The following is a 288,358-nucleotide window of genomic DNA, read 5'->3' as shown; positions in this document are numbered from 1 at the left end:
GCCAGTTTTATGGACCTGTTAATCTTATAAGATTTGCTTCACTTTTGCTCAACATTAGAACAGTCCTGGAATTAATTAGAGCCCTATCCTGCTTCAGTCCAAGGTTTTATTTTTCCTCAATCATTAATTGTGAAGATGAAGAAGCTCTGGGAGATTCCTGTCGCTATTTCTAGCAGCCAATCCTTGCCCCCCTGTAAAGGTGAAATACTGTGCATCTAATATATTCGCGAATCGCTGGGGAAAATGGCCACACAGCTTCTGATTCGCCACCACGCTCACTGTGGCGTATTCTAATTAGAAATGCAGGAAAATAAGGAGTAAGTTATCTACAGCGCGATCGGCGTGCTAGACGTTGAAATTCACCGTTGCAGAAAAATCTGGACCAATGTCAACTGCACCACGATGAGTGGCTCTTACATTCTATCAAATGCTCCCCTCTAGATGATCCCATAAAATAGGGATTTCGTCCATTTTGTTTTGCTAACGTGCTCAAATCCTCATCCTCTGGTGAATAATACAAATTCACATCTTCATCAAATAATTCACTAAAGCGTAGCACACCGAAATCAAACAGGACATTAGACTTCAATTATAGCAAAACTACCCTGGCTGAAACAGACACTTCCTGTTCTTGCTTGTGGAATTTAATGTTTGGAATCAACAACAGCTGCTCGCTCCAATCACTGCTGTAAATCTGAATATAGTACACTGACTATAAGAAATAATGAGTATATATTTTATTGCAGATGTCATTCAGATTATACGATTCCGTTTCAGCCTGGGAATATCTCCGATTAAAGTACACTTTAACTGCAAAATCTTACAAGGTCGGAATAAATGTGTTTCGGAGTCTGATAACGACCCTGTTGCAAAATTGCTTTAATACCTAATTGCAGACATATGAATATATAACACGACACGCAAGTTAAGTTGAACAATAAAACCTTTAAAACGTGCATATATGTATGTGGGAGCCATCACATGACCATAGAGTTGAAAATTGCCCAAGGACACTTTGAAGAAAGAAAGACTTGCATTTATATAACGCCTTTCACAACCTCAGGAGGTCCCAAAGCACTTTACAGCTAATGAAGTACTTTTGAAGTGTAGACACTGTTGTAATGTACGAAATGTGGCAGCCAATTTCTGCACAGCCAGATCCCACAAACAGCAATATGATAATGACCAGATAGTTTATTTTAGTGATGTTGGTTGAGGGATAAATATTGCCCAGGACACAGGGAGAATTCTCCTGCTCTTCTTCAAAATAATGCCATGGGATCTTTTACGTCCATCTGAGAGTTTCAGTTTAACGTTTCATCTGAAAGATGGGACCTCCAACAGTGCAGCACTCCTTGAAGTGTCAGCCTGGATTATGTACTCAAGTCTCTGGAGTTATTGTATGTAACTCTGAAGTTATTTTATCCAAGATTTTGTATGTTTGGGGACAATAAGACAGCTAGGGTCCAGTTCCACCTCAATGAACAAAGCAGCTTTCTGGGAGGTGGTGTCACACTGGTGTCACTCCTGCTCCCAAACTGTTGCTTGTGGCAAAATTTGCTGCAGCAAAGTAACCATAAAGGGAACCAATGCATTTTTCCTGCTTTACTTTAGTCTGTCTGAAGTAGGCTGAATGGCCACATTTTGGAGTTTTAGGAAAAATGAAGCTTCTATAGTCAGAAAACAAATTGCAATGCAGCCAATAGTAAACATAAAAGTTTTACCTTGATCATACACTACCAGGTGGGTAGTATGATTGAATATTATAATATGACTGTTATGGATTTTCAGACACAGGTAAAGAAATACCTATTTGGAAATAACGATAGTTTAGGAGTTAACTGCTAACTGTAGATGCACAGAAGGAGGCCATACTGCTCATCGTGTCCGTGCAGCTATTTGCTAGAACAATTCAAAACAAAATCCAATGCTCCGCTCTCCCCCCGTTGTCCAGTATCTTCTGCTGCTTTAAATATTTATCCAATTTTCCTTCAAAGGAAGCAGTGGTCTCTGTCTCAATCATTCCCTGTAGCAAAGCATTCCTTGCTCCAACAACCTCCAATGAAATAAATTTCTCCTAATTTCCAACTCTTACTGGCAATTTTAATTTGATGACCCCTTGTTCCTACCAGAGGAAATAGATTTCCCTATCCAATATATCAAAACACTTCATGTGGAAATGGGTCTTTGGCTTAGTGGTAGCATTACTGTCTCTGAGTCAGAATGTGAAGGGTTCAAGCACCATTCCAGACAGCCCTGGAGCGCTGGCTCTGAATACTGGGTTGATGTCCAGCAGGGATGCTTGTGTCTGATGGGTGCAGATGAACCCTCCCCCCCCCATTGTAAAGGGTAGGTGGGGCTGTTTAGCCTTGGTTGCAGCCCACCAGGAGAAGATGCTCCGAAGATAAAAACCACGAAGAAGGCAATGGGAAACCACCTCAGCTACTCTTTCCCAGTAAGTGACTCAAGAATCTCATGTGTGAGACGAGCTAGGACCTGTCCTAGGGCAGAACACAATGGACGGACGGATTTACCTGTGCTTGGACTTACAGGAAATTACATATTTGAACCCACACCCTTCGGTATCTTTCCAATGAATGTATATTTCCGTTCCTTGTTTTCTTCCCAAAATGTATTGCAACAACAACAACTTGCCTGTGACGTAGTAAAACGAACCAAGGCACTTCACAGGAGCGTTATCAAACAAAATTTGACACCGAGCCACATAAGAAGGTAATGGCCCAGAAATTGTTCGGAGTGGCGAACCAACAGTGCTCTAATAGGAAGTTTTCTGCACGCTGGAACGTAAACTCCAGGAAGTGAAAGGTACAAAACTAAAATCATTTGTAAAAACAGTTATAGATAGCGAAAGAAAGAGAAGATAAGAAATAATCTAATTAAATAAAAGAGACAGAAGGGAAAAGTTAAAAAAAAATTAAAATTTTTTAATTAAAATTTTTTTTGATGACCAAAAACTATTAAAATAAGGAGTAATGAAACCTTACGTTATTAAACAATAATTTTTAGTTGTTTGGCAGTCATTAAGACTTACCGCGCTCTTAAAACTTATTATAGAACTGGTATTTTTAAGTGTGGCTGTTTTGTGGGCAGAAGAGCAAGTTGGCACTAGTCCATTGTTTCCACTGATTCCAGCTGGCAATATCCCTTTAATTCGAATCTGTCATATTGCCGGCAAACCAAGAGGAGCAAGTTCTGTATTTCCGTGTTTGACTGTGCATGTGTGAACGCCAGAACTTGCTCCTCAATTTCGCCACTAACAATGGTGAGCTGTTGAGCTCACATTCTTTTTTAAGCAATTTCTGGGCCATTAGGACAGGTAACCAAAAGCTTGGTCAAAGAAGTAGGTTTTAAGGAGCGTCTTAAAGGAGGAGAGAGAAGTAGAGGGTTGGAGAGGTTTAGGGAGGGAATTCCAGAGTTTAGGGCCTAGGCAGTTGAAGGCACGGCCGCCAATGGTGGAGCAATTCAAATCTGGAATGCGCAAGAGGCCAGAATTGGATGAGCGCCGAGATCTCGGAAGGTTGTAGACTGTACCTCATAGTTCTCTACATTAAACTGCAACTGCAACCTGTCTGCCCATTTCAATAACCTCTCTGTCCTCTTGAAGTCTTGTATAGTAGAATCATAGAATCATAGAAGTTTACAACATGGAAACAGGCCCTTCGGCCCAACATGTCCATGTCGCCCAGTTTATACCACTAAGCTAGTCCCAATTGCCTGCACTTGGCCCATATCCCTCTATACCCATCTTACCCATGTAACTGTCCAAATGCTTTTTAAAAGACAAAATTGTACCCGCCTCTACTACTGCCTCTGGCAGCTCGTTCCAGACACTCACCACCCTTTGAGTGAAAAAATTGCCCCTCTGGACCCTATTGTATCTCTCCCCTCTCACCTTAAATCTATGCCCCCTTGTTATAGACTCCCCTATCTTTGGGAAAAGATTTTGAGTATCTACCTTATCTATGCCCCTCATTATTTTATAGACTTCTATAAGATCACACCTAAACCTCCTACTCTCCAGGGAAAAAAGTCTCAGTCTATCCAACCTCTCCCTATAAGTCAAACCATCAAGTCCCGGTAGCATCCTAGTAAATCTTTTCTGCACTCTTTCTAGTTTAATAATATCCTTTCTATAATAGGGTGACCAGAACTGTACACAGTATTCCAAGTGTGGCCTTACTAATGTCTTGTACAACTTCAACAAGACATCCCAACTCCTGTATTCAATGTTCTGACCAATGAAACCAAGCATGCTGAATGCCTTCTTCACCACCCTATCCACCTGTGACTCCACTTTCAAGGAGCTATGAACCTGTACTCCTAGATCTCTTTGTTCTATAACTCTCCCCAACGCCCTACCATTAACGGAGTAGGTCCTGGCCCGATTCGATCTACCAAAATGCATCACCTCACATTTATCTAAATTAAACTCCATCTGCCATTCATTGGCCCACTGGCCCAATTTATCAAGATCCCGTTGCAATCCTAGATAACCTTCTTCACTGTCCACAATGCCACCAATCTTGGTGTCATCTGCAAACTTACTAACCATGCCTCCTAAATTCTCATCCAAATCATTAATATAAATAACAAGTAACAGCGGACCCAGCACCGATCCCTGAGGCACACCGCTGGTCACAGGCCTCCACTTTGAAAAACAACCCTCTGCACCCACCCTCTGTCTTCTGTCGTCAATCCAATTTTGTATCCAATTGGCTACCTCACCTTGGATCCCGTGAGATTTAACCTTATGTAACAACCTACCATGCGGTACCTTGTCAAAGGCTTTGCTAAAGTCCATGTAGACCACGTCTACTGCACAGCCCTCATCTATCTTCTTGGTTACCCCTTCAAAAAACTCAATCAAATTCGTGAGACATGATTTTCCTCTCACAAAACCATGCTGACTGTTCCTAATCAGTCCCTGTCTCTCCAAATGCCTGTCGATCCTGTCTCTCAGAATACCCTCTAACAACTTACCCACTACAGATGTCAGGCTCACCGATCTGTAGTTCCCAGGCTTTTCCCTGCCTCCCTTCTTAAACAAAGGCACAACATTTGCTACCCTCCAATCTTCAGGCACCTCACCTGTAGCTGTCGATGATTCAAATATCTCTGCTAGGGGACCCGCAATTTCCTCCCTAACCTCCCATAGTCCTCACTGTTTGCCTACTTTTGTGCTCATCACCAGTTTTCAGACTTCATGGAAAATGGATGGAATTTGTAATGTGATCTCCAATGCATTGGTAAAAATCCCAGAATCCCAAATAAGAAAAAAATAATTTAACATATTCAGCTACTGTAAACTAGTGGCACTGATGATAGGGAATAGAAGACCCTATGTATATCACAGTTCACTATTAATTCAAATTATCTGATCATTTAATTTTTTAGCATTGAAGTCCCACTTTGCTCTGCTACTTTCATTGCTTGATTCAAATTGATAATTCAATTTTTAATGCAAAAATCCATTGAATTATCAAAAGCAGACTGTATAGGTGATGTCAATGGTTTCTTGTTTTCACAGAAAAAGAGATGGAATCAAGAAACATGCAACACAATCCCCAAAATGCTGGCAAAAACTTTGGAATCAGATATAATTAAGATGACTTACACAGTCAATGTAAACCAGTGGCCATGATCAAAAGCCAAAATTTAAGTCGTGGGAATGACTGACAGTCTCTTCTGTTAATTCTAATATGAAGATGTGTATTTTTTATGTGTGTTGTGTGATTTAATAATACATTAATTATACTATTCATTACATCAACGATCAATTCTATGACAAAAATTAATATCTTCAGGAGTGTATTTTGTGCCACTAATTACTTTTGAATTACATTGAAATAATAGTGTGAAGAACTTTTACAGTAAGTTTTCAGCTCCTCTTCATTATAATGCACATACATTTTATTCTAAACAACACCTGCTTATTAAAGACGCACTTATGTTTAACAGCACAATGGGTAAACCAGAAGACTAAAAAGACCAACAAGACAAATGCACCTGCTAAAATCTTCCATAGCTGGATTTCTAGAGCAAAAAGACAGCAACAAGTCTGTGGTAAAGCTTAGCAAAATCCACAGCATTGTTCTGTAAATTTTGAGGCACGATATATTCATTGCATATGAATAATGATATTGATTAAACTGACTTTCTCCCTTTTAACCCTTGTCTATTCCAAAATGAAAAGATAAACAGCTAGAAATACACATCAGGTTATTAAGTACCTGTAAAGAGAAAAGAAAGATTAACATTTTAGGAGTGCACACTTTTTTCAGTTTCTAGTACTACTGCACCATACTTAAATGAACAGTTGTTACAGGAGATGATGGCTGAATTGAGCAAAAAGAACAGTACACTTTACAAATTGTATAGGATTAATAGTAATATTACTCACGTATTTTATACATGGAACAAGCTGTGCACAATAAAACACTAGTATGAACAAATTGCTAGTCAGGTTAGCAGTGTTCTAATGTATTGGACAACACGTATTTCTAGTCATTCTTTCCTGAACAGTCTTGATGCACAGGTTGAATGATCAGGAAGGTTGTCAAACCTGCAAAAACAAAGTAACATATTTTACTTTCATAAAGAAAGCAAACAAATTGCAAATAATAAGCGACCCCAATTTGAAAAGTAGTTGTATGGATTATGAATTTGTAAACCTATTTAGCATCTTGACTAATAAATTAAAAATACTGTAGGATATTCATAAATCAGTATTATGTTCAATCCATTTAATTTGATGATCTTGAAGATCAGGTTGGAATTTCAGTATTATATTCTTCAAAACATTACCTGAAGTTAGTTGTCTTCTTGTTGTTGTGTTGTTACATGAAAGATTAAATAGAGTGAGTCCATAACAGTAAAATTGTACATGATCTATTGAAATGAGTGGGCTAAATGGACCAAATGCCATTTTGTTGTCCGATACTGATATTCTTAGACATTGCAAAGAGTATTCTATCAAGTTTAGCAATTTAATTTAATAACAATGGCAAACAGTTAGCTGGAATTAATCCAAAAAGAAGCTTTGGATAATATATAGGGATCTAAATTGTGTTAATGCTCTTAGGATGGGCAATTAAAATTTGAGGTAAGTAGAACAAATCTGTATGAAATATTTCTTTAACAGATGTAGCTATGCGTGCAGGCATGCAAATCTGGAATTCAGACTATAGGTCAGTGTACCCTGCAGGATTTGCTGTTCATTTAATTTTAGCCAACTGAATGTAGGACCCACTGGCCTCTGTGTCTGCATTCCCCAAGATGAGATCCTGGTGGGCAAAGCTCCACACAAGGAGTGCTAATTTGTAACACTGTCAGTGATGTTCAGAGTAGTGTCTTGGCAGAAAAATGTGTTGCAATAATAATCAATAATTTTAAATTTGCTGAATAGCCAAATTAGTTAGATTTATTAGTAAAAAAAACTTTAGCTTAATTCATTAACAAATGATAATGTTAGCCTGGTGCAACACTGTATTTACCATTTAGCTTACAGATTTATACTAGTGTTGAAGCCTTTTCCAACTCTGCTGCTACCTTGTGGCACAAAAAAAACTTGTAGTCATTAAATGACTAGATGCAACACCAGGAACAATTTACTGGTACGTATGCTTTGTTTCACCAAAAAAATTTCAACAAGTTTAAAAATGTACAGACTTAGAATTTGGATCAGTAGTTGTTAAGGAAAGTTTTACAGTAAACTAAAGCCACAGAGACTACAGAGCAGTGATAATATTCTTGAAAGTGGGTGCAGAACATTTTGAGGGGCGAAGAGGAACATCCAGAAGCTGTGGTCCATGTAGGAACCAATGACATAGGAAGGAAAAGGGGTGAGGACCTGCAGTCAGAGTTTCAGGAGCTAGGGAGGAAGTTAAAAAGCAGCGACCCCAAAGGTAGTAATTGCTGGATTATTCCCAGTGCCACGCATCAGTGAGTATAGAATAGTAGAATAAGAGAGGTTAATGCATGACTGGAGGAATGGTGCAGGAGGGAGGGCTTCAGATTCATGGGGCATTAGGACCAGTGCTGGGTCAGGAGGGATCTGATCAAGATGGGTGGGTTGCACCTCAACAGAGCTGGGACCAGTGTCCTTGGAGGGAGGTTAACTGGTGCTGTGCGAGAGGGTTTAAACTAATTTGGCAGGGCGATGGGCACCAGGATGAAACATTAGAGAGGAGAAACAAGGTGCACAGAATACTGGGAGGGACAAATAGAACTAGAGTAAATAATAGTTCAGAAATAGGACGGTTCAGACAGGGGGCTAATGCAAGGCAGTCTAAGATGAGATTGGAGTGCATGTGCATAAAAGCATGTAGCATGGTAAATAAGGTTGGTGAGCTGTAGGCTCAAGTCGCCACATGGGACTATGATATAATGGCAATAATAGAGATCAGGGTCAAAGAAGTAGAGGATTGGGTACTTAATAATCCTGGCTACAAGTATTAAGGAAAGATAGGGAAGGAAATAAAGGAGGTTAGGAGAGGGGGGTGGGGTTTGGCAGTATTGATCAAAGAAACTATTATAGCACTGGAAAGGGATAATGTAGTTGAGGGGTCAAAGACAGAATCTATTTGGTTAGAATTAAGGAATAATAGAGGAGTTATTACGCTACTGGGTTTATACTATAGGCCACCAAATAGTGGGAAGGAGATAGAGGAGCACATTTGCAGGCAAATTACAGAAAGATGCAAGAACTATAAAGTAGTGATAATGGGGGACTTCAATTATCCCAATATAGACAGTAACAGTGTAAAGGGCAAAGAGGGAGAGGAATTCCTGAAATGAGTACAAGAGAACTTTCTTGAACAGTCTGTTTCCACCCCAACGAGGAATGGAAGCAGTGCTGGATCTAGTTCTAGGGAATGAAGTGGGGCAAGTGGAGCATGTTTCAGTGGGAAAGCATTTGGGGGACAGTGATCATAATATCATTAGGTTTAGAATAGTTATGGAAAAGGACAAGGAACAATCAAATGTGAAAATACTTAACTGGAGGAGGGCAAATTTCAGTGAGTTAAAAAGGAATCTTGCCCAGGTGGACTGGAATCAAAAATTGGTTGGTAAAACAGTAATTGAACAATGGGAGGCCTTCAAGGAGGAGATGGTTCGGGTACAGAGTAGACACATTCCCACGAGGGGGAAAGGAAGGGCATCCAAAGCTAGAGCTCCCTGCATGACTAAAGATATAGAGATTAAAATGAAACAGAAAAAGGAGGCTTTTGACAAATGTAAGGTTCATAATAAGTAGAGAGCCAAGCTGAATACAGGAAGTACAGAGGAGATCTAAAAAGGGAATAAGAGGGGCAAAGAGAGAGTATGAGAATAGATTAGCAGCTAACATAAAAGGGACCCCAAAAGTCTTTTATAAATATATAAATAGTAAAAGGGTAGTCAAAGGAAGGGTGGGGCCAATTAGGGACAAAAAAGGAGATCTTCTTGTGGAGGCAGTGGGCATGGATGAGGTACTAAATGAATAATTCATATCAATCTTCACTAGTGAACTTGGCAATAATAGGCCTGTCAGCCTAACGTTGATGGTGGGGAAACTTTTACAGGTAATAATCTGGGACAAAATTAATTGGCACTTAGAAAAGTAGGGGCTAATAAATGAAAGTCAGCATGGATTTGTTAAAGGAAAATTGTGGTTGACTAACTTGATTGAGTTCTTTGATGAAGTAATGGAGAAGGTTGATGAGGGTAGTGCTGTTGATGTTGTGTATATAGGGGGTTATATTGGATAACTCCCGAAACTGGGTGCGGGGGTCACAGTAACGTTTGTGCTGCCTGGTGATGTACTTGATTGCTGCGTCCAACCAGGCCTACCTGCACTGTTGAATGGCTGCTCAAACCCCTCAACTACATTATCCCTTTCCAGTGCTATAATAGTTTATTTGATCAATACTGCCAACCGCCCCCCCCTCTCCTAACCTCCTTTATTTCCTTTCCTATCTTTCCTGAATACCTTGTAGCCAGGAATATTAAGTACCCAATCCTCCCCTTCTTTGACCCTGATCTCCATTATTGCCATTATATCATAGTCCCATGTGGCGACTTGAGCCTACAGCTCACCAACCTTATTTACCATGCACTCCAATCTCAACTGGGGGCCCAGTTATCGTGAGTGGCTAGCACCACTTAAAGGCAGCCTGCACCTCTTAAAAGGAGGGGGAGGGGTGCAGTGTGTCTGCAGGAAGTGGTGGAAGTCAATTGGGAAGTGAGTCTGTGCTGCTATATAGTGGAGATGCCGGTGATGGACTGGGGTGGACAAATGTAAGGAATCTTACAACACCAGGTTATAGTCCAACAGTTTTATTTGAAAATCACAAGCTTTCGGAGATTATCTCCTTCGTCAGGTGAGTGAGTGAATGAGAGGTTCTCAAATCGCATATCTTATATTAGGCTGGGACACCATCACACCAATCAAAGGTGTCGTTGGTGTTCAGACAGGTTAGCCACGGAAAACAGTAGGTCCCAGTATACTGAATACACAATGGGTCAAATTACACAGACAAAGAGAGAAAGAGACCCGAAAGGCAGAGAGAGAGAATGTCCAGTTGTATTAAAAACAGATAACTTTTCTTTCCTGCTGGTGGAGTTACATGTAGCGTGACATGAACCCAAGATCCCAGTTGAGGCCGTCCTCATGGGTGCGGAACTTGGCTATCAATTTCTGCTTGACGATTTTGCGTTGTCATGTGTCTCGAAGGCCACCTTGGAGAATGCTTACCCGAAGATCGGTGGCTGAATGTCCTTGACTGCTAAAGTGTTCCCCGACTGGGAGGGAACCCTCCTATCTGGCGATTGTTGCGCGGTGTCCGTTCATCCATTGTCACAGTGTCTGCATGGTCTCGCCAATGTACCATGCTCAGGGGCATCCTTTCCTGCAACGTATGAGGTAGACAACGTTGGCCGAGTCACAGGAGTATGAACCACGTACCTGGTGGGTGGTGTCCTCTCGTGTGATGGTGGTATCTGTGTCGATGATCTGGCATGTCTTGCAGAGGTTGCCGTGGCAGGGTTGTGTGGTGTCGTGGACGCTGTTCTCCTGAAAGCTGGGTAATTTGCTGCGAACGATGGTCTGTTTGAGGTTGGGTGGCTGTTTGAAGGCGAGTAGTGGAGGCATGGGGATGGCCTTAGCGAGGTGTTCGTCGTCATCGATGACATGTTGAAGGCTGTGGAGAACATGGGGTAGTTTCTCCGCTCTGGGGAAGTACTGGACGACGAAGGGTACTGTGTTGGTTGCGTCCCGTGTTTGTCTTCTGAGAAGGTCTATGCGATTCTTCGCTGTGGCCCGTCGGAACTGCCGATCGACAAGTCGAGCGTCATATCCCGTTCTTACGAGGGCGTCTTTCAGCGTCTGTAGGTGTCCATCGCGTTCCTCCTCGTCTGAGCAGATCCTGTGTATTCGCAGGTCCTGTCCATAGGGGATGGCCTCTTCGACGTGGTTAGGGTGGAAGCTGGAAAAGTGGAGCATCGTGTGGTTGTCCATGGGCTTGCGGTAGAGTGAGGTGCTGAGGTGCCCATCTTTGATGGAGATTTGTGTGTCCAAGAAAGAAACCGATTCTGAGGAGTAGTCCATGGTGAGTTTGATGGTGGGATGGAACTTGTTGATGTTATTGTGTAGTCTCGTCAGTGATTCTTCGCCGTGGGTCCATAGGAAGAAAATGTCGTCGATGTATCTGGTGTATAGCGTTGGTTGGAGGTCCTGTGCAGTGAAGAAGTCGTGCTTGAACTTGTGCATGAAAATGTTGGCGTATTGGGGTGCGAATTTGGTCCCCATGGCTGTTCCGTGTGTTTGGGTAAAGAACTGTTTGTCGAAGGTGAAGACATTGTGATCCAGGATGAAGCGGATGAGTTGTAGGATGGCGTCTGGAGATTGGCTGTTGTTGGTGTTGAGTACTGAGGCTGTTGCAGCGATGCCGTGGGGGATACTGGTGTAGAGTGCCGAGACGTCCATCATGGTGAGAAGTGTTCCTGGTTGCAGTATGTTGATGATGGGACCTCTGGAATTTTTAATGAGCAACAACTGGGCTGCTCAACGTTTGCGGGCCTCTGATATTTGCAAAATATAAGATACAGGTCCACATAGAGTATGAAGGGAGATTGGACTTCGCACATGTAAAACACAGATGCAGGTCCCATCCCTATGTTTACAAACTGTTGAGTTATGTTCAAACATTGAATAAAGGTTGTGCACTACTAAATCCCACATCCTCCAATCTGCATGCCAGACATCACCAATCTGCTGATCTGAGTTTGTACCAGGCCTGCGAGAGTGCGTGCACCAAGGTTCTCTGCTGATGCACTAGAGGCCTTGGTGCAAGAGGTGGACAGAAGGAGGGGCACCCTATATCCAAAAGGGGGGGTAAGAGGCACTCCAGACATATGCTCCCGAGGCAGTGGGAGGCAGAGGGGACAAAGTCAATGCCAGGCACACAGCACCATGAACATGGATGCAGTGCAAGAAGAACTTCAATGCTTTGACATGAGTGGTCAAGGTGAGTGAGGTCAACTGTCAAGTGGCATCTCCTACCAACTGCTCCCTGCTCCACTAGCCGCATCCACTGCTCCATGCATTACACCCCCATCACCCCCACCCCCCCATCACCCACCTACGATCAAACACTTTCAATCAGTACTCAACTCTTCCAATTAGATGCTTCCTCTCACTCTCACACATTACCACTGTTTCAAGCCGCACACCCACAACTCACAGGTCAAGCACACTGGCAGCTATTCAAACATGACAGCCATATCACCCAAACATCTTGCAGTACAATCACCGACACACGTCCCGCTTCCTTGCAGGAGAAGGTGGCGCATAACAGGAGGCAGCAAGTGGCAGTGGCTCCATGGAACATGAACCTGCTGTCCTCTCTCAGGGTGACAGCATTCCTGTCCCACCCCTGCCACTCTGCCAGTGCCCTTGCTGTTGTCTGTCAGCTAGCCAGCCCACTTCCTGTAGAGTGCTGAAACTTTATTATAGGAACATAGGAAGATAGCAATAGGATTAGGCCATTTAGCCCCTCAAGCTTGTTCCGCCATTCAATGGGATCATGGTTGATCTGTGACCTAACTCCATATACCTGTCTTGGCCTCATATCCCTTAATACCTTTGGTTGACAAAAATCTATCAATCTCAGATTTAAAATTAACAATTGAGCTAGCATCAACTGCCGTTTGCGGAAGAGTTTTCCAAACTTCTTCCACCCATTGCACGTAGAAGCATTTCCTAACTTCACTCCTGCAAGTCTTGGCTCTAATTTTTAGGCTATGTCCCCTAGTCCTAGTATTCAAGTGTTGGAGACCTCCAAAAACAAGTACAAATGCATCAGCAGCCAGAAGCAATGATCCAGCAACTAACCTGTAACTCCTACATGATCCACTATCTGTCAACCAATAGCACTGGTGGGGGGGATTTCCATGCTGTTTAAGACCTGTTCAGCTGTGCGAGGTTAAGACAGTGTGTTGGCTGGAGCGTTGAGTTCCAAAATCACATCTGTCTCTTTAAATCAGTGTTGCACACTGATCTACTGTATATTCTCCCTGCTTTAAATGGTAGGGAGCGTTCGTTATCTTCATGTGCGCGAACGCCTTTACCAATATGGCGTCCTGCGCACGTCACGCTAGAAGTATGCGCGAGCATTCCGGATGCTATTTTGGGTCCTTAGGAATCCACATAGCGCCTACACAATGGCTGCTACGTGGCCCAATTTACAGACCATGGACTTTCAAAAGGCATTTGATAAGGCACCACATAATAGACTTGTTAGCAAAATTGAAACCCATGGCTTTAAAGGGACACTGGCAGCATGGATACAAAATTGGCCCAGGGACAGAAAGTGGAGAGTAGTGGTGAACAGTTGTTTTTCAGACAGGAGGGAAGTATACAGTGGTGTATACTTTTTGATATTCATTAATGACCTGGACTTGGGTATACAGGGTAGAATTTCAAAGTTTACAAGTGACAAGAAACTCGGAAATGTAGCAAACGATGTGGAGGATAGGAACAGACTTCAGGGGGACATAGACAGACTGGTGAAATGGGCAGACACATGGCAGGTGAAATTTAACACAGAGAAGTGTGAATTGATGCATTTTGGTAGGAAGAAGGAGGAGAGGCAATGTAAACTAAAGGGTGCAATTTTAAAGCGGGTGCAGGAACAGAGAGACCTGGGGGTGTATGTACACAAATCTTTGAAGATGGCAGGATAAGTTGAGAAGGCTGTTAAAAAAGCATATAGGATCTGGGCTTAATTAATAGAGGCATAGAGTACTACTACCACTACTACTACTACCACTGCTACAACAACAACAACTTGCATTTAAATAGAGCTTTTAACATAGTACTTCACAGGACTGATTATCAAATAAAATTTGACACCGAGCCACATAAGGAGCTATTAGGACAGGTGACCAAAAGCTTGGTCAAAGAGGTAGGTTTTAAAGAGCGTCTTAAAGGAGGAGAGAGAGGTAGAGAGGCGGAGAGGTTTAGGGAAGGCATTCCAGAGCTTAGGGCCTAGGCACCAGAAGGCACGACCGCCAATGGTGGAGCGATTAAAATCGGGAATGTGCAAAATGCAAGAATTGGAGGAGCACAGAGATCTCGGAGGGTTGTAGGGTTGCAGGAGGTTACATAGATAGGGAGGGGCGAGGAAATAGAGGGATTTGAAAATAAGGATAAAAATTTTAAAATCGAGTGTTCCTGGACCGGGAGCTAATGTAAGTCAGCGAGCACAGGGGTGATGGGTGAACGGGACTTAGTGTGAGTTGGATACAAAAGCAAGGAAGTTATGCTAAGCCTTTATATAACACTGTTTAGATTGCAGCTGGAGTATTGTGTTCAATTCTGGGCACCACACCTTAGGAAGGATGTCAAGGCCTTAGAGAGGGTGCAGAAGAGATTCAGTACACTGGTACCAGGAATGAGGGACTTCAGTTACGTTAAGAGACTACAGAAGCTGGTGTTGTTCTCCTTAGATCAGAAAAGGTTAAGGGGAGATTTGATAGAGGTGTTCAAAATCATGGACGGTTTTGTTAGAGTAAATCAGGAGAAACTGTTTCCAGTGGCAGAAGGGTCGGTAACCAGAGGACACAGATTTAAGGTGATCAGCAAAAGAATCAGAGGCGACATGAAGAAACACTTTATTACGCAGTGAGTTGTAATGATCTGGAATGCACTGCCTGAAAGGGTGGTGGGAGCAGATTCAATAGTAACTTTCAAAAGGGAATTGGATAAATACTTGAAGGGAAAAAATTTACAGGGCTATGGGGAAAGAGCAGGGGAATGGGACTAATTGGATAGCTCTTTCAAAGAGCCGGCACAGGCACGACCGGCCAAATGGCCCCCTCCTGTGCTGTACCCACTATGATACTATGATACTTTGATTTTGCAGTCTGCATTTCACTAGCGTGCAACAATATGACATCACCAAATGCAAGTTGGCTCCCTAGTCAATTCACTAGCTTTGTTCGTCCTCAACCACAAACTCTCCTTCCTGCAGTTGGTAAAGTTGTCATTCAATGTTCCGCCTCAGAAGGCTTGGTAGAATTATTGAGGGAGTCTCAAGTCTCATGGCTAACTTGCTACTTTACTTAAAGGCTGGCTGTGTGTGCAATTGTGTATTTCCTCCCTATGCAATATAGTTGATTTTTATATAGAAATATATTTTAAGTAATGAAGGTAATAATTTAATTAGAGGAATATTATTTACCTTTAAATGTAAAAATAAATTGTTTAGCATAGTTACTTTCATCACTTCTGAGTCCAGTGTCTATTTTTGTCAACACTGCTAGTCAGTGCTACTTAATTTAAGAAGAAAAATGATTGAGTGAGACTTACGTCCACTTTCTGTTATATGTTACAAAAATTTATCTCCCAGATCTGATTTCATGAATATAATCATGTTAAAAGTAGTATGCTTGTAACATAAATCCAAGAATTTTACAACGTGAGCAATATTCTCACATTTGGAACGTCCTTTGAGCCTATTGTGTCATGTACTTTAACTTTTATATCTTTTTATACAGAGCATACATTGCACAAAAATCTGGTACAATAACCATTACACTAGCATAAACCAGAAAAGTGTATCTGGAAACAGCATGAAATTAAGTTCAGAATAAATCTGAAATATAAGATTGTTATCAGTATGACTTTTCTATATGGATGAGAGTCAATGTTAATTAGGACACATTGTTCATATGAAAAAATGGATACCTTACATGCGTACTATACAGTAAGTTGAAGTGGCGAACAGAATTCTCAAGCCACTGAATATCAATGTTGACAGCTGGGATAATCTCACGACCTATCAAGATGGAAAGCAGCAATACATGGTTGTGTCAGCCAATGCTTGTACCAGCTTGTTGATCTTCCTGAAGAAGAAGCAGCAACAACAGAAATGTGAACAACAACAGCCTGTCAGTGAAACGGACATGAGATTATCTTTCCCATATTGCCATTAATAGTCATCAAGATTGATTCTCCAACAACAAACATCATCTTCGATTATGAAGGACCATCACCAGCACTGTGCTCGATGTATTAGAAGAGTATTTGTATGATGCTTGTGAATATATTATGCTTTATTATGGAATCTGTACTTAAATGCAAGTTTTTTGTGAGGTTGCTGTAAATGTGTTTATTTATTATAAACCAAATGTGTCCAAATTTCAGTATTACTGAACAATTGGACTTTAAATTAAAAGATGTGAGCTACTAAAACTGTTAACTAAATTTGAAAGTTTACTGGTATAGCACTCATAAAATTAATTATATCCTTATAATCATCTAACTACAATGTGAAACACAGCACAAACCACTTATGGTAATACTGTTGAAAATTGAGGAATAAATGCATATTAAGATGAATAACTTCAAATAAAAAATTATTGTAATCTTAATTAACTGGGCCTCTTATCACAATATCATTGTGAATATTGTTCCATTTTATAAAGAGGAATCATAATTTTAATCAAAAACAATTGTTGCTCAAAACATTATAAAATCATTCTAAAATTCTGCACCAGAGGGTGGTGCTATGGGATAGGAATAGAGAAGAGAGCTCATTGATTGCACAGATCAAATTGCTCTTCTCCTTTCCATAGTTTGACTTCAAAAAAAGGAAGTAAATAAAATAGTTTAATTTGCCTGACTGTCCCATACTTCCATTCACTTTCCTACCTACTGTCAAATTCATGGTATCCACTCACATATTTATCTTTAGTGCTCATCCCTCTTGCTTAAGGGATATGGGGCTAAGGCCCATATGGAGTTAGGTCACAGAACAGCCATGATCTCATTGAATGGTGGAACAGGTTCAAGAGGCTCAATGGCCTACTCCTGTTCCTATGCTCCTTTCGCAGCAACCATTGCCACAACTGGTCCCTCTCATTTTTGCAGCAAAACAAGTCTGCCACAGTGACAGAACTGAAGTGAAATGTACTCCACTGAAATGTCAGCCTAGATTATGTGCTCAAGTCCTGCATTGGGGCTTGAACCGCCATTTTTATGAGTCAGAGGCAAAAGATCCTCCTATTAAGTTAAACAGGCACGCCTTATCCTAGATGGCCAGCTAGCCTAACCATATATGTGATACCAGTTTTCACCACAGTGTGTTGTTTCCTGCCTTTGGGAGAAAGTTATGGTTTGACAGGCTGTCTCAAAATTTTTCACTTATTGTATTTGAACAAATTCAGTCTATTGATTTGCATACAGTATTTAATAATTACCTTACATTAAAAAAATCTATGCCATTTTTATTTTAATTTAAGATGTGTTTGCACTCCAATTTCAGTGTAGCTGTGACGAGGGTGTAAGTCAAAAGCTACAATTTAAATCCGGAGTCATGGCTTAACTTGACTCAAGACAAGTTGTGTGAGACTCCCAGAAGGAGGAAGCCTCACACCTCTTGGGTTTGATATCACAAACAATTAGAGTTCAACCCCAGTACTGTGTCAAATTGAATGTAAAAAGTGCCCAAGAGGTCCCATGCACCTCCTGACACATTTCAACCTCTTCTCCAGGTACCAATCCGTACAACAGAGCTGTTTCACAGGTTCTATTTATGCTTAATTCTTTCTCATATTATTTGTGCTTTGTCCATACCTAATCTCTTTGTTTATTCTCATTATTACTCACTTGCTCCGTCCAACTAATGTCAATTGTCAGTCCTTGTAATTGAACCTGATTTTCAGTTTCTGGCCGCAGCCTGCCGGCCCGATGCAAATGAAGCCCGCTCCTGAAAGTGCCGTTGTAAGTGACTTGGGGAGAGTTTTTTTTCTAAGGGATGGATGCAGAAGGAAGTGGGGTTGAAAATGGGAAGAGGGATGTGAGCGATGAGGAACAGAAGGAAGTAATCAGAGATGGCCTTGTCCGTTATTGAGACGATGGGAATAGCGAGGCCACGTGAAATGGCGAGGTCGAGGGGGTGGCCGTGTATATGGGTAGGGGAGTTTGTATAGAGGAAGAGGCTAAGGGAGAACAGGAGGGCAGTGTGAGTTGAGATAGAGGTTAGAATCACCGAGGATGAGAAGTCACTCGGTGCAGAGGCTGAGGGAGGAAAGCAGTGAGGATATCTCGGTGAGAAACTTGCCGTGGGACTTGGGTGGGTGGTAGAGAATGAAGAATTTAAAGGGGAGGCAAGAGGGGTGGAACAAGATGAGGTGCTGAAAGGAGGAGAAAGTGCCAGAGGAGTGTGTAAACACAAGTTACAGTTGTGGAGCGGGCATAGCTCTGAGGAAATTCCTGGCCAATATTTACTTATATTTAAAAGTCTGCATCTTGCACATGCCTGTCATCCTTTGTTACGGATGGGGCCCAATATATTTTTTAAAAGAAAGACAGTTATTTAATGCTGGGTGCTTCTGACCTGAAGCCTGAAATCTACAAACACTTTCCAAAATACAAAGTTTCCTCACCAAACATTAAACTCTGACAGAGGCTAAGCTGTGTTTACTTAACAATTAGACCTCAGGGGCCTATAGGAATGCAGGTCCTCCTTAACAGCAGAATAATATATTGTGAACTACAATAATATAACACTCCTGTCCATATAAAACGCTGCATGACCCAACTTACCATAAGCAATGTTACAGAATATCTGCTAATGTTATATTACATATTTTGAGTATGTGCACACTTCCTGTCAGACTTACTTCCTGTAACACTTTCCTATCAACATATTTCTATCACACTATTTCTGTCATAATTAACCTAACATTCCTTTTATTTACCTGATTGAGTTTTCCAAGCTTGATCTCCCCAGTAGATGGCGATGTTGTATATCATATACTTGAGTCTTTCCAGCTAAGTCTCCAAGATAGGTGGCACTGTTGTCCACTGACAGTGGTGCTTTAAAAAAAATCAGCCGCACTCAGAAGACAGTCCAGAATGTCACCCGAGCACAACGCAACGCCATCAACGCTCTCAAGACCAACCGCAACATCATCATCAAACCAGCGGACAAAGGAGGAGCCATAGTCATACAGAACAGAACGGACTATTGCAAAGAAGCATACCGACAACTGGACAACCAGGAACACTACAGACGGTTACCCGCAGATCCGACCAAAGAACACACCCACCAGCTCAACAAACTGATCAAGACCTTCGATCCAGACCTTCAAAGCATCCTACGCACTCTCATCCCACGTAATCCCCGCGTGGGAGACTTCTACTGCCTCCCAAAGATACACAAAGCCAACACACCCGGACGTCCTATCGTATCAGGCAACGGAACCCTGTGTGAGAACCTCTCTGGATACATCGAGGGCATCCTGAAACCCATCGTACAGGGAACCCCCAGCTTCTGTCGCGACACTACAGACTTCCTACAAAAACTCAGTACCCACGGACCAGTTGAACCAGGAACACTTCTCACCACGATGGACGTCTCGGCACTATACACCAGTATCCCCCACGATGACGGCATCGCTGCGACAGCATCAATACTCAACACCAACAACAGCCAATCTCCGGAAGCCATCCTACAACTCATCCGCTTCATCCTGGATCACAATGTCTTCACCTTCGATAACCAGTTCTTTACCCAAACACACGGAACAGCCATGGGGACCAAATTCGCACCCCAATACGCCAACATTTTCATGCACAAGTTCGAGCACGACTTCTTCACTGCACAAGACCTCCAACCAACACTATACACCAGATACATCGACGACATTTTCTTTCTATGGACCCACGGCAAGGAATCACTAAAGAGACTACACGATAACATCAACAAGTTCCATCCCACCATCAAGCTCACCATGGACTACTCCTCAGAATCAGTTTCTTTCTTGGACACACGAATCTCCATCAAAGACGGGCACCTCAGCACCTCACTCTACCGCAAGCCCACGGACAACCTCACGATGCTCCACTTTTCCAGCTTCCACCCTAACCACGTCAAAGAGGCCATCCCCTATGGACAGGCCCTGCGAATACACAGGGTCTGCTCAGACGAGGAGGAACGCGATGGACACCTACAGACGCTGAAAGACGCCCTAGTAAGAACGGGATATGACGCTCGACTCATCGATCGACAGTTCCGACGGGCCACAGCAAAAAATCGCATAGACCTCCTCAGGAGACTAACACGGGACGCAACCAACAGAGTACCCTTTGTCGTCCAGTACTTCCCCGGAGCGGAGAAACTACGCCATGTTCTCCGCAGCCTTCAACATGTCATCAATGAGGACAAACACCTCGCTATGGCCATCCCCACACCTCCACTACTCGCCTTTAAACAGCCACCCAACCTCAAACAGACCATCGTTCGCAGCAAAGTACCTAGCTTTCAAGAGAACAGCGTCCACGACACCACACAACCCTGCCACGGTAACCTCTGCAAGACATGCCAGATCATCGACACAGATACCACCATCACACGAGAGGACACCACCCACCAGGTGCATGGTTCATACTCCTGTGACTCGGCCAACGTTGTCTACCTCATACGTTGCAGGAAAGGATGCCCCAGAGCATGGTACATTGGCGAGACCATGCAGACGCTGCGACAACGGATGAACGGACACCGCGCAACAATCGCCAAACAGGAGGGTTCCCTCCCAGTCGGGGAACACTTCAGCAGTCATGGACATTCATCCACCGACCTTCGGGTAAGCGTACTCCAAGGCGGCCTTCGAGACACACGACAACGCAAAATCGTCGAGCAGAAATTGATAGCCAAGTTCCGCACCCATGAGGACGGCCTCAACCGGGATCTTGGGTTCATGTCACGCTACACGTTACCCCACCAGCGAACAAATGTTATCTGTTTTTAATATAACGGGTCAGTTGCTGTCTTTTCTATGTTTCTACCTCTCTATCTCTGTTTTTTTTTTGTTTGTTGTTTTTTTTTGGTGATTTGTATATTCTGTGAGACCTGGCAGGTAACACCTGTCTGTCTGCACACTGATTGCCTTGGCAACGGGCAGTTGAAAAAACTGTCTGTACTCACCAAGCATTGTTCTGTGAATTATAAATGCGATTTCATCTCGAGGATTTCATTTTCACATCGTTCACCTGACGAAGGAGGTGGCCTCCGAAAGCTTGTGAATTTAAAATAAAATTGCTGGACTATAACTTGGTGTTGTAAAATTGTTTACAATTGTCAACCCCAGTCCATCACCGGCATCTCCACATCTTAAAAAAAATCGGGTTCGCTCAAAACTGCTGCCCTGCTGCTCCCCCACTATGACAAGACCTTGAGCCCTGATGGTTCAGCTGCATACTCCTAAAGCCAAGTTCCCAGCCATTACTAGGTACCAGCTTAAAGTTCTTCAAGTGATTTTAGCACTTTAAAACACTGATTATGATTTTTTTTTAATATGGAAAGTACCTAAAGAACTTTAAGTCAGTTCCCAGTAATGGCCAACAATGCAGCTTTCCTCACTGCAGGGCTGGAGGATAGAGGCAGATTTTCTAAAAGGATTTCCCTAGCAATGACTTGGGGAAACCTGTGTTATTTCAAATAGATATTGCTGAATTTGTATTTTGGGTAATAAAGGTTTCCCTAGTTCAATGCTCAGTGCTAGGGAAACCTTATTATTCAAAATACTGAACTGAGCAGCACCTATTTTAAATAGTACAGATTTCACCAAGCCACTGCTGGGGAAACCCTATACTACACTTCTGGGGAGTGAAAGGAATACATTTTTCTTTGCCCCATGACCAAGTTACCACTCGGAAAAGCGAGGCTTGATATGAAATGCGATTGTACTTTATTCCACAGCAAGGTGAAGATACAGAACAACTGTTAAAATTAGTTTCACTAATTAGTTACAACAACTGCTTGCATTTATATAGCACCTTTAATGTAGTGAAACGTCCCAAGGTGCATACCACTTGTCTTTGCATAATAAAATAAAAATAATTAACACACTACTGCGATAGCACTCATTGACTTAAAGCATATTCTTAAATCCCCCCAGCTTTTAAAGCTCTTTTTTTAAAGCCAGCCTCCAGTGTCAGCTTTTAGTCAAACTGGTTGCCCCCCTCCATCCCAAGAGTACAATCCACCAGCCTAACCTGGCATTGATCCCGCTGAGTTCAAATAAATAGAGTTGTCACAGGAACAATGAGTGTGACCGATCATTGAAATGTCAAACTGTCTTTCATTGTCTCCAGGATGTTGGTCCAGTCCAGTCCTGCCTGTCCTCCTTAATCCCTTGAGAGTTAAATTTAGTTTAACAGTAACAAGGTCGTCCATGACAGCATAGAATTAAATCCCCAAACATGACATTCCCAAAATCCCATAACCCATGCTCCTAATGCTCCCAAACCACAGGAACACCCTCCCAACTACTCAGTTTGAGTACAGGCAGTTCTACAATCTATCTCCTACATACCTGCAACCCTTAAACAACTTGCCTATCATCTTCCTTTCTATCATCATCAGGTATCAGCCTTGGCTCAGTGATAGCACTCTCACCTGTAAGTCAAAAGGTTCAAGTCCCACTCCAGAGACTTGAGCACATAATCCAGGCTGACACTTCCAGTGTAGTACTGAGGGAGTGCTGCACTGTTGGAAGTGCTGTCTTTCGGATGAGGCGTTAAATTGAGGTCCCATCTTTCCTCTCAGGTGAATGTAAAAGATCCCATGGCACTATTCGAAGAAGAGCAGGGGAATTCTCTCGGAGTCCTACGCAGTATTTATCCCTCAACCAACATCAGTAAAACAGATTATCTGATCATTATCTCATTGCTGTTTGTGGGACTCGCTGTGTGCAAATTGGCTGCTACGTTTCCTACATTACAACAGTGATTACACTTCATAAGTATTTAATTGGCAGTAAAGCAGTTTGGGACATTCTGAGGTTATGAAAGGTGCTACATAAATGCAAGTTCTTTCTTTCTTTATAAGCCGGAGCTTTAAAAAAAAATGAGATAAATTAACTAAAAAGTCAAACTAACTTTTAATAGTAACAAGGCCACCAATTTACAGTTTCCACACAACTATGCACATCATAATGGAAGTCAAGATCCAAAATATCACCACTATAACACTCTGTAATGAAAACAGTTTAACTTTTTAAATCATTGTAAATCAGTGATCCTGATAATATATTCTATGTTACATAGGATTAAACTGTGTGTCCTCTGATTCACTGTAAGAAATGCCAAGGGAGATCTGCTAGTAATATATAAAAAATGATTGTTATTGTGCACACCAGCACGCATCTTCTGTTAACAAACTTCCTGTAATGCTTTTAAGTATCATTTCTATGTCAAACTTAATCACCGTCGAAATTATTAATTTGTAATTTGTTATGCTACAAACTTCTTGCAGCTGATTGAATGATATACAAATTTATTCCACCACGGGCAAGTTATCTCCAGCTAACTGGGGTGGAATGCAATTTTATTCATAGGTATTCACTCATATTAAGTTGTTGGACGAGCAGACGAGTAGCTATGGGAATATATCAAGTCACTGAAAAAAAATCCAAAACCTTGTGTCTACTATTTTTCCCCTCAGAAATGAAAATTTCTAATGTGATAATGTAATAAGATTTTAAATAAAATAAAAACATGAAAAATGTCATATTTTTGCAAATATGTTATTAAATTTCCCCATTGAATTGTCTTTTGTATTTTCTAATACCTTCATTAAAGTTTACTTGGACAGCCATCAATCCTCCTCTCCATTGCTCCAATATCCAGCCGTGGGCATCTCAGTGCTGCCATACACTCTCCCACCACTGCCACAACCAGTATTGCCCCCTTTTCCACTCCTCCTACATCCCAGGACTCCCTCCAGTGCTGCTATATTCCAAAATCCCTCTTCCAATCCTACCATGCCCTTCCCAGTATTCCCAAACACCACAACCACCTCTCCTAGTGCTCACACATCCTGCAACCATCCTCCTGGTTCTCCTAAACCCTTGCACCCCTGCCCATGCTTCCATACTCCATAACCTTCTCTCTCAACTCCATGACCATTCACCAAACACCATCAACCTTCTCAGCTCCCTATTAATACTAGTTCCCACCATCTACCTTCTACTTGCCTCCAACCTGGAACATCTTTCCCACCACATTCCTCTGTATCCTGGTCTTTAAAAAAAAGTAAAATTAACTACATAGTTAAATTAGCGGTTAACAGTAATCAAGTCCACCAATTTACAGTTTCCACACAAATATGAACAGAATCACAGAATTCAAGCTTCAAAATACCTTTAACACTCCAATACTCTGTAATAAAAATGTAATTTGAGTTATTCAATCACTGTAAATCAGTGAGCCTGATAATATATTGTACATTTTATAGCATAAAACAATGTAGCCACCAACTAATGTGAGCAACACCATGGTAAGTCTGCTACTATATAAAGCTACATACAGTGGATAGACAATTAGATACTTCCTTAGTTAGCTGAGGTATTATTTATTCTTCAGTAAATAGACAGTATAATGCCAGAATAGAGCCTTTAAATCTATTAAAGTTGGCACTTCATTTTTACTATTTGTGCAGCCATACACTTAATAACCTGGGATTTTGGGTGACATATGCTTTGTCTTCCAACAATGATTGTTGGAATAATCGAAAAATGAAAAACTACAATCAATGATTTTAAAATCAAAATACCAAAGAAGTGTTTGGCTGCAGTTATTAAGAACATAAGAACATAAGAAATAGGAGCAGGAGTAGGCCATACGGCCCCTCAAGCCTGCTCCGGCATTCAATAAGATCATGGCTGATCTTCGACCTCAACTCCACTTTCCCAACCGATCCCCATATCCCTCGATTCCCCTAGAGTCCAAAAATCTATCCGTCTCAGCCTTGAATATATTCAATGACTCAGTATCCACAGGCCTCTGGGGTAGAGAATTCCAAAGATTCACAACCCTCTGAGTGAAGAAATTCCTCCTCATCTCGGTCTTAAATGGCCGGCCCCTTATCCTGCGACTATGCCCCTAGTTCTAGACTCACCAGCCTGGGGAAACAACCTCTCAGCACCTACCCTGTCAAGCCCCCTCAGAATCTCATATGTTTCAATGAGATCACCTCTCATTCTTCTAAACTCGAGAGTATAGGCCCATTCTACTTAATCTCTCCTCATTGGACAACCCTCTCATCTCAGGAATCAATCTAGTGAACCTTGGTTGCACACCTCCAAGACAAGTATATCCTTCCTTAGATAAGGACACCAAAACTATAGACAGTACCCCATGTGTGGTCTCACCAAAGCCCTGTACAATTGTAGCAAGACTTCCTTACTCTTGTACTCCAACCCACTTGCAATAAAGGCCAACATGCCAGTTGCCTTCCTAATTGCTTGCTATACCTCCATGCTAACTCCATTCTACCATTTTTACATCGATGCAAAGAAATTTCATGTGTGCATTTTTTTTTAGTAGATACAGCACAGGAGGAGGCCATTCGGCCCATCGCCAGCACTTTGAAAGAGCTATCCAATTAGTCTCATTCACCTGGTCTTTCCCCATAGCCTTGTAATTTTTTTCCCTTCAAGTATTTATCTAATTCCCTTTTGAAAGTTACTATTGAATCTACTTCAACCACCCTTTCAGGCCATGCATTCCAGATCATTACAAACTCGCTGCGTAAAAAAATGTTTCCTCATGTCGCCTCTGGCTTTTTTGCCAATCACTTTAAATCTGTGTCCTCTGGTTACTGACTCTTCTACCACTGAAAACAGCTTCCCCTTATTTACTCTATCAAAGCCGTTCATGATCTTGTACACCTCTATCAAATCTCCCCTTAACCTTCTCTGTTCTAAGGTGAACAACCCCAGGTTCTCCAGTCTATCCACATAACTGAAGTCCATCATCTCTGGTACCATTCTAGTAAATCTCTTCTGCACCCTCTTTAAGGCCTTGAGACCCTTCTTAAAGTGCAGTGCCCAGAATTGAACACAATACTCCAGCTGAGGCCTAACCAATGTAACTTCCTTGCTTTTGTACTCTATGCCTCTATTAATAAAGCCCAGGATCCCATATGCTTCTCAACTTGTCCTGCCACCTTCAAAGATTTGTGTACGTGCATCCCCAGGTCTCTCTGTTCCTGCACCCCCTTTAAAATTGTACCATTTAGTTTATATTGCCTCTCCTCATTCTTCCTACCAAAATGCATCATTTCACACTTTTCTGCGTTAAATTTCATCTGCCATGCGTCTGCCCATTTTACCAGTCTGTTTATGTCCTCCTGAAGTCTGTTACTATCCTCCACATTGTTTACTACATTTCTGAGTTTTGTGTCATCTGCAAACTTTGAAATTGTACCCTGTATTCCCAAGTCCAGGTCATTAATATATATCAAAAAGAGCAGTGGTCCTAATACTGACCCCTGGAGAACACCACTGTATACTTCCCTACAGTCTGAAAAACAAACATTCAGACTACTCTCTGCTTTCTGTCCCCTGGCCATTGATATGAAAGTGGCAGCATAACTTCAAAGTCAGGTCTTAACCTGACTTCCAAATTGCATCAAAGCTAAGTATTGTAAGAAGTGAGCTGGACCAGGAAACTGTCTGGTACCACTTGATCTTAGTTCTGTTGGTCCTCCTGGGCACCTCTTAAAATTAGTATTGAACCTTTTTAATATACTGAGGAAATGAGCGCAGCCAATCATTTTTCCCTTACGTTAAAAAATTGTCATAGGGAAGCAGAACTCTTCATGGATGCAACCAAATATGTGCAGAGCTCTTGCCTAGCAGGCAGAGTGCATGTTGCAACCTGTAGTATAACCTGGTTTTTGCTAGCTGTGCTTCTCACTCTACTGCTACCGACGTTAAATTGGCAATGTAATACAACTGTGATCTTTGAAGCTGCTACAATCGTCCATAAGCAGTTCTTTTGACAACATACATTGTTACACACATAACAGACTGCCCATTTTCTCACTTTAGAAGGATTTTCACATGTATTTATCTGCAACACTCTCCAGATAAATAGCACTGCTTTGGGAATCTATTCACAACTATTTGCACACAGAAAGCGTGATCTGAAGGTGAAAGGAATGTCCATTACCATAGCAACTCCCATTGCCTCAAAGGAGGGCATTCCATACACAGACTTAATCCCTTTCTATTTTTATTCCTTTAAACAACTTGGGCTATATTTTTCCCTGTTCAATAATGTTAGACATAGGTATGGGTAAAAAGTGGTGCACTATCAGTAAAAAGTACCAAGTGATTTACATTCCGTGTTTAGTATTTTCCTCTCCAAATGGATTAACAAACAAAAGCTGATTTGTGCTTGGTGAAGGCCTTTATAAAGGTCAACCATAATTCGTGCAGAATTACATAGCTAAGAGGGATAATCAAAAGGTAAGAAATTAACTCCAAGTGAGACTTGATGTTAGTGAGTTTAACAAAAGAGGAAGATTTCAAAGCATCACCACAGCAATGACAAAAGTGACAGGAGTTTTCTGTTTCAGTATTTGAAAGCAGTAGCCATTGCCCAATATCTTCAGTGCAGCAGCAGGGGGAGCATAAGAGGATGGCCCAAAAGCACAGAATGCACAGATATACAACTTGCAACAGGAACCACCCATGCAGCAGGTTTATTGCAACAAAGTTATGTATGAGGGCATGATGAGAAGCAGTGCATGACAGGATGTCATACTCAAACTGATAGACCACACCTTGAGTACCGCATCCAGTTCTTGTCACCAGGAAAAGCCCTAGAGGCTGTTCAGAAAAGAGCCTTACCGTCAGAGGACTGAGTTATGAGGAGACTGGAGGACCTTGGGCTTTTCAGCCTTGAAAGCAAGGAACTGAGAGATGACTTTATAGAGGCATAGTCAATTGTATAGAAAATTTAGGTTCATAAAATAATTTAAAACTAAACTCCGAAAATAGGACAGCAGGACGCAGATTCCAATTAGTAAAAGGCAAGGTTAGAAGTAACGTGATGAAATATTTTTTCATGCAAAGAGTGATCTCACAGGGAATGGACTTCCAGATAGGGTAGTGGAGGCAAATACCCCAGAATCAGTTAAGAAACATTTAGATGCTATGATAGGGGGAATGTAGTGTCTTTCTGGACAGGTGAGCTAAAGTTGGACCAAATGGGCTTCCTCATCTTGTGAAGTTGGGTGGGCTCAGCGGGAAGTCTGTGACTGAGGTGTGCTGTCTGCCCCACCTGCAAGGGCAGTCCACCACTGTCAGTGGAAGTGAAGATCACTATTCCATTCAATTTTTATGCCAAAGGGCCCTTCAAGCATCCACAGAGGGGACAGCTCAGATGTTGGCTGCTTTTCTAAACTCTACTCCATTAAGGAGGTAACTGAATCTCTGATTTATCATGCACCCAGCTACAACACTTCAGCAGTGGCTCCCAGCAGCAGTTGCAGAGGCATCTAAAGTTTTTCAATTTGCTGCCTTCCCCAAGGTACAGGAATATCATCAGCCGTATCCATGTAGCCATTAACTCTGTAGTTAAATTCTACGGGTACAATGCAGACACGTCCCCTCAAAGAAAAAGGGTGGCATTGCCAAATTTAGAGCCCCCTGGTTGTCCAGAAGTATACGGGGCAAGATAAAGCAGAAAACTAAGTACTGCAGAAAGCCTAGAGGAGTATAGAAAGTACAGGGATGATGTAAAAAAGGAAATAAGGAAAGCAAAGAGAGGGCACGAAAAAATATTAGCTAGTAAGATTAAAGAAAACCCAAAGATGTTTTATCAGTACATTAAGAACAAGAGGATAGCTAAGGAAAAGGTGGGACCTATCAGGTATGATAAGGGTAACTTGTGTGTAGAAGCAGAGGATATGGGTAGGATATTAAATGAATATTTGTCTCCGTATTCACAAAGGAAAGGGATGATCCGGACATAGTAATTAAAGAGGAGAGGTGTGAAATATTGGCTAAGGTAAACATAACGAGAGAGGAATTACTAGAGGGACTGGAATCCTTGAAAGTTGATAAGTCACCAGGGCCGGATGGATTGTTTCCTAGGCTATTGAAGGAAGCCAGGGAGGAAATAGCGGATGCTCTGAGGATCATTTCCCAATCCTCACTAGATACAGGGGAGGTACCAGAGGACTGGAAGACTGCAAACGTAGTACCATTGTTTAAAAAGGGTACGAGGGAAAGGCCGAACAATTATAGGCCGGTCAGTCTTACCTCAGTGGTGGGCAAACTATTAGAATCAGTACTGAGAGATAGGATAAACTGTCACTTGGAAAGGCCTGGTTTAATCAGGGATAGGTCAGCATGGATTTGTTCAGGGAAGGTCATGCCTTACAAATCTGATTAAATTCTTTGGGGAAGTGACAAGGAGGATTGATGAGGGCAGTGCAGTGGATGTTGTCTACATGGATTTTAGTAAGGCATTTGACAAGGTCCCACAAGGCAGACTGGTCAGAAAGGTAAAAGCCCATGGGATACAGGGAAATGTAGCGAATTGGATCCAAAATTGGCTCAGTAACAGGAAACAAAGGGTAAAAGTTGATGGATGTCTTTATGAATGGAAATCCGTATCCAGTGGTGTGCCGCAGGGCTCAGTGTTGGGTCCCTTGCTGTTTGTGGTATATATTAATGATTTGGACTTGAATGTAGGAGGCACGATTGGCAAATTTGCAGATGACACAAAAATTGCCCATGTAGTTGATAGTGAAGAGGATAGCTGTAGACTCCAAGAAGATATCAATGGGTTGGTGGAGTGGGCGGAAAAGTGGCAAATGGAGTTCAACCTGGAGAAGTGTGAGGTAATGCACTTAGGGAGGGCAAACAGTAAAAGGGAATATGCAGCAAACGGGAATATATTGAGAGGGGTAGTGGAAATGAGAGACCTTGGAGTGCATGTGCACATGTCCCTGAAGGTGGCAGTACAGGTAGATAAGGTTGTAAAGAAGGCATACAGAATGCTCTCCATTATTAGCCGAGGTATAGAATACAAAAGCAGGGATTTAATGATGGAACTATCTAAAACGCTGGTAAGGCCACAGCTGGAGTATTGTATGCAGTTCTGGTCACCACATTACAGGAAGGACATAATTGGTCTGGAGCGAGTGCAGAGAAGATTTACAAGAATGTTGCCAGGGCTTGAAAATTGCAGCTACGAGGAGAGATTGGATAGGCTGGGGTTGTTTTCCTTGGAGCAGAGGAGGCTGAGGGGAGACTTGATTGAGGTGTAGCAGAGAGTTCAAGAACTAGAGGACAAAGATTTAAGCTGATTGGTGGAAGGATTAGAGGGGACATGAAGAAAAACTTTTTTTACCCAGAGGGTGGTTGGTGTACGGAATTCGCTGCCCGAATTGGTGGTGGAGGCGTGGACCCTCAACTCTTTTACAAAGTACCTGGACCTGCACCTAAAGTGCTGTAAGCTGCAGGGCTACGGACCAGATGCTGGAAGGTGGGATTAGAATGGCACCTGGTTGTTCTTTGAGCCGGCGTGGACACGATGGGCTGAATGGCCCCCTTTTGTGCTGTATCTTTTCTATGGTTCTATGGTATCTATCTATTGTATTGTATCCATCATCAACTCCATACAATACCTTAGTAGGAGTGGTTATTATTCACTCAAAATGTAATGGCTGGTGATCCTGATTAGAAACCAATGTGCCTCAATACATGATTCTGGGGTCAGGACTTTGCATGCTGCTTTAGTTCTAAGGAGTATCATTGGTGGGTAGCTGCATGGGATGCAGAAGGATTGATAATTTGTATCTGCAACTATCTCTGATGCACCCACACAATTGCTGTGTACCACCTTTGATGAGTTGCTGCAGGCTTATTACTTTTAGAGGTGGTGCCTAGTATCTCTTGTGCAGAGCTATATGATGGCATAGAGCAATCCTGACATGAGTACTAGCTGGCTGCAGTACTACTTTGCGCATGGTGGTGCTGGAGGGCATCTGTTCATGTGATCTACCTATCTGTCTGAGCATAGAAAATGGACACCTATGAGGTCTCAGGATCCCTCTCCCATGGTTGCCTATAACCATTCTCTAAGTAAGTTGAAGCTGGCCATGAACACCTAAGCACCTGGAAGCATTCATAAGAGATGCTCCTGCTCTTTCTGCAGCCTTCACTTAGGACATGACCCAAAACCACCTCCCACTGCTGTGTGCAAGGAGGCAAGTGATTTTGCAACACAGGCTTGGTGCAGTATTAGTCACTGTGATCTCTTTCCCTATGTAAATCGGGGCAGGGGTCACACAGCATGCTGCACCTGCCCTATGCAAGCTGTCAGTTTGGCTCAGTTAGTAGTACTCTCTGCTCTGTTCAAAAGATTGTGGGTTTGATCCCTACACTAAAACCTGAGTACATAACTTGTTGCAGTACTGAGAGTGCTGCATTGTTTCAGCTGCCATCCTTCAGATGAGACATTAAACCTCATCTAACAGTTTATGCTTAAAGAAGAGCAAAGAGTTCTTTTGATGACTTCGCCAACACTCTCCCTAGCCAATGCCACCAAAAACGTATTAACTTCTCATTCATTTCTTTGTTGTTTGTATGATGTTCGTGGTGCAGAATTGCTGCATCCTTTAGCTAGCTGATAACAATTACAGCATTCTAGGAATATAATTCATTGTGTGAAGTGCTTTAAGAAATTTTGATGTGATAAGATGCTATATAAATGCAAGTATTATTATAATAAGCTTGTCAATCCTCACTGATACCCCACTGGATAAATATTTGAAGGGAAAAAATTTGCAGAACTACAGAGAAAGAGCGGGGGAATGGGACTAAGTGGATTGCTCTTACAAAGAGCCGGCACAAGCTCGATGGGCCGAATGGCCTCCTTCTGTGCTGTAACAATTCTATTTTATTCTATGAAACACTTCCCTGATTAGAGTTCAGTTCTTATCCTCCTCAAAATCACTATCAAAATCTCCTGCTTCAAGTGAGATTGATGATGCTTGGAGCTCTGCCATATGGTTCTCTTCAGGTACAGCTAGAAGGTGACTGAGTTCGCCTTGCTCAAGCAAGCAGATGGTACATTATTTGTAAATAAGCATATGTGTCCAGATGGCTGTGGCATTTTTATAATCACTCTGTGTGGAAATAGTAATGTAACATATTGTGCAAATCATAGAATATCTGCATATATGGCACCACAATTTCTGCATTACCCTACAACCTTTGAAGGCCCATGAGTTCCTCACTCGACCTGCTAAACAATTCAACAATTTTCTTCTCATAAGGAGTGAACTGTTTTGTCTTGGGGCTCCAATACTTCTTGCACACAGCAATATATGCAGATTTATGAGGGGATTGTAACTTCCAGGTAACCTGATATCTGCAGCAGGAGGCCAGATCCAATGCAGAGAGCTGCTTGCCCCAAACAGACATTCCACTGCAGCCTGCTAGCTCCAGGTTGGCGCAATATTGGGCAGCCGAGAGGCTGATCCGGCCAGCAGAAAGGTATGTCGGGGAGGGGGGGGGGGACGATCGTGGAGGTGAGGGAGCCTAGTGCATTCCTGCTCCTCCTGGCCCCACAAAAATAATTTTATCACATATATTTTTAACTTCTTCCAGGCTTCCCACCTTGTCCTCCGAGTCATTGAGACCATGTTGCGTCCATTCATAAAGTTTCCGTATTGTCTCCTTGGCATTGTTGGAATCTGTCCTCCCCCACCAAAAGTGTGTTCATATCACTCAACTACAGGGTGCCTCCAGGACCTGAACTATCAATTGAAATTTTCAAATTTGACATTGATCAGTTTCGCATATGAATTGCACATTCCGTGAGTCAGCCTCTGGGCCGCCCAATATAGCGTCGACCTAGAGCTGGCAAACTGCAGTGGGATGTCCGTTTGAGGCATGCAGCGCTCTGCGTTGGATGAACAAACTTTTCAAAATTAATTCCAGTTAAGTGGCTCGATAGGTGCTTGAGAAGTGTTAAAGGATCAATTTTGCAAGTGCATTGCAACTATTTTTTTCATTCCGACCAACAAAATTCATTCAATTACATCCCACGCTTCTAAACGATGAGCTCTTGCAATTTCTTTAGCGATTTGTAGATTTTGATGTAAGTAAGCATTCTCCCATTTTTTCTGCACAGAGGAAAATATGATGCCCTTGTTATTTGATTTAACAGGTTTAAAACTGACAACGTCCTCTTAGTTGAGACTTTTATAGTGAATGGTACATGTAATTTTCAATCTCCTGCCATTTAGAAATACTTTCAAGATGTTTCAACTCATTAATACCTCAAATATAGCTATAGATTGGTGGCTAAGCAGTTGCAGCGTCTCATTTGGGACTGCCAGTTGAATACTGTGCACTGGCCTTCAGTCCATTAGTGCAGGTATGTCTTTGTGGGTCATGTTTAAATCCATGTTCCCGTTAGCTTTCAAACTGTTGATACGAACAGATCTTGGTGCTTGAATCAGTATTTATCCAAGTAGGAGGTAACGGTGCTAACATTCAAACAGGGCAAACCTGCAAATAGGAAATGAGCACAAATTGGATTGTGTTGCCTAGGCTTCACAATCCAGAGTGTCGAAGCCCAGGGGCTACAGGTTGGAGACCACTGTGTTAGTGTACCTAAAGTACTGGAGAAGTGAAAAAGACCTTTTGTTCTTTTGCTTATATATGCGCACAAAATGTAATAGCGTGACCTTACAGAATTTCATGATGTGGTTCAATCACGTATGTACAAACGAGAGGATTTCAGCTACGTTGATGTGCAGCATTTTTAGTGTATGAACTCGTGGTTGAGACCCTGGTGGCAGAAACATCAATGGCTTAAAACAATGCCAAGGAGGCAAGTACCATGCTTCTCCATGGCCATTTCAGAGCTGTCAGTTTTACTAGCCTTCTGTAGTTTATTGTACAAAATGGCCGCAAAGTTCATGATAATGTTCCTCAGGATAAAGAGAGAAATATTACCATAATAAATGGTTTAAAGAAGGGTAACAAGGAGGTGAAGGATAAGCAAAAATACAATGATCTTGCAGCTTTAATTTTTTGATCCCACACTGGAGGATCTCCCCTGGTTTGCTCACAGTACAAAGTATGCTTCATAATAACAAGAATGTCATACCATATACGGCACAATTCTGCTGCCAAGGTCTAGCCGTGTTTAACTAGACGGTCCGTTTTAGGCCACACTATTAAATTCTGTAAATAGGCACATCCTGGGGTTAATTCAGAGTTATTTGCTGTTAAAGGAAGTGTGTAGATTGGCAGGTGCTTGTAAATTGGAGCTCAGGAGCAACCAACATGAAAGGGCTGCCTTCCTTTCATACTTTCAACACTTTAAAGTGTGATGGACTTAAAACATATACGTTTATATAAATACGCCGATATATACTGTACTGAAACTTGAAATGTCACTGCTGATGCATCTGCCTTAAAAGAATTTGACAAGCTTGGACTAACTTTATTGGTTCAACTGTGTCACAACACTTCCAAATAGTCGGCTGAATATTCTATTACTTTAATAACAGAACTCTTTGCTCACTACTGTGGTGTTTACTTTATAACTGCACTGGTTTTAAATTTTATTTTAAAAAAGGAAAGGTCTTATAAAAATGTTGTTTGTTTCACAATAAAACCTGAATGTAACTGAACTTCTTGTTCCATTTCATTCAAAATGTTGTATTTTAGTGCTTTACTTTGAAGCAGCAAATCGCGTGTGACTGAATGACAGCAGTCATGCCAGAAGTCGTGATTAATTTTCCAAAGCAATACCTGCTCTGAAGAACTCAGTCGCCGCTTTGAGTACAAATAGGTTAAAATGTTTGAGTTGCGATTATCACTACACACCAATTCAACATGATGACAACATTTTCAAAAGAATGATTTTATAAAGGCACCTCTGCGGTAATTCTAGTAAATTGGACCAGTTTGTTTTTAATCTGTCAATTGCAACGCTAGCCGGGAAACGGGACGTTGGATGTCAATTAGAGGTAGCGCATTGTGAATGCCAATGAACTCATTTCGTCTTTAGGCTTCCATTGGAGTCTAACAAAGGTTAGAAGTATACACCGAATGAGAAGTAGGCAATCAGCAATTTATTGCACGAAACGTGCTATGCAAAGGGAATAAAAACTAATATGACACATTTTCCTTCAAAATTGTCCAGTGAAAATAAACGCTAGTCAAAAGGCTTCTTTGTTAAGACGTAGAAGATTATTTACAGAAGCTGCCAATTCGCAAATTGCTTCCTGATTGCCATGTTGGATTCCCTGTCGAGGATGAAGAGAAAGAAGGGTAAATACCAAGGTCAGCGCCTGAGTGAACAATAAGCAGCTCCAGCGGGGCTCCTAATTGACAAGGCGGAGCTCGGGATTAGCAATTGTACAGTGACTGCAAGGGCTCTCGTTGAGAGTATTGCTGCAGTAGTTGCCAACATATAGAAGCTAGAGTTTATAATTACCACTTCAGGACAACATACAGCTTCGAAACAGAAAGAGGGGGGAAATACAAAGCGATGTATATATATAACGTTTTAAAGTGTTTGAAATAACTTCTTAGACAATTCTATCAAATTCTGAATCTGAGCAGTTTGTTTTAAAGCTGCATTTTTCTTTTCTTTAAACGGTGCCATTTCTAAGCATCTGTTGAGTTAGTGACAAGTAACATTGCATCACCCCCAATTAACGATATGTAATCAAAAGCAAAATGCTGTGGATGCTGGAAATCTGAAATAAAAACAGAAAATGCTGGAGAAGCTCAGCAAGTCAGGCAGCATCTGTAGAGAAAGAAACAGTTAACATTTCAGGTCAAAGACCTTTCGTCAGAAGTGGAAGATGTTAAAAGAGTTAAAGTTTTTGAGATTACGTAAACTTTAAAGAGTTTACGGGGTCCTGGGCTTTATAAATAGAGGCATTGAGTACAAAAGCAAGGAAGTCATGATGAACCTTTATAAAATACTGGTTCAACCACAACTGGAGTATTGTGTCCAATTTGGGCACCGCACTTTAGGAAGGATGTGAAGGCCTGAGAGAGGGTGCAGAGGAGATTTACTGGAATGATTCCAGGGAGGAGGGACTTAAAATAGACAGGAGAAGCTGGCATTGTTCTCCTTGGAACAGAGAAGGTTGAGAGGAGATTTGATAGAGGTATTCAAAATCATGAAAGGTCTAGACAGAGTAGATAGAGAAAACTGCTCCCATTGGCAGAAGGCTCAGGAACTAGAGGACATAGATTTAAGGTGATTGACAAAAGAACCAAAGGTGACATGAGGAAAAACTTTTTTACACAGTGGATGGTTAGGATCTGGAATGCACTGCCAGAGGGAATGGTGGAGGCAGATTCAATCATGGCCTTCAAAAGAGAACTGGATAAGTACTTGAAACGAAAAAATGTGCAGGGCTATGGGGGTAGGGCAGGGGAGTGGGACTAGCTGGATTGCTTGTGCATAGAGCAGGTGTGGACTGATGGGCCGAATGGCCTTCCGTGCTGTAACCTTTCTATGATTCTAAGTACAGAGCAAGGGAAAGGGGGAGGGGAGGAAAGAACAAAAAAGGAGGTCTGTGATAGGGTAGAGGGCATGAGTGATTAAATGACAAAAGGGATGATGGTGCAAGGCAAGGTGGGTGGTAATGAGACAGGTTAAGAAGCAAAAGATTGATCAGTAGCAGCTGTAAGTGGCAGCAGCAGAACCATTACCAGCACTAGCTGACCGAAAAAATGGGAGCAGTGGTTATGATCTGAAGTCATTGAAATCAGTGTTGAGTCCAGAAGGTTGTAAAGCGCCTAAATGAAAGATGAAGTGCTGTTCCTCGCGCTGTTTCCTCTGCCATTTCCGCCACCTCCAGTGCGATCCCACCACCAAACGCATCTTCCCCTCCCCTCCCCTTTCAGTATTCCGAAGGGACCGCTCCCTCTGCCACAACCTGATCCACTCTTCCATCACCCCCAACACCCGCTCTCCTCCCCACGGCTCCTTCCCATGCGAGCGCAGGAGATGCAACACCTGCCCCTTCACCTCCTCCCTTCCCACCCTCCAGGGCCCCAAACATAGGTGAAACAGCAATTTATTTGTACTTCTTTCAATTTAGTATACTGTATTCGCTGGACTAATGCGGTCTCCTTTATGTTTGCCCAACCAAACATGATCACTTTTCTGAACACCTCCACTCCGTCCGCAAATGTGACCTGGACCTGCCGGTCGCTTGCCATTTTAATTCCCCTTCCCACTCCTACTCTGAACTCTCTGTTCTCGGCCTCTTACACTGTTCCAATGAAGCTCAACGAAAGCTCGAGGAACAACACCTCATCTTTCATTTAGGCAGTTTACAACCTTCTGGACTCAAAATTGATTTCAATAACTTCAGATCATAACCACTGCTCCCATTTTTTCGGTCAGCTGGTTCTGCTGCTACCATTTACAGCTACTCCTGATCAATCTTTTGTTTCTTAACCTGTCTCATTACTGCCTTCCTTGCCTTGCACCATCATCCCTTTTGTCATTTAATCACTCATGCCCTCTACCCTATCACAGATCTTCCCTTTTGCCCTTTCCTCCCCTCTCCTCCCCCACCCCACCCCGCCCCCCATTCCCTGGCTCTGTACTTGCTCAAAAACTTTAACTGTTCCAGTTTTGACAAAAGGTCTTTGACCTGAAACGTTAACTGTCTTTCTTTCTCCACAGATGCTGCTTGACTTGCTGAGCTTCTCCAGCATTTTCTGTTTTTATAACGATATGTCATGATTCTCCTCCGCTATTTTCTTTTTTAAAATTGACCAATCGAGTTAGCATGTATTAAAATTCCACTTCCAAAGCGAATGGTCACATAAAAGTCACCAGTTGACTTTTAAAAAAATGATTGAACCCATTGGCCGAGCCAATAGTCCAACAAACTATACAGATGTCTGTGTTTTAAAATTGATGACATTAAAAGGGTGCAATTAAATGGACAGAAAGGTCTTTCTGGTCCGGACCTATCATGCGAAAAGGCAAACTTTGCATATCCAGGATCCTTTTATTCTGCAACGATCTCATTCCTGCAAAACTGAAGTTGTGGTATAAAGCTGGAGGCGCGCAGAGAGAAGCTGAGGGAGAGTCTCAGACCTGGGATATGACACCCCATGATGTACAAGTCCACTACAGTATCAAACTTGGTTTTAAAAGGCATTTTTTAAACTCACCTTCATTTAATGTAAACATTTAAAGAGTGATATGCTCTTGCCCGTGCTCTCTAAATTTAATTTTTTAATGGTTCTCAGGGCAATTCTGCACATGTCTGTAACTATGCATGCACTGAGCTCTCTCCTAGCCAGGGGAATTGTTGTTTGAGCGAGGCAGTATAAATACCTGCCTGGCTAGAACCCATATTGCCGCTAAAGCTAGTGGCTGCGATGTAAATACAGCATAGAAAACAATGTAAAGTCACAGCGTTTCGAACCATATTTTGAGAGCATACATTTAATTACATCATTAATGACTAATTTATCGAAATAACAACATAATCTGCATGCTACAAACAAATGGTTAAATATATGTGATTTACCTGTCTGTCAACCTAATGGCTTATACAAAGAAGTTATTTCACGGTATCTAAACCACTTTTGAAATACATAGGACAGATGAAGCTTGTTAAAACCTATCCATTCCCACTTTCCTTAGCTGAGGTCTTAAAATAATTAGGAAAGAACATAAGAAATAGGAGCAGGAGTAGGCCATATGACCCTTTGAGCCTGCTCCGCCATTCAATCAGATCATGGCTGATCTTCGACCACAACTCCACTTTCCTGCCCAATCCCCATATCCCTTGATTCCCCTCAAGTCCAAAAATCTATCCATCTCAGCCTTGAATATATTCAATGACTCAGCATCCACAGCACTTTGGGGTGGAGAATTCCAAAGATTCACAACCCTCTGCATGAAGAAATTCCTCCTCATCTCAATCTTGAATGGCCGACCCCTTATCCTGAGACTATGCCTCCTAGTTCTAGACTCTCTAGCCAGGGGAAACAATCTCTTAGCATCTACCCCGTCAAGCCCCCTCATAACCTTATATGTTCCAATGAGATCACCTCTCATTCTTCTAAACTCCAGAGAGTATAGACCCATTGTACTCAACCTCTCTCCATCGGACACCCTCTCATCCCAGGAATTAATCTAGTGAACCTTCGTTGCAGTGCGTCTGAAGCAAATATATTCTTCCTTAGATAAGGAGACCAAAACTGTACGCAGTACTCCAGGTGAGGTCTCACTAATGCCCTGTACAACCATGGTAAGACTTCCCTACTCTTGTACTCCAACCCCCTTGCAATAAAGGCTAACATGCCATTTGCTTTCCTAATTGCCTGCTGTGCCTGCATACTAACTTTTTGTGTTTCTTGTAGGAGGGCACCCAAGTCTTTCTGAACACCAACATTTAATAGTTTCTCACCATTTAAAAAATATTCTGTTTTTCTATTCTTCCTACCAAAGTAAATAATCTCACATTTCCCCACATTATACTCCATCTGCCACCTTCATGCCCACTCACTTAACCTGTCTATATCCCTTTGCAGACTCTTTGTATCCTCCTCACAGCTTACTTTCCAACCTAGCTTTGTATCATCAGCAAACATGGATACGTTACACTCAGTCCCTTCATCTAAGTCATTAATATAGATTGTAAATAGCTGAGGCCCAAGCACCAATCCTTGCGGCACCCCATTAGTTACAGCCTGCCAACCTGAGAATGACCTTCTGTCCTTTAACCAATCCTCTATCCATGCTAACATATTACTCCCAACCATATGAGCCCTTACCTTGTGTAACAACCTTTTATGTGGCATCTTATTGGATGCCTTTTGAAAATTCAAATATGCTACATCCATTGGTCCCCTTTATCTACCCTGCTAATTACATCCTCAAAAAACTCTAATAAATTTGTCAAACACGATTTCCCTTTCATAAAACCATGTTGACTCTGCCTAATCATATTATGATTTTCTAAGTGCCCTGTTACCACTTCCTTAACAATGGAATCCAGCATTTTCCCGATGACTGATGTCAGGCTAACTGGTCTGTAGTGCCTTGTTTTCTCTCTCCCTCCCTTCTTGAATAGCGGGATAACATTTGCTACCTTCCATGTCCACTGGGTCCATTCCAGAATCTAGAGAATTTTGGAAGATCATAACCAATGCATCCACTATCTCTGCAACCACCTCTTTTAGTACCCTCGGATGTAGACCATCAGGTCCAGGGGATTTGTTGGCTTTTAGTCCCATTAGTTTGTCCAGTACTTTTACTCTAGTGATATTAATTGTTTTAAGTTCCTCACTCTCATTTACCCGTTGGTTCCCCACTATTTTTGGCATGCTTTTTGTGTCTTCTATTGTGAAGACTGATACAAAATATTTGTTTAACGCATCTGCCCTTTCCTGACTCCCCATTATAATTTCGCCTGTCTCAGCCTCTAAGGGACCAATGTTTACTTTTGCTACTCTCTTTCTTTTTACATACTCATAGAAGCTCTTACAATCCATTTTTATATTTCTTGCTCGTTTACTTTCATATTCTATTTTCTCTCTTTTTATCAATTTTTTGGTCGTCCTTTGTTAGTTTCTAAAACCCTCCCAATCCCCAAGCTTATTACTCTTCTTGGCAACATTATAGGCCTCTTCTTTCAATCTAATACTCTCCTTAACTTCTTTAGTTAGCCACAGGTGGATCACTTTTCCCGTGGAGTTTTTATTCCTCAATGGAATGTATATTCATTGAGAATATTGTAATATTTCTTTAAATGTTTGCCATTGCTTTTCAACTCTCAAACCCTTTAATTTAATTTCCCAATCTACCTTTCACAACACTCCCCTCATACCAATGTAATTGGCTTTATTTAAGTTTCTGACTCAAGTACGTTACTTTCAAATTCAATGTGAAAGCAAACTGGAGAGAGGGAAAACAAGTGCTTTTTCAGTGTAAATCCATAGCTAGGAGTACATTTATACTGCCACTTTTGCATCAAAGTAAAAGTGACATTATAACTCAGTCAGTTCAGCAAACTAACTCCTGAGCGCACTGAAGTAAGAGGTGTGGAGTTGCGTTGGCTAGTATAACTCCAATGCAGTGTTCCGCCACATTTTAAATTTGGTCTGCTTCTACATTGGACTTTCTAACCATTTTTCAATGTTTTTATTTTTATGGGAAACCAGATACTCCTAACACTGCTTCCTTAAAAAATAAAAATGATATGGCCAATGAGCAGAGCTTTGCATACATCCAAGCACACATGCACAAAATTCCTTTGCCACTAAGTTCAGTGCAAGGCACAGTCAGATCTGCTGAAAAATGAAGCATTTTTGCCTATGATGTATCATGGCATTGGCTTCTTTCTTTGTAAATGTGGGGTTGAAAACCAGGTTCACTCACAGAAAATGGCATGGTTTATTTTGGTACATGATAGCCCCAGTGTATAGATGTTGTGACTGGTCTTGTGGGTTTTGTTCGAATATATGTTTGATTTGCAGCTATTTTTTAAGAAATGTATATTTAAATTTACTTTGTCCTGGCTAAATTTTGAAAAGTATTTCTCGGCCTGCCTTTTTCCAATTGAGCAGTCTATCTGAAGCCATGGGAGGAGAGAGAGAGAGGAAGACCAGAGAGGCGGTGAATTGCCAACAAGGAATCACAATAAAAAGTTTGATATTCCGAGACTCTTTGTCTGGTCCACTTTACATTGTATTTTAGCACAGCAGATGTGACTGTTCATTATTTTCCATCTTCTGAGGAAGGATAGTTAAGCCTGTAACTACTGTAGATCTAAAATGTGTCATTGGTTCTGTCATTTATCCATTTGCTGTTAAATACCCTAAACATTAACTCCCTTCACCACCAGAGCAACGTGGCTGCAGTGTATACCATCTACAGGATGCACTACAGCAACTCGCCAAGGCTTCTTCGACAGCACCTCCCAAACCCGCAACCTCTACCACCTAGAAGGACAAGGGCAGCAGGTACATGGGAACAACACCACCAGCACGTTCCTCTCCAAGTCACACACCATCCTGATTTGGAAATATATCGCTGTTCCTTCATTGTTGCTGGGTCAAAATCCTGGAACTCCCTACCTAGCAGCACTGTGGGAGAACCTTTACCACACGGACTGCAGCTGTTCAAGAAGGTGGCTCTCCACCACCTTCTCAAGGGCAATTAGGGATGGGCAATAAATGCTGGCCTTGCTAGCGACGCCCACATCCATGAATGAATAAAAAAAATAAATCTATTTGTCAGTTTGTGGCCTAAGTCTTATGAAGTATTCTATCTATTTTACCACCTTTCAAAGTTCTGGAAGATCATGCGAGGACATATGATGCAACCTGTAAGATGAAACAAAATAACAATTCAAATGCAAATTAGATTCATTCATTTCAGAAAATGACATTTTGGGATACTGTATATGAGTAATCTAAGACATGATATGTGGTAAATGTAGCATGCTTGGAAGGAAAAAGGTGAATTTGGGCCTATCGATCCCAAAGTTCTCCATCACTGGAGTTTTTCTCATAATTTTTGGATCTGTTGGAAACTAGTTGATAGAGATTGATTGCTATGATTAGTCAACAACTCCATCATCATTGTATCATGCAACTACCAGGTTGGTAGGTGAACTAGATGATCCGTGGTCTTTTTTCATCTCGCAATTCCTGTGTTCCTATATTCCTAAGTGTTTTCTGTTTGATCCCATTGTTCACTTACGTAGATATTGGCCAGGCAAAGATACATTAATTGAGGGCTTGTCTAGGAGTGGTCTGAGACACTGAGTCAGGTCAGCGATCTAGTGCAGCAATGTTTTAAAACTAGATGTTGTAAAACCACCTCTAGTGGGTAGAGTCACATTGCTTTGACTTTGTACTGAGCTCCATATGGAGTGGGCTTGATGGGCCTCTCCACATCTTCTTATGCTCTAATGACTTTGAAATTAAAAGTATGGAATGAGTCCTACAATGAAAAGCCACTGAAATGTTAATGTCAGTTCCTGATAACTAAGGTTATTCACTTAACAGATGCTGACAGTATCTCAGTCTCACTAAGACACTGTATATCTGTTATGTGATTATACGTAGGATTTGTAAGCAATAAACAAAATTTATAAAAAATATAAAATTGTCTTAAGTAAAAAAGAATTGTTATTTTGTAGAGGAACCCTGTGGTAAGTTGAATCGAATAGAAAAATGTTCAGATGACACTAGCAACTACGAACCAAGGACAAACTCAATATTGGTAAAACCTTTTCAAAGTTTTACCCATGTTATTCAAAATGAGCTCTGGACCCATTTTGAATCTTCTGTGCATTCTCCATCCTGTTCTCTCCATGTGTAGGCACAATTTAAACAAGAAAATATATACCAGTTGTAAGCAACACTTATTTTTTTTTAAATATCCACTTTTAGTGCACAGCACCCATGTTGAAAATTATACTTGGAGAGAACCCCATTTTAATTTGCATATAACCTTGTGTAATGAGTTAATATCAACAATAGTTTTGTAACTTATCTGCAATATAAGCATTGCATGTAACCTGGAATATTTCTAACTTTCTTTCTTTATATTATTACATTTGCCCATTTGTTCCCAAGGACCAGGAAAATACTATACAGTGGTTACAGAATAATCCCACAATGTTAGGTAAATCTGATAGATCAGTATTTAGTTACAACTTACAGTCAGGTAACTTTATATTACCATCTCACCAGCAATTTAAACATATGCAGGTTTAAAATATTAAATTGCGACTAAAAGGCCTAAAAACTGTAAATAACAGACTGAAAATTATAGTTTATACATTTAAATATTTTCTAGTTGTCTCCTCCATATTTGTAATAATTGGATGCTTAGAGAAGGAGTGTTTTGGCTATGTCGTGATCTAGGTGGCAATCACATTCATTTTATAGGAGCCCGAGTTATCAAACCATTGTAGAGTAAGGGATTGTATTTGGTCTTTTAGGGGAGACAATTCTGTTCCACATGCGTTGAGAAGTTAAACACAAGTTCTCTGGTCTTGGTATTGCAGATCTGAGAATCAAGGCATTAAAGATGTTTGATACTAGTAGTTTCAAAGGAAATAATTCAATGCCAGCGTATTCATATTGATACTGGTACTAGTATTTTGCTTGATATTTCAACAAAAGGAAAACAGAATCTTACACCAACACTATGGCCAGTTGAATGAATTTGACGAAACATGTATGATACTATGTGAAACACAGGAACAGCGCAGACTAAAAGTATCCAACATACTCTGACTTTATAATGTCAGAGTGGCAAAATCTTGTTTTTGAGGTGATTGATAATATTTATTATGCTTATCATGATGCTTACTGTTGATAGTAAATTAATAAAGAAAACTTGCTAACTTCTATCAAAAGTAGATTTGTTAATAGCCATGCGAAACGTTTTTGCTAACCATGACCCATGATTTAGCTGTGACTTACTGCATTATAAAATTCCCTTGCAAATTCAAATAACTAAAAACTGTATCCATTTAGTAAATACTACTGAGTCAGAAAGGGCATCTGTTTCTAATGTGTCCTCCACGAAGATTACTGGTTCTGAAAAAAGGATGAAATAATTGCACAAAATAATCGGTAGCTTGAGAACGATAATTTAACTATAGAAAAAAATCTTCCATTATATCCATCGAAAGCTAGAGATCTACAAATTATGACTGTACTGTGTTAAAATTGTAGTGGTCTGTAAACGTTACGCATTGTACTAGCAAAATGTATTTATTTGCACTTAACAAGTTTGTTGCAAAAGTAATGCTATATTAATTTACAGTCCTAATATGACTTGTATATTTTAATATTATATGATCAGTATATGCCTTAAATGCACTATTTGAAACATTTTTGGTTATATTTTATGTTAAACGCCCTTCGGATTGAAGTACAGCCATCCGAACGTTGTATCAGTCTATACTTTCAGCTCTGAAATTGCCTCATTGAATTAATAAGTGCATTGCAATCATTCCGACTTTTCTTATGTGGCATATTTAATGTAAATCATCTGACTATAACTGACAGAGACTCTAGAATGATATTGGCAGTAGGCACTGAAAATTTAACAGATGTAATATTAAAGGCTTTATCGCTCATTTATTTCCTCCAACAACTTCTAAGGGGTCGTATATTGTCTATTCAAGATTTTCCTGTTTGGTATTTGATACACAATTTCCTCATTAATATTGTTGTATCTCACTGACTAATTTGCGTCGGTGTATTCAATGTTCCTCAGATTCCCTTCTGGTGACCTGAAGGGAAAACAAATAAAATTATCATAAGGCACAATTTCCTGCCTATTAAAAACAGATCGTGACTGTATGCAGAAAGAATGCTAGAAAATCCAAAGACTATGGTATGGGTGAAAATTTAATCAACAAAGTTGTTTTAACGGTTAATCCCTAAACAGAATTTAACATTCAAATGTAAAACAAAATCGCATAGCGTAAATGTGTCTAATAACAGCGTTATAAAATACAGCATAATCAAATTAGATTTGCCAACATTATTATAACATTGCAAAATGTGTGTATTTTCACATATTAATGACTATCACAAACTTTATGCTAATTTATAATCACCTTGCTCTACTGTAACCGTTAGCAAGGAATTGCAATCCGTTGCATCGGGTGGTTCAATTTAAAAACCGCTGAAGTGATTCACACAAGCTGTTTCAGCTTCTTATATCAAGAGTTAAAACTAAAAACAAAGGTACGCCATGTCATCCACTGACAGTCAGTATGAGTACACTTCTTACGTTATGCATAAGGTCCAATAGTTACTGTACATTAATTTCCACCCTGGACCTCTTAAAAATATTTCATAACTTGTGTCTACTCGCAAAACAAAATCATAAACGGTTTATAATCAAATCTGGCACTATCAACTATAGACTCATGAACCAATCGCCAATAACTGGTAAAACATTGGAAACTATTCAAAGGAATGGGCTGCAGGAATAGGGGAAGCCATGCTTGGCCGAACTTCTTGATTTCTCTAAGAATGTCACAAAGTAAATAACAAAACTCCCTACGGTAGAAATTATTTGTACTTTCAGGAAACTGTTGACAAAGTTACACATGAAAGACTTCTAACTAAACAAAATAGCCACAAGAATCCAGGGTAAAGCCTGGGTCTGGGTAAAGGGGTTGATTTAAAAAGTGAAATCAGACTACTGGTGAGAAAGGCAATGCCAGACTGGCAAATTTTGAGCAGAATCCCACAGGGATCAGTGCGTAGACCTTGCTTCCAATCTACACTAGTGATGGGAATACAAAATCTAGATGTATGCTTGTCAATTCTGATGACACTGAAATAGGGGAAGACAGAAAATGCCACAGAAGATTTAGAGAAGGCTTTAGGCAATATGTAGTAGAGCAGAGAAATGGCAAATCAAATTTAATATTGATAAATAAAAAATACAGCACATTGGTTGAAAAGTGTGCACCACAAGTATACAATTAATGGAAATGAATTGGAAGAGGGAAATTTGGAATTGGGAATAATCACTTTCAACGTCTGAGCAATGTGGTGAAGCAATTATAAAGGCTAATAGGATATTTAGCACATTAATAGATTCTCCAAAAGTTATGCACTGGTTACACCAAACTTGGAATATGTTCAATTCTCGTCACCACCCACAAAAACAGAGATTGGAGAAGGTGCAAAGAATAGGGACAAGACGTCCCACATTAAATAAGGTTCAGGTCTAACATCTAGAAAGAAGGCTAACTGGGAGGCTGGCCTTATCAAGACGCATAAAATATTAAATAGTATAGTAAAGGTCCAGAATAAGCGAGGAAAATAGGACCAGTAAATTAAAAAATAAATAACTTAAAATCAAGAGTAAATTTAAACCAAATATTAAGAAGAATTTCTTCACTCATTCAATAATAAATGTTTGGAATAATCTGGAAGTTAGGACAGTAGAGACAAAAAACATTAGGGACATTCCAAATATCAGATGGTGCTATAATAGCAGTATTATGTACTAGAGAGGTGAGCTTCTGTAGCCTTTTCGGGCATGAGTTTTCTTACGTTCTTATAGTTTCCAGACATATTTACGATTGAATATGAAATAAAGTAGAACTTGGTTCAGCTGTGTAGGTATCTTTGGGTTAATAAATGAAATTGATAATACCGCCTAAGTATGAAAGATTTACTTTTAAATGACAGCTTTTAATTTTCAAAAGCATGAGAATGAAAACTTTTTACAATTAAATACTATAAGTGAAGACGTTGAAACACTTCCCCAAATAAATCTATTTGCATTTAAAATGTTATTTATCATGCCCCAATTAAATCGTAAATTGAAATGTAAGCAGAAGTTGACGCTGTATTACTGATAAATGTATTTCACGATACAATTTTGATAAATTAAATGTAAAGAATACACTACAATTAGTTTTAGATTGCTATCCTGTATTTAAATATCTCCTACTTCGCATTGCACATAATTAAAAAGGCATGGCATTTTTTGTCTTGAGAGCGTAACCTCGGTATCAATGGGTGCCCATGTGAGGAAGAGGAAATCTATTCAAGTTCTTAGCGACGTACTGTTTATAGTCAATAAAATGAACACTTGGACACTAAAATATTAATTAACATCTTTTTCCCACAAGCACTTTAATAAATTGCTAATCAATTCAATTTACATATCAGTTTAAAGTTTGTCAGCTAGATTAGAATTTTACTTGAATTTCCTTCAATTAAAATGTTACCAAATCGTGTCTATCGTAATCATGATTTTGCAACAATACGCTTGTCAGCTCAGGTCAATTTCATTGACTCAAAATCAGCCAACCAGTACTCAGGCTAAATCAGAACACTCCCGTAAGCTCATCGAATGCTGCTAAAAAAGAGAAGCGAATTCTTAACATTTAAACTGGAACTAAATCCTGCTGCTTTAAAATAATAAACTGGACTTTAAAATATTTTCATTTAAAGAAATGCACTCACCCATTCAGTCGTACGCTTGCCTTTCTCTCTTTTTCCTTCTCTCTTGTTGTTAATGGTTCAATGCTGTCTGAACCCTAGCCTTTTGCTTTGCTTGCCTCTTGCGGATTCAAAATGTTGGCTGGTAAATCTTTTGTAAACTCCTCGTTAGCCAATACAACATTACAAAATACTTAGAGCGCCCTTTGTCCTCCAAGGACTCGAGATCCCATCATTAGCGTTTATTACTCAGAGAAGTTTGACAATGTTATTGACTGCTTACAAGACTTTTTCATTCATTCTCGTTGCGGTCCATCCCACGCTTGAATAGAAACGGAAATATTCAAATATTTCCCTAGCTCGTGCACAAAAGAGAATAAGATGTTGCACATCTCCTCCCCTAATCACGTTAAGGCACAATGTTTTCTTTCTCTTTTATGCCAGGAGAGATCGAGAAAGCAATAATTGCGCTTTTAGGTAATATATTGTTCTTCTATGTTGTTCATACATTGTAGTTTTGAAAGCAGCAAACAAGCGATGAATTTGAAACTGTAATAAACGTTTTACTGACACGTGTTTTAATGTTCTTCCTATTTTTACTTTACAATAAGAACAGTAAATAATCCCCAATGTCCTTTGTTATGCATTATATCGTTTATATGTTTCGCTGCTGCTTGTCATTCATTTACTGCTAAACAGTTGACGATTTCCACAACTTGATTCCCACTGGGTTCATTTCTAGATCTGCAGTTACAGTATTAATTTCATAATCATCCGTGGATAATCATTGTTCATTATAAAGAAAGCTATTTTGCAGTAAAGTTAAATCGCTCAATCCAAATTTTAAGAAAATATGAACATTAAGCCGAAACACATTTCGCAGCTGCAGTGAATTACGGATCAGTAAATATGTAATCAGTTATTTTGATAGATGTTATTCAACCATATAACTAATTATTTAAGAGTGGGTTCTTCTTGTAGGAATAAGAATTTTCTAAATATATGACGCTTGAAGATTAACTGCAAAAAAACCTTAATCTTTTCATCTTTTGCTCTAAAGCAGCTCTACGATCTTGTAGAAGATTCATGAAATCATTTGATACCAGCAACTTTATGAAACTGTCCGTGATTCAATATTGTTGCACGTAATCCCTATACATTGAAACAATCTTACTCAGTCTTGCAGCGTAAACATATTAATTAATCATGGTTTATAAATTACCTGTTTCTAACTTTCATATTAATTAAACCGATTGCATTTTCCTAAAGAGTCCATAAACTTTTCGCCAATTTTCTTCCGCCACACTGAATGCTGGTGAAATATTTAAAAATTTTCCTCTCGCAAGGCTGATTGGATGATTTCTGTTACATTGATAATGGTTGGTCAAATGTCCTGCCAGTATCACTACTCAATACACCTAATGCCAGTAAATTTCATAACGCTCATACAATAAACTCCATCGTCATTGGCTCTCGATGATGTCATAAATATATAAATATTAATATATAAATATTAGTTAAAAAATAAAGAATTGCTTTATTGGAGTTATCAGTGCACCAAAACAAATGCATCGATCCATTCGACAAATTATGTAATCTCTTGATTTGAAAAAAAATAACTTGCATGATGTCTTATCGTAAATTTGGACAGATAACACAGATGGAAATAATTTTAATCTTGGCCTTAGTATTGACTGTTATACAGCTAGATCTCTTCCGGGTGAAGTGGTACTGTGCTAGGTTTGAGCCTAACTGCAGTTGGCAAAATGACTACAGTAGAACAGCAACACCATTGATTTTTTTGAGACAATATTTATGCACAAAGCTACAGTAATGAAATCGACAGTCATTAAAACAAATATGGGGCCTTAGTAAGCTAAAATGGCGATCAATATGCATGATAACGAATTACGACACTAAACGGTGCTTTAAGAATCAACCTAAAACTTGCAAAATATAAATTTCTATACTGTTTTCAATAAAACATGAGACAATAATGTGTACATAATTTGGTAACGATCCATATGGTTAAACTTTTGTCTGAAGTAATACTGCTGGAGCAACACGGCTATTATTCATCAGTAACAATATTTCTTTACAGCCCTGAGTTATTTGATTTGGCAAACAAAAATAACCGCATTTAACTTAATCGTAATAAAGTGCCCGTTCATAGGGGGCTCACAGTAAAACATGACGTCGAGTAACAAGTAACTACTCTATATTTTGGATGTGAAAAATAATCCACTCAGAATTTGCCACCGAATTGGAAAATTTCTCTTTGTAAATTATAGCTGCTCTTCATGTCTCCGTGCCTATATTATATATGAATAAGCAAATCATCTGATTTTATATATTTTAAAATTAACAACAGATGCAAGAAAGAAATCGGCGCATTTAGCCAGCATACTGGCATTGGAGTGATGTTCAATGTAAGCAGTATGCAGTTGATGTAAAATGTGGGATGACTGCTAGCCAGCCTACCTTGTGTGTTAACATTCGCGATGTGTATGAACATACTATGGAGTATAAAACGCCCAGTTTTTAGCAGATAAATATAAAGTATTACTACAAATTGGGTTAATAACTGTCTTATTTATGTTAATTATTTCCCTATACGTGATCGCGGATTTCAAACCAGATTTTATAGGATTTATTAAAATCGTCAATTATGGATTTCTTTAAGGCTCGCCAGATATTATTGTATTGCGTATTCATAATATTATCTAGGTAAATACTGTTCATTTGTATCAGTCAAAACGGAGATATGTTCCTTTGTATACAACATGTGATGAATTAGAATATTGAATTTACTGTATGTTAGTGCATAATATGTGTATTCTAAAAACTGAAGAAATATAAGGCATCCTGTTTCTCTATAAATTAAAGAGAGCCTCCAAACATTTATGCTACATCCTACAGATTTAAAGAAAATAAATACGCAAATAATACGATGTTATAGTGATTCAAACAAATAATAAAGCTTCACCATACATTGAAGCACTTATATTTGCTTTCTCTGTACCAAGAATTGCTTTCAGATGAGGTATTTTATATCAAATGCAAAGAGGCATTCACGAATATTTCTTAGCAGTTGAGTGTTCGGAGTTAATGTTAATTAGAACTGTTTTCCAGAAATTTGTCATTTGAATTATGAAAATAATTGAAATCCACGGTTAACCTCGTCTTCTTGAAGTTCAAAAAATGCTGCAAAACAGCTTTTGTTTGTGGTGCCATTAGACGATTAAAATAAAGCATTATCCTATTCTGCATAACAGTTTTATTTCGAACTGATTACTAGACTTCGATTTGCTGTCCTAACAGTTATTGGCGAACACAATTTCCCCTTACATTCTACGCACTATTTCACAGATGGTCAAACCATAAATCAATTGATAATCTGCTTGAAAACCCTGGCAAGTTTTACAATTTTAAAGAAAATGTGCGGTGAATATTTCCAATTATATTTCATTATTTATAGAAAATACAAACTGCAGTTATAACATCTATTAATAATAGAATTTAATACATAGCTAACAACAACCTGCACGGCAGTTCGTCTGCACTCTTGTTACTATTCAATAAGCGTAACTGTACATGGTTACGGCATGCTCTGTAGTTCACATCTTTTGTGTCGCTATAATTCTTAAGTGTTCCACAGCAGATAAGAAATCAGGTTAAGTCGAAAGACTGAAGCACTCATTTTCCTAATACAGAAACGCAAATGAAATCAGTCGGAGCGAGCAAAAAGAGCACAGCTCAAGCGATTTAAAGATCAACGTCAAATTGTATAATACAAAACCATTTTAGTTCTACAGCCTTAGCCAGCCTGGGGCATGACAATTGGCTTTCGTAGTTTCTAACAGTGACGGATTTAAAGATCCATTCCTAGTTTAGCTGATTCAAATTAAATCTGAATTCCTCGGCTAAACCGAAATGTTTATATAAAATATCGCCCTGTACAAACATCGGTCTTTACAATTACAACAACAATCTTTTCAGGAAAACACAGAAGAACTGAAGATTCGAAAAAAGAAAATGTCCATCGTTAAATATTTTATTTTCTTTCAAACGGTATGTATCCACTACCCAACGCACAATACTCTACAAATAGTCTGTGCACAAAGAAACAAAGAATGCAAACACCTAACAAAGCAATTTTTTAAATAGATAAACAAACATATATATGTATATATATATATATAACTTTAAAGTAAAGTAAAAATATAACACCGTCTTTCAACATGAAATACCCACGAAGGTACAGGGTAGGTGCTCAAAATGTTGCAGCTTGGCAGAAATGGTTTTTGAGGCATCACTTCGGTAGTTTTTTTTTCTATATATAATCCTTTAAATAAAGTTAATAAAGAGTTTTTTTTAAAGACCGTGGTCGTTAAGTCTTCTGCCGTAAAGGCAGAACAGTCGTTCCTAAGAGAATAATGTAAAGACGTGGCAACTGGTGTCCTCCACTGTGGTTACTGGCGGCTTTGCTTGGCTCATTGTGCAGGAATTTGGAGGCTCTCTCAGGATGCGGGCTCTTTTCTCAGATGTCGCAGTCACTGTCGCTCGATGTGATGGAGATAGCCGAAGTGGCCGCTTTGCTTCTTCCCGAGACGCTGCAGAGGCTGGCGGCGGGACTTGAAGCGCCCACCAGTGGTTCCACAGCAGCGTCTTCCTCGCTGAAAGAGCGCACGGATGCCTGTGACAGAACCTGCTGCTGCAGCCTGCTCTCGTGGGAAAAACACAGCGAGGAATTACAATCTAAGGGGGGCGGGGAGGGGGGGGGGAAGAAATATGCACAGACACACAAACACACTTCAAGATCAGTAGCTAATCAAAGACTCGAGGATCTCCTTCAAAATTTGTACTATGGGAGATGACCAGCAATATCAACAATGAAGCAGAACAAACTATGCCTTAAAAAAAACTGCTAATGTTTTCAAACATATGTTGAAGCAGATTAAAGCCTTAAAGCCACAGAAATTGAGGCATTGATTCAGGAAATAACTGAAGACAGGAAAAAGATACAGTTGGTAGAATTGGACACTAAAATTTAGCACCATCGAAATGTGCCTAACACATTATTTGGAAATAAATCCATCCCCTAATTTGATCTACTAAGAGTTAATTTGGAAGGTTTGGATCAGTTGTATTGTACGAATTGTATTTTGAAATACTTCCCTCCGTCAGATATGGTTTATACGAGCCATTTTAAGGTGAAATACACGATGGTTTTAGGCAAACACAGGTAGGCATCACTCAACCAATCCAGTTTTCCAGTCTATTAATTTAATCCAATGTTTTCAAATTACACGGATAAATACAAACTAGGGTACTTTTATGTTTTGTTAAATTTACGAAATAAAATCATACGGATATTACAAATTTCAGTCGTAGCTGGTACCTACTTGATGTATTGCAGCTGAAGTTGACAAAATAGTTAACCCACACTGCTTGCTTTTTATTTATCCAACACATATCTACAGATACTTAAGATATAATATATATATAAAATACCGACCTGTTTTTAGCTGCTGCTGCTCTGTCCCTTTGCCTACGATTCTTAAACCAGTTACCCACTTGTGTAGGTGTAAGTCCGGTGGCTTGGGCCAGCTCTCGTTTTTTGCTGGGATTTGGATAGGGGTCCTGCAGGTACCACTCCCTCAACAAATGCCTCGTTCTCTCCTTGAAGCAGTGAGTCTTCTGTTCTCCGTCCCAGATGGTCCTGGGCAGGGGGAACTTCTTTCGAACTCTGTACTTGTCCACCGGACCCAAGGGGCGACCCCTTAGTTTCTCTGCTTCCTGGTAGTGTGCTTCTAGCCAAAGGGCCTGTAACTTGCCGTGTGACTCCTTGGTGAACTTGTGATTCTCCAGGATATGATATAGCTCTCGGAAGTTGCCCGTGTGGAATGCCACGATGGCCCTAGCTCTGAGGACGGACTCGTTTTTGTTGAGTGCCTCACATGCTGCTGGGGCCACTGGCAGGGACCAGAGGAAGCGACCAAGGCGCTCAATGTCTCCGCTCTCCTCCAGCGTCTCACAAACCCCCGCCACCTGCTGAGGGCTGAAATTCAGAATTGGCAGCTGGAACATTGATTCTTTTTTAAAGACAAAGCTAGATAAATGCAAAGCCAAGTCAACGGAACGAACTCCAACGGGCAAAGGAAACAGACGTTCTAGTTAGGTTCCCAGACGCCAAATATGAACTTGGTGCTCCAAGTGCCAGGGTTAGCAGTACATCCTTTGCGGTTGCGTTGGTGAGATACTGTTAAAAGAAAAAAAGCATTCCACCCACATCTGATTTTCTATTGGACTTGGCAGATTCGGTGCCTGGTTGCCATGGCTGCCTGTCAATCACTGTCAAGTTTGCCAATCAACCAGAAGCAAGGGTAAGGATTTCATCACCTCCAAAGAAACAGCACGTTTGTTGGAAAAGCTAACATGCTGACCTTCGTTTCTATATTTGCCCGATCTAACAAAACATAGGAAATGAAAATTTGACGATATGGATGAAAATCATGTCTATGAGTGAAAGGGAAGAGAACTTAAGATTCGTTCAGCCATCTGTATATCATGATGCAGGCTTTTTCTGATATAAGATTCATATATCGATTAGCATGATGAATAGTATATGGATCAGTCTGAAATATTCACTTCTATGGCAGAATTCAATTCTCTCCAGTCTTGCTTCAGGAATTATATTTGTATTTAAAATTTACTTCTAATAACACGCAATGTGCAACAATCCAAACGTGTAAAACAAATTGCGTTGCTTCGGTCAATTCTCCAATCTCTCCATGATTAGTATCATACTTTAATGTCCATTTGTTACACAGTGTTACAAAACAGTAGCTGCAAAACCTACTTAGAATTATGCATACCGGGACATTTTAACCAAACTGAAGGCTAGCAAAATAAATATAATTTATTTCATCACATTTAACCTGCTGCTAACTTGGTGATATGAAAGACTATTTCTTAAATTTAATACATTCATTCTACATGCACCATTGACGTACATGTCAATTTCAATTAAGACTTCATTAAATTCTATTATAAATGATCTGAGGTATTTTGAACCATAGCCATTCTTTGCGGTTCTGTAACGATACGTTTTCCTTTAAATGTTGCGACCCTTTGCGTTAACCTAGTTTTGAAGATTAAATAACGGAATTCAAAGGGCTGTAAACCCTTCAAAGTAGAGTTCAACATTAACTTCTAAAATTCCGGATGGGGATGGAGAATATTGCTGCTTCCAGATTGAAACATTACAGATCTGAAGCTTTGATATGGAATGTACCGCCTTTGGATGAAAAAATATCCACTTTGGCTGAAATGAAGGACCTTTTTTTAAGGCACGTGTTTATATTATTTTCACAGTTTTATGCTGTTGAATTGAAGATATCCCTTCCAGCCATTTCGAATGATTTCCGAGGTTGTGGGAATGCATTAAACTATTGTACAACCCAATGCAAGTCGCTGGTGCATGAAAGCCAAGCGCCTGGTCTGATGGCAGCTGTAACAAACGGTCATTTTTAAAAATATGAAACCAGTTAAAAAAGGACACAACCAGCTTAGAGCAAAGAAAGCACCGTGGCGGTATGATGGTTTCGGGTTTAGGATGATGGCTTTCAATGGGGATTTAAAAAATGTCACCAAAATGATCCATCCGGTCCTGACAATTAGGCAATCGCGTTTTATTTTTTATTTCATTATGACGTGGCAAGCAAACCTCTTTCTATGCGAAACCTGATATGTACTAAATATATTTTTTCTATTTTGTTTTCTGTAATATTTTTACCGCAGAGTACTTCAGTGGGATTATGCTGATCGATGTAAGCATTGCATTTTCAAATATACAGAATGAGCACGTTTTAAAGTACAGAAGATATACTGGGTCATATGAACCGTATTTATTATTGAGATGACCTTTAATAATGCAACAGTTTCAAATTATTTTGTATGTATCATGAAATACGTAAAATGTGCTACATACAACTTTTGTATGTACTTTTCTTCTTTCTTACAATTGGTAGGGAAAGGATATTTGTCAATTAAAGTCATTCTGCAATTATTGTACTACATAGATTATTGGTGTTTTTAGAATTGTTAATATCATTGGATTACGATGTGTTAATAGTTGCCATTGTACACCTTTTTATTGTCTACATTATTTCCACATGTTTACGATCAATGCTGTATCAGCCAAGCAAATAAAATGCTCTCTGTACAAACTTGTCAGAAAGCATCAATTTAATCTGCTATAATACGTGACATTGCGAGCCAGTTTACGCCAGGAACCTTGTACAATAGAACATCCCAATATAAATGTTTCTGCGCGGCAAAAAGATACTCCAAATCGCCGAACTGAATTTATCGGTGCACATTGGTACGTCTCCATTGCTCAGTTGGGTTTCTGCACAAGTAATTGAAAACATTAAAGGTGAGGATTATTTAAAGATGCATGAATATACGTTCAGCACACAAATGTCTCGATGTAGTATTTCAGTATCATTTAAGAGACCACAATGGAATACACACATATGTATATATATCTTGTGTGATCTAGTTATCCGAAACCACTGAGCCTATCTTCATTCATCTTCACATATCATTAAAGATAGCTACCAAAACAGCGCAGATTAGCTGGGACAAATGAATCAATTATAGCAATGTCTTTCGGCGCAAATAAAATAGATAATAATAAATTAAATAATATGAAATAAATTATTTAATTAAAACATTTATTTATGGTACTAACAACTCATCGTATGGCGCGGAATGGAAATTATTTTGTTTGATAACGCTCCTGTGAAGCCCCTTGGTGCGTTTTACTACGTTAATAGTGCTATGTAAATGCAAGTTGTTGTTGTTATGTATGCATCTTAATTCTCAACAGATTTGGAAAATACAACCTGACAGTTTATGTAAAGTATGTGCACAGATACATTTTACATGTATTAAATATCCTTAGTAAAGATCTGCATTATTTAAGTGTGGGGGATTTTCAAACTCATAAAAAAGCTGATTATGCTCCAAGTCTTGGCTGACTTGTAACAATTCAACTGGAATAACATAGTATCACAAGAACATTCTACTTGATATGGATAACTATCTGTTAATAACATGTTAATGACGAAATATAACACTGATGAATTCTCTGTGGATTTATGTGGAAATGTGCATTGGTTGCAGTAGTTTGTACTCCACTGGTTTATGTAACTGCTAGTTTTCAAGGATGTCAAAAATGTATTTGTCATGTGCCAGTTTATAAATGATAAATGATTTTAAGAATATTTGTGTAAGTGCAGGAAGGAGATTACACTAAGATCTGTATATTGTAATTAGTACTAATTGACAATTTAGATTATTTTTCATAGATCCACTAAAAATGCAATTTCCTCAAATAATTCTGTGAAAAGCTAAGTTGTAGGAAATCAAAAAAAAACTTTTGGATTGAGAGCTTATTGGATTGAGGAGACAGATTATTACAGTGGAAAATACCTAGGTCTTCACCAGGAATGGCAGTAAGATTTCTATTCAACAACACCACACATATATACAGTGTTTTTTATATTCATTCTCAGGATGTGGGCCTAGCTGGCTTTACTGCTCATCTCTAGTTGTCCTGAAAAGGTGCTGATACAACTGAGTGGCTTACTAGGCCACTTCAGATGGCAGTTAAGAGTCAATCAGGTTGGTGTGAGACTGGAGTCATATAGGCCAGGTCTGGTAAGGACGGCAGGTTTTCTTCCCTAAAGGATATTAGTGAACCATTTGTTGAGTTGGAGTTCTACGAAAATCCGACAGCTTCATGGTCACTTTTACTGGTACCAGCTTTTTATTTCCAGATTTTTTTTAAAAAAACTACCTCCACATTCAATTTTTGTTTTCAGTAACAGATTTATTTGGTTAGAAATAGTTAGACTTTTTATTAGGACTATAATAAGCACCGAGTAGGTTTCATAATCCCCATGAAATAATGTGAAGCAGCTTTTACCTGGCTTGAGAAGTGTTTGAATGCCATATCGGGTATCCTCAAATGTGGTTTTACAAGAAATGTAGTTTGTTTCAAATTTTGATATTTTTTCCTAAATTTCAACCTTAGGGTTGGAGAACCATTGCACCATTAAAATAAAGCACATCAATACGCCACTGTAATTAAAATCATTTTTAAATCAATACTTATTGCTTTTGACAGACAGCATTACAGCTGATATTGTCCAAAATCGAAAGTATGGCTTGACACACCTGACAAGACATTTTCCACCAACAATATCACAGCTAATATAAAATTACACAAAAGGTTCCCCATAGACAGACTTGTCTCTTCATAACTGTTAGATAATAAATACATGAAAGAAAACTGGTCTCTCCACTCTAAACCCTCAGTGATTTTTATTCCCAGAAGATTTACAATGCAATCCTCTCAACTCATTACTTCCCCATTTTAAGAGACACCCTGAATATAACAACGTATTTAAAAATCTTCACAAAACTGAGCAGGGCTGGAAATGGGACATTGCACTACAGGTGCGTTATAGCATATATCATCCAACGGTCACGTTTTATTATCCAGCTAGCCATAGATCTGGTTTTAAAAGTACCAGTAATTCTATCTATGCCAAAGATGATTCTAAAGTTCTTCGCATGCTGCATTATAGAAAATGAGAAGCAGTAGCTACTTCCCCCCGTTATCCCGCCGGTACTGATCATCCGACCGCTTTATCTATTTATATTCTGCTGAAAATGCAACCAGTTTCCAAACCTTGTCGCTTGTTCCTGCTAACAGTAACTCTCATATTGTAAAATACAAATATTGTTTAGAATCGTCTCTGCATTTCAGGATACTGTAAAGACTGACATTGATTTCAGCATTGTCCTCCACAGCCTCTAATTTCGTAGCAAACGCATCAGCCACCCCTCCTTTTAATTTGTTTCCCCCTTCCTTTATAGTCGGGAGATCATTACCATTCCCAAGCAGAGGCAAATCGTGCGCGCTATCCCCAGGCGTTTACCGCCAAGCTCCAAGACCAGCTATAAATATGTTATACTTGGGACTGCAACAGCCTAAATATTTCACTGTAAGTACTTCCATCAATGAAATTCCAATATTAAGGCTGAACGATACCTGGCATTGAGGGTGTGAGAAATGAGTTCAGGTCATCAAGTTATACAGTGGACGTTGCCAAATAACCACAGATCAATATTTTAAAAATTAATTCTATGGCTACCTTAGTGTGATTACAAAACCACGCTACTGTTTTTATCTTCGGAATGTGCCATTTTTGCTCTGTTATTATCCCTATCTTACGCACACAATGGAATACTATTAAAGATGAACAAAGGAAATGTGGCTGTGAAAGCGAGTTTTAGTAGATACCCGATCAAACATTATTAAATATCCCTTTTGTATTATTTTTATTAGTTGTACATATTTAAACTCACATATACTGCTGCCTTTGGCGTGGTGATAAAAACGTTCATGTAGGAAACGTACATTTCTGCAAGTAAATTGTACTTCCGAGTTTGTTGTATTTTTAAAAATTACTGAAATATTTGAGGTAAAAGCAAAGTGTTAACCGCAATGAACGTGCTGTTCTGTGAATCCCATTTGCCGGAAAATGCACCCAAGCAGTCTGATCGCGAATATTTCTCTTTCATGTCATTTAAATCTGAAATTATCTTCAACTTCCTTTCAAGGATGGATTGCGGCGCGCTACGAGAATAACTATCACAGATAATAAATGCGTACTCCAAAATGTTTACTCAACTAAAAACCCAATAAATTATTCTGATTTCAGTGTACATGCATTATCTTCTACACAGTCATCTGAAAACGTTAGACTATGTGATTATAAGTATTCAGTTGTTTAAAAATGCTGAGGCAATCATTTAGCCCATGGAAACATTAATTTAAATCAGTTTTTTATACAGACGCGCTATTTCGGAAATATAATACAATACTTTCTGTTCCCGATTAGAACTCTTATAAATGGCATATTTCCTGATTAAAAGCTACAAACAAGACATTATGTGATTATGTTTGTTTTGCAAAAGTGAACTCTGAAAAGATCTCAAATAATCTCAGCTATCATTTTTCTTCAAGAACTGCATATTAGTCTTTTTTTCCTCTTTTCAACCTTGGTGGTGGTCTGCCCTTGGCTTTTCACTTTTCTCGTTGAAAAAAAACTTTCAGTGCAAAAGTAAAGACAATGGACATTCATCTCTTTGTATTCCCAGATAAAATCATTGTTACTTCATAATTAAATTTCGAAGCGTGTGCTAACAGGAATGTTTTTTATTTTCATGAAAATCGGCTTATCGACCAACTTATATTTCATGCAAAGTAATGGATTCACCCGCTCAATGCACCAAGTTGGTTTTATAAAGTATACTCTTCCATTAGGTGGCGTTTTCTCCGGGGGGAAATGGATTTTTGAGAACATTCTGGGTTGTACGTACCAAATGGTAAGTAAACCAAGTTTTTGATTCACTTTACCAAACATTAAACCTCAAAATACGACAACGTATTTATAAATAGTATACAATCCGCGTCTAATTTTTCAGTTAGTACGTTTGTAATGTTCAGTTTTTTATGTTGTTCGTATTTTTGATTTATGTCCTTCAATTGTAACCAGCATAAATACCAAACCAATTTATTGGATCCATAGTCATTTCATTTTCTGACATTGCTGAAATTTAAACAGTATTTAGGCTCCTTTCCGCTTCTTTTACTTTCCTTTGCACATATTTCCTTTGGGTAAAATATGGAAAAGTGTTTCATTTCCCAACACTTTTAGCCCTTAATCTCTGAGCAGAAAAGTGCCCCCAAAGTTAAAAGGGAAATAACTCTTTTAGTTAAATCCCAAATCCATCTTTAAGATTACCATTACATATTTGATGACTGCAAAGCAATAATCTGCTACATTGACTGTACAAAATAATCTTCGCCCTTTGGTCAATTTGTTGTCATTTACAAGGAGGTTAATACGTGTCTAAACAGCACATTGCCTCACAGATATAGCATGTCTTCTCCTGTTACGATCTAGGTTGAAAGACAGACAAGAATCATCTCTGGTCAAAACCCATTCAACAAAAATAATATTCAACAAACTTCCAAGGCCTTTGTCATTGTTTTCGATGTTTGGTCTGTAGTAGCACCTCGGTATTCCATCTCTGTTAAATAACCTTATGGACTAACTGCCACACCTTTACCGAACGTTACTGCTTCAGTTTACAATTTTTTGGCATCTCTTTTAGCAGACCAATTTTGCCTACTTCTATTCCCAATTATATGACTTCATGTCGTATCTTGTAAATAAATTTGTTTTCGAAAGGACTTACGTTTTTCCATCTATCTATATATAATTAAAAAGCCCTGCATCTAATATTCATCCGCAACGTGCAGGCAAGTGTCGTACTTAAAAGTGCCGTACATGTAAAGTACCTCACATTTGAAAGTGTCACATATGGAAAGTGTTAATCGTACTTGCACCTGATTGACTCAAATACCATATTCATAAAAAAAGAAATCACTGTTTCACTAAGGATGTCGTGGGCTCTTGACGAGGACCGCAAACCACATACCATGTCCAGAACTACCATTGGAGATCTCCTAGTGAGTCGTTAAATCTTAAATTAGTGTAATGTATTTTAAAACTTACAGAAGCACAAAAACTGGAGTCCTTTGATGAGTTTACATATTTGTAACCAAGGAAGCTCAAAAAGATTATTGTGTTAAAATGATTGTCTGACTCATAGCCTCAGTAGCAAACTAACCTAGTAACATTGACTTCTGTGTAGCTAATGTGAAGTTTCATAAAACATATGGACCAGGAAAATGCCATTCAGTTACCTATCTGTTATTATCCGGATTCCCTCATTCGCCAATTTAGGACCCTTTTGAAATAATGATCATTTTTGCATTAGGCGATAATTTAATCTGCAAATTAATGTCCCTGTTGAGGAAGTTATTCTAAATTCTAACTTAACCAATGGCTTCTTTGTTTTTAAAGCATTTGCTCTCCTCCTACATTCTCAATTCAAGTAAAACGTTCTTTACTCACCTCATTATTTTAAAAACTTGAATCATATCTTCCCTCACTTCCTATTTTACTCATGCTCAAAGTTATTTTTGCCAATCATAGAATTCCTATGATAAATATCTCTTTACCACACTGATTGAATGGACGTTTGCTGTTCCCATTATTCATAAATGATTTGGAGGAAGATACTTATTCTAATATTTGTATGGGCTACCATTTCGGAAACCTTAAAAATTATCAAAAAAATTTGCCCTGTGAAATTTTGCAATCTATTGGTCCTTATATTGGTACACTTGAGTCTACTTTAAAAATTGAGTACGTGTTGTTTTTTGTTTCTCTATGTAGTCCTGTATTCAATTTGTACAAAATAGTTCTTTTTTAAATCTAAACAAAGAAAATCGGTGTGGTCTAGATCAGTCTAGCTCTTGTTTCACAACAGGATCTGGAAAATTCTGCAATACTTTGGAAATGAAGGTAGTTAAAACCAACAGTTTATCCCAAACATCAAAAGAAAATTGCAACTGGAGCTTGGGTGACAGAGACCACTCCACCTCTCCCCCCCCCCCCCACAAAAATGGATAATGCCCAGCAGCAATAAGGGGGACGGGTCCTCTGGTGGGCAGTAACCATGATTAATATCCAAAAACTGAATCTAAATATACATATGATTAATATAACGACTATTAACATCAAAGAATGTCATGGCAAGTGCAACAAGTCAGCCTGTTCAGGTGGACGGAAAATGTCCCGTGGCACTATATGCAGAAGAGCATGGATGTTCTCCCAATGTCCTGGCCAACATTTCTTCCTCAACTGATACTGCCAAAACAGATTAAATGATCATGATCTCATTACTGTTTGTAGGACCTCACTGTATGCAAATTGGCTGCAACATCTGCCTATATAACAACAGCAACTGCAGTTCAAAAATAATTCATTGTATGTGAAGTACTTTGGGACATTCTGAGGAAGTAAAATGACTACATAAATGCAAGTTCTTTCTTTTTTTAAATAGTGAGGATGTTGACAGACAATTTATCACCAACCAAGTGATTTATTTCCCATTTATCTGGATCAAGTAGTTGTCAAAATGCCTTGTCTGAAGTAAGCCACAGTATAATCAAATCTTGAGAACCAGGAGGGAGGTGCAACATTCAATTAATCGAGTAGGTCAATCTAAATTATATAGGTTCAGACACCAAGAGATAAATTAACTTGTTGGTTTTATCAATATCGACAGAAAGTGCAAGCAAATCTGTACATTTATATACTCACAAATAGGATACCCATTGGGGTCTATGAACTTTTCCTACCCAGGCAAGTCTCAACACTAAGTATCAAAGAACTAATGAAATTGGTCAATATTTATTCAACTCAAAGGACAGTTTCTAAGCAACATCAGGTGACATGCTCTAAACCTATCAATTCTGTGATTATGGTCATGTGATCCTTGTGTGTCATATGCTACAGCACCAGTAGGTGGCAATATTGCACCACATATACTGCATTCTCACTGGAATGTAAAGGGACCCATTTATTATCAATAAAAGATAAGATGACCTTGCATGTAAACATTCACACTTTTCCTAGGATACCAGTAACTTAAACCTAGACATGCATTCTCCAAACATTATTCTTTACAGAGATCCTTTGATGCTTCTTAAATTTCATTAAAGTTACACCTCCTGCATGCCTAGCCTGCAGAATCCTAATATCCGGAACCATGTGTTATCCTGTAGCACATAGAATAAATTCTGTATTGTTAAGCTTTTTTACCACATTTCATAATGGATGTTCTTAGCCTTCAACTGAATCACACACAATATGTGCCTGCACTTTTTACACTTCCTCCTCTACTGTAGCACTACATGTTAACTATCCCATGATTCATTTTCCCTATGCCAAGCTGTTAACCTGTTATATTATACACTATCCTACACATAGGACTGCAGGAAACTATTGATCATGATAAGAATCTTTGAAGCATGGGAAGCGTGGAACTGGGGCAAATGAACAATGGCTGGTTACTGCTGAAAGGGCTGTAGCCATAAAAAGAAAACAACTCAAAATACTGAAAATCTGAAATAAAAACAGAAAATGCTGGAAATACATAGCTGATCCATCAGCCTCTGAAAGGAGAAAACTTATGAACATTTGAGAAAGAAGGATGTAAAAAGACAATCTGGTCCAGCAAGCCTTGTGCACTATTATCCCCTTAGAGAAGCAAAAACAAAGTCAGAAAAAATGATGGCCTATTTAGAAAAAAACTCTGGGAAATTCCTCTAACCCACCCCTCCCCCCAAAGCAAGCATGCTCACTCCAGGTGATTACAATAATTTATAAATCTCCCCTATTCCTTGTTATCCTGCATACTATCTTTTATAACGATATATCCTTCTCTCTCAGGAACTTGTCCAGCTCCCTTTTGAAGGACTGTATTGTATCCACGCTTTAGTAATCTGTTACAGAGGATAATAACCTCTTTGTGGAAAGCAATATTTCCTAACAGTCAACCTAACTTTCTGCTTACATACCCTTTGATTCTATCACCTCTATCCACCTCAAATAACCTAACCAACTGGACAGAATCTATTCCCTTCATCATTTTAAAAGCATCAATATTGGGCCAGAATTTGCTGCCAAAAGAATGGTGTGTTTAATGGTGCTCGCCATTATTAATATATAAATCATCCAGCAACTTGTGGTGAGGAACAGATACCCCATGAGTTGCGAATCACCATAAGTTGCTGGACGAGTTCACTGCTCGCCGTTAGCCTCGTGAAAATGGCAGCTCACCCTCAACCATCCCATGATATTCAAGAAATTGCTGCATTTGCACATTAATTGCCAATTAAACTCACCACAGAAAGTTCGGGTTGGTATTTAACAGCGTAAGTACCTTTTTAATGAGGAGAAAACAGGCCAGTTAGCCTGACATCAATAGTAGGAAAAATGCTAGAATCTATTATTAAGGATGTAGTAACAGAGCACTTAGAAAATCTTAATATGATTAGGCAGAGTCAAGACGGTTTTATGAAAGGGAAATCATGTTTGACAAATCTAGTAGAGTTTTTTGAGGGTGTAACTAACAGGGTAGATAAGGGGGAACCAGTGGATGTAGTATATTTGGATTTTCAAAAGGCATTCGATAAGGTGCCACACACGAGGTTGTTACACAAGATTAGGGGTAATATATTAGCACGGATTGAAGATTGGTTAACGGACAGAAAACAGAGAGTAGGAATAAATGGGTCATTTTCAGGTTGGCAGGTTGTAACTAGTGGGGTGCTGCAGGGATCGGTGCTAGGGTCTCAGCCATTTACACTCTATACTAATGACTTAGATGAAGGGACCGAGTGTAATGTATCCAAGTTTGCTGATGATACAAAGCTAGATGGGAAAGTAAGCTGTGAGGAGGAAGCAAAGAGTCTGCAAAGAGTCTGCAAAGGGATATAGCCAGGTTAAGCGAGTGGGCATGAAGGTGGCAGATGAAGTATAATGTGAGGTTGTTCACTTTGGTAGGAAAAGTAGAAAAACAGAATATTTTTTAAATGGTGAGAAACTATTAAGTATTGATGTTCAGAGGGATTTGGGTGTCCTTGTACACGAAACACAGAAAGTTAACATGCAGGTAAAGCAAGCAAGCAATTAGGAAGGCAAATACTATGTTGGCCTTTATTGCAAGGGGGCTGGAGTACAAGAGAAAGGAAGTGATGCTACAATTGTACAGGGCTTTGGTGAGACTACACCTGGAGTAATGTGTACACTTTTGGTCTCTTTACCTAGGGAAGGATATATTAGAGGCAGTGCAACAAAGGTTCACTAGTTTGATTCCTGGGATGAGAGGATTGTCCTACGAGGAAAGATTGAGTAGAATGTGCCTATACTCTCTGGAGTCCAGAAGAAGGAGAGGTAATCTCATTGAAGTATATAAGATTCTAAGAGGGCTTGACAGGGTAGATGCTGAGAGGAAGTTTCCCCTGGCTGGAGAGTCTAGAACCAGGGGATATAATCTCAGGATAAGGGGTTGGACATTTAGGACTGAGATGAGGTGGAATTTCTTCACCCAGAGGGTCATGACTATTTGGAATTCTCTACCCCAGAGTGCTGTGGATACTCTGTCGTTGAGTATATTCAATACTGAGATTGATAGATGTTTGGACTCTAAGGGAATCAAGGGATATGGGGATTGGACAGGAAAGAGGAGTTGAGGTTTTAGATCAGCCATGGTCTTATTGAATGATGTAGCAAGGTTGAGGGGCCGTATTTTTTTTATTTGTTCATGGGATGTGGGCGTCGCTGGCAAGGCCAGCATTTATTGCCCATCCCTAATTGCCCTTGAGAAGATGGTGGTGAGACGCCTTCTTGAACCACTGTAATCCGTGCGGTGAAGGTTCTCCCACAGTGCTGTTAGGTAGGGAGTTTCAGGATTTTGACCCAGCCACGGTGAAGGAATGGCGATATATTTCCAAGTCGGGATGGTGTGTGACTTGGAGGGGAACGTGCAGGTGGTGTTGTTCCCATATGCCTGCTGCCTTTGTCCTTCTAGGTGGTAGAGGTCGCGGGTTTGGGATGTGCTGTCGAAGAAGCCTTGGCGAGTTGTTGCAATGCATCTTGTAGATGGTACACACTGCAGCCATGGTGCGCCGTGGTGAAGGGAGTGAATGTTTACGGTGGTGGATGGGGTTATGCCTCTGTTAAAATGGCCTGCTCCTGCTCCTATTTCTTATGTTCTTATGTTAAGGAGATAGACTGTTTGTCCTGTCATTCACCAAGGTCCCAGATGCCCGGTTGCCCTCAGTTTGCCTTTATCAGCTTATACTTCCAGCAGCTTGCCAAACAAAAACTTTTTGAGCTGAAGGGTGAGGGAAAGAATCTAACTAATGGGGCACGCCATGAGATTCCTCGCTTCTGCAAGATTTGGGTCATTATCTCCGCTAAGGCTACATTTCTCTAATGAAAATAACCCCAATTCCCAGATCCTATTTTGATAGCTAACAACATTAAAGAATGGGTATTATGTGGTTGCCTTCCTCTGTAGCTTCTCCAGAGCTTCAATATTTCCTGCCATATCTGGGGGACCAAAACTGGACACTGTACTCCAAATTTTGCCACACAAAAAGGTAGGGTAATGTATCAGGTCTAGATTCTTCAGTAACTGGAGGAGTGGATTGCCTTCTCATTGTAGAACCTACCTAATTTCATCCCATTGAAATCAATGGCATGAAAATTGAGTGTATTGTATAATGGATGCACAATCTGCTCTGCTAGTTTACTGCCTAAGTGGTTAAGGTGAAAATTATTCCTCTCTTTGCCAGCACAAGTTGACCTAGTTGAAATGAGTTTGGGCAGAATGAACCCAGCCCACAGAAGTTGTAGACCCATAGAACAAAACTTGCTCTATTTTGCTCAGCACAAATTGATAATCTCACTCAGGAAGACCATAAAGATAGTTTCTAAGGGACATGGGGGAAAAAATCAAATTGTTAGAGTAGAGAGTGCTCTTCTGAGGCTGGGGTTAAGACACATTATCCTAAATTTTCTGGTTAGGCAAAAATCCGAGTAGAAAATGGTGAAGCAAGATTTTCCATTATGCGATGGAAATTTGCACATTGCTGCACAATTAGGGGCCTGATACAGCTTAAAAGGGCAGCACACCAAAAAGTGGAAATTGCAGCAACTTAGAAAGTAACATGTGAACTCAACTCCTCAGCAATGGACTCTATACTTCTTCCTTTTTTCTTCATCTAGATGTGCCTGATGAACTGGAAGAAGCAGAGGAAGAACGAAATGTAAACCTCTCTGCATCCAGCTCTGGCAGTACCTCAGTGCATGTGCTGTCACTCACTTTTTCCATCTCAAGGACCAGTCTAGAGACATCTAACCAGAGGGAATTAGTACATCACCCTATACTATCTGATAGAAAAGACCAATATAGGGTGATGTACAGAGCTTGGATAGAAAATGAGGAGGAAGACATTGCTGATCAGAGGAGAGTGAATTTGGGCTTGAACCTAGCAATGGCAACGACCACCGCGCCGAAACTGATGCGCAAAAGGACCATGAAAAATTGGTCCTCTTACGTCAGCAGGATGCGACTGGTGTACTCAGGCCCCAAGAGGAAATAAGGCGGTCCTGAAGAGGATGAAATTTACAGGACAAAAAAAATTTCTAGCTGAAGCATGAAGGAAAAAGTCTGATTAATAGCCCATGGGGCGAGATGCCCTGCTCCAGCAAGATCTGGGCCATTAACCTAGAAGTTAATATTTGTAATATTAGTATACAAATACCTTACATGTTCAAATTAAATTCCTCTATCCGCCATTTTAATGGAGGTATTAACTTATTTTAAACGGGGTCATGCCTCTGTTAAAATAGCTATCAAAGGAATTTTATATGAACGTGTTAAGATTTTGTACTCTAGTATCACGTACTCTTTAACGCAGAAAAATGCAAAGTGTTACATTTTGGTAGGAAGAACGAGGAGAGGCAATATAAACTAGAGGGCACAACTCTAAAAGGGGTACAGGAAAAGAGAGATCTGGGGGTATACGTGCACAAATCGCTGAAGGTGGTAGGGCTCGTTGATAAAGCGGTTAAAAAAGCATATGGGATCCTGGGCTTTATAAATGGAGGCATAGAGTACAAAAGCATGATGAACTTTTATAAAACTGATTTGACCACAACTGGAGTGTTGTGTTCAGTTCTGGGCACCGCACTTTAGGAAAGATGTAGCGGCCTTAGAGCGGGTGCAGAAGAGATTTACTAGAATGATTCCAGGGATGAGGGACTCTAGTTGCATGGATAGACTGGAGAAACTGGGGTTGTTCTCCTTGGAACAGAGACGGTTGCCAGGAGATTTGATGGACGTATTCAAAATCATGAAGAGCCTAGACAGAGTAGATAGAGAAAACTGCTCCCATTGGCAGAAGGGTCACATAGATTTAAGGTGATTGGCAAAAGAACCAAAGGTGACATAAGGAAAAACTTTTTTACACAGCGAGTGGTTAGGATCTGGAATGCACTGCCCGAGGGGGTCATGGAGGCTGATTCAATCATGGCCTTCAAAAGGGAACTGGATAAGTACTTGAAAGGAAAAAAATTGCAAGGCTATGGGGATAGGGCGGGGGAGTGGGACTAGCTAGATGGTTCTTGCATAGACCCAGCACGGACTCGAATGGGCCGAATGGTCTCCTTCCATGCTGTAACCTTTCTATGATTCTAAGTTCCAGAATACGTGAGGGGAAAACATTTACAGGGCTATGGGGAAAGAGCAGGGGAATGGGTCTAATTGGATACCTCTTTCAAAGAGCAAGCACAGGCACGATGGACCGGACGGCCTCCACCTGTGCTGTATCTATCATGATACTGTGAAATAGTAATTTCTACTTTGATAATCTCTGCGTTTTTAAAATTTTCAATGTTGGCATCTCCGAGACAAATATAACTTGGTCTCAGAATTTCCCACTCCCGTTCTTCGGTACTGTAACCTTCCCAAAAAGGTGACCTAGCCAAAAATATATATATACATAAATAGGAGACGCCAGGCGAGAACGTTTGTCCAAAGTCACATGGTTAACACGCGGAGGTTTAAACTGGGCGCGCGACGCTCTGCGCATGCTGCCGATTAACGGACTCTCTCGGCTTTAAATAGCGCGTGACAGAGAGAGACTCGCGCGTCGTCCGATCCGTCATTTGTAGCCGCGTGTTGCCGTGGTGGTCGAGAAGCTTCTACAGATTTTTTTAAAACGCCAGAAGTGAGTGTTGGTAACAACTATTAAAAATCATTATTTTTGATCAGGGAAGAGAGAGCTTTTCTACTTTGCAGTTACACGACGTTTTATATAAATATGTATATTAAATTTTTTTATTCGTTCATGGGATGGGGCCGTCGCTGGCAAGGCCAGCATTTATTGGCCATCCCTAATTGCCCTTGAGAAGGTGGTGGTGAGCCGCCTTCGTGAACTGCTGCAGTCCGTGTGGTGAAGGTTCTCCTACAGTGCTGTTAGGAAGGGAGTTCCAGGATTTTGACCCAGCGACGATGAAGGAACGGCGATATATTTCCAAGTCGGGATGGTGTGTGACTTGGAAGGGAACGTGCAGGTGGTGTTGTTCCCATGTACCTGCTGCTCTTGTCCTTCTAGGTGGTAGAGGTCGCGGGTTTGGGAGTTGCTGTCGAAGAAGCCTTGGCTAGTTGCTGCAGTGCATCCTGTGGATGGTACACACTGCAGCCACTGTGCGCCGGTGGTGAAGGGAGTGAATGTTTAGGGTGGTAGATGGGGTGCTAAGTAAGCGGGCTGCTTTGTCCTGGATGGTGTCGAGCTTCTTGAGTGTTGTTGGAGCTGCACTCATCCAGGCAAGTGGAGAGTATTCCATCACACTCCTGACTTGTGCCTTGTAGATGGTGGAAAGGCTTTGGAGAGTCAGGAGATGAGTCTCTCACCGCAGAATACCCAGCCTCTGACCTGCTCTTGTAGCCACAGTATTTATATGGCTGGTCCAGTTAAGTTTCTGGTCAATGGTGACCCCCAGGATGTTGATGGTGGGGGATTCGGCAATGGTAATGCCGTTGAATGTCAAGGGGAGGTGGTTAGACACTCTTTTGTTGGAGATGGTCATTGCCTGGCACTTGTCTGGCGCGAATGTTACTTGCCACTTATCAGCCCAAGCCTGGATGTTGTCCAGGTCTTGCTGCATGCAGGCTCGGACTGCTTCATTATTTGAGGAGTTGTGAATGGAACTGAACACTGTGCAATCATCAGCGAACATCCCCATTTCTGACCTAATGATGGAGGGAAGGTCATTGATGAAGCAGCTGAAGATGGTTGGGCCTAGGACGCTGCCCTGAGGATCTCCTGCAGCAATGCCTTGGGGCTGAGATGATTGGCCTCCAACAACCACTACCATCTTCCTTTGTGCTAGGTATGACTCCAGCCATTGTAGAGTTTTTCCCCTGATTCCCATTGACTTTAATTTTACTCGGGCTCCTTGGTGTCACACTCGGTCAAATGCTGCCTTGATGTCAAGAGCAGTCACTCTCACCTCACCTCTGGAATTCAGCTCTTTTGACCATGTTTGGACCAAGGCTGTAATGAGGTCTGGACTCGAGTTGTCCTGGCGGAACCCAAACTGAGCATCGGTGAGCAGGTTATTGGTGAGTAAGTGCCGCTTGATAGCACTGTCGACAACACCTTCCATCACTTTGCTGATGATTGAGAGTAGACTGATGGGGCGGTAATTGGCCGGATTGGATTTGTCCTGCTTTTTGTGGACAGGACATACCTGGGCAATTTTCCACATTGTCGGGTAGATGCCAGTGTTGTAGCTATACTGGAACAGCTTAGCTAGAGGCGCAGCTAGTTCTGGAGCACAAGTCTTCAGCACTACAGCCGGGATGTTATCGGGGCCCATAGTTGTGGAAAAGGACAAAGACAGAGCAGGAGTTAAATTTTTCAATTGGGCAAAGATCAATTTCACTAAATTGAGAAGTGATTTCGCAGAAGTAAACTGGAAACAGCTACTTGAAGGTAAATCAGTGTCAGAGCAGTGGGAGACATTTAAAGGGGTGATTCAAGGGGGAAAAGGGAGGGGCTGCCAAATCTAGAACCCCCTGGATGTCAAGAAGCATTCAGGGTAAGATAAGGCAGAAAAAGAAAGCCTATGATAGACACCGGGAACTCAATACTACGGAAAGCTTAGAGGAGTATACAAAGTGCAGGAGTGAAGTTAAAAAGGAAATTAGGAAAGCAAAGAGAGGGCATGAAAAAATATTAGCAGGTAAAATCAAAGAAAACCCAAACATGTTTTATAAATACATTAAGATCAAGAGGATAACTGAGGAAAGAGTCGGGCCTGTTAGAGACCAAGAAGGTAAACTATGTGTGGAGGCGGAAGATGTGGGTATGGTTCTTAATGAATACTTTGCATCTGTCTTCACAAGGAGAGGGATGATGCAGACGTTGTAGTTAAGGAGGAGGAGTGTGAAATATTGGATGGGATAAACATAGAGAGGATGTATTAAGGGGATTAGCATCTTTGAAAGTGGATAAATCGCCAGGGCCGGATGAAATGAATCCCAGGCTGTTAAAAGAAGCCAGGGAGTAAATAGCGGAGACTTTAACAATCATCTTCCAAACTTCACCGGATACAGATGTAGTGCCGGAGGATTGGAGGACTGCTAACGTTGTACCATTGTTTTAAAAAGGGAGTGAAGGATAGACCGAATAATTACAGGCCAGTCAGCCTAACCTCAGTGGTAGGCAAATTATTGGAATCAATTCTGAGGGACAGGATAAACTGTCACTTAGAAAGGCACAGACTAATCAAGGACAGTCAGCAAGGATTTGTTAAGGGGAGGTTGTGTCTGATTAACTTGATTGAATTTTTCGAGGAGGTGACAAGGAGGATCGATGATGGTAGCGTAATTGATGTAGTCTACATGGATTTTAGCAAGGCTTTTGACAAGGTCCCACATGGCAGATTGGTCAAAAAAGCAAAGGCCCATGTGATCCAAGGGAATGTGGCAAATTGGATCCAAAGTTGGCTCAGTGGCAGGAAGCAAAGGGTAATGGTCGACAGGTGTTTTTGCGGCTGGAAGGCTGTTTCCAATGGGGTGCCGCAGGGCTCGGTACTAGGTCCTTTGCTTCTTGTGGTATACATTAACGATTTGGACTTAAACATAGAGGGCATGATTAAGAAATTTGCGGATGACACAAAGATAAGCCATGTGGCTGATAGTGAGGAGGAAAGCTGTTGACTGCAGGAAGATATCAATGGACTGGTCAGGTGGGCAGAAAAGTGGCAAATGGAGTTCAATCGGAGAAGTGTGAGGTAATACATTTGGGGAGAGCAAACAAGTCAAGGGAATACACAGTAAATGGGAGGATACTGAGAGGTATAGAGGAAGTGAGGGACCTTGGAGTGCATGTCCACAGATCCCTGAAGGTAGCAGGACAGGTAGATAAGGCGGTTAAGAAGGCATGTGGCATGCTTTCCTTTATTAGCCGAGGCATAGAATATAAAAGCAGGGATGTTATGCTGGAACTGTATAAAACACTAGTTAAGCCACAATGAGTACTGCGCACAGTTCTGGTCACCACATTACAGGAAGGATGTAATTGCACTAGAGAGGGTGCAGAGGAGATTTACGAGGATGTTGCCAGGACTGGAGAATTTTAGTTACGATGACAGATTGGATAGGCTGGGATTGTTTTCCTTGGAACAGAGGAGGCTGGGGGGTGATTTGATTGAGGTGTGCAAAATTATGAGGGGCCTAAATAGAGCGGATAGGAAGGACCTATTTCCCTTAGCGGAGGGGTCAATAACCACGGGGCATAGATTTAAAGTGATTGGTAGAAGGATTAGAGCGGAAATGAGGAAAAACTCTTTCACCCAGAGGGTGGTGGGGGTCTGGAACTCACTGCCTGAGAGGGTGGTAGAGGCAGAAACCCTCAACTTATTTAAAAAATACCTGGATCTGCACCTGAAGAGCCATGACCTGCAGGGCTACGGACCAAATGCAGGAAAGTGGGATTAGGCTGGATGGCTTGTTTCTCAGCCGGCGCGGACACGATGGGCTGAATGGCCTCCTTCTGTGCTGTAAATTTTCTATGATTCTGTGAGATGTGTGGCACCATGGGCCACGACCTTTTAACTAGACTTGCGGAACTAAAAAATTGCTTTTTTCATGTTAATGATAATTAAGCTGCATTATGACGTGGAAACTTATGGATTGTGACATCATAAAGACAGTAGGAAAAATGAAATTTCACTTTATATTTAAATTACGATACATTACTCGTGCTATAATTCTTTTTTTACTAATCAATTTTATATTACAAAAATTTACTAAGTCTTGAGGTTGTTCATGTGCAAAGGGTTGTCATCTGTCAAACTGATGATATGCCCAGTATTGAGCAATGAAAAACAAATGATTAATTGGGAATAGTGTGGTGGTAATGTTACTGGATTAGTAATCCAGAGGTCTGCACTAATAATCCAGAGAATGAGTTTTAAAATCCCACCATGGCAGTTTGAGAATTTAAACTCAGTTTAAGAATAAATCTGGTATAAGTAAAAGTGAACATGAAACTGTCAGATTTTCGTAAAAATCCAACTGGTTCACTAATGTTTTTTAGGGAAGGAAACCTGACATCCTTAACCGGCCTGGCCTATCTGTGACTCCAGTCTACACCAATATGGTTGACTCTTAACTGCCCTCTGAAATGGCCTAGCAAGCCACTTAGTTGTATCAAACAGCAGTATTGGTTGAAGAAGAAGGCCCACCACCACCTTCTCAGCAACTAGGGATGGGCAATCAATGCTGGCTTTGCCAGTGACGCCCATTTCCCGAGAATGAATTTTTAGAAATTAGTGTAAGAGTTTATCAGCATAAATGGGAATTTCTGTACTTTGAGCACTAAAGCATACTTAGCTCATGATATATTTGGATAGAATTTACATTTACTGTATTCATAGTTAACTAACTCTATAATACAATTATTTCATTTGAGATGTTTAATATTTTAAAGATGTCAATTTTTTTTTTGTGTTGACCAGGAGAGATGGAAAATACCAATAAGCTAATGAATCTGGATAAAATTTTACTAAAACTAGGTAAGAATATATTGCTGATAAAAAGGAACAGAATAATAACTATTACACTGAAGGTTTAAAATATGATGTATTATTCATATTCAATATTTTGATCTTATGTAATTTTTCAACAAATTCTTATTTATATAAATATGGCTAGTATTCCAGGTGGATCAGGGTTCACAAAAGCAAAAAGAAGTTAAGCAGCAGATTCACAGTAAGTATTCTTTTCTTATGCACTGAGAATAAACTGGAATGTAAGAGTACATTTTGCGAGGTGAGGATCCTTGGAGTCTTGCTCAACCGGAGCATGGATACTGGAGAGCAGTACTCTGATTTTCTGGTGGATTCATTTCAATGACCAGAAACTCCAAATGCTGTGTATCAGGTGCACTGATGTCCATGCCTAATTCTCTGGTTTGCACCCTCGCTGAGCAAAGTTCCATGCTGGGAGTGGAACCTTGAAAAATTATCATGTAATGTTTAGAGTTCTATCTGTTCTTAGTCTGGAAAACTTTGCTTAGGGAAAGCAGCTGTGAATGACTTTTGATGTCACTTTCTACTATTGGCATTAATTAAGAAGGAAATGTCAGGGTAGAAAAATATGGACTCTCAGTTAGTGTGTTTTTTTGTCCAGCCATAGTCAATGAACAGAAGACTAGCCCTAAAATTACTCTAAATATTACAGAATTGGTTTGAGTGTCATAACTCTGGAAATCAAGGTCCATGTAGGTAATCGAAAAAACTTCCAATGCTGGATATTTTGAAATAACAATATATAGCTGGTCTACCAGTATAATCAAAAGGAAAAGTAGGTTAATATTTTGAGTAGAAACTCTTCAACAATTATTTCTGTATTTACACTATAACTTTAGCACTGTGCTGTGAAGTAAAACCACCAGTGCTACAGTTGTATTCTAAATGTAGCTGAAGATTGGTAGTTATGAATTTTGCAGATGTTAACACTAGAATTGTGCCTGCACTATCTGAATTGTATTGGTGTCAGCATTATAAAATAAAGCAGGCTTTGTTGTATTTCAGAACAAATTAACAAACAGGAAAGGAATAGGTTTTGGAATTGTAACTTATTTTGTGTGTTTTCTAGTATATTCAGCAAACATTGTAAAAAAGAGACAGCACATTGATGAATTACATGGAAAAAGTAGCCAGCTTGATGATGAAATTAATCGAATGCAGAAGATAAGTGCACACATCATGGAGAACTTTAAAGTGTAAGGATTTTGTTTAATTAAAATTATACAAATGCAGCTGGTTCAAGTTTAACATTCATACTTCTCCAGATATTTGTTTTGATATACAAAAATAAAATAGTAACATTGAATTACACACAGAGCAATGAGTACCTCTGTGATTGTGTCAGGCATAATGGAGGGGTGGGAGTGATTACAGGAAAATAATCTCAAAGGATTCAAATTAAATCCTATACCACAAGAGTGAAGGTAGAATGGTTTATAACCAGATTTAAAATTCAAAAATAGGTTACCCTGAAAAATTCTAGTATATCTATTTTTATACACTACATACTGTTAATGTAATAGTAGTTTTACTCAGTTTTAATTCTGTGCCAGCAGTTGCTCAGTGCAGATGCCAAGTGTATATTCTCAATGTTGTTAATGTATGAGGGCATTCATGTTGCAGGACTAATAATTGATATTACTGTATATTTATCAGGGTAATTTGAGGTTGATTTACTAGGAATTTTTGTGGCTAATATGTATAATAAAATGCAGATTAAAGGATATAAATTATAATAAACATGAGACAAGTGTCAATTTTACAGCATGCTCCTTGCAAGAAACCGCACCCACTGGGAGCACATATCGGAAAATTACAGGGAACCTTCCATGATTTTCTGCCCAATTGTGGGCTCATGCACCATGATTTTCTGTTCTTAAAATTGTGGGTAATGTGATCACAATTTCCTGATATTCCCGGTGGGTGAGGAGTGCACAATTTTTTAAATTGTCCCTTACAACTAAGTAGTTGACTGTATAATCTTAACACCAAATTAACTTGAATTCATAACTAAAGCAACACTAGATTTATGTCTCTCATACTTATTTGAAAACATTGAACCAATTGGAATTAAAAATCCTTTCTAACTTTGTTTTCAAAGCTTTTTTGGCAATTTTTTTGTTGGGGGGTGGGTGAGTGGAATCCATATTACATTTTCTTGGCATTAGAAATTCCATCTTTGCTTAAACCCAGATATCAAATATTAATGGATTCTCAAAATTTGTTACCCAATTAAATGCCTCATTCTGTAGATCAAGATGATGGCTGAAGTTTTTCTTTACTTCATTATTTTTAAGATTAGCATTACAATATTGCTAATTGTCACCTTTTTTTCATCCATTCTTTACCATTGCAAAACAAGTTCTAGTTTTTATTGTATGTTACACTTGCAATGTATGTGGGAAGTCTAAGGCTGTGGAAATGTGCACAAAGTATGCTAAATTAGGCATTAACAACCTAAAAACAATTTATCCCAGGAGTGTTCATTTCTGTTTATTATACCAAATTCAAGAGAGGACTATTAGGAAAAGTGTTAAGTGCTGACATATGCTTTGTTAGCATGCATTGCACAAAACTTCCACATTAAACTCAATTTGTATGTGTGTTAAATTCAACAACAGGTGGAGTTTCTAGGCCTAAGTGTGATTTGATCAATATATTTATTGTATGGCCTTATCATATCTTCTGTAGAATAGGATATCATTTTTTTTGTCCTGCCATTGAAGAGGCAGGATTGAAGAGCAGCAGCAGCAGCACTGAAGCTGCTGTGACTGACCTCGTGGGATTTCAAGGTTGCCTTTATTTGTTTATCTGTGGCAAGCTACTGCTGAATTGTTTCAGATTTTCCAAAGGCTGTATGGGGCAAAAGGAATGGTTAACAAAAAGAAAAATCTGGAGGCAGGTGATTCTTCACAGATGTTTTGTCACTCTTGTGTTTCCATTACAGTTTGTATTGTAAGAACTCAGTTTTAATGTTTTTTTTAGCTCTTCCTGTTCTGCTGAAGTTTATAAATGCTTCATGTGCAGACAATTGAGCTATTTGAGGTTCCACATAAACATTGCAGAATATTAAGAGGGAAAAAATTCTCAGGGCTGGAAGGGTATTTAAACAATTTTTTTAAAAAACAGAATTCTGTACTTAAAAAGTTTTACAAGATCACAAAAACGGTTAAAAAGCCTGTGACTCTTAAACCCACACTGGATGGGTAGACAGAGCATCTTAAGAGAACAGAAAATTGCTCTAGGCTTCAGTTAATGCATTGTAATATTTAAATGAAACAATTCCACTTTGAGGGAAATGAATGGGAGGGCAAGGGAAGACAAACAGTTGAGGGTAAGGGGACCTCTCGCTACCTTGGGGTAGAGCAAGTAGGAGTTGATAGAGGGTTAAGGGTAAGTTGAGTGACAGCGGAAGAACAGGAAGGTTGAGCAGGTATTTTAAAAGAGGAAGAGGTAGGATTCGTAATTGCAGTGGGAAGGTGAAGGGTTGGGGACACGATGGGAATGAGGAGATTGAGGGAAAGCACAAGTAATGGGAGAGGAAATGGGAAGGGAACCATTCAGGGCCACATTTTTCCCCACAGTCCCTATTAGAAAATGCATAATCGATAGATAGATATTAGATATAGATAAGTATGGCTGTAGATATGAAACCACCTGTGGTGCTGCTCGTAGTGAATCAGGCGATATCCTCTTTTATAACCATATTGGAGTTTATTGCATATTGGGGATAAATTTGGGGCTACTAAGAACAATAGAGGTTAGCAGAAGAGAATTGCATAGAAATTACAGCCTTGTAACAGGCTGTTTGGCCCAAATAGTTTGTGTTGATGTTTATCCTCCACATGAGCAGTAATATTAATTCTCCCCCCACCCCCCTCCACCGATCCCCCCCATTCTTCAAAGTTGACATGGTCTTCAATCACTAACTCCAGTAGTGCATTCCACAGCCTCACAACCCTCTTCAAAAAAAAAGTTTCTCCTGCTCTCTGTCCAAAAGCTTTCATTTAATCTTTTATCTATGTCTCCTGGTTCTAGATCCCTCAATTACTGGAAATAGCCTGTTTCTATCTACTCTGTCCCATCCCTTTAAGAGAAAGATAGAACAAAGGAACTTGAACATTGCAGAGATAGATGAGAGAAACCCTAACCACTGGCTTGCCGTGAGCAATGCCACAGGAGTTAATTAGTATGTCCACTATACTTCAAAGTTCACTTTCTAGGTCACCCTGTGTTTATTCAATTTCATTCATCATATACTTTGACCCACATTTTTGGCCTATATACAAAACTTTAGTACAATTGTCTCTGATAAAAATGTATAGAATTCTGAACATTCACAAGATCACCTTATTAACTTTGGCCAAGTAATACAAATTATATATGCTTGTTAAAGAGAAATAAAGGTCAATCTGCTGTAATATTTTGAATTGTTTTCCTAACATTTGTTCTTGTGGTTTTAGTTGGAAGCCAACGTGTTTGCTTCTAACACAGCATGAAGAGCATTTTGAGAAGCAGCTTCGGGAACAACATGCTAGTACCGTGGGAGATAAGTAAGCAAGAATAAAGCAATGTTGTATATAAAAATTTTCAAATACCTGACCTTGTATAGGAATTGTACACTCCTGTGATGGCTTTGATGAGAATTTCAGACAATGTAAGATAACCTTTATTAAATCCATATCAGCAACTTTTTTTCTTAAATAATGCAACTACCAGTTATTTTCCCAATATTTCAGTAAAACTTCCATTTTTGTTTTGACTGATGATGTTCATGGAAAACAATTACTGATGTATCTATAGTTTGAGAATGAGATAGAGGAGAATGTGACATTGATTGTATGTCAATTTGCAGAATGAATGTGCCTTGTACTTCAAAAATATTGCATTGAATTGTTGATAGCACATACAGAACCTTACTTTGAGTTTTTATCACCTAAAGGTTATCTAACTCTCAATTAGTATCAAATAATGAGTTGAAAGGGAAAAACTTGAATATTTTCACAGGCAAATGTACCAAGACTATTTGAAACAATACAGAAAGGTTCTGCAGCAGCACCAATCGCAGTATTCTGACTTTCCCCAAGCAAAAGAGTATTTAAAAAAAAAAGTGGCGTTGGAAGAAATTCGATGTAGATTACTGAACTGCACTGAACAAGTGAAACAAAAGACACAGTTCCTTGCAGATCTTCTAGGTACCTGCAAAATAGATTTGTACAAAAGGAAATTTTACATCAGAAATTATTTGCATTTTTAAGAAAAGTAATTTTACTTTTTTTCCTCTTTAATAGAACCATCACCCTTTGGATCACTCCATGAATGGGCTTTAGAAATGTATCCATTGGAATTCTTTGCTACTATTGTTAAGTTTGGTTAGCTTTAGCATTGTATTGCATTGCATACTTAATACTGTCCCCTATTCTATATTTAGTATACATTCCACATTTTCAATCCTCCACATACTGTATAAGATCAAATCAATAATGGGAAAATCATAGAGGAATAATTTCTCCACAACATCATCCATTCCTGTGCCCATCGGTGGGTAGATGTTTTCTATCTTTTCCAGTTGTGTCATCCCCAATGATTACACCTGTGCAAAGAAAAATTGCATTTTATTTGAGAAAGCATAGTGCCTTTACTGAATTACTATTGATGTTAAAGTAATTGAATCTAGGAACTAAGCATTATTTGAAAAGCTTCAAGTAATTCTCCAAGCCATCATCTAGTGTTTCTCTACCCAATATGGCCTGTCACTGTTTTAAATATATACAGACTTCTTTTGCCAAAGAAGAAGAAATTGACTCCAATCCTGGGAAACTATCCAGAATGAGAGAATCTTTATGGGTGTGAGCTCCAAGAGATACATTAATCATGTCTGTGATACTGCCAATTTCTCATGCTGATCTAATAGTGGTTTCCATGACTGCGGGTCCCTCGTGTAAAAATCAGCATCTGTGCAACAGAGAAATAGGGTTGTCCTGTGCTTATCAACATACACTAACTACCCCTATGTTTGAGACCATCCACAGAGTACCACGTAGCATTGCTGTATTCAAAAAAGAAAGAAGCCAATTGATTATGTTGCACTAAACCTAACGTGGATGTTCTTGAGTTAGTTGTTATGTATCTTTTAGACTTTCTTGTTTGCTACCATATCTAGCTGCAGATTTATGGACCATATATAGAATTGCAGAATTGATTGAAGATGCCTTTAAGGGTAAGTGATTTTTCAGCAAACAGGTAGGGCTTTTGGTTAAAGGCTAGAAGTGCAATTAACAGAACTTTAAGGCTATCTAGGTGCCAACACAACTCTTCTGGTTCATGTTGTCCCTGTACAGACTGAGCAGGGCTCTGTACCATAAACATTTTTGGGACTCATTCTAGGATCATAGGCACCCAAGGCCAGTTGCAGGGCGAGTCTATAAAACTCAACCTTCCTGGAGGTTCACCTATCTACTTAACAGTTATGCCACACATCCAAGCTGTGTAAAGACCAGAGTAGGTGCTTCTTACAATTTTTTAATCCAGTCCCAATGGAGGGGCACTGCCACAAATGCTTGGTCATAGAGAATTTCCAAGAGGATCACACCTCCCACTTACTCCTCAAATTTACAAAAATCATCCATTTGATGGTATAACCAATTCAATGAATCATAGCAGCTGAAGTAAGCAATTTGTTGCACTTGAGAGCTGAAGAGGGTTTCTGATAGGCCAGGAAGAAAGGTCCGTCCTACCCTGAACCTGCAAAATGGTCAGTGTGGCTCAAATTATTCAATTTCCTTACAAAAAAATCTTAGTAGGTACATGTTATCAGATAACTTTGGATTTTTTTTTGCCTTATCATCAACAGTCCCGTTTGTACACTCCAAACCTCTCAACATGAAGGAACTCAATGAACAATAACTCAAGTTAAGTTGGTAGTGATTTCTGTTCCAGATGTTAAACTTCAAGATTTTTGAAGCTAAATGCTTTTTATTCAGTGATCACTTAATCATTTACAGCGTCTGCAAGAAAGGCTAGATGGAGCGTCAGCTGTGAATTTCCATGGAAGACCCTAAGGCGACAGCATGCTTTCGATATAGACAGAAAGGGTCTTTTTCTTCCAACTGCCAAGTCAGATGCCTGTAGTATGTTGTGGATGCTGAAATTAAGTAAAAATTAGATTATCTACAATGTAATGTCATCTTATTTTTTTCCCTAATAGTGGCATCCTCTACATACTAAACCAGTCATTTTCTCAGCCCCTGTCTTGGGTAAATACTTTATCCTAGTAGGTTTTTTTCTGGACAAGAACTGATGCATCAGCCTGGGGAAGGCACCTTTTTATACTGCACATGAAGGATAGTTCACACAGGCAATGCCTTTATCATTGACATCAAAATATCTTTTAAAAAAGTACTGCATCTGCTATGATTTTTCCCTATTATCAACATTGACTTACTCCTGCATCATGTGAAGGCTGTTTCTATTTGATGAGTGAGAAAGACCCTATAAGGTGGGTAATTGCAAAGAAGGCAATCCAAGGGTGCATTCACACTATCACTGTAGTGTTGGTGCAAAGTGCTTTTGGTTTGCTACACTTCTAATGTAAATGCAGTCTAAAACTGGAGTCAAAGCATGACCTGACACTGGAGAAAAGAGGACTGAAACTCCCTTGAGGAGGTAGATTCACTCAGTATCATTTCAGAATCTCATCAATTTGACACAAAATTTACACTCCAAGTTTTTTGTCAGTGCAATGAATTGTAATGTGAATGCACTGTTATTACAGATGCCTTATCATGTTCATATCATAACAGAGTAATTTCACTGAAGTCTTTCCACTATGTATTGTATTATTCCCTTAATACTGATAGTGCCACTTTAAAAATAGACACAGGCAACATTTTGAGGCAAGTTACTGCATTCACAAAAGAGAAAGCATCGGAGGATCAATATGAAAGACAAGAGAATGCTGTACAGGTAATGTCAGTGTTTTTTCTAAATTTAAATTGCAATTGTGTAAATTCCTTTTGTATGACCCCATCTTGCACATTTCAGTAGGCAATGCCATAAGAATTCTAACTAGAAAGGATGAATGGTTATTGTACCTTAAATTCACATTACATAAGAAATAAGAGCAATTGTAGGCCGTACGGCATCTTGAGCATGCTGTGCCATTCAATCAGATCATGGCTGATCTTCAACCTCAACTCCACTTTCCTGCCCGATCCCCATATCCCTTGATTTCCCTAGAGTCCAAAAATCTATCTATCTATCTCTCTCAGCCTTCAATATACTCAACGACTCAGTAAATTTTAACAAAACAGCTTGAGTCTGTATAGTATGGCTGCATAGGATATAACATTTTAGTTTTAAGATGCCATTAAAATGATTGCAACATTTCTTAGTGTATCTGTGAACTGAACTAAAATATAGTAAACATAGAAAAATGTTTTAATAAAGAAGCAATGTAGAATATTAGCTTAATTTCAGCAATCTCCTGTAATGTGTACCTTACTGTTTTTGAAGCATTTTAATTTCATTAAAATTTTATCGTGCAGTTTGGTGATTCTGAAAGTTTTGAAGAAAGAAGTGAACTTCAATCAGATCTGTTGCATTTCAGTAATTTGCCAAATATTGTCACTCCTAAAGAACAAGAACAAAGGTATGATTTCAAAATTCAGTAAGTAACTTTAGGAAATAAAGCTAAATAATTCTGTGCTGAATATTTTCAATGAACTAATCTATCTGTAGCTAAAAGTGTTGTGCTTAGTATCCATTTCATGTTTGTTACACCACCTTCCTGCTGTCATACTTTAGCCATCACACTGTTGATTGGCTCAAAATCAAATTGCAACAAATCAGCACTGAAGAGGTGGGGAATGTATAGATCAAAAGCATTGAAAGCAGCTGGAAAACTGCCAATGGGAAACATGCAAGATCTTATGAAAACAACCAATGCTGAATGACTAGTCAGGAGAACCTACCAATAAAAAAGCATGTGTCTGTTTCTCTCTCTTGTTCTTCCCCTTGCTCTCTCTCTTCAACATGCCAGACTGTACTGATTACATACTTGCTGTGGCTTTTGTTCAAACATTCTATTAATTTTTCTCATTGGAAAAACCAAATTGTATCTGCTGTGTATAACATCATTTCAGGTTGTGTCCATTTGAAAGTGACCTGAACACAAACTGGGCGATGAGTTTGAGTAGGTTTTCAACTAAACTTTTAAATAAAAGCTATTCATTTTTTTTTACTTTGGGAAACATGTCATCTTATGAGGAAAGGTTGGACAAGTTGGGCCTATATACACTGGAGTTTAGAAGAATGAGAGGTGATCTTATTGAAACATATAAGATCCTGAGGAGACTAGAAGGGGTAGATGCTGAGAGGATGTTTCCCCTTGTGGGAGAGACTAGAACTAGGGGCTAAAGTTTAAAAATAAGGGGTCTCCCATTTAAGACGGAGATGAGGAGAATTTTTTTCTCTGCGGGTCGTGAGTCTGTGGAACTCCCTTCCCCAGAGAGCGGTGAAGGCAGGGTCATTGAATATTTTTAAGGCTGAGTTAGATAGATTCCTGATTAACAAGGGAGTCAAAGGTTGTAGCAGGTAGACGGGAAAGTAGGGTTGAGGTTGCAATCAGATCAGCCATGATCTGATCAAATGGCAGAGCAGGCTCGAGGGCCCGAATGGCCTACTCCTGCTCTTAATTCATATGCTCGTAAGCTCAGAGACACTGAGATGGTGCTGAATTTTCATCTGTAAGTTTGTCAGGAGGGTGAACAGCCAGTTGTCGTGGTGCATATAGGCACCAACGATATAGGTAAAAAACAGGATGAGGTCCTACAAGCTGAATTTAGGGAGTTAGGAGTTAAACTAAAGAGTAGGACCTCAAAGGTAGTAATCTCAGGATTGCTACCAGTGCCACGGGCTAGTCAGAGTAGGAATGACAGGATAGCTAAGATGAATACGTGGCTTGAGAGATGGTGCAAGAGGGAGGGATTCAAATTCCTGGGCCATTGGAACCGGTTCTGGGGGAGGTGGGACCAGTACAAATTGGACGGTCTGCATCTGGGCAGGACTGGAACCAATGTCCTAGGGGGAGTGTTTGCTAGTGCTGTTGGGGAGGGTTTAAACTAATGTGGCAGGGGGATGGGAACCGATGCAGGAAGTCAGTGGGAAATAAAGTGGTGACAGAAACAAAAGGCAGTAAGGGAGAGTGTACAGAACATGACCGGACAGATGGTCTGAGAAAGCAGGGCAAAGACCAAGGGAAGACTAGATTAAACTGCATTTATTTCAATGCAAGAAGTCTGATGGGCAAGGCAGATGAACTCAGGGCATGGATGGGTACATGGGACTGGGATGTTATAGCTATTACTGAAACATGGCTAAGGGAGGGGCAGGACTGGCAGCTCAATGTTCCAGGGTACAGATGCTATAGGAAAGATAGAGCAGGAGGTAAGAGAGGAGGGGGAGTTGCGTTCTTGATTAGGGAGAACATCACGGCAGTAGTGAGAGGGGATATATCCGAGGGTTCGCCCACTGAGTCCATATGGGTAGAACTGAAAAATAAGAAGGGAGAGATCACTTTGATAGGATTGTACTACAGACCCCCAAATAGTCAACGGGAAATTGAGGAGCAAATATGTAAGGAGATTACAGACAGCTGCAAGAAAAATAGGGTGGTAATAGTAGGGGACTTTAACTTTCCCAACATTGACTGGGACAGCCATAGCATTAGGGGCTTGGATGGAGAGAAATTTGTTGAGTGTATTCAGGAGGAATTTCTCATTCAGTATGTGGATGGCCCGACTAGAGAGGGGGCAAAACTTGACCTCCTCTTGGGAAATAAGGAAGGGCAGGTGACAGAAGTGTTAGTGAGGGATCACTTTGGGACCAGTGATCATAATTCCATTAGTTTTAAGATAGCTATGGAGAAGGATAGGTCTGGCCCAAAAGTTAAAATTCTAAATTGGGGAAAGGCCAATTTTGATGGTATTAGACAGGAACTTTCAGAAGTTGATTGGGAGAGTCTGTTGGCAGGCAAAGGGACGTCTGGTAAGTGGGAGGCTTTCAAAAGTGTGTTAACCAGGGTTCAGTGTAAGCACATTCCTTATAAAGTGAAGGGCAAGGCTGGTAGAAGTAGGGAACCTTGGATGACTCGGGAGATTGAGGCACTAGTCAAAAATAAGAAGGAGGCATATGACATGCATAGGCAGCTGGGATCAAGTGGATCCCTTGAAGAGTATAGAGATTGCCGGAGTAGAGTTAAGAGAGAAATCAGGAGGGCAAAAAGGGGATATGAGATTGCTTTGGCAGATCAGGCAAAGGTGAATCCAAAGAGCTTCTACAAATACATAAAGGGCAAAAGGGTAACTAGGGAGAGAGTAGGGCCTCTTAAGGATCAACAAGGTCATCTATGTGCGGAACCACAAGAGATGGGTGAGATCCTGAATGAATATTTCACATCGGTATTTACGGTTGAGAAAGACATGGATGTTAGGGAACTTGGGGAAATAAATAGTGATGTCTTGAGGAGTGTACATATTACAGAGAGGGAGGTGCTGGAAGTCTTAACGCGCATCAAGGTAGATAAATCTCCGGGACCTGATGAAATGTATCCCAGGACGTTATGGGAGGTTAGGGAGGAAATTGCGGGTCCCCTAGCAGAGATATTTGAATCATCCACCGCTACAGGTGAGGTGCCTGAAGATTGGAGGGTAGCAAATGTTGTGCCTTTGTTTAAGAAGGGCGGCAGGGAAAAGCCTGGGAACTACAGACCAGTGAGCCTGACATCTGTAGTGGGTAAGTTGTTAGAGGGTATTCTGAGGGACAGGATCTACAGGCATTTGGAGAGGCAGGGACTAATTAGGAACAGTCAGCATGGTTTTGTGAGAGGAAAATCATGTCTCACGAATTTGATTGAGTTTTTTGAAGGGGTAACCAAGAAGATAGATGAGGGCTGTGCAGTAGACGTGGTCTACATGGACTTCAGCAAAGCATTTGACAAGGTACCGCATGGTAGGTTGTTACATAAGGTTAAATCTCATGGGATCCAAGGTGAGGTAGCCAATTGGATACAAAATTGGCTTGACGACAGAAGACAGAGGGTGGTTGTCGAGGGTTGTTTTTCAAACTGGATGCCTGTGTCCAGCGGTGTGCCTCAGGGATCGGTGCTGGGTCCGCTGTTATTTGTTATTTATATTAATGATTTGGATGAGAATTTAGGAGGCATGGTTAGTAAGTTTGCAGATGACACCAAGATTGGTGGCATTGTGGACAGTGAAGAAGGTTATCTAGGATTGCAACGGGATCTTGATAAATTGGGCCAGTGGGCCGATGAATGGCAGATGGAGTTTAATTTAGATAAATGTGAGGTGATGCATTTTGGTAGATCGAATCGGGCCAGGACCTACTCCGTTAATGGTAGGGCGTTGGGGAGAGTTATAGAACAAAGAGATCTAGGAGTACAGATTCATAGCTCCTTGAAAGTGGAGTCACAGGTGGATAGGGTGGTGAAGAAGGCATTCGGCATGCTTGGTTTCATTGGTCAGAACATTGAATGCAGGAGTTGGGATGTCTTGTTGAAGTTGTACAGGGCATTGGTGAGGCCACACTTGGAGTACTGTGTACAGTTCTGGTCACCCTATTATAGAAAGGATATTATTAAACTAGAAAGAGTGCAGAAAAGATTTACTAGGATGCTACCGGGACTTGATGGTTTGACTTACAGGGAGAGGTTAGACAGACTGGGACTTTATTCCCTGGAGAGTAGGAGGTTAAGGGGTGATCTTATAGAAGTCTATAAAATAATGAGGGGCATAGATAAGGTCGATAGTCAAAATCTTTTCCCAAAGGTAGGGGAGTCTATAACGAGGGGGCACAGATTTAAGGTGAGAGGGGAGAGATACAAAAGGATCCAGAGGGGCAATTTTTTCACTCAAAGGGTGGTGAGTGTCTGGAACGAGCTGCCAGAGGCAGTAGTTGAGGCGGGTACAATTTTGTCTTTTAAAAAGCATTTGGACAGTTACATGGGGAAGATGGGTATCGAGGGATATGGGCCAAGTGCAGGCAATTGGGACTAGCTTAGTGGTATAAACTGGGCGACATGGACATGTTGGGCCGAAGGGCCTGTTTCCATGTTGTAACTTCTATGATTCTATGACTGCACTTCATCCATCAGTATGGCCCTGCTCTGAATTTGTCACATTTTTGTGGGTCAGCTGAATTTTATTATTGAGGATGGGCTTCCAGCACTATTCATACCTCCTATTGGGAGCTTGCCTCTAAAGGGAATGGTGCCATGTATGAGGAAAGGAGTAGTTCCTCTGAGTTCTTAACAGCTTGTTGCTGTGACATACTTAAGGCAGAGAAAGGACACAGGTCAACATAGATGAGTTGGACAGTGGCCATTGTGCTTCCAGAACAAGGTATGAGCTTAAGCATTCACAAAGTATATTGGCAACAGATTGCAGTTGGGAAGAAGGAACTGAAGAACAGTTTCTTTATCTCCCACTGCTAACCCTATGTGCCTACTAGTTCTAGGACTTCATTCTCATAAGGGGCAAGATTCTGGAAGCTTTGAGATTCCTCTATCCATGGCAGTTCCTTCTAAGGTGGTGGGCTTCTTTTGGGGGAAATCATCTTTAAGGACAGTATCACCACCAGAATGGGTCGGGGGAGGACTTCTGCTTGCTGTGATCCTGACCCAATTCCCTGGATCAGGGTCAATTCCATATGTAAGGTGGTTCAGGATATACCTGCCTTTGGCTGAGAAATCACAGGACTCTGATCTATGGTCCAGCATTTAAAAGAAGGATGCTAGCAGAACATCAAGCTTATGCCCAGGCATTGGGATGGGGTCCCCAGACTATACTGCAGATGATGGCTCAATTTGAAGATTCCGCTACCTATATCCATGGCAACATAATGCCTGATTCTGCAGGAATGAATGCAATCCTAGAGCATATGCCAGCTTCAGAATGATCTGCAGTAGAGGCAACCTTTCTCCACCGCGCCCCCCCTCCCCACCCCAAGATGAGGACCTAAGAACAACTGTAACTTCTGGCATGGTAGCAACTGCTGCCATAAATGCAATGGGTAGTGGAGTGGAGAAGGCTATTTCTCAAGGCGTCAATGATTTGACTGGCACCATTCTGTTTGCTTTCCTGCTGAGTAGAGGCAGAGTCCAGTACCAGTGGCCTAAACATATTTGCATGCATGATGCTGTCTCTTGGGACAGTACCACTTGTGTTTCTCTCACCAGCCCCCTCAGATGCCTACACATGTGGAAATACCTAGAGCCAGGCATCCCTTGAAGCAGCTGTGGAGATTCTACCTCCTCTGCCCTGAGATGAAGGTCACCTCAGTCACACTGGCTCCTGCTGCCAAGCACCAGCCACCCACTTCAGAACCACAGAGCATTAAAAAGGGAAACTAGGTTTGAAAGGGCTCTCAGTTTCAGACAAGGAGAGACACAATGACAAAAAAAACAGAATGGCACACACACATCTGTGAATTAAAGAATTACTTCTACTCAGATCTAGGGTGCAGCATTTAAAAGGAGAATGCTAGCAGAACATTAAGCTTATGCCCAGACGTTAAGGATGGTGTCTTGGGATATTAGGGAGACAGCCTTGGTCCAACCATGGACAAAAGAGCTGAATTCCAAAGGTGAGGTGAGAGTGACTGCACTTGACATCAAGGCAGCATTTGACAGAGTGTGGCATCAAGGAGCCCTAGTAAAATTGAAGCCAATGGGAATCAGGAGGAAAACTCTCCATTAGCTGAAGTCATACCTAGCACAAAGGAAGATGGTAGTGGTTGTTGGAGGCCAATCATCTCAGCCCCAGGACATTGCTGCAGGAGTTCTTCAGGGCAGTGTCCTAGGCCCAACCATCTTCAGCTGCTTCATCAATAACCTTCCCTCCATCATAAAGGTCAGAAGTGAGGATGTTTGCTGATGATTGCACAATGTTCAGTTCCATTCGCAACCCCTCAGATAATGAAGCAGTCCATGCCCCCATGCAGCAAGACCTGAACAGGCTCAGGCAGCTAAGTGGCAAGTAATGCATCAGGCTCAGGCAGATAAGTGGCAAGTAATATTAGTGCCAGGCAATGACCATCTCCAACAAGAGAGAGTCTAACCACCTCCCCTTGATATTCAATGGCATTACCATTGCCAAATCCCCACCATCAACATCCTGGGGGTCACCATTAACCAGAAACTTAACTGGACCAGCCACATAAATACTGTGGCTACAAGAGCAGGTCAGAGGCTGGGTATTCTGCGGCGAGTGACTCACTTCCTGACTCCCAAAAGCCTTTCTACCATCTACGGGGCACAAGTCAGGAGTTTGGCACCATCCAGGACAAAGCAGCCTGTTTGATTGGCACCCTATCCACCGCCTTAAACATTCACTCCCTCCACCACCGGTGCACCGTGGCCGCAGTGTGTACCATCTACAAGATGCACTGCAGCAACTCGCCAAGACTTCTTCAACAGCACCTCCCAAACCCGCGACCTCTGCCACCTAGAAGGACAAGGGCAGCTGGCGCAAGGGAAGACCACCACCTTCACGTTCCCCTCCAAGTCACACACCACCCTGACTTGGAAATATATCAGCGTTCCTTCATTGTTGCTGGGTCAAAATACTGGCATTCCCTACATAAGTGCACTGTGCGAGAACCTTCACCACACGGACTGCAGCAGTTCAAGGCAGCGGCTCACCACCACCTTCTCAAGAGCAATTAGGGATGGGCAATAAAAGCTGGCCTTGCTAGTGATGCCCACATCCCATGAATGAATAATAAAAAAAAACTGATAAAATGTGAAGATTGACTTGTGGTAAGGTGGGAGAATGCCTGAGAGAGTTGCAAAATATGTTCAAAATTGTTTTGTTGACAGTTGTTCAGTAGAAATGAATGTCAGCACATGGGTGTCTGTTCAAAAGATGGAAAATGAAGGCAGGACTGGTTTAGCAGTGGGCATTGGAATTATTTAGTTGAAGGTGTCCTTTATGAGCTTTGGTTGTGGATGTCTGGCAGCTACACCATCTCTTCTCAATCAATGCCTCAGCTGCTTACTGGACTTGGTCACCTTCCTGTTCCTTCTCTGGGCCATTAACCAGCAGTGCTTTGTGGATGGCAAATTTGTGCAGCAAACAGCAAATCACGATGCGAGACCTGGCTGGCCTGTATTGCAGATCTATTGAGGCACCAGAAGTGTTCCTTCAGAATCCCTATGGTCTGCTCATTGGCAAATCTGGAGGTACCATGAGCCTCGTTGTATTGGTGCTCCACAGGAGTCCCCTGGATCCAAACCAGTGTCATCAACTATTCTTGCAAAGGGTAGTCTTGATCACCAGTCATCCAGATACCTGCCCTTCTGCTGTGAATCATGTTAGGGTTGCGGACTATCTTAAAGTAGAAGAATTGTCCCCACCCTGGATAGCAAGCATAATTTGATTGTACACCAGTTGCATTTTTATAGATGAAACCATTTTGTGTTGAGAAAGTTTATAGCATTTTTGAAAGGAGCATGCATAGCGATGTGGGTATAGTAGATTACACTGTGGGAACTATAACCACTCTAAAAGTTGGTAGTTCTCTTTCATTGATACGCAAGGTTTATAGGAAAGAAGATGGAACTGGGATGCTCACACAAACAATGCATCCGTTTCTTGTTTGATGTTGTGGTGGATAGTGAATTTGGCTATTGTGTAATGTTCCTGAATGCTGCTGGGAAGGAACCTGTGGCATAGCAGTCCAGTGCTGTAGTTACTTTTACTGCCATTGGCAGTGTTGTGTCTCCAATAGAGGTGAGCTGTAGATCTGAGCCAAGCAGGTGGCACAACTCCATTGTTGGCTCAAGAGGAAAGTGCAACCTTCTCAGGCATTGGTAACCCAGGAGGATCAGATATGATCACCTGAATCTTGTATGGAAGCATGCGTATCCATGGGTAGGGACCAGGTGTTGCTTATGGTATCTGATTAGTCCAGCATTCTTGCTTAGTTCCACTCGATACTCCACTTCTTGCTCTCTATAGCAGAGGAAAAAGGGGAATCCCCAAGTGGAACATTATTGTTTCCTGAGGTCAGAAAGCCAATATAAAACCAAAAGAACTCCCACCAGGAGCAATACTGAGGTTATCAGTAAGGGCGAGATGGCAGAAACCAAAAACATTTTTTGAACGTCTTCAGTAGCAAGCTAGGAAGTAACTTCTGAAGGTGGCCTTTAACTCTTTTTCCACCTGTGGGTAGCCACCTAGCAACCCAAAACACTTCTTTTCAAGGCAGGAGTAAAGGGAAGAAAATACAATGTTCAACAATAAAGGAAGATTGGAATTCAAAAGTGATGCTTCAGTTGTACAGAGCCTTGGTCAGACCCCATCTGGAGTGAATTAAATGTTGTTAGCATGCAATAGACAGTATTTCAGTGGGTGCTGCAAGCCACCCCTATTTGCTCTGAAGAAAAGTACAGAGGGAGTTTTTATGGATAGGGATTTGGTGCTTCATCTCCTCAACCTATGTTCCTTTTCCAGCTGCCCTGAGTCCACCCACTCAAAATTGTGTGGAAAACATGAGGAAAATCCAGCTCAGTGTCTTTCCTCATCCTAATTTGAGTGATTTTTCTTCTAAAAACATAGGAACAGGAGTAAGCCATTAAGCCCCTCAAGCCTTTTCCACCATTCAGTTAGAACATTGCTAATTTGTACCGCAACTCTATTTACCTGCCTTTGTTCCATGTCCCTTGATACCCTTACCTAACAAAAATCTATGGATCTCAGTCTTGAAAATTTCAATTGATTTCCACTACGCTTTGTTTGAAAAACTGCATCCTGATTTCACTCCTAAATGACCTAGCTTTAATTTTAAGATTATGCCCTCTTGTTCTGGAGTCCCTCATCAGAACAAATAGTTTCTCATTATCTATCTTATCAAATCCCTTTATCATTTTAAATATCTTGATTAAATGGAGAGGCAGTATAACCTAAATGGTACTATTTTGAGGGGGTGCAAGAGCAGAGAGACCTGGGGGTGCATATTCACAAATCTTTGAAGGTGGCAGGGCAAATTGATAAGGTAGTTAAGAAAGCATATGGGATGCTTGGATTTGTAAATAGGGGCATTGAATCCAAAAGCAAGGAAGTCATGCTAAACCTTTATAAAACACTGGTTAGGCCTCAGCTGGAGTATTGTGTACAATCCTGTGCACCACACTTTAGGAAGGATGTCAAGGTCTTGGAGAGGATACAGAGGAGGTTTACCAGGATGATACCAGGGATGAGGGACTTCAGTTATGAGGAGAGATTGGAGAAGCTGGGATTGTTCCCTGTAGAGCAGAGAAGGTTAAGGAGAGACCTAATAGAGGTATTCAAAATTATATGGGGTTTTGGTGGAGCAAGTAGGGAGAAACTGTTTGTTCTGGCAAGTGGATCATTAACCAAAGGTCATAGATGTAAAATAATTGGCTAAAGAACTAGAGGGGAAATGAGGAGAAATTTTTTCACACAGATCTGGAACGCACTACCTGAAAGGGCGGTGGAAGCAGATTTCATGAACTTTCAAAAGGCAATTGGGCATGTACTTGAAGAGGACTAATTTTGCAGGGTTATGGGGGAAAAGCTGGGGTGTGGGACTAAATTGGACAGCTCTTTCAAAGAGCTGGCACAGGCATGACGGGCTGCATGACCTCCTTCTGTCGTGTAAGTTTCCAAGATTCTAAATCACCCGTCAACCTCCTAAACGAGGTAATACAAGCCAAGTTTATGCAACCTATCCTCATAATTTAACCCTTTAACCCCTGATATCATTCTGGTGAATCTACTCCTTCCAAGGCCATTATATCTTTCCTGAAGTTTACTGCCTAAATCTGAACGCAGTACTCCAGATATACAACTGAAGCATCATTTTTGAATTCCAATCTTCTTGCGATAAAGGCCAGCATTCCATGTGTTTCTTTGATTACTTTTTGTACCTGTGCAGGGGATCAACCATGGTTCAATGAGCAGCACCAGGCGTACCTAAAAATGAGATGCCAACCTGGTGAAGCTACAACACAGGACTACATGCATGCTATAGACAGAGCTAAGCGATTCCACAACCAACGGATCAGATCAAAGCTCTGCAGTCCTGACACATCCAGTTGTGAATGGCGGTGGACAATCAAACAACCAATGATCCATCTCGGTCTCCTGCCGATATCCCCACCATCACAGAAGCCAGACTTCAGCCAATTCGATTCACTCCACGTGATATCAAGAAACGGCTGAGTGCACTGGATACAGCAAAGGCTATGGGCCCCGACAACATGCTAGCTGTAGTGCTGAAGATTTGTGCTCCACAACTAGCCGCGCCTCTAGCCAAGCTGTTCCAGTACAGCTACAACACTGGCATCTACCCAACAATGTGGAAAATTGCCCAGGTATGTCCTGTCCACAAAAAGCAGGACAAATCCAATCTGGCCAATTACCACCCCATCAGTCTGCTCTCAATCATCAGCAAAGTGATGTCGTTGACAGTGCTATCAAGCGGCACTTACTCACCAATAACCTGCTCATCCATGCTCAGTTTGGGTTCCGCCAAGGCTCTCAGTTTCAGACAAGGAGAGACACAATGACAAAAAAAACAGAATGGCACACACACATCTGTGAATTAAAGAATTGCTTGTACTCAGATCTAGGATGCAGCATTTAAAAGGAGAATGCTAGCAGAACATGAAGCTTATGCCCAGGCGTTAAGGATGGTGTCTTGGGATATTAGGGATACAGCCTTGGTCCAACCATGGACAAAAGAGCTGAATTCCAGAGGTGAGGTGAGAGTGACTGCACTTGACATCAAGGCAGCATTTGACCGAGTGTGGCATCAAGGAGCCCTAGTAAAATGCCACCAACCATATCCATAGGCCCTGGCACACCTATGTGGCATCAGCTTCACATCAGTGGCCATCAAATAAGAGGTTGAGTGCTGGGCTGATATGTCACTTACCTGCACATTGAGTTGCCTTTCACTTCTTAAGCCATCTTCTCCAGCCTAGGCAAATGCTGCAAATAGGTCAAAATGCTTTTGATCCTTTCCTGAGGCTGCAAGAATTTTTGCCCCCAAGTTCAGACACCAGCTTAATCGTCTGCATTCCTTACAATTTCACCTAACCATAATTTCCCACTCCCATGACTAGTCTGTTCCTTGTCCATGTGCACCTGTAGCTTTGATTATTTATAATGATGAGTTGATGTAACATGATCGGGTGCAAACAACAAACTTCTCTCTGGGTGAGCGTTGCACCTGTTTCTGACCATTCAGCTTCACCCCTGCATGTGGCTGCCCTTGAACATCTTTTATGTATGAGAGACTTGAAGCTACTCCAGTGAAAAAATGTAAAGTGATAAGTACACATTTTTTGATGATGGGATTGCAGTACACTGGTAGAAATTTTTATGGGGAACAATATTTGGCATACTTCACTATAAGTATATTTATATTTGGCATACTTCACTTATAAGCAGTTAAATCTAATGTAACTGCATCTAAAATCTGCTTTCAGCATTTACCAGCAGCATGAATACCAGACTACTTTGAATACAGTAGTTAGTACTGAACAAGCACGGTCTCAGAGACATGCCACAGTTGGTCAGAAATCAACATTATCTTTGAAACCATTCAAACTTGCATGGCAACAGTCACAGACAGAAACAGGTATGTCCTTCATGTTAAATAAAGTTACATTAAATAAATGTATTATATCTTTTTATTTTTCTATCAGTTTTGGAACTTTATCATTTTTACTCCTTTTTAAGATTATTGTAATGCACCCTAAGTCTATTTTGCAAACTTAAATTAGCTGCCTAGGTAGTAGAAGAATCTATGTATTTGCTGAGAATAGATTTTGAGATGATTGAGGAAAAATTTAACTTTTTCCTGAACTGTGATCGTTTTTAGTCTTTTCACTAATCAATCTCCCGTGGGGTTGTACATGAGGAGTCAAGACAAGATGTAGTCTTCAGATGAAGTGAGGTGAGAGGGCAGTGGTTAATTGGACAAGGGTGTGAAAATGTAGTTCATCCCTATTTTAAAGTCAGACAGCAGGGGTGGGGGGGGGAAGGGGGGAGTTTTAACCCCCAAAACAGGTGGGTTGGAGATGGGTGGGAGGTTAAAATAATAACTTTTTGGAGCGGGACCGCATTCCGGTTCCAACGCGTCCACTTCTGGATTTAACCCAGGCAGGTTTGTATGTGTCTGCACAACAGACACCAGGAAGTCCTGCCCCCACTTAAAGCCAGCAGGCCAATACTTAAAGGGGCAATACACCTCATTAAAATACCTGAGGTACTTAATATTTTGTGTATTACAAAAGTAACTTGAATTTAACCTTACCCATGACTTCCTATTCACGTCAGATGAAAGCAGGTGGGTCGGGCTGGATGCATGAGATGAGTGCCTTTATTGCACGGCTTGTGGGTACAGAGGAGCAGGAGTGCTTCATCAGGCCCAACAAGCTCACCTGGCCGACAGGATCCCCGTGATCATCTGCAGCCCCCCCATCTCCAATGCTGGCTGCCCACCCCCCCAATGTCGTCCTCATCCCCCTCCACTTTTTTCCAGTGCCAATGATCTCTCTCTCCCTCCCGCTCCCTCTAATTTGCAGCTCCTTTCATTGCCGATAGGCAGCCAGCCTGTCAATGGCCTGGCGCGTGGGAAACCTCCGGAAGCACAAATACCTTCAGTTGAGTTCCGATCGCAGATTGCGACCCACTCAATTCGCTTCTGGGTTCCCCAATCAAATATCTATGGTTGCCCGGGGTACCCAGCTCTGAGATAAAATCATGCCCCTGGAATTTCCACAGGAGTTCTCCAGCGGGAGATTGGTGGAACCCTTGGAAAAACAGCATCAACAGCTAAATTCGGCTATTTACGTGATTTCTCTAGGGTTTCCGCTAATCCCCCACTGAAGTTACAGCAGGATATCAGGAGAACCCCACGGAAATTCAGGGCCATTCATTCTGTCCTTATTTTTATACAATACTTTGATTTTATACTATAGCAAAACTTACGGCAATTTGGGAAGCAGAGAAGTAAGTTGGTTGGAGCAGGGGAGGTTCTCTGCAGCACAGGCTGAGAAGCTAGGGGATGCAAAACTGAGGCTCATGCTACAGTGCCCCCTTGTCATGAAGATGTAATTGGAGCATAAGCTTACATTGGCAATTTCAATTATAAATGTGCAGCTGTAGGAACTGCACACATATGTAGCATTTTTAATATATTGTAGATGATCTTGAGAATAGAGCTAGAAGAAATAATAATTAAAATTTTGACATTGCAATAGGCTTACAGGTCATCTACATAATTTTTTTTTGCAAAAGCTTTTTCAAGAGCTTTCGGTGTCCATGGCCACAACCTCACCAACAACTTATTAACAATTCACATCTGTTTTATTCATTGAATACATTCAAGGCTGAGTTAGACAAATTTTTGATCAGCAAGGGAGTTAAAGGATATGGGGAAAAGGCGGGAAAGTGGAGCTGAGGTAAAAATCAGATCAGCCATGATCTCATTGAATGGCGGAGCAGGCTCGAGGGGCCAAATGGCCTACTCCTGCTCCTATCTCTTATGGTCTTCTGCTTTATTTGAGAGGGTGGGTTTTCTCTGCATGTAGTCTGATGTGGTTTAAGTGTCAGCTTTAACGCAGTGGTAGCATTCTTGCCTCTGAGTCAGAAGGTTGTAGGTCCCAAGCTGCACTCCATTACTTGAGCATATAATCTAGGTTGACACTGATGTGCAGTAGTGAGGGTGTACTGCATTGTCAGAGGTGTTATCTTTCGGATGTGATCAATGGTGTGGGGGGGGTCATAACCTTCCAATCATTTTGAGGTTGGCCAACGGGGCTTTGGAGGACCTCCTCCATTTCACTCCCAGGAACCTGTCACCTGTCTTTGGTCTCCAGATTTGGCAAAGTCTGCAGTTCCTGGCTCAGCCTTCGGAATAGGTACGTCTGCATTCCCCAGTAGCCAGCTCAGTTTCCTTCCTGGCAAATCGGCCAAATCTCGAGTTCAACACCTCCCAATTGGCCAAACCTATCTCTGCCACTGGATGGTCAACTGCCTGCTTAGGTGGATGTAAAAGATCTCACAGCACTAGTCAGAGAAGAGCAGGAGAGTTCATCCAGTTTACTGGTCAAAGGTTTGTCCCTTAACCAACACCACCAAAAACAGATTAATTGGTGATTCATCTCAATGCTGGGACTTTGCTGTTTGTAAATTGGCTGCTATGTTTGCCTTCAAACCAACAGTGACCACGCTTCAAAAGTAGTCGTTTGTCTTTAAGGTGCTATGGAACATCCTGAGGACATGAAAGGTGCTGTACAAATGCAAGTTTATATTCTTTCTTTCTAGATTGGGTGGCTATTTTTAGTTTGAGCTCCATTGGCACGAAGTAGTTCGGTTCTATTGGTTGATCCATTCTGGTAAAATAAAGGGTACCAGCAGAGTTTTTGTAGGTGTGCTTATCTCATTAATCTTAGTTAAAAACCATTGGGAAATAGCAGCATTTATTCTAATTGACCTCCTTTTAGCCTTGTCAGGCACGAGGCCAAGTTCACCGCAACTTAACCACCATTATCTCCAATTACACTGTAATCTCCTCTCTGAGAAACATGGGGAAATTGTTTAACTTGACTCTGGGCTACACTAACTGGCCTGTTGTTTCATCATTCACTGGTACATATTATTGCTTGCTTTCATAAACCTTTCACCATACCCTTATACAACCTTAGTTAAAGTTACTTAGGATATAATAATCTAAGAATATTATTGGTTCTAGCAGTTACCTTCCTTACATTCTGGCATACTTTGAACAGCTGATTGACACTTATTCTTGAGTCGAATGAGCAGTTATTTTTTAAAATGATGTGAAGAGTAAATTGGTTCCTACGGGGAACATGGCTGCTTTGGTATTGTGCTACCCCTATCCTGTTGTTATTGACCTGAATTGCTCCTGCATAAGCCAATAATACCTATGTACACATTTTAAACCAACAGACCATTCAAGGGGTATTAATTATTTTTATGTAAAATTGTCTTTTCACTTGCAGTCATTTCTGACAAATGAGGTAATGATGCAGACTTTAAAAGCTGAGAAACTGGTAAGAGCAACAAGGAGTATGAGACACAGAGTAAGACTTTACCAGAAATCAACTGATTAGAATCAGCTGTGCCATTCCGGTTTATTTCTGTTACCTATGACAGCTGATGAGGTTCTCCACTTCAGCAACTGCTTGTGGTAACACATTCTTTGATGTCTGGAGTTTGAACTCTAGACTTCTAATATATAGTAAAATAATTAATTTATTGTATCTTCAAGTTATGTGGGGACTATTAATGACTCAGAACAGTAACATTAGATTAGATTGTTAAAATAATTTCAAATAAGCAATTTGTCTTTAAATCATAATTTGTGTCTTTAGAAAGTGGAAAACATGAAAATCTGCAAGCAAATAATGTTCTGGTTACACGACTTAATTCAGTACAAAAAGAATGTGAGGTAAAGATCAAAAATATATGTGAATCTATGTAATTTTGTTGGTTCAAGTAGTATTGATGGAGGGGGTAAGAAAACATCATAGACTTTCTACATTCTCTTCATTGTCAGTTTCTTTTATGTATTGTGAGTTTTGTCCTAAAGTCAAATGCTGCAAATCCAAAAAGCTTGCTTGAACCCATGACCTTCTGACTCGGGCAAGAGTGCTACCATTGCGCCAAGGCTGACACCAAATTTTCTGATGAATACTGCCCAATTTTTAGCTAGGCAGAGGTAGGAATGGGTGGGGATCTGCTATGTTGGATTGGTGCCCATTTTAACACACACTAAATTTTCTGCTATAATTTCTAGCAGCCACAGGAAACACTGTCCTAAAATGGGTAGGTGTGTTTAAATGAGGCAGTAATGACATGATGAAGTAATAAATCCCATTTTCCATCACTACCATATGATTTATGTACACTAACAATCATACTGTCTAGCATTGCTAAGCATTATTAAAAAGCCAGAAATGGATTTAAATGTCCAAGCAGATACGTTACAAAAACTCATGGCTTATTTCTCAACTAGCTTTGGTCTTTTGACAGCTGCAGAAAACTGCTTTACCATCTACCTTTCTGCCTTCTGCTTTGGTGCTCCCATTTCCCCCTCTAATTCTAAAGATGACACAGTGGGTTTCCTATCAGGAATACACTGTATCTATTTTTTTTTGGACGAGGAAGAGGAGGAGCAATAGAAGGAAACCAGGCAGCACAGAAGGTGCATGGCACCCAACCACTGGTATTTCCACACCAGAATATATAAACTGAGATGTTCCTACGTCCAGTTGACCCAAAAACAGTGTTTGTGGAGGCAGTGCTTCAAAGTAATGCATTAATGAGTTATGTCATGTTTCAACCTAATCTTGCTTCTCGTAACACCCTGGGATACATTTCATCCGGGCCTGGTGATTTATCTACTTTCAAAAGTGCTAAACCCTTTAATACATCTCTCACTGTGTTTATCCCATCCAATATTTCACACGCCTCCTCCTTAACTACGGTCTCTGCATCGTCCCCCTCTTTTGTAAAGATAGACGCAAAGTATTCATTAAGAATCATATCCACATCTTCCGCCTCCACATATAGGTTATCTTTTTGGTCTCTAATAGGCCCTACTGTTTCCTTAGTTATCCTCTTGCTCTTTATGTATTTATAAAACATTTTTGGGTACAGTTCTGGTCACCACATTACAGGAAAGATGTGATTGCACTAGAGAGGGTACAGAGGAGATTTACGAGGATGTTGCCAGGGTTGGAGAGATTGGATAGGCTGAGGTTGTCTTCTTTGGAACAAAAGAGGCTGAGGGGAGATTTAATTGAGATATATAAAATTATGACAGGACTAGATAGAGTGGATAGGGAGGACCTATTTCCCTTAGCAGAGGGGTCAGTGACCAGGGGGCATAGATTTAAAGTAATTGGTAGAAGCATTAGAGGGGAGCTGAGGTCAATTTTTTTCACCCAGAGGGCGGTGGGAGTCTGGAACTCATTACCTGAAAGGGTAGTAGAGTCACAAACCCTCACCTCATTTAAAAAGTACTTGGATGTGCACTTGAAGTGCCATAACCTGCAGGGCTATGGACCAAGTGCTGGAAAGAGCTGGATAGCTCTTTTTCAGCCGGCATGGACACGATGGGCCGTAACTTTCTATGATTCTATGATTTACCATCTATATTAATGACTTAGATGAAGGGACCGAGTGTAATGTATCCAGGTTTGCTGACGATACAAAGCTAGGTGGAAGGTAAACTGAGGAGGACACATAGAGGCTGCAAAGGGATATCGATAGGTCACGTGAGTGGTCAAGAAGGTGGCAGATGGAGTATAATGTGGGGAAATGTGAGGTTGTTCTCTTTGGAAAGAAAAATAGAAAAATTGAATATTTTTCAAATGATGAGAAACTATTAAATGTTGGTGTTCAGATGGATTTGGGTGTCTTTGTACACGAAACATAGAACGTTAACATGCAGGCACAGCAAACAATTAGGAAGGCAAATGGTATGTTGGCCTTTAATACAAGGGGGTTGGAGTACAAGAGTAAGGACGTCTTGCTGCAACTGTACAGGGCTTTGGTGAGACCACATCTGGAGTACTGTGTACAGTTTTGGTCTCCTTGCCTAAGGAAAGATATACTTGCCTTAGAGGCTGTGCAACAACGGTTCACTAGATTGATACCTGGGATGAGAGGATTGTCCTATGAGGAAATATTGAGTAGAATGGGCCTATACTCTCTGGAGTTTAGAAGAATGAAGGTGACCTCATTGAAATATATAAGATTCTAAGAGGGCTTGACAGGGTAGATGCTGAGAGGATATTTCCCCTGGTTGGAGAGTCTAGAATTAGGGAACATAGTCTCAGGATAAGGGGTTGGATATTTAGGACTGAGACAAGGAGGAATTTCTTCACTGAGAGGGTCGTGAATATTTGGAATTCTCTACCCCATAGAAGTGTGGATGCTCGGTCGTTGAGTCTGTTCAAGACTGAGATTGATAGATTTTTGGATTCTATGGGAATCAAGGGAAATGGGGATCAGGCGGGAAAGTGGAGTTGAGGTTGAAGATCAGCCATGATCTTAATGAATGGTGGAGCAGGCTCGAGGGGCCGTATGGCCTACTCCTGCTCCCATTTCTTATGTTTCTTTTTCCTGGCCCTCAGAAGAAGGTTATCAATTTTTTTTTCTGTCTCCGATATCCTGCCTAATAGGAATATGTTGTTCTATATTTGAAATATTCATCTTGAATGAAAAAGTCCCGATAATGTTTTTCACCTTTTGTGATCATTAACTCTATTCATTATAGGAATTTTGATAAATCAAGAGCCAGGAGACTTAAAAGGCCTTTTATTAATCTGGGCAGAACAGAGTAGACTTCTAGGGAAAAATTACATGAGCAACATTCTGCAATATTCTTGGATCGAAAAAAGTTATACTTTTTGCATTGACTGTATAGTCAAAAATGAAATGAGTTGACATGTTAAAGGTATTTTTCTCTACAGTTGAAAATAAGTAAGTTATATTGTCAACACCACCAATTAGGATGTTCTATGTTTTTTTTAAAAAGAAAATTGAAGCTAATATTCAAGCTCCAGTGATGGAATTCTGTATAGCTTCTGTACAAAACCATGAGAAATCGCTGTCAAAAATTGCTGCTGCAGCTCCACAAGATACTCAAACCTCCAGAGTAAGAAAATATACCGTTTATCTTTATATTTCTGCTTATGCTGATAAAAACTTATTTTTGGCTGTACTAATCCTTGGAGTACGGCACAGGCACGATGGGCCAAATGGCCGCCTCCTGTGCTGTATCATTCTATGTAACAAATCTTTACAGTAGGTAGATTTCCATATGTCAGAAATAAAAAACAGTTGAGAAATATAATGTTGATGACCAAATAAAATGGCACATGAAACCTTGCTGTGTTGCCATAGGCCCAGCAGTCAGAAGAGATGGATCATGTTCCAGAGCTTCATTGTGATTTTTTAAAAATCATAGAATGCAGAAGGCATTCAGCCCATTGTGCCTTTGCTGGCTCTTTGAAAGAGCTATTCAATTAATCCCACTCCCCCGTTCTTTGCCCATAGCCCTGATTTTTTTTTTCCTTTTGAAGTATATATCCAATTCCCTTTTGAAAGTTAATATTGAATCTGCTTCCACCACCCTTTCAGGCAGTGCATTCCAGATCATGACAATTCGCTGGGTAAAAAAATTCTCCTTATCTCCCTATTGGTTCTTTTGCGAATTATCTTAAATCTGTGTCCTCTGGTTAACGACCCTCCTGCCAGTGGATCTCATACAAAATTATTTTCCTGCTAGATAATTTCCAAATCAAAAATTTTGGATGTTCGACAGGATATAATGCAGAAATTCCAAGAGACTTCTGTACTCCTCAGATTAGCACCAAGAGCTTTCAACTTTGAAATCTGCCAAGAAACCAACCTCACAATTGTCTAACTCAAAATCCTTTCCAGTAAAGGCAAAACCTGCTGATAAGTCACCTTGGCGAGTTTAGGATTTGGCCAAAAAAAATAATATCACTAAGCCAGAAAAAGGACCAAGTACCACACAAGCTATTATTTTACACATAACATCCTACCTCCTTCCCTGTTTGTATCTTTAGTACCTGGCCTCCACCTCGAACTTGCTGCACTTGCTTGGATATCTTGCTGCTTGTATTGACTTAGTGTTCAGGGCACACTTGGAGTCTATCTCTGGTCACTGACAAAGGGTCCTCCATATCTTCATCCCCATTGCCCAATTATGTTGCAAGGTTTATTTAATTTGTTTTTTGAGGTTAGACTTCTTCCCTATTTTTCTCAGTGGGTCACATGCCTATTGTAGCTGAGAGTAGTTGGCAACCTGCTTCTAGGTCATAAGCAAAGCCATTCTCTGCCGACCAGCAGGAAATATGTCTCCTTCCTCAGCCTTTCTTTGACGTTGCGGTTCATGCGTTCCACAATCCCTGAGGACTGTGGATTGTGGGCTACGTGCCACTTCCCCTGAATACCGAGCAGCATAAGTGTATTCTGCATGACCTGGCCGGTGAAGTGGCTTCCCTGGTCAGACTCCACAAACTGGGGTAGCCCCCACCGCGAGAACACCTCCCGTACCAAGATCCTTGCAGTCCCTAATGCTGTGGCTTTTCTACAGGAGAAGGCCTTGACCCACTTGGAAAACACGTCCACCAGGACGAGGCAGTATTTGTAGCCTCCCTGGGCTGTGGGTAGGTGCCTGATGTAGTCAATCTGGATCGACTGCCATGGTCCCTCTACCCTCCTAACGTGTCCAATGGGCACCTTCCTTCTGTGGGGGTCTGGGTTATTTGCAGTGCACACAAGACAGCTAGCGCAGAACTCGCGGACATGTTCCCAGAGTCCTGGCCACCATCCCGCCTGCTCCACCTGCTGCCAGGTGGCCTCAGGCCCGGGGTGTCCTGCTCCCGGCCCTTCATGGGCCGGTTGAAGGAATTCCCTCCGGTGCTGCTGGGGTACTACCCACTGTCCTTCCCTGAACAGCATGCCCTCTCTTATGGAGAGGGCTGCCGCGCCGTAAGGGCCTTCTATCCTCCTACCCTCGCTCACTGCGCTAATGATGGTTTTCAGGACATGGTCCTGGGCTTGGACTGTTTTAAGATCCGGGACTAATGCTACCCCTAAGCTCCTCTGGGTCCCACCCCTGCCTCTAACTGCCGCCACGGGCCCGGACCCATAGGGGTCCCAGAAAATGCCGGTGCGGGCACCCTCCTTGGCCAGCGTGTCGGCTTGCTGGTTGCCCTGGCTGCGGGGTTCTGTGGAGGAGTGGGCCTTCACTTTGTGGATGAAGACCTCGCCTTTCTCCCCCACGGCTGCCAGGATTTTTTCCAGCAGGGGTTTTACTGTTAAGGGCCTCCCGTCGGCAGAGGTATATCCGCGACGGGACCTGATGGCCAGGTACTCCGTACACGAATTGCATGTGAACATACTGTCCGAGCAAATCGTGTATGGGGTGGGGAAGATTTTGGAGTGGGTAACCACGTACACCACCACGGACAGTTCAGCCTGCTGGGTGCTCAAGGTGCTGGGGAGCTTGATCGCCAAGGCAATGTTAGCCAATGGGTCATAGACTCCACATCTCGTGAGACGTTCACCAGCGGATACCATGCTAGAACCGTCTACATAGATCTCGCGGCCTGTGGGATGTATCCCGGCCCATAGACCAATGTTCGCCTCCCACACCCCTTCTATGGAACAATGATGGGCTGTTCCAGGATATACCATGTTAGCCGCGAGCTTCGGCTTGCAAAGGCCCCTCACCCTCAGATCCTTCTGGGAAAGGAGGAGGGTCCAGCGCGCAATGCGGGCACTGCTGACTGTCCTATCTATGATCCTCCCGTCCAGAAGCATCTGGGTGGGCGTGTGATGTGTGAGGAGGGTGATAGGAGAGGTGCCTGTGAAGATCGAGGATCTTTTCACGGCCCAGTACGTGGCCAAAAGGTGCCGCTCTTTTCCACGTCAGTGAGTACTCTGGAGGAGGAGACCACGGGTCTTAGCCTGCCGTGCCGTTCCTGGAGCAGCACAGCACTGAGACTATCCCCACTGGCCGCTACCTCCAGAAAGAACTCTCTCCCTCCATCTATCGCTCCCAGGGCTGGTGCAGTCTGCAGGTTCCTCTTGAGCTGGACAAATGCTGCCTGGCACCCCTCATCCCAAGACCACTCCACTCCCTTGTGTAGGAGTTGGAGCAGAGGGGCTGCCGTGGCCGCATAATCCTCAATAAAATCTCTGTAGTACCCCGTCAGCCCTAAGAACGACCTCACACCCCTCACAGTACTGGGGACCGGTAGCTCTTGGACCGCTTCCCTCCTATCCTTGTCTATGGCTCGTTCCCCTGCGCGGACAGTCAGGCCCAGGAATTTCACCTCCTGCTGGCCGATCTGCGCTTTCTTTGGGTTCACTTTAAAACCTTTACTCTGCAGCAGCTCCAGCAATTCGGCCAGTAGCGGGCCATGCTCCCCGACTGAGTCGGTAAACAAGAGCAGGTCGTCTACATACTGCACCAATTGGGTGGGCTGGCTAAATTCCTTTAAACTACTTGCCATGCACTGGTGAAAGATGCTGGGGCTGTTATGAAAACCTTGTGGCAAGCAGTTCCAAGTATACTGTTGCCCTTTAAAAGTAAAGGCAAACTTATACTGGTCTTCCCTCCTCAAGGGGATCGACCAAAACCCATTCGAAATATCCAGCACCGTGAACGTAGTCGCGGATGCTGGAATGCTTCCGATGAGGTCGGCAACTGCTGCCACTGTGGGGGCACATGCGGGGATATTGCTGTTGAGCACCCGATAGTCCACCTTGGCTCTCCATGAATTGTCCGGTTTCTTGACCGGCCAAAGCGGAGAATTAACATGGGTGGCTATGGGCCTCAGCACTCCCTGCTGCACCAACGAGGATGTGGCCATATCCATATCGGGCTCTGCTTCTTTAGGAAAGTTATACTGCTTCTGGGGCTGGGCCATGCGATCCCCGTCTACCCTGACCTCAAACCCGGTGGCCCTCCCGCAGTCGTGTTTGTGCGTGGCGAACGCATCTAGGTGAGCCTGCACGAATGCTTTAAATTCCTCCAGGACACCCTCAATCATGAGCCCGAGGTCGTAACCTCCTTTCGGCTTCACACTACACAGGGTTCCCTTCCCTTTTCCTGGGATAACTATCACGCCATTCTCCTCACCCGCGTCGGCTCCCCAAAGGCAATGGTTGCGGAGATCCGTGAGGATCCCGTGGCCCACGATGAAGTCGGCCCCTAGGATCCCCTTTTCCACCCTCCGCCACCTCGCCAGGACACACGTCCACTTGGTTTGGAGTGGGCCCAGGCGGATTGAGAGCGGCTTGGAGAATGCTCCCGCCTGTTCCTTGCCGGTGAACCCCGATAGAATGTATGGAACTCCGCTAGACAGAGGTGAGGTGGTGGGATTAGCTGCGTGGATCACGGTGCATGATGCCCCCGTATCCAGCAGATAAGTCCCTTTAACCTTCTCTACCTCCATCTGCACGAGCGGTCTCTTCCATCCATCATACCGGAGAGCACACAGGTAGACAGGCTGCGCAGGCTCTAGTCATTTCGGGACGTCGTCAGAGGGGGCTGAGGGATCTACCACACCAGTAGTGGCTGCTATTTTTCCCTGGCTGGCCATAAAAGATCGCATGGCCTCAAAAAATGACTCCATGGCAGCGGGGGCAATTCCTGTCTCTGCCTCCCCCATCTCTGCCTTTTGGGCTGGGGTGGTGGGATTCTTTCCCTTGGTGTCCTTCCAGGGTTTTTACAATCTTTACGCCAGTGGCTGTCCTTCCCGCACCCATAGCAGTTTAACTTAGCCTGGGCAGGACGATTCCCTTCCTGGTGCCATTCCCTTTTATGCTGGGCCCCTGGTTTAACCTCGTGGACTTTCCCCTTGGGTTGGGGCGTCTTGATACCCCTGATATTTTTAAATGCTATCGTGAGCTGGCGGATCGCCGTTTCCTCGATGGTCTGGGGGCTACGGGTGTCAAACCAGGCCGCAGCTCGAGTTCAGATTTGGGGCAGGCAGTTTGCCATGAGACAGCGGAGCCAGTGGGCCGATTGATCTCTGTTTAGGAATGCCCGCCCTGGCATTCCCGGGCATGCGCTCCAGTAGACTGGCCACAGCCTGTCTGCCTGTGGGGACTCCCTGGGGAGCTGTACCGTTTTTTTCCACCCGGGCGAACGGACTCCCGTCATTGAGTCCCATGGCCTCCAATATCTCATCCCTTAACTCCTCGTAATCTTTCTGCCCCCTTTTGCACTCATCTGATAAGGTTTGGAGGAGGTCACCACCCAGAGAAAACAGCAGCATTTTTGCTTGTTCTGCTTCATTGCAGTCATTAACGCACACTGCCTGCTCTATCTCACGGAAGGTCTCCCTTCACTGTAAGCTTAGGGATATGGCTAACCATGGCCCTGAGCTGTTGGGTGCCATGCAGCACTACAAACTGGTTCTGGATGGCCCCTAGGTCCTCGCCATCGGCGGGCGGGCTGTACCTTCGTTGTCGGAGGGGGCACACTGGTCCCGGTCCTGGTCTATCTACCAGGGCTTGCTGGGTCTCCCCTAATGCTTCATCCTCCACCCCCCTTGCTGCCAGACCTCCTGAAAACTCGGGGCTATGGGTGGTGGCCGTGAAGCCTCTGGTTCCCTAACTAGTGTCATTCTGGGAGCTGCCTGTGGGACTTCCCTGCTTGGGTTGCCGGTAAAATCCGACTGGCCCGCCTTCGGGCTAATGAGGCATACCATGCCCTTCGCCCTCGCTAAGGCCATGCCCAAGCTTTCTATTTCTTGCCTGCAGGGGCCATGATCTGCGTCTTCAAACCTCTGGGCGCAGTCCAGCTTATATGCTGCCTTTACCTCGCCTACTTTTTCCTCCTGCTATTTTAGTTCTTGCATGAGGCTGTGGATCCTATCCATTAACCTAACCTCACTGCCTCTCGCCTCTCTGACTTGGTATTCCAGGTGTTCTAGTCTACCTCTAGCGCTACTTTTGAGCTCAGCAATCTGGTATTCCAGGCGCTCTACCTTTGCCTGGTGGTCCCTTGCCATCTGCGCCCTTTGTTGGCTTATTGCCTGGAGCGCCGCTACCCCTTTCTCTTCCGCTGCTGTCTTTTCCTGCAACTCTCGGGTCAACTGCTTAATCTTGGCTGCTCGCGCCGCTACAGCACGGTCTAGTACTAAGACCTGCTTTTTAAAACACAAGAGCCAGACCGCCTTCTCGATACCCTTCTTATACTGTTTACTTGCTGTCCACTGGATGGCTGCATCTAATGGACGCTCGGCCTTTAACAAATCGCCCACCCATTTTTTCGCGATATTTATCTTGCCACACACATAGGTAGACAACCTTTCCTCCATTGCGGATTCTTCCTCCGCACCACTGTCTGCCTTGTTACACACTTTCGCCTGAGCTCCTACCTGGCTCGCCATTTCTGTAAGGGGTTTTGTTTCCGGGGCTTATTGTAGGTCAGCCAGTTATGTTTTCCTGAGCTGCCCTGCCCGCTGTGCGGTTTCGAATCGCTTTCCCCTTCCTGATTCTGAACTTAGGACTTATCGAGCGGAAATAAGGACAGACGAACAGACCAGTGGATTGGTGCAAGGAAAACCAATGTTTATTAATAATAAAACTAAAACTACTAGGTAAACAGTATTATACAGAAGATAAAAGGAATCGCTATGGATGCAATACAGTCTTACACTTAACGGGGTGGAAGAAACGGACACATCGAGGGAAATTCTAAAATCACAATTTTAGCAATACCCCTTTAACTCCCACCCTTACACCTAGCGAGGTTGTCTTGTGACGGCCTGAAAAAAATAATGCTCATCGGTGAAACAGATGAAAAGGCCTGGCCCGTGTCCTGCTGCTGCCGTCGACATGTGGTTGCGATGTTTACTGGACGGCCTTCCTTCTTGGTTGCTAGCAGGCAAGCAGGACGCTGGACCGAGGCGAAGAGAGAGAGAGAGGTTCTGGGACGCCCCAGTTATACCTTCCCGGTAACAGGTTATTTTCGCGCCTCATTAGTTTGCTCCATTGTCCGATTTGGGCGCGAAAACGTAAGACAAAAGGGGTCCCAATCTTGGCCCATTTACATTAATGGCCGGTACCTGTACTGATCTGTTCCATAACTGCTTTCCATTGTTCCGAATTTTCCTTAATGGGTTACCTTAGTCCTGGGATTATTCCTGCTCGAATTTTGATTGTGTAGGCCGGCAACGTTGATAGCTTGCCTCAGGGCGTGAATGCAACTGCATTGTTCAAAGAGCCCTGTCTGAAACACAGAGCCTGCCAAGCTGTCAGAGAATCCAATTTCAAATGCTGCAGGCCCTTGGCCATGTGTCTGACCGCAGCCATTTTGAGAGACTCTGGATTTTTTAAAACACAGTCACAACAGGGTTTCTTTAATAACTCCAATAAATCTTCGGGGGGGGGGGACATGTGAAATTTTGCGAATCCCTTCAGCCTCCAGTGTCCCTTTTAAGGACCTCGACCGGCATCCCAGGCAGCTGAACTCGCTCCCCCTCTCCACCCTGACTGGCAAGATACCTCTGGGGCCACGACTGACCCCGCAGCTCACTGGTACTATCGTCATGAGGCCAGCAGACTAATTTGCCACGAACCTGCCACCAGCCATAAGGTTTATGCAGCATGCGCTGCACAAGAAACATTCCTCAATTCGGGCGCGATCCATTTTCTGGGTGCATATCTCACAGAACTGCTTTTTATATACGTTACATAATCTACAGAATAAAAATTATGAACCTTTGTGTTTAGTAAACACTGAATGAAAATTCTGAAAAATATAAGCTTGTCTTGAAAAAAAAAACTTTTTTTTTGTAGAGGAACCCTGAATTAATTGGAATCCAACAACAGAAAAACTTTCAGATGACACTAGCAACTAAGAACCAAGGACAAACTCAGTATTGGTAACAAATTTTTACAGTTCTACCCATGTTATCCAAAATGCTGCTGCACCTATTTTGAATCTTCTGCACTTTCTCCATCGTTTCCTCCACATTAAACAAGAAAATATATAGCAGTTGTAGGCAACACTCATTTAAAAAAAAAATTATATCTACCTTTAGTGCACAGCACCCATTTGAAAATTATACCTGGAGAAAACTTTTTTTTATTTGCTTGTGATCTTGCATATGAGTTAATATCAACCATAGTTTTTTAACTTATCTGCAGTAAACTTATCTGCATTGCACAAAACTTGGAAGACTTATAACTTTCTTACTTTATATTGTTATGTTAGCCCATTTGTTTCGAAGGACCACGAAGATACTGTACAGTGGTTAGAGAATAATCCCACAATGTCAGGTAAATCTGATATATCAGTATTTAGTTACGACTTACAGTTAGGTAACTGTTTACAGACCTGCTAGCCATCAATTTAAACATATACATATTTTAAAATTCTATACTTTAATCCAATAATAAGTCTGTCATGTTACCATATTGCTAGACCATAGAGAAATATTTCCTTTATTTGTCAATTGTTCCAAAATTGTAAATGTGCAGATAAAAAGACCTGTTTACAATTTTGCTACAAATTGCAAACAAAGGAAATTCCTGCCTCCCTATTACTTGAAAAGGAAAAAGGTGGCTGATTATATTTTTTTAAAAGAATTACAATGTACAGAAGATTTAAGAAGATATTTTTCTCTTTCTGTTAATTAAATCTTTTAAAGGGCCAGAGAAAATTGTGCAGTTCATGATATGAGAGGGGGAAGAACAAAATTTGAGTTCATTATTCACAGTCAAACCTGTGAGTTAGTTGAACAAAGAAGCAGTACGATTTCAAAATTTCAGTAGAGCACCGACTGAGGCAGTGGTGGATTTAGTGGGGATGTGGCTGTCGTTACAATTTTCAGACTGCACTAGATATTTCTCTTGTGCTGGATGCAAAGGACCACTCGTAATTGAGTCCTTGGGCTCCATTTTACAATGGTGGCGGGTTGCCAGCAAGGGGGGGGGGGGGGGGGGGGGTGAAGGCGCGCGTAGCAAACCCGCATCAACAAAACTTACCGTTTCTGACGCAATTGCATGTTGATTGATGATGATTAATGTCCTCTCCGGGTTTCGCGCCCGGCAGCCAGCCTGATTGACAGGCTGGCTGCCGTCAGGAGCTGCAACACGAGGTGGGGGGGCGCGAGAAAGAGAGAGAGCGAGACGTCATCCGGCACTGGAACGGAAGACTGGGCCGGGGGGAGAATAGAAGATCCGGCGCAGGACTGGAAAATCGGGGTGGGGGCGGGGAAAGAGAGGGGAAGATCGGGGGCTGAAGAGGGGGACATCAGAGCGGGAGACATCGGACATCGGAGCAGGGTGCAAAAGTAGGTTCATTTAGTGTTTTCACTTCGTTCCTCACCAGGCGTGAATCAGAAGCGGTGGGCAAGCCGCCCAGGTAAGTTTTAAAAAAAATCTTTCTAAATACTTAATCTGTTACAGGTAAAGTGCCTTAAGTACCTCAATGAGGTACATTTGGCTCTTTAACTGTCATGACGGGACTTCCATTTTCGGGTCGCCCGCGCACACATAGGTGGGTCCCTGGGAAACTCGGAAGTTGCGGGTTGGAGCCGGCTTCTGAACCCGAACAGGATTTCCGCAATTTTAGGAGGCCCCCCCCCCCAACACATCCGCAATTGCCTCCTAAAATCACCCTCCTTCTCCCTAAAAACCGATGTGCAACCTAATACCCACAATAACTGGTTAGGTAGCATCGCCCAGGGTCGAAGAGACCACCACGTTAATGTAATTTGCTCTTTGGGAATGACACCATCACGCTCTCCTAACGGAAGAAGATCACTCTCTATCAGACTTTGTGACTTAGACAGTAAATTATGAATCAGGTTAATTAAAGATGCAAGAAGTTAATCAGTAACAATAGATTAACACAGCAGATTTCATTTGATTACAGAAGGACATTGGATACAAAAATAATAAGAAGCAATATTAGATTAATAATATTCTAATATTGAAGACCTGGATTGTTAAATTGGTTTTCCCTAGTCGGAACTTGTTAAGTTTTGAGCAGCCTAATTACCGGTGCTTAAAGCGACAGTTGAAGGCTGCTCACAAAAGGTTCCAACCTTCGAAAATTTTTGTTGTTTATGGAACTGGAAGGAGCAAGAGTGCTTCTCCAGGCACCATAAAACACCTGCGGATCGCAGTTGGCCCACCCTCGCCCCCTTCCTGATCGCCTCCCACTCCCTCCGGACTTACCTCTGGGATTCAGCATGGGGCAGAATTGGTAAGGCCCCTGCAGATTGTTTGCATCAGGGCGACTGACTGGCGTCCACAGCTTGCCTGATTTATTCTGATGAGGTCCTCAGAGCTCTCCATTCCGGCATGCCATCTGAGCGGAAGCACAACCATCTAAAGCACTGATATTCAGAAAAGTCTAACTAAGATCTTTTTAGTCATTACACCCTGTTGAGTGGGTACATATGTCTTCTGTGATGCCTTACTCTAAGTGCATCCAATCTAGCCTCTTCCATCTCGTCATCCTCCTTCTCTTCATAACATAGTAATGGAGAGATTCTCGTTGGGAAATCTATGTCCCCATTCTAAACTATACTTTTTTCAGAGTTGACTAAAAATAGCAGCAAAAGTCGTGACAGAATCTCCAAAATACCTAACAGTTTGTTGTGCAGGCAGAGTAACACCAACCTTCAGTTGCAGCAAACAAACTGGCCTCCTCAGTGCAGTGTCCACTTCAGGGATACCTTTTGAGGTGCACGTACCACTATTTATATAGTGGCAGTAATAACTTGCAGTAGGTTTGGAGTGGAAATTTGGGAAAACAAGGCAGAGGAGTTAGCAACGCCCACATAGTGGCAGAAGGCAGAGGGTGATGGTCGAAGGTTGTTTTTGTGACTGGAAGCCTGTGGCCAGTGGGGTACCACAGGGATCGGTGCTGGGTCCCTTGCTGTTTGTGGTCTACATTAATGACTTGGATATGAATGTAAAAGGTATGATCAGTAAGTTCGCTGATGATACAAAAATTGGTAGGGTGGTAAATAGCGAGGAGGATAGCCTCAGTCTGCAGGATGATATAGATGGGTTGGTCAGATGGGCGGAACAGTGGCAAATGGAATTTAACCCGGAAAAGTGCGAGGTGATGCACTTTGGAGGGACTAACAAGGCAAGGGAATACACAATGAATGGGAGGACCCTAGGCAAGACAGAGGGTCAGAGGGATCTTGGTGTGCAAGTTCACAGATCCCTGAAGGCGGTGGAACAGGTAGATAAGGTGGTAAAGAAGGCATATGGGATACTTGCCTTTATTAGCCGAGGCATAGAATATAAGAGTAAGGAGGTTATGATGGAGCTGTATAAAACACTGGTTAGGCCACAGCTGGAGTACTGTGTGCAGTTCTGGTCGCCACACTACAGGAAGGATGTGTTCGCTTTGGAGAGGGTGCAGAGGAGATTCACCAGGATGTTACCAGGGCTGGAGCGCTTCAGCTATGAAGAGAGACTGGGAAGATTGGGTTTGTTTTCCTTGGAGCAGAGGAGGCTGAGGGGGGACATGATTGAGGTGTACAAAATTATGAGGGGCACAGATAGGATGGATACTAAGGAGCTTTTTCCCTTCGTTGAGGGTACTATAACAAGGGGACATAGATTCAAGGTAAAAGGCGGGAGGTTTAGAGGGGATTTGAGAAAGAACCTTTTCACCCAGAGGGTGGTTGGAGTCTGGAACTCACTGCCTGAAAGGGTTGTGGAGGCAGGAACCCTCACAACATTCAAGAAGCATTTGGATGAGCACTTGAAATGCCATAGCATACAAGGCTACGGACCAAATGCTGGAATATGGGATTAGAGTAGACAGGGCTGATGGCCGGCGCGGACACGATGGGCCGAAGGGCCTCTATCCGTGCTGTATAACTCTATGACTCTATGACTCTATAAAATGTGGCAGGGCAGAGTCCTGGTGGGCCTTAAAGGGGACGAATGATTTTTTGGGATGATAACTCTGGTGCAGTTTTAATCTGGTGATTTTGAGGCAGTAGGCATAATAATCACATTTTATTCTATTTACTGCCCCCAGAAAATGGGTGGTAATTCAGAGGAAAATCCAGCCAATGGCACCCTTACCCTGTGCAATATATAACTATATTTTTATATAGCAGAACACTTACTCATAAACATGATTTTGTTTATTAAATGTTACAGTAAACTCAGATGACGTAACAGCGAGGAAAATGGATGCAAGCCAGTCCAAAACACGTGTTCTCACTGATTCAGTTTATAAATGTCAGGTAAGTCATAAAGCTCCTCAACTAAAACAAATCATATAAAATGAGAGAGTTAGCTTATTGCAACATTAAGTTGCAACCCCCACCCCCTGTTCTGCCTCAAAACTCATACGAACATAGCCTGTCAATACAGTTGTGTCACAATATATAAGAACATAAGAAATAGGAGCTGGAATAGGCCTTACGGCCCATCGCGCCTACTCCGCCATTCAATAAGGTCATAGCTGATCTTCTACCGCAACTCTACTTTCCTGTCCTTTCCCCATATCCCTAGATTCCCTTAGTGTCCAAAAATCTAGAGAATTCCAAAGATTCACAACTCTGAGTGAAATTTTTTTTTCTCATCTCAGCCCTAAATGGCCGAACTCTTATCTTGAGACTGTGTCCCCTAGATCTAGACTCTCCAGCAGGGGAAACAGCTTCTCATCATCCACCCTGTCAAGCCCTCTAAGAATTTTATACATTTGAATGAGATCACCTCTCATTCTTCTAACCTCCAGAGAATATAGGCCCATTTTATTCAATCTCTCCTCATAGGAAAACCGTCTCATCCCAGGAATCAATCTACTGAACCTTCGTTGCACCGCCTCCAAGGCAAGCATATCCTTCCATGGGTAAGGAGATCAAAACCATACACAGTACTCCAGGTGTGGTCTCGCCAGAGCCCTATATAATTGCAGTAAGACTTCCTTACTCTTGTACTCCAACCCCCTTGTAATAAAGGCCAGCATACCATTTGCCTTCCTAATTGCTTGCTGTACCTGCATGTTAACTTTCTGTTATTCGTGTACAAGGACACCCAAATCCCTCTGAATACCAACATTTCTTAGTCTCTCACCTTTTAAAAAATATTTTGCTTTTCTATTCTTCCTACCAAAGTTGATAATTTCACATTGCCCCACATTATACTCCATTTGCCACCTTCTCAACCACTCACTTAACCTGTCTATATCCCTTTGCAGTCTCTTTGCGTCCTCCTCACAGCTTACTTTCCCACCTAGCTTTGTATCGTCAGCAAACTTGGATATATTACACTCGGTCCCCTCATCTAAGTCATTGATATATATTGTAAACAGCTGAGGCCCAAGCACTGATCCCTGCAGCATCAGGTCCAGGGGTTTGTCAGCTTTTGGTCCCATTAATTTCTCCAGTACTTTTTCTTTACTAATCTTAATTACTTTAAGTTCCTCACTCTCATAAGACCCTTGGTTCCCCACTTTTTCCAGTATGTTTTTTGTGTCTTCTTCTGTGAAAACAGATACAAAATATTTGTTTAATGTCTCTGCCATTTCATTATACCCTATTATAATTTCTCCTGTCTCTGCCTCTAAGGGACCCATGTCTACTTTTGCTAATCTCTTCCTTTTTACATACTTGTAGAACCTCCTACAATCTGTTTTTATATTTCTTGCTAGTTTACTCTCATATTCAATTTTCTCCCTCTTTATCAAATTCTTGGTTATCCTTTGCTGATTTCTAAAACTCTCCCAATCCTCAGGCTTACTACTCTTTTTGGCAACATTGTAAGCATCTTCTTTTAATTTAATACCATCCTAAGTTGGATCACTTTTCCCTTGGCGTTTTTATTCCTCACGGGAATGTATATTCGTTGAGAATTATGAATTATTTCCTTAAATGTTCAGCATTGCTTATTTACCGTTATATCTTTTAATCTATCTTAGCCAACTTGCCCCTCATACCTATGTAATTGGCTTTGATTAAATTTTAGACTCTAGTTTTGGACTTAACTACATCACTCTCAAACTCAATATGAAATTCTATCATATTATGATCACTCTGCTCCAGAAGATTCTTAACTATAAGATTACTAATTAACCCTGTCTCATTACACAATACTAGATCTAAAATAGCCTGTTCCCTGGTTGGTTCCTTGACATGTTGTTCTAGAAAACTGTCTCGGATGCTTTCCATGAACTCTTCCTCCAAACTACTTTTGCCAATTTGGTTTGCCCAGTCTATATGAAGATTAAAGTCCCCCACGATTATTGGATTACCTTTGTCACATGCTCCTCTAATTTCCTGATTTATACTCTGTCCAACACTATAACTACTGTTAGGGGACCTATAAACTACTCCCACCAGAGTTTTCTGCCCCTTGTTATTGCTTAGCACCACCGCATACTGATTGTACATCCTGATTTTCTGAGCTGCGTTCCTTTTTCACTACTGCCTTTATCTCATCCTTTATTATCAGGGCTCTCCCCCCACCCCTCCTTTTCCATTTTGCCTATCTTTTCTAAAAGTCAAGTACCCTGGAATATTTAGTTCCCAACCTTGGTCACCCTGCAACCACATCTCAGTAATGGCTACTAGATCAAACCCATTTATCTCTATTTGTGCCATTAATTCATCTATTTAGTTATGAAAGCTTCGTGCATTCAAATATAGCACCTTTAATTTTAACATTTTACTATTTTTCCCTGATGTGACCTTAGTCACTAATGTCCTATTAGCTTTGTTAAACTCTCTGTCCCTTCCTGACACACACTGCTTGTTTTTACCCAAATCGCTACTCTGCCCTACAGCCTTGACCTTTCTCTTTAGACTTATAAATTTACCCTTAGCTGAACCTTCCCCCATTCTTATTAGTTTAAAGCCCTATCTGTACATACACTCCTTACCCACCCGGAGCTGTGTAATCTCCTGGGAGAAGCAAAAGAAACCAGATTAAAAACCCAGGCCAATTAGAGAGACAAACACTGGAACATTCCTTTCCGACCCCTTAGGCAATCAAAACTAGTCCAGGAGATCACATTGACTTAAAGACGAACTGCCTAACATCCAACCTAGTTCTGCCCTTACATAACTTGAAAGCGTGACCCCTGGTCCTCCCTACCCTATCCTGTTGAAATAATTTGTCCAAATAAGAACAATCTAATCCCTTCATTATTTTATAAACCTCAATCAAATCGCCCCTGAGTCTACACTTCTCTAAAGTATATAGACCCAGCTTATTAAGCCTATCTGAGTAGCTAAAGTGTTTTAAACTGGGAATTAATATTGTGCTGCTCCTCTGCACCTTTTCCAAAACTTCAATATCCTCTACCATGTGAGGGGACCACAACTGGACACAGTATTTTAAATGAGGCCTAACCAAGATCTTGTAGCAGGACAAAATGATACTCATTCATAGGTACCATTTTTTTTAGTAATTAGGGGAATAATGGCTAGTAATTGAATTTCTACCTCCCATTTCTTTTCCAAGTTTCGCTTATTAAGAAATCTGACACACTCCGTCTGTTATTGACAATATTCATTGTGGCATTTCTCCATTGCTCTTAAGAAGCTGATGTAGTTGCTTCAGCAGTATTCTTTAGTAGTGGGGTAATATTTTCCATGCTTACCACGACCATTCCTGGTTCAGGCCTCCATATTAGGCCCATGAATGTTGAGTGTGCCTCATCTTTTCATTCAGAAGTACTACTCACTGCATTATTTCTGTGTACACCAGTGATTTTCCTGGAGTTAAGGTAGTACCAGCAGAAGCATTCGTACTGGTGTTAGGGTTATCAATGGGGGAGGTGGTTAAAGGTCCCTATTACATGCTCAGTGGAGGGCGGAGAGTATGATAAATTGCTCAGGTGGGGAGGATTCCAATAATTTGCTCAGGAGCTGGTGCGGCAGGCTCCACCGCTCAGCGCATGCTTGCTGTATGAACTTGGCTCTTCAGTTCCTTTTCTGCTTTCTCTTAACAGCTCTCTGCGCTCAATCCTTTTATATTTGCTGTTTTTTTTGTTTTTCTGCTTTTCCATTTGGGACCTTGCTGGCGTTTCCTGATTAACATTATTTACTCCGTGAGTAGCAGCCTTTGAATCAAATCTACGAGTTCTTTCCAAAAAATGTTTTTCGTTTGGAATTTACATTTTTTTCACCATGTGTTTTGGAACTGCGATCACTCATACTGATTGACAGTACCACATGCTTTTTTTAAACGGTCCCTGTGCTGCCGATATTGATTATTTTAGGGAATTTGGGCTGTCACATAACGTTACTTTCAATTTGTCATGTAATGGTAGTGCCACCTACTGTTGCAATTTTTTATATATATTAGATCATTTTCTCCTCTTGTTTTATAGGCACAAATTGAGCTAAAGTCTATGAGTGGTGACCCAGAAGAGACTACAGATAATGCACCACAGATTTTTCCAAGAACACCTGAACAGATTGAGGCAGGACAAAAGGAATTTGAAATGTAATGATATAGTTACTGACACAATTTTATTATTATGCATTAGAAATCATATTCATGTTACAAAAAAAAGTAAATTTTAAACTTTTAAGTGTAAAACTTTTGTCTTCCTTTCAGAGTGGAACATATTCTTCTTCATTCATTCAACCTTTGTATGTAAAAACTAGAAATCAACCTGTCCTCATAACAGACAGTCACTAAAAACACTTCCATTCCATAAAAAAAATTCCCCATTGAACATGCTATCCCTTTAAGAAACGATAGTGCCTGACGAATCATCATACTTATTTCCACAGCTGTTGTCCATAACCTTATTTTGAGGCAGACTTCAGCTCATTTTCTCCCGATGTACGCACTGTGTCAATTCTTTTGGTTCCCACTCTTTTAGCATGGTTCATTACATTGTCTTTTAGTAACAATAGTTATTGAGGCCTAAATTCCTTAGCTGAAAAATAAGGAAAAATCATTTCTATAGCTTTCTTTATGTATGACATAGTTGGTGTTTTATGATGGCAATTTGGGTATTAGGAATGAGATTGAGCAATCAGCCTTTAAAGCGGAAGAAGGTAATCCCCAGGATTTTACTTTCCAGGTAATGCTAAGGTGATATTGGTCTCATATCATTTTTTTAAAAATGTTCTTTCACAGATAGTTACTAAGGTCTCTAACCTTTAGATTGAAATATTTGATGGTACTTTCTACATCATTATTCGAAGGTTAGAGCTTTCAAGAGTTTATTAATGGTACTGCTTCACTATTCTAATATTTGGTGTGTTTATTACTACTTTGAACGTTTCCTAGATTCAAAACAATAAATGAATGGGTGACTGGCTGTTGCCTGAGGGAGAGGTCCCAATTTTTTTTAATGGTATTTACAATTAAATCAGGCTGTGTAACATTCACAGATTTATAAGTTAATATTGCATGATATGATTTCACCCTTGTTGGCTCTTTTGCCCTTGGTATCTTCAATTTTATCATTAATGATGAATTTCTGACATCTAGGAAGTGAGAAATTTTCTTGGGGAATAAAGTTTTAATGTATTTGGGAAGAATTTTTTTTTAAAGTAGATTAACAAGACTGTCCACTCTTTATATAGGAGGTATATCAATTGAATTAAAAACATAAAATGCTGGAAACTCAGGAGGTCAGGCATCATCTGTGAAGAGAGAAACAGTTAACTTTTCGCGTTGATGACCTTTCATCAGAACTCAATTGAATTACTCATGCCAAGTAGTTACATTTGGTGGTCATCTTGTCATTGCACAGATGATATTTTACCTTATAAAGGATCTGTCACTAATTTTATTTTATGGTTATATTTCTATTTAGATCCTCCCAGGCCACCATCTCAAGCTGAAAGACAAGCGGGCATCCTTTTCCTTTTAACATATAACTGCCAATGGCACAAGCTAGCAGGGGACATGCAATAGTAGCTAGCTAAAATCTTATCCTCTCCCCTACCATCTGTGGGGAGGCTCCTAGTTTTCATTTGGCAACTGTCACATCAGTGTGACAAAAATTAGTAACTCAGTGGAGTAAATGATTAACCTCTATTCTCATCTCTCCTTGTGGCCCAAGTTGGTGTTTCAGCGTTTTGTACCACCTGGTCATATTTATGTTTCTAAAAAGAAATGCCTAAAACAAAACTGTAAATTTTGCATTAGGAATTCTAACTTACCCCATGAGGAAACACCATCAAAATCACCTGGTTTTTGCTTCCTGAATGCATCCACACCTGAAACACCTGGATTTAATTTATTTGGAAGGACAGCATTTGGCTTATCTAACACCCCAGAGCAGGTAAAAGTAAAAATATTTTTTGTAACATGTAGTAGCATTTTGAGATTTTTTTTTAATCTGTTTGGCCTGCAAGGGATTTTGGTTTAATTTATATAAGGTTGTTATGAAGTGAGATTCAGTTGACAAAGGGTTAACTCCCAGAAAAACATAAGCTATCTAGAAATAAAAACAGCAACTGCTGGAGAATACTCAGCCGGTCAGGCAACATCTGCGGAGAGAGAAACAGAGTTAATGAGGGTAATCTTAACCCCCAAGAATGGGTGGGTTGGGGGTGGGTGGGAGTTGAAAAAAGTTGTTTTTTTGGGTCGCAACCACAAAATTTTCAGACTGCATTCCCAGTGGGAAGCCTGTACTTTTATGCGCCGATGTTAAACCCGGAAATAAAGCCGGGTTGCGGTCGCGACCCAAAAAATAACTATTTTCAACTCCCACCCGCCCCCAACCCACCCGTTCTTGGGGTTTAAAATCACCCCCAATGTTTCAGGTCGATGTCCTTTCATCAGAATTGGAAGATGTTAGAGATTAACAGTATTTAAGCAATTACAGAGCCAGGGAAAAGGGGGGAGGGAAGGAAAGGACAAAGAGGAAGGCCTGTGATTTGGGGGGTGGGGGGAAGAAAGGACAAAGACGAAGGCCTGAGATAGGGTGAAAGGCAGGAGTGATTAAATCACAAAAGGGATGATGGTGCAAGGCAAAAGGAGTTGGTCAGGCCAAATAAAGAAACAAAAGATGGGCCATAGAAGGTGTAAATGGTTGCAGTACAATAGCAGAGGGGAGGGAAGCATGGAAAATCTGCCAAAGAGGAGAAGGCTCCCGTGGTCCGGGAATGCAGTGGAGAAAGATGGGTAGACACCAAGAGTGCAGATGACCCCGCCAGCCGTGTACCGATAGGGGATCCCCACCCTAAGCACCAGCCCATACCTCCTCCACTCCCAGTAGCTCTGGTGCAGCCATCCTCCATTACCATAACCTGCTGTCCGCAAAAATGGGAGCGGTGGTTAAGATATAAAGTTATTAAACTCAATGTTAATGCCAGAACGTTGTAAAGTGCAAATAGAAAGATGAGATGCTGGTCCTCGAGCTCACATTGAGCATCATTGGAACTGTGTAGGACAGCCAAGGACAGAGAGGTGGGAGTGGAATGGAGAATTAAAGTGGCAAGCGACCGGAAGCACAGGGTCAAGCTTATGGACTGAACGGAGGTGTTCAGCAAAGCGATCACCAATCTGTGCTTGGTCTTTCTATTGTAGAGGAGACCAAATCGTGTGCAACGAATACAGTATACCAAGTTGGAAGAAGTACAAGTAAATCGCTGTTTCACCTGGAAGGAGTGTTTGGGGCACTGGACGGTGGGAAGGGAGGAGGTAAAAGGGCAGGTGTTGCATTGCCAATACTTCCTGGGAAGGTGCTGGGGGAAGGGGAGCAGGTGTTGGGGGGGTGATGGAAGAGTTGACCAAGGTGTCACTGAAGGAACGGTCCCTTCGAGCTGCTGAAAGGGGAGAGGAAGATGGTGGTATCGCGCTGGAGGTGGCGGAAATGGTAGGGTGGAAGATGAGGATAAGGGGGACCCGAATCATGATTCTGGGAGGGAGGGGAAGGGTGAGGGAGGAAGTGCGGGAAATAGGATGGTTACGATCGAGAGCCCTGTCAACCACAGTGGAAGGGAATCTAGAATGTTGTTTAGATCATGAGGACATAACATAAGATAAGAACATAACATAAGAAATAGGAGTAGGAGTAGGTCACGTGGCCCCTCAACTTTTCGACCTCAACTCCACCTTCCTGCCCGATCCCCACATCCCTCGATTCTCCTAGAGTCCCCTAGAGTCCAGAAATCTGTCCACCTCAGCCTTGAATATATTCAACAACTCAGCATCCTGAGCCCTCTGGGATAGAGAATTCCAAAGATTCACAACCCTTTGAGTGAAGAAATTCCTCCTCATCTCAGTTTTAAATGGCCGACCCTTTATCCTGCGACTATGCCTCCTAGTTCTAGACTCTGCAGACAGGGGAAACAACCTCTCAGCATCTACCCTGTCAATCCCCCTCATAATCTTAAGGGATAAATATTGGCCAGGACACCGGGGAGAACTACTCAGCTCTTCTTCCAATAAGATAAGAACATAAGAAATAGGAGCAGGAGTAGGCCATCCGGCCTCTCGAGCCTGCTCCACCATTCAACAAGATCATGGCTGATCTTCTACCTCAAAACCATTTTCCTGCACCATTCCCATATCCCTTGATGCCTTTAATATCTAGAAATCTATCGATCTCTGTTTTGAATGTACTCAATGACTGAGCCTCCACAGCCCACTGCGGTAGAGAATTCCAAAGATTCACCACCCTCTGAGTGAAGAAATTTCTCCTCATCTCAGTCCTAAACGGCCTACCCTTTATTCTGAGACTGTGATCCCTGGTTCTAAACTCCCCAGCCAGGGGAAACATCCTCCTTGCATCTACCCTGTCGAGCCATGTAAGAATTTTGTATGTTTCAATGAGATCACCTCTCATTCTTCTAAACTCTAGAGAATACAGGCCTAGTCTACTCAATTTCTCCTCATACGACAATCCCACCATCCCAGGAATCAGTCTGGTGAACCTTCGTTGCACTTTCTCTATGTCAAGTATATCCTTTCTGAGGTAAGGAGACCAAAATTGTACACAATACTCCAGGTGCGGTCTCACCAAGGCCCTATATAATTGCAGTAAGACATCTTTACTCCTGTACTTAAATTCTCTTGTCATAAAGGCCAACATACCATTTGCCTTCCTAATCGCATGTTAGCTTTCAGTGACTCATGTACAAGGACACCTAGGTCCCTTTGAACACCAACATTTCCCAATCTCTCACTATTTAAAAAATACTCTGCATTTCTGCCTTTCCTACCAAAGTGGATAACTTCACATTTTTCCACATTATATTCCATCTGCCATGTTCTTGCCCAGTAACTTAGCCTGTCTATATCTCCTTGAAGCCTCTTTGCATCCTCCTCACAACTCACATTCCCACCTAGTTTTGTGTCATCAGCAAACTTGGAAATATTACATTTGGTCCCCTCATCCAAATCATTGATATAGATTGTGAATAGCTGGGGCCCAAGCACTGGTCCCTGCTGTACCCCATTAGTCACAGTTTGCCAACCTGAAAAAGACCCGTTTATTCCTACTCTCTGTTTTCTGACTGTTAACCAATTCTCAATCCATGCCAGTATGTTACCCCCCATTCCATGTGCTCTAACTTTGTTCACCAACCTCCTGTGTGGGACCTTATCGAAAGCCTTCTGAAAATCCCAATACACCACATCCACTGATTCCCCCTTATCTATTCTACTAGTTACATCCTCAAAGAACTCCAATAGGTTTGTCAAACATGATTTCCATTTCATAAATCCATGTTGACTCTGCTAAATCCTATTATTATTTTCTAAGTGTCCTGTTATCACATCCTTTATAATAGATTCTAGCATTTTCCCTACTACTGATGTTAGGCTAACGGGTCTGTTTTCTCTCTCCTTCCTTTCTTAAATATCGGGGTTACATTTGCTACCCTCCAATCTGCAGGAACCGTTCCAGAATCTATAGAATTTTGGAAGATGACAACCAATGCATCCACTATCTCTATAGCCACCTCTTTCAAAACTAGTTAAATTAGTTGGAGTACCCAACTGTATCAAAATTATGTATTCTCGCATATCAGATTAGATTGAGAAAATAGGGAGTCGTCCAACACTTTCTAGAGATATTTGCGCCTTTAATGTTGGAATGGTTTTCATTCAGGGGTGCCCAGCAGGGGGCATAATTGAACAGGCAGTTTAGTTGCTGTAGTTCCCACACCAATGGGAGAGGTTTCTCATTCAAGCAGTAAGTTTGGTTGGCAACTCGATAAGCAAGTCCTCAACATACAAAGGTCAGGGAGAGGTCAGAAGTCAGCCTTCATCTTTGTTTCTTTCCTGCACTCTGGCAAAGGCAAACTGCAGTAGGTTTGAGTGTGATGGTATGGTCTTGGCTTTTTAGATAAGTGCTGATCAACTTAGGGATTTCTGACTTGTAAAGCAGGTTTAGCCTGTAACAAAGAAAAGTTATGTAATCTGTTATTTTGATGTTACAAGGAATGATACAAAATAGGCAAATCTCTGTGAAAATGGTATTCAATTCATTCATATACTTCACATAAAACAAACCAGTTTGTTTGTTCATGATTGGCTATGTCTCAGTTCACTTTCTGAAAGATAGGAGAAACGTACATGGCGGCATTTGCAAAATCACACTATCCCATATACACAATGAGCCATCTTATTGTTACGGTCAATGTTCATGCTATCATTTATCTAGATACTGGGCAGTAAAGGTACTCTCCAAATTAACATACTCAACATGCCAGGATAGAAAGAAAGAAAGAATTTGCATTTAATTAGCACCGTTCACAACCTCAGGACATCCCAAAGTGCTTTACAGCAAATGAAGTACTTTTCAAGCGTAGTCACTGTTGTAATGTAGGAAATGCACAGTCAATTTCCACCTGCAATGAAATAAATGACCAGATCATCTGTTTTTTAGATGTTGGTTGGGGATAAATGTTGGCCAGGACACCTGGGAGAACTACCCTGCTCTTCTTTGAATAGCGCCATGTGATCCTTTATATGCATCTGAGAGGGCAGACTCAACCAAAACGTGGCATCTCCGACAGTGTAGCACTCCCTCAGTACAGCACTGAAGCACGAACCTAGATTAGGTGGTCAAGAGTGGGACTTGAACCCATGTCCGAAGTTCTGTTTTGTCCTCCTTTTTGAATATGGGCACCATGCCAGTCTGTTTCCTGACTACTATTACCTCATCATAATGATTGTCAGTGCCTCACATATCTCCTCTCTGGTCTTTCTCAGAACTCTTGGATAAATTCCATCCATCCCTGGGGATTTATTTGTTTTGAGCTCTTTTAGCCTGTCTGGTGATCACATCCAGTTTCTTTGCTCTCAGTTTCAAGATTGGTCATATTACAATCCAGTTCATTGGATGAAAATGTTAACCTAAGCCATGTTTTCTTCCTTTTAGCCAAAAACGTTATTATGAATATCTCGGAACCTAGGTGCATACTAAGAAGATTTAAAGTTTTGCACCGAGCGCAAATTCTCTGTCACAAATGGAGTTGTTTCCCTCAGAGCCTTCCCTTTGATCACAACTTTACTATATGTGAAAAGTGCACTTTCATTTATATATCCAACTTTTTTGACATTTGGATTAGTCTAATATGCATATATTTGTATCAAAGTATATAGAATGATGGAATTCTTCAAAGAATCTAAAAAGTATGTTTTGTGTAAGCATTCAGGGAGGTGTCCTATATTACTTGTTGACATAAAAGAAATGGGACCTAGATCATTTTAAATCAGCATATCATCTTAAACTGAAATGCCTTCTTAGAAAGTGTTTGAAAGGAAGGCTGGTTGGATTCCAGCCAGAAAGTCCCCTGAAGGGACAGGCATTTTCCTTCTGAATTTCAAGGTTGAATAAGCTACATTTTACTGCGAGTAATAACGAGTAATCTACCTTATCCTCCTACTTTAATTATCAAATTATTAGTATGTGTTTAAAAATAATTATTTCACTGCATTTCAGGTGACTGACAATCAGATGTCTGCTAATCAGTTTGAGTTCTCAAGTTTGTTCTTCAAGAAAACGGTAAAAACCAATGTGGTTGTAAACTTTTATAACCAGTTGGCACAAATGAATATGCACATGTATTTGTTTATAGTATTTATGGACATTGAAAGTCCCTGTTAATCATTTATAGTAGGGAAAAAAATAGTTTTGCATGTGAATGATCACCCTGCACGATTCTAGAGTATCTTAGAGTCATAGAGTTATACAGCACGGATAGAGGCCCTTCGGCCCATCGTGTCCACGCCGGCCATCAAGCCCAGTCTAATCTAATCCCATATTCCAGTATTTGGTCCGTAGCCTTGTATGCTATGGCATTTCAAGTGCTCATCCAAATGCTTCTTGAATGTTGTGAGGGTTCCTGCCTCCACAACCCTCTCAGGCAGTGAGTTCCAGACTCCAACCACCCTCTGGGTGAAAAAGTTCTTTCTCAAATCCCCTCTAAACCTCCCGCCTTTTACCTTGAATCTATGCCCCCTTGTTATAGAACCCTCAACGAAGGGAAAAAGCTCCTTAGTATCCATCCTATCTATGCCCCTCATAATTTTGTACACCTCAATCATGTCCCCCCTCAGCCTCCTCTGCTCCAAGGAAAACAAACCCAATCTTCCCAGTCTCTCTTCATAGCTGAAGCGCTCCAGCCCTGGTAACATCCTGGTGAGTCTCCTCTGCACCCTCTCCAAAGCAATCACATCCTTCCTGTAGTGCGGCGACCAGAACTGCACACAGTACTCCAGCTGTGGCCTAACCAGTGTTTTATACAGCTCCATCATAACCTCCTTGCTCTTATATTCTATGCCTCGGCTAATAAAGGCAAGTATCCCATATGCCTTCTTTACCACCTTATCTACCTGTTCCGCCGCCTTCAGGGATCTGTGAACTTGCACACCAAGATCCCTCTGATCCTCTGTCTTGCCTAGGGTCTTCCCATTCATTGTGTATTCCCTTGCCTTGTTAGTCCCTCCAAAGTGCATCACCTCGCACTTTTCCGGGTTAAATTCCATTTGCCACTGTTCCGCCCATCTGACCAACCCATCTATATCGTCCTGCAGACTGAGGCTATCCTCCTCGCTATTTACCACCCTACCAATTTTTGTATCATCAGCGAACTTACTGATCATACCTTTTACATTCATATCCAAGTCGTTGAGAGAGAGAGAGAGAAAAAAATTCTAGTAGTCACAGGTGGATTCAGATCCAGGTCCCAGAGATGGAAGAACTGCACTACCCAGTCTCTGAGAGAAACTTTCATGGCAGTTTTGTACTGGAGCAACAATAATGGCATTATCACTGGTGCAAAATGTTGTATTTGACCTAGAACAGTCGATCCACAAGTAAAGATAACAGCCTGGAATTTTCTGAAAACTTACGCCACAAAAAATAATTGGGTATTTTGATTTCTATGTTGAGCACTATCTTATTAAGTTTCTGAGAGACCGCATTCATTTCACTCTTTGCAACTTGCAATTGTTTTTTAAATTAGCTTTTCTCTGAAAGTTACCTTTGATTTACGATTAATATCTGAACCGTACAAAGCAATCATCTGCTCCCAATGTGGTAAAGGTTTGTTTTACTAAACCAAATATAATTATATTTTAAAAAATCTTTTATAAGGAACATCCCATAAAAATGTTATGTAATGAAACAATTTCTCTCTCTTCCCCACACAAAATATGTAATTTTAACTGCAAAAACATACAGGTCTAAAATTTTTAATGAAGTTCTAATGGTGTGCATGGGATGTTATCACACAGTTTGTACTAAGCTTCCTGATTTTGATTATGCCATCATCGGGAGGTACTGAGCGCAGGCCAGGTGCTACCTTGCAGGGAAGAGGAACAGTTAGAGACCAAGGGCCCCGAGATCATTTTTAGTATTGGAAGAGGTGTAGGAGCTGGTCACTTGGCTGCCTTCTTATTTAGGAAAAATATATGTGCCCCAGAAATAAAGAAATGTAATAAATTAGGAATAAAAAGTTAACATTAACAATTTTAAAATTAGAAATGCTTGAAAAATTAGGTCTGTTTTCATTAGAACAGAGGAGATTTTGATAGAGATGTTTAAAAAGGGATGAGAAACAGTAAATAGAAACAGACTATTTTCAGCAATTGAGGGATCTAGAATGAGGGGACATAGATGTAAGATTAAATGTAGAACTTTAGAAGTTTACAGCAGAGAGCAGGATATTTTTTTTTTTACACAGAGGGTCGCGAGGCTGTGAAATGCACTCCCGGAGTTAGTGAAGTAGAGATCATGTCAACATTTAAGAATAGGTTGGATAGGTGGTTGAAGGGGAAAGGACTAAAGGGATATGGCAAAAGGGACTAGGACAACTACTTGCATGGAGGGTATACACCAATGTGGACCTGTTGGGTCAAATGACATGTTTCGTGTTGTAATCTATATAATTGTATGGCATTCTGTATGAGATTATAATCTCATCTTTCTGTTACTTTTTTTTTCAGCCTGAAAAGGGTTACTCATCCAACATAACAAGCAATCTTCAATCACCACAGAAAAATATTGGTACGTAAACTGGGCCCAGAAAATCCCAGCCTACAATCCCGGCAATCTGTAGTCAGTAGGCTACAGATAGGCTGATGACAGATGCCTGCACCATTCTCCTTCAGACCCCACAAGAAAAGTTTAGGCCTCCCCTTCCCCTGGCTACTCCACTTCCAGAACTCAAGACCCTCCCAAAAACCCCTCCCTGTAACTTCCATCCTGGCTGGCAACCTGCTGCTGCCCAAAATTACGCTCTACCCGCTGGCCAGCTGCCACTTTCCATCTATTTTGAGTGGCCAACTAACCAGAGCATGTGGACGAGGCCTGGGAGTTAAAATTGCCCAGGCCTCACTCTCTTAAGTTACAGTGGGGTTTGGTGCTCGCCTCGGCTCCCACCTGCCCAATTCCTGCTCCAGGTTAAAATCGGGCCTTAACATTTGAAGAGCCAAATTTCAATGCCCTAGTTTGAATGTGATGTAAGTTCATCATAGTCACTCTGGCACCTTGCCAAATGAGTTCTTACTCCAAACACTAACTATGGGGGGTGAAATTCCTTCTACTGATAATTTTAACAAAAAAGTCAGTATTAGTATAAAGCAGGAAATATTTTAATTTTACATTAAAAATGATACATTTTGATTAATTTTAGGACACTATTTTTGTTTAACAATTTTTAGATTTATAGTCTTAAAAAAAAAAGCACAGGAAAATTAAATGGCACTTGGGTTTACCCATATTCAGCAGACCCAATCTGATTATTACTTCCATGAAAACTACTTGAACGGACTCCTTCACTTGTAATAGAGAGATTCTGCTTTCTCCATGGAAGCACTCTACCACCCACTTCATAGAAGCACTGAGGTAGCTTTTTGTCTTTACAGACTGGGTGTTAAGTATCACCTGGGAAAAGTGCAGAAAGGAAAATCTGCATGTCTTCCCTCGCTGGACTGCTGGATAACAATGGCATGCTGAAAACTCTCAGAAAGCAGGCATTCACGTGAAAAAATATTTGTTGCTGATCCCATACCAGTTGGACATTGAGGAATTCTGTTAAAGGAATTCAGTGAGTTAATAAATGTGGCCTGCAATGCAACAGGGGTCTCAGCTAATACCCCTGAACTTTGGGGAAGTCAGCAATATTGTAGAACTGTATCACCCTTTCGTGTTGTTGCCATGTTGTCATACCAAAATTGGTGACATCCTCAGCTGTCCTAAAAAGGACATCTGTCATCTGGCAAATGCAGACATGGACTGCACCCTGGCTAATATTACACATGTCCTCAGTAGCAGCCTAGAAGGAGCCAATGGCATAAAAGTTGAGGGCAGTAATTATTTGACTATCACTTTCAGAGCTGTTCAGGCACTGGATCTGGGCTCAAAGTTTTAGTCTAAAAACTGACACAGGTCATCCAAGGCTTGATGAATCAAAGTTTCCTCAGATACAACCCTGCCCTCATGTCATTGTACAAGGGCCTAGAAATGCACACAGGTGGATATGGGGTGAGTTAATCTCAGTCTAATCCTATGCTGCCAGATATGCCTTTGCTCCATTAGGTCACCAAAGATTCCATTGCTCTGGCAGTTTAAAATAGACCACAGCAGATCCCCAACAACAAAAATTCCAAAGCACTCCAAGCTAGGCTTTTAAAAATAAAATACTTTCACTAGGATCATCTGATCCTGGGTATACAGCAGGCCTGATATATGCAGACGTTCTTTCCATGTTGTCCAATGGGAGTAGTAATGATGAGAATTGGTATGTATCACATCATCCCATCATTATCATTTGATTTGCCTATGTCCACAACAAAATGTGGATGTAGGACACTCCCGTCCCATTTCCAGAAGAAATTTCATTCACACCAAAACAAGGCAGAAACCCAATGAGAATGGGTGCCTCCCCAAAATCCACTCTAGTAAAAGAAAGAACTTGCATTTTATATAGTGCCTTTCATGACCTCAGGACGTCCCAAAGCCCTTCACAGCTAATGAAGTACTTTTGAAGTGTAGCCCCTGTTGTAATGCAGGGAAACGCGCAGCCAGCTTGCACACAGCAATGCCCTGCACGCTGCGATGAGATAAATAACCAGATGATTTGTTTTAGAGATGTTGGTTAAAGGATAAATGTTAGCAGGATACCAGGAGAATTTCTCTGCTTTTCTTCGAATAATGCTTAGGGGTCTTTTACAGCCACCTGAAAGGGCATCCAGGACCTCATTTTAATCTCAACCAAAAGATAGTGGCCTTGAAATTCGTTGGCACCGTGACTGTTTGACAGGTGCAAAATGGACGCCTAAGTGTCCAATTTGCCGGCTGGTGTGCATATGCCTATCCTGTGCCAGAAATGCTATATTGGATCAGGCTCCTCCTTAGATGTCCAGGCCGTGCACCGGAAGTATTCATAGAGTTATACAGCACGGATAGAGGCCCTTCGGCCCATTGTGTCAAACGGTAACTAAAATATTTAAATAAGAGTCCTATGCTTGTTGAACAAAAACTTTGTAGGATTACTAGGATAGGCAAATGAGCACAGAAGACAAGCGCAAGAGTGATTCTTAATTATTTTGGTTAACTGTTAGACACAGCTGGAATTGAGTTGTTGGATAAATTTGTTTTTTGTCCTGGATTTGTTTTTGGTGTTTATGTTTGTAGTGAAATGCCTTTTGATAGCACTGTTGATGACTCCTTCCATTATTTTGCTGAGGATTGAGAGTCAGCAAATAGGACTGTAATTGGCTGGGTTGGATTTGTTCAGCTTTTTGTGGACAAGAAATGTTCCATATTGATTATGCTCCAATGAAGCGACTTAGGATATATTGCCACGTTAAAGGCGCTATCTGAATGCAAGTTCTGTTGTTGTTGTTGTCCAATTTTCCAATGCCCTAGCGTCCATTCTTCATCTATGCAACAGGTGCAGCTAAACAGAAAATCAAACCTTATGCCTTTCGATTGTATCTACCTTGTAATTCACTCATGTCTAAATATTGTTATAGTTCAGGAAAATGTCTTTTAAAATGTTATTTTGATTTTTGTAGGGATGGAGAGTCCATCAAATGAACAGGCATTCACATTTTCTTTCCACTCTGACCCACCTTCAAATAATTTTGAAAACAGCAAAGATGAATTCAGTTTTGGTTTCTCATTTGGACAGGATCAGAGGTCATCTCAGTCGGGTCTTTTCAAATTCTTTTAAAGCTGGGCATTCTTTACAGCCTTTGAATCAGATTAATAGTAGATAGATCAAAAAGTATTTATTTTCCTGCTTTGCATACAGCATTATAACATTTGTGTGGGTAGTCATTTAATTGAAATAATTGTAATATGATTTTAAAATCTTGTTATTTTGTTTTTGACAATGATTGTTGCTAATATAGAGGTCATTTTAGCAGTTGCTGTTATGTCATCTGAGCTGCCTCTTATCTTGGAGATGACTGGCTGCTATGCTGAAATTCCCCAAGCAGGAAATAACTCGTAAATTTGGGAGCTGTCTCAGGCTAAAGTACTGTTATTTCACCAGTTGTATTGATTGCATATCCAGCTGGCATGAATTGTTAGTTCTGTGACTTTACACAAACAGAAACATTGCAAATTTGTTACCAGCTGCTGTACAGAAAAAACATGCTCATTCAGTTTGATTCTACTCTGTGAAAGTGCAAGGCTAGTGACTTAAATAGAGGAACATTCCTGCAAAGCCTCAGTTTATAGGCAGAGTGTCTCTTGGGCAAATAGTGCCAATATATTGACTGACAACATAGCAACTCTGGAAATATAATTTTTTTCACAGTTACTACATAAGTATAATAAAATTCTATTATGCAGTTACTTGATATGGCACTAATGCCACTTGGTATCCTAAAGTGTTGAATTTGTTAGTGGCAACAGAAAATAAATTTCATATAGTACTTTTTATTTGTGCGAATTATATTTATTTACCACCAAACTGCAAAAGTCTTATAGAAATTTATATTTGTATATTTAATTCACCAAATCTACTGACTGCTTGTCAATCATGATGTTTTACAGTAAAGAGACTGGAAAAGCAAAACTGGACACAATACAAATATCAAACACATAAAATGTAATTCTGATTTGAAAGGAGTACTGTGAGGAGAGGAAGTATTGTCAATTCAAAGAGTATATCCACAGTTTTTATATTTAAGAAAGAGGCCTGGAAATTCCCAGGGCCCCAGTCTGCTGGCATAAGTGCGCCTAAGTCAGAGATGAGGGCATTTGCATAACTAGGGTATGCTGCCAGCATAATTTGTTCTGGATTTTGAGCAGTTGTGCTCTGATGTCTAAGTTCAGCCAAGACTTTGATAGCCAGAATGCAATAAAGATCAGTATTTGTGAACGTTGTGTCTGCAGAGGAAGGAGAGCATTCCAGTAGCTTTTATGTTTCATACAATGGCCCAGAAGTTTTGATTATAAATTCCAGTTTTGTCCGTAAGATTTGTTTCGATTCTTGAGCATCTGCGAGTGTTTTTGAAGGCTAGGCTCTTCTGCTGTCAAACTCCAGTTCATCTAAAATGTACATTAAAACACTTTATGCATTTTGAATAGTCATGGCAGCTAAACACAAATAGAACCATGCTTTGGGGATTACAGCAGGTGGCAGGCTGCATTCCATGTTGGTCTTTTCACAAATATCACAAAATATGCTTATTCTGTTCACATGATTGAAGATAGCACCGGCAGTAATGATGAACTGCTTCATGGTAGCCATTTCTGAAATGTCCGTTGCATATGACGTGGCAACTTGCTAGAGATGACCAGAACATGAAATGCAAAGCAAATGTGGTTTGCAGACAAACTTTATACATTAGACAGCCAAATCTGAATTTACAGCTACTACCCCTTGCTGTGTACAGTGGTACTGTTTTAAAGCTGTGCTCGCCCACATAGCAACTGTCTGACTATTTATGGCAGTGACAAAATCCAGATCAAACAACACACGTACAGACTTCTTCACAACAAAGAACAAACAAAATGACTATTGCTGGTTACCCATTTTCAACGGTTTCCTTAATTTTTTTCATTCAGAACCATATTACACAAATATTTTCTGGTGAGGCATTGGGCATAGTTTTTGCTGCTGGACAAAATATCCTTACAAAATCACCAAGTGGGGCATCAGCAAGGCTTATTGCCTGGCTCAATGAACACAGGGCAAAGGTGAATTCACGTACGATTAAATCCTGATGAGCATGTGAATACTCCATCCAAAGCATTTTTGCTTGTGGTTTCATCTCATTGGAACCTCGTTATCCAGTGCTCCTTTATGCAGTCTGCACAAGCATCCAATCAACTGCACAAAATTTGCAGCATGCACTCCGCCCCATGATCTTCCACTGCCTTTAGTTTTGTTTTGCTCACTTCAAAATCCCCCTTGTGCTTCAATACATAATCTGCCACTGATTAAGTGGCAGAGAAGTGTAGAGGAACAGAGGGACATTGGAGCACATGTCCACAGATCAGGTCGATAAGGTGGTTAAGAAGGCATATGGGATACTTTCCTTTATTAGCCGAGGCATGGAATACAAGAACAGGGAGGTTTTGCTAGAACTGTTTAAAACACTAGTTAGGCCGCAGCTTGAGTACTGCATACAGTTCTGGTCACTACATTACAGGAAAGATGTGATTGCACTAGAGTGTACAGAGGAGATTTACAAGGATATTGCCCGGGCTGGAGAATTTTAGCTATGAGAAAAGATTGGATGTGCTGGGGTTGTTTTCTTTGGAACAGAGGAGGCTGAGGGGAGATTTAATTGTGGTGTATAACATTATGAGAAGCCTAGATAGAGTGGGTAGGAAGAAACTATTTCCCTTAGCAGAGAGCTCAAAAACCAGGGGACATAGATTTAAAGTAATTGGTAGAAAGATTAGAGGGGAGTTGAGGAGAATTTTTTTCACCCAGAGGGTGGTGGGGGTCTGGAACTCACCGCCTGAAAGGGTGGTAGAGGCAGAAACCCTCATCACATTTAAAAAGTACTTGGTTATGCATTTGAAGTGCCGCAACCTACAAGGCCACGGACCAAGAGCTGGAAAGTGGGATTAGGCTGAATGGCTCTTTTTCGGCTGGCACAGACATAATGGGCCGAATGGCCTCCTGTGCTGTAAATTTCTATGATTCTATTCCATGATCTGCATTTTCTGTCCATCATCATCAGTGAACAGAACAAAATTAAGCAGCCAACTGTACTTCTTCCAGCTGCTAAATGTGCTGCACATGTTGGGCCACAACTCAGCAAGCTACTTGAACAAAGACAATCCCAATCAACTTTTTTTTTTTAAAATGACTAATTTTAAAGCCTCCATTTCTTTTCTGATGAAAGCATATGCATCACATGACCTCAGCACAGCAAGCACAGCCAGTGTGCTGACATCACAGATGTGATACACAAACATCACTGTTACCAATTTTCAGTCAAGAAAACAACAGAATATTTTACAGTTCCTTTGGCAAATTCAGGAAGGAATCAGTTTTTACCAATGCACTGTCCAGAAAAAAAACATAGGACTTATGCTGATGAAATGTAAAATCCAATTTAATAATCCTTAAACATACAGCACATCACTATTATTTTGCATACTCTTTCAGGGCTGTATAATAGAACACCACCAGGTCTGTCCAAGCAATGGAATATTTGCTTCAGCATATCTATGGCATGCTTTATTTGTATCCCTGTGAGGCATGCAGTAGATTATATTTTCTTGTAGCCACTGTTAGTGGATTTTGGACAGGTGTCATGAGCCATAACTCAAGAGGGCATCCCTGGTTCCCCAGTCTTGATATTTAATCAAACGATGGTGGCACTGCTGCCTACCGTGGGATAAGTCAGTTGTGGTACCTCACATCCACATGCATGATGTGCTGATAGTCACGTGCAACTTGTACATTTAATGAATGGAAACCCTTGCCATTCATCAATGTCTTAACATTGTTGAAAGACGCCCATAGCACCACAAGTTCCATCAATGAGTCCCTGCATTCTTGGGAATATGGTCACCTGGAAAAAGTGCAGAACTGCTACCGATTGCTTTCCTTCAGAAAAGTGATAACATTATTAGTCTTAGCAAACAAGGCATCAGTCACCTGAAGATGAAGATGTCACTCAAGGCAGCTTGAAAGGAGCTAGTTGCATAGAAGTTCCAGACAGTAGTGACTTTCTGTACCGTGGGCTGAGTCATCACAGTCCAGCATAAAATGTTTAGGTTGTATAGTAGGAAAAAAAGTGCCTCAGACATGCCCCAGTAACTGTGGTGAGGTTTATAGACCCTTGGGCAAGAGTGGGTGAGGTCAGGCTGCTTCTGACCTCCTGTTAATATTGCTGTGGATTTGTCATAAGAATATAAGAAATAGGAGCAGGCATAGGCCATTCGGCCCCTCAAGCCTGCTCCACTATTCAATTAGATCATGGCTGATCTTCAACCTCAACTCCACTTTCCTGCCCGATCCCCATATCCCCTGATTCCCTTAGAGTCCAAAAATCTATCGATCTCAGTCTCATGTACTCAACGACTGAGCATCCACAGCCCTCTGGGGTAGAGAATTCCAAATATTCATGAGCCTCTCTGTGAAGAAATTCCTCCTCATCTCTGTCCTAAATCCTGAGACTGCCCCCTAGTTCGAGACTCTCAGCATTTACCCTGTCAAGTCCTCTCAGAATCTTATATGTTTCAATGAGATCACCCCTCATTCTTCTAAACTTCAGAGAGTATAGGCCCATTCTACTCAATCTTTCCTCATAGCACAACCCTCTCATCCCAGGAATCAATCTAGTGAACCTTCGTTGCACTGCCTCCAAGGCAAGTATATCCTTCCTTAGGTAAGGAGACCAAAACTGTACACAGTAGTCCAAGTGTGGTCTCACCAAAGCCCTGTAAAATTGCAGCAAGACTTCCTTACTCTTGTACTCCAACCTCCTTGCAATAAAGGCCAACATACCATTTGCCTTCATAACTGCATGCTGTACCTGCATGTTAACTTTCTGTGTTTCGTATACAAGGCCACCCAAATCCCCCTAAACACCAACACTTAATAGTTTCTTATATCTCACATTTCCCCACATTATAATCCATCTGCCACCTTCTTACCCTCTCAACCTGTCGATATCCCTTTGCAGACTCTTTGCATCCTCCTCACAGCTTATTTTCCCACCTAGATTTGTATCGTCAGCAAACTTGGATACATTACACTTGGTCTCTTCAGCTAAGTCATTAATATAGATTGTAAATAGCTGAGGCCCAAGTACCCATCCCTGCCGCACCCCACTAGTTACAACCTGACAACCCGAAAATGACCCGTTTATTCCTACTTTCTGTTTTCTGTCCGTTAACCAATCCTCAATCCACGCTAATATATTATCCCTAATACGATGAGCCCTAATCTTGTGTAACAACCTCTTGTGTGGCACCTTATCGAATATCTTTTGGAAATCCAAATATACTACATCCACTTTGGCTAGTTACACTCTTGAAAAACTCTAATAGATTTGTCCAACACGATTTCCCTCTCATAAAACCGTGTTGACTCTGCCTAATCATATTATGATTTTCTAAGTGCCCTGTTACTATACCCTTAATAACAGATTCTAGCATTTTCCCTACTACTGATGTCCTCATCCTCTAGCACACTGAGGGAAAAGAGGACTCCCTGACTCCCCAAAGCCTTTCCACCATCTACAAGGCACAAGTCAGGAGTGTGATGCAATACTCTCCACTTGCCTGGATGAGTGCAGCTCCAACAACACTCAAGAAGCTCGACACCATCCAGGACAAAGCAGCCCGCTTGATTTCCACCCCATCCACCACCCTAAACATTCACTCCCTTCACCACCGGCACACCGTGGCTGCAGTGTGTACCATCCACAGGATGCACTGCAGCAACTTGCCAAGGCTTCTTCGACAGCACCTCCCAAACCCACGACCTCTACCACCTAGAAGGACAAGGGCAGCAGGCACATGGGAGCAACACCACCTGCACGTTCCCCTCCAAGTCACACACCATCCCGACTTGGAAATATATCGCCGTTCCTTCATCATCGCTGGGTCAAAATCCTGGAACTCCCTACCTAACAGCACTGTGGGAGAACCTTCACACCACGGACTGCAGCGGTTCAAGAAGGCGGTTCACCACCACCTTCTCAAGGGCAATTAGGGATAGGCAATAAATGCTGGCCTAGCCAGCGACGCCCACATCCCATGAACGAATTTTTAAAAAATTCCCAGAGGAATATCCATTCACCAGCATAGCGTGTTTGAATCCCCCTTCAATGGTAAGAGGTGAAAAATAGAAATTCAAACAATACAAAAATGCAAAAGTTAAGTGAAAACATAAGAACATAAGAAATAGGAGCAGAAGTAGGCCTTACGGCCCCTCGAGCCTGCTCCGCCATTCAGTCAGATCATGGCTGATCTTCAATCTCAACTCTACTTTCCCGCCTGATCCCCATATCCCTTGGAGTCCAAAAATCTATCCATCTCAGCCTTGATATACTCAACAACTCAGCATCCACAGCCCTCTGGGATACAGAATTCCAAAGATTCACCACCCTCTGCATGAAGAAATTCTTCCTCATTTCAGTAATGAATGGCTGATCCCGTATCCTGCGATTATGCCCCCTAGTTCTCGACTCTCTAGCCAGGGGAAACAATCTCTCAGCATCTACCCTGTCGAGCCCCCTAATAATCTTATACGTTTCAATGAGATCAACTCTCATTCTTCTAAACTCCAGAGAATATGAACCCGTTCTACTCAACCTCCCTTCATAGGACAACCCTCTCATCCCAGGAATTAATCTGGTGAACCTTTGTTGCACCGCCTCTAAGGCAAGTATATCCTTCCTTAGAAAATGGCCAAATAAACCACATTCCAGGCTAAAAAGCAAACCAAGAAATATTACGAACTAACAGTCACTCACAAACCAGTCAATCACAGCCTGAATTTTCCTGGGGGTCAAGAATGCCTCTCGAAATGTGGCAAGGTGGCACTTCTGCCCGCTGGGTATGACAAGTGCTGACCCAACCATAATTTCCAGTTTCAGCCTTGTTTGAATAATACAGGGAATTCCAGGCATTGCAAATATCTCTGATTGGAGATGGAACAGCATTCAGTAAAGTATTGCAGACGGCTTTAGAAAAAATTGGATCACATGGAATTGTAGGACATTTATTACATTAGATAGATAGCTTGTTGAAATTGTGTAAGCAAAAGGTTGCTATTAAAATGTATCTAATTGGGGCTTTTGCTAGTGGAGTTTCATAACGCAAAGTGACTGAGAGTCAGGATTATTTACTTCGTGGAAATATAGGCTAAGAGTGAATTTAACTGTAGCTTTGGAAAGGAAGAAAGGGTTGGATCAGGCAAGATAAAATGTCAGCCATACCTTCTAAACACGCACTCTACTAAATATGTTTGCCCACTTACAATGACCTCCCCTCACACTATATTAAAGTGCTTCAGTAGCTTACCATCAATTTCCAGGAGCCAGCACAATACCCTTTAGACCCCAGCCTTCACTCACTTCTTTACATGCATTCACCTCACAAAAAACTTCATATGTAATTTAATTGCTTGTTGAATGTGCTTGTACACCTAATATTGGCCACACGTTGACACTTGATTATTACTTCAAATCACAGTAACTGAAGGTAATTTCACCCTTTTGGTTTCTTTTTCTAGGACTGGCAGCCCATAACAGCAAACCATTGACTAAAAGGAGGAAGGGCAGCACATCTATGAGATAGAGCCACTGACGGTATTGGAAATAGGAAATGGAAAGCATGGGGGTAATTTTAACCGCCAAGAACAGGTGGGCTGGGGGCAGGTGGGTAGTAAAAATTGTTGATTTCTTCAGCAGGACCGTGACCCAGCACCAACGTGCCCACTTCCAGGTTTAGCCCAGTCGTGTTTAGATGCGCGCGAATCCGAAACCCAGAAGTCACATCCCATTTTAATGCCGGTGGGTGGATCATTAAAGAGGCAATTTACCTACTTCAGATACTTAAGGCAGGTAATTTTTTGTTGATTCAGAACCTGAAACAAATTTAACCTTACCTACACGGGTTTCCCATGGCTTCTCAAACTCACCAGTGAAAAGGAAGCGAGATTCACGCAGAAGTTGATTTGGCTCTTTAAACCTGTGATTGACACATTGCAATACAAGCTCAAGCATTGCAGCTGGTCTTTCAGTTCTCTCAGGCAAACGTTTGGCTGAGCATGTTTCTTCGGTGCTGAGGCGGGGCCCTCTTCCGGTGCTGAGGCGGGGCCCTCTTCCGGTGCTGAGGCGGGGCCCTCTTCCGGTGCTGAGGCGGGGCCCTCTTCCGGTGCTGAGGCGGGGCCCTCTTCCGGTGCTGAGGCGGGGCCCTCTTCCGGTGCTGAGGCGGGGCCCTCTTCCGGTGCTGAGGCGGGGCCCTCTTCCGGTGCTGAGGCGGGGCCCTCTTCCGGTGCTGAGGCGGGGCCCTCTTCCGGTGCTGAGGCGGGGCCCTCTTCCGGTGCTGAGGCGGGGCCCTCTTCCGGTGCTGAGGCGGGGCCCTCTTCCGGTGCTGAGGCGGGGCCCTCTTCCGGTGCTGAGGCGGGGCCCTCTTCCGGTGCTGAGGCGGGGCCCTCTTCCGGTGCTGAGGCGGGGCCCTCTTCCGGTGCTGAGGCGGGGCCCTCTTCCGGTGCTGAGGCGGGGCCCTCTTCCGGTGCTGAGGCGGGGCCCTCTTCCGGTGCTGAGGCGGGGCCCTCTTTCTGTGCTGAGGCGGAGCGCTCTTTCTGTGCTGAGGCGGAGCGCTCTTCCTGTGCTGAGGGAGCTTGAGGAAGACTTTGCAGCCTCTCAAACTGACAAGATCAGGATGGGGGCGCAACGGATGTATTCCAGAAGACATCTGAGGAGGAGGAAAATGAACATCCACGGCAGCCGCCTCGTGCTGTGTTGGGATCCACTAGTGCACAACACAGAGGTACGCAACAAGGACCTGAAGAACAGCAGAAAAGGAACCAACAGAGATGCCAATGTTACAGGAGGCACTTCCCACTTGTTGCGTACCTCTGTGTTGTGCACTAGTGGATACCAGGCAAAGTCTGAGCTTCCTGGACCTCTCTGTGGAGCAGTGCCTACGCAAGCTCAGATTGAGTCGGTAGGTGGTTACAGACATCTGCAGCCTCCTTAGAAGAGCTGCACCTTGCTGAACCTGGTGGCCACACATTGCTTGTTGCAGTGCCAGAAGTGCCGAGTAGATGATCAATCTCGGCCTCCTCCTGATATACCCACCATCACAGAAGCCAGTCTTCAGCCAATTCGACTCACTCCACTGATATCAAGAAATGGCTAAGTGCACTGGATACAACAAAGGCTATGGGCCCCGACAACATCCCGGCTGTAGTGCTGAAGACTTGTGCTCCAGAACTAGCTGCGCCTCCAGCCAAACTGTTCCAGTACAGCTACAACACTGGCATCTACCAGACAATGTGGAAAATTGCCCAGGTATGTCCTGTCCACAAAAAGCAGGACAAATCCAATCCGGCCAATTACTGCCCCATCAGTCTACTCTCAATCATCAGCAAAGTGATGGAAGGTGTCGTCAACAGTGCTATCAAGTGGCACTTACTCACCAATAACCTGCTCACCGATGCTCAGTTTGGGTTCCGCCAGGACCACTCGGCTTCAGACCTCATTACAGCCTTGTGCCAAACATGGACAAAAGAACTGAATTCCAGAGGTGAGGTGAGAGTGACTGCCCTTGACATCAAGGCAGCATTTGACCAAGTGTGGCACCAAGGAGCCCTAGTAAAATTGAAGTCAATGGGAATCAAGGGGAAAACTCTCCAGTGGCTGGAGTCATACCTAGCACAATGGAAGATGGTAGTGGTTGTTGGAGGCCAATCATCTCAGCCCCAGGACATTGCTGCAGGAGTTCCTCAGGGCAATGTCCTCGGCCTAACCATCTTCAGCTGCTTCATCAATGACCTTCCCTCCATCATAAGGTCAGAAATGGGGATGTTCGCTGATGATTGCACAGTGTTCAGTTCCATTCGCAGCCCCTCAGATAATGAAGCAGTCTGTGCCCGCATGCAGCAAGACCTGGACAACATCCAGGCTTGGGCTGATAGGAGGCAAGTAACATTTGCACCAGACAAGTGCCAGGCAATGATCATCTCCAACAAGAGAGAGTCTAACCACCTCCCCTTGACATTCACCGGCATTACCATTGCCGAATCCTCCACCATCAACATCCTGGGGTTCACCATTGACCAGAAACTTAACTGGACCAGCCACATAAATACTGTGGCTACAAGAGCAGGTCAGAGGCTGAGTATTCTGCGGTGAGTCACTCACCTCCTGACTCCCCAAAGCCTTTCCACCATCCACAAGGCACAAGTCAAGAGTGCGATGGAATACTCTCTACTTGCCTGGATGAGTGCAGCTCCAAGAACACTCAAGAAGCTCGACACCATCCAGGACAAAAGCAGCCCGCTTGACTGGCACCCCATCCAGTACCCTAAACATTCACTCCCTTCACCGCCGGCGCAACGTGGTTGCAGTGTGTACCATCCACAGGATTCAATGCAGCAACTTCCCAAGGCTTCTTCAACAGCACCTCCCAAACCCGTGACCTCTATCACCTAGAAGGATAAGGGCAGCAGGCACATGGGAACAACACACATTCCCCTCCAAGTCACACACCATCCCGACTTAGAAATATGTCACCGTTCCTTCATCGTCGCTGGGTCAAAATCCTGGAACTCCCTTCCTAACAACACTGTGGGAGAACCTTCACCACACGGGCTGCAGTGGTTCAAGAAGGTGGCTCACCACCACCTTCTCAAGGGCAATTAGGGATGGGCAATAAACGCTGGCCTTGCCAGCGACACCCACATCCCGTGAACGAATAAAAAAAAGTTAAAGTCACTACTGCCCTCAATTTCTTCGCCTCCGGATCCTTCCAGGGCGCCAATGGTGACATCCCCAGAGTGTGTCAATCGTCCTGACTATGTGAACTTCTCCCGCGACGACATTAGCCAGAATGAGCAGGCATAGAATCATAGAAAGGTTACAGCATGGAAGGAGGCCATTTGGCCCATCGAGTCCGCGCTGGCTCTATGCAAGAGCAATCCAGCTAGTCCCACACCCCTGCCCTATCCCTGTAGCCCTGCAAATTTTTTTCCTTTCAAGTATTTATCCAGTTCCCTTTTGAAGACCATGATTAAATCTGCCTCCACCACCCCCTCGGGCAGTGCATTCCAGATCCTGACCACTCGCTGTGTAAAAAAGTTTTTCCTCATGTCCCGTTTGGTTCTTTTGCCAATCACCTTAAATCTATGCCCTCTGGTTCTTGACCCTTCTGCCAATGGGAACAGTTTCTCTCTATCTACTCTGTCTAGGCCCTTCATGATTTTGAATACCTCTGTCAAATCTCCTCGCAACCTTCTCTGTTCCAAACAGAACAACCCCAGCTTCTCCAGTCTATCCACGTAACTAAAGTCCCTCATCCCTGGAATCATTCTAATAAATCTCTTCTGCACCCTCTCTAAGGCCTTCACATCTTTCCTAAATTAACTGAACACAATACTCCAGTTGTGGCCGAATCAGTGTTTTATAAAAGTGCATCATGACTTCCTTACTTTTCTACTCTATACCTCTATTTATAAAGCCCAGGATCCCGTATGCTTTTTTAACTGCTTCCTCAATCTGCCCTGCCACCTTTGTCGAATTGTGCACATATACCCCCAGATCTCTCTGTTCCTGTACCCCTTTTAGAATTGTACCCTCAAGTTTATAATGCCTCTCCTCATTCTTCCTATCGAATTGTATCACTTCGCATTTTTCTGCGTTAAATTTCATCTGCCAAGTGTCCGCCCGTGCCACCAGCCTATCTATATCCTCTTGAAGTCTATCACTATCCTCCTCACTGTTCACTACCCATCCAAGTTTTGCAAATTTTGAAATTGTGCCCGGTACACCCAAGTCATTAATATATATCAAGAAAAGAAAAGGCAGTGGATTTCACCTCTCTGGCTGGCTTCCCACGGGTACAGGGTGCAATCGATTGCACACACGTGGCAATCCGAGGAACACCACATGAGCCAGGAATCTTCATAAACCGAAAGGGCTATTACTCCATCAATGCACAGCTGATATTCGACCACCAGAAGAGATTACTGCTGGAGTGCACCAGATTCCTTCATCTTGTGCCAGTCCAACATTCCAGACCTCTTCCAGACAGGAGACAGACTTAAGGGCTGGCTCCTTGAAGACAAGGGATACCCCCTACAAACATGGCTCATGACACCTGTGAGAAATCTCACCAACGAGGCACAACAGCGGTACAACCAGAGCCAATGACAACCAGGAGTGTCATTGAGAAAGCCATTGGCTTATTGAAGATGCACTTCAGGTGCCTGGATAGATCTGAGGGAGCCCTTCAGTACTCGCCAGCGAGGGTGTCCAGAATAATCATAGTGTGCTGCGTCTGCACAACATAGTGCAGCAGAGAGCTTTACAGGTGGAGGACGACTGCTGTGCTCATCAAGCATCCTCTTCTGGTGGCAACATTGAAGAAGAGGATGAGGATGGAGAGGAGTAAAATGAAGATGGGGGACACATCGCCAGACCTGCCACGCACATTGCTGCCTGTGATGCCCTCATCCCTAACAGGTTCTCATAGCGAGAATTTGAGATACTCAGGCCACCTGGAACAATCACCACTGCCACCACCACCACCCCTCCCCTCCCCCCACCCCCACCATTTGTGCAAAACAGTTCTTCAACCACGCATACACCCAATGCACACCCGGCCAATGGGTCATGTCATGTCTTGGCATTCACGATGAAGCAAATGAAAGAGCGACTTCACACTCGGGAAACAACAATGGCCAAGATGTGGAAGTGGTGATACTCAATAAATTTAATGTACCAATAGAAGAAAGTTAATCAATTAACAACCTAACATTTTTTCTAACATCCTTGTGCATACCTTTGGTGAACTACAATTACTTAACCTTATGCTTTCTACCGCTTCTACGTGGTGCAGCCCATGTGGCTTCAGAAGAGGTAGAGACAGGCTACTCAGATACATGCCCTAACTGCTGAGGTGCTCTTGGTCTACAACCTCTGGATTTTGGAGCCTGCGAGGGCCTCACCAAAGACTGCTCCACCAGCAGCTGTGTAGGGGCAGACTCGGCCATCGGGAGAGGAAGCAGCATTTCGGGTACTGTTTGAGTGGAGAGCAACCGGTGAGATGTGGGAGCGCTTTAACATGAGAACATCAGACCACAAGAAATAGGAGCAGGAGTAGGCCATACGGCCCCTCGAGCCTGCTGTGCCATTCAATAAGGTCATAGTTGATTTTCAACCTCAACTCCACTTTCGCGCCCAATCCCCGTATCTCTTGATTCACTTAGACTCCAAAAATCGATCAATCTCAGTCTTAAATATACTCAACAACTGAGCATCCACAGCCCTCTGGGGTAGAGAATTCCAAATATTCACAAATCTCTGAATGAAGAAATTCCTCCTCATCTCAGTCCTAAATGGCCAACCTCTTATCCTGAGACTATGTCCCCTCGTTCTATACTCTCCAGCCAGGGGAAACATCCTCTCAGCATCTATCCTGTCAAGCCCTTTTAGAATCTTATATGTTTCAATGAGATCACCTCTCATTCTTCTAAACTCCAGAGAGTACAGGCCCATTCTACTCAATCTCTCCTCATAGGACAACCCTCTCATCCCGGAATCAATCTAGGGAACCTTTGTTGCACTGCCTCTAAGGCAAGTATAGGTAAAGAGACCAAATTGCACACAGTACTCCAGGTGGTCTCACCAAAGCCCTGTCCAATTGCAGCAAGACTTACTCACTCTTGTACTCCAACCCCCTTGCAATAAAGGCCAACATACCATTTGCCTTCGTAACTGCTGATGTATCTGCATGTTAACTTTTTGTGTTTCGTGTACAAGGACGCCCAAATCCCTCTGAACACCAACATTTAATAGTTTCACACCATTTTAAAAAATATTCTGTTTTTCTACTTTTCCTACTAAATTGAATAACCTCACATTTCCCCACATGATACTCCATTTGTCACCTTCTCGTCCACTCACTTAACCTGTCGATATCCCTTTGCAGACTCTTTGCATCCTCCTCACAGCTTCCTTTCCCATCTAGCTTTGTATCATCAGAAAACTTGGATACATTACACTCAGTCCCTTCAAATAAGTCATTAATATAGGTTGTAAATAGCTGACGCCCAAACACCGATCCCTGCGGCACCCTGCTAGTTACAGCCTGCCAACCCGAAAATAACCTGTTCTTTTCTACATTCTGTTTTCTGTCCATTAACCAATCCTCAACCCGTGCTAATATATTACCCCCAATCCCATGAGCCCAAATCTTGTGTAACAATCTTTTGTGTGGCACCTTATGGAATGCCTTTTGAAAATCCAAATATACTACATCCACTGGTTCTCCCTTATCTACCCTGTTAGTTACACCCTCATAAAACTCTGACAGATTTGTCAACTATGACAGAAAATCAACTATGACCTTATTGAATGGCACAGCAGGCTCGAGGGGCCGTATGGCCTACTCCTGCTCCTATTTCCCTTTCATAAAACATGTTGACTCTACCTAATCAAATTATGATTTTCTAAGTGCCCTGTTACTACGTCCTTAATAATAGATTCTAACATTTTCCCTACTACTGATGGCAGGCTAACTGTCCTATGGTTCCCTGTTTTCTCTGTCCCTTCTTTCTTGAATAGCAGGTTTATATTTGCTACCATCCAATCCATGGGGACCGTTATAGTATTTAGGGAATTCTGGAAGATCAAAACCAATGCATCCACTACCTCTGCAGCCACCTCTTTTAGAACCCTAGGATGTAGGTCATCAGGTTGGGGATTTGTCACCTTTTAGTCTTAAGTTTTCTAAAACATTTTCTTTACTAATCGTAATTGCTTTAAGTTCCTCCCTCTCATTAGACCCTTGGTTCTCCACTATTTCCGGTATGTTTTTTGTGTCTTCTACTGTGAAGACAGATATAAAATATTTGTTTAACATCTCTGCCATTTCCTTATTCACTTTGAGGGGAGTTCCCACTTCCATGTCCCTTTTTGCCATCATCCCTCTCCCGGGCCAGCGCCACATCATTCCCACCATTCTGCTGGACAGTAGCTTGGTGAACAATTGTGCCATGTTGTAAGACCACGAATAAGGTATCTGTCAGCCTGTTTAAGGCGGTAGACATGTTGGCATCCAAAGGCCGTTAACATGGCCTGCATAGACTCATTTGAGACCAGTGCTGGTCACTCCATGGAGGCTGCCACTCTCTCCATTACAGACATCCTCACACTTACCTGCGTCAACAATCTACTAGTGCTCAAGTTGGATTCCTCCATCCTCTCCACTATTGTGGATAGTGTACGCGGTACTTTTTCCAGTATATCGTAAACCTGAATCTGTATCTCAATCATTCTCCTTCTCAACGATGGCCCCCGGGGTTCAGCATCTGCGACCAGCTGGGGGTAATATTCTGGCATGGGTGGAGGATTGGTTATCTAACAGGAAGCAGAGAGTTGGGATAAATAGTTCATTCTCGGACTGGCAACCAGTAGCCAGTGGTGTTCTGCAGGGGTCGGTGCTGGGTCCCCAACTCTTTACCACGTGCTAGTGAGTATAGGAACAGGAGAATAGACAGGATGAATGCGTGGCTGCAGGGATGGTGGAGGAGGGAGGGATTTAGATTCCTGGGACATTGGGACCAGTTCTGGGGAAGGTGGGACCTGTACAAGCGTGACGGGTTACACCCGAGCAGGACCGGGACCAATGTCCTCGCGGGGGTGTTTGCTAGTGCTTTTGGGGAAGGTTTAAACTCGAGTGGCAGGGGGATGGGAACCTGAGCGGGGAGTCAGAAGGGAATAAAATTGAGAGCAGCAAGAGAGGGGAAGACCCAGGGGAAATCTGCAATACAAATAGTACAAACAGTTGTTCAAGAACAAGTGAAAGGGAAAAGCATAGAGCAGCGGAAAGAAAGTGTACTTTAGGCACGACAGAAAAAATAAAAACTAGAAGGCGTAAGGCGATTAACCCAGCATCAAAGCTGTGGCAGGGGGTTGGGAACCTGAGCAGGGAGACAGAGGAAAGCGTGTCAGGAAGGGACAGAAGGTATGGAGTAAAATGTAAAGTGTTAAAAAAGGAAAAAGCAGGAACTAAGTGTCACAAAACATATTTGCAAGTTCTTTATCTGAATGCACGTAGCATTCGTAACAAAATGGACGAGTTAACGGCACAAATAACTACGTATGGGTATGATCTTGTGGTCATTACAGAAACATGGCTGCAGGGTGACAACGACTGGGAATTAAATATGCCAGGGTATTTAACATTCAGGAAGGACAGGCAGGAAGGAAGGGGAGGTGGGGTGGCTATGTTAATAAACGAAGGAATCACTGTAATACAGAGAAATGATATTGGGACAAAGGATCAGGATAATGAAACAGTTTGGGTAGAGATAAGGAATAATAAGGGGAAGAAAACACTAGTGGGCGTAGTATATAGACCTCCTAATAGTTGCAACTCTGCTGGAAGTATTAATCAGGAAATAGTCGGGGCATGTGATAAGGGAACAGCTATAATTATGGGGGATTTTAACTATCATATTAACTGGACAAATCAAATTGGGCAGGGCAGCCTTGAGGAAGAGTTTATTGAGTGTATTAGGGATGGATTTCTTGAGCAGTATGTAACTGATCCTACAAGGGGGCAAGCAACCTTGGATCTGGTCCTGTGTAATGAGCCAGGATTAATTAATAATGTCCTAGTTAAGGATCCCCTTGGAATGAGTGACCATAACATGGTTACATTCCATATCCAATTAGAGGGTGAGAAGGTTGGTTCTCAAACAAGCGTACTGAGCTTGAATAAAGGAGACTATGATGGTATGAGAGCGGAATTGATTAAAGTGGACTGGGAAAATCGATTAAAGGGTAAGATGGTATATGAGTCATAGAGTCATACAGCACGGATAGAGGCCCTTCGGCCCATCGTGTCCGCGCCGGCCATCAGCCCTGTCTACTCTAATCCCATATTCCAGCATTTGGTCCGTAGCCTTGTATGCTATGGCATTTCAAGTGCTCATCCAAATGCTTCTTGAATGTTGTGAGGGTTCCTGCCTCCACAACCCTTTCAGGCAGTGAGTTCCAGACTCCAACCACCCTCTGGGTGAAAAAGTTCTTTCTCAAATCCCCTCTAAACCTCCCGCCTTTTACCTTGAATCTATGTCCCCTTGTTATAGAACCCTCAACGAAGGGAAAAAGCTCCTTAGTATCCATCCTATCTGTGCCCCTCATAATTTTGTACACCTCAATCATGTCCCCCCTCAGCCTCCTCTGCTCCAAGGAAAACAAACCCAATCTTCCCAGTCTCTCTTCATAGCTGAAGCGCTCCAGCCCTGGTAACATCCTGGTGAATCTCCTCTGCACCCTCTCCAAAGCGATCACATCCTTCCTGTAGTGTGGCGACCAGAACTGCACACAGTACTCCAGCTGTGGCCTAACCAGTGTTTTATACAGCTCCATCATAACCTCCTTGCTCTTATATTCTATGCCTCGGCTAATAAAGGCAAGTATCCCATATGCCTTCTTTACCACCTTATCTACCTGTTCCGCCACCTTCAGGGATCTGTGAACTTGCACACCAAGATCCCTCTGACCCTCTGTCTTGCCGAGGGTCCTCCCATTCATTGTGTATTCCCTTGCCTTGTTAGTCCCTCCAAAGTGCATCACCTCGCACTTTTCCTGGTTAAATTCCATTTGCCACTGTTCCGCCCATCTGACCAACCCATCTATATCGTCCTGCAGACTGAGGCTATCCTCCTCACTATTTACCACCCTACCAATCTTTGTATCATCAGCGAACTTACTGATCATACCTTTTACATTCATATCCAAGTCGTTAATGTAGACCACAAACAGCAAGGGACCCAGCACCGATCCCTGTGGTACCCCACTGGCCACAGGCTTCCAGTCACAAAAACAGTGGTGTTCATTCAAGGAGTTATTTTACAACTTTCAAAAAATATATATTCCACTGAGGAAAAAAGGGTGTAAAAGAAATGACAGCCATCCGTGGCTAAGTAAAGAAATTAAGGACAGTATCCGACTAAAAACAAGGACATATAAGGTAGCCAGACTTAGTGGGAAGATAGAAGATTGGGAAGTCTTCAAAAGACAGCAAAAAGTAACTAAAGGATTGATTAAGAAAGGGAAGATAGATTATGAAAATAAATTAGCAAAAAATATCAAAACAGATAGCGAGAGTTTCTATAGTTATATAAAAAGAAAAAGGGTGGCTAAGGCAAACGTAGGTCCCTTAGAGGATGAGACCGGGAAATTAATGGTGGGAAACATGGAAATGGCAAAAATGCTGAACAAATATTTTGTTTCAGTCTTTACGGTAGAGGACACTAAGAATATCCCAACACTGGACAAACAGGGGGCTCTGCGGGGGAGGAGCTAAATACGATTAAAATCACTAAGGAATTGGTACTCAGGAAAATAATGGGACTCAAGGTGGATAAATCCCCTGGACCTGATGGCTTACATCCTAGGGTCTTGAGGGAAGTGGCAGTAGGGATTGTGGATGCTTTGGTAATAATTTTCCAAAATTTTCTGGACTCGGCAAAGGTCCCGGCAGATTGGAAAACTGCTAATGTAACACCCTTATTTAAAAAGGGTAGTAGGCAGAAGGCTGGAAATTATAGACCAGTTAGCCTAACATCTGTGGTGGATAAAATTTTGGAATCTATTATTAAGGAGACAGTAGCAGAACATTTGGATAAACATAATTTAATAGGACAAAGTCAGCATGGCTTTACGAAGGGGAAGTCATGTCTGACAAATTTGCTTGAGTTCTTTGAGGACATAACGTACAGGGTGGATAAAGGGGAACCAGTGGACGTAGTGTATTTAGACTTCCAGAAGGCATTCGACAAGGTGCCACATAAAAGATTATTGCTGAAGATAAAGAATCAATGGATTGGGAGTAATATTCTGGCATGGGTGGAGGATTGATTATCTAACAGGAAGCAGAGAGTTGGGATAAATGGTTCAATGGCAACCAGTAGCCAGTGGTGTTCCGCAGGGGTCGGTGCTGTGTCCCCAACTCTTTACAATCTATATTAACGATTTGGAGGAGGGGACCGAGTGTAACGTATCAAAGTTTGCAGATGATACAAAGGTGGGAGGGAAAGTGGAGAGTGAGGAGGACATAAAAAACCTGCAGGGGGATATAGACAGGCTGGGTGAGTGGGCGGAGATTTGGCAGATGCAATACAATATTGGAAAATGTGAGGTTATGCACTTTGGCAGGAAAAATCAGAGAGCAAATTATTATCTTAAAAGGCGAGAAACTGGAAAGTACTGCAGTACAAAGGGATCTGGGGGTCCTAGTGCAAGAAAATCAAAAAGTTAGTATGCAGGTGCAGCAGGTGATGAAGAAGGCCAACGGAATGTTGGCTTTTATTGCTCGGGGGATAGAATATAAAAACAGGGAGGTATTGCTGCAGTTATATAAGGTATTGGTGAGACCGCACCTGGAATACTGCATACAGTTTTGGTCTCCATACTTAAGAAAAGACATACTTGCTCTCGAGGCAGTACAAAGAAGGTTCACTCGGTTAATCCCGGGGATGAGGGGGCGGACATATGAGGAGAGGTTGAGTAGATTGGGACTCTACTCATTGGAGTTCAGAAGAATGAGAGGCAATCTTATTGAAACATATAAGATTGTGAAGGGGCTTGATCAGGTGGATGCGGTAAGGATGTTCCCAAGGATGGGTGAAACTAGAACGTGGGGGCATAATCTTAGAATAAGGGGCTGCTCTTTCAAAACTGAGATGAGGATAAACTTCTTCACTCAGAGGGTAGTAGGTCTGTGGAATTTGCTGCCCCAGGAAGCTGTGGAAGCTACATCATTAAATAAATTTAAAACAGAAATCGACAGTTTCCTAGAAGTAAAGGGAATTAGGGGTTACCGGGAGCGGGCAGGAAATTGGACATGAATTTAGATTTGAGGTTAGGATCAGATCAGCCATGATCTTATTGAATGGCGCAGCAGGCTCGAGGGGCCGATTGGCCTACTCCTGCTCCTATTTCTTATGTTCTTATAGAGCATGGAGAGGAGTCTGCCCTCCGACGCAGACTCTGCCCCTGCCACCAGTGTCTGCTCGTGCTCAATTGAGTGTGGTGAATCACCAGGTGACCACCCAACTATCTGCTTTTCAGGACCCACTGATGTGCCAGTATCTGTGCTGGTGCATGGCTGAATGTCCTGTGACGGTGCAGCCTCAGAAGGAATGAGGTCCTCTGAGGAATCGATGTCTTCCATCTCGCCACAATCTTCTTCAACTCATGAAGACCCCGGAAGACAACAGAAAGCGACATTAATTTTCAATCTGCAAAGTAACAATCTTACCAAGCATCATACAGAGGTCTGTCATACTTCAGTCATTGATGAAATAAATTCACCATCTGCGTGAAAGATGTTGAAGTTCCGTCGCCAGCTGTCCGCGGGTTCCCAGTCTCTCCATCTCTGACGGCTAGGGATGCAACTGTCCCACTTATTTCCATGGCCTCCACCTCCGCATCTGTCAACTGCACTATCTTTGGTAGTCCACCTCCAGTCCTTGCCCTCTCCCTTGTGTTTTGCACTCTCTTCTACAAGGGGAGAAATAACAAGACCTGTGAGTGACTGAAGGTGCCGTATTCATCCGATGGATGCATTGCTTTGGATGAGGCTAACAATGAAACCAATTCATCAGAGGGTGACTATCAGACAGATGCATCACACTGCATCAGGATTGGGGTAAGTGGCAGTGGTGGGTGCATAATGGGGAGGTGAACAAGAAAATAGAAAGTGAAGGATGGTTGATGCTAAAACTTAAGTGGGCGTGAGGGGTGTCGTGATGGAGTAAGCGTGCCAACACAGTGGAGGGGGGGTGGTGGTGGTGTTGCACAGCACAGGATATGGGTGAAACAGCAAGTGTACTCACTTTTCCTGACCTGGTCAGATCATCAAAACACTTCCTGCATTACAGCCAAGACCTTGGCGCTGTGCTCCTGCTGCTCACATCTTCTGCCACCTCCAGCCAGGTCTTTTTGGTGGCCGAACCAGGTTTCTTCCTCCGATTAGTTGGGTACAATACCGCCCTCCTGCTTCTCACAGCACTCAGCACTTCTTCAAGGGATACATCTGAGAACCCGAGTGTTGCCTTTCCTCTATGTGCTTCCATATGTGCCTCCTTAGATATGGGGGTGGTACCGGAAGACAAATTTTACACCTCTGTTCAAAAAAGGGGAGAGGAATGAACCCGGCAATTACAGGCCAGTCAGCCTAACGTTGGTGGTGGAGAAACTTTTAGAGATAATAATCTGGGACAAAATTAATTGGCACTTGGAAAAGTATAGGCTAATAAATGAAAGTCAGCACAAATTTGTTAAATGAAAATCGTGTTTGACTAACTTGTTTGAGTTCTTTGATGAAGTAACAGAGAGGGTTGACGAGGGTAGTGCGGTTGATGTTGTGTGCATGGACTTTCAAAAGACATTTGATAATGACTTGTTAGCAAAATTAAAGCCATGGAATTAAAGGGACAGTGGCAGCGTGGATACAAAATTGGCTAGGGGACAGAAAGTAGAGAGTAGTGGTGTACGGTTGTTTTTCAGACTGGAGGAAAGTATACAGTAGTGTGCCCCAGGGGTCAGTATTAAGACTTTTGATATATTTTAATGACCTGGACTTGGGTATAGAGGGCATAATTTCAAAGTTTGCAGATGACACAGAACTCGGAAATGTAGTAAACAATGTGGAGGATAGTAGCAGACTTCTGGAGGACATACAGACTGGTGAAATGGGCAGATACATGGCAGATGAAATTTAACGTGGAGAAGTGTGCAGTGATACATTTTGGTAGGAAGAATGAAGAGAGGCAATATAAACTAAAGTGTACAGTTTTAAAGGGGGTGCAGGAACAGAGAGACCTGGGGGTGCACATACACAAATCTTTGAAGGTGGCAGGACAAGTTGAGAAGGCTGTTAAAAAAGCATATGGGATCCTGGGCTTTATTAATAGAGGCATAGAGTACAAAAGCAAGGAAGTTATGCTAAACCTTTATAAAACACTGGTTAGGCCTCAGCTGGAGTACTGTGGTCAATTCTGGGCACCACACTTTAGGAAGGATGTCAAGGCCTTAGAGAGGGTGCAGAAGAGATATACTGGAATGGTACCAGGGATGAGGGACTTCAGTTACGTGGAGAGACAGGAGAAGGTGGAGTTGTTCTCCTTAGAACAGAGAAGATTAAGAGGAGATTTGATAGAGGAGTTCAAGATCATGAACGGTTTTGATAGAGTAAATAAGGAGAAACTGTTTGCATTGGCAGAAGGGTCAGTAACCAGAGGACACAGATTTAAGATGATCGGCAAAAGAGCCAGAGGCGACATGAGGAAACATTTTTTTAATGCATTGAGTTGTAATGATCTGGAATGCACTGCGGGAAAGGATGGTGGAAACAGATTCAGTAGTAACTTTCAAAAGGAAATTAGATAAATACTTGAAGGGAAAAAATTTGGAGGGCTATGGGGAAAGCGCAGGGGAATGTGACTAACTGGATAGCTTTTCCAAAGAGCCAGCACAGGCACAATGGGCCGAATGGCCTCCTCCTGTGCTATGCTTACTATGATACCTTTATTTCCTTCTTTCTCCTCCAAAATCCATTTTTACATTAGCCCTTTAAATACTGAAGTTCAGATCACGTAACGCGGGTGCACACTGCACAGCTTGGAGACGCGAAACCCAGAATATTAATTGAGTTGCGATCGCAGATTTGGACCCACTCAGATTATGTCCAGGTTTCCCATGTGATTATCCACCCACTCGCTAAGTTCCTGCTCCAAGTAAAAATTATGCCCGATGTGTCAGCTGAGGGTTTGTCAGAACATTCTGTTTCTCCTCCTAATGTACCCTTCATTAATTGTCAGCGAATCATATCACAAAACCATCATGTCACTCCTTTGAATGATAGCAACATGTGAGCTGTGTTCCTTTTCTCCGCCCCCCCCCACACCGATGTGCCACAGCAAGAAGAACAAGCAGGCTCTTCATCATCTGGCAATGCAAGTGCTTCTCAGCACACAACCTCACTCCTTCTATCCCTCCCAAGAATCAAGTGAAAGTCATCCACCCTGGATGTAAAAGCAGGAAACTTGGGGTTGCAGTACCACTGGCCCTATTATAATATATGTAAATATGCTCACTCAAAATTTGGTGGACGGATCTCAGCAAGAGCCAAAAAGCACAAGTGAGTTCAAGGAGATCAATTTTGGGGTGGAAACTACTTCCGGCCCATTTTGCTGCCAAATTAAAATTAGTCACCCCAATGATAGACTGAAGCTACACCGAAAACAGCATGGGATTTTGGGGCCAGTATAACTGTCCCATATGACAAGAAACACTTTAGAATAGTTACACAGCAATAACTTAGATTAAATGTCTGGTTTGCTTTCAGCATATACAGTGTTACAACACTTTGGATGGAAGAATTTCTAGTCTTTGCTGCATGGAAATATCAATTCAAAACTAGTTTTGATCCAATAGAACATATACATTTTAATAACTATAATTCAGTTAATGAAGTCACACAGAGGTACTTTTGGGAGAGGGGGAAGAACTTTTATTACTTAGTATACATCAAGATGCTAGATATTCTATGAAATCTACTAAAATGGACAAAGCAGTAAGAATTTCAATGGCAATTAACCAGTTAAGCTAGTTTTAATAAGATCATTGGTTCTGAAACAATGAGATTGCATAAGATTTCCTCGGTGATAGAAAAATAGTTTTTAAAAAAATATTATACTTACATTGTAAAACAGCAAAATATTAGTGGATATCCTTTTGCCTAAAGCAATCTGTGGGATGATCTGAATATTACTGAGCAATAGTTAATCCTTTTCACCCATCTGTATAAAATGAAGATTAGGGTTTTCATTATACTGCAATTGAGTGACTCATTTGGCTGGGAAATGCATGGGTTTACATAGGTATTGGATTTTGCTGTCAGTACCATGGGGATGATATTGTACTGTTAAGTCAACCTTTCTTGGCAACTGCTAAGAAACAAACTGAAAATGAATTGGTTTTGTTGCTTAAGCATACCCAATTGTCAAGAAAAGGTGAACAGAACCTTGGGAGAAGCTTTGTTAGCCAAATTAATAATTAGTTTAAATTGAGGAAAGCACATTCTGCTCTGAAACCTGAATAGTTTATCGAATAGAAACGGCAAAGCAAAGAATATTACATCACCAATTGGTACACGGAAGGGATTGCAAGGCAGCAATCTCAAAACAAGATTCAGGTGATGATCTGCTGCATTCAGATATGAGCAGCAGAATTTTGCATGACCTGGTGTTTATAGAGGGTGGATGATGGCCAGAGGAGCACTGGAACAATCAAGTCTGGAGTGACAAAGCATGTGTTAAGGTTTTAGCAGTAGATGGGCTCAGGTGCAAGTTGGTGTTTTTTGTGATGTACAGGATATGAGGTCGGAAACAGTCTGGTTCAACCTGATGGTGGCCGGGAAGGTAGATGGAATCAGTGGCAAGGGAGCAGAGTTTGTGGTGTGAGGGTGATGAAGATTCAATAGTCTTTTCACTGTTTAGCTGGAGGAAGTTAATCCACAATCAATTACTGAATAATAACAAAATTAGTACATAACTACCATTAAAAAGATAAAACTCCAAAAACTCTAAAAACTCATAAAACTCTAAAATTAAAAAAATTCCAGAATAGAGAAAAGATAGCTAACAGCTCAGGCAGACACCCTGGCTAGAAATTGGTCCATGCCAATTTTCTTGCATCAATTTGGTGGTGGTGGGGGGGGGGGTAAGAGTCTCCAGAGGTGGCAGAGGAAGTCTATGCCAGGAACATTGAACCCAGGACATGGTTGCAATTTTGCAAGAAGTTCAATGACCTCACCAGAGTTCCTAAGATAGGACTCCTAACTCAGATCACTCTTTCCTCGGCTCAGCACCACCTGTAGCCCCACTACTCTCAAACCTTCCCTCCTCTGCTTCCTTTCACTCTCCTACATTTTCTGGTTTTATTTCATAATTGTACTGTATTAATTCAGGGTCACAATCTTCTCCATCATAACAGGAATACAGAAAACTTGAGAACAATTACTTAAATTATGCCTTTGAAACACAACAAGCAAAGACATTAATAACTGAGAACTTGAAAGACTACAATATTGTTGGAATATATGTAAGTGGATCTTACAATGTATTTACAATTACAAACAACATGAAAATTACTCTATAACTTATCAGAGTTCTCCGCAGCTGCTGAAATTCTACAAGGTTTTTGACATAAAAATGTCATATTTTGGGCCTGTAGGATTAGATATTGGGGTGGGACTCCATTACACCAAGTCAAGCACCTTTTTCCACCAGTCAGGCTTTCTCACCCATTTGGGGGCAGGACCATAATATACCAATCCACAAATGGGGAGCACATGAAAATGTAGGAATCTTGCCATACAATGGAATTTCCACCTTTGCACCTTTAGCAATGCTGGACACAAGGGTCACGTGTAGGTCCCTGGTGTCCAGTGTTCCCAGGGGTGTGGAGGCATGTAAAAATGAAAGGGCCTGGCTTTCTCTATTGCAATTGATTGCAGAGCCAACTCAGCCGATCAAAAAAATGGGATTATTTCTTCATTAAATACCTTCAGCCTGGCAGCCTTACATTGTGGCCAGACCCCATGATTAGTTTCCTCTTCCAACCCATGGCAGGTGCTCCAGTGGTACTGTTAATGGTGTTGCCACCTACCCAATCTGTGTAAATAAGCTTATCCTGGAATTTGGGATGAGGTTGAGGGACAACAAATGAGTGGACAGAAGTTCTGCCCTACTTCAGATTCATCCCAAAAAAGCATCATGTGGCAATTTGGCCCCAGTGCTATTATCATATTTCAATTGAAATATCTGCTGAATAATTTTCTATGGCTCCAGTGATTTTTTTGGGTGGCCTTTTGTAACCGGGTGGTGTAGTTTTTGATAGGTGTGTTCTAATTTACGCCTGTACTTTTAATATCATTGATTCTCTTGCAGCAATCGTACACATGTCTGCATACTTTAAGAGTAATAATTCACTCTTAACTATGATGGCCCATACCTTATGATGTTCATCACGCATTGGTAAAGGTGCTTAGCGATCAATAAATATTTTTTAATATTTAATATTTATTGATGAGTGTATAAAATTTATCTAACTGAACTGCGGCCTCCTGTTGTTTATCATCCACCATTTTCTGAGTTTTTACTATAACCAGCTAAATAAGTCATGTCATTTACATAGGTCATTTGCATGAGTAAACACCATGAAATTTGTACAATGTCAATTGGGAGGCTTAGTAGAGCTAGAACGATAACTATTTGCAGTTACTGCTGTGGAATTGTCTAAACTACTTCAGTACCCACCAGTATGAAAATAGGCAGAGATATGAAATTTACTTCTATATGGTGCTTTATTGACATAATTATGATTTAGTTCCTTAATTTACAAGAGTTGAATTACAAAGAAAAAAAATAGTATACTGCTAGTATTAAAATGATAGATAATTAAAATGATATTGAAACAGCACTTTAAACAATTTCCAACCTTGCCCTAATACTTAGATAAATTACATTCCAATTAAATATTTAATATAGAGAACTGGCAAAACTAAACTCTTAAAAGATAGTTATCAACAAATCCATATGGCTAAAGAGCTCATTTATAGCACAGTTGTTTGCTTCTTGGTTGTGTTTTGTATTTGATGGCTCCAGATATGACATGAGTCAAAAGCAATCAAAGTCCTCATTCCTGGTGGAGAGACCTTGCCCTAATACTCTGTGACTCACACCCAGGTTGTTCTCAGCTCTGCTGCTCTGCTTCCAGACACATCACTTACAGTGATTCTGATGTGAGCAACTTGCTGAGAAATCGCCTTGTGGCGTGTTGCTTCCTTGACCCTGTACCTTGCCCATTTGAGTAGGATTTGATTTAAAGTGTGCATGATGCTCTTTTCTGGTGAGCAGTTTGACCCTGCAGCCTGTGTAGTATTAAAGTTGAATTTTGTGAATTGTCATTGTGGCTGTAGCGTAAAGCATCTTATGAAATGATTAGATCCAGAAGTAAAGGAGTCTGCCTTCTTATTAATCTAGTCAGCTATTTGTGATTTGTTTTGAAATTGCTTAATTGGATTATGGCATTGCCACCTGCTTTTCACTAAATGTGAATAACCTGTAAATCATCCCCATGTCTATTTATTTCAATCAAAGCCAAGGCCAACTTCAAAAACACATACAAGATTTTACATGACCTTAATATTTATGTTTTCATTAATATATGTTTCATATTACCTCATTTACAGTCTATTCTTGATAATTCAGTTGTTTATTGCATAAATATTTAAATTATCCAAAAATGCAAATTACCTATGTAATTAAAATAGCAGCTTTAGTAAAAGTACATTTTTAAAAGATCCAGTAATTAGACTTTGAAGTAAGAGTCAACTGTAGCTGTTAATATAAGCAGTGTTTTGTAAGAGCCCTTGTTTTTGCTTTAATTATTTTTAAAAAATCACTAAATATTACAATAATGAGCTCTTCAACTGTAGTTTTCTGGATTGTCATTTCATATACATAGTCATATTTTAATAAAACTGAAGGCAACATGGAATACATGCATTGCTCATCTTCTCTTATTGAGTCCATCATTCCCCAATATCTCTACAGTACTTAGCCTTTTGTAAATCAGAACTCTATTCCAAGTACTATTTCTATTAATCAAAGCAACAAGTTAACAAAACTGAAGCAAAACATAAAGCTAAATATCATCACAAAAGGTAATAGAAGTAAGAAATCTATTCCCTTGATAATTTGTATTTTTCCATTTTATTTACGAAGAACATTGTATTTAGCTATAATGACTTATGGGCATTAAGGGCCATTGGGTGTGTATTTTCCTTGGTGTGTAAAGTTAAAAAAATATTAAAAAGTCATTAGTCAAAGTCAAAAAGTCTAGTAAAATAATTTTCTTTAACTTTACACATAGCATTACATAGGGGGTGTATTTTGGTTTAAGTGCCTTCAGTTAACATCCAAACAGAAAATATAGTTTCTGATAAAGATTAGATTAATACTGCAAGCCTTTCTTTCTATGGCCATTCTTTTTCACTTTCATCAAATTGTTGCAGTTATTTTTTTACCACCAGCATACAGTTTAGTCCTGATCCTCGTTTAAACCTCCAGATTCATATATTCAGATACTGCGGCATGTGTAAACTTAATAAGCTCCATACCTTCTCCAATAATTGGCTAAATTGATGTTTTCCAATCCAGGGTGTAACACTTTTTAACTATGTGAAACTGGAAACTGCAAACCAGTGTAAAAACTATTAATTTAAGGATTAATCCTAGGCTTACCAGTCCCCACATGCTGGTAAATAAGCATAAAAATAAAGGCAATTCGGAAATGCATCGCCATAAATTTTTAAATACTGCTTAGCTCAAAATATAAGTCTAGAATTACTTTTTTGAGACACTTCAAATGTAGAAATTCTAACTGATGTGAAAATTACATGTGTATTTAAAAAGACATTTTTTCTGTCTGTTTATGGAGTGCTTCCTATACCTTCACTGTTGATGCAATTAATATTTCAATGTAACTAAATACTGTAATGATTAAATCTCAAAAGTAAAATACACTGAAAATTACAGGATTAAAATGGTTTCCAAGATCTAATACCATAAAGATTAAGATAGTTATTTCACACATCTATGATCAAATAGTGTTACACCAGGCAGCGACTGACATTCCAAACACTCAAACAAAACAGCAAGTATTAACATCCTATCATTGCTGACAACTGACACTGCATTCCTCTCATAAAACATCCATTGTCTGACAGCCAAGCAACAGAGTAATTGTGGCACTGGAACTGTGAAGTGATCTGAAACTCATTGCTTCAATCTCCCAGCTAATATGCACAAGTAAGCTGCTCTCAAAAAGATTATATGTGTAACATGGTAAATTGAAGGAATTATTCTGAGAGAAAATTAAGCGCTTTATTTAGTTTTTAAAAATATTTTGTGTTCATCACCTGTGTTTCTAGTCACCAAAATGTTTGTCTCAACTCATTCTTTGTTTTTCATTAGTTTTCTAGAAATCTCCTTATGTAAATGGTTTATTGACCTTGAGCTAGGTATTCCTATTGGCATTAGCACTTGAGCAGATTTAGCTCCAGCGGTGATTTTTTTTTCGGGGGGGCGGATACTGCCAGTTTGCATTTTCCATACTATATTAACAGCCAGCAGTAATGGTTAGTGGTAGAGTCATTAAGAACCAATTAAATCAATCATTAAGAAGCAGGATGATGGGGGAAAAAACCCCACATGTAATTTTCTGGTTCAAAGTTAAACACCAAAGCACTATGGGGTAGGAATTAGTATACTTTGCACCTATTTGTCAGGCATAAAATGAGCACATAGCATACCAATTTAGCAGTGTTACGGCCTGAGCCCAATCTGCATTGGCATTGGACCCACTGCTAAAATCGTGGGGTCCTTTTTTTTTTAAAAAGGCATTACGGGTGGATGCCTACAACAGGCACGTGACCCCTTGAATATGTAAATCAGGGGCTTCACCCCTGTTAAAAATTCATCGGTAATCAAAAATAATTCAAATGTCATATTAAGAACATACAACTGCCAAAGCAACTTTTAAGTCAAAACAAACATTATTTACACAAAAAAAATCAAATGTAAATATTTCCATTATTAACGTGGTGTTTACAAAGTCTACAGTCTAATTGAGGTAGAGCTGTGGGATGATAGGTCACTGCACAGAACCTCCACTGTCACACCTAGAGTTGAGTGGCACTTCAACTATATTGGACTTTAGGTTGTAACAAGAACTGTTACAGCCCAGCCATCTAATACCTCAGATGTTGGATTATAAGGCTGTATTCAAAGGTATATGGAGAAAAGTGACTGGTGGGTCATCAATTTGAACAGAGCTCCAGCATGTTACAAGCTGGCTTGTTTACTTGTATGCATGTGGGCTTGGGTGCTATTCAGCAGCTATGCACGACATCAATGTCCAATATTCAGACTTAATTAATCATCCCCTCCCACAGAAAATCTCATAGAATTCATGTGGGAACCTCTGACCTTTTGCCTTATGCATCCTTCTCTCTGTTGTAGTCAGTACAACTGAACAGATATTTACTCTTCCATGGTGCCATGGAAAATTTCCAGGGCATGGACTTTTTCTTGCTCTGATTGGGTTGAACTTATGTCTCCTCTAAGATTGCAGAAACTAGCCCTGAAATGGTAATGATGTATCCACTGTATGATCATCTTCTTCATTCTCCTCAACCCCGGTAGATGGACTTGTGAATATCTGCTACAAAAGCATCTCTGGAGTTAGTTATAGTAATACATTTATAGCAAATGGATTTTTTAAATGAAAAATTTAGGACCTAGGCCTATAGCACAGGACACCACTAAGGCTGAAAACAGTAGGAGAGAAGATGAGGTAAATTAAGAAATAAAGCTAAGGTTGGGTTTCAAAAACCTATTGATTATAGGAAGAAGGCAAGGATTTCCATAGTTTTAAAGTCATGAGTTAGAATAGGAGACAATGCAATGAGTCTTGGTATCAAGAAAGTGAAGATATACAAAACATAGAATATACCATGATTAATACGGCTAATATTAGAGGCATTTTGGTTATAAGCAGTAACACTACCGAATTATATTCAGAAAGCCTTAATATTAGTCAAGTGCATTACTTAGCTAATTATCTCCATTTAACATTTTTTTTAATTGGCTAGTTATTATGAATTGCTTTTGTGTAATCTCTTGCACTTAGCTTTATTACAAATATGTTACACTCTTAAGTGATTTCTCCAGTGCCTTTGTTGTCTGCCTTCCTTGTTATTCCAATATAATAAAGCACTTAATTTTTCATTTTTTCTGATTAAATCACATATACTGCAAAGGTCCATCGTTCGAATGCATAGTTAAAAGTATTTGATAACAGCATCTCTTGGGTTGGAGAAGGATGTATATGCTTAACTTTTTAATTATCATTGAAAATATCGTAGCCATTCATTTTTTTGGTAGCACTCAGGTTGTCGAAAAGATATCTGACTATATCCTGATAAACATAAATACTTCATAGAGAAGAAAGGAAATTAGAGAGGAAAATCAGCCTATGTTCTGCCAGAGTTAATTATGTTTAAAGTAAAATATTGGCATAAGATTAGATTATGAGCTGACTTTATGTTCTCTGTCTTCAGTAACTCATGCTCAGGGCCACAGTGATGTTTTTGACAATTCACTGCTGCTGGCTCAGTGATTTCATCTGGTATTTCAAAAACAGCTACAGGACAGCTTGATGGGAACATATAAAGAGTAACAGTTTACTCTTTATTTCCAATGTTTGTACATGTACTTTGCTAAAATTTAAGATCAGAGGAAATAGGTTTTATAGGCTATGTTGAACCAAACCACATTTTCTTTAAATTAATTTTTCTAATGATAAATGCATATATGTAAAGGGGACGTATATTGCCTTGTTGAGACACAGATTACTAGCAAGGTGGATTTTGGCATAAGTACACAAAATCGAATCTGACAACCTTAGATATTTCAAACTCACATTTCATTACTTCACATTTAAAGCTAATTTAAATTGTAAACAGAATTTACAATATTTTATATTGTCTAAGTTCCTTTTAATTCCTATTATAACATACGGACAAGACATTCCATTAGTCTTAATAGTACTCAGCTAAATATGGTGAACTTCAATTTAATAATACGATTACCAATTTATTAATTATTTTAAATAATTTTCTTCATGATTCTGGAAAATATAAAACAAAGTCTTTATGCTTCCTCAGTGCTGGTCCTTTATAAAGTGCAAAAGTTACTCAAAGGACCAAAGGAAAGACAATTATGTATTTCAGTTCTGACTGCATTTGCCAGTCCTTCATGGGAGAAAGTACGGACTAACGTGGATTTTTGGCACTTGGGTGTTGCTTGTTGTCGCAGTTATTACACATATAGGGGGAAATTCCCTCCGTGCTTTATGTTAAACCTGTTCTTTATGAAGGAGTTTATGACTTTGTTACACATAGTGCACATAAATAATCTTTCCCCATAATCAACAATATGACACTCAGCATATCCTTATGCAAAGGTTACAAATTTCTTAAGCATTATATTAGGGTTAGTTCAATTCTAACCCAAAATAGAAGTTCTCTATTTTCTAAACTGTGTGGTTGCAATTGTTTTGCTCTTTAAAAAAAATCTATTTTATCTTTACCACAGTGCTGACTATACATCTAGTTGGCCTAATTTCTGATGAAGGTAACTTTACTCACTGTAAGAACTACTTAGACAAGGAAAAAAATCTCACTGAATAGATGACAAATAGTGTAACCTTTCACGTTTAAAACAAATTCAGTTACATGCCTGAAGCTTAATTTTTTTAAGCATACATGCTCAGTGGTGCCACAGTGTAGGGAAATAGACCGATGGGTATAAATCTCTCCTAGTTTAATTTTTTATTTAGGTCTTCTTTGATATCTTAGTTTTCACACACACACACACACAATACATTTATATCAATGCTATATCAAAATATAATAAATTATAGTACTTTTTATATTGAAGGCTATTCTTATCTTAGTGCCCCCTCCAATTTGGACATGGTGTCATAGTAGGTACAGCCCAGGAGGAGGCCACTCGGCCCATCGTTTTTATGCCCGCTCTTTGAAAGAGCTATCCAATTAGTCCCATTCCCCTATAATTTTTTTCCCTTCAAGTATTTATCCAAATCCCTTTTGAAAATTACTATTAAATCTGCTTCCACCACCCTTTCAGGCAGAGCATTCCAGATCATTACAACTCGCTGCGTAAAAAAATGTTTCCTCACGTCGCCTTTGGCTCTTTTGCCAGATAATTACCATATTAAAGATGATCTAAATAAAAAATTGAACTAGGAGAGATTTATACCCATAAGTGTAAGGAAAAAGAACATTCCATTTTCCTACACTATGGCACCACTGCTTAAAAATTACACTTCAGGCATATAACTGAATTTGTTTTAAACAACCCTTCTGCCACTGAAAACAGTTTCCCCTTATTTACTCTATCAAAACTATTCATGATTTTGAATACCTTGATCAAATCTCCCCTTAACCTTCTCTGTTCTAAGAAGAACAACCCTGCTTCTCCAATCTCTCCACATGACTGAATGCCCTCATCCCTGATACCATTCTAGTAAATCTCTTCTGTACCCTCTCTAAGGCCTTGACATCCTTCCTAAAGTGTAGTACCCAGAACTGAACGCAATACTCCAGCTGAGGCCGAACCAGTGTTTTATAAAGGTTTAGCATAACTTCCTTGCTTTTGTACTCTATTAATAAAGCCCAGGATCCCATATTTTTTTAAAATAAAAACAGCCTTCTCAACTTGCCCTGCCGCCTTCAAAGATTTGTGTATGTGCAGCCCCAGGACTCTAAATTCCTGCACCCTCTTTAAAATTGTACCCTTTAGTTTATATTGCCTCTCCTCATTCTTCCTACCAAAATGTATCACTTCACACTTCTCTGCATTAAATTTCAAATGCCATGTTTTTGAAATCCTCTTAATAATCTAATCTTTCAGTCCTCTAACCCTACCCTCTCTATCAATGCTTCTTACATTTCTTGGATAAAGAAAAGTTTTAAAAACTTTTACTATCAGGATTCCTTTGTTTTGTTGCTACTCGCAGTTTCTGTCATGTATTTCCCTATAGTCTTATCTTATCTTGTAATCTATGTCACCTTTTCCAATCAGACTATTTCCAGCACTACATTACATCATTGCTATAAGTTAGGTTTGTATATGCTCATCCATTGCGGGAGAACTATCCATTTTGCTAGCAGCAAAAGCAGCATTATCACCATCTCCTTCACCCTTTTCAGCTGCAACTTCCCAAAATCATTAGGTGGGGCACAGGTTCCAATTTAATTCCTATTATTTACTTTCTTGATCTTATACATTATTCTTTCCTGCAGGCCACTAAGGAGCACAACTTCGCATGGCATGTGCACATAGGGCCGGTTTTCCTTCGCCCTCACCCCAGCATAAGTTGGGTGATATCCCTGTCTCAGCTCACCTGCTGCTGAAATCCTCATTTGTGCCTTTGTTACCTCTAGACTTGACTATTCCAATGCTCCCCTGGCCGACCTCCCATCTTCCACCCTACATAAATTTTAGCTCAGCCAAAACTCTGCTGCCCATATCCTAACTCGCACCAAGTCCCATTCACCCATCACCCCTGTGCACTACATTGGCTCCAAGTCTGGGAACGCCTCGATTTTAAAATTCTCATCCAGGTTTACAAATCCCTCCATGGCCTCGCCCCTCCCTATTTCTAACTTCTTGCAGCCCTACGACCCTCCGAGATCTCTGTGCTCCTAAAATTCTTGCCTCTTGCACGTCCCTGATTTTAATTGCTCCACCATTGGCGGCCATGCCTTCAGCTGATGGCACGGCCCTAAGTTCTGGAATTCCCTCCCTAAACCTCTCCGCCTAGCTACCTCTCTCTCCTCCTTTAAGACACTCCTTAAAACCTTTGACCAAGCTTTTGGTCACCTGTCCTAATATTTCCTTATGTGGCTCGGTATAAAATTTTGTTTGATAATGCTCCTATGAAGTGCCTTGGGACATTTTACAAAGTTAAAGGCGCTATATAAATGCAAGTTGATATTGTTGTTGTTGATACGCATTTGAAAACCACTCGACTTAAACATAATAGAACCCAGGTTTATTGCTGTGCTGACTGCCTGGTCCTGCTCGATTTCAAGCACATTTACTGTCATTTGAGGGAGTTCTGGAGGGGCTAGATGTAATGTTGTCATGAGAGGAAGCAGCCTCATCCCTGCCTATGCCAGAAAGAGGTGGCCAGCAAGCAACCTGTTTTTAAAAATATTCTTTTGCAGCATTGTTAGCTGCCATTTCAGAAGCCACCAATGTCCTTAGCAACTCCTTCTTGTGCCTTATTGGTGCAGAAATTTCCAAGACGGTCACGGTCTCCAAGGTCTGCATGTCACGAAAAACCTGCAATGTGTTGCATATGTGCTTAGTGGACTCCTCCCACTTCATCATCATTTCAGTCAAATGAATAGAAACCATCTCCACTGCCTACACATGAGATCACTACTCTTGAATCAATCTTCCTTCAAAGAATGGGTCCCTCAGATCTGGGTCCTCAGCTGAGGGCAGTTGTTTCCCCACACTCCATGGTGGAAAAGCACTCTTCCCCTCCCAGGTCCTCATGCTCACTAGTACTCGCTGCTTCACCCTACTGACGCACTAACTACTTTTATATTCGTTCATGGGATGTGGGTGTTGCTGACGAAGCCAGCATTTATTGCCCATCCCTAATTGCCCTTGAGAAGATGGTAGTGAGCTGCCTTCTTGAACCACTGCAGTCAGTGTGGTGAAGGTTCTCCCGCAGTGCTGTTAGGTAGGGAGTTCCAGGATTTTGACCCGCGACGATGAAGGAACGGCGATATATTTCCAAGTCGGGATGGTGTGTGACTTGGAGGGGAACGTGCAGGTGATGTTGTTCCCATGTGCCTGCTGCCCTTGTCCTTCTAGGTGGTAGAGGTCGTTAGTTTGGGAGGTGCTGTCGAAGAAGTCTTGGCGAGTTGCTGCATTGCATCCTGTGGATGATACACACTGCAGCCACGATGCACCGGTGGTGAAGGGAGTGAATGTTTAGGGTGGTGGATGGGGTGCCAATCAAGTGGGATGCTTTGTCCTGGATGGTGTCGAGCTTCTTCAGTGTTGTTGGAGCTGCACTCATCCAGGCAAGTGGAGAGTAGATGGTGGAAAGGCTTTGGGGACTCAGGAGGTGAGTCACTCGTCGCAGAATACCCAGCCTCTGACCTGCTCTTGTAGCCACAGTATTTATATGGCTGGTCCAGTTAAGTTTCTGGTCAATGTTGACCCCCAGGATGTTGGTGGTGGGGGATTCGGCGATGATAATGCTGTTGAATGTCAAGGAGAGGTGGCTAGACTCTCTCCTTTTGGAGATGGTCATTGCCTGGCATTTGTCTGGTGCGAATGTTACTTGCCACTTATCAGCCCAAGCCTGGATGTTGTCCAGGTCTTGCTGCATGTGGGCACAGACTGCTTCATTATCTGAGGGGCTGCGAATGGAACTGAACACTGTGCAATCATCAGCAAACATCCCCATTTCTGACCTTATGATGGAGGGAAGGTCATTGATGAAGCAGCTGAAGATGGTTGGGCCTAGGACACTGCCCTGAGGAACTCCTGCAACAATGTCCTGGGGCTGAGATGATTGGCCTCCAATGACCACTACTATCTTCCTTTGTGCTAGGTATGACTCCAGCCATTGGAGAGTTTTCCCCCTGATTCCCATTGACTTCAATTTTACTAGGGCTCCTTGGTGCCACACTCGGTCAAATGCTGCCTTGATGTCAAGGGCAGTCACTCTCACCTCACCTCTGGAATTCAGCTCTTTTGTCCATGTTTGGACCATAGCTGTAATGAGGTCTGGAGACGAGTGGTCCTGGCGGAACCCAAACTGAGCATCGGTGAGCAGGTTATTGGTGAGTAAGTGCCGCTTGATAGCACTGTCGACGACACCTTCCATCCCTTTGCTGATGATTGAGAGTAGACTGATGGGGCGGTAATTGGCCGGATTGGATTTGTCCTGCTTTTTGTGGACAGGACATACCTGGGCAATTTTCCACATTGTCGGGTAGATGCCAGTGTTGTAGCTGTACTGGAACAGTTTGGCTAGAGGTGCGGCTAGTTCTGGAGCACAAGTCTTCAGCACTACAGCCAGGATGTTGTCGGGGCCCATAGCCTTTGCTGTATCCAGTGCACTCAGCCGTTTCTTGATACCACATGGAGTGAATCGAATTGGCTGAAGACTGGCTTCTGTGATGGCGGGAATATCGGGAGGAGGCCGAGATGGATCATCCACTCGGCACTTCTGGCTGAAGATGGTTGCAAATGCTTCAGCCTTGTCTTTTGCACTCACGTGCTGAACTCCACCATCATTGAGGATGGGGATGTTTACAGAGCCTCCTCCTCCCGTTAGTTGTTTAATTGTCCACCACCATTCACGACTGGATGTGGCAGGACTGCAGAGCTTGGATCTGATCCGTTGGTTGTGGAATCGCTTAGATCTGTCGATAGCATGTTGCTTCCGCTGTTTAGCATGATATTGGATGATAAGTGTTGGGCTGGTGCTCGGGCAGGTAAGATGCCATGATGGAGTTGTCGAGGATGGAGCAATAGTTTTTGGAGCTGAAGGTGCTTGACTCTTCATCTAAGTTGCTGGCCTCTTCCTTCAAGTCATCCCCATGGATTTCAAAAATACAGAATCTAGTTTAGCTGTACAAATACTTACCTGGCACCTTGTAAAAATGGTGGCTGAGTGCATGGCCACTGCTATACTTTGACAATCTACACAAAGCTGAAATGACCTGTGCACCCCCTTTCCCTGCCTTTACCAACCTGATCTTGGCATGACACTTCCCAATCTCCCACATCTACTGCATGTCTTCCTATGAGCAGCAAAGCTTCCTCTTCATGCAGACTTTATGTTTGCAAGATTGGTGTTCCTCCGCCACTTGCAGTTCTTTGGTGCTTGTAATGTCCTACCTTTCTTTTTGCAATGAGAGAGCACAGAGTTAAAGGAATGTGACTGGCAAGAACACTTATCATCCAATATCATTATTTTCAGGCTAGCAGGTGCAGGCTCCCTTTAAACACCTCTCCTTCAACATTAGCAAATTCCATTGTTAATGGCAATACGAGTTCACAGTGGTTTGGGGGCACGAGAGGTAACATGATGAGTCATGACCAACCTTGTGAGGTAATTAAATCTCTTACTGCACTGCAAGGTAGATTGTGGAGTGGTGAAGGTTGCACTCACTACCTCTGCTGCCTCCCTCCATAAACTCTGGACTACCCTCATATGGATCTTGCTGCCCTCAGTCTCCAGGAGTCCATCACTTCTGGACCTTTTTTCTACTAGAAGGACATACACCATCAGTAAATCTGGGAGCCCTTCCTGCTGCTGATCTCTCCAAAGCATCTCTTGCCTCACTCATTGCTGCACTGTTTGCCATCATGGTATGGGGCGGGCTTGATGGACCAGCTTTTCCTGCCTGTCAATTTCATATGTTTGTACTTCCCTTAATAAATCCAATAGCCCAATATAGTCAGGAGTTCTTTTGTTATGATATTATTAAAGAAATGCATATTTCCAATTTTTGATTCACACTAAAAGTAGCAGAAATACTGAGCATATGAAAATAATCACTGCCCAATAGATAAGATTATTCATATTTTTAAATAAGGCATTTATTCATACACACAACAGATTCTTTGCTGTGATTAACAGGACAATCTGCCTGAGTTAATAAGGATTACAAAGCTCAGACAGTTTGTTTCAAACCCAAAGTAAATATGTGACATGCAAATTAAACCTATTCTTAATGAAGGTAACAGACTCTATTGTAAACACTCACTGAAGCAGCTTAGTTTGTCTCGCTTAGAAAATATGTCTTTTTCCTAGATTAAGGTCATGTTAGTGAGAAAACAGACTGTGGTGATTACCTAATACTGTGTATTACATTAGCTCAAACAGTATATCATAGCTCCAACGTAGTAAATAAATCCTCTATTTAGGTAGGAAGGAAGGTAAGAAGGAAAGAAAAGGACATCCCAAAGTGCTTCACAGCCAATTAAGTACTTTTGAATCGTAGTCACTATTGTAACTTAGGAAGTACGGCAGCCAATTTCCACACAGCAAGGTCCTACAAACAACAATGTGATAATGACCGATAATCTGTTTTAATGACGTTGGTTGAGGGATAAATATTGGCCAGGACACTGAGAAGACCCCTGCTCTTCTTTGAAATAGTGCCATGGGATCTTTTCCACCAGAGAAGGCAGACGGAGCCTTGGTTTAATGTCTCATCCGAAGGACGGCACATCCAACAGTGCAGGACTCCCTCAATACTGCACTGGAAGTGTCAGTCCAGATTATGTGCTCAAGTCTCTGGACTGACACTTGAACCCACAACCTACTGACTCAGAGGGGAGTGTGCCATCACTGAGCTATGGCTGATACCTAATAGTGATTTGAAAGAGTTAATCATTTTCATTTCTGATTTTTACCTACTGCAATAATTTAGTAATGTATTCATCAAACCTCTGTGAAGCACCATGGGACATTATTCAATATTAAAGATACTATATAAATACAAGTTGTTGCAGTGCTATATAATGTAGAAATAATGCTAGATTTTAGATGACCTATTATATTCCTTCCACTATATTAATGGTACATTAAACGGGTTATTTGCCCGTCCTTTTCCCCCTTCTAACCTTTCAAAAAATGAATCTTAATTAAATCATTCTAGCAACTACACATTCACTTGTTGAGATATAAATGCCTTCAAATAATTTAACAAAGTAAATCTATTTTTAATGAATTTTGCACACATCAAGGCAAGGGATAGTAATGCTGGGGAATGGAATACTGTTCCATTTCAGACCTATGCCCACTAGGAACTGGGTTAAGATGTGCCCAAATTCATTTAACGTAGAGCCCTTATAGGGATGGAGGGATTTGAACTCAGATCCTGGAACTGAAGAGATAGTGTGCTAACCCATTGTGTGACACAGTGCCATAGATTTTTTTTTTGCAACAGCCTTTAATGTAGAAACTAATCTAAGTTACAGTGATGAATATTGTCGCACCAAGGACCAGATTTACACAATTGCTGCATGTATTAATGTTGAAGCTGATATGATTTTAAATGATGCAAACTTATATGTATATAGGAACAGGAGTAGGCCATTCAGCCCCTTGTGCCTGCTCTGCCATTTGATAAGATCATGGCTGATCTAACTCCATATACCCGTCTTTGGCCCATATCCCTTAATACCTTTGATTGCCAAAAAGCTATCTATCTCAGATTTAAATTTAGCAATTGAGCTAGTATCAATTGCCATTTGCGGAAGAGAGTTCCAAACTTCTACCACCCTTTGTGTGTAGAAATGTTTTCTAATCTCGCTCCTGAAAGGTCTGGCTCTAATTTTTAGACTGGAGCAAGATTAGAAAACATTTCTACACACAAAGGGTGGTAGAAGTTTGGAATTCTCTTCAGCAAACGGCAATTGATACTAGCTCAATTGCTAAATTTAAATCTGAGATAGCTAAACTTAAAGATCATATACATATAAGTATAACACTTGATCATACAATATAATTCTTGAAACCATCTCTAGTTGTTAGTAATGACTGAAGGCTAGTTATTTCTATTTGAAATGAAGGCAAACTCTTGTCCATTACTGGCAATCTCACAGGTGTAATCTATATAAAATGGCTGACATATGCCTGAACACAAGCTAAGACCTTCACTTATTCAAAACATGAACTCTGGTAAAACCCAGCAGGCGGGTAATTCTGGCTTAGTGTTTAGCTTTTTATAAAAGTTGCATTGATGCCAAGATCTTTCCAATGAATCTTGGTTGGATTCAAGGGCTAATCCAATCGGATAACAGGCATCCCATATGTTTCTTGCCAGCTTTGTGTTAAGCCAATCAATAATCACTTTGACAAAGAATTTTGAGTTCATTTTCTGCAAGGACTGATTGTTGATCAACAGAGGCTAAACAGCTGCACTCCAACCACCATGTGACCACTGTATATTTTTTCACATCTCACTCAGTCATAACAGCATCTGGTCTCCTTCTGAATTCATTTAGTTCAGCACAATTTTCTTTTTTAAAAACATATGTGACCTAGAACATTTGAATTTAATCAATACTCAGTTGAAATTGAACGGTCGTCTTTTTCATTAAAATTTTTACTTGACACATTTAAGGGTGCATATGTAAGGGAGAAGGGAATAGAGGGATATGGAGGCAGAATGGAAAGAGGTAATTAGAGTGGGAGGAGACTTGTGTGGAGTTATAAACACCGGCATAGACATGTGGGGCCAAATGGCTTGTTTTGGGGCTGTATATTCTATGTAATATATCAGCAAAAACATTCAAATAGTTGAGGTAACAGCTGAAATCATAAGTTTAAACTATACTTGTTTTTGTCAGAGTTGGTATAGCCCACCATTGGTCAGCAGTCACAGGAGGAGAAATAGGATTAAAAATACTAAGTATCAAGACAATCAGAAAAGGTTTCAAGCTAGCGTCTTGTTACATACAGGAAACAAAAGGGCCCCAATAAACAACAATCATTTCATGAGCTACCACCTCGCTAATAGAGTGATCCACTCATTAACAACAAAATGGGTATTCCATTTCCTATTGGTGAAGAATAATCTGTTAGCACAAATATGCAACAGGTAAGTTAAAGATTTCTGCCCTTTCCTAAAAGATGGAAGAACAAGGAAGACTCTAAAATGAATAGCACAGGATGAAGTAGTAAGATAAAGTAGAATGTAACTCCAGTTTTGCTCTACAAACATCAATACTGGGACACCAGGATACACAAGGGCACCCATGTCCTGCAAACAAAGAAGTAGTCTCTGAGATGTTAAAAGTTTCAGGAACACAGACAGTTATATCCAAATACCCACCTTGCATCCCAGCATTTGTGGTGAGTATATGAACATACATCACGCAGCTAGGTTTGTTGGAAGAATTGCTTGTGTGCAAACATTAAAGATATAAGCATGGCATTTGTAAGTTGCAAGTAAGTGTGACCTGTAGTATAGCCATACATGTTAAGCAAATCAAAGAGCTGTAAGGTTATAAGTAGTGTAAGTGCTTTATGTGGGGCAACAATCAATGTCTAACAGGTTGCAAAAGATATTTCATGGCATGCATAGTTTGCCCGCCAACTTGGTATAATCTACTAGTGGGTAGCCTTACTATGGCAGATTTTCTTAGGTCAGGAAACTTTTTCACCTCTCCTCTCATGTCCTTTAGGTATTGGAGACAATATTTTCCCAGTCAATTGTGGGAAAGGTGCCCTAAAGTGCCCTCATGTCAAGTGGGGTGCTCTTCACTGCCATTGAGCTACAAGTTAAATAAAAAGTCAGTATACATGAATTTTTGCCAGTAACAGCACACTTTTAAATGCCTGCTACAGCTCTCAAAATAGCTGCAGCAGTGTTGGAAATCCCATCTAACATTCTGGGAGCTCCCAATGTTAGACAGATTGAATGCTTGGAACTCACATTGAATATATTAATGACCTGGAACCAGAAGTGAGAAAAGTGATGCCAAGTGAAGTCAGCTGCCTACTCTGGTCCTTGAGTGCTGGGACTAGAAAATCCACCCTGGCACCTGGAAAGATAGAATGCACCCCCTTTTTTAGATTAGTATTTCCATAACTCTCATAAAATTCTTCCTGTAGGTGACTTTACTGAAAAAGTTGGCTTGGGTACAAAATAGGAAATCTTATTTTATACTCTTGGTGACTTTTTCTCTAAAATTATCAATAGGAGGAATTTTATGCCTGAGTTTATAATGAAACAATATTGCGATTGTTGTGCTTGTAATGTTTCAAGTTGGACCATTAAAGTCTGGTTACTGTTTTCTTTGGACAAATACTGGTTCTGTTCATATTCTAACTGAAATAGGTTCACATGTAGCATTTGTTATAATCTCCTTATACCTTTAGAACGAAAAAAATCGACTTGACCCAGATAAAACAAGCGTACTTCCAAATAATTCACCTGTAAAATTCAAAGACATCAGTATTATGGAATCCACAAATAATAATAAATGCACTAGGATGTTGCCCTTGAGTTGATATGGTGTGACTGCAATGGTCTTGTAATGCTGTATTAGGATGTCAAAACTGATTTAACCAATCAGCTGTTTGTTGTCTTAACAGATGCTATCAAACAGAAGATGACTAAGATGGAGAAGAATTTAAAGAATAAATCTGACTAGATCTGACTAAGTCGGGCAGTAAGATCATTCCAGATTTGATGTGGCAGCAGCAAAGATTTCAAAGGGCCAGAAGCATTGAGCATCTGGCCTGCAGTGAAGCCGTTAAGCAATAGAAACCTGCTGCTGTCCACTGCTATCATTTCTGCAACTGCTGGTGTGGTTGTTAGCCTTCAACCTATTTCAGAAATACAACTCTTTGAGGGCTTATTCTAATACTCAAAGTTCCGCAGGTTTTACTGTGTCCCCACAATAATGGAAAGGAATTAAGCAATAATATAATATAACAGAGTTTAAAAGGAATGACAATCATTTTTTAACTAGGCTATGTTGAAGAAAAACATACAGGCAGTGCAGTCTTCTCTTACCCTTGAGAGTATATTCTATCTGTTTTCCATGTTGTTTTTATTCATTCTCAGGATGTGGGTGTCCCTGGCAAGGTCAGCATTTATTGCCCATCCCTAGCAGCCCTGAGAAGGAGGTGGTGGGCTGCCTTCTTGAACCGCTGCAGTCATTCTTTGTAGTGGTTTAATACAACTGAGTGGCTTGCTAGTCCACTTCAGAGGGCAGTTGAGAGCCAACCGTGTTGATGTGGGACTGGTGTCACATATAGGCCAGACTGGGTAAGGACGGCAGGTTTCCTTCCCTAAATGGAATCAGTTGGGTTTTTGTGACAATCTGAGAGTTTTGCAGTCACTTATACTAATACCAGCTTTTTTTTTCATCTCCACATTTTTTTTTAAAAACTGAATTCAAATTCTCAAACTGCCATGGTAGGATTTTAATTCACTCTGGATATTAGTCCATGGCCTCTGGATTACTAGTCGAGTAACATAACCACTACATTACCTTTTTTAATGACATAGATTAGTATTTTTGCTGGTAGCTGAATGTTATAAGTACAGTCCCCACCGCTTATAGTGGGTGTTAACACGATTTGCCCGCTATAAGAAGTGAACGGTAAAATTGTTGAGGATTCCTGATAGAAACTAGCTGGACCCGAGGGATTATTACTAGAATCAAACTGGACATCTTGATAAAGTCAGGGAGCCGTGATAGAAACAGGCTGGAAGCTTGAAGGAACCCTATTTTTGAAGTACTCTCCTCCACATTGTTTGTGAATAGTGTGAACAGCTCGTACCCAAAACAGATCCTGTAATACTCCTATAGTCATTATTCATCAGCCTTAACATTGCTACTGCCGTCCCATTTTAATCCAACTGCCTAATTTAACTTTAAATCCATAAGCCATTTAAAAAAAAACTCAGATTGTCAAATGTTTTCTGAAAATCCATGTAAATAGCTAACCATTACTATAGTTACCTTAGCTATCCTAGAACCAGGATAGTAGCAAGAGAGATCAATATATAAAATATATGTTTGTTCATTTTAATCTGGTGACAGTTAAAAAAAGACAAATCTTTAAGCGATTATCTGCATAACGATATCATAGCGGACATTTAAATTAAATTAATTTTTTATACCACATCACAAATGAAGATAATGGTCAAATCCCAGATCCAGTTGGTTTGGTCAGAAATGTAGAAGTGAATAAGTCAAGTTATCAAGAAACTAGTAACATTAATACTAATCACCCTTTGTGCAGTAATCTCTTATGGTTATGTTAAAGGTATTTCTATTGACAGTATTTGGGGCAAATATAAGGTACAACTTTCAATCAACAAGGTTCATGTGTGAATGCTTAATAAGTCAGTAGTATATCCCCGTGTGGTGCATTTTTATACAGGCGCTAATCGACTTAAAATTGTTTAATACCTGCATAAAAATAGCACACACAGGAATGTAGTTCAAACAGATTAAGTGTTAATATTCTAACATTAGTGAATTCAGCAAGGCCTTATATGAGTTTGTTTTGTACACTGATTCTTTACAACAGTAGAGACAGAAGAATCTGAAGGAAAGGTTATTTTTTCCAGAGGACTTACAGACCAAGAGCTACATGGATTTGACACATCAGCAGTAGTTGCATAAGTTCCGTCTCAGCAGAAACATTCTTATATACATCGGTCATATATTGAATCCCTACTTGGGTTCATGTTCATTAATAATAACTGTACTACCCATAGATGTGAAACTACCTGCAACTATGATATTTTTATGCCACGGGTTCTGGTCAGGCACCATGAATTGATTATACTTGCAACTCACCATCCACCATGTTACCTACATCCAAGAGGTCACAGATGCAATGATCCTGAGGTCTTCCAGGATTTAATTTTCCATAGTCTGAGATGAGCAAGATGCCATACAACAATGTTTCTACATATTGCAGGGTGTCCATAGGCTCCAGGAATAATTGATTGCACCCATTTGAAGATTCCTAGCCTCAGTGCCATGGTCACATCTGTTGCCAGGGATTTTATTCTGTGAACATGTAGGTGGTGTGCAATGCTAAAAGTATCATCTTGTATGTTTTAGTAAATTGGAGTCTTCATATGACACACTTATTCTGAATGAATCAGTAATGCCACATTTATTCAGGAGATATGACTGGCTGGATGCCTATTCCTACATAGCCTTAGTGATAATCTAAAACCTTACCTTGTGAGATTGTAGGAGTACATGAGGAGGACGTGGACAAGTCACTACTGGGATAAACATTCAAAAGGAAACAGTATTACAAAGCTAATGAGATTGAAAGTAGAAAGGTGACCAGGTTCGGATGGTATGCATCTCAGAATACTGAGAGATTGGTAAAGAAATTTGTTGGATGTTTTTTGGGCCTGATTTATTTTCTTCCCCTTTCTTGGTCCTCCAATATTATGCACCTTTCCCCAGTTTAGCAGGTGGGCAGATCTGAGCTCAGGCACCTAGCAAGGCTGCTCTTAAGCCAACTGTTGGGTAATATGCAAGAGAGTGACCTTGGGTGACTCTTTCCCCATTTCCATTTCTCTCCATGGCAAAGTTGTGACTTGTGTTCACTACTTCCACTGATGGCACGGCTAATCATAGTACAGTGCAGGAGGAGGCCATTCAGCCCATCGTGCCTGTGCCGGCTCTTTGAAAGAGCTATCCAGTTAGTCCCATTCCCCTACTCTTGCCCAATAGCCCTGTAATTTTTTTCCCTTCAAGTATTTATCCAATTCCCTTTTGAAAGTTACGATTGAATCTGCTTCCACCACCCTTTCAAGCAGTGCATTCCAGATCATTACAACTCACTACATAAAAAAATGTTTCCGCATGTCGCCACTGGCTCTTTTGCCGATCATCTTAAATCTGTCCCCTCTGGTTACCAGCCCTTCTGCCACAGGAAAGTTTCTTCTTATTTACTCTTTCAAAACCGTTCATGATTTTGAACACCTCTATCAAATCTCCCCTCAACCTTCCCTGTTCTAAGAACAACCCCAGCTTCTCCAGTCTCTCCCCAGAACTGAAGTCCCTCTTCCCTGGTACCATTCTAGTAAATCTCTTACACATCCTCTCCAAGGTCTTGACATCCTTCCCAAGATGTGGTGCCCAGAATTGAACACAATGGTGGTAATTTTAACCCCCAAGATCTGGTGGGTTGGGGGCAGGTGGGAGGTTAAAATAACAGCTTTTTGGAGCGGGACCGCATCCTGGCTCCAACTCACCCACTTCCGGGTTTGGATATGTGCGCACAACAGGCACCAGGGTGACCCACCCCCACTTAAAGCCAGCGGACCGATACTTAAAGGGGCAATGTACCTCATTGAAATAGTTGAGGTACTTATGTTTTACTGTATTACAAAAGTAAAATGAATTTAACCTTACTTGTTCGTGTCTCCCATCACTTCTGATTCACGTCAGGTTGAAAGCAGGCGGAAAGGGCCGGATCTATCAGGTGAGTGTCTTTATTGTACTACTTGTTGCGCGACATGACCCTGCGATCTGCCAACCCCCACCTCCCGATCCCGATAATGGAGACCCCCCTCACCCCCCCGGATCCTGGCTGAACATAGCCCTCCTCCCCACACCCAGATCCTGGCTAGACATCACTCCCCGCCCACCCCTCCACAAGCAAATCCTGGCTACACATCCCTCCCCGCCCCCCACCCCTCCTCCACACGCAGATCCTGGCTGGACATCACCCCCGCCCCCAGATCCTGGCTGGACACCATCCCTCACCCCCTCCCCCACCCCACCCCCAGATTGCAACGCACCCATTAGGCTTCCGGTTTCTCCATTTGAATATCATGGGATGGGTTGGGTTCCTGGCTCCAAGTTAAAAGCATGCCCAATACTCCAGCTGAGGCCTAACCAGTGTTTTACAAAGGTTTAGCATAACTTCCTTGCTTTCGTATTCTATGCCACTATAAATAAAGCCCAGGATCCCAAATGCTTTTTTTTAAAAACAGCCTTCTCAACTGTCCTGCCACCTTCAAAGATTTGTGTATGTGCACCCCGGGTCTCTGTTCCTGCACCCCTTTAAAATCGTACCCTTTAGTTTATATTGCCTCTCCTCATTTTCCTACCAAAATGTATCACTTCACAATTCTCTGCTTTAAATTTCATCTGCCATGTGTCTACCCATTTCACCAGTCTGTCTATGTCCTCCTGAAGTTTGTTACTGTCCTCCACATTGTTAACTACATTTCCGAGTTTCATGTCACCTGCAAACTTTGAAATTATGCCCTCTATACCCAAGTCCAGGTCATTAATACATATCAAAAGTCCTAATACTGACCCCTGGGGAACACCACTGTATACTTTCCTCCAATATGGAAAAATGACCGTACACTACTGCTTTCTGTCCCCGCTGCCACTGTCCCTTCAATCCCATGAACTTTAATTTTGCTAACAAGTCTATTAGTGGTACTTTATCAAATGCCTTTTGAAAGTCCATACACACAACAGCAACCGCACTACCCTCATCAACCCTCTCCGTTAATTCAACAAAGAACTCAATCAAGTTAGTCAAACACAATTTTCCTTTATGAAATTTGTGCTGACTTTCGTTTATTAGCCCATACTTTTCCAAGTGCCAATTAATTTTGTCTGGGATTATTGTCTGTAAAAGTTTCTGCACCACTGGCGTTAGGCTGACTGCCTGTAATTGGCTGGTTTATCCCTCTCTGCTTTTTTGAACAGGGGTAACATTTGCAATCCTCCAGTCCTCTGGCACTGCCCCCATATTTAAGGAGGTTTGGAAGATTGTGGCCAGAACCTCTGCAATTTCCACCCTTACTTCCCTCAGTAAACTAAGATGATAGTGAAGATGGATGCAAAGTATTCATTTAGTACCTCAGCCATACCCTCTGCCTCCACAAGAAGATCTCCTTTTTGTCCCTAATCGGTCCCACCCTTCCTTTCACTACCCTTTTACTATTTATATGTTTATAAAAGATTTTTGGGTTCCCTTTTATGTTAGCTGCAAATCTATCCTCATACTGTCTTTGCCCCTCTTATTCCCATTTTTAGATGATCTCAGTACTTTCTGTATTAAGCTTGGTTCTCTACTGTATCATGAACCTTATCATAAGCCTTCTTTTTCTGTTTCATTTTAATCTCTAAATCTTTAGTCATCCAGGGAGCTCCAGCTTTGGATGCCCTTCTTTCCCCCCCTCGTAGGAATGTGTCTCGTCTATACCAGAACCAACTCCTCCTTGAAGGCCTCCCATTGTTCAATTACTGTTTTGTCTACCAATTTTTGATTCCAATCCACCTGGGCAAGATCCCTTTTTAATGCATTGAAATTAGCCCAGTAAAGGAAGATATGTGTGATCCCAAATACTAGGATTTATTAGGGTACATTTTCTCAGTTGCTGGATCGTCCAGCCTTTTAAGCTGCTGTAGAGTCATCAACACGCAAGAGCTTAATTAACATGGACAATTCAGTGATAATAAGCTGTTGTTCAATTCCCAAGTTCTAGGCCAGGATCTTGCTGGGCATTTACTCTGCCCACATAAAATAGGCATAAAGGACCAGTTACATTCTGGCCTTTCAAAAAGTCATTTCTTAATGCTGATTTGCTGGAATTTTGCTTGTTGCATCCAAAGTTGTGAAAATGGGTATACTATTCGCAGCCCCTCTATTTTTGAGTTTTTTGGAGGCTGAAGAAGAGGATGAATGACGTGCCATGGCATCGCTGCAGTTCCTTATTTTATATTAGAGGGTGATTGATCGTGGGCGTATGATGCCAATGCTGCCAATGGCACTCCTGCAATGTATAACTGCCTTATAACTCTAGATTACGAGATACAAGACTAACACTAACCTCAGGCTCATAAAATGACATGCCACAGTTGTCAGTCACCTAGCAACAAGTTTCCTATCCCCTGTTGTGCTCTTTAATTCAACAAATCTGCTCAGAACATGGGGTTGTTTTCCTGGCAAAGCACATTATGTAGCTGACCAAAGGATACAAAACTTCACTGTACACACCACTCTGGTCCCTATTGACCACTGGTCTTTTCTAGTAACTAACAAAAGGCTCCAGCACAATGCTCTGAAAAGGGGGAAGTCTGAACAGAGAAAACATTTGCTTCTAATTGTGATTGACTAAATAATGAAAATGATGTTCTTTTTAAATTTTTGCTTGTTAAGTCCATACTTTTTGTCACCTGGTAATCAGAAAGAATTCCCGCTGGGATAAGGGCAAACATTGAATGCGCTCAAACCTTTGTTTCTCTTTATTCTGACAGTTAAATTGACAGCTCTGAATGCAGAAACCTTCAGCAGAAGAGATACGTAGCAAACTTCAATTGCCTAATTTGTCCACAGAGTATCTTTACAGAATGTGTGTGTTGAATATATGTACATTTGTGACCGTTCATTGATTTTGAGTTATCTTAATAGTTGTTCACATCCCTTATATATAAATAATACGTACAATAGTCCACTAAAACTGTATCATTCAAGGGAAAACACCAGAAAAGCTTTAGCATAACAGTTAGTAAAGCCATTGTGTAGGCTTTCAAAGTTGCAGAAAAATCTTATGCTCAATTAAATTTGGTCTATTGCTCTGCATTTTGCTAAGTAAACAATGGAAAAAAAGAAATTACAGTGTATAAAAGATATGCACAACTGGAATTGCACAATTTTGAAGTATACTTAGGAATATGTCATAATCTGGAATCCAACGATGGGTGTGAATCAGATATCCACTACTGAAAGGGGGCAGGGGGAAGAAAAAAAAAGCACAAAAAAACTCCAGATTCTGCAAATCTGATACAAAAATAAGAAAATGCTGCAAACATTCAGCAGGTTAGCCAACATTTCGGGCACAGGTCAGGGGTAGGGTCAAAAGGGAATGTTATAGATAACTTCTGAAGCACAACAGTATAGGAATCATTTACTTATGTACTGCATTCATTACTGATATGAAGCCACAGTCTTGCTAGCACTTTTGCCTGGAATTAGACAACATATTTTGTGATGTTGCATGTTAATGTCTCCTCATAGAAATCTGCAAGAATTTCAGTTTTCAGATCACTTAACTACATGGTGATTGATGCAATACAATAAGTGATATTTTAGGATTCCTGGAGGCATGTTAATTATATGTCATAACACCAGACCAGTTCAATATTTTTTGTTAGGTACTGGAGAGTCCAAATTCACATACTTGATTGCAGTATTCAATTACAAAATGTATAATTGAGGCAAAAACTTCTCAGTTAGTGAATCTCCAGACATTGCTAGCTATCTGATAAAGACAGACATTTACTGATTTTCTTAAAAGTATACTCAGAATGTGCATCCCACATCAGGTTGTTTGAAATCGAGGCCTCCTTACCAGTTTCTCCCATTTCAATCTTTTTTTTTATTCGTTCATGGGATGTGAGCGTCGCTGGCGAGGCTGGTATTTATTGCCCATCCCGAATTGCCCTTGAGAAGGTGGAGGTGAGCCGTCTTCTTGAACCACTGCAGTCCGTGTGGTGAAGGTTCTCCCACAGTGCTGTTAGGAAGGGAGTTCCAGGATTTTGACCCAGCGACGATGAAGGAACGGCGATATATTTCCAAGTCGGGATGGTGTGTGGCTTAGAGGGGAACGTGCAGATGGTATTGTTCCCATGCGCCTGCTGCCCTTGTCCTTCTAGGTGGTAGAGGTTGCGGGTATGGGACTTGCTGTCGAAGAAGCCTTGGCGAGTTGCTGCAGTGCACCCTGTGGATGGTACACACTGCAGCCACGGTGCGCCGGTGGCGAAGGGAGTGAATGTTTAGGGTGGTGGATGGGGTGCCAATCAAGCGGGCTGCTTTGTCCTGGATGGTGTCGAGCTTCTTGAGTGTTGTTGGAGCTAGTCATCCAGGCAAGTGGAGAGTATTCCATCACACTCCTGACTTGTGCCTTGTAGATGGTGGAAAGGCTTTGGGGAGTTAGGAGGTGAGACACTCGCCACAGAATACCCAGCCTCTGACCTGCTCTTGTAGCCACAGTATTTATATGGCTGGTCCAGTTAAGTTTCCGGTCAATGGTGACCCCCAGGATATTGATGGTGGGGGGATTTGGCAACAGTAATGCCGTTGAATGTCAAGAGGAGGTGGTTAAACTCTCTCTTGTTGGAGATGGTCATTGCCTGGCACAAATGTTACTTGCCACTTATCAGCCCAAGCCTGGATGTTGTCCAGGTCTTGCTTCATTATCTGAGGGGTTGCGAATGGAACTGAACACTGCAATCATCAGCGAGCATTCCCATTTCTGACCTTATGATAGAGGGAAGGTCACTGATGAAGCAGCTGAAGATGGTGGGGCCTAGGTCACTGCCCTGAGGAACTCCTGCAGCAATGTACTGGGGCTGAGATGATTGGCCTCCAACAACCACTACCATCTTCCTTTGTGCTAGGTATGATTCCAGCCATTGGAGAGTTTTCCCCCGATTCCCATTAACTTCAATTTTACTCGGGCTTCTTGGTGCCACACTCAGTCAAATGCTGCCTCGGTGTCAAGTGCAGTTACTCTCACCTCACCTCTGGCATTCAGCTCATTTGGACCAAGGCTGTAATGAGGTCTGGAGCTGAGTGGTCCTGGTGGAACCCAAACTGAGCATCGGTGAGCAGGTTACTGGTGAGTAAGTTGTGCTTGATAGCACTGTTGACGACACCTTCCATCACTTTGCTGATGATTGAGAGTAGACTGATGGGGCAGTAATTGGCCGGATTGGATTTGTCCTGCTTTTTATGGACAGGACATACTTTGGATATGATGATATAAAGCAGAGGCAAATCAAAAATGATGTGTACAAAAGACTAATGTGTACAAAAAACAGTTACCCTCTGTAGAGTTTCATCTTATGACTAGCTGCCCAGAGCACTACTTGATTTAGCTGCCTTTTGAGTTGCTGGGCAGTCTCTGATTTTCAAGGTTTCAGCTAAGTGCTGTCAAACAGTGAGTACATGGAGACTATAAGTAAGGATCTAGCTGGTCCCTTTATTATTTGCCAAACAATTAAGCATCACTTGTTAATGACAATCTTGTCATGGATCTATCACATTTTAATTATTTAAAAATCTATATTCTAATGGCTAATCTGAGCATGTTTTTATGTCAAAAATCAGTTTTGGATCACCTCCAAAAGCAAACATTACTCTTTTGAGAGGTGAATTACAGTGATAGTTACAATTAATATGAAGATCATTATTCCCCTTCCCTGTCTGCAGGCATATATTCTGGCAGTACAATAAGGCAGTATGTAAACATAGGGGCCTAAAAATTGGTTGACGCCACATCCATTTTACAGTCATAAAACAAGGTGCCTAAGCTTCCAATAGGGCACATGATGTGGAAACCATCTCGTACACCAGCTCTACAGCAGACGCCGCAACCTCAAAACCAAGATAGAGTCCATACTCTCAACCTGTGCTCAGGACACAGCAGACCAGCTACGAGACAACGCCAAACAGATGAGGCAACGGAACTACGCTGCCTACATGCAAACCAAGAGCAGGAAGCTTGAGAAACTCGGCATCACCACCAGCAGCAACCAAGCCTCCCCCAGTACCACGGTTGCAACCACAGGGAAGTCCATCGTCAATTTGTCCGACCACACTCTTCAACCAGACGAAATCGAAGTTCTCAGCCAAGGGCTCAATTTCTGCCCCACCACCAAAATGGACCCCATCGGTCTCGCGGCGGACACAGAGGAATTCATCAGGAGAATGAGGCTCCGGGAATTCTTCCACAAATCCCAAGATGTCAGCAGCGAACCCAATGAGACAATCAACAATCTGGAACAGCAGACAGAGGGATCCGCGGTACAGCAACCGAAGAAGAAAGAGTCAAATTGGACTCCTCCGGAGGGTCGCTGCCCTAAGCTTGACATGTATGCTCAAGCTGTCAGGAGATGCGTCAACGCCAGATTCATCAGCCGCACTCACAAGACAGTCCAGAATGTCACCCGAGCACAACGCAACGCCATCGACGCTCTCAAGACCAACCGCAACATCGTCATCAAACCAGCGGACAAAGGAGGAGCCATCGTCATACAGAACAGAACAAACTATTGCAAAGAAGCATACCGACAACTGGACAACCAGGAACACTACAGACGGTTACCCGCAGATCCGACCAAAGAACACACCCACCAGCTCAACAAACTGATCAAGACCTTCGATCCAGACCTTCAAAGCATCCTACGCACTCTCATCCCACGTACTCCCCGCGTGGGAGACTTCTACTGCCTCCCAAAGATACACAAAGCCAACACAACCGGACGTCCTATCGTATCAGGCAACGGAACCCTGTGTGAGAACCTCTCTGGATACGTCGAGGGCATCCTGAAACCCATCGTACAGGGAACCCCCCAGCTTCTGTCGCGACACTACAGACTTCCTACAAAAACTCAGCACCCACGGACCAGTTGAACCAGGAACACTTCTCACCACGATGGACGTCTTGGCACTCTACACCAGTATCCCCCACGATGACGGCATCGCTGCGACAGCATCAATACTCAACACCAACAACAGCCAATTTCCAGATGCCATCCTACAACTCATCCGCTTCATCCTGGATCACAATGTCTTCACCTTCGACAACCAGTTCTTTACCCAAACACACGGAACAGCCATGGGGACCAAATTCGCACCCCAATACGCCAATATTTTCATGCACAAGTTCGAGCACGACTTCTTCACTGCACAGGACCTCCAACCAACGTTATACACCAGATACATCAACGACATTTTCTTCCTACGGACCCACGGCGAAGAATCACTGAAGAGACTACATGATAACATCAACAAGTTCCATCCCACCATCAAACTCACCATGGACTACTCCTCAAAATCGGTTTCTTTCTTGGACACACGAATCTCCATCAAAGACGGGCACCTCAGCACCTCACTCTACCGCAAGCCCACGGACAACCTCACGATGCTCCACTTCTCCAGCTTCCACCCTAACCACGTCAAAAAGGCCATCCCCTATGGACAGGCCCTGCGAATACACAGGATCTGCTCAGACGAGGAGGAACGCGATGGACACCTAGACGCTGAAAGACGCCCTCGTAAGAACGGGATATGACGCTCGACTCGTCGATCGACAGTTCCGACGGGCCACAGCGAAAAATCGCATAGACCTCCTCAGAAGACAAGCACGGGACACAACCAACAGCATACCCTTCGTCGTCCAGTACTTCCCCGGAGCGGAGAAACTACACCATGTTCTTCGCAGCCTTCAACATGTCATCGATGACGACGAACACCTCGCTAAGGCCATCCCCACGCCTCCACTACTCGCCTTCAGACAGCCACTTAACCTCAAACAGACCATCGTTCGCAGCAAATTACCCAGCTTTCAGGAGAACAGCGTCCACGACACCACACGACCCTGCCACGGCAACCTCTGCAAGACATGCCAGATCATCGACACAGATACCACCATCACACGCGAGGACACCACCCACCAGGTACATGGTTCATACTCCTGTGACTCGGCCAACGTTGTCTACCTCATGCGTTGCAGGAAAGGATGCCCCGGAGCATGGTACATTGGCGAGACCATGCAGACACTGCGACAACAGATGAACGGACACCGCATAACAATCGCCAAACAGGAGGGTTCACTCCCAGTCAGGGAACACTTCAGCAGTCAAGGACATTCAGCCTCCGATCTTCGGGTCAGCGTTCTCCAAGGCGGCCTTCGAGACACACAACGCAAAATCGTCAAGCAGAAATCGATAGCCAAGTTCCGCACCCACGAGGACGGCCTCAACCGGGATCTTGGGTTCATGTCACGCTACATGTAACCCCACCTGACGTAGAGTCATCCAGACTCAAGTCGTAGTTGGCTTGTTCTCCATATACAGATGCAGCTGGACCTGCTGCGATTTCCAGCAAAAAAAAGTCATCTGTTTTTAATACAAACCCCAGCATCTGATACATTTGACCCCTGGTGACCCCACCTCAGTATTCTTGGATGTAATGTTTCCCTGACTAACCTGTTTGAACACTCCTTTGATTGCTGTGATTATCTGTCTGCCGAGGTGTGATAAAGGGCAGTTAGAAAGATTATCTGTGATCACCAGGCATTGTTCTCTGATTTTTTATGCTGTGCCATTATGCAACTCCTCCTCACTTCACCTGACGAAGGAGCAAAGCTCCAAAAGCTTGTGATTTCAAATAAAGCTGTTGGACTATAACCTGGTGTTGTGCGACTCCTTACATTTGTCCAATAGGGCAGGTGGCGCACGCGCACATTCCACGAAAGGTGCACCGTTTGCCATATTTGTGAAGGCACATAAAGAGTCCTCCAAGGCTCCTGCCTGAAGCCGGCATTAGGCACCTTATTTGCATATGCAAAGTGCCTAACGCCTATTTCAGGTCCCCTTCCTGAAATTGGTCTGGCTCTGTAGGTGTCCAGGATAGGAGCCGGAAATATTAAACAGGTATTAAAATATTTAGATCAGGGTCCTAACGCTTGTTGTAGGACCCTTTTGTGAAATTGGGCTGCCTCAGCACCTAACTCGCCACATGAGAAACTCACTCAGCAAATCATGGCACTAACTAGCATCAAGGTACCTTCAGTAGCGCTATTTAAATGGCTCATCCACTGGTTAGGCTTCTGCTTTTTTTGGCTTATTTTCTCACTTATATAACTGATTTCTGACTTCTGAGGAGAATATTTTGCTGGTGCTGCACTGCTTTTGGCTGCTTTCAAAACAGTTTTACTGCAATCATGGGTGGTCTAGTACGGCTGCCTTTGGGGCTAAAGGATAAGAGGAAGCATCAGAGACAAAAAAAAGACCAGGAGCTGCTGGGAGAAGAGGGCAGTGCCCAGGAGCCCATACCCACAGCAGGGAGCACTTCTACCTGAACTTAATTGAGGAGCAATGTCTGAGGTGCCTTCATTTCACAAAGGAGATTGTCACCTGCTACAGCCACAACTAGAGCCTCGTAGCAGGGCATGGACTGCACTGCCCGTGACTGGCAAGGTCACTGTGACACACAACTTTTATGCAACAGGCTCCTTCCAGTCGGCAGCAGGTTACATCAGCAACATCTCCCAGTTTGTAGTTCACTGTTGTATCAGGGTCACCGAAGCGCCCTACGTCAGGAGGAACACCTATATCTCTTTCCCATGGGACAGAGTGAATCAGGACATAGGAACAGGAGTAGGCCATTTAGTCCCTCGAGCCTGTTCTGCCATTCAATGAGATCATGGCTGATCTGTGACATAACTCCATATACCTGCCATATCACCATATCCCTTAATACCATTGGTTAACAAAAATCTATCAATCTCAGATTTAAAATTAACAACTGAGCTAGCATCAACTGCCATTTGCAGAAGAGAGTTCCAAATTTCTACCACCCTTTGCGTGTAGAAGTGTTTCCTAACTTCATTCCTGAAAGTCCTGGCTCTAATTTTTAGGCTATGTCCCCAAGTCCTAGACTCCCCAACCAGCAGAAATTGTTTCTATCTACCCAATCAGTTCCCCTTAATATCTTGAAAACTTCGATCAAATCACCCCTTAATCTTCTAAATTCTAGGGAATACAGCCCTAGTTTGTGTAATCTCTCCTTGTAATTTAACCTTTGGAGTCCAGGTATCATTCCAGTAAATCTATGCTGCAATCCCTCCAAGGCCAATATATCCTTCCTAAGGTGCGGTGCCCAGAACTGAATACAGTACTCCGGGAGTGGTCTAACCAGGGCTTTGTATAGATGTAGCATAACTTCTATCCCCTTGTATCCTGGTCCTCTAAATATAAAGGCTATCATTCCATTAGCATTTTTGAAATATTTTCTGTACCCGTCCATGACATCGTAATGATCTATGTACATGGACTCCTAAGTCTCTTTGGACTTCCACCGTTTTAAGCTTTTCACCTTTTAGAAAGTACTCTGATCTATCCTTTTTAGGTCCAAAGTGGACGACCTCACACTTGCCCACATTGAGATCCATTTGCTAGTTTAAATAGCTCTCTGTAACTTTATGCTTCCATCTACAGTGCTTACAATGCTGCCTATCTTTGCATCATCAGAAAACTTGGATATCTCTATCCCGTCATCTAAGTCGTTAATAAATACAGTGAATAGTTAAGGCCCCAACACACATCCTTGTTGGACACTAGTCACATCCTGCCAATTTGAATACCTGCCCATTATCCCTACTCTGTCTCCTGCCGCTCAGCCAATTTCCCAACTAGGTCAATAATTTGCCCTCAATTCCATGAGCTTCAACTTTAGCAAATAGTCTCTTATGAGAGACTTTATCGAATGCCTTCTTTAAGTCCATATAAACAACATCCATAGACATTCCCCTGTCCACTACTTTAGTCACCTTGTCAAAAAATTCAATCAGGTTCATCAGGCATGACTTACCCTTTACAAATCCATGCTGTCTCTCTCTGGTCAGCTGAAAATTTTCAAGATGTTCAGTTTATCCTTAATTATAGACTCTAGTAATTTCCCAACAGATATCAGGCTAACTGGTCTACAATTCCCTGGTTTCCCTCTTTCGCCTTTCTTAAATAGCGGAGTGACATGAGCAATTTTCCAATCTAAAGCAATGGTTCCTGAATCGAGAGAAATTTGGAAGATTATAGTTAGGGCATCGGCAGTGTTCTCACCTACTTCCTTTAAATCCCTGGGATGAAACCATCTGGCCCTGGAGACTCTTTAGTGCCCTTATTTTCTTCATTACTATTAATTTGCTTACATTAAATTATGGTAAGTCCCCTTCCTCGACGAGAGAACACTAGGTTTTGCCTGTATTGCAGGCTTCGCCAGGGTGCAAGTTAGCATAGACTGCACCCACATTGCCTTACGTGCTCCCCATCACCATCCTGGCATCTTTCTGAATAGAAAGGGATTCCACTCCCTCAACATCCAGCTTGTTTGCGACCAGGGGCAAGTGATCATTCAGGTCCGTATCCAGGTTCATGGAGAGGGGACAGCAGGTGCCTCGCTCATGGAACCAAGGCCACTCTTCTGGGACTGTGCCTCATCAATCCTATGCCGCTGCGCGAGAACAGATTGCAGGCGTGATGTGACACTCTGGAAACCCCTGTCGGTGTGAGTAAAGTGTCAGTAGAGGCTCCATTGTGGTGGGCACAACTGTCATGTTCATGGATCTGACCACTCAGTGCTTTTTGCACAGAATGGTCTGGAGTCTTTGATGCCCTGAGGCATTGTGGGCAAGATCACTGGCAGGGTGCCGTGCAATTAGCATTCCCTGGTGCATGCCCATCAGCCTTCTATGGTAGCCTGGGGCCTCGAAGTCAGCATCTGCAACAGAGGTAGTACGTGATCTCACCCTTCAGCGAGCTGGCACCTATGGCAACCTATACTCCTGCCCTAACTCCTGCACACTTGTGCCTGGTGACTCACCAGGTGAAGACCCCTTCTCTAGCCTAAAGTACACAAGGTGCCAGTCTCTGAACTGGTGCTCACTAGGGTCAAATTGAGTAATGCTGTATCTGCATCTTCAGGAAGGCTGATGATCTCTTCCTGAAGTGGCAGAGGGGTATTTACTATTTCAACAGCTGAAATGAAATAGTGGGACAAGGTTTAGCTTTAGTGTGAAGGGAGAGCAGAGGAAGAAGTGGCTGGTGAAAACAGCTGCATTTTGTCTTGCAGAGTGTGAAGGGTGAGATAGAAGTAAGAAGGGAGAGATAGAATAAGGTGTGAGGAAACCCTGTGCGATATCTCCAGCGTTGCCATGACTCTCCTCTGTCCGTGATGGCCAGCGAAATTTGTTCCACAGAAGCAAATGATAAAAAAATCCCAAAATATGGTAGTAACATGCAAAAAGAGCTTGGATGACATCATAGACTGAAAGCAAGCATTACACACGTGCTTCAACGATAAAATGTAAAGTGTTAGTATTTTGAACACATCATAAATGGTAAAAATTAAAGCAATGAATTAAGTTAATATTTTATGTTGCCCAGCACAAACTTTCTCCTTATTGCTGCCAATCACCACCAAGTTTTGTCATGTGGCTTTGCATTATCTGGCAGAATGGAGATGATTCACACAATTATGACACTCTTAAAAGGAGAATACCTATCTTGTATATGAATGGTAAATAAATGAGAAAAATTGTAAATGGCTATGGAATATTAAACTGATGAAAAAAAAAGTTGCATCCCCATTCAGCCAGCATATATATTTCAATAATAGTTAAATCTTTGTATCAGTATAAAATAATAGACATATCAACATCACTTTTCAGTGTTCGTCTGTATAACATTTAATATTCAACAGTTCACTCAAAGGTTTTAGGTTCACAGGCCAAAGTTTTAGTGTAAACAGATTTGCTAATCCCTAATACCCATGCTTTCAACTGCAAGTGCTTTGTGCTGACAGCCCGTGAGTTGTAAGGAGTTCCTAGCACATTGTTATAGCCTGCTTCATTTGTTGTAAGAGAAGGGGGAGTGAAATTGCTGTCTATAGGTGTTTTCCAGCACTCTTTCAAAAGTAGCTCTCCTAACTGACACCAATTAAAGAGATTATGTCGTCAACTGAAAAGAAAGCTATTGCTACATATGTAAAAGCTCCGATTGCTTGTGACAGGGTCACTAGCCCCTTTACAACATAGTATGACCCCACTAAAATTAACTTCACTCTTCAAACACTAATTAGAATAATGTTTCTTTGTTTTTTTTTTAAAACACACATATTCAACTCCCAATTAACCACGATTATTTGAAAGAACTGGTTATTTCAGAGACCGTTTATAACATTCCCCAATCTATACGAGAATTGTTTTTAGTGCAACATCAGGAACTTATTTTCAGTGAAGAGTATCCCTTCTATTATGATTTTAAACATACCCATAATTATATAATCACAGCATGCCTTTTTACACAATTCAGTCTATGCAAATATATTGATTTACTGTGTTTTTAAATCTAGTTTAAAATACCAAATATAGCTTGTCTATTGTAAATGCAACATGTGACCATTTGATGTAAGTAACCAGCAGGAAATTTGAAAATCTACTTTAAATAGACAGTTTTCGTAATAGGCCATGGGTTTAACGGAGACATACTGTTTTGGCTGAACATATCCATCTTTTACATCCATTAGTAGAAGGTCGGAGAGTTTACAATGCTGCAGCTGCAAATATTTTCTTAATGGATTTTTTTTTCTAAATTGTAAATACTATGAAGGTTCTTACATTTCTTTAATTAAAGAGGGCTTGTTTAATAAAAACAGATGAATTAAAAAATGAAAGAACTGAGCAGAAATATTAAGGAAATCCAGAGTAGTAGGAATCCAGCTCAACAGTTATAAAGTGAGGTGTATTTCTTGTTTATGATACGTAGAAGGCAAAGCAACGAGAGGCATTAACTCCTGTTGGTGAAACTACCCCATGAGAGACACCAACATGAAAAAAATCATGGAGTGATGGCAACAACCATACCCATTGCCAGCCCTCCCTCCTTACTTCTGCCCCAGCTAATTTCAACTGGATGGAATTTAATATTCTTTGCATCGGTGGACTATCTGCTATTTCTCTTTAGTTCATTCAATTTATGGATTGCCCAAGTGACAGTCAAAGGCATTGTACTGCGGCCAGAAACCTGTCTAATCTGTTACAGCACCTACTGTCTGCTGTACGGAATTGAATTCGTTAATGCAAGTTTTATACAGTACAGTTCTTCAGTAAACTGAAAGATCAATTTTAATTTCTTATATAGTTAACAATTTTTTAAATCTCCAAATCAAAAACAAACCAGTATTAGACAAAATTTAAATCCAAAAAATAGATCAGTGCATTCATAGAATCATGGAATGGTTACATCACGGAAGCATTACAACCAGAAATTTTAAATCCCACCAATTAAGGATTTTGCAAAATGTAGCACCCTCAACTTTTATGACTTTAAAAAGGCCTAAAAATTGGATGCATTATGGATTATTTTAATTGTAAGCTCATATTTCGGAATGCAATAAATGACTATTCTAATCTATTTAGTAAAAATCTCAAAGCTGTTATTTAAGTACCTTGTACTGGTAGGGAAATAGGAATATTTTACAAGAGTATGAGAAATAATTAATCAATCAAAAATTCTTATTCATTAAAACCAGAAATTATACTTCAATTAACTAAAAGCAACAACATTGCATATCATCTCAAATTAAAACAAAATAAAATTGCAGAACTTAAGCCAACACCCAGTTAACCTACTAACCCCATTCAATTTCATTCTTTGTTGTTTAGTACTGTTACTGAAAGCCCTTTTGAGTACATGTTAAAAGCTTGCAGATTGTCATCCCAACCTTACACTTAGCTTGTAGCCTCCTTTAAACTCAACAGTACATGCCATGTTTTATGCTGTGGTTTTGTGCCCTGAAAGAAAATGACAATCTATCGGCTACCGATAAATACATGGCATATCATATAACATATACAGTGTGCGGGAAGTGTGTCCAGCTGCAGCTACTGGCTAACCGTCTTTCGGAGCTGGAGCTGCGGATGGATTCACTGTGGAGTATCGGCGATGCTGAGACTGTCGTGGATAGCACGTTCAGTGAGGTGGTCACACCGCAGGTAAAGATTACGCAGGCAAAAAGGAAATGGGTGACCTCCAGGCAGAGTAAAAGGACTAGGCAGGTAGAGCAGGAGTCCCCTGGGGCCATCTCCCTCTCAAACAGATATTCTGCTTTAGATACTGTTGGGGGAGATGGCTTATCAGGGGAAAGCAGCAAGAGCCAGGTTCGGGGCACCACGGGTGGCTCTGCTGTACAGGAGGGGAGGAAGAAGAGTGGCAGGGCTATAGTGATAGGGGATTCGATTGTAAGGGGAACAGATAGGCGTTTCTGCGGCCGCAAACGTGACTCCAGGATGGTACGTTGCCTCCCTGGTGCTAGGGTCAAGGATGTCACAGAGCGGCTGCAGGGCATTCTGGAGGGGGGAGGGTGAACAGCCAGTAGTCGTGGTCCATATTGGTACCAACGACAAAGGTAAAAAAGGGATGGGGTCCTGCAAGTTGAATTTAAGGAGTTAGGAGATAAATTAAAAAGCAGGACTTCAAAGGTAGTGATCTCAGGATTACTACCGGTGCCACGTGCTAGTGAGTATAGGAACACGAGAATAGACAGGATGAATGCGTGGCTGCAGGGATGGTGGAGGAGGGAGGGATTTAGATTCCTGGGACATTGGGACCAGTTCTGGGGAAGGTGGGACCTGTACAAGCGTGACGGGTTACACCCGAGCAGGACCGGGACCAATGTCCTCACAGGGGTGTTTGCTAGTGCTTTTGGGGAAGGTTTAAACTCGAGTGGCAGGGGGATGGGAACCTGAGAGGGGAGTCAGAAGGGAATAAAGTTGAGAGCAGCAAGAGAGGGGAAGACCCAGGGGAAATCTACAATACAAATAGTACAAACAGTTGTTCAAGAACAAGTGAAAGGGAAAAGCGTAGAGCAGCAGAAAGAAAGTGTACTTTAGGCACGACAGATAAAATAAAAACTAGAAGGCGTAAGGCGATTAACCCAGCATCAAAGCTGTGGCAGGGGGTTGGGAACCTGAGCAGGGAGACAGAGGAAAGCGTGTCAGGAAGGGACAGAAGGTATGGAGTAAAAGGTAAAGTGTTAAAAAAGGAAAAAAGCAGGAACTAAGTGTCACAAAACATATTCGAAAGTTCTTTATCTGAATGCACGTAGCATTCGTAACAAAATGGACGAGTTAACAGCACAAATAACTACGTATGGGTATGATCTTTTGGCCATTACAGAAACATGGCTGCAGGGTGACAACGACTGGGAATTAAATACGCCAGGGTATTTTACAATCAGGAAGGAAGGGGAGGTGGGGTGGCTATGTTAATAAGGGAAGGAATCACTGTAATACAGAGAAAAGATATTGGGACAAAGGATCAGGATAATGAAAGTTTGGGTAGAGATAAGGAATAATAAGGGGAAAAAAGCACTCGTGGGCATAGTATATAGGCCTCCTAATAATTGCAACTCTGCTAGAAGAAGTATTAATCAGGAAATAGTCGGGGCATGTAATAAGGGAACAGCTATAATTATGGGGGATTTTAACTATCATATTAACTGGACAAATCAAATTGGGCAGGGCAGCCTTGAGGAAGAGTTTATTGAGTGTATTAGGGATGGATTTCTTGAGCAGTATGTAACTGATCCTACAAGGGGGCAAGCAACCTTGGACCTGGTGCTGTGTAATGAGCCAGGATTAATTAATAATGTCCTAGTTAAGGATCCCCTTGGAATGAGTGACCATAACATGGTTACATTCCATATCCAATTAGAGGGTGAGAAGGTTGGTTCTCAAACAAGCATACTGAGCTTGAATAAAAGGAGACTATGATGGTATGAGAGCAGAATTGATTAAAGTGGACTGGGAAAATAGATTAAAGGGTAAGACGGTACATGAACAGTGGTGTTCATTTAAGGAGTTATTTTACAACTTTCAAAAAATATATATTCCACTGAGGAAAAAAGGGTGTAAAAGAAATGACAGCCATCCGTGGCTAAGTAAAGAAATTAAGGATAGTATCCGACTAAAAACAAGGACATATAAAAGGTAGCCAAACTTAGTGGGAGGATAGAAGATTGGGATGTCTTCAAAAGACAGCAAAAAGTAACTAAAGGATTGATTAAGAAAGGGAAGATAGATTATGAAAATAAATTAGCAAAAAATATCAAAACAGATAGCAAGAGTTTCTATAGTTATATAAAAAGAAAAAGGGTGGCTAAGGCAAACGTAGGTCCCTTAGAGGATGAGACCGGGAAATTAATGGTGGGAAACATGGAGATGGCAAAAATGCTGAACAAATATTTTGTTTCAGTCTTTACGGTAGAGGACACTAAGAATATCCCAACACTGGACAAACAGGGGGCTCTGGGGGGGGAGGAGCTAAATATGATTAAAATCACTAAGGAATTGGTACTCAGTAAATTAATGGGACTCAAGGTGGATAAATCCCCTGGACCCGATTGCTTACATCCTAGGGTCTTGAGGGAAGTGGCAGTAGGGATTGTGGATGCTTTGGTAATAATTTTCCAAAATTCTCTGGACTCGGCAAAGGTCCCGGCAGATTGGAAAACTGCTAATGTAACACCCTTATTTAAAAAGGGTAGTAGGCAGAAGGCTGGAAATTATAGACCAGTTAGCCCAACATCTGTGGTGGGTAAAATTTTGGAGTCTATTATTAAGGAGACAGTAGCAGAACATTTGGATAAACATAATTTAATAGGACAAAGTCAGCATGGCTTTACGAAGGGGAAGTCATGTCTGACAAATTTGCTTGAGTTCTTTGAGGACATAACGTACAGGGTGGATAAAGGGGAACCAGTGGACGTAGTGTATTTAGACTTCCAGAAGGCATTCGACAAGGTGCCACATAAAAGATTATTGCTCAAGATAAAGAATCACTGGATTGGGGGTAATATTCTGGCATGGGTGGAGGATTGGTTATCTAACAGGAAGCAGAGAGTTGGGATAAATGGTTCATTCTCGGACTGGCAACCAGTAGCCAGTGGTGTTCCGCAGGGGTCGGTGCTGGGTCCCCAACTCTTTACTATCTATATTAACGATTTGGAGGAGGGGACCGAGTGTAACATATCAAAGTTTGCAGATGATACAAAGATGGGAGGGAAAGTGGAGAGTGAGGAGGACATAAAAAACCTACAAGGGGATATGGACAGGCTGGGTGAGTGGGCGGAGATTTGGCAGATGCAATACAATATTGGAAAATGTGAGGTTATGCACTTTGGCAGGAAAAATCAGAGAGCAAGTTATTATCTTAATGGCGAGAAACTGGAAAGTACTGCAGTACAAAGGGATCTGGGGGTCCTAGTGCAAGAAAATCAAAAGGTTAGTATGCAGATGCAGCAGGTGATCAAGAAGGCCAACGGAATGTTGGCTTTTATTGCTCGGGAGATAGAATATAAAAACAGGGAGGTATTGCTGCAATTATATAAGGTATTGGTGAGACCGCACCTGGAATACTGCATACAGTTTTGGTCTCCATACTTAAGAAAAGACATACTTGCTCTCGAGGCAGTACAAAGAAGGTTCACTCGGTTAATCCTGGGGATGAGGGGGCGGACATATGAGGAGAGGTTGAGTAGATTGGGACTCTACTCATTGGAGTTCAGAAGAATGAGATGCGATCTTATTGAAACATATAAGATTGTGAAGGGGCTTGATCGGGTGGATGCGGTAAGGATGTTCCCAAGGATGGGTGAAACTAGAACGTGGGGGCATAATCTTAGAATAAGGGGCTGCTCTTTCAAAACTGAGATGAGGAGAAACATCTTCACTCAGAGGGTAGTAGGTCTGTGGAATTTGCTGCCCCAGGAAGTTGTGGAAGCTACATCATTAAATAAATTTAAAACAGAAATAAGACAGTTTCCTAGAAGTAAAGGGAATTAGGGGTTATGGGGAGCGGGCAGGAAATTGGACATGAATTTAGATTTGAGGTTAGGATCAGATCAGCCATGATCTTATTGAATGGCGGAGCAGGCTCGAGGGGCCGATTGGCCTACTCCTGCTTCTATTTCTTATGTTCTTATGTAATACAGAGCGCCACCTGCTGGTGTGTTACCTTAATCTGAAGAAATAATTGAATTTTAAGCAAAAGATTTGTGCGCTTTTGTAGTATGCTGTGATGTTCATTACAAATCAACGGACTATGTTATAACCCAAAACTCAAAGTTTTCACAAAATGGCGCATTTCTCTAAAGGAATGAGAAAACAATATGTTGTTACTCTGCATGTTTCTGTGATTTCAATTTAGAACCAGGAAACTACAATTTGCTATATGACAGAAGATAGTGGTCAAGCAAATTCAAAAGTTTAATAATATGAAATAATTTGCTTCAGATCAGTCACTGATTAGAGTAACGTTACATAGAAATATATAGAATCGACAACAGAAACAGGCCATTTGGTCCAACTGGTGTTTATACTCCGCACAAACCTAATCCCACTATAATTACCTTTTCCACCCTGCCCCTGTATCCCTTTATTTCCTTCTCCCTCATGTCTGCATCAAGCCTCCCCTTAAATGCATCATTTTTATCTGCTTCAACCATTCCATGTGGCAGCGATTTCCACATTCTCACTACTTTCTAAAGAAACTCCTCCTAATTTCATTAATTGAGAAGAATTTCTTTACACAGAGATTGCATTACATATTTTGAATTGCAAATTTAGAAAAAACTTGGCAATTTTTTTTTGAATTTTAAAAGAGCTTTAATCCAGTGATGTGCAATTGACAAATAGTTTCTTGGTAGATGTTTAATCATTGGTACTGAAAGTAAACATCATTTAAAAAAAAAAATGAACTGTATAAAAGCTTTCCTTCCCTCCCACCCCCAGAGGACATTTTTCTAACCAGCTGCCAAACATGAATAGCTCTCCATACAAACCATTGAAACTGTACACTCTTCACTGATTGTATACTGGGGGAACCACAATTTACCCTATTTGGTAAATTCTATAACTATTAAGGTAGTAAATCTCTCATAATAAAATGCTGAATACAGAACTTAGCACACTTCACATGTTTACACAGGATTTCTACCTGAATTCAATGTCATTAAGCTTTTATCATGTTTCAGATAAAAACATAGCTGTTGGTTTTGATCAGTTACGTGCAGCCTGGAATTTGGATTTTAGGTTTATTAAAAATTGAGTACCACCTTCAACTTCATTACTCTGGCCCAGTTACAGTGCATGAAGATTTGCTTCATTACAGTTCATGGTTTAAAAAGTAACTTTTCCACAAGTTCTGGGGTTTATTTGGGTGGTTTTGCACCTTTTCCAAAGTTGTGCAATCCAATTGTAAAAGCAGAAAATTGCCATCCATTTACTGACTAAATGTGTACAATGATTCCTTTGGTACCTGCTCTATCTAAATAGCCCTGTGCATTTGGACCACCCAAGTAACGCTTTGTCCCTTCCAGCCAACACTTGAAAACATTATTGAAAAGAAATTCCATCTTTGCCTTTGTCTTTGGCAATGGCGAGTTTACATGCAGTTAACACATTTGTAGCAAACAGGTTTTGCCATGGCAAATTACAGTAAGCCATAGAAAATACCTTCAATGTCCCTACATGGAATTTAATTCAGGTAATTAGTTATTTGTGCATTGGCTTGCAGAGGTTATCAAAAGAATCATAATGTAATTTGTTATGCCTCATGTGTTAGAATGTTTAAGGTACTTTTAAATGAATGAAAAATTACAGTACTAGCATGTCACGAAAATTATATTGCACAGATCAAGCTTTTAAAACAGAAAAAAGTTGTTTTCTGACAAATATTTAGCAAAGCACTGTATCCAACAGACTTAATTTCTCAAAGAATGTCTAGCCAAGGCATCCTAAGATAATTGCTGAATTTGAAATTACTTCTTTATCAAATTATAATCAAACTTGGTAAATTATCCGGCATATCACTTGTACAATTGCAGAAAAGATCCAATTAGATTATACTTAACCAGTTTTGCCATTTGTCGCAATACTGGACTTCTACTGGCGTATTTAAGACAGTCACAATTTGGCCTTCTAATTTCCATTTAAAGAAAACATTTTTAAAGAGATATTTTACATGTTTTATGCAAGTTGAGAATGACACCGCCCTCCTTAAGGTATTTCACCATTCTTCCTTTTTCTTGGCTCCTCCAACACAGGTGACCTGCATCCAGGCATCCAACAATTCCGTTGTGAAATCAATCAATGGACGAATGAGAGAACAGTATAATGGAGAGAGAACAGGTTTTGCTCTCCCACAGGCGCATGCCTCTACACGCATTCTTTGCTCCTCAGACACCAGAATACTTCTCATCCACATGCTCCACCATTGGTAGCTGCCCTTTCAGCCTCTATATCACTGCCTCTGAACTCCCTCTTCATAGTATCATAGTATGGAACAGCACAGAAAGAGGCCATTCGGCTCATCGTGCCTGTGCCAGCTCTTTGAAAGAGCTATCCAATGAGTCCCACCTGCTCTTTTCCCCCATACCCCTGTAAATTTTTTCCCTTCAAATATTTATCCAATTCCCTTTTGAAAGTCACTATTGAATCTGTTTGCATCACCCTTTCAGGCAGTGCATTCCTCATGTCGCCTCTGGCTCTTTTGCCAATCACCTTAAATCTGTATCCTCTCGTTACCGACCCTTCTGCCACTGGAAACAGTTTCTCATTATTTACTGTCAAAACTATTCATGATTTTGAATACCTCCATTAAATCTCCTCTTAACCTTCTCTATTCTAAGGAGAACAACCCCAGCTTCTTCAGTCTCTCCATATAATCGAAGTCCCTCATCCTTGGTACCATTCTAGTAAATCCCTTCCACAACCTCTCGAAGGCCTTGATATCCTTCCTAAAAGTGTGGTGCCCAGAATTGAACACAATACTCCAGCTGAAGCCGAGCCAGTATTTTATAAAGGTTCAGCATCACTTCCTTGCTTTTATACTCTATGCCTCTATTTGTAAAGCCAAGGATCCCATATGCTTTTTTTAAAAAAAAACAGCCTTCTCAACTTGTCCAGCCACCTTCAAAGATTTGTGTACATACACCCCCAGGGGTCTCTGTTGCTGTATCCCCTTTAAAATTGTTTAGTTTATATTGCATCTCCTCGTTCGTCCTACCAAATGTATCACTTCACACTTCTAAGAACATAAGAAATAGGAACAGAAGTAGGCCATACAGTCCCTTGAGCCTGCTCCACCATTCAATAAGATCATGACTGATCTTCTACCTCAACTCCACTTTCCCACCCTATCCCCATATCCCTTCCTCTCTGCGTTAAATTTCATCTGCCATGTGTCTGCCCATTTCACCAGTCTATGTCCTCCTGAAGTCTGTTTCTATCCTCCACATTGTTTACTACATTTCACAGTTTCGTGTCATCTGCAAACTTTGAAATTATACCCTCTATACCCAAGTCCAGGTCATTGTATCAAAAAAAAAAGCAGCGGTCCTAATACTGACTATTGGGGAACACCACTGTATACTTCCCTCCAGTCTGAAAAACAACAGTTCACCACTACTCTCTGCTTTCTGTCCCTTAGCCAATTTTGTATTCATGCTGCCATGGTCCCTTTAATCCCATGGGCTTTAATTTTGCTAACAAGTCTATTATGTGGTACTTTATCAAATGCCTTTTGAAAGTCCATATACACATCAACCGCACTACCCTCATCAACCCTCTCCGTTACTTCAAAGAACTCAATCAAGTTAGTCAAACATTATTTTCCTTTAACAAAGTCGCTCCACTAAAAGAAAGACTTGCATTTATAGCGCGCCTTTCATGACCTCAGTACGTCCCAAAGCGCTTCACAGCCAATGAAGTAATTTTTGAAGTATAGGGCTCTATTTTAGCACCCGCTATCGGGTGCGTTCCTGGTGGGGGGCTCCGAAAATCGGGGAATCCCAGAGCGGGTCGGGAGCCCGGCTCCAACCCGCCCACTTCCGGGTTCCCCACAGACACGCCGAGGTGCGCGCGCAGCCCCCGCATGTGGGACTCCCGCAGCCAATTAAAGCCAGCGGGGTGCCACTTAAAAGTATTTAACTTGCTATTTCAGGTCATTAACAGACCCGATTAAGGGAATATTTCAGGAGGGGTGGGATTTTAGAAACAACTGTGACTGTTTCCCATACTGGGGGAAACACTCCCAGTTGAAATGGACGTGTTGCAGCTGTCAGCCTGTGGCAGCTGCAAAGGTCCATTTGACAGGTTAGGTGGGGGGGTGGGAAACCCTCACTCATTGCAGGAGGCCACTCTGTCACTTGGGACAAAGTTTGGCCTCCACCACCCTCCTCCTGGCAATCAAATTCACCAACTTGCACACTTACCCCGGGGTCCAGAGACATGTACCTACCTTGCGGACCCCCTCAGATGTTCATCTTCTGGATGGGGGCCGCCGTAGCTGCAGTCATGACCTCCTCGGAGGGTGAACAGCATCACCAGCCTCGCCGGCCAAGTCGTCCACCTGTGACACGTGGAGCTCCACAACACAGTGCTGTGACACATCCACCTGCACAGCAGGAGGGAGGGCAACTGCAGACAGAGATGCTTCGCAGGGGGCACTACCCTCGCCACAGGGTCCACAGACCAAGGCTCAGCTTCCTGGACCTCTCTGAGCAGCAGTGCACACGGAGGCTCAGAGTCACTCGACATGTAGTCGTGGACATCTGCAGCCTCCTTCATGCCGAGCTGCTCCCAGCTGGCCCGAGCACCATCTTCTTACCTGTCGCTGTCAAAGTCACCACTGCCCTCAACAACTACTCCTCCGCATCCTTCCAGGGTGCAACCGGGGACATTGCCGACGTCTCTCAGCCGTCTGCACAAAAAAGCCCTGCAAATACACCTGCACCCACTTTACAGTGACACAATGCGTGGCATCAGGTGTGGGTCTTCATAGTGATCCTCAGGAAAGGGCATTATTGCACAAACCAGACAAGATTCGCAAAGATGTGGCAGTAGTGGTGACAATATAATATGTAATGTGAGTTGATCAGAAATTAAATAGAAGTAAAAACCACGACAAACCCTCAAACACCCTTGTGCATCCCCTTCATGCTTACGACACGTTTGCCTTACGCTTCCTACTGCACATGTCATGCATGCCCTGTGGCTGCAGCTCAGGTAGTGGCAGGTTGAGTGAGGCTGACTGTGAAAGAAATGCATCAGAGGGTGAGTATGAGATAGAGCCATGAGATTGTATGAGGATTGGGTTGAGTGGTAGTGGTGGGATGAGTACTGGTGAGGTGAGTAAGTGCAAGTAAGATGAGGATGAGGTTTGAGTGGGTGTGAGGGGTGATGTGACAGAGTAGTGTTGGCAGTGCAGAAGGAGATGTGGGGTGGGGGCGGTGATGTGGCAGACAGAGTGTAGGGGAATGAGTAAGTGTACTCACTTTGGCTGACCTACTTAGGTCATTGCAGCGCCTCCTGCACTGTATGCAGGTGGGCGATATGTTGGTGGTGCAGGTGACCTCCTCTGCCACCTCGAGCCAGGCCTTCCTGGTGGCAGAGGCAGGCCGCTTCCTCCCGCCCGCCGGGGGGGGGGGGGGGGGGGGGGGAAGATCTCTGTCCTCCCCCTCCTCCTCACCCCATCTAATGATACCTGGAGTGAGGCATCATTAAACCTGGAAGCAGCCTTCCCCCTGGGCTGCTCCATGCTGTATTTTTTCCTATTTGTTGCAGCATGTCAGTGGAGGACTGCCCCTTTAAATAGAGCTCCTCCAGCTGACCGACCTTACTGCGCATGCGCAGTCCGCCCAACGCGCAGATCAGCAGTGGGGAACCCGGAAGCAAAGGTAAGTGGATTCAATTAGGCTGCGATCGCGCGCGGGGCAGACTGATTTCACCGGGCGCATAGCCCCCCCGCTGCGAACCGGCAGCCCTGGCAATATCGAGCCCATAGTCACTGTTGTAATGTAGGAAATGCAGCAGCCAATTTGAGCACAGCATTGTCCCACAAACAGCAATGAGATAACGACCAGATAATCTGTTTTAGTTGGCCAGGACACCGGGAGAACACCCCTGCTCTTCTTCAAAAAGTGCCATGGGATCTTTTACAATCACCCAAGAGGAAAGACAGGGCCCTCAGTTTAACATCTCAACCGAAAGATGGCACCCCCAACATTGCAGCACTCCTTCAGTACTGCACTGAAGTGTCAGCCTAGATTGCGCTCAAGTCTCTGGAGTGGGGCTTGAACCCACAACCTTCTGACTCAGAGGCGAGAGTGCTACCACTGAGCCACAGCTAACATTAAGGATGCAGTTAGCCTCTGCTCTGATTTAAACAAAAAAAACTGTCAGTTGTAAATATCTTAGTGTATAGGTTTTATTCCAGTAGTATCTAAAAGACTCCTGACCATGGTCAATTTTTTCTTTTCACACCTCACAGCAGAGTTTTAAGAGCAGCTTTTGGTTAACTCTTCACATTTCTAGCAACTAATGTACTATTTTAGAACTAGATCATCTTATATTTCAAATCTGAACAACCAACATAACGTCAGAGCAGCTTGTGGATCGAGTTTAGTTGAATGACCAATTGAAAATTTTGGGAACAGCAAGAAGGAACTTGCAGTCAAACAGCACTTTTCACAACAAGGACTTCCTGAAGCACTTTCGTAAGAAGGCTGTGCGTTCAAGCCCGACTGCAGGACTTTAGCACTAATGACTGCAGTATTAAGGAAGTATTACATTGTTTGAGATGCTGTCTTTTGGATGGGACGTTAAATCGAGGCCCTGAATGCCTGCTCAGGAGGATGCAAACCGACTCTTCCCAGTGTCCGGTCAACATTCATCCCTCAACCACCACCATCAAAACAGATCAACTGGTCATTTACCTCATTGCTGTTTGAGACCTCTCTGTGCGAAAATTGGCTGCTGTATAAAAACTTAATAAGCTTTTTATAAGTTTCAGCTCGGGTACCATGAAAAGCACGTGGTTTTGACTTGGACTGAAACCAAAGGACTATGTGGCCTTTTGTTTTTTTAAGCCCTTATTTATTAAATAAGAAACATAACTTCTATAGCAGTTAACTCTATATTAATTGGGAGTGAATTTACAACAACATAGCAATATGCAGCTGTTAGACAAATGAGGTGAATAAAAGGTAAAATATGATAAATACACACATTTTCATTTTGAAAAAAATATATACTTACCATTTCTCTTCCATTGATTTCCCATTGTTTGCCAAATTTGTGCTGTGTATCTCTGAACAGTGTGTACTAAATTGGAGCACTCAAATGGCATGTATAATAGTGCTGACCATTTTACTGGCCAATTAGCCAATATTGTCATTAGTTGATCAAACAACAGAATGATCCCATTGGCAGGTACAAATTCTGAGTGCACCAAATGCAGGATTTGAGTCAAGGCAGTGTCCAAACAGCCTAAATTCAGCTATTGTCAATTCTAAGAGCAGGAGTGGTTATGGGCACAGGAGCATGTTCAGCAGTGGGTCTGGAAGCAGGAATCCCTGAATATCAAACAGCAAATAATTTGGCAGCACCAAATCCATCCACAGGCCCATCCAAAGTGCAAAGTGATGGAAATATAGTTGCTCTGGCATAGATGTGGCACCTCCTTGTAACACTAGAAATGGCAAGGAAGAGTGAATAAAATTGCATTTATTTAACACATCCTCTAGACATCCTAAAGCACTCAACAAGCAATTAGCTATTTTTGAAGTGTGGTCCTGCAGGCAAATATAGTAGATAATTTGCATGCAGCAAAGGTCCCACAAATAGCAAATAAGATGAACGACCAGATAATCTTACTCTGGTGGTGTTAGTTTAGGTAGGTATGCTGGCTAGGACACTAGGAGCACGCCTTGCTCTTCTTCGAATAGTACAATGAGATCTTTTACATTTATCTGAGTAGACAGCAGATTGACAACTACTTGCAAGTCCCCAGCTCAAAGTCAGAAGCAACCAGTAGAAAGTAACTGCCTTTTAAAAAAAAAATACGCTCCTTGGTAGGTTATCTATCTGTTCAGTTGTGATTTGTTGCTGTTTTATGAATATCCTAGATTTTCTTTCCTCTAAGCAGCCCCAATGTGCACTTGGTTTCAGACTTTTATCCAGGGGTCTGCCATAAAATATGTAAGGAATCTTACAACACCAGGTTATAGTCCAACAATTTTATTTTAAAATCACCTGACGAAGAAGATAATCTCCGAAAGCTTGTGATTTTAAAATAAAATTGTTGGACTATAACCTGGTGTTGTAAGATTCCTTACATTTGTCCACCCCAGTCCATCACCGGCATCTCCACATCATAAAATATGTACATATTTAAGGAATATTTTGAAAAAGCACATGGTTGGGGGGGGGGGGGGGGAATGGTGGTTAAAAAGTATTGTTTCGCTTCTCTAACTTTTCTGAAAAATGAGTTCTTACCAATTTGCAAGGGTCTTCTTGGTGGCATGCGATCCTGTTGGTAAATTGAGGAATGTTTGGAGCCAAGTCCAGGTGTCCTGGCCACATAAAACAAACACCATCAGTGATAATGTCACAGACACAGCAGCAGTATCATCTCTTCCTCTCTCTCACCAACCCCACCACCTCCCCCCACTTTTTTGTTTTGTTTGGTGCTGGAATAGGGGAAAAGGTACTAAACACAAATTCAGCTGGTAGGCTGGTTCAAGTCATTGTTTTGGAGGGAAGAAATGGAATTACATATGAAGATACAAATATGATGGACAGGAAAAGACCAGCTGCTCCATTGAGCCTGTCCCATATCATAGTGCAACACTCCCCCACAACCTCTCCCACCCACCAGTCACGTAATCTCCTGAGTGGCAAAAAAAACTCCTAAGCCAAAGCAGGAAACAAAAGTCTAGGAAATACCTCGCTGATCCCCAAAGGCAATCAAACAAGTTCCAGGAGACCAGAGTTACCAAGACTTGCACTGACCATACCCTAACTACCTGTTGTATGTTGTGATGTCAGCCATAATTAGGAACTTGTCCAGTTCCCTTTTGAATGCTTGCAATGAATCCGCACTTGCTGCATAAGACAGAAATTTGTTCCAAAGGTTGATGACCCTCTGAAAAGAAAAACCTCCTGACATCTCATTTAGTTATATGCTATACAATTTATATGTATGTCCCCCGGTCCTCCCTAACCTATTTAACTCAAATAGCCTATCCACATGGACCAAATCTAATCCTTTAACATTTTAAAGACCTCAAATCAAATTGTCCTAGCAAAACATCCCAATAGGCAATTTGACTTTGTGGCACTGGTTAGGAGATTCATACTGTAACAGCTAGCTCTTTCTCCCGCTCAACAGTCTTAAGGTTGCAACCCTGCATGGTGCACACATGTTGGCAATGACCCTACCATATTTATCATTATTGAATGATATCTCCCATCGCATCTAGGATCTGACTGTGATCGATTTTTCTCATGTAAGGTCCTATCACAAATCTTTGTATCATTTATGAACCTGCAGACGGTTCTCCCAATGGTCAGGCTTGCAGTACTTTAGCAAGATGCTAGCGAATGTGAGTTATCATTTAGAAGGGTTTTGTTATAGAGCAGGTCAAACACATCAGTAACAGGGGAGATTAAGAATTCGGTGATTTCAGTAGATATACTCTATGCTTGGCTTCCTAAAGGAATACAAAATTTGTTTGAGAGAGAGAGAAAACATAACAGGGTGCACAGACCTGAGACTACGGGCCAGAATTTGCTGTCAAAATAACAGCAAAGCTAAGGGCACTCGCCGTTATTTATGGATACAACTTCAGGTGAGGAGCAGGTGCACGGTTAAATGTGAATATCCAAAAGTTGCTGACGAGTTGAGTCGCTCCACCGTTAGCTTCACGAAAACGACACCTTGCCCTTAGCCTCCGCGTTTTCTTTAGGAATTTGTTGTATTTGCCCATTAATGGCCCATTAAACTCGCCACAGAAAGTCAAGGCTTTTACAATGTGATAAGTGTTAATGACTGCTAATGAACCTCTCTGGCACCGAAAATTAACTTTTACAAGTGTGGAGTCTTATTCCTTCAGATTGTGAATGGTTTTAGATTTTAAAAAAGTTAAATTTTAAATTTATTTTTCTTACTTTTCCTGTCTTTTTTCTCTCTCAATCTAATCTTTCTTTCCTTCTCTATTTCTTTTTCCATACCAGATATGACAATAATTCACTCTTAGTCCTTTTTGTGTTTATTTCCTAATCCTTAAATCTCATTGGTTAAGGAGATACCCTGTTGGTTGCCCTGTTTCCCTCACTGCACCATTATCAGCTCACACTTTCAGCAACTTTGTGGACAAAATTCTTTTGAGCTAAAGGGTGCAGGAGCAAATCTAACTAACAGCGGATGCTGTTAGATGCCCTGCTACAGCAAATTCTGGCCATAAGTGTTTAAGACATTCCTGGCACATGGAAACCAAAAGTAAGGAGTGGGAAGAGGGGCCAGAATTTACTAGTCAGTGATAGAAAGCCAAGTCATGAGAATTGAAAATCAACATCTGGTTTCGTAGAGTTTTAAACTTGTATGAATTGTGAAGTTAATGTTTGATGTGATAATTCATCTATTTTTATCTTTAACAAATGGAAGTTAAGTGGGCTGTTCAAAAAGCAAATTGATATTCAAAACAGCCTGTATTCATGTCGACCATATGTGATGACCAGAAATAATATGCCCAGCCAGGATGAAATTTTTGCCACTGTCATATAACATACAACATACATTCGGCTATTTCTGATGGCATTTTTTCTTGGGTCAAATGCCCAAAAACCAGTTTAGACTTAATCCAAGTGCCAAGAAAGAAAAACATACTAGACAGGTTTACAGACTGGGAGCTGTTTCATGTGTGGCTATGGATTGATTGCTGACAAAACACACAAACTAATGCAGCAACTGGCCAGCTACTCTTATTAGCTGCTACCACAGTCTCAGTGCAGGCTACAAATCCCTATATACCAAGAACAGCCTGATAGTATCTGTAGCTTGATCTTGTTTGTTTAAATCATATTATTGTGTAGCTGTGAACAACTGATAAATTCTGGCGGTTTCTGTGACAAACAAACCCCAGGCTGCAGTGTGACATAACACCAGCTAACACACACACACAAAAACATTCATCCTCACTTAATTTTTTTTAAAGGTCGTATTTTGATATAAGCCAGTTTTTACATTTAAAAAAATTCAGTAGTTTGACCTTGAGAATATGCCTTGGAGGTTTAGCAACAATCCATTCTGTATCAATGAGCACATGAAATTGCTTTTATGAGCTAGGATGCTTTCAGAGCATTTGATAGCAGACGATCGGTCTTGCCTGACAAGACCTGCAGTGAAAAGATTTGATGTATCCAGCTCAGAGTGAATTGGATCGTAGCCCACTGACATTATATCCTCAGCCCCAGGGAAGACAGGACTAACTGCTGGGTGGCTGCATTAGTCAGACTTAATGGCTTTACTAAAGGAAACAGACCATGACATGGCTAAACAAAACTGGCAGAAAGATTGCATTAATCGAGCCGATCTCAAACTCATCAGCAGCAGGATTTTTCCCTTCTGCAAACAATTAGTCTGGCATTTAGCATTCCATGCCACCTTGCACATACACCTTCTCTTTCAGGTCTATAATTATTTACACCAGGTGCATTTATTTCACACTTTCTTCTGACTTTTAGCATTGTCAGAAACATGATGAGTAATTTGCCAGCCATTACTTCAGTTTCTTTGTTTGGGGTTTGCCCTCAGGTATAAAGTTACATCGACAGGCACTGGAATACGATGGAAGGAAATAGAATTTACCCAGTTAACAAAGGGTATTAGCACCCCAGAGCAGAGCCCCAGGTGACTGAACAGCATTGATTTCAAGGTCTCCAGTGACTGGGGTTCTGAGTCATACTGAAATGTGAAAGGCCTGTTAACTGCAGAGTACAAAAATTATTGCAATAATGGCCAACGAACGGTGCTAGCTCAATTCATCAGAAAAGACTGCGACAGCAATTATCGAAAAGGAATGTAATCAAAATTCTTGGCTCAGTTTTAGTGAATTTAACTCCCATCTAGAATCACAACAGGAATATGCCACAAAGTATGACCAAAAGTTATACCCCAAAGCACTTCAGCACCCTCTGGTGTCAATAGTTATATACTGTTCCAATTGACAAGTGCACAAGAAAGTTTCCACAGACCTCCTCCAATAGCTCAGTAAACCTATGCATTAGACGGTGTTACCCTGATCTGTGCTGAGTTAGCTGATCTCAGCTATGGTGCTAAGTTTTGCTGAAATATATATGGATTGGGGGGGAAACACAACAAATTAGTTAAGGCTTCACCCTTCTGTTAGCCTTTCTTTGAAATGCACATATGAACAGGAATGGGCTTAACTGTGACACTACTGCACACCCCCTAAAAAGTTAAATAAAGTGTACAGACACTTGTTATCCAGACTCAACCTTAAAGAATAACCATTTGGATTAGGTAGAAGAGTTGTCAACAAGAGTTGGAACTGTATCCCAGCATAAAAGTCACCTTCTTCAGGAAGAGCGGATAAGTTTCTTTGCAAAAAACATCTCAACCTATATAGGTAATAACACAAACGTGTATGTCACCACCAGAAAGCCATTTAAAAACAATTACAAAGAATTATGATAGTTGCATTTTAAAAAAAAAGAAAATGACATCACAGCAAATAGCTTAGTAGAGCCCAAAATTGCATGGGATCAATATCAGCTGTGCTGTTATTAACTCTTATATTTCAGCAATTGTGTCATTGCTAATTCAACTTCATGACTCTGATGATCTCTAAGCAGATTCCTGATCTGATGTAATTAATATTCCCATGTGAAAAGTATGGACAGTAAAGACAAAGGGTATTAACAGTTAATGGTTACTCTTTATGACACTTGAAGTAGCCTCCCACACAAAGATTAAAATGGTAATTGAAACAAATTCACCCAAGCTATCGATCATGTGGTTATACCTCAACTTTTAACAAAATAATTTGAAGGGAATCTGCTTCTATTTTTCTGCCTACTTTTCTATCCCAGTTGCCCCAGGCATCCGACAAAACAGCTACTAGATATGTGAGTGTAGCCCAGAAACAAATCTCCATCCAACTTTCCCTTCTCTGCAGAGGGACACCTGTTCACTCGTTAGCATATGCTTACAACGACGTTCCTGAGATTGGGAATTCAACACTATGGACAATCAATCCTGCGTCATACATTTTATCCCCATGTTGCCTTCATTATAAAAGATCATTTTTGGGTTACTTTTAAAAGGAGAACATACAAGAGTAGAACTTCCAGTCAGCAAAGTTCACGCACCAGCATGTTAAATAAAGTTCCTGTGCACATGATTTTTACACTGACGTTAACCCGTTTTAAATGTAAAATGCCTGTGTAACAAAAATCGCACATTGGAATGTAGTACCAACATGTGATGCATTTGTACGTGAACTTCACCTGTCACAGGTTCAACTTTTTAGGATAGCAGATGCCCCATTTTTACTTTACAAATAAGACACTCAGAAGTACAAGGCGGGATATTTTTTCTACAAGTAAACTATTGTACAAGCACGATTTCCCTTTATTCACTATATTTTCATTAATGTGTTCCATTTACATTTCCCTTAAATAATTTCTGCAGTGCTACATTATAAAATATCACTACCATAGATACCTACCCACAAACATCAACTCAATTTGATTATACTGGGTCACACAACATAGTTTACACATGCAGCTAGTGAGTACTATCACTATTGACCTTTTTCTAGAATTAATCAGATGGCAAATTTCAATATCTTGCAAAATTCACCGAGATTTCTAAATTTTAATTTCTATAATATACTAGCAGAACACCTGTGGCATCGCTAGAAGTGAGCAAGTGTTGCAAGGATGGGGGTGGAATTACTGCATTGTGGGGAGGGGTGCACATCTCCAGTGAAAGAATTCAGAAAAAAAAATCAAGAGACCTCTGCGATGGTGAAATAATTTATTTTTGATTTCCAGAAAATAAACAGTATTTTCCTGATCTACTGCAGGTAGATAATTAAGTCTGTTCCTCACATACCACACTTCAGATAGAAAGACAGATACATACATAATAAATATTGACATTTAGTAGCAATCTTTTTACCTTTACTATCTACCTGGTTAAGATGTAGCTTTTTACAGTGAAGGCCAAGAAATATATAACATCTTAGTTTAATATTTCCTTTTTGGCATCTTTTCAGGTGCCAGCCTTGGCTCGGTTGTAGCATTCTCACCTCAGTCAGAAAGTCATGGGTTCAAGCTCCACTCTAAAGATTTGAACACATAATATAGGCTGACACTTCAGTGTAGTACTGAGGGAGTGCTGTTTTTCATATGAGACAGTAAATTGATTCCCTATCTGCCTCCTCAGGATGTAAAACACCCCATGGCTTTTTTTTTGAAGAAGAGCAGAGGAGTTATCCCAGTCTCCTGGCCAACATTTATCCCTCAACCAATATTACTAAAAAAAATTATCCCGTCATTTACTGCATTGCTGTTTATGGAACCTTGCTGTACACAAATTGGCTGTCATAGTTCGCTACAACAGTGACTACACTTCAAAGGTCCTTCATTGGCTGTGAAGCACTTTGGGATATCTTGAGATCATGAAAGGCACTATATAAATGCAAGTTCTTGCTTTCTCTCTATTCTCTTTTATCCAACATCGTTCCAATGGTACTTATAATAGTTAAGCAAAACATTTTGGTAAAAACATTTTAAATTCAGTACTTTTATTCTAATCTCCCTCCACTTTTGAAAAATGATGGTGCTTCCAGAATCATTGCTCATATAAACATAAATAAAGGAGGCAGCTGCTGTAATGGTTTATAATACAATACAAAATACAAAGACCTACTCATAGTTGTTCCCCACTCACCAATTTTCTCTTCAGCTGTGTTTGTGTTCAATTCCCTTACTGTGCTTGCCGATTGTAGTTGCAGGACATCAGCTAGTAGCATGCACACTTTTGCTTGCAAAGTTACTTCAGAAAAAGTTGAGCTCTTGCTTCAATTTCTTATTTTTAATACAAAAAATTCCAATTACAGTGGAATGCAATCAGTCAATTTAAGCAGTCTTCTGTTTTTCATTACATCTGGTTGATCACTACATGCAGATCCATGCAGTATTGCATTTCACTACTCAGCTAAGTTGAGCAGATTTTGTTTACTGAAAAACAATACAGTGCTACAAACACTAGATATAACAAACATATTAGATATAGGGTGAAGCTGGTTTAAAGCTGCACTCTGTCCGGCGTAGGAATGAGTTCTCTAAATCTCAGTCTTTAAGGAAACAAAAAGGCACTGCCAATGATTATTTTATAACCAAGGCAGATCAACCCACTTAAACTGAAGCTAATTAGTATTCCAATTCTTTGCCCACAGATGATTTGTGCTAAACAAGTGTAAAATTCTTTTTTGTGAAACATTTAAGAAAATAATTTTTAATCTGATCCCATACAACCAAAAGCTGACTACAGTGAGGACAAAATACACTAGCAGAAATGAGAAACTGATCTGGACCCAGGATTTTTATCCAAATTCCACTGTACTCCTAAAAATTATGTTCCTGGCAAATTTTGGTTAACTTTCCACTAGAGGGGCAGTGCTTACAAATATCAAGTCCTGGCATGCTCTGTGAATTTCCAATTTTGGTGTAAATCATAATTTCTAGGGGTTTTAGGCACAGTTGCATGCTTGGAGATTTGCCAACTAGCTAGGTTATATATCTGGGAACTTGCATGAGCTTGAGGCTCAGAACATAAGTAATAGGAGCAGGAGTAGGCCATATGGCCCCTCGAGCCTGCTCTGCCATTCAATCAGGTCATGGCTGATCTTTGGCCTCAACTCCACTCTCCTGTCCTATCCCCATATCCCTTGATTCCCCTATAGTCCAAAAATCTACCTATCCATCTCAGCCTTGAATATGCTCAATGACTCAGCATCCCTCTAGGGTAGAGAATTCCAAAGATTCACAACCCTCGGTGAAGAAATTTCTCCTCATCTCAGTCTTAAATGGCCGATCCCTTATCCTGAAACTAAGCCCCCTAGTTCTAGACTCGCCAGCCAGGGGAAACAACCTCTCAGCATCTACCCTGTCAAGCCCCCTCAGAATCTTATATGTTTTTGACAGTCTTGGGGCTCAGAAAACATTTCTAATCCAGAAAACACTACTGAAAATGTAAATTTTATTGCTTTATTATGTATTTGTCACAAACTGTTTTTCCAGTAGCAAATGGTCAACTTAGTGGAGAATGGAAGAAGACAGTCAGAGAATTTTCAAAAGATATTTTGAACAATTTGACTGGTTCACCTTTTTAAATCTGTGTTGCTGACTGCCCATTTTTGATTCAAATGTTTTTGAGCTTCATGATGGGAGATTAGCTACTAGCTAATTGGCACATTCCCTACCTGTTCAGCAGTGATTTTCAGATTTAGAAATATGAAATTTGAGCCAATGAGGTGCAAGAGTGACAGAAATTTGAATATAGATAGGCATTACAACCAAAGTGTCAACAAAAAAAACCTTCAATGAATTTAGCATTTGCACACTAAACTTGTCAACTACTTTAAAAATATCATGCACCCTTGGTCATACACTGCCAATAAAACACAGGCAGGCCAAATGCACCACCACCTATTATTGATCTTGATTCAACTATTAGAAGGTATGGAACAACCACCCAGGGTGATTGTGACTATTCCTCCTTTCCTTTAGGTGAAGTGTCTTTCTTCCAACTGATGCATTCAAGATCAGGAGCTCAGCATATGGGAATATAGGCCACAAGCCAGTATCCTATGATGTGGCATATTGGAAAACCAATGAACTACGGCCAGCAGCACCACTGAAGTCTTCCCACTATTATTATTTTTTACCCCACTAGATATTTTTTAAATAGCAAACTATTTTGAATGCTACTTTGATTTAAATTCAGATGAAGAAGGAATAGATAAATTTTCTACGGCACAATTTAGGATTTTGCCATGTTTAAGAGCAGTCCATCACAAACAAAATTGCTAGTCAACGCATTTATGCAACTTTTATGATTTAACTCTAGTAAAAACACAAAAATATAATGCAATTGCCTGACACTTTTAATTAATGACACCATTCTTCAGCCATAAATGTATTTCAAACTTCCACAATCTGCAAACATAACAATTCACAGGCATATGCAATTTGTTCAATTGACTCCAAACAAATAGTACAATCTCAGTTAGGAACTAAATTCACACATTATTTCCTTTGGAGTTGGGATCAGTACATAATACAAAATATACAATTAACAAGCTTTTTATAAACACTCAATCGTAATCTGGATTTCCAATAACAGTTTAATTGCTGTGAACAATAATGTACCAAGTATTGTTACACATTCTACATGTCAATCAATGTGTTCTAGTGTGTGATAAACTGAATAGAAAATTTAAATTACTTTTTCTCACTGATAGCGTAATTATTTTCTATGCTAAAGTAAACAGTTATTAAAATATTTTCCAACGCCGTTATCTTTTGAACCGAAAAAATATATATAAATGTACGAGTGAAGGGAAGTCTAGCCGTATGCAGATGCTACCTGATAATGAACACTATAAACAAATATATCTACAGAAGATAAATATTTATGGCAATTCACAAGGTTTTCTTCAAAGACAGGCACAGCAAGTTTCAGACTTAAGTCAAACAGATGTATCATATAATCCCTTCTTTTGCAATGTGTTGGGACAAATGCGATCCTAGAACGTAGTAAGGCAAACTGGTGTGATTACAGTCACATTTTCTGACAACACAACATAAGCAACAGTAGGTGGGAAAGTTCATTTGTCTGACACTTATTATACAACAGTGAGTAAAGTCAATTCCCACTTGGTTTGTCCGAAAGACGTCAATGCTTCAGATCGTTTAAAAACCCTGAAGCAAAGGATAAGCAACGTTCAGAACTGGCTTGCCCTTTTAAAAGCAACAACCCTCAGTTTTTGAAGTTTTTCAAATACTCATAACAGTATATTTCCAATACTTGTGTACAGAAAGAACAATGAAAATAAGAGTTATGATATTCCAATGAAAATTGAGATTCCAATCAATTATCCAAAATATATTAAAATTAATTTTTAATTGAAACATAGCACAAATATTCTAAGTAGAATAGGCCATGAACAGTCTAGTGATCTACTGAATATCTCTACTTATGAAGCCGGCCAGAACTTCCATGACTGACACTTGAGTTATCTGGTCAGCCTCACTTAGACATTTATTTCATCAGACTACCCAAAACATATCCTTTATTTCATTTAAATTTGCAACCTATTTGCATTCGTGAAAAAATTACATTTCATTTTCTCTGACAAGTATTCCTTCCAAACCATTCAAATTAGAAAATCCATTTTGGAGTAATGTTCTTTTAAAGTTTATTAGTGAGCAGTTTTATATTGCCAGCAATGTATATTTCATTAAGGATGCCAAAAATCAGTCTTTACTTAAAATCACAAGTTCTAACTATTCAAGGGAGCAATTCAAATACATATTAAGTTTATTAATTTTGCACATTAATACATGGCTTTATTATTTTCCACAAAAAAATCCATCAGATATTATTTCAGGAGCCATCTCTTAATATTCTATTTAATTTGTACTACTGCAAATTTCACAAATGGAGCATAGGTTAGAATTCACTGATGAAATACTATAAGATGTTACAATATTGCAACTGGATCTTTTGTTCCTTAAATGGTGGGGTTGTTCTAATGGCACAGCAGTGGACTCCATTCAGTCAGAGGGCTTGAGTTCAATACCCTGCTGAAATTCATCTCAGGTGAGAGGAAAAATTGACTAGTCAGGTCTGCACCACAGAATTATACTGTGACATAGCTGGCTGCCATTGAGAAGTCAGTGGCTTAGACCATCTTGCAATGCAATAGAGGAAATATGGAACTGGGTAGCACCACAGACAACTTAATAAGGAAAAATGGGAGAGGACTCAGCGAAAAAGTTGCTTCAAAAGCAATTTCAGACTTTTATTTTGAAGTAAAATACTGTAAAGTAGCAATATTTAAACAAAAATAATGTTGCTTCATTATTTAGGGGGAAGAAATTAGACATACGAAAAGTTCAATCATTTTGCTCATTCTTCCTTACAGTTGGGTTGGAAATTATAGTCACTGTGGTAAAACTTAAAAACTGTCCTCAAGGACTGACTGCTGAACCTTTTATAACCAGATAGCACACCAAAAATAGTTAAAAAATAAAGCGTCCATTTTACCATCACTAGAATTCCATTCTGAAGCACTGTACAATGCAATTTTTAACCATGATGACTAAAAAAAATTCTTGCTATGATGAGATTAAAAGAAAATCCAACGTCACAATCTACATTTTTAGTTCAGAACGTGAATACAGCTGGAAGCTCATTCGATAGTCACTTTATGTATTAAACTGTGTTCACAGTGGTATATGGAAACCTGATCCAGTGTCATAACCAATTCCTTTCCATGTATTTAAACCCACTGAACATGCAGATCTACCTCCAGACAATCTGTACCATCAAGCTGCATCTCCTCAGGACAATACACTTTAAATAAAACCTTCCCACCCTGAAATAGACCTCAATTTTTTTTTGTTTAAACCTCTACTGTTGGAAAACAGTTAATGAAAGGTTTAGTACAATGAGAAAGTACTCCTGTTACCAAATATTTGATTATAAAGCATTAAATACAAATAAACATTTTAAGCAATAATGAAACATCTGCAATTTTGAATTACTTGGGTCACAAGGCAAGCCTACATTAATCCTGAAGTGCATTATTTACCCTTTATGGATACATTTAAAGGTTATTATTGTTATTATATAATGCCATGGATTGTCAAATATCAATAAAGAAATAAAGATTGTTTAATGAAGCGCAATAATGCATTCATTTCTCACTCCTACAGATTTTAGAATGGCATTCCTAGCATTGTATCATTACTATACAATAGAAAATTAAACAAATAAAAAGTTTGATTCATTACAGATCATATACAAAAGCTTTTACATGCTTACTACCAATGGAAAAAGTATTTTGACATTCCAAAGCACAGCAAGAAAGCAGCTCACTTCCTACCTCTGTGGTCACAAGCTACTGTTCCAGTGCTGGCTGGATAATCCAATTCATTGGCCAATAATGTTACCAGCATTATCCATTCTTGGTGATCTGACCTAGAATGATCTTGTGAAAGGCCATCACCTCCTGGAAGTAAAAAAACTGACCAAATGACCTTCACCACTACAGCCAGCATACCAATTAGCTGATACAGCAATATTGATGCGCATCTCAAATATCTGTGGTTTGATCTTCTGTCCATCTAGCTGATGATAGACAAATGAAGGCGTAAGTCCATGAAGAGAAATAAAGTAACATTTTAATTTTTGGAGGTGGGAATCGTTCAAAGAGGAAAAGCAGCATTAAAATATATTATAACTAACCATTAGTATAATGCTGTGAAAATCCAGTGTGTGGTAGGCTTTTCATTTGACAGCAAGAACAAGGGCACTCTGCCAATTAACAATGTACACACCTTTTAGGTAGATTTTGCAAAATTAGAGACATGGCATTATATAATTCCCAATAAATCACTTTCCCCAGCAGTGTAAAGTCAGCTTTTAAAAAGCCCATAGTAATGTGGATGTTATGATTCAAGTTTGATCTGTGACATACTCAACAAGTATGAGCATTTATTCTACAAGTTCACAGCTTGCCAAGCCCCAAACCCAAAATTAAAATTATACAGAGCATTCATACTCTCTGGTATTGGGACATAATTTGAAGAGTAGCTAACCCAAGACTCAATTTAAAGAAGATTACAATTGCAACAAACGTTCTTTGGATGGAGGGGATTCTTCTTTTGATAAACCAAATACTTGGATGCTACTTCTGTGCCAGAGAGGAACATCAGTTAGTTTTTCTATACAATACACTTTGTAAGGAGGTCATATTCCATTAAATAGAAGCAATTTTTTTTTTTAAAAAGACAAAATTGCACTTTTAAGTCAACAAGATTAAATCAAACAATGCCCAATTTATAGTGGAAATAGTTCGATCTTCTGTATTTTCAACCACTGTAAATATATCAGATCCTGGGTGAATCATTGCTGGTTACTGAATTCTGGTATTGTATTCTCACCCTTTTTGAATTCCCTTCGCAAAAATCAAACAATGCTTTGCAGACTTGTAATTCATGGATATGTGATGACCTTGGTTGTGGACGTATGCAAATTCCTGGTCGGCAGCTACCACATGTCATCTGGGGATGAAGGTTCCTTGATAAAGAAAAGAAGTATAACCCTTTAAAGTCTGGAGTGCCCAAAAGTGCAGCAATTTCTAGACAACCCAGACTGTAAAGAGTTAAGAACCATAATAACTTCGACTGGATTTATAAGTTCGTTTTATTAAAATAGCATTCAAAAACTTTTAAATATCGGTGGCAGATATTTAATATAAATTCCCAGTAGTCGCCAAAGCTGTTTCCAATGACTTTGGATTCTTAACAACCTTAGCCAAAGTCAAGTTGTCCTTTCTATTCTTGTTCTTAGAATCACACGATTTATTTCATACTACTGTGATTAAATAAGGACTAGCAAAATGGAGTAGCTGTTCTAAATTCCAAACTTCAGAAGCACTAGTTTCTGATATAACAGAGATATGGCTGTTTAATGAAACCTTTAAGTTTACACATAATTTCTGGGTATGAAAATTGTAGTTAAAATGAATCTATTGTGTTGGCATTTAAAATTCATAGGACAGTGTATCAGCTCTAATAACACAGGATTTGCCAGTTCTGAGGAGGCATCACACACTAGCAGGTGGCTTTCTGGCAGGGGTAGACAAATGAAGTGGGGAAATCAATAGGAGGGAAGCGAGAAAGGAGGATTTTTAAAAAACACCAGTGAAACCAATATTGTGGTTTGGAAGCATATATCCAGTCAGCTGATCACACAGCATCAAAGTCGATAGTCCAGTCAATCCTTCCAGTTAAAGGAGTAAGCATTCACTCAGGAGACAGCTGTAAAGCTCCCACGTTGACAACAGTCATCAGTGTAATGGAGGAAGATATCTGGGAGGGGGCCTGATGGGAAGGTATGTAACATAGTACATCTGACTACTTAGTACATCATGTTGCATCAATTTAATCTGAAGATGTGAGAGCTCACTCCTGGGAACTATGTCATTATCACCTTCAATAAAAGTGATGTGACCCAAAACTTTCAAGTATGAAGATTATAGATAATTGATGGGACTAATTTTGTTCTCCCTCCATTGGTTTAAGGCGATACAATCCTATCCTTTATACCACATCCACCAGCTGTGAAGGAAGTTGCACACTCAGGTCAGTGGGCCTGGTAGTTGGTAGAGATCAGGGCACGCTTGAGAGAACATGCGCAGTGTACTCTACTGCTTTCTGGCCTCCAACTGCCAGGGTAGTTTTTGCTGATTGAAAGCACTGATAGGACACAATTTATTCATTTTTTAAAAAATAAAAGATGGGTTAAATTAAATGAGAGCACATCTAAGAGGTGCTCCTGTTTGCACCAATATTATCCCACAGGGACGGTTTATATTTGGCTTTTGTCACTAACATCAAAAATGCTCAGTGACACACGAGTGCTAAATGCACAGTATAAAGACAGCATGCTATGACACTTGGGTATCACATCAGCACTGGAAAATATTATTCACTACTTCACCCGAGGCAAGTTATTTTCCAGGGAGCTGAAAATTAGAAGCAACCCAGTCACCTGTAAGGAACAGCACTATATTTCCCCACCTCGAATCCTTTTTGCGACCTTCCGAACCGGCACAATCCTTTGTGGAATATTTAGCTCCTTCTTTACCCTCTAACACCCCATGAACACAAACTGTATTTTATATACAGCACAGAAGGAGGCCATTTGGCCGAATGAGCCCATGCCGGCTCTTTGAAAGAGCAATCCAGTTAGTCCCATTCCCCCGCTCTTTCCCCATAGCCCTGCAAATTTTTTCCGCTTCAAATTATTTATCCAATTCCTTTTTGAAAGTCACGATTGAATCTGCCCTTTCAGGCAACGCATTCCAGATCATAACTACTTGCTGCGTAAAAAAGTTTTGCCACGTGAAGTCTTTGGTTCTTCTGCCAATCACCTTAAATCTGTGTCCTCTGGTTCTCGACCCTTCCACCAATGGGAACAGTTTCTCTTTATTTACTTTATCTAATCCCTTCAATGATTTTGAACACTTCTATCAAATCTCCTCCTAACCTTCTCTGCTCTGAGAACAACCCCAGCTTCTCCAGCCTATCCATGTAACTGAACTCCCTCATCCCTGGAATCATTCCAGTAAATCTTTTCTGCACCCTCTCTACGGCCTTCACATCCTTCCTAAAGTACGGTGCCCAGGATTGGACACAATACTCCAGATGTGGCCGGACCAGTGTTTTATAAAAAGGTTCAACATAACTTGCTTTTGTACTCTATACCTCTATTTATAAAGCCCAGGATCCTGTATGCTTTTTAACTGCTTTCTTAACCTGCCCTGCCACCTTCAAAGATTTGTGCACATATACCCCCAGGACTCTGTTCTTGCACCTACTTTATAATTGTACCATTTAGTTTATATTGCCTCTCTCCATTCTTCCTGCAAAACCACTTCACACTTCTGTGTTAAATTCCATCTGCCATGTGTCCACCCATTCCACCAGCTTGTCTATCCTCACCGTTTACCATACTTAAGTTTTGTGTCATCTGCAAATTTTGAAATTGTGCCCTGTACACCCAAGTGCAAGTCATTAATATATATCAAAAAAAGCAGTGGTCCTAGTATCGACCCCTGGGGAACACCACTGTATGCCTTGCTCTAGTAAAAAAAAACTGTTCACGGCTACTCTTTGCTTCCTGTCACTTAGCCAATTTCGTTCCCCTTGCAGAATAAGCAGCCTGAGCAAGAAAACAGTTGTGCTAATTAACAGTATTCCTGTAGACAATAAATCCTTAGAGGAGAATAGTATCACATGACGTTAGGAATGTATAAATTTAAAATAGTTAAGCGAGGTTACCGTGCATACAGAAGTATAGTGGGAAAGTGGTGAACAGAGAAACCTTGAAGAATCTACTACTCTTATATTTCTTAATAAGTTGCTGACACTAGAATTTTGTTTTTTTAATTCGTTTATGGGATGTGGGTGTTGCTGGCAAGGCCAGCATTTATTACCCATCCCTAATTGCCCTTGAGATGGTGGTGGTGAGCCGCCTTCTTGAACCGCTGCAGTCCGTGTGGTGAAGGTTCTCCCACAGTGCTGCTAGGTAGGGAAGTCCAGGACTTTGACCCAGCAACGATGAAGGAACGGCGATATATTTCCAAGTCGGGATGGTGTGGGACTTGGAGGGGAACGTGCAGGTGGGTGTTGTTCCTATGTGCCTGCTGCCCTTGTCCTTCTAGGTGGTAGAGGTCACGGGTTTGGGAGGTGCTGTCGAAGAAGCCTTGGCGAGTTGCTGCAGTGCATCCTGTAGATAGTACATACTGCAGCTAAGGAAGGGAGTGAACATTTAGGGTGGTGGATGGGGTGCCAATCAAGCAGGCTGCCTTGTCCTGGATGGTGTCAAGCTTCTTGGGTGTTGCTGGAGTTGCACTCATCCAGGCAAGTGGAGAGTATTCCATCACTGTCCTGACCTGTGCCTTGTAGATGGTAGAAAGGCAATTCTATAGGCAATTGGGACTAGCTTAGTGGTATAAACTGGGCGACATGGACATGTTGGGCCGAAGGGCCTGTTTCCATGTTGTAAACTTCTATGTTTCTATGATTCTAAAGGCTTTGGAGAGTCAGGAGATGAGTCACTCACTGCAGAATACCCAGCCTCTGACCTGCTCTTGTAGCCACAGTATTTGTGTGGCTGGTCCAGTTAAGTTTCTGGTCAATGGTGACCCCCAGGATGTCGATGATGGGGGATTCGGCAATGGTAATACTGTTGAATGTCAAGGGGAGGTGGTTAGACTTTCTCTTGTTGAAGATGGTCATTGCTTGGCACAAATGTCACTTGCCACTTATGAGCCCAAGCCTGGATGTTGTCCAGGTCTCGCTGCATGCGGGTATGGACTGCTTCATTATCTGAGGGGTTGCGAATGGGACTGAACACTGTGCAATCATTAGCGAACATCCCCATTTCTGAGCTTATGATGCAGCAAAGGTCATTGATGAAGCAGCTAAAGATGGTTGGGCCTAGGACACTACCCTGAGGAACTCCTGCAGCAATGTCCTGGGGCTGAGATGATTGGCCTCCAACAACCACTACCATCTTCCTTTGTGTTAGGTATGACTCCAGCCACTGGAGAGTTTTCCCCAATTCCCACTGACTTCAATTTTACTCGGGCTCCTTGGTGCCACACTCGGTCAAATGCTGCCTTGATGTCAAGGGCAGTCACTCTCACCTCACCTCTGGAATTCAGCTCTCTTGTCAATGTTTGGACCAAGGCTGTAATCAGCTCTGGAGCAGAGTGGTCCTGGTGTAACCCAAACTGAGCATCGGTGAGCAGGTTATTGGTAAGTAAGTGCCGCTTGATAGCACTGTCGATGACACCTTCCATCACTTTGCTGATGATTAAGAGTAGACTGATGGGGTGGTAATTAGCCAGATTGGATTTGTCTTGCTTTTTGTGGACAGGACCTACCTGGGCAATTTTCCACATTGTCGGGTAGATGACAATGTTGTAGCTGTACTGGAACAGTTTGGCAAGAGGTGCGGCTAGTTCTGGAGCACAAGTCTTCAGTAATGTCCTACCACATCCTGTCGTGAATGGTGGTGGACAATTAAACAACTAACGGGAGGAGGAGGCTTTGTAAACATCCCCATCCTCAATGATGGCATCACGCGAGTGCAAAAGACAAGGCTGAAGCTTTTGCAACCATCTTCAGCCAGAAGTGCTGAGCAGATGATTCATCTCGGCCTCCTCTTGATAACCCCACCATCAATGAAGCCAGCCAATTTGATTCACTCCACGTATTATCAAGAAACGGCTGAGTGCACTGTATACAACAAAGGCTATGGGCCCCGACAACATCCCGGCTGTAATGCTTAAGACTTGTGCCCCAGAACTAGCCACGCCTCTAGCCAAACTTTTCCAGTATAGCTACAACACTGGCATCTACCCGACAATGTGGAAAATTGCCCAGATATGTCATGTCCACAAAAAGCAGGACAAATCCAATCCAGCCAATTACCGCCATCAGTCTACTCTCAATCATCAGCAAAGTGATGGAAGAGGTCGTCGACAGTGCTATCAATCAGCACTTACTCACCAATAACCTGCTCACCAATGCTCAGTTTGGGTTCCGCCAGGACCACTTGGCTCCACACCGCATTACAGCCTTGGTCCAAACATGGACAAAAGAGCTGAATTCCAGAGGTGAGGTGAGAGTGACTGCCTTTGACATCAAGACAGCATTTGACCGAGTGTGGCACCAAGGAGCCCTAGTAAAATTGACGTCAATGGGAATCAGGGGGAAAACTCTCCAGTGGCTGGAGTTATACCTAGAACAAAGGAAGATGGTAGTGGTTATTGGAGGCCAATCATCTCAGTCCCAGGACATTGCTGCAGGAGTTCCTCGGAGCAATATCCCCACCATCACAGAAGCCAGTCTTCGGCCAATTCGATTCACTCCACGTGATATCAAGAAACGGCTGAGTGCACTGGATACAGCAAAGGCTATGGGCCCCGACAACATCCCAGCTGTAGTGCTGAAGACTTGTGCTCCAGAACTAGCTGCGCCTCTAGCCAAGCTGTTCCAGTGCAGCTACAACACTGGCATCTACCCGACAATGTGGAAAATTGCCCAGGTATGTCCTGTCCACAAAAAGCAGGACAAATCCAATCCGGCCAATTACCGCCCCATCAGTCTACTCTCAATCATCAGCAAAGTGATGGAAGGTGTCATCGACAATGCTATCAAGCGGCACTTACTCACCAATAACCTGCTCACCGATGCTCAGTTTGGGTTCCGCCAGGACCACTCGGCTCCAGACCTCATTACAGCCTTGGTCCAAACATGGACAAAAGAGCTGAATTCCAGAGGTGAGGTGAGGTGAGAGTGACTGCCCTTGACATCAAGGCAGCATTTGACCGAGTGTGGCACCAAGGAGCCCTAGTAAAATTGAAGTCAATGGGAATCAGGGGGAAAACTCTGCAGTGGCTGGAGTCATACCTAGCACAAAGGAAGATGGTAGTGGTTGTTGGAGGCCAATCATCTCAGCCCCAGGACATTGCTGCAGGAGTTCCTCAGGGCAGTGTCCTAGGCCCAACCATCTTCAGCTGCTTCATCAATGACCTTCCCTCCATCATAAGGTCAGAAATGGGGATGTTCGCTGATGACTGCACAGTGTTCAGTTCCATTCGCAACCCCTCAAATAATGAAGCAGTCCGAGCCCGCATGCAGCAAGACCTGGACAACATCCAGGCTTGGGCTCATAAGTGGCAAGTAACATTCGCGCCAGATAAGTGCCAGGCAATGACCATCTCTAATAAGAGAGAGTCTAACCACCTCCCCCTGACATTCAACGGCATTACCATCACCGAATCCCCCACCATCAACATCCTGGGGGTCACCATTGACCAGAAACTTAACTGGACCAGCCATATAAATACTGTGGCTACGAGAGCAGGTCAGAGGCTGGGTATCCTGCGGCGAGTGACTCACCTCTTGACTCCCCAAAGCCTTTCCACCATCTACAAGGCACAAGTCAGGAGTGTGATGGAATACTCTCCACTTGCTTGGATGAGTGCAGCTCCAACAACACTCAAGAAGCTCGACACCATCCAAGATAAAGCAGCCCGCTTGATTGGCACTCCATCCACCACACTAAACATTCACTCCCTTCACCACCGGCGCACTGTGGCTGCAGTGTGTACCATCCACAGGATGCACTGCAGCAACTCGCCAAGGCTTCTTCGACAGCACCTCCCAAACCCGCGACCTCTACCACCTAGAAGGACGAGCAGCAGGCACATGGGAACACCACCACCTGCACGTTCCCCTCCAAGTCACACACCATCCCGACTTGGAAATATATCGCCGTTCCTTCATTGTCGCTGGGTCAAAATCCTGGAACTCCCTTCCTAACAGCACTGTGGGAGAACCGTCACCACACGGACTGCAGCGGTTCAAGAAGGCGGCTCACCACCACCTTCGAGGGCAATTAGGGATGGGCAATAAATGCTGGCCTCGCCAGCGACGCCCACATCCCGTGAACGAATAAAAAAAAAAGTGTCCTAGGCCCAACCATCTTTAGCTGCTTCATCAATGACTTTCCTTCTAGCATAAGGGAAGAAATGGGGATGTTTGCTGATGATTGCACAGTGTTCAGTTCCATTCCCAACACCTCAGATAATGAAGTCCGTGCCCGCATGCAGCATGACCTGAACAACGTCCAGGCTTGGGTTGCTAAGTGGCAAGTAACATTCGTGCCAGACAAGTGCCAGGCAATGACCATCTCCAACAGAGGAGTCTAACCACCTCCCGTTGACATTCAATGTCATTACCATCACCGAATGCCCCATCAACATCCTGGACCACTGACCAGAAACTGAACTGGACCAGCCACATAAATACCTTAGCTACAAGATGCAGGTCAGAGGCTGGATATTCTGCGGCGAGTGACTCACCTCCCAACTCCCCAAAACCTTTCTACCATCTACAAGGCACAAGTCAGGACTGCGATGGAATACTCTCCACTTGACTGGATGAGTGCAGCTCCAACAACACTCACGAAGCGCAGCACCATCCAAGACAAGGCAGCCTGCTTAATTGGCACCCCATCCACCAACCTAAATGTTCACTCCCTTCACCACTGGTGAACCGTGGCTGCAATGTTTACTATCTACAGGATGCACTGCAGCAACTCGCCAAGGCTTCTTTGACAGCACCTCCCAAACCCCTGACCTCTACCACCTAGAAGGACAAGGGCAGCAGGCACATGGGAACAGCACCACCTGCACGTTCCCCTCCAAGTCCCACACCATCCCGACTTGGAAATATATCGCCGTTCCTTCATCGTCGCTGGGTCAAAATCCTGGACCTCCCTACCTAACAGCACTGTGGGAGAAACTTCACACGGACTGCAGCGGTTCAAGAAGACGGCTCACCACCACCATCTCGAGGGCAATTAGGGATGGGCAATAAATGCTGGCCTTGCCAGCGACACCCACATCCCATGAACGAATAAAAAAATACTACAGCCGGGATGTTGTCGGGGCGCATAGCCTTTGTTGTATCCCGTGCACTCAGCAGTTTCTTGATATCACGTGGAGTGAAATGAATTGGCTGAAGACTGGCTTCTGTGATGGTGGGGATATCGGGAGGAGGCCGAGATGGATCATCCACTTGGCACTTCTGACTGAAGATGGTTGCAAATACTTTAGCCTTGTCTTTTGCACTCACATGCTAGACTCTGCCATCATTGAGGATGGGGATGTTTACAGAGCTTCCTCCTCCCGTTAGTTGTTTAACTGTCCACCACCATTCATGACTGGACATGGCAGGACTGCAGAGCTTTGATCTGATCCGTTGGTTATGGAATCGCTTAGCTCTGTCTATTGCATGTTTCTTCTGCTGTTTAGCATGCATGTAGTCCTGTGTTTTAGCTTCACCAGGTTGGCACCTCATTTTTAGGTACACCTGGTGCTGCTCCTGACTCTTGAACCTATTAATTAATAAGATAAGGCGTTAACCAGAATCTTACGTAGGTGTTGGATTCCTCCACCTACCTAACTTCTAGCTGCCCTTTCTCTGGCACTTTCCTGTGTAACCTCTTTCCACACTATTCTACAGGGCCCCAAACACTCCCTTCCATTAAAGCAGGAAGTATTTACTTCAATTTGGCAAACTATATTCGTTGTCCATGCTATAGTCCTCTAATACAGTGGGCCAAACACTGATTGCTTTGATCAGTAACTGCTTTGCGAACACATCAGTTCCATCCCCAAATGTGATGCACCACTTCAATTTTCATTCCCCTTCTGACTTCAATCCTTGACCTCATTCATTCAACCAAACTCAACACAAGCTTCAAGAACTGTACCTCCTTTTCTCTCGCACACTGCAACCCCCTGCTGTCAACACTCACTTTCATCAAGATGATCTTTTATATCATCTACCAGTTTCCTGCTTTTCTAACAGGCACTTCACGTCATTAACTTCCTATATTTTCTCAGCATTTTTTCTCCTCGCTTTCAACAATATTTAGGTGCTTTCATATCCACCAGTTGTAAGTGCTGAGGAAGAGTCTGTACTGAAAACATTAACCTGGCTTTTCTTCTTACAAATGCCTGCAATTTATTTCCAGCATTTTTCACTTTTATTTCAGCTATCTTGCAGTTTCTTTTTATTGATACCAATGTGGAGAAAGTGGTGTTTTAATAAAACAGACGTACCATTGCTGCTAATGGTGGGTTTTCAGTCCAGAAACAATTTTGTCTTAAGCACAAAGGCTCAGAATTTTTATCATAATACTATTAACATCTATTGATTCTAGGCATACAATGAAAGGGGTTCATTATTACAATTATGAATGTTTCCTAGATAGAAATTATAAACATTTACGGCCATTTACGTTAGAAGCACGGTTACTCACAGTGTCAGCCCTATAGGGATTCAGTCTGTTGTAAACTGCTTCAATAACACTCCGCCTAAAGTTAATGAAACAGAAAAGTTAAAACTCAAAATGGATTTCTCATATGCATATTCAAGTTGATGGTGACTTAAAATAGATATATTAGTAAAATAAAAATGTTTTTGAAGTTGCGAAATGATTTGAAATTTATTTCTGAAAATTAAGACTTCAATGAATCATCCAGAACCTTTTATTTGACTTCACCCAACCTGTAGGCTTTAGCTGTTACCAAGATAAAGGATGACAGTATTGTACATATGACAGTATTGTCAATTCAAAAATAAACACTCTCACCATTCAGAACATTTTCTTCAGTTCACTGGCATGTCATTTCCTTGATTTCAGAAATACTCAAATGGGAAATTGTGTATCAGCTTTATTAAAACTTATTGAAGGTGGTCACACTTAGATGACTCTATATTAGTGAGAGCAGCTTAAAGTTTTATAAAATTCACATTGAAGTGTCATTCACTAATTACTATAGAGCACTTGATGACTCAACTATCAAATATGTTTGCAAAAAAGTTAATTACTATAGTAAATGAAAACACCACTTACTTTTGATTGTCACTGGAGGACCTGTACGTACAGCTCCATTTTTTGTTGCCTTTGTGTGGCAAACCATACTGACTTCACAATTTTATTCAGTTTTTTAACCTTCATAAATTGCAACAGCAAGTTAGTTCTCAATGGGGAATGGCTTACAGATAAATGCTCCACACAAATTGACATACAAAGTCAAATTGGTTTTCAACAAAGTTCACACAAGTAACCATTATTGTTGATGGTTACAGCAGGAGTTATTTTTGCCAGATTACTTTATAGTAGTTCTTTTCCAGTTTAAAAATACATTTGAATTCAATCTAATGTTTGTTTTACTGAGTATTTGTCAAAGCTGTGTTTGTAATACATATTGGTATTGCGCCTTAATGTGCGAAACCTTTAAGTTTTACATTGTTCATTTTCACCTGCAGTATTGAAGAAAGCAGGCTTAAGCATTTCAATTCCTGAAAATGATCTCAACCAGTAACAACTTTTGCACCTGGTTGAGAGAGTACGGTATGCATTTCCATATAAAATGAAAAATTATTGATAAGAAAATGATAGCTGCACTATTTGCATCTACAGATTATGGTTATAATGCAATAGTTGGGGAGCACACTACACACAAATGCTCTTAAGGGGAGGAAAGAAAAAGCTGCTTCATTTCTAAAACCATTTAATTCAAGATATACAGTTGTTTGGATTATTAATTCCAGGATTCTTCCCCCTTCCCTCCCACCACACCCAGTTATTATATGAACAAGACTAAGTTAAGGATTTAGAACACTAATTTGTGGCTATTTTTCAGTTTATTTTAATAAATCTAGCAACAGAAGGCAATGAAAAATAAAACTTCTCTAAACTAGTTTGTGTAAGTGATTTATGAAACAATTTTCCCCCCAGAAAATTGACAATTAGACTTGCATTCATAATATCATTCCAAATTGTTTAGGGGCTTGCATTCAAGTCATCTAGGCACCAATTTAAATTATTTACATGTGACATACCTAACAAGTTCTTATATTCATTTGTTTTACTAATTGCATGGTATTGTTTACTCAGAAGAAAAAACATGTTTAAAACACGTACTTTCAACATGTAGACAATGCGGATACAACTGCATGCATTATTGTTTAGGATGTGCAGGCAGCAGAACTATTGGTGTACATGATTGTGTGCTGTCAAATGGACAACAAACTCATGAGGTGTTAAGATGACTCAAGATCATATAACTGGATGTTCTTCATCATATATAGATTTCATATTTTTCATATTAAAAAATCAGACTGCTTCAATGCTATAAACTCAGGGCCATTACCCTACCAAGTAAAGACAAGAATTGCAGGAATGTCCTAACTCTATTTGAAATACCCATGTTTTCAATTATGCCATACCAAGAAATATGTAAATTAGATTAAATACAAGTAAGTACCAACTTACTGATTTAGCTACAACAACTTGCATTTATATAGCACCTTTAACGTAGTAAAACGTCCCAAGGTGCTTCACAGGAGTGATTTTCAAACAAAAGTGATGCTGAGCCACATAAGGAGATATTAGGACGGGTGACCAAAAGCTTGGTCAAAGAGGTAGGTTTTAAGCTACATTAGTTATAAGGCACACTGACACAGTACTATGAATTGAAGGTTACAAACACATTTTTTCAATGCACAGGAATCAAATGAGCATGCACATTTCTTCGCCCCCCCCTTCCTCCCCAACCATATGTAAAACCTCCCTTAAATAGTTGCAGTATGCTTTTCATAGTTTATACAAGTTATTTTTTATTTCCCATTTGAACATGCATTGGATGATCCCTCTGACAAGGCTGCACATGGAACTTTAATGCAGAGGTCCTTTTTTAGTAAAGGCAAACAATAGGTTTTGTTTGATAGTTATACAAGAAGCAAAAAGGATACTGCAGCTTTAAATTATAATAATTTTCAAATTTTAAATACATTAGCAGATCAAAGCCACTCATCAGGGACAACATTTATGGATGCCAGTTTTGCATATTTAAATGAATACAAGACTTCGTGCCACAATGTGTGTTGTAATGTAATCATTTAATTTGTACTACCTATAACTTTCAGCATTAATGTTGTGATGAAAGAACAGCAAAGTTAATTTTATTTTGCACTGTAAGGGGTTAAAATGGGACTGTTGATCACTATGTACAAAACGTAACTGATTACACACTGCTCCATTAACATATACAGGCAGGTTATGTTTTCAGATCATCCATAATATATTCATCACCACTATTTTTAAAAATCAAATATTATGCTGTACTGAAATGCTGAATCAGTCAAAGTTTCTTCTCTTTGCTCAAGTAATAGTATCCATTATTACCATTAAACAAAATGCCAGTTAAGGAGCCACGTGTTGTGCTGGAAAGGGAAACTATCTTTGCAGCTGATTAGCAGCCCCCTTTATGTTCCTTTCAACAGTGCAAATAGATTTTTAGTTAAAGGTTATGATTCCACACATTATACACTCACTTGCTGGCCAGTTCACCTCCTGGTGGGAGGTTTGGGATGCTCTCCGTCGACAAAGCACGCATCACGTGGACTAGATCTGGCACCCCCTCAGCACCCTGCTTCTCAAAGATTTCTGGGGAATCAGAAGGACTTCCGGGTCAGTGGGATGTGCATATCAAAGTTGTATGTATATATCAGAACTTCAAAATTTGAAATACTATGACAACAAACAACACAACTGTGAAACATCAATGTACTGCACCAGAACAGAATTTGATGTAGTTTCTCATGAGGTAACTGTAATGGCAACATTCCGGTTATACAATTACCAGATGGATTTTTTTTTTGAGGACTTTGTTAGCAAAGTGCAACAATGAAGCACTGTCAAGAGGAAAAATGTTTGAATTCCGACCAAATAATGATCTGAGCACACACAACAATAATTTGTTAATATTTATATGGTGTATTACAGCTATTAGGTTTTGGATTGGAAAACATCATTAACCCACATATAGTGGCTCTCTTTTTAACATCAACAAAAAGCAGTTACAACACAAATAAACAGAAAATTTACTAGTGGGAGTACAAACAGCTGTTAAACAGAACAATTTGAAGAAAAGCATTCAGCGCTAATTAGCACTAGGTGGCAGAACAAGTTTCGTGAAATATTCTAGATATGCTTCCTAAGACTTAAAGTCAAATAAAAAAATTCAAAGATCTCAGAATTGATTCAGTAAATGTCTTTATTAGAATAACTTTTTAACATATAACTTTATAAATATGGCTAACATATTATCAACATCAGTATACTATATTTTTAAATCATCCTACTTGTATAATTTATTATACAAAAATAAAAGATTTACAGCTACTTACTACCCAGATATTTTAAACTATAACTAAACTACTTGATATTATGTATACTGTATTATCAGATGATAGTGACACTAGTTTGTGTGCAAACATTAAGCAAGTGACTACATTACATTAATCACTTTTTTTGTCACAATATATTTTCTTAAATACCTTTTAACAGTCTTATTTGACTAAAGCTGTAGAGACAAAATGAGAGGAAAGTTGATAGATCTAGTTCCTCATCTTTTCTTCTACAAAAAAAGTCAAATAAACTGCTTGTTACCAGACACATAAGCACAGGCAAGGGAGATTAAAAGGTACTTCCACAGAATAAAGCTCCAATACAACAGGCATTAATTTTAGCAAGCTATTATCACCACTTGATTTCTTGCTATGTATATGTCTATTGCGCCTATTTATCCATAGGGTGGCAACAAATTGTATGTTTCAATGCTATCTAAAGTGTCACTATGGAAAAAATATTAAATCACCTGCTATAAAGGCACATTATATAATGCCTTTTTTTCTGTTGCTTAAAAATCTATAAGAGAGATTATTAAAATATAAAATGTCCCTGCCCCTCCACACCCCATAGGGGGAGTGAAGTAAGGATGAAAAGTAAATAAAATTGAGAAAAATAAAAAAAATTGTAGATCAACAAGAAGTGCCAACCACATAAATCTGGGCATCAAGTGTGCATTCATTAGAATAAACCCAACCCCCCCTCAAAGTGAAGGTGCAACCATTGCACTGCACTTATACAAAATAAAAGGTTTTGCCTGCAGTTCCCCACACATCAAACTTCCAATCTTAGCGGCACATTAAGGGGTGTAGCCAACATGGAGAAGGAATTAAATAGCCAAATCAGGCTGTTAGAGGGATCAGGTGACTTTATAACTGTGACATGAAACATTTTGTTTTAATTTGCTGGCATATAACAGTGGATGGACTGAACATGAAACTTGGCAAAGTTAGCATTTTAGGACAATATCAAGGCATTATATAATAGCAATAATCAACTCAAAGGTGTGCATTACTGGTACACAATGTAAGTTACTGGTATGTAATACAACTATTAGCACACATTTGACATCACTTTATACGATACATACCGCAATGTGCATTATTCTTAAATACACACCTCTATTCATTATTGCTTCACGTAAGACATTCACAGGTATATTATGCATGAATTATTTTCATGACAGATCCCAGCAGCTCCAAGCACACAGTCCAAACATAATTTAAATAGGTTTTATATTCTGTTATGTAAATACAATTAAGAAAGTTATTTTATCAAAAAGGAAAAAGATTAATAGTCACTTGGAATGTAGCTTGTAAAATGCCCTAACAGGGGGTTGCTAGGTAGAGATAATAAATGCATTACCAACTACAGTTCCATAATTTTACAAAAATAACACCCCCAAAAAACTGATGCATAAGATTTTTTAAAACCAAATATTTAAAAATTGGAATATGGCTTGCACATACACTGGTTCACTGCACTCTCACTAAACTATATCAATCACACACAAATATTAACATATTAACCACTCACAAATGTTCGGAACATTTTGTTCACAGACAGACATGACCGTACAAGACTTTTCCAATCAATCCCATGGCTAAGTTTCAGAGGTCAGATTTGGGCCCGAAAGCTGACCTTTGAAATACTCCATATTTCGTCTGATTCATGTATTCTGAATTGATGCTAGTGTAATATAAATCATTATCAGGCAGTAGCTTCATACAGGCATCAATTTAGATACAAGCTCAGATCCAAAGTTCCCCATCATACATGTTAAACCCTTCCAAATACAGTGTGCTGTAGACATGTTACACTGCAGTCAAGTGTTGCCCCACTTCAATTTCATGTAATATTCAGTATAAAGCTGCCCTGAGAGTATCCACTAAGCAAAGACAGCCTCACAAACCCATCAGTGCAGATTTCATATTTGACACACAGCTCAGATTACAGCACAACGTCTACAAAACTGAAGCAGAAAAAGTATTTTATGAACTATACCTCAGATATCTTCATGAAATTATGGCATTTCTTTGCCACCACTTCTAGTACTAATAAAATAAACTACATGATTTGCTTAATTCATTTTGATTCAGATCATTTTAGCCTTTTGAAATGACTTGGTAACTATAAAATAGAAGCCAGATCTTAACTTGGAGACTGTAAAGTTACAGCCCACAAGAGTTGGGAGACATTTTAGCCATGGGGAGAAAACTATGACCAAATTTTAGTTATTTTTAAATGGAAGAACGACATTAAAAAAACACTTTTGCATCAGTGTATGTAAAAGTATCAAATTTTGTTAAGTCAGAAATTTTGGCTAATCATGTTATATTTCTTCAGCCAGGTCTGAAATAGACAGCCAATTGGCTAACAGCCAACGTGAGGTATGCATTAATCTAGTACTGAAACCAAGAATTATGATATCTTTGGACAGTAAGCACTGTTGTAATTGTTACATTTAAATTCTTGGGTTTTTTTAAAAAAAGAGTAACTTGAGCATTATATAACTCAGTTGTCAACAATCACTTCTTGTATTTTATTCAATATTACCTGAATTATTTTTAAATGATAGAATGTGTAAATTGATCTAACAATGGAAAAGTGTCAAATAGACAATCAATAAGAAGTGATCCTTATGGATATAAACATGTCTGTTAAATGGGAGCTTTCTTCTCATTAAAACTAGCAACGGCTTAATGATATGCTTTTGTAAACATAATTTGAACGTGTCTATTGCCTGGTACCAAAATATTTCATCAAGTCTAGAAAAAGTCAGTGCATCCATGTGTTCATACAATCTCACAGAGTTCCTTACAAACCTAACATTTTTAGTACTGAGGAGACTGACAATTTTGCATTTAAGTTAAGCACTAATTTTACAGGTAAGGCAGCACCATGTGTCTAATGCTGGAATGGTCAAGAAGCAAACTTTCATTCTGATATGAGTGCACATTATTAAGCATTCTAATTCATATCTGCACATCTAAAATTGGAATTCTTCCTTTTTATAAACAAGCTATAATCTCTGTATTATCCCCTTTCACTCCTCCATGGAATATTCTTTTATCCAGGAGGGCGAGACAAGACAAAATTGTTTCATATTAACCAATAGGAAATGCACTTTGTAGGGTATAATGTCTCACCAATTATCTTATCTTCCTTGTCTCCTCCTCAACTGCACATGGTGCACACAACCCAGTGGGCAAACAAGCACAAATCACAGTTCAGGCTGGGATTTGAAGTTAGCAATCTGCTATTTTACTGCTGCAGCTACCAGGCAGCCTACAATTTTCAATCTGTTTTAAGTCGTAAAGATTAAGTGACAAATGGCATCTGGTTATTTGGCATCTTCATTTTCAACATGTAGAGGCATAATGAAGTGGCAACTTATCCCCAATAATTAAAGCTGTGGATAAACAAAAGATCGTTTATGATAATTCATTTTTCCTGTCTGACTGAGCAAATGTCAGGAACTACATGTAACTCAGACAAGCTCTTGAAAACTTAGAACAAAGGTGATAACTTTTTTCAAAATGGCAGACTTGTGCCCAGGATGCCTTAGTGTGTAATCTTCCATTACAGACAGGATGTTCTGTTTCGACCTTGTGCAACATTTTGATATCGTATTATACAATTATATACACAAACAAGTGACAATTCCATTCTTTTGGCTGGCAGAACCAAGCAGCAACACTTCCAGGGTACAGCTACATTGTATCAATGGCAGCCTTCAAAGACCTGAGTGAACTACCAGTAACTCATCACGCTAGCAGCATTGTTCAATTGGACACAAAAACTATAATGGCACATAACCTTGTAGCAGATTTAGAATTATTGGGGTTTAGTTGTCCTGCAAGTAAAATGGTCCTCACAACCGAAGTGTCAAGTGCTAGTATAAAGCAGTGACAGCACTGACTACTCTACAAGATATGCAACTGAAAGCTCTAACTTACAGTATTTATGTGGAAGTTATCCCTCTAAGCTCAGACTTATATTTATGATAGCACAGAGAAAGTTTTATAAAAGTACAATTTTAAATCTATAACATTGTAACAAAATGTAACAGGTACTAGGCATTGTATCCAGTACTGTAATGAAGTACAGATCACTTAAGTTCATCAAGGAGCAACAGCAGATAAAGATTTATAGAATTTAGTTTTCTAGTTCATATTAATGAACTTAGAGGGTTAACACTGTTTAATTTTTTTTAAGTTATTTTACTTAGCAGCAAGTGTTTTTTTAGATGCTCCACCTTCCACTTTGTTCTCCAGATATTTGTCCAGCTCAGCCTCTCTCTTCACTGCTTCAGGCGATACCTTTGGTGCATTTGGAAAGCAAATCAATACGACACTCATGTTGTCTCGACTACCCTATTTGAGGGAGGAAAAAATAGTCTCAGTCATACAACTAAATTAGCAAAATATGCATAATTTTTTTTTTTAAAAAGTAATTCTGGTTGCGAAATCTAAACATACCTCACCACTTCATTTTTCCTACCTTTTTAAAAAAAATACATTTCAAGATATATAGTGAAAGCCGAGGTTCAGCACCAGAATATGGAGGATATTTGCCCCCTTCTGCTGTTAACGATAAACAGTCCAGGTAGAAAGCAAGTTTCCCTACTTTATGCTCACAGTGACTTGTTTTGCTAACATTAGCAAACACAGGAACATAAGTCAGTAAAAACAGGTAAAAAAAACACAAGTTTTTAAAAGTGAAACAGTTTTTACAGAAAGGGAGGTGTATTTTACAGGCAAATCTTCCCAAGAGTAAAAGAGTGTCATTGAGCATCTCCTAGAGTTTTAAAAAGATTTTTAAAAGTGCTAGATGATCCACCATTGTGTTACATAAGGGCAGGCAACACCAAATGTAGCCATCAGGTGAAATTGGATTAGAGGGTGTAGAATAATTGGACCAGGTGAATCAGACACATAATGCAGTTCCGACTTTAAAGTGATGCATTCTGTCCTTATTTCTATATTGCCATTATAAATTCCTATGTCCACATCTATAAATGGATCCTGCCTATGTAAACTTGTCACGCTGTTATTACATCCTCCTGCCAATGTTGCCATTTAATTTAAAGCAGGCAGTTTCCATTATTAAATGTGGACGTAAGAATTTATAATAGAAACAGTCAATAGGAAGTGTGCACAGACATAAGAATTTTAATATATTGTAGATGATAGTTTTTAAACAAAGTGACATTCAAACTTATAAATGAAATATCTACAGTGCTTTAATAATAACAGAAAAGTCTTATAGAATAAAACTTTTACATGAGAGTTAATGAAAGTTCCACTGTCCAGGAAGCTGAAAATTTATTGTAATAAAAGGCAAAAATAACTGTAGTTAGCTGGCTATCACTAACATGCTTTTTCCCCCACTGACCACCAGCTCTAAACATTTCGTAGCTAGACTAACTTTGATCAACATTTTAATCTTATAATTACTTTAAACAGGACTAAAAAGTATAACAATTGATATTATGCAGTTTATTCTTTTCTTCCCATTTGATTCTAATTTTCTATATGTAACTCTCATCTTTCTTCTTTTCTCAATCCTGTGTTTATCTATTTTTTTCTGTCCACCTCTTATTCACCTTCTGTACTAGTTTGCTTATTTCTTTATATCAATTACACAGCTTCATCAACTTGTCTGACTTCTCCATCAATCTTTGCGTCTCCCAAAATTCTGGGCATTGCTGATAATAAATCCTTGTTTACCACAGTAATAAAAAAAAAAATTCTCTGCACCAAATAAACGAGGAGTGGAATTTCTCATACTGCTGTATCATAAACTGAATCAAAGAAAATTTAGTGCTATGGAATTCACCACTGTATGGATACAAATGGAGCTGTTTATTATAGATTCACATTGGCTAGTTATAGTCATATTTGAAGTTCACCAGGTAAAAGACTGCATCAATGCCTTTTTGCCACCACTAGCAAAGTCTTAGAACAAAGTTTTTGTTTGCTTTAAAGATTCATTAAAACTGACTTTGCAGGTAACCTTGATCCATCCTAGGAGACTAGATAATACAAAGATGGCACACACTGTCCTTTCACCTCTGGAACCAGGACTTGTGTCCAGCTGAGACTAATGGGAAGGTCTCTTTGCCAGCTGTAAGGGCCTTATATAAAATAAGCCAGTGTTGTTTCAACCCAGCTCCTACTGGGTATTGGGCCACACACAAAAATGGCCATCGCCTTCACCAATACCATAAATTGGCTGGCATGGAAAGTGGAAACACATGAACTGAAGCAATTGGGGCGGTTTTTCTGCGGCTGAGGTTTAGACAGATAAGGTGAAATTTCTGTCTTTGCTAATTTTAACAAAGAAAGTAGGCATGAGTGAAGTGGGATTTTGTAACGTTTTACCCACAATTTACTTAACAGTTAGGAATTTCATCCCCATTACTAGGCTAGGAAGGAAGTTTTACTCTGCATCGATCTTGCAGATGCTGGCACTAGGTGGCAAAATTAGAAAGCATGTTTCGGTCCCCAGCACCAATGTCTGGAAGAAGAAATTAAAGAATGCCTATGAAATCAACACTGTATGCTAGTGTCACCAATTAAGCTGCCATCTGCCTTTTATTGCTAAGCCCAATATCGCTCATTATTATCCTCATTCATCTGCTTTCTTGATGCTCAGATGCATAAATGCTGAATAGCTCAGTACTCCAATGAGCTCATTAGAATGTTTGTTACCTTGGTCAAGTCATCCAAATACCAAGGGACCTTACAAAGAAGAGCCTCATGCCTTATTCTACTTTCAGTAGCAAATGACTAAAGCAGTTATCGCAGATCTATTTTTTCTAAAATCAATAATCTGGTCACAATTTATGTTTCAGTTTACATTTGTTGAAATCCCAAATCAACCATAACTAATTCTAGCATTAAGAATTTAGAAGTCGGTGAATAATTTAATTGATCAGATAACCTATTCACTATGATCAACACACACTAGTTAACAATCTTAGCAAAGTTCAAGCTCTTAGCCTATGGAATAATCTTGGCAATTATCCTAATGTTAATGCAACTGTTTACCTTATCTTTACTTCATGAAAATATGCTGCTGTCAGCAGATAATCTTTGCTAATTCAAAATACAATCTCTGATAAGTCATTACACAGCAACTTTACATTTCTTTTTAATCTCATTTTATGCATGCAATCAAGTCTCATGAATTTGCTGCTCCATAAACAAAAACTACAAGGTGCAGATAGCTTTGAATAGCTCACTTAGTTTTTCTTTCCTCTCTTCTGCGTGGGGAACCTCCACACAATACCTCTCAGTAATGACCTGCCCAAGACTCCTAACTTGCCACTTGAAGTACGCCTGCACACCCACATCCCACACTTCATGACACTACATATTTATACTCCAACACACTGTGCCAACAGACCCAAAGTTTATATTTGCTGATGTTAAAATAATCCTTAAAATAAATCAACATTATTCCTAACAGAAACAACTATGAACCCCTTCTTAAAAAAATCAGTTATAAGCCAATAAATAATTTCAACTACCTGGTCCCGATACTACCCAGACAGTGCGCCCATTTTGTACGTAGCCGGGCCAAGGAGAATGCAGCTTGCATGTACAATTACCTCGAGAACTTACTGCCAGCTCATACAACAGGAACATGGTAATAATTGAAGTAGAATATTCCAACTGGTTTCATATCCAGCGTCTGGGCTACTCTCACAGGAAGGTGTAATTCGGGACTGCAGGCTAACAATAAATGAAGTATGCTTTACTTTGAAGACCATTTTTAACAAATGTAGAAAGCTGATAAGAAAAAGATCAAGTATAATAAAAATGGAAAGGAAATTGTATATACCTTGTACAAGCACGTGTCAACAATCTGGTTACAAACTTTCTCAAGGTCATCACTAACTTCTAGTCTGGATTTAACAAATTCACAGATCTCTTCATTTCCCATGACATCCCAAATACCATCACATGCTAGGATAATAAATTGGTCTTCGTCCATTCTTTCGATTTCATAAACCTCAGGCTCCGGTGAGACAAGCTGCTCCGTTGGACCCTTCCCATGCACACACTTGTAATCAAAGTCTCCAAGAGCCCTTGAAACAGCGAGGGAACCATTCACACGCTGAATCATCACTGAGCCACCAGCGTTCTGGATACGCTCTTTCTCCAGTGGATTGCTTGGTTTGTGATCTTGTGTGAAGAAATGAACCTGTCCATTCCTACAGAGCAAACCTCGCGAGTCTCCACAGTTGATGAAGTAAATATGCTTGGGTGAAACCATGACACCCACTGCGGTTGACCCACTTCTGTCCGATCCATGCCTCTTCTCAGAGATTGTTCGCATGTGCTCATCTATCTGCAGGAAGCCTGTTCGGATTCCACTTTTTACTTTTTCCACAGTAGGTTCTGCCACACCATCAGTGACTTTGAAATCATGGTTGTTGGTGATGTGATCTAACAAATGCTCACAGCAATATCTGGCAACTTGAGATCCAGCATGCCCATCGTAGACTGCGAAGAATGACCATGATTCAAGTCCATGTGGTAGACCAATGACAGCTGTATGAGCATCTTCCATCTCAATTCGCCAACCTTGCATGCTGCTCAGTCCATAATACAGATCATTCCCCTCACCACGGGCATTATGTTTTTCCATCTTTGGCTTGTCCAGAAATGCTCCCATTTTCCCCCAATATGCTCAGCACTAGAGAAAAAGGAAACAGAAATTATTTTCAATTTTCTGGACACTCAATGAATATACTTAAAGAAGCATAAACATGGATACAATCTCTATTACAGCTGACCTGCAGCTAGTGAAAAATGGACTCCAACTAAGAAGCAAGTACAATGATTCCTAAACAATGTTAAACTTTTACAATAGCAGGACACCACTGAAAAGTAAGTTTATCTTAACAAACAAATTGCCTGATTTACTAATTAATACAGTTTATCTAAACAGTTTGGGAAACATTCTGTTCAGACAAGTGAATAATTCAGGTAACTGATCAGCTATTAATTCCTATGTCATTCTGCATTAAATGATTCACCATAAAATCAAGATATAAAAACAGGATGAAATAATTAAGTGATAAAGTAAAAGGAACTATTAAAGATGATTTAAACAGCCTAAACAGCAATGTACAGTGTTCAAAATAAAATGGGGGAAACTGGAGGCAATAATCGTAGCGGGAAACCACTTGTAGTAGGAATAACAAACATGGCTACATAAAGAACAGGACTGGCTACTAAATATTGCAGGTTATAACAATCAGAAAAGATAGGGATGGAAGAAGGTGGGGGGGAAGGGGGTGGAATAGCTGTGCTAATTAGAGATAACATAATGGCAGTAGAAAAAAAGGGACATACCTAACATGATAGAAACAGAATCCATATGGATTGAAATAAAAGATATGGGATCGATCACGCTAATAGGGGCATACTACAGATCACCTAATAGTGGAGAGGTGGAGGAAGAAATACGTAAGCAAATATGTGAAATGAGTAAAGGACATAGAATAATAATTATGGGAGATTTTTAACTACCCCCAATTAAACAGGCTAGAGGTAGGTAAAGGGATACAGGGAATGGAGTTTTTACAATGTGTGCAAGACTCCTTTCTAATCTAGAATGTTAAAAAGCCCAACACGAGAGGAAGCACTGCTAGATCTAGTATCTCGGCAATAACGATCACAACATTGTACGGTTTAAGATAAAGCTTGAGAAAGACGTCAGTAAGACAAAGACCAAAGTAATAAATTGGAAAAAAGCTGATTTTAAGGGGATGAGAATAGAACTAGGGAAAATAAACTGGAAAAATTTACTGACAAACAATGAAATAACAGCAGTGGGTAACATTTATAAAAGTGATCGAGAGCCCAGGAGAAATATATCCCACCAAAAAGCAAGAGCAAACTAGCCAGTAATGACACACCATGGATGAATAAGGAAATAAGGGCAAAATTGAAACTGAAGGAAAAAAACCATACACTATGTACATAGACAACAAAGGAGAGGATGACAAAAGGGGATACTAAAAGGTTAGGAAAGAAGTCAAAAAAACAATTAGGAGGGCAAAGAAAAACTACGAAATTAAATCATCAAGGAATATAAAAATAAAGTATTCTACAGACACATAAATAATAAAAGAAAAATCAAAATAGGAATACACACGATAAACTCACAGGTAATGAATGACAGCAAAATGGTAGAAATATTAAACAATTACTTTGCCTCAGGATTTACCAGGGGGACTAACATGACGGGCAGGACATTAGAAGAGATCAAAAAAATAAAGAAATTTAAGATAGAAAGGGGGGAGATAATTTATAAACTAATCAAATTTAGAGAGGATACACTACTGGATATATTCTATAGGCCACCAACTAGTAGAAAGGATAGAGAGAAGCAAATTTGTAGGGAAATTACAGAGGTATGAAAGCCATAGAAGTGATAATTGGGGACTTCCTAATATAGACTGGGATAGTATTAATATAAGGGGCAAAGAGGGAGAGGAATTTTTGAACTGCGTTCAGGAGAACTTTCTCGACCAGTACATTTCCAGCCCAATGAGGAAGGAGACATTGCTGGATTTGGTTTTGGGGAATGAGGCGGGTCAAGTGCAACAAGAGTCAGTGGGGGAACATTCAGGGAACAGCGATCATAGTATCATAAAGGTCTAGAGTAGCTATGGAAAAGGACACGGTCCACTCTAAAGTAAAAATACTCAATTGGAGGAGGGCTGATTGCAGTGAGATGAGAAGAGATCTGGCCCGAGTAAATTGGAATCAAAGATTGGCAGGCAAAACTGTAACTGAACAATGGGCGGCCTTTGAGGAGATGGTCCGGGTACAATCTCGATACATTCCCACAAGGGAGAAAGGTAGGGCAACTAAAGCCAGAGCTCCCTGGATAACAAAAGAGATAGAGAGTAAGATGAATCTGAAAAAGGGGCATACGACAGATGTCAGGTTGATAACACAAGTGCGAACCAGGGTGAATATAGAAAGTTCAGAAGAGAAGTGAAAAAGGAAATAAGAGGGGCCAAAGAAAGCGTGTAAGAATAGACCAGCGGCCAACATAAAAGGGAATCCAAAATCTTCTATAGGCATGTAAACAATAAATGGGTAGTAAGAGGAGGGGTGGGGCCAATTAGGGACCAAAAAGGAGATCTACTCATGGAGGCACAGGGCGTGCTGAGGTACTAAATGGAGTACTTTGCATTTGTCTTTACCAAGGAAGAAGATGCTGCCAGAGTCTCAGTAAAGGAAGATATAGTTGAGATACTGGTTGGGCTAAAAATTGATAAAGAGGAGGTACTGGAAAGGCTAACTGTACTTAAAGTGGATAAGTCACCCGGTCCGGATGGGATGCATCCTAGGTTGCTGAGGGAAGGGTGGAAATTGCGGAGGTACTGGCCATAATCTTCCAAACATCCTTAGATATGGGGGTGGTGCGAGTGGACTGGAGAATTGCGATTGTTACACCCTTGTTCAAAAAAGGGTGTAAGGATAAACCTTGCAAATATAGGCCAGTCAGTTTAATCTCGGTGGTGGGGAAACTTTTAGAAACGATAATCCAGGACAGAATTAGCAGTCAGTCACTTGGACAAGTGTAGATTGATTAGGGAAAGCAAGCAAGGATTTGTTAAAGGCAAATTAACTAACTTGATATGAGTTTTTTTGATGAGGTAACAGAAAGGGTAGGTGAGGGCAATGCAGTTGATGTGGTATATATGGACTTTCAAAAGGCATTTGATAAAATGCCACATAATGGGCTTGTCTTCAAGACTGAAGCCCATGGAATAAAAGGGGCAGTAGCAGCATAGATACAAAATTGGCTAAGTAACAGGTGCACAGTGATGTTCCCCAGGGGTCGCTGCTGGGACCACTGCTTTTCTTGATATATATTAATGACTTGGACTTGAGAGACTTCAAGAGGATATAGATAGGCTGGTGGCATGTGCGGACACGTGGCAGATGAAATTTAACACAGAAAAATGTGATGTGATACATTTCGGTAGGGAGAATGAGGAGAGGCAATATAAACTGAAGGGTACAATTCTTAAGTGGGTACAGGAACAAAAGATCTGGGGGTATATGTGCACAAATTGTTGAAGGTGGCAGGGCAGGTTGAGAAAGTGGTTAAAAAAGCATTCAGGATCCTGGGCTTTATAAATTGAGACAGAGTACAAAAGCAAGGAAGTCATGATGAACCTTTATAAAATACTGGTTTGGCCACAACTGGAGTAGTGTGTCCAGTTCTGGGCACTGCACATCAGAAAAGATTTGAAGGCCCCAGAGAGTGCAGAAGAGATTTACTAGAATGATTCCAGGGATGAGGGACTTTCATAGAATCATAGAAGTTACAACATGGAAACAGGCCCTTCGGCCCAACATGTCCATGTCGCCCAGTTAATACCACTAAGCTAGTCCCAATTGCCTGCACTTGGCCCATATCCCTCTATACCCATCTTACCCATGTAACTGTCCAAATGCTTTTTAAAAGACAAAATTGTACCCGCCTCTACTACTGCCTCTGGCAGCTCGTTCCAGACACTCACCACCCTTTGAGTGAAAAAATTGCCCCTCTGGACCCTTTTGTATCTCTCCCCTCACCTTAAATCTATGCCCCCTCGTTATAGACTCCCCTACCTTTGGGAAAAGATTTTGACTATCTACCTTATCTATGCCCCTCATTATTTTATAGACTTCTATAAGATCACCCCTAAACCTCCTACTCTCCAGGGAAAAAAGTCCCAGTCTATCTAACCTCTCCCTATAAGTCAAACCATCAAGTCCCGGTAGCATCCTAGTAAATCTTTTCTGCACTCTTTCTAGTTTAATAATATCCTTTCTATAATAGGGTGACCAGAACTGTACACAGTATTCCAAGTATACTAATGTCTTGTACAACTTCAACAAGACATCCCAACTCCTGTATTCAATGTTCTGACCAATGAAACCAAGCATGCCGAATGCCTTCTTCACCACCCTATCCACCTGTGACTCCACTTTCAAGGAGCTATGAACCTGTACTCCTAGATCTCTTTGTTCTATAACTCTCCCCAACGCCTTACCATTAACGGAGTAGGTCCTGGCCCGATTCGATCTACCAAAATGCATCACCTCACATTTATCTAAATTAAACTCCATCTGCCATTCATCGGCCCACTGGCCCAATTTATCAAGATCCCGTTTCAATCCAAGATAACCTTCTTCACTGTCCACAATGCCACCAATCTTGGCGTCATCTGCAAACTTACTAACCATGCATCCTAAATTCTCATCCAAATCATTAATATAAATAACAAATAACAGCGGACCCAGCACCGATCCCTGAGGCACACCGCTGGACACAGGCCTCCAGTTTGAAAAACAACCCTCTACAACCACCCTCTGTCTTCTGTCGTCAATCCAATTTTGTATCCAATTGGCTACCTCACCTTGGATCCCGTGAGATTTAACCTTATGTAACAACCTACCATGCGGTACCTTGTCAAAGGCTTTGCTGAAATCCATGTAGACCACGTCTACTGCACAGCCCTCACCTATCTTCTTGGTTACCCCTTCAAAAAACTCACATTCATGAGACATGATTTTCCTCTCACAAAACTATGCTGACTGTTCCTAATCAGTCCCTGCCTCTCCAAATGCCCGTAGATCCTGTCCCTCAGAATACCCTCTAACAACTTACCCACTACAGATGTCAGGCTCACCGGTCTGTAGTTCCCAGGCTTTTCCCTGCCGCCCTTCTTAAACAAAGGCACAACTTTTGCTACCCTCCAATCTTCAGTTAAGTGGATAGACTGGAGAAGCTGGGGTTGTTCTCGTTGGAACAGAGACGGTTGCGAGGAGATTTGATAGAGGTATTCAAAATCATGAAGGGTCTAAACAGAGTAGAAAGAGAGAAACTGTTCCCATTGGCGGAAGGGTCAAGAACCAGAGGACACAGATTTAAGGTGGTTGGCAAAAGAACCAAAGGTGAGATGAGGAAAACCTTTTTTACACAGCGAGTGATTAGGATCTGGAATGCACTGCCAGAGCGGGTGGTGGAGGCAGATTCAATCATGGCTTTCAAAAAGGGAACTGGATAAGTACTTGAAAAGGAAAAAATTTGCAGGGCTACAGGATAGGGTGGGAAAATGGGACTAGCTGGATTGCTCTTGCATAGAGCTGGCACGGACTTGATGGGTCGAATGGCCTCCTTCCGTGCTGTAACCGTTTTATGATTCTATGATAAAATTCCTAATCTGGATGGATTGTATTCGCGCATGTTAAAAGAAGTTAGGGAAGAGATAGTATAGGCACTATTACATATTTATAAAAATTCATTAGAAAAAGGGAATAATGGCGGACAGCTATTGTGATTCCTACATTTGAAAAGGGAAATAGAACAGGTCCAGGGAACTATAGACCAATTAGCTTGATGTCGGTGATAGGAAAGAAAATGAAATCCTTACTCAAAGATGTAATAGAAAAACATCTAGAAACCAAAATTGTAATAAAGTCAGCACGGATTTCAAAAGGGAAGTTCATGTTTTACCAACCTTATTGAATTTTCTTTGAAGTAGTAACAGAAAGGGTAGGCAAAGAGCAATGCAGTAGATGTAATATATTTGGATTTTCAAAAGGCTTTCAATAAGATATCACATAGTAGACTCATGACTAAGGTCAGAGCATGTGGAGTCAGGAGGCAAGTAGCAGAATGGATAGCAAGCTGGCTACAAAACAGAAAACACAGACTAGGGGTTAAAGGTAGTTACTCAGGCTGGCAAAAGGTGGGAAGTGGTGTTCCACAAGAATCGGTGCTAGGACCACTGTTGTTCACCATTTACATAAACGATTTGGACTCGGGAATCGGAAGTACAATTTCAAAATTTGAAGACGACACCAAATTGTGGGGTATAGTTAATACAACTTGCATTTATATGACGCCTTTAACGTAATAAAATGTCCGAAGGCACTTCACAGGAGCGATCAAACAAAATTTGACACCAAGCCCCATAAGGAGATATTACGACAGGTGACCAAAAACTTGGTCAAACAGGTAGGTTTTGAGGAGCGTCTTAAAAGGAGGAGAGGTTTAGGGAGGCAATTCCAGAGCTTAGGACCAATGCTGGAGCGATTAAAATAGGGGATGCGCAAGAGGCAAGAATTGGAGGAGCGCAGAGATCTCCGAGGGTTGTAGGGCTGGAGGAGGTTATAGAGCTAGGGAGGGGCGAGGCCATGGAGAGGTTTGAAAACAAGGATGAGAATTTTAAAATTGAGGCATTTCTGGACCAGCAGCCAACGTAGATCAGTGAGCACAGGGGTGATGGGTGAACGGGACTTAATGCAAGTTAGGATATGGGCAGCTCAAGTTTATGGAGGGTAGAAGGCCAGCCAGGAGATTATTAAAATAGTCAAGTCTAGAGGTAACAAAGGCATGGATGAGGGTTGCAGCAGATGAGCTGAGGCAGGGGAGAAGACGGGCAACGTGACTGAAGTGGAAGTAGGCGGTCTTGGCGATGGAGCGCATGTGGTCAGAAGCTCATCTCAGGGTCAAATAGGACACCACAGTTGCGAATGGTCTGGTTCAGCCTCAGACAGTGGCCAAGGAGAGGGACGGAGTCGGTGGCGGGGACTGAAGACAATGGCTTTGGTCTTTCCAATATTTAGTTGGAGGAAATTTTTACTCATCCAGTCATGGATATTGGACAAGCAATGTGACAAATCAAGAGTCAGTGGAGGGGTCAAGGGAGGTGGTGTTGAGGTAGAGCTGGGTGTCGTCAACGTACATGATGTCGCCGAGGGGTAGCATGTTGAGGAGAAATAGGAGGGGGCCAAGGATAGTTCCTTGGGGGACTCGAGAGTTGTGGGAGTGGGAAGAGAAGCCATTGCAGGTGATTCTCTGACTACGACTGGATAGATAAGAATGAAACCAGGCAAGCAGACTCCCACCCAGCTGCGCGACGGAGGAGACCCGTTGGAGGAGGATGATGTGGTCAACCATGTCAAAGGCAGCAGACAGATAGAGAAGGATGAGGAGGGATAGTTTACCATGGTCAGTCACATAGGATGTAATTTGTGACTTTGATAAGGGCCGTTTCAGTACTGCGACAGGAGCGGAAACCTGATTGGTGGGATTCAAACATGGAGTCGTGGGAAAGATGGGTACGGATTTAGGAGGCAACAACGCGATCAAGGACTTTGGAGAGGAATGGGGGGTTGGAGGTGGGGTGGTAGTTTGCCAGGACAGAAGGGTCATTGGTGGGTTTTTTGAGGGGGGTGATGACAGCCGATTTGAAGGTGAGGAGGACAGTACTGAGAAGAGGGAACCGTTGACAGTATCAGCTAACATGGGGGCTAGGAAGAGAAGTCATGTGGTCAGCAGTTTGGTGGGAATAGGGTCGAGGGATCAGGAGGTGAGTCTCATGGTCAAGATGAGCTGAGGAGAACGGTGACAAAATGCAGGAAGACAGTAATAAACTTGAAAAATAGGAGTGTAATTGGCAAATGAACTTCAATATTGATAAGTGTGAGGTGTTACATTTTGGTAATTAGACTAAGGCGGCCACATATTACTTGGAAAATCAGTCTAAATGAGGTAGAGGAGCAGAGGGTACAGATACACAAATCACTAAAAGTAGCGACGCAGGTTAATAAGGCCACAGAAAAAGCAAACCAACCTTGGTATGAAACCTTGTATGGTACACAGTTCTGGTCTCCATATTAAATGAAAAGGATATAGAGGCACTGGAGAAGGTGCAAAAAAGATTTACTAGGATGATACCAGAACTGAGGTTATACCTATCAGAAAAGATTGAACAAGGTGGGACTCTTCTCTAGAAAAAAGACTGAGTGATGACCTAATAGAGGTCTTTAAGATTATGAAAGGGTTTGATCGAGTAGATGCAGAGGTGATGTCTTCACTTGCGAGGAAGACCAGATCTGGGGGCCAATATAGGGGCGGGAGTAACTATGACTCTCTTGGGATTCATCTGTGACACCGGTCTCCCAGGAGAGCCATAGCTTCATAGCTGCGACCCTCTTGCGGGTTCTCGGTCGCAGTGAGCCGTGCCTCCTCATGGTCCCGCTGGGCAACAACATACAAACGTTGGCTAAATGGGCTGCTTGGAGAACTCACACAACCTTGGCACCCGTGTGTTTCTCCGTCACGGTTTACTGTCAGTGATCTCACGGTTGATCAAAGAACACACGAATAGGTGACGTCGGGAGATCACCTCCCTCAGGAGGGGACGAATAAAAACAATGAGCTTGCTCAAATCCAGATGGGAACGACCGGTAAACAACATCCCCGCTTGCGGAATTAGTGACCGAAGTGTAAAATAATTAGCTAGAACGTACACTGAGCAGACTCCTGCAGTCCCGGTACTACCGCGTCATTGAGATCTCGGAGGAACGACGCAATTTAGACTAACCTTCGCCGAGCAAATTTTTCACCGGGGAAGATTGGAGCGATATTTTTGCAAGCCAAGGAACCCTGCCAAAATTACGCCAGCGTTGTTTTCAACAAACTTACATAATGTCCGTTTGTCACAACACAGTTTTTACCCTCCTTGTTACTGACATTTTATCTATCGGACTCAATGTTTTAATCCATTTACTGTTTTAAGATGTGGACATCCTGTTTTTATAATTTAAATTGGTCTTATATCCAACGGTCATTCTTATGGACAATACGGACATTTTACTTGTTTTATATTGTTTTGTTGCTGTCAATGATATTAATGTTTTGATCTACGCAGATTTAAGGATAGTTTCGGTTTGAGTTTTCTTTCCCCATGCGGTTACTGGAATTTTCTGGTACATTCCTCCTGATTTGTAGCTCGGTATCCATGATGGTGGATTCTGCTTCACCTAATTTTTTTATTAACATCTAGGGCTCCCTGGCCAAGCTACCTCTCGGTTTTGCTGGACAGTCATGACTAGTTGACGAGCAACTTAAAAACTCAAAAAGACACTCATTTAATGGATAAGGTCTAAGACTGTATTTTAATAGCCACTAATAAATCCAATAGGGAATTCAGGAGAAACAACTTTACCAGAAAGTGGAACTCGCTACCACAAGAAGTAGTCAAGGCGACTAGAATAGTTGCATTTAAGGGGAAGCTAGATAAACGCATGAGGGAGAAAGGAATAGAAGGATATGCTGATAGGGTTAGATCAAGTAGGGAGGGAGGAGGCTCGTGTGGAGCACAAAAACTGGCATGCATCTGTTGGGCTGAATGGCCTGTTTCTACGCTGTGCATTCTATGTAATTAGTTGCTAGGATTTCAGCAAAGTTCAACAGTTGGCATCTGAAACTTTCATTCTATATCTACTTGAACTACCCAGAAGTACAAATACAGATTTTGCCCTTCCAAATTCAAAAAAGCATTTTGAAAGATATAACACTAGGCTGAAGTACTTGTGATTACAAGCTGGTCACTGTATTATCACGAGGCTTACTTAACATACTGGTGGCCAAACTATAAATAAAAGCACACTTAAGCCAAGTAGTGTTAATGTTGTGCAATACATTTCATCTTTATTCACAAGCAACATTAGTGTCAGACTGTAACTACCAATACTTCACCATGACCTCTTCTAAGGGATCACACCTTAAATGCGAAGCTTTCTTTCTTTCATATTCTGATAAATCTGACATACATTTCTAGCAATTGCTGTTTATATTTTTAAAAACCTCTGAAAAGATCATCCATGAACTTGAGTCACTTAAGCAAAACACTTTCTGCCTAGGATGTGGTAGAAAATAATGCGATTGTAAAAGGTCAAGTGTCTTTCGCGAGCATGTTTAACAGGAAGCTGTTTTCTGCTGTCTTTCACCTCCTCCCCTCCCAACTGCTGCAATATGTCTTCACAGGGCACCAAGGTCAGATACTTGGCACTATTTTAGGATTTGCATTTCCATGGAAATTTCTTAAATGTTGACCACTCACCCCTCCATATAGATAATCTATGTGGATTTGCCTAAGTATTTACAAGGCCAATATTCAGAAATATAATGGAACTATCCATTACAAGCAAAAAATGGTTGCAAAAACAAGCATTTGACTACCTGGGCACTGTAATAAAAATAATGCATTGATCCCAAACATATAACAGTACACTTTACATGGTTAATGTAATTACCCAATTAATTGCACAAACAATGATACTCTGACCAGGTGCACTTTTACTGAGCCAATTTTAGCAATCTCAGTAATAAAAACTGAAAATGCTGGAGAAGCTCAGCAAGTCAGGCAGCATCTGTGGAGAAAGAAAGAGCTAAGGTTTCAGGCCGAATACCTTTTGAGGAACAGCACTTCATCTTTCGTTTAGGCACTTTGCAACCTTCCAGACTCAACACTGATTTCAATAACTTCAGATCATAACCACTGCTCCCATTTTTTCGGTCAGCTAGTGCCAGTAATGGTTCTGCTGATACCATTTACAGCTACTCCTGGTGAATCTTTTGTTTCTTAACCTGTCTCATTACCACTTTCTTTGCCTTAACTCTTAACATCTTCCAGTTCTGACAAAAGGTCTTCAATCTAAAATGTTAACTCTGTTTCTTTCTTCACAGATGCTGCCTGACTTGCTGAGCTGCTCCAGCATTTTCTGTTTTTATTTCAGATTTCCAGCATCCGCAGCATTTTGCTTTTGATTTAGCAATCTCAATTTTACTTTCATGGAATACTTGCTACCATGCTGAGAACTGATGACGACAGACAGGATAGGAAATAAAATAGGAAAGGGAAAAGCATCCCAATAAATAATATATGCCCTTATTTGGTGTTGGTAGCAGTAGAATTCCTAATGTTATCACAAACAATTTGCCAAATAAAAGATAATTTAACAAAGTTTTTAAAAAATTAATTTCAACTACCTGGTCTTGATACTACTCAGCCAGTGCTTCCATTTTGCACGTAGCCGCCAACCTGCTGCCTGACCCAGTTTCCCAGGCAGTGCCTGGTACAGTAATAGATACAATAAGGTCACTATTCCATCTCTTACTTCAAGCTGGAGTGGAGGAAGAACCAGCTGGATTGGTGGAAATATATTACACATACATATATATAATAAATTTATATTTGTATTTAAAAAAACTCACTCTAATTGAAACAAAAATCTGTTAAAGAACTTCTACGATTAACAATGGTATAAAGCAGTTAAGGTATCCGATTCACAAAGACGAACTGATGGGTTTGAGTCTCAGCACTGGCTGACATACACACCAATCTGCAATCTTAGCCAGGTCACAAGGTAGGAAAAGTCACAGAGGAGGACCACTATAATATTTGTGGAACTGGCAAGGCTTCAACTGCACCAAGCTGAATGCAAACATTTTTGCAGGGATAGAATTGGCCTGTAAAGTCAACAATTGCTAATATTGACTCTGGTGAAAATTTTCACTTGGCTAACAATCTAGCAAAGGAGTACTAGGTCATAGTGTTACTATATTTAATCGGTTAGATTATTTACTTTAATCTAACTAATTTTTTTAAAAACTGGCTAATTTTATGACCAATAATGAAACCTAAATAAATAAATCAATACTCTCCACAATAGTGCGAAGTGATGACTCAGTCTGAAAAGGAGGACTCCAAGGAGACAATGCGTCTGCAGGAGCGTCTCTGAGGAGCAAGTGTTTTATGAGCATTTTTAACATCAGCTTGCATATATATATAGCTCCTTTCACAACCTCAGGACGTCCCAAAGCACTTTACAGCCAATGAATTACTTTTGATGTGTAGTCACTGTTATAATGCAAGGAAACACGGCAGCCAATTTGCGCACACCAAGGTCTCACAAACAAGATAATTAACCAGATAATCTGCTATTAGTGATGTTGGTTAAGGGATAAATATTGGCCAGGACGCCAGGAGAACTCCTCTGCTCTTCGAATAGTGCCATGGGATCTTTTACATCCACCGAGAGCGCAAACAAGGCCTCGGTTTAATGTCTCATCCAAAAGGCAGCACCTCCGACAGTGCAGCATTCCCTCAGTATTGCACTAAAGTATCAACCTAGATTATATGTTCAAGTCTCTGGAGTGAGGCTTGAACTCACAGCCTTCTGACTCAGTGGCAAGACTGCTACCACTGAGCCAAGGCCTTATATTCAGTGGAATTTGATCAGCCAATTCCAACCTAATTATCAAAACAGTCCAGAAAACTGAATACAAGCCAACTGTAGCCTAACTCACCCAGTGCCAAAAATAGCATTCTTTCTTAAAGAATCATAGAATGGTTACAGCATGGAAGGAGGTCATTCGGCCCATCGAGTCTGCACCGCCTCTATGCAAGAGCAATCCAGCTAGTCCCACTCCCTCGTCCTATCCCCGTAGCCCTGCAAATTTTTTCCTTTCAAATACTTATCCAGTTCCCTTTTGCAGGCCATGATTGAATCTGCCTCCACCAACCCCTCGGGCAGGGCATTCCAGATTCTAACTACTCGCTATGTAAAAAAGTTTTTCCTCATGTCACCTTTGGTTCTTTTGCCAATCACCTTAAATCTATGCCCTCTGGTTCTTGACCATTCTGCCAATGGGAACATGTTTTTTCTCTATCTACTCTGTCTAGACCCTTCATGATTTTGAATACCTCTATCAAATCTCCTCACAACCTTCTCTGTTCCAAAGAGAAGAACCCAAGCTTCTCCAGTCTATCCACTTAACTAAAGTCCCTCATCCCTGGAGTTATTCTAGTAAATCACTTCTGCATCCCCTCTAAGGCCTTCAAATCTCTCCTAAAGTGCAGTGTCCAGAACTTGACACAATACGTCAGTTGTGGCCGAACCAGTGTTTTATAAAGGTTCATCATGATTTCCTTGCTTTTGTACTCTATGCCTCTATTTACAAAACCCGGGATGCTATATGCTTTTTTAACCGCTTTCTCAACCTGCCCTGCCACCTTCAACGATTTAAGAACATAAGAACATAAGAAATAGGAGCAGGAGTAGACCAATCGGCCCCTCGAGCCTGCTCCGCCATTCAATAAGATCATGACTGATCTGATCCTAACCTCAAATCTAAATTCATGTCCAATTTCCTGCCCGCTCCCCGTAACCCCTAATTCCTTTTACTTCTAGGAAACTGTCTATTTCTGTTTTAAATTTATTTGATGACGTAGCTTCCACAGCTTCCTGGGGCAGCAAATTCCACAGACCTACTACCCTCAGTGAAGAAGTTTCTCCTCATCTCAGTTTTGAAAGAGCAGCCCCTTATTCTAAGATTATGCCCCCTAGTTCTAGTTTCACCCATCCTTGGGAACATCCTTACCGCATCCACCCGATCAAGCCCCTTCACAATCTTATATGTTTCAATAAGATCGCCTCTCATTCTTCTGAACTCCAATGAGTGGAGTCCCAATCTACTCAACCTCTCCTCATATGTCCAGCCCCTCATCCCCGGGATTAGCCGAGTGAACCTTCTTTGTACTGCCTCGAGAGCAAGTATGTCTTTTCTTAAGTATGGAGACCAAAACTGTATGCAGTATTCCAGGTGCGGTCTCACCAATACCTTATATAATTGCAGCAATACCTCCCTGTTTTTATATTCTATCCCCCTAGCAATAAAAGCCAACATTCCGTTGGCCTTCTTGATCACCTGCTGCACCTGCATACTAACTTTTTGATTTTCTTGTACTAGGACCCCCAGATCCCTTTGTACTGCAGTACTTTCCAGTTTCTCGCCATTAAGATAATAATTTGCTCTCTGATTTTTCCTGCCAAAGTGCATAACCTCACATTTTCCAATATTGTATTGCATCTGCCAAGTCTCCACCCACTCACCCAGCCTGTCCATATCCCCTTGTAGGTTTTTTTATGTCCTCCTCACTCTCCACTTTCCCTCCCATCTTTGTATCATCTGCAAACTTTGATATGTTACACTCGGTCCCCTCCTCCAAATCGTTAATATAGATTGTAAAGAGTTGGGGACCCAGCACCGACCCCTGCGGAACACCACTGGCTACTGGTTGCCAATCCGAGAATGAACCATTTATCCCAACTCTCTGCTTCCTGTTAGATAACCAATCCTCCACCTATGCCAGAATATTACCCCCAATCCAGTGATTCTTTATCTTGAGCAATAATCTTTTATGTGGCACCTTGTCGAATGCCTTCTGGAAGTCTAAATACACTACGTCCACTGGTTCCCCTTTATCCACCCTGTACGTTATGTCCTCAAAGAACTCAAGCAAATTTATCAGACATGACTTCCCCTTCGTAAAGCCATGCTGACTTTGTCCTATTAAATTATGTTTATCCAAATGTTCCGCTACTGTCTCCTTAATAATAGACTCCAAAATTTTACCCACCACAAATGTTAGACTAACTGGTCTATAATTTCCAGCCTTCTGCCTACTACCCTTTTTAAATAAGGGTGTTACATTAGCAGTTTTCCAATCTGCCAGGACCTTTGCCGAGTCCAGAGAATTTTGGAAAATTATTACCAAAGCATCCACAATCCCTACTGTCACTTCCCTCAAGACCCTAGGATGGAAGCCATCAGGTCCAGGGGATTTATCTGCCTTGAGTCCCATTAATTTACTGAGTACCAATTCCTTAGTGATTTTAATCGTATTTAGCTCCTCCCCCGCCAGAGCCCCCTGTTTGTCCAGTGTTGGGATATTCTTAGTGTCCTCTACCGTAAAGACTGAAACAAAATATTTGTTCAGCATTTTTGCCATCTCCATGATTCCCACCATTAATTTCCCGGTCTCATCCTCTAAGGGACCTACGTTTGCCTTAGCCACCCTTTTTCTTTTTATATAACTATAGAAACTCTTGCTATCATGTTTTCATAATCTATCTTCCCTTTCTTAATCAATCCTTTAGTTACTTTTTGCTGTCTTTTGAAGACTTCCAAATCTTCTATCCTCCCACTAGGTTTGGCTACCTTATATGTCCTTGTTTTTAGTCGGATACTATCCTTAATTTATTTACTTAGCCACGGATGGCTGTCATTTCTTTTACACCCTTTTTTCCTCAGTGGAATATATATTTTTTGAAAGTTGTAAAATAACTCCTTAAATGAACACCACTGTTCATGTACCGTCTTACCCTTTAATCTATTTTCCCAGTCCACTTTAATCAATTCTGCTCTCATACCATCATAGTCTCCTTTTATTCAAGCTCAGTATGCTTGTTTGAGAACCAACCTTCTCACCCTCTAATTGGATATGGAATGTAACCATGTTATGGTCACTCATTCCAAGGGGATCCTTAACTAGGACATTATTAATTAATCCTGGCTCATTACACAGCACCAGGTCCAAGGTTGCTTGCCCCCTTGTAGGATCAGTTACATACTGCTCAAGAAATCCATCCCTAATACACTCAATAAACTCTTCCTCAAGGCTGCCCTGCCCAATTTGATTTGTCCAGTTAATATGATAGTTAAAATCCCCCATAATTATAGCTGTTCCCTTATTACATGCCCCGACTATTTCCTTCAGTACCCTTCAGTTTATATTGCCTCTCTTCATTTTTCCTACCAAAATGCATCACCTCACATTTTTCTGCATTAAATTTCATCTGCCACGTGTCCACACATGCCACCAGCCTGTCTATATCCTCTTGAAGTCTATCACAATCCTCCTCACTGTTCACTACCCTTCCAAGTTTTTTGTCATCTGCAAATTTTGAAATTGTGCCCTGTACACCCATGTCCACGTCATTAATATGTAGAGAAAAGCAGTGGTCCCAGCAGCAACCTCTGGGGAACACCACTGTACACCTCCCTCCAGTCCGAAAAACAACCATTCACCACTACTCTCTGTTTCCTGTCTCTTAGCCAATTCTGTATCCATGTTGGTACTGCCCCCTTTATTCCATGGGCCGCAATCTTGATAAGCCTACCGTGCGGCACTTTATCAAACGCTTTTTGAAAGTCCATTTACACCATATCAAGTGCATTTCCCTCATCTACCCTCTCTATTACCTCATCAAGAACTCTATCAAGTTAGTTAAACACAATTTGCCTTTAACAAATCCGTGCTTGCTTTTCCTAAACAATTCACCCTCGTCCAAGTGACTGTTAATTCTGTCCCGGATTATCATTTCTAAAAGTTTCCCCACCACTGAGATTAATCTGACTGGCCTATAGTTGCTGGGTTTATCCATACACCCTTTCTTGAACAAGGGTGTAACATTAGCAATTCTCCAGTTCTCTGGCACCACCCTGTATCGAAGGATGTTTGGAAGATTATGGCAAGTACCTCCGCAATTTCCACCCTTACTTCCCTCAGCAACCTAGGATGCATCCCATCCGGACTGGGTGGCTTATCTAATTTAAGTACAACTAGCCTTTCTAGTACATCTTCTTCATCAATTTTTAGCCCATCCAGTATCTCAACTATATCTTCCTTTACTGAGACTCTGGCAGCATCTTCTTCCTTGGTAAAGACAGATGCAAAGAACTCATTTAATACCTCGGCCATCCCTTCTGCCTCCACGAGTTGATGATCTTTTTGGTCCCTAATCGGCCCCACCCCTCCTCTTACTATCTGTTTACATGAATGTAGAAGACTTTTGAATTCCATTTTACGTTGGCCGCCAGTCTATTCTCATACTCTCTCTTTGCCCCTCTTATTTCCTTTTTCACTTCCCCTCTGAACTTTCTATATTCTGCCTGTTTCTCATTTGTGTAATCAACCTGACATCTGTCATACACCCTTTCTTTCAGCTTCATCTTACTCTCTCTCTCTGGCTTTAGTTGCCCTACCTTTCTCCTTTGTGGGAATGTACCTAGACTGTACCCAAACCATCTCCTCTTTAAAGGCTGCCCACTGTTCAATTACAGGTTTGCCAATTAAGATCATGCAATCTTTGATTCCAATTTACCCAGTCCAGATCTGTTCTCATCCCACTGAAATCAACCCCCCTCCAATTAAGTATTTTTACTTTAGAGTGGACCATGTCCTTTTCCATAGCTATTCTAAACCTAAAGATACTATGATCGCTGCTCCCTAAGTGCTCCCCCACTGATACTTGCTCCACTTCATTTCCTAGAACCAAGTCCAGCTAATGGTGGGCCAGAAACATACTGGTCAAGAAAGTTATCCTGAACACATTTCAAAAATTCCTCTCCCTCTTTGCCCCTTATATTATTATCCCAGTCTATATTAGGATAGTTGAAGTCCCCTGTTATCACTACTCTATAGCTTTTGCACCTCCCGAATTTCCCTGCAAATTTGCTCCTCTATATCCTTCCCACTAGTTGGTGACCTATACAATACATGCAGTAGTGTAATGGCACTTCTATTTCAGACATAAAACTAATTATCCTGAATTTGTTTATATATAGAGTAGCATTTCTCTTCTACAAAAACAATGTTATTCTTAGTAATAAGTTTAAACTAGGTTAAGTCATTACAGCCTAGGTTTAAATTCCATACTTAATTAGATAATATTCTACTAATCCTTTTTATCAAGCGTAAGCTACTTAGAAAGACTAAGGATGACAGCAAGATACTTGGGCAAAGACATTTATTTTTAATATATAAAAGTGAAGATGGAATGTGATAGTTAGCATTCTTAAAACATGAAAAAAATCTTTTCATTATTTCTAGATAATTTGATGAGGAAAATTCCTCTACGATTCCAGTTCCCCAAAATATTTGTTTCATCAATAAGGTCAACCTTCCAATCATAGAATTAGAGTTGTATGAACACAGATGGAGTCTCAGATACAACAAAGCTGAAGCATGCCTTGTACTGCACTTCAAATTAATCCACTTCCACTATTCCACAGCTTTCATTGTTTTATTTTGTAAGTCGGAAGATTTTCAATTATAATGCAACTTTCAAGATAAGATCCCTTTTACCAATCAGAGCAGTCAAGCTGTTAACTAGTTAATTCCTTAAGATCATGCAATCTGAGATACATACAGCAGAATATATTGTTCTAAATCAAATGCAAAGTTAATAAGTTTCATATACAATAATAGCATATGTTCTGCACTTAAAAAGATCTATAATACATTACACTATATAGCTATACCTCCTATATACACCACGTGCACGTTCCCCTCCAAGTCACACACTATTCTGATTTGGAAATATATCACCCTTCCTTCATCGCTGGGTCAAAATCTGGAACTCCCTACCTTACAGCACTGTGGGAGAACCTTCACCACACGGACTGCAGTGGTTTAAGAAGGCGGCTCATCATCACCTTCTCAAGGGCAATGAGGGATGGGCAATAAATGCTGGCCTTGCCAGCAATGCCCACATTCCATGAACAAATAAAAATAAAGCATGTTTGTCAAGAAAGTCAACCAAATTTTGACAAGTAAAAGTAATAGTCAAGTGGTTAAAGAACAGGAGATTGATTTCACATCAGAAATGAAATTTAGGACATCTTCTTTAGAGCCCAAAGACAATTCCAGGTCCAATCATGCTCAATTCCAATCAAAGCCAGACTAGCATCTTAAATGAAAACATGAAAAAGTAGAGATGGGAATATTTGGATTAATCCTGCAGCATTTGTAAAATATGTGGGACATCTGCCAATCCAGGGCATTCAAAACAAGATGCTGGGGAAAGCAAAAATGTACCATTTATAATTATCCTGCAATAAGTACTTATTGTCTTTGTTAAATATCACAAGGAACACATTCAAGACCAACATAGTACAGAGCAGTTGACTGTGATCTGAGAGCTCATTTCAAGTCTACCCAAAGGTTCTGCATTTGTTTTGTTAACATTTGAGATATCCAAAATTGGAGATACAGGTGTTTTTTCTTTGTTTGTCCCATGAGGATTATTTCTATTCAATCTGGCCTCTTTTATATTTTGGTCAGCTATGATAAAAGTCTATCTCCATAAACCACCACTGTGGGGCTATGTTTTACCTATTTCAGAATCTGAAAATGTAACAAATTAATAATATATTATCTCATCCTCCTGCTACCATTTCAAGTTACTGTAACAGCACTAACCATTAATACGACTAGTTTCTTTGTATTTAAAATCCTATTGCCCAGTCTTAACAACCTGCTAGTGACATTTGGAATCATTTCGGAAGGTATCAAATATTACGAATTTTGCTTACATTGTGAACATTAAAATATCTGTTTGTGAATCTGACAGTTTGTGAATCTGACAGTTTGTGTGAAGTAACCCTACAAAATGGTAATCTATTCTCTCGAATACGGTTCAAGTGCAAATCATTTTCACCCAAGTAAAGGAGCAGTTATATAACACTAATCTGAATAAGCACACACCCATGAAACACCCTCCTGATTCTAACTTAATATCCAAGGATTATGTACAGGACCGGCCCATTTTTTTTAAAAAATCAACGCTTAAAACAAAGGCAGTAAAACTGGCTCTCGGCAGCCGCATAGATCCCGGGTATCTCGAATCCCAGCGGGAAGGAAAAAACCCGAGGGAAAAAAGGCCTCGACCCGAATTTCAATTTTAAGGCCTACGGTTTGACATGGCGCCCTCTCACGCCTATCCTGTATCCCCACGGCTCTGCTCTAATTGGAGGCCACGACGTGTGGTGCAGACACGGACACTCACCAACCCCCAGACAGACAGCGGAACGTCCTTCACCGCGAACGCATTCACCAGGAAGCAGGATCCCGATCTGTGGCAACAAAAAGAGGGCAAGACATCCCGGAGAGGTGGCAAAACGAGCGGCTGAATCACAGCAACATGGTCCCGTCTGCCTGGCGACAACGGCGGCTGCGCCGAGCAACCTGCTGCCGGCCCGCGCCACGGCACCCGGATGTAAATACCCAGCAGCTTACACGTCCTTTCAAGTGCAGGAGCAGTACTGAACATATTCTCTTTCCATTTCAGACACATCAACTTGCATTTATATAGCGCCTCTAACGTGGTAAAACATCCCACTGCGCTTCACAGGGATTTAAACACGAGGATGAGATTTATAATTTGGAGACATTGGGGGACTAGAAGCCAATGTACCACAGCGAGGACAGGAGTGATTTGGTTCGGGATTGGATACAGGCAACAAAATTTTGAACAAAGGCATAAATGAGAATTTCAGCAGCAGATGGGCTGAGGTTGGGGCGACATTATGGATGTGGAAGTAGACGGTCTTTGAAATGGAGAGGATACGGTGTTAGATGCTGAGCTTGGGATAGAATAAGATGCCACAGCTGTGAACAGTCTGGTTCATCCTGAGACAAAGGCCGGGGACGGGAATGGAATCAGTAGCAAGGGCGTAGAGTTTGTGGTGGGGACGGAAGACGATGGCTACAATCTTCCCAAAGTTTAAGTAGAGAAAATTACGGCTCATCCAAGACTGGATGTCTGGCACGCAGGCTGACGCCGCAGAGGCAGTGGATGGGTCAAGAGAAGTGGTGGAGAGGTAGATCTACATGTTGCCAGTGTACATGTGGAAGCTGACCCTATGTCTGCAGATGATGTTGCCAAGGACAGCATGTAGAACAGGAAGCTAAGGAAAGATCCTTGGTGGACTCAAGAGGTGGTGAGGGCAGGGAAAGTAGCCACTGCTGGTGATACTGTGGCTAAGATCGACTGGGTAAGAGTGGAAATAAGCAAGGGCAGTTACTCTGAGCTGGACAACGGAGGAGAAGCAATGAAGGAGGATGGTGGGGACGACCGTGTCAAAGACTGTAGAGAGGACAAGGACGAATAATATACCACGGTCACAGTCACAGTGGATGTCGTTTGTGACTTTGATTAGGGCCATTTCACTGCTTCTTGCCATAATACCCAATATTACATTAGCTTTTTTTATGGCTTTATCCACTTGAGGTGCTGCTTTTAATTGTCTGTGAACCTAAACCAATCACAATCCCTCTGTTTTATTATAATTTTTTAACCATAATGTACCACCTCACACTTACTGACGTTGAATTCCAACTGCCACTTTTTTGCTAATTTCACTATTTTATTAATATCCTCTTGCAGCTTACTTTGGTCCTCAGAATTATTTACTATGCCTCCTATGTTGAGGTAATGAGGATCATCTACCATTTCTAGAGATATTCACACTTGTGATGTTAAAATTACTTCCATTCATCAAGTACAGCATGGGTCTTAGCTAAACATGCATTGTCGGTCCAAAGGCTCCCAGACAAAGTGGGGATGGTGTGTTTTTACTTATTTGCAGTGTGTTGGAAAATAAATGTGCTTCTATATAGGTTTTAGTATTAAACAATGACAATATGGTTAACACAGGCATCATGGGTAAATGAAGTTAGCTTGAGTTAAAATACGTAGGCAGTCACTTAGTATCTGACATAAAATCAGCTACAAAATGGGAAAACATGATTTTGAGCAAATCAGCCAGAAGAGAAAGAAAAGCTTAAGCCGAGGGGTAATAGAAATTACTAGATAAAGAAAGGAATGAATTCAGTCCACAACCTTGAGAAAGTTCAGATAAGAATGAAGCCATTGCAATAATTATAGGTCTATTCCTGTGTTGTGAAAGGAAGTCAGTGTGCCACAGCTGGCTGAAAAAGGTAACAACAAGAATATGATTGTATAAAGGAGAGGGAGCAGATTAGTTAGCTGGCACATCGAGAGAATAGGATTTAGATTTGGATTTGGATTCTGACCCAGGTGAAGTGTTCCCAATGGTGAGTATGCAATGGCTAGAAAGCTCATAACTTGTAAAAGAATAGGTGTCATAGATTTGTAATCTATCTATGGATGTAATGCTTGGTTAAGTTTGGGTCGACTTTGGACCTAACAAAGTTATACACAGTATTAAGTGTCATGTGAGTTTCTTGAATCAACTGCCATGCCATTTGGTGCTGTCAACATTATTGATAGTTCTCATTTGTAGCTTGGTGAGCCAATTGTCGACACAGAGGCGGGGGTAGGGTAGTGGGTAAGCTTTTGGCTTTGTGTGTGGAAAAAGATAGTCTGTAGCAGGTTGTCAATTGTGGAACAGTGGGAGAGGGAGAAAAGTTTCACTTTCTCTTCAGTTAGAGAAAAGCTTTGAGAGACTTCAGGTTGAGGCATGAATTCATATGACCTGTAACTGGAAAAGTTAATATCGGTCAGAGATACTGACTTATTGGGATAAATTTTAACCTCAAAGAACGGGTGGGTTGGGAGCGGTGGGCAGTGAAAATTCTCCATTTTGGGAGCGGGACCCCATCCTGGCTCCAACATGCCGACTTCCGGGTTTGACCCAGACACGTCCTTCTGAAACCTGAAAGTCCCACCAGCACTTAAAGCCAGCAGGACGATATTTAAAGGGCCAATTGAGGTACTTAAAGATGTTAAATTTTTGTGGTTTGAACTACACAAGCCATTTTAACTGCTTCTGAATGTGCCTCCCATGGCCTCCGAAAGATGCCATGGAAACGGAGACAAGTTGCAGCCAGCACCCATTTGGACCTATTAAACCAATGATTGACATGTGAAGAAAAGGAGAGTTTTTGCAGCAGGACAATCAATTCTCTCAGACAAACTTTTGGCTGGGAGTTCTTTGTGTTTAGTCTGAGATTTCTTTGTTCACACTCAGAATTCTTATGTCCATACATATTTACCTACATTTTGGACCCCCTCAAACTGACAATGTCACGATGGGGAAGTGCAATGGATTTATTTAGCAGTACATCTGAGGTGGAGGCACATCATCATCCATGGCAGGCTAGGCATGCAGTTATGGGAGTTGCAAGTCCACAAGACAAAGGTATGCCACAAGGACCTGCAGAAGAGCAGAGATGGGACCAATGGAGGGGCTGCCATCGTAGGAGGCAGTACCCATGTGAGAGGGTCTACAGACAGAGTCTGAGCTTTCTGGATCTCTCTGAGGAGCAGTGCCTATGAAGGCTCAGATTGAGTCACCAGATGGTCGCAGATATCTGCACATTCTTTCTTGCACAGCTGCTCCGGCTGGGCTAGTGGACACGCATTGCCCGTCACAGTTAAAGTCACCACTGCCCTCAATTTCTTCGCCACCGGATTCTTCCAGGGCACCACTGGTAATCACCAGGATCTCTCAGTTGTCTGGCATAAGTGTATATGACAGGTCACGGATGGCTTGTTTGCCAGGGCATCCCACTACGTCAACGTCCCCTGCAACAATATCAGCCCGACTGAGGGCAGTGGGTTTCCACTCTCTGGCTGGCTTCCCACGGGTATAGGGCGCAATTGATTACACACACGTAGCAATCCGAGGACCTGCACATGAGCCAGGACTGTTCATCAACCGAGAGGGATATCACTCCATCAATGCGCAGCTGGTTTGCTTCCACCAGAACAGGTTTCTGCAGGTGTGTGCCAAATTTCCTGGCAGCTGCCATAATCCTTCATTTTGCGTTAATCCAACATCCTGGCCCTCTTCCACACACAAGACAGACTTAAGAGCTTGGAGACAAGGGATACCCCCTGCAGACGTGGCTCATGACACCTGTGAGAAACCCCACCAATGAGGCACAGCAGCGGTACAACGACAGTCACATCACCACCAGGTCTGTCATTGAACAAGCTGTTGAAATTGTGTTTGACAAATCTATTAGCATTTTTGCAGATGTAACTAGCAAGATCGATAAAGGAGAACCCGTGGATGTAGTATATTTAGATTTTCAACAGGCATTCGATGAGGTGCCACACAAAAGGTTGTTACACAAGATAAGGGCTCATGGGGTTGGGGGTGATATATTAGCATGGATTGAGGATTGATTAATGGACAGAAAACAGAAAGTAGGAATAAAGAGGTCATTTTCAAGTTGGGTGCTGCAAGGATCGGTGCTTGGGCCTCAGCTATTTACAATCTATATTAATGATTTTGATGAAGGGACCAAGTGTAATGTATCCAAGTTTGCTGATGATACAAAGCTAGGTGGGAAAGTAAGCTGTGAGGAGGACACAAAAGAGTCTGCAAAGGGCTATAGATAGGATAAGTGAGTGGGCCAGAAGATGGCAGATAGAGTATAATGTGGGGAAATGTGAGGTTATTCACTTTGGTAAGAAGAATAGAAAAACGGAATATTTTTTAAATGGTGAGAAACTATTAAATGTTTGTGTTCAGAGAGATTTTGGTGTCCTTGTACACAAATCACAGAAAGTTAACATGCAGGTACAGCAAGAAGTTAGGAAGGCAAATGGTATGTTGGCCTTTATTGCAAGGGGGTTGGAGTACAAGAGTAAGGAAGTCTTGCTACAATTGTACAGGGCTTTGGTGAGACCACATCTGAAGTATTGTGTACAGTTTTGGTCTCTTTACCTAAGGGAGGATATACTTGCCCTGGAGGCGGTGCAATGAAGGTTTACTAGATTAATTCCTGGGATGAGAGGATGGTCCTATGAGGAGAGATGGAGTAAAATGGGCCTTTATTTTCTGCAGTTTAGAAGAATGAGAGAGGATCTCATTGAAACATATAAAATTCTTAGAGGGCTTGACAGAATAGATGCTGAGAGGCTGTTTCCCCTGGTTGGAGAGTCTAGAACTAGGGGGCATAGTCTCAGGATAAGGGGTCAGCCATTTAGGACTGAGATGTGGAGGAATTTTTTCACTCAGAATATTTGGAATTGTCTACCTCAGAGGGCTGTGGATGCTCAGTCGTTAGTGTATTCAAGGCTGAGATCGATAGATTTTTGGACTGTAAGTGAATCAAGGGATATGAGGATCAGGCGAGAAAGTGAAGTTGAAGTCGAAGAGCAGTCATGATCTTATTGAATGGCAGAGCAGGATTGAGAGGCCGTATGATTTACTGTTGCCCCTATTTCTTATGTTCTTCTCCTTATGCTTAAGATGCGCCTCAGGTGCCTGGATCGATCTGGGGGATCTCTTCAGTATTCACCGGTGAGGGTGTGTAGAATAATAGTCGTGTGTTGTGTCCTGCACAACATCGTTCAACAGAGAGGGTTACAGGTGGATGAGGCCCATGTGCTCATGAAGTATCCGCATCTACCGTCAACATTGAAGAAGACGAGGAGTAGGACGATGGGCAACCTATCGGCAGAGCAGCGGCACACCTGGCTACTCATGTTGCCAGGGAGTCACTCATATTCGATAGATTCTCATAAGGAGATCTGCAAAGTGAAGATAGTGAAGTACTCAGACCACCTGGAACAACCACCACCCCCACCCCACCCTCAGCATCAAGTCTTGCTGTTCATGATGAGGCACATGCAAGGGCACTTTCACGAAAGGGACTCAAGAATGGACAAGACGTGGCAGTGGTGGTGACAAGTATGACATTTATTGTGAATGTAACAAAAAACAAGAGAAATGAAAAACATGACCTTTAGTCAGCCACCCTTGTGCATACTCTTGGTGATCACAAAACCTTTGCCTTCTTCTTCCTCCTAGTACTTCTATGGGGTGCATCCCTTGTAGCTTCAGCACAGGTAGTGGCAGGTTGCTCAGATCCCTGCCCTGACTGCTGAAGTGCTCTCGGCCTATGCCCTCTGCGCTTTGAAGCCCGTGAGGGCCCCGCCAAAGACTGTTCCATCTGCACCTGTGAGGGGCAGACCCGGGCATCAGGAAAGGAGGCAGCATTGCGGGTACTGGTTGTGGGGAGGGCAACGAGTAAGACACAGGAGAACTTTGAGTGGAGTCTCCACTTCCATGTCCCCTTTCACCATCATACCTCTCCAGGGCCACGGCCCCATCACTCCTACCACTCTGCTAGACAACAGCTTGGGGGACATCTGTGATGCCTTGTAAGGCCAATGCTAAAGTATCTGTCTCCCTGTTTAAGATGGCAGAATGTTGGTCACCCTGAGTCCGCACGGCCGTTGTCAGGGCCTGAATGGACTCATTTGTGAGCCGTGCATGAAGCTCAATGGAGGCTGCCGTTCTCTCCCTCGCAGACATTCCCGCACTTAACTGTGCCACCATTCCACTATTGATGGAGGTGGACTCCTCCATCCTCTCCGCTATTGTGGAGAGTGTGTGTGGCATGTCTTCCAGTATGTTGCAAAGATGCCTCTCTACCTCGATTCTCCTTCTCAAGGATGGCCCCCAGGGTTTAGCATCTGCGTCCAGCTGAGCAGAGCTTGGAGAGGAGTGCGCCCCTCGACGCGGACTCTCCACAGCTGCCCCTGCACCAGCTTCTGCTCGTGCTCACTTGTGAGTGGTGCATCACCAGGTGACAACCCAACCAACTCTCGAATAAGACCCACCAAGTTGTAAATGCCTGCGCTGGTGACTATGACGTGACAATACACCCTCAGAGGCATGGAATTCTTCTGAGGAATTGCCCTTGTCCAAGTCATCTGCTGCTTCAGCGATCCTGGAAGGCCCTGGAAGAGAACATACAGCGATGTTAAGAATCATCACAGAAGTAATGTTGCGATGAGCATCCTGAGGTGTGCAACGGGCTAATCATTGATAACATCAATTCATGTTGTATGTGAGGGATGTTAAAGTTCTGTCACCAGATGTTTGCGGGGTGCCAGCTTTGGCATCTCCAACAGCCAGGCGTTCCAGTTTCCAGCTAAGCTCCAAGGCCTCCTCCTCCTCCGCCTGTGTCAGGGCCACTATTTCTAGTGGCCCCCCTCCAGTCCGAATACTCTCCCTTGCATTTCTCTCACTCACATGTGAGTGAGTGAAGGTGGCGGGGTCACCCGATGGATGTATTGCTCTGGGTCAGGCTGACAATGAAACAGATGCATCAGAGGGTGAGTATTGAACAGATTCATCATACTGCATCAGGATTGGGTGAGTGGGAGTGGTGGGTGCACAAATAGGGTGGTGTGGAAGTGCACAGAAAGTGAAGGTAACTTGACACGGAGCCTTAAGTGGGTGTGAGGAGTGATGTGATGGAGTAGGCTTCATAGGGCAGAGTGAGAGGGGGGTGATGTGCACCACCGAATGCAGGTGAATCAGTAACTGTACTCACTTTTCCTGACCTATTAGGTCATTGAAGCACTTCCTGCACTGCATCCAAGTCCTTGAGATGGTGCTCCTGCTGGTCACCTCCTCTGCCATCTCGAGCCAGGCCTTCTTGGTGGCAGAGGCAGGGTGCTTCCTCTTGTCAGCCAGGTACAATGTTTGCCTCCTGCTCCTCACACTGGCGAACAGCAACTCCAGTGAAGAGTCACTGAACCGGAGTGCTGGCCTCATCCTCTGCTGCTCCATATTTGCTGATTTCTCCTTTCTCCCTCAAAACCCATGCTTGCAATTGCCCTTTAAATAATCCAGGCCCCAGCACATTATTTGGGTGCGCAGTTCGCCCGCTGCGCAGCTTGGAGACTTGAAACTCAGAAGTCACATTAAGGGCCTTCAAATGAGTCACGATTGCTCGAGAAAATGCATGAAATTTTTTTCCAGATTTCCCACGGGCGTACTAACCATCCCCCACCCCCCCCCCCCGCCCTGTGCTGAGATCCCACCGGTATGTTAAAATTTACTCCATGAAGTGAGGTGGACCCAACTTAATAATGACAGAAAGGCAACACAGAAATAAGACAAAAGTGAAACATTTTTCTCAAAGATTTAGCTTGGTATTGGTTTCTTTAATTCTGTCACAAGAATTAGTGAAAAAGAAAACAAATTTACTCACCAAAATCATGTCCCAGCTTAACTTAATTCAATGTTGCAACTATTGTTCAGTTGGTTATCGAGAAGTAGGCTTGAGGAGGAGCCTACTCTCTCAATTCAAATACAAACATGCTATGTGATGTGTTCCAATATGTCTGATCGACAGCTTTTTGAATTCAACAAAGAGTTAGTTAAATAGGTCCTTTTCTCTGGTTATTGTCATCATGGATATTTATTGTCCTGACTTTCCAAATCACTCATTTTGCTCTGGAGTCTTTGAAGAAAAGCTCTGTTGCTAATAGCTCTACAGAGAAAAAGATAAGACAGACAACTTTCATAGTTGATGAAGAAAGCATTTTAAAAGTATTCGCATAAAAACTGAAATGACTTCTAGTCACAGTTTCAACACTAGAATTATGAACCATTCATTTCTACTACAGATGGAGCTAGTTTAATGTAAAGCTACTGTAAATGTTATTTTCTGCTATTATTCACTTGTTCATTTACTTTTTAATAAATTTGCTTGGCATTTAAAGCGTAAAATAAGTTTCAGTGTCAGAGTTTCTCTTCTGTCTTTCAAAGATAAGGAGCATTCTGTGGAGGCATGTAATAGAATCAGTACCTGAAGTAATCTACAAAAATAACCTTCTGTTCATTATCCTGGCCCCAATATATTTGATCTCGATATCACGGCAAGTGAAACCACTTAATTATTCAAAGAAGAACAGGAGAGTTCTGCCAGTGTCCTGGCGAGCATTTATCCCACAACCATCACCACTAAAATAATGTACTTGGTCACTTATCTCATTGCTGTTTGTGGGGCCTCGCTGTGCACAAATTGGCTTCTGCATTTCGCTACATTACAACAGGGACTACATTTCAAAAGTACTACATTGGTTGTGAAAGGCACTATATAAATGCAAGATTTTTTTTCTTAATTTTCCCACACCCTATCCATTACCAAGACTACCAATATCCATCTCTGCAACATTACACGCCTTTGCTCCTACCTCAGCCTTTCCACCACTGAAGCGCTCAAGCATGCCCGTCACCTTTAGAATCAATTACTCCAATGTTTACCTTGCAGGATCCCATCTTTCACCTGCCATAATTTCTAACCTGTCCAAAACGCTCCTGCCCATATCTTGTCCTACATTTGGTCCCACTCACCCATTGCCCTTATTCTCACTGACTTATATTGGCTCCCTGTCTCTCAAGGCATCAAGTTGCCATCTTTAAATCTCTCGATGCCATTGAAAGCTGTTTGTAATTAAGTCACATTGAACTAATTTATTTCTGATACAGATTTATCTGACTGTAATGTAAACATTCTTTAACATTGCATATAAAAACCTCCAAACAGGGATTTTAATCCTAATTCCTGAGATTGCAGCTTTACTCTTTTTTTATTTGTTCATGGGATGTTCTAGGGTCAAGGATGTCATGGAGCGGCTGCAGGGCATTCTGGAGAGGGAGGGTGAACAGCCAGTATCGGTACCAACGACATAGGTAACAAAAGGGATGAGGTCCTGCAAGGTGAATTTAAGGAGTTAGGAGATAAATTAAAAAGCAGGACCTCAAAGGTAGTGATCTCAGGATTATTACCAGCGCCGCGTGTTAGAGAGTATAGGATCAGGAGAATAGACCAGATGAATGCGTGGCTGCAGGGATGGTGTAGGAGGGAGGGATTTAGATTCCTGGGACATTGGGACCAGTTCTGGGGAAGGTGGTACCTGTACAAGCGGGACGGGTTAGACCGAACAGGACCGGGACAGATGTCATCACGGGGATCTTTGCTAGTGCTGTTGGGGAAGGTTTAAACTAGAATGGCAGGGGGATGGGAACCTGAGCAGGGAGACAGAGGAGGGGGAAACAAGGATAGAAACAAAAGATAGAAAGGGAAGAAGCAATAGTGGAAGGCAGAGAAAAAAAGGGCTAAAAACAAATAGGGCCATAGTGCAAAATAAAACTAAAATGACTAGCAATCTTAAAAAGACAAGTCTAAAGGCATTGTGTCTTAATGCACGGAGCATTCGCAATAAGGTAGATGAATTAACAGCACAGACAGATAGTAACGGTTATGATATAGTTGCGATTATGGAGACATGGCTGCAGGGTGACCAAGGATGGGAACTGAACATCCAGGGGTTTTCGATATTTAGGAAGGACAGGCAAAAAGGGAAAGGAGGTGGCGTAGCGTTATTAGTAAAGGAGGAAATCAATGCAATAGTGAGGAAAGATATTGGCTCGGAAAATCACCATATGGAATCTATGTGGGTGGAGCTAAGAAACACCAAGGGGCAGAAAACGTTGGTGGGGGTTGTCTATAGGCCCCCAAACAGTAGTGGAGATGTAGGGGAGGGCATTAAACATGAAATTAGAGACGCATGCAAGAAGGGTACAACTATAATCATGGGTGACTTTAATCTACATATAGATTGGTCAAACCAAATTAGCAATAATAGAGTGGGGAAGGAATTCCTGGAGTGTGTACGTGATGGTTTTCTAGACCCATACGTTGAGGAACCAACGAGAGAACAGGAGATCCTAGACTGGGTATTGTGCAATGAGAAAGGATTAATTAACAATCTTGTTGTGCGGGGTCCCTTAGGGAAGAGCGACCCATAACATGATAGAATTCCTCATTAAGATGGAGAGTGAAGTAGTTGAATCCGAAACTAGGGTCCTGAATCTAAATAAAGGAAATTACGAAAGTATGAGGTGCGAATTGGCGATTATAGATTGGGGAACTTTACTAAAAGGGATGACGGTGGATAGGTAATGGCTAATATTAAAGAACGTGTGCAGGAATTACAACAATTATTCATTCCTGTCTGGCGCAAAAATAAAACAGGAAAGGTGGCTCAACCGTGGCTTACAAAAGAAATTAGGGATAGTATTAGATCCAAAGAGGAGACATATAAAATTGCCAGAAAAAGCGGCAAGCCTGAGGTTTGGGAGCAGTTCCGAATTCAGCAAAGGAGGACAAAGATTGATTAAGAGGGGAAAAATAGAGTATGAGAGTAAACTAGCAGGGAACATAAAAACTGACTGTAAAAGCTTCTATAAATATGTCAAGAGAAAAAGATTAGTGAAGACAAATGTAGGTCCCTTACAGTCAGAAATGGGAGAAATTATAATGGGGAACAAAGAAATGGCAGAACAATTAAACACATACTTTGGTTCTGTCTTCACAAAGGAGGACACAAATAACCTCCCAGAAATGTTAGGGAACCAAGGGTCTAGTGAGAGGGAGCAACTAAAGGAAACCACTATGAGTAAAAACATAGTGCTAGGCAAATTAATGGGGCTAAAGGCTGACAAATCCCCAGGACCTGATAATCCACATCCCAGAGTACTAAAGGAAGTGGCCCTGGAAATAGTGGATGCATTGGTGATCATCTTCCAAAATTCTATAGACTCTGGAACAGTTCCTACAGATTGGAGGGTGGCAAAAGGAGGGAGAGAAAAAACAGGGAATTACAGACCAGTTAGCCTAACATCAGTAGTGGGGAAAATCCTTGAGTCGATGATAAAAGATGTGATAACAGAACACTTGGAGGGCATTAACGGGACTGGACAAAGTCAGCATGGGTTTATGAAAGGGAAATCATGCTTAACAAATCTACTAGAGTTTTTTGAGGATGTAACTAGTAGAATAGATAGGGGAGAACCAGTGGATGTGGTGTATTTGAATTTTCAGGCTTTTGATAAGGTCCCACACAAGAGGTTAGTGTGCAAAATTAAAGCACATGGGATTGGGGCGAATATACTGGCATGGATTGAGAATTGGTTGACAGACAGGAAACAGAGAGTAGGAATAAACGGGTCTTTTTCCGGATGGCAGGCAGTGACTAGTGGGGTACCGCAGGGATCAGTGCTTGGGCCCCAGCTATTCACAATATATATCTTTGATTTGGATGAGGGAACTAAATGTAACATTTCCAAATTTGAAGACGACACAAAGTTGGGGTGGAATGTGAGCTGTGAGGAGGATGCAAAGAGGCTCCAATGTGATTTAGACAAGTTGGGTGAGTGGGCAAGAACGTGGCTGATGCAGTATAACGTGGATAAATGTGAGGTTATCCACTTTGGTTGTAAAAACAGAAAGGCAGATTATTATCTAAATGGCGATAGATTGGGAAAAGGGGAGGTGCAACAAGACCTGGGTGGCCTTGTACACCAGTCGCTGAAAGCGAGCATTCAGGTGCAGCAAGCAGATAGGAAGGTGAGTGGTATGTTGGCCTTCATTGCAAGAGAACTTGAGTCCAGTATTGTGTGCAGTTTTGGTCTCCTTAGCTGAGGAAGGATGTCCTTGCCATGGAGGAAGTGTAACGAAGGTTTACCAGACTGATTACTGGGATGGCAGGACTGACGTATGAGGAGAGATTGGGTCAACTAGGCCTATATTCACTAGAGTTTAGAAGAATGAGAGGTGATCTCATCGAAACATATAAAATTCTAACAGGACCAGACAGACTAGATGCAGGGAGGATGTTCCCAATGGCTGGGGAGTCCAAAACTAGAGGTCACAGTCTCACGATACGGGGTATGCCATTTAGAACCGAGATGAGGAGAAATTTCTTCACTCAAGAGGGTGGTGAACCTGTGGAATTCTCTACCACAGAAGGCAGTGGAGGCCAAGTCATTAGATGTATTCAAGAAGGAGATAGATATATTTCTTAATGCTAAAGGGATCAAGGGATATGGGGAAAAAGCGGGAACAGGGTACTGAGTTAGGCGATCCGCCATGATTATTTTGAATGGCGGAGCAAGCCCGAAGGGCCGAATGGCCTACTCTTGCTCCTATTTTCTATGTTTCTATGTGGGCATTGCTGGCAAGGCCAGGATTTATTGCCCATCCTTAATTGCCCTTGAGAAGGTGGTGGTGAGTCGCCTTCGTGAACCGCTGCAGTCTGTATGGTGAAGCTTCTCCCACAGTGCTGTTAGGTGGGGAGTTCCAGCACAATCTGTAACCTCATGGCCCGGCATATTCCTCACTCTACCATTACCAACAAGCCAGGGGATCAACCCTGCTTCAATGAGGAGTGTAGAAGAGCATGCCAGGAGCAGCACCAGGCGTACCTAAAAATGAGGTGCCAACCTGGTGAAGCTACAACTCAGGACTACATGCATGCTAAACAGTGGAAGCAACATGCTATAGACAGAGCTAAGCGATTCCACAACCAACGGATCAGATCAAAGCTCTGCAGTCCTGCCACATCCAGTCGTGAATGGTGGTGGACAATTAAACAACTAACGGGAGGAGGAGGCTCTGCAAACATCCCCATTCTCAATGATGGCGGAGTCCAGCACGTGAGTGCAAAAGACAAGGCTGAAGCGTTTGCAACCATCTTCAGCCAGAAGTGCCGAGTGGATAATCCATCTCAGCCTCCTCCCGATATCCCCACCATCACGGAAGCCAGTCTTCGGCCAATTCGATTCACTCCACGTGATATCAAGAAACGGCTGAGTGCACTGGATACAGCAAAGGCTATGGGCCCTGACAACATCCCAGCTGTAGTGCTGAAGACTTGTGCTCCAGAACTAGCTGCGCCTCTAGCCAAGCTGTTCCAGTACAGCTACAACACTGGCATCCACCCGACAATGTGGAAAATTGCTCAGGTATGTCCTGTCCACAAAAAGCAGGACAAATCCAATCCGGCCTATTACCGCCCCATCAGTCTACTGTCAATCATCAGCAAAGTGATGGAAGGTGTTGTCGACAGTGCTATCAAGCGGCACTTACTCACCAATAACCTGCTCACCGATGCTCAGTTTGGGTACCGCCAGGACCACTCGGCTCCAGACCTCATTACAGCCTTGGTCCAAACATGGACAAAAGAGCTGAATTCCAGAGGTGAGGTGAGAGTGACTGCCCTTGACATCAAGGCAGCATTTGACCGAGTGTGGCACCAAGGAGCCCTAGTAAAATTGAAGTCAATGGGAATCAGGGGGAAAACTCTCCAGTGGCTGGAGTCATACCTAGCACAAAGGAAGATGGTAGTGGTTGTTGGAGGCCAATCATCTCAGCCCCAGGACATTGCTGCAGGAGTTCTTCAGGGCAGTGTCCTAGGCCCAACCATCTTCAGCTGCTTCATCAATGACCTTCCCTCCATCATAAGGTCAGAAATGGGGATGTTCGCTGATGACTGCACAGTGTTCAGTTCCATTCGCAACCCCTCAGATAATGAAGCAGTCCGAGCCTGCATGCAGCAAGACCTGGACAACATCCAGGCTTGGGCTCATAAGTGGCAAGTAACATTCGCGCCAGATAAGTGCCAGGCAATGACCATCTCCAATAAGAGAGAGTCTAACCACCTCCCCTTGACATTCAACGGCATCACCATCGCCGAATCCCCCACCATCAACATCCTGGGGGTCACCATTGACCAGAAACTTAACTGGACCAGCCATATAAATACTGTGGCTACGAGAGCAGGTCAGAGGTTGGGTATTCTGCGGCGAGTGACTCACCTCCTGACTCCCCAAAGCCTTTCCACCATCGACAAGGCACAAGTCAGGAGTGTGATGGAATACTCTCCACTTGCCTGGATGAGTGCAGCTCCAACAACACTCAAGAAGCTCGACACCATCCAAGATAAAGCAGCCCGCTTGATTGGCACCCCATCCACCACCCGAAACATTCACTCCCTTCACCACCGGCGCACTGTGGCTGCAGTGTGCACCATCCACAGGATGCACTGCAGCAACTCGCCAAGGCTTCTTCGACAGCACCTCCAAAACCCGCGACCTCTACCACCTAGAAGGACAAGGGCAGCAGGCGCATGGGAACAACACCACCTGCACGTTCCCCTCCAAGTCACACACCATCCCGACTTGGAAATATATCGCCGTTCCTTCATTGTCGCTGGGTCAAAATCCTGGAACTCCCTTCCTAACAGCACTGTGGGAGAACCGTCACCACACGGACTGCAGCGGTTCAAGAAGGCGGCTCACCACCACCTTCTCGAGGGCAATTAGGGATGGGCAATAAATGCCGGCCTTGCCAGCGACGCCCACATCCCGTGAACGAATAAAAAAAAAAAAAAAAAAATTTTGACCCAGCAACGATGAAGGAACAGTGATATATTTCCGAGTCGGGATGGTGTGTGGCTTGGAGGGGAACGTGCAGGTGATGTTGTTCCCATGTGCTTGCTGCCCTTGTCCTTCTAGAAGTGTCGGGTTTGCGAGGTGCCAGGTCGAAGAAGCCTTGTCAAGTTGCTGCACTGCATCCTCTGGATGGTACACACTGCGCTAGTGGTGAAGGGAGTAAATGTTTAGGGTGGTGGATGGGGTGCCAATCAAGCAGGCTGCTTTGTCCTGGATGTTGTCGAGCTCCTTGAATGTTGTTGGAGCTGCACTCATCCAGGCCAGTGGAGAGTATTCCATCACACTCCTGACTTGTGCCTTGTAGATGGTGGAAAGGCTTTGGGGAGTCAGGAGGTGAGTCTCTCGCCGCAGAATACCCAGCCTCTGACCTGCTCTTGTAGCCACAGTATCTATGTGGCTGGGCCAGTTAAGTTTCTGGTCAATGGTGACCCCCAAGATGTTGATGGTGGGGGATTCGGCGATGGTAATGCCGTTGAATGTCAAGGGGAGGTGGTTGGACTCTCTCATGTTGGAGATAGTCATTGCCTGGCACTTGTCTGACGCAAATGTTACTTGCCACTTTTCGGCCCAAGCCTGGATGTTGTCCTGGTCTTGCTGCATGCGGGCACGGACTGCTTCATTATCTGAGGGATTGTGAATAAAACTGAACACTGCGTATTCATCAGCGAACATCCCCATTTCTGACCTTATGATGGAGGGAAGGTCATTGATGAAGCAGCTGAAGATGGTTGGGCCTTGGACACTGCCCTGAGGAACTCCTGCAGCAATGTCTTGGGGTTGAGATGATTGGCCTCCAGCAACCACTACCATCTTCCTTTGAGCTAGATAAGACTCCAGCCACTGGAGAGTTCTCCCCGATTCCCATTGACTTCAATTTTACTAAGGCTCCTTGGTGCCACACTCAGTCAAATGCTGCCTTGATGTCAAGGGCACTCACTCTCACCTCACCTCTGGAATTCAGCTCTTTTGTCCATGTTTGGACCAAGGCTGTAATGAGGTCTGGAGTCGAGTGGTCCTGGCAGAACCCAAACTGAGCATCAGTGAGCTGGTTATTGGTGAGTAAGTGCCGCTTGATAGCACTGTCGACGACACCTTCCATCACTTTGCTGATGAATGAGAGTAGACTGATGGGGCGGTAATTGGCCGGATTGGATTTGTCCTGCTTTTTGTGGACAGGACATACCTGGGCAATTTTCCACATTGTCGGGTAGATGCCAGTGTTGTAGCTATACTGGAACAGCTTGGCTAGAGGCATTGCTAGTTCTGGAGCACAAGTCTTTCGATCTACAGCTGCGATGTTGTCGGGGCCCATAGCCTTTGCTGTATCCAGTGCACTCAGCCGTTTCTTGATATCACTTGGAGTGATTCGAATTGGCTGAAGACTGGTTTCTGTGATGGTGGGGATATTGGGAGAAGGCCGAGATGGATCGTCCACTCGGCACTTTTGGCTGAAGATGGTTGCAAACGCTTCAGCCTTGTCTTTTGCACTCTCGTGCTGGACTCTGCCATTAGTGAGGATGGGGATGTTTACAGAGCTTCCACCTCCTGTTAGTTGTTTAATTGTCCACCACCATTCACGACTGGATGTGGCAGGACTGCAGAGCTTTGATCTGATCCGTTGCTTGTGGAATCGCTTAGCTCTGTCTGTAGTATGTTGCTTCCGTTGTTTAGCATGCATGTAGTCCTGTGTTGTCGCTTCACCAGGTTGGCACCTCAATTTTAGGTACGCCTGGTGCTGCTCCTGGCATGCTCATCTACACTCCTCATTGAAGCAGGGTTGATCCCCTGGCTTGTTGGTAATGGTAGAGTGAGGAATATGCCGGGCCATGAGGTTACAGATTGTGCTCGAATACAATTCTGCTGCTGCTGATGGCCCACAGCGCCTCATGGATGCCCAGTTTTGAGCTGCTAGATCTGTTCTGAATCTATCCCATTTAGCACGGTAGTAGTGCCACACGACACAATGGATGGTGTCCTCAGTGCAAAGCCGGGACTTCATCTCCACGAGGACTGTGTGGTGGTCACTCCTACCAATACTGTCATGGACAGATGCATTTGCGACAGGTAGATTGGTGAGGACGAGGTCAACTAGGTTTTTCCCTTGTGTTGGTTCACTCACCACCTGCCGCAGGCCCAGCCTGGCGGCTATGTCCTTCAGGAATCCGTCAGCTCGGTTAGTAGTGGTGCTACCGAGCCACTCTTGGTGATGGATATTGAAGTCCCCCACCCAGAGTACATTCTGTGCCCTTGCTACCCTCAGTGGTTCCTCCAAGTGGTGCTCAACATGGAGGAGGACTGATTCATCAGCAGAGGAAGGGCGGTAGGTGGTAATCAGCAGGAGGTTTCCTTGCCCGTGTTTGACCTGATGCCATGAGATTTCATGGGAGTCAATGTTGAGGACTCCCAGGACCACTCCCTCCTGACTGTATATCACTGTACCGCCACCTCTGGTGGGTCTGTCTTGCCGTTGGGACAAGACATACCCAGGGATGGTAATGGAAGAGTCTGGGTTGTTGGCTGTAAGGTATGATTCTGCAAGTATGGCTATGTCAGGCTGTGGCTTGACTAGTCTGTGGGACAGCTCTCCCAATTTTGGCACAAGTCCCCAGATGTTGGTGAGGAGGACTTTGCAAGGTAAACTGGGCTTGGTTTGCCTTTGTCATGTCCGGTGCCTAGTGGTCCGGTTTTATCCTTATTATGACTTTTTGTAGCGAGATTGTACAACTGAGTGGCTTGCTGGACCATTAAGAATCAATCACATTGCTGTGGGTCTAGAGTCACATATAGACCAGACCGGGTAAGGACGGCAGGTTTCCTTCCCTGAAGGACATTAGTGAACCAGATGGGTTTTTACGACAATCCGGTAGTTTCATGGCCACCATTACGAATACTCGTTTTTTTATTCCAGATTTTATTTAATTAATTTACTGCTCTAACGATAGTGATGTAGCCTCTGGGAGTTATAATCTTTCAGCTTGTGCTATTTCTTAAAGAGATACTGACTTAAAATAAAAATTGTCACTTTTTTTGGTTTTGGGTAAAGAGAAAAGCCAGAAGAACTGTGTCACTTTTATCATACTAGCATCAAATAATGATGCATTTCAATATGATTTTTTAAGGGTAGATACAAAGAAACTATTTCATCTGGTCGAGGAATCCATAACAAGGGTATAATCTTAAATGTAGAGCTAGGCCATATGGGAGTGAAATAAGGAAGCACTTTTTCACATGAAGGGTAGTGGAAATCTGGAACTCTTTCCCCCAAAAGGCTCTGGATGCTGGGTTAACTGAAATGTTCATAACTGAGATTGATAAATTTCTGTTAGGTCAGGGTATTAAGGGATGTAGAGCAAAGGCAGGTAAATGGAGTTGAGGTCCAGATCAGCCATGATCTAATTGAATGGTGCATGGTCTACTCTTGTTCCTATGAGAGGGAAAGAGACCTGGGTGTTATTGTGCATGAGTCTCTAAAGATGCACCAGTGTTGAGAGGCCATAGTGAAAGCAAATAGAGCTTTAGGATGTACAGCTAGAATGATTCATTCAAATAAAGAGCACCACAGTGTCCTTGTACAAGACCTTGGTTAGTTCCCATCTGGAATAGTGTCCAGTTCTCGTCCCCTTACATGGTGGGAGATATAGAAGCCTTGGAAAAGGTTCATCGGAGGGTCATTAGATTAATTCCTTGTTTAAAAACCCTTAGCTATCACGCTAGACTCAGGGAACTGGGTCTTTTTACTCTCGAAAAATGTAGACTTTGGGGAGACTTTAAAATGATGTAGGGACTAGACTGTGTTCATGTGGACAGATTATTTGAATTAGATAAGTTAGAGAGAACGAGGAGACATGCGTACAAGTTATGTAAACATAGAACTAGGTTAGATGTCAGGAGGTTTTTCTTTTCCCAGAGGGTCATTCACCTTTAGGAACATGTTGCTAGCTTGCGCAGTGGGTGCAGATTTACTGTATACATTCGAAAGGAAGGGGTGCAAGTTTCTGGAGGAGGCTGATATTGCTGCGTACAAAAGGTAGGATGTTCGGTAATATACTCTGTGGTCATTGTTATCTTCTGGAACTAGTTTTCGATTGCTATCTGGGGTTGGAGAGGAATTTCCCAACATTCTTTTCGCTGAATTGACCAATGTTTTTTTTTCACCTCTCCCAGGAGATTACATGGCTACCGGTGGGTGGGGGGAGGGTGGCTGGTGGTGGCGATGCCTAGTTGCAACACAGCTGAATGTGACAGACTCCATGGACGTTTTTCTGTCTATCTTTATCATATGTACGTATATGCTTTATAAATGCAAGTAATTATTTTCTTTATCTGAAAGGATTGACTCATGATGCGGTAGAGAATGTGACATATCCACAGTAACCCTAATAATTAACTATTGTTCACATTCAAGCCGAGAAACAAATGTTTGATTATACAAGGCATCCCAACTGAGCCAGATCCTGTCATTACCACACACTCACAGACTTCCAACAGAGGTCACTGGTTAGTGTTCAAGGGCCGGAATCCTGGCCAGTTTTTTTCCTTCCCCCTCCTTAGCCGAGTTAAGGCCAATCATGGCACCTCACTACCAGCCCAGTTGAGATCAGCACATTCCATGAATCAGACCTCAGACTTTCCAGGCCTAATTGGCACAGTATCACATAACAGTGCGTTTAACCACAGTAATTGTTTAAAGCTGATTGGGGCCTGCACAGTCCAAAAAAGCAGACAGCTGGTGGGCCATCACCAGCAGTGTAGACACTCAGGACAATTTGCAATTATTTCCCCCACTCACTCTCTTGACTCCCAGATCACTTACTCAATGTTACATTAGATGCTTCAAGATCTGTCATTTGCACATTTCTGTAAACAGTGTTACTTTTTGTCAAATAATAAAGAAAACTGCTCACTACTGTCTCATTGTCTCAATATAATTACTGAGGGAGATAGTGAATGGATGACCAACAGACAGAGGAAGAGTAGGAAGGCAGTGCAGGGGTCCCCTGCGGTCATCTCCCTCCAAAACAGGTATACCGTTTTGGATACTGTTGGGGGAGATGGCTCACCAGGGGAAGGTGACAGCGGCCAGGTTCATGGCACCGTGGCTGGCTGTGCTGCACAGGAGGGCAGGAAAAAGAGTGGCAGAGCTATAGTGATAGGGGACTCGATTGTAAGGGGAATAGACAGGCGTTTCTGCGGACGCAACCGAGACTCCAGGATGGTATGTTGCCTCCCTGGTGCAAGGGTCAGGGATGTCTCGGAGCGGCTGCTGGACATTCTGGAGGGGGAGGGTGAACAGCCAGTTGTCGTGGTGCATTTAGGTACCAATGATATAGGTAAAAAACGGGATGAGGTCCTACAAGCTGAATTTAGGGAGTTAGGAGTTAAACTAAAAAGTAGGACCTCAAAGGTAGTAATCTCAGGATTGCTACCAGTGCCACGGGCTCGTCAGAGTAGGAATGACAGGATAGCTAGGATGAATACGTGGCTTGAGAGATGGTGCAAGAGGGAGGGAATTCAAATTCCTGGACCATTGGAACCGGTTCTGGGGGAGGTGGGACCAGTACAAATTGGACGGTCTGCATCTTGGTAGGACTGGAACCAATGTCCTAGGGGGAGTGTTTGCCAGTGCTGTTGGGGAGGGTTTAAACTAATGTGGCAGGGGGATGGGAACCGATGCAGGAAGTCAGTGGGAAGTAAAGTGGTGACAGAAACAAAAGGCAGTAAGGGAGAGTGTACAAAACATGACCGGACAGATGGTCTGAGAAAGCAGGGCAAAGACCAAGGGAAGTCTAGATTAAACTGCATTTATTTCAATGCAAGAAGTCTGATGGGCAAGGCAGATGAACTCAGGGCATGGATGGGCACATGGGACTGGGATGTTATAGCTATTACTGAAACATGGCTAAGGGAGGGGCAGGACTGGCAGCTCAATGTTCCAGGGTACAGATGCTATAGGAAAGATAGAGCAGGAGGTAAGAGAGGAGGGGGAGTTGCGTTCTTGATTAGGGAGAACAATACGGCAGTAGTGAGAGGGGATTTTTCCGAGGGTTCGCCCACTGAGTCCATATGGGTAGAACTGAAAAATAAGAAGGGAGAGATCACTTTGATAGGATTGTACTACAGACCCCCAAATAGTCAACGGGAAATTGAGGAGCAAATATGTAAGGAGATTACAGACAGCTGCAAGAAAAATAGGGTGGTAATAGTAGGGGACTTTAACTTTCCCAACATTGACTGGGACAGCCATAGCATTAGGGGCTTGGATGGAGAGAAATTTGTTGAGTGTATTCAGGAGGAATTTCTCTTTCAGTATGTGGATGGCCCGACTAGAGAGGGGGCAAAACTTGACCTCCTCTTGGGAAATAAGGAAGGGCAGGTGACAGAAGTGTTAGTGAGGGATCACTTTGGGACCAGTGATCATAATTCCATTAGTTTTAAGATAGCGATGGAGAATGATAGGTCTGGCCCAAAAGTTAAAATTCTAAATTGGGGAAAGGCCAATTTTGATGGTATTAGACAGGAACTTTCAGAAGTTGATTGGGAGAGTCTGTTGGCAGGCAAAGGGACGTCTGGTAAGTGGGAGGCTTTCAAAAGTGTGTTAACCAGGGTTCAGGGTAAGCACATTCCTTATAAAGTGAAGGGCAAGGCTGGTAGAAGTAGGGAACCTTGGATGACTCAGGAGATTGAGGCCCTAGTCAAAAAGAAGAAGGAGGCATATGACATGCATAGACAGCTGGGATCAAGTGGATCCCTTGAAGAGTATAGAGATTGCCGGAGTAGAGTTAAGAGAGAAATCAGGAGGGCAAAAAGGGGACATGCGATTGCTTTGGCAGATAAGGCAAAGGTGAATCCAAAGAGCTTCTACAAATACATAAAAGGCAAAAGAGTAACCAGGGAGAGAGTAGGGCCTCTTAAGGATCAACAAGGTCATCTATGTGCGGAACCACAAGAGATGGGTAAGATCCTGAATGAATATTTCACATCGGTATTTACGGTTGAGAAAGGCATGGATGTTAGGGAACTTGGGGAAATAAATAGTGATGTCTTGAGGAGTGTACATATTACAGAGAGGGAGGTGCTGGAAGTCTTAACGCGCATCAAGGTAGATAAATCTCCGGGACCTGATGAAATGTATCCCAGGACGTTATGGGAGGTTAGGGAGGAAATTGCGGGTCCCCTAGCAGAGATATTTGAATCATCCACCGCTACAGGTGAGGTGCCTGAAGATTGGAGGGTAGCAAATGTTGTGCCTTTGTTTAAGAAGGGCGGCAGGGAAAAGCCTGGGAACTACAGACCGGTGAGCCTGACATCTGTAGTGGGTAAGTTGTTAGAGGGTATTCTGAGAGACAGGATCTACAGGCATTTGGAGAGGCAGGGACTGATTAGGAACAGTCAGCATGGTTTTGTGAGAGGAAAATCATGTCTCACGAATTTGATTGAGTTTTTTGAAGGGGTAACCAAGAAGATAGATGAGGGCTGTGCAGTAGACGTGGTCTACATGGACTTTAGCAAAGCCTTTGACAAGGTACCGCATGGTAGGTTGTTACATAAGGTTAAATCTCACGGGATCCAAGGTGAGGTAGCCAATTGGATACAAAATTGGATTGACGGCAGAAGACAGAGGGTGGTTGTAGAGGGTTGTTTTTCAAACTGGAGGCCTGTGACCAGCAGTGTGCCTCAGGGATCGGTGCTGGGTCCGCTGTTATTTGTTATTTATATTAATGATTTGGATGAGAATTTAGGAGGCATGGTTAGTAAGTTTGCAGATGACACCAAGATTGGTGGCATTGTGGACAGTGAAGAAGGTTATTTAGGATTGCAACGGGATCTTGATAAATTGGGCCAGTGGGCCGATGAATGGCAGATGGAGTTTAATTTAGAAAAATGTGAGGTGATGCATTTTGGTAGATCGAATCGGGACAGGACCTACTCCGTTAATGGTAGGGCGTTGGGGAGAGTTATAGAACAAAGAGATCTGGGAGTACAGGTTCATAGCTCATTGAAAGTGGAGTCACAGGTGGATAGGGTGGTGAAGAAGGCATTCAGCATGCTTGGTTTCATTGGTCAGAACATTGAATACAGGAGTTGGGATGTCTTGTTGAAGTTGTACAAGACATTAGTAAGGCCACACTTGGAATACTGTGTACAGTTCTGGTCACCCTATTATTGAAAGGATATTATTAAACTAGAAAGAGTGCAGAAAAGATTTACTAGGATGCTACCGGGACTTGATGGTTTGACTTATAGGGAGAGGTTGGATAGACTGGGACTTTTTTCCCTGGAGAGTAGGAGGTTAAGGGGTGATCTTATAGAAGTCTATAAAATAATGAGGGGCATAGATAAGGTCGATTGTCAAAATCTTTTCCCAAAGGTAGGGGAGTCTATAATGAGGGGGCATAGATTTAAGGTGAGAGGGGAGAGATACAAAAGGGTCCAGAGGGGCAATTTTTTAACTCAAAGGGTGGTGAGTGTCTGGAACGAGCTGCCAGAGGCAGTACTAGAGGCGGGTACAATTTTGTCTTTTAAAAAGCATTTGGACAGTTACATGGGTAAGATGGGTATAGAGGGATATGGGCCAAGTGCAGGCAATTGGGACTAGCTTAGTGGTATAAACTGGGCGACATGGACATGTTGGGCCGAAGGGCCTGTTTCCATGTTGTAAACTTCTATGATTCTATAAATATACTTTCATTGTAAAAGTCTGATGTTTTAAAAACTTCACTTTGTTAGAATGTGCCATTGACTGTCCCAAGGCCTTTTTGTAGGATGTGAGCTTGACCAAGAGCACTTTTCCATTTCAATGTCAGTTTGGCTCTTTTGGTCGCTCTTACCTCAGAGTCAGAAAGGTTGGAGTTCATATCCCACCCCATGACTTGAGTATGTTAACTAAGGTGACAGTGCAGCACTGAGGGAGGCCTGCATCTTCAGAGGTGCTGTGCATCAAAAGAACTCTTAAACTATGGCACCTTTTCGTGGTTTTGGATGGATGTTAAAAAATCCTATGGTGTTAGTTTTAAAGCTTTTCCTACATAGGTGACTGTATTTCAAAGTAATTAATTTTATGTGAAGCACGTTTGACATGTTTTAAGTCACTAAATGCAAGCCTTTCCTTCAATTTTCTCATCTTTGCTGAAAGTGCTGACTCATGCTGGAAGCCCCAGTTCTCCAAGCACTGGCCACCCTCTTCTACCTTGCCTATGCTGCCATGTGAGAATCGAGACAAGAGAGTTTCAGCAGGTTATTCAATCATGGACATCTGAGCTGAGCCTAATCCTGCCATATACACAAACTGGATTCTCAGGATAATTACAGATGAGGAAGGTCATTTGGCTCATCTTAGTTTCTGCATCCAGAAAGAGCCTACACCTTCCCCATCCCATTTGTAGCATGCAACTTCCTGACATAAGTCTTAAATTTACCTTTTATTGGTTTGAACCTGTGTCCACTTGTCCTACTCTTGGAATTTAATTAAAAATAAATCCATTGCCTCCAGTGCTTCAATGTCTCTCTTGTTTCTCGGTGACTGGACACAGAACTCAAGTTCTGGTCTGACCAGAACATTGTACAGCTTAATCACAACCTCCTCTGACTTAAATTCTACTGTTTAGCTATTTAGTTCAACATCCTACTGGCATTGTTTATTGCTGCTCTACATTGATTGAACCTGTTAAGTGTCAAGTCTAATAATACTCCGAGATCGCTTTCAACCTCATTCTTAGCTATTTTAACACCATTCAAGGAGTCCACGTGTCATCTTTTTTCCTTTCTATGTGAGGTACTTTACACTTGTCGGCACTAAATTTCATCTGACATTGTTCTGCCTGCATACATATTTTGTCCATCTCATTCTGTAATTTCCGAGCTGCCTCTTTTGATCCCACTGCCCCTCCTAGTTTTGGTATCATCTGCAATTTGACTAATTTTCATTTGAGTTTTTAAAACCAAGTCCTTGATGTAAATTAAAAAGCGTAGTGGTCCCAACACTGAGCCCTGGCGCATTCCACTTACAACTTCCTTCCACCCTGACATAACTTCTTTTAACAGGAAGCCATTGCTTTCTACCCTTCAGCCAATTTCTTATCCATTCTTAAGATTTATACTGGATCCCCACAGCTTTTACCTTAACTAATAGTCTTTCCTGTATAACTTTGCCAAATGCTTTTTGGACATCTAAGTACCCAGAGGATTTATTTATTTTAAGCCATTTTAGCCTGTCTACTCATTTATATCAATCATAAATTCTGCTTTGATTATCTCTGCTTCGGGAGGATATATTGCTCATGTGATCCCTAGCGAACATTTGGAGGAAGTACTCATTCAAAATAGTAACTATTTTTTGTTCATCTTCAGTTTCAAGCCTGTTAGAATCTCTTATGGTTCTCACCTCTTCTCTGGCTGCCCTCTTACTGTTGTAGTACTGAAATATTTTTTACCATTAAGTTTTTCCTCTGCAGCTATGTTTTTTTCTAGATCACTCTTTGCCTCTCTGATCACCCTTTTAACTTGTCTGTTAATGTCCCTATATTTATTCCAGTGAACCCACTTCCCTTTTCTCTCTGCAGAATTTATGGAGAATTTCTCTCTTCATTTCACTTTAATTTGTTTGTGAATCCATTTAGGGTCACATTTGTTTAGCCTGACCTTATTGATTCTAGGTACGTATTTTTATCCTGCATTCTCTACATTATTCCTTTAAAGGTGTTCAATTTGTCCTCTACTAAAGTGTTGAACATCTTCCAATCATTTACTTTAATTGTTCCCTCATTTCATTGAATTTAGCTCTTTTAAAATTATCTACTTGGGTCATTAACAAATACTAGGACAAGTGGAGTACTTTGATGTGGAGTCATGAAGTGGTCATATATTACATTTACCAACTCTGACTCTAAACCACTTGGGTTTTCCCAGGGTTACAATGGATTAATTGAAATATCCTATTAAAATAATTTTCTGTTCTCGCATACCTTTCTGATCTCTTCATAGAGCAAATTGTCCTCCTTATGCCGACTTTTTTAAAAATTCGTTCATGGGATGTGGGCGTCACTGGCAAGGCCACTGGCAAAGCATTTATTGCCCATCCCTAATTGCCCTTGAGAAGATGGTGGTGAGTCGCCTTCTTGAACCACTGCAGTCCGTGTGGTGAAGGTTCTCCCACAGTGTTGTTAGGTAGGGAGTTCCAGGATTTTGACTCAGCGACGATGAAGGAACGGCGATATACTTCCAAGTCGGGATGGTGTGTGACTTGAGAGGGGAACATGCAGGTGGTTTTGTTCCCATGTGCCTGCTGCCCTTGTCCTTCTAGGTGGTAGAGGTCGCAGGTTTGGGAGATGCTGTCAAAGAAGCTTTGGCGAGTTGCTGCAGTGCATCCTGTAGATGGTACACACTGCAGCCACGGTGCGCCGGTGGTGAAGGGATTGAATGTTTAGGGTGGTGGATGGGGTGCCAATCAAGCAGGCTGCTTTGTCCTGGATATTGTCGAGCTTCTTGAGTGTTGTTGGAGCTGCATTCATCTAGGCAAGTGGAGAGCATTCCATCACACACCTGACTTGTGCCTTGTAGATGAGTCACTCACCGCAGAATACCCAGCCTCCGACCTGCTCTTGTAGTCACAGTATTTATGTGGCTGGTCCAGTTAAGTTTCTGGACAATGGTGACCCCCAGGATATTGATGGTAGGGGATTTGGCGATGGTAATGCATTGAATGTCAAGGGGAGGTGGTTAGATTCTCTCTTGTTCGCAATGGCCATTGCCTGGCGCGAATTTTACTTGCCACTTATCAGCCCAAGCCTGGATGTTGTCCAAGTCTTGCTGCATGCAGGCATGGACTGCTTCATTATCTGAGAGGTTGCGAATGGAACTGAACACCGTGCAATCATTAGCGAACATTCCCATTTCTGATCTTATGATGGAGGGAAGGTCATTGATGAAGCAGCTGAAGATGGTTGGGCCTAGGTCACTGTCCTGAGGAACTCCTGCAGCAATGTCCTGGGGTTGAGATGATAGCCTCCGACAACCACTACCATCTTCCTTTGTGCTAGGTGTGACTCCAGCCACTGGAGAGTTTTCCACATCCCGTGAACGAATAAAAAAAAAAAAATTCCCATTGACTTCAATTTTACTAGGGCTCCTTGGTACCACACTCTGTCAAATGTTGCCTTGATGTCAAGGGCAGTCACTCTCACCTCACCTCTGGAATTCAGCTCTTTTGTCCATGTTTGGACCAAGACTGTAATCAGGTCTGGAGTCGAGTGGTCCTGGCAGAACC

At 41.7% G+C, this 288,358-nt stretch overlaps 3 protein-coding genes across 6 annotated transcripts; 1 reads left to right on the top strand and 2 right to left on the bottom strand.

The window, feature by feature from the left end:
- Positions 1-52,873: 52,873 nt before the first annotated feature.
- six6a (SIX homeobox 6a) lies at positions 52,874-54,423 on the bottom strand. The gene is made up of 2 exons (XM_067991043.1): positions 53,852-54,423; positions 52,874-53,054 (listed from the first exon to the last, which is right to left on the bottom strand). The coding sequence occupies exons 1-2, from the start codon at positions 54,421-54,423 to the stop codon at positions 52,874-52,876; spliced, it is 753 nt and encodes a 250-aa protein (XP_067847144.1).
- A 70,305-nt stretch (positions 54,424-124,728) lies between these two features.
- On the bottom strand, positions 124,729-261,330 carry ppm1aa (protein phosphatase, Mg2+/Mn2+ dependent, 1Aa). 4 transcript variants are annotated; one of them, XM_067991894.1, is made up of 7 exons: positions 261,066-261,330; positions 240,397-241,254; positions 236,804-236,921; positions 231,690-231,801; positions 228,607-228,661; positions 206,370-206,446; positions 205,324-205,563 (listed from the first exon to the last, which is right to left on the bottom strand). In XM_067991894.1, exons 2-7 carry the CDS (start codon positions 241,231-241,233, stop codon positions 205,455-205,457), a joined length of 1,308 nt encoding a protein of 435 aa, XP_067847995.1. In that variant the 5' UTR covers positions 241,234-241,254; positions 261,066-261,330; the 3' UTR covers positions 205,324-205,454. The 4 variants fall into 4 exon arrangements, with proteins under 4 accessions (XP_067847997.1, XP_067847995.1, XP_067847998.1 ...); XM_067991896.1 differs by lacking the exons at positions 205,324-205,563; positions 206,370-206,446 and adding an exon at positions 124,729-124,947 and having other exon boundaries at positions 261,066-261,326; XM_067991897.1 differs by lacking the exons at positions 205,324-205,563; positions 206,370-206,446 and adding an exon at positions 211,922-219,273 and having other exon boundaries at positions 261,066-261,323.
- On the top strand, positions 126,504-132,912 carry LOC137326167 (protein SIX6OS1-like). Its single transcript, XM_067991042.1, has 3 exons — positions 126,504-126,563; positions 129,008-129,068; positions 132,083-132,912. Exons 1-3 carry the CDS (start codon positions 126,516-126,518, stop codon positions 132,238-132,240), a joined length of 267 nt encoding a protein of 88 aa, XP_067847143.1. The 5' UTR covers positions 126,504-126,515; the 3' UTR covers positions 132,241-132,912.
- Positions 261,331-288,358: the final 27,028 nt, after the last annotated feature.

This window comes from Heptranchias perlo, chromosome 10 (assembly GCF_035084215.1).
Source record: "Heptranchias perlo isolate sHepPer1 chromosome 10, sHepPer1.hap1, whole genome shotgun sequence".
NCBI classification, from domain to species: domain Eukaryota; kingdom Metazoa; phylum Chordata; class Chondrichthyes; order Hexanchiformes; family Hexanchidae; genus Heptranchias; species Heptranchias perlo.
The sequence above is the reverse complement of the archived record's forward strand: the minus strand, read 5'-3'. Positions and strand labels throughout refer to the sequence as shown.

Bases quoted from the DNA above. Each gene is read 5' to 3' on its own strand.
- six6a (XM_067991043.1), bottom strand. From the start codon at position 54,423: ATGTTCCAGCTGCCAATTCTGAATTTCAGCCCTCAGCAGGTGGCGGGG. The intron at 53,055-53,851 runs GTCGGTATTTTA...CCACGAGAGCAG, and splicing joins GCAGCAGCAGCTAAAAACAG to GCTGCAGCAGCAGGTTCTGT.
- ppm1aa (XM_067991894.1), bottom strand. From the start codon at position 241,233: ATGGGAGCATTTCTGGACAAGCCAAAGATGGAAAAACATAATGCCCGT. The intron at 236,922-240,396 runs GTATATACAATT...TCCCTCAAATAG, and splicing joins TTGACACGTGCTTGTACAAG to GGTAGTCGAGACAACATGAG. The intron at 205,564-206,369 runs GTAAGAACTCAT...TGCCATTTCTAG, and splicing joins AAGAAGACCCTTGCAAATTG to TGTTACAAGGAGGTGCCACA.
- LOC137326167 (XM_067991042.1), top strand. From the start codon at position 126,516: ATGTCTGCTAATCAGTTTGAGTTCTCAAGTTTGTTCTTCAAGAAAACG. The intron at 126,564-129,007 runs GTAAAAACCAAT...TTTTTTTTTCAG, and splicing joins GTTTGTTCTTCAAGAAAACG to CCTGAAAAGGGTTACTCATC. The intron at 129,069-132,082 runs GTACGTAAACTG...TGATTTTTGTAG, and splicing joins ATCACCACAGAAAAATATTG to GGATGGAGAGTCCATCAAAT.